This window comes from Pogona vitticeps, chromosome 10, assembly GCF_051106095.1.
Source record: "Pogona vitticeps strain Pit_001003342236 chromosome 10, PviZW2.1, whole genome shotgun sequence".
Taxonomy (NCBI): Eukaryota; Metazoa; Chordata; class Lepidosauria; order Squamata; family Agamidae; genus Pogona; species Pogona vitticeps.
The window spans coordinates 25,255,595-25,525,704 of NC_135792.1; the positions used below are offsets into that span (position 1 = coordinate 25,255,595).

General features: G+C 45.4%; 11 protein-coding genes, 1 long non-coding RNA gene and 1 other non-coding gene across 22 annotated transcripts; 9 read left to right on the top strand and 4 right to left on the bottom strand.

Annotated features, from left to right (window-relative positions):
- The first annotated feature begins 1,927 nt into the window (after window positions 1-1,927).
- On the top strand, window positions 1,928-15,578 carry HERPUD1 (homocysteine inducible ER protein with ubiquitin like domain 1). Its single transcript, XM_072980866.2, has 8 exons — window positions 1,928-2,166; window positions 7,866-7,943; window positions 8,052-8,126; window positions 9,371-9,501; window positions 10,449-10,568; window positions 10,921-11,277; window positions 12,595-12,700; window positions 13,605-15,578. The coding sequence occupies exons 1-8, from the start codon at window positions 2,008-2,010 to the stop codon at window positions 13,758-13,760; spliced, it is 1,182 nt and encodes a 393-aa protein (XP_072836967.2). The 5' UTR covers window positions 1,928-2,007; the 3' UTR covers window positions 13,761-15,578.
- A 4,998-nt stretch (window positions 15,579-20,576) lies between these two features.
- On the top strand, window positions 20,577-35,839 carry CETP (cholesteryl ester transfer protein). Its single transcript, XM_020806143.3, has 16 exons — window positions 20,577-20,843; window positions 22,457-22,571; window positions 23,423-23,557; window positions 23,965-24,035; window positions 24,367-24,454; window positions 25,298-25,367; window positions 25,652-25,712; window positions 26,087-26,178; window positions 27,319-27,498; window positions 27,733-27,783; window positions 28,658-28,825; window positions 29,654-29,721; window positions 30,683-30,725; window positions 31,460-31,529; window positions 33,167-33,252; window positions 34,608-35,839. Exons 1-16 carry the CDS (start codon window positions 20,720-20,722, stop codon window positions 34,680-34,682), a joined length of 1,497 nt encoding a protein of 498 aa, XP_020661802.3. The 5' UTR covers window positions 20,577-20,719; the 3' UTR covers window positions 34,683-35,839.
- A 5,063-nt stretch (window positions 35,840-40,902) lies between these two features.
- On the top strand, window positions 40,903-59,277 carry LOC110085700 (protein NLRC5). The gene is made up of 22 exons (XM_078380552.1): window positions 40,903-41,052; window positions 42,874-43,031; window positions 43,394-43,682; window positions 44,093-44,164; window positions 44,301-44,375; window positions 45,152-46,895; window positions 47,316-47,399; window positions 49,038-49,121; window positions 49,222-49,305; window positions 49,780-49,869; window positions 50,227-50,277; window positions 51,069-51,131; window positions 51,488-51,571; window positions 51,660-51,743; window positions 52,902-52,991; window positions 54,273-54,338; window positions 54,929-55,000; window positions 55,505-55,588; window positions 56,530-56,613; window positions 57,462-57,712; window positions 58,648-58,723; window positions 59,190-59,277. Exons 2-22 carry the CDS (start codon window positions 43,005-43,007, stop codon window positions 59,275-59,277), a joined length of 3,642 nt encoding a protein of 1,213 aa, XP_078236678.1. The 5' UTR covers window positions 40,903-41,052; window positions 42,874-43,004.
- Window positions 57,906-69,880, top strand: LOC144583035 (protein NLRC5-like). 3 transcript variants are annotated; one of them, XR_013538615.1, is made up of 14 exons: window positions 57,906-58,723; window positions 59,190-59,273; window positions 59,893-59,982; window positions 60,437-60,499; window positions 61,015-61,098; window positions 62,041-62,124; window positions 62,595-62,684; window positions 63,905-63,970; window positions 64,610-64,693; window positions 64,996-65,079; window positions 65,986-66,072; window positions 66,916-66,990; window positions 67,388-67,479; window positions 69,797-69,880. XR_013538615.1 is itself a non-coding variant. In XM_078380470.1 (14 exons), exons 3-14 carry the CDS (start codon window positions 59,972-59,974, stop codon window positions 69,490-69,492), a joined length of 927 nt encoding a protein of 308 aa, XP_078236596.1. In that variant the 5' UTR covers window positions 57,906-58,723; window positions 59,190-59,273; window positions 59,893-59,971; the 3' UTR covers window positions 69,493-69,625. The 3 variants fall into 3 exon arrangements, 2 of the variants coding, with proteins under 2 accessions (XP_078236596.1, XP_078236597.1); XM_078380470.1 differs by lacking the exon at window positions 69,797-69,880 and adding an exon at window positions 69,378-69,625 and having other exon boundaries at window positions 67,396-67,479; XM_078380471.1 differs by lacking the exon at window positions 69,797-69,880 and having other exon boundaries at window positions 67,388-67,527.
- Window positions 69,881-76,992: 7,112 nt separating this feature from the next.
- Window positions 76,993-145,188, top strand: CPNE2 (copine 2). Of its 2 annotated transcripts, none has more exons than XM_020806108.3 (16): window positions 76,993-77,076; window positions 100,289-100,485; window positions 114,350-114,529; window positions 116,064-116,138; window positions 123,352-123,423; window positions 126,266-126,349; window positions 128,919-129,008; window positions 130,375-130,473; window positions 132,619-132,705; window positions 133,451-133,510; window positions 134,973-135,106; window positions 136,090-136,144; window positions 140,654-140,705; window positions 141,374-141,507; window positions 143,292-143,528; window positions 144,576-145,188. In XM_020806108.3, exons 2-16 carry the CDS (start codon window positions 100,318-100,320, stop codon window positions 144,681-144,683), a joined length of 1,635 nt encoding a protein of 544 aa, XP_020661767.2. In that variant the 5' UTR covers window positions 76,993-77,076; window positions 100,289-100,317; the 3' UTR covers window positions 144,684-145,188. The 2 variants fall into 2 exon arrangements, with proteins under 2 accessions (XP_020661767.2, XP_020661766.2); XM_020806107.3 differs by lacking the exon at window positions 76,993-77,076 and adding an exon at window positions 84,229-84,366.
- Window positions 145,189-146,789: 1,601 nt separating this feature from the next.
- PSME3IP1 (proteasome activator subunit 3 interacting protein 1) lies at window positions 146,790-156,059 on the bottom strand. Of its 6 annotated transcripts, none has more exons than XM_072980609.2 (7): window positions 155,924-156,059; window positions 153,504-153,644; window positions 152,263-152,361; window positions 151,002-151,124; window positions 149,457-149,577; window positions 148,268-148,335; window positions 146,790-147,604 (listed from the first exon to the last, which is right to left on the bottom strand). In XM_072980609.2, exons 2-7 carry the CDS (start codon window positions 153,631-153,633, stop codon window positions 147,483-147,485), a joined length of 663 nt encoding a protein of 220 aa, XP_072836710.2. In that variant the 5' UTR covers window positions 153,634-153,644; window positions 155,924-156,059; the 3' UTR covers window positions 146,790-147,482. The 6 variants fall into 6 exon arrangements, with proteins under 6 accessions (XP_072836710.2, XP_072836706.2, XP_078236598.1 ...); XM_072980605.2 differs by having other exon boundaries at window positions 146,790-147,609; XM_078380472.1 differs by having other exon boundaries at window positions 146,790-147,609; window positions 149,457-149,573; window positions 150,998-151,124.
- A 7,269-nt stretch (window positions 156,060-163,328) lies between these two features.
- RSPRY1 (ring finger and SPRY domain containing 1) lies at window positions 163,329-180,980 on the top strand. Its single transcript, XM_072980604.2, has 15 exons — window positions 163,329-163,445; window positions 165,002-165,502; window positions 168,908-168,960; window positions 171,719-171,831; window positions 172,663-172,789; window positions 173,318-173,376; window positions 173,628-173,694; window positions 174,594-174,725; window positions 175,293-175,408; window positions 175,883-176,026; window positions 177,592-177,703; window positions 178,417-178,519; window positions 178,953-179,105; window positions 179,605-179,709; window positions 179,922-180,980. The coding sequence occupies exons 2-15, from the start codon at window positions 165,150-165,152 to the stop codon at window positions 180,016-180,018; spliced, it is 1,734 nt and encodes a 577-aa protein (XP_072836705.1). The 5' UTR covers window positions 163,329-163,445; window positions 165,002-165,149; the 3' UTR covers window positions 180,019-180,980.
- Window positions 180,981-183,064: 2,084 nt separating this feature from the next.
- On the top strand, window positions 183,065-193,510 carry ARL2BP (ARF like GTPase 2 binding protein). The gene is made up of 7 exons (XM_020806131.3): window positions 183,065-183,209; window positions 185,204-185,255; window positions 187,498-187,559; window positions 188,760-188,866; window positions 189,644-189,729; window positions 190,765-190,861; window positions 191,519-193,510. The coding sequence occupies exons 2-7, from the start codon at window positions 185,218-185,220 to the stop codon at window positions 191,615-191,617; spliced, it is 489 nt and encodes a 162-aa protein (XP_020661790.3). The 5' UTR covers window positions 183,065-183,209; window positions 185,204-185,217; the 3' UTR covers window positions 191,618-193,510.
- An 837-nt stretch (window positions 193,511-194,347) lies between these two features.
- On the bottom strand, window positions 194,348-208,775 carry PLLP (plasmolipin). Its single transcript, XM_020806130.3, has 4 exons — window positions 208,310-208,775; window positions 198,858-199,031; window positions 196,429-196,551; window positions 194,348-194,763 (listed from the first exon to the last, which is right to left on the bottom strand). The coding sequence occupies exons 1-4, from the start codon at window positions 208,436-208,438 to the stop codon at window positions 194,644-194,646; spliced, it is 546 nt and encodes a 181-aa protein (XP_020661789.3). The 5' UTR covers window positions 208,439-208,775; the 3' UTR covers window positions 194,348-194,643.
- A 10,807-nt stretch (window positions 208,776-219,582) lies between these two features.
- TRNAL-CAG (transfer RNA leucine (anticodon CAG)) lies at window positions 219,583-219,665 on the bottom strand. The gene has a single exon. It is a non-coding gene; the product is annotated as a tRNA-Leu (tRNA).
- Window positions 219,666-225,699: 6,034 nt separating this feature from the next.
- Window positions 225,700-226,269, bottom strand: LOC140702176 (uncharacterized). The gene is made up of 4 exons (XR_013538616.1): window positions 226,162-226,269; window positions 226,028-226,063; window positions 225,868-225,927; window positions 225,700-225,790 (listed from the first exon to the last, which is right to left on the bottom strand). It is a non-coding gene; the product is annotated as an uncharacterized LOC140702176 (long non-coding RNA).
- A 16,339-nt stretch (window positions 226,270-242,608) lies between these two features.
- LOC140702177 (uncharacterized) lies at window positions 242,609-244,024 on the top strand. Its single transcript, XM_078380473.1, has 5 exons — window positions 242,609-242,769; window positions 242,876-242,911; window positions 243,458-243,517; window positions 243,619-243,723; window positions 243,800-244,024. Exons 1-5 carry the CDS (start codon window positions 242,734-242,736, stop codon window positions 243,920-243,922), a joined length of 360 nt encoding a protein of 119 aa, XP_078236599.1. The 5' UTR covers window positions 242,609-242,733; the 3' UTR covers window positions 243,923-244,024.
- Window positions 244,025-251,286: 7,262 nt separating this feature from the next.
- Window positions 251,287-262,938, top strand: CX3CL1 (C-X3-C motif chemokine ligand 1). 2 transcript variants are annotated; one of them, XM_020778914.3, is made up of 3 exons: window positions 251,287-251,475; window positions 260,459-260,585; window positions 261,319-262,938. In XM_020778914.3, exons 1-3 carry the CDS (start codon window positions 251,418-251,420, stop codon window positions 262,265-262,267), a joined length of 1,134 nt encoding a protein of 377 aa, XP_020634573.3. In that variant the 5' UTR covers window positions 251,287-251,417; the 3' UTR covers window positions 262,268-262,938. The 2 variants fall into 2 exon arrangements, with proteins under 2 accessions (XP_020634573.3, XP_020634574.3); XM_020778915.3 differs by having other exon boundaries at window positions 251,344-251,475; window positions 260,464-260,585.
- The last annotated feature ends 7,172 nt before the right edge of the window (window positions 262,939-270,110 follow it).

Sequence of the window (270,110 nt, forward strand, 5' to 3'; positions counted from 1 at the left end):
AAAAACTTCTCTAGAGACCCAAGGTTGGGAACCACAGGTTCAGGTGATAGCACTTCTACTGTACCCACATACTGAAACAAAGTGACTCATTAACTCGCAAATCATAGTCATCTGCACCCCCAAAGTGATGGCTCTGGTCTGAATCTTATAATAAACAAAAGAGGAAGATGGAAAGAATGCAAAGCAGCTCAGTAGCAGGGAAGGTATTTAGAGCAGGCTGGAAAAGCGTACGGTATTGGGGTATCCCCATCCTTTAAGTTTTAAATGATTTATTTAAGACTCTTTGGTGTTGGGTAAAGTGTGAACTTGGACCTCCAGAACAAGCCGGCAAAGACTGGTGGGTTCCGATAAGCATGGGATGAAATGGAGTAACCTGAAAGTGGGGGGTCACTGGCTGGAAACCTGGACCTTTTGTTCCAAGATCCAACCTTCCTTCTCCTTCTCCTTTTCTTGATTCACTGGGTGGGATGTTGCTAAGAGAAAGACAGACACAGATGTCCATGAACTCGGAGTAAGGCAGAGAAGCAATTGCTCCAGTTTGTGTTGTGGGATAATGTACAAGTGTGCATTCTCTCCCCCGCCCGCCCCGGTGATCGGTCCTCGGCTCTCTCTGGGGCAAGCAGAGTGTGGTTGGACACAGTGGCTTGACTTCTGCAGGGAACAGCCCTTCCTGTCTCTGCTGGGCAGGAGATGTTCTCTGGCTGGTTCTATCTATGAGCCTCATGGCACAGTGGTTAAAACGCTGTACTGCAGCTAAAACTGTGCTCACGACCTGGGGTTCAAATCCCAGGTAGCCGGCTCAAGGTTGACTCAGCCTTCCATCCTTCCGAGGTCGGTAAAATGAGTACCCAGCTTGCTGGAGGGGGCAATGTGTAGCCTGTATAATTAAAAAATTGTAAACCGCCCGGAGAGTGCTTGTAGCACTATGGGGCGGTATACGTCCAATAAATAAAATAAAATAAATAAATAAATAAATAAATATCGGTTGCCAAAGACATCACTTTGCAGCCAACGTTTCACACTTATCTCCTTGTGCGATTGCAGCCTCTTGAATTTCTGCCAAGGATCTCGGTGTGCCGGAAAGGACTGTCATTCTCACAGCCCGACACGGTGGTTTTGGGTTGGTTGGTTTTGCTTGGGTTTGTTTTTAGACAGGCGTAGACTGTTTCAGGATTGTATCAGCCATTTCTCCTGGAAAAAAACCTGAAACACCATGTCTTTTCTTGAGCAATGTGAAACCAGCACCTGTTCAAACAAGGGAAGGCCATGAACTTACTTTTACGTAAGTTGCTAGGAAAACATTGCTTTGGGAACTGCTTGTATGAAGTTGCAGTTCAGCCACAGATAAGCTGGCCACTTAGCTTATCTTCCGGGACACCTGCCTAAGTCACTCCTAAAAACCTCTCCCAGGATCCTTCCAGGCAATCGTGTGTGGGGGTAAATGTCCGTCTGCTGCGAGACTATATAGTCTGAGCATCTGAAAAAGTTCCTGTCCAATAAAAAATTCTTAATCTTCAAGGTACAAAAAGCTCTTCTGCTGTTCTTGCCAGAGACAAAACACTGCAATCTTAATTCAGAACTATTCTGGCTTTTGTGCCTCTTGGAAAGAGCAGAAGCTTCTTATCCCTACTCAGGATCGTGCTTTACTCGTAAGCAGCATCCTTATCTGGCAGGGCAATGAGCATGCACAGATGTTGGGCGAACATCTGTAGCAGCCACCCTGGAGGCCACGCCCCCTCGCTCCTCCTCCAGCTCCTCCTCCTCCTCCTCCTCCTCCTGCCCCAAGCGGCAGCGTCTGATAGGCCAGCGTCTCAACCGGTTTTCCCCGCCCTCCGCGGCAGCCAATCCGTGGAGGCCACCGCGCCGTCGCGGGGGCCGGAGTGGGCGGGGCCCGAGGCGCCCAGAGGCTATATAAGGAGGCCGCCTGCTTGGCCTCCCCTTCAAAGGCGCGGTTGTTGCCGACGAGGAAAGGTCGGTCGTTTGTCTTTAAAGGGGAAAAAGGGGGCGATGGCGGACGTTCCCTCAGGACGGACCGAGGCCGGAGTAGTCACGCTGGTCGTCAGGAGCCCCTCGCAGCGCCACCGGGACATCCTCTTGCCGGCCCAGCGCCGGTGGACCGTCGGTCGCCTCAAGGCGGAGCTCCGCCGCCTCCACCCGGACGCTCCGGTGAGCCTCAAAGCCCGCCCTGGGATCCTTTGGAGATCCCACCCGCGTTGCCTCATGCACACAGACACTCACCCCCCCCCACACACACACGCGAGGCTGAGGCCCCGTTCTTCCTCACGCCAAGCGTCGGGGGTTGGGCCACGTCGAGCCTCCCCGCTCGGGAGCAGTCTACCTGAGCGCAGGGCGAGGGTTGAAGAAGCAAGAGAGATGGCGGGGGGTCGGTGTCTCAGGGCGAGCGCAGGCCTCCCTGGGTTAAGACCAAGACGTGCTCTTAGATGTGACGAGAATTGACTTTTTGGCACTGGTTATGTTATGGTGTTTTTTTTTTTTTAAATGTCACTTATTGCTTTGAGCCGCCCAGAGTGTGTGTGTGTGTGTATATATATATATGCGCATATACATGTATATAGGTCTGTGTGTACACACACACACACGTGTGTCTGTATATGGGGGATTGGAGAGGAGTCAGAAAGGCAATTACAGGGGGATTAAATGGTAATACCAAGCTGGAATGCTTTAGTGGAGCCTGAAATGACTGGGTTTGGGGGGTCCTTCCCGAGAGAGGGCAGGCTGGGGAAAGGCGGAGGGCAGCAGGATGAGAGGAAGCCCAATGGTGAGATGGGCTGACTCTCTAAAGGAAACCCAGGCTGGAGTCCGTCTACAAGAGCACATCAGGACTTTGGCAACAGGATGTTTAGGAAGTCACTTTTTCCTGATGGTGATGATGCGTCTTCAAGTCGATTCTGACCCTTTATGGGGCTTTTAGTGTAAGTAAGATTTTCAAGGAATGGGTTTACCATTTCCATGCCCAGGGATTTGAGTTCTCCTGAGTCCTCGTCCATCACCACCCACCCCCTTTCAGAGCTCTTTTTCAGGGGGTGACCTGGGATGGTGCAGCGTGGCCAAGGTTTCACCGACTGGCTCCTCTCCTGGGAGAAAAATCAAACTTTCAACGTCTGGCTCTGCAACAAGATCCTTAAATCGCCATAAGTCAGAACCAGCTACATGGCACGGAGCAGTGGCATCTCCTTTGCTTCCTGCATCCTCCGGGTGTTTGAAAAGACAAGACTTCCCAGAAGGAAAGGGAAAAAAAAAGGAAAAGCTGAGCTTGGGATGGATTGATCCGGTAAAAGGAACCCAAGGCTTGAGTTTGTGTGGGCTTGGGGTGGAGGCTGGTAGACGTGGAAGCCACGTGAGAAGGAGGTGGCTTCTCCTCGTTTCCCCACCCCTTCCTGAAATGTTAGACCGCCTTCCAGATTTCTTCAGACTCAGGCTGGAACTGAGCCTCTACTCACCGGTGCCAGAGGAGATCATGGATTATTCTGGTTCAGTGCCCTCCTGTCCACTTTGAGCAGCCAGGGGCTCTTGGAAAACTCACAAACAAGGAACATTTTGAAAAGCTGGGATAGGATATAAACACAACTGCTTCCTGAGCTGTAATTTGAAAGCCACACCTCCGGTACAGCTTGCATCTTTCCTAACTTATCTCTGTGAGAGAACCGTGGCGCTTCCATTCGCCATGAGCCATTGGGACTCTCTGCACTAGTGTCACGACGTGGGTGCATGCCTGAAGAAGTGGGCTTTGATCCACAAAAGTTAGCAGACTAGGATTTTTTTAGTGGTCTAATAAAGGTATCACTGATCCAGGATTGTATTGTGTAAAGGCCACATAGCTGTCCTTGATTTCAGCTTTTCCCTTGATATTGCTGATCAGTTATTGACATCTGGTGGAAGACTTGCCGCTATCGCATGGAAGTATTGCAGAATAGTAATAGTTTTATGAGAGAATGGACACGTGAGGAATCTGAATTGCCATCAAGCTGTGCAGATTTTTTCCTGGAGGGTTTTGTTTCATTCAAGTCTGCTTCCTAGGGAACATGAGGGTGGGAACGTGTGGTGAAGAGCCGGAAACAAAATGCATCCCTACGCCATAAGGATATAGGTGTCAGTAGCTGTGGATCAGAGGGTTGGGGGCACCATACTGCTCAATGTCAGTTGTGGGGAAGCAGTCCTGGAGCTGGTCCTGTTGGTGGATTTCTCAGAAGCCTCTGTTTGGCCATTGCATAAAAACCAGCCTCAGGATTAGATAGGCCCTAAAAGGGTTTTCCTTGGCACAGGACAAGTCATTTCTGGAAACATGGGGGAACAGTGGATTATCTTTTAAACTCAGTTTTAACTCTTCCCCCCTTTTTTTGTTTTGGTATAAAAATACTCATATTTGAACATTGGGAATTAATTTTTGGCCACTTTGGGGGGGATTATTCCTATATTTTGCTGGTCTGTGCAGGTCCCTGTGGCGCATGAGGGCAGAAAGCACTCAGACTCCCTGAAATGTCCCATTTCTGTAACAGAAACTCGGAGGGTGTAACAGAGTGTGTTTCCCTCTTTGCTCCGTCATTATTTTGCAGTGTGGAATTAAGGAGAAGAGCTTATTTTTTTCAGACCAGGTGACAAGGTTTCCATGCAGTCCCATCCCCATGTACCTCCATTCCTTTTAAGAAAACTCAATTACTTTGTTTTTTTGGCATTGCTCACAAAACCTCACTTTTAAAACAGTTGTATGTCAGTGTTGTGTCTGATTTTGTTTTCACTGCTGTCTTTATGCTTAGCGACAGGATTTCAGCCACTCTTTCCCCGTCATTCTCCAGTACTTTTTTTGTCTTCTCGTTTCCTGTGTAACTTAGCCTGAGTATCTTGGCTGTCCTCCAGTGGTCTGAGCAAATATACATGGGATAATCACCTTTTCCCTCCATCTGTGTTAGGTTTGCCAAGGGTGTTGACCTTCTCCCAAGTCACTGAGTGCGCCTCATGGCTGCACAAGGGCATCATCATGCCCTTGTTTCCTTGGTCCGGTGCTTTCTTGCCACACAGGCTTTGCTTCCTCCTTCCTTTCATGTGGCTTTCCTTGTTTGTTTGTTTATTTGATTTGTACCCCGCCCATCTGGTCTATAAGACCACTCTAGGTGGCTTACACCAAACACCAGCTCAAAGAGAGAGGGACTGATTCTTGTTATCTCCTTTTTTGAGCCCAACCTGGGTGTGATTAAGGGGGTAGTTTGCTTTACATAATTGATTTAAAATGCTTATAAGGTTGGGGTACTTTGTTCCCGTTGTGAACAGGACATGCATAAGATTATAACTGACATCAAAAATACATCATAGTTTGTCCAGTGTTTAAATCCTGTACCATAACCCTAGTCAGGCTCTGTGTCAGATGTTAATTTCCTTTAAGAATCAACTGCATGGAGTATATAACAGGTACCTTGTCGTGTATTTCGTTCTTGCTGCGTGCTTTTCTCAGAACATTTTTGTCGAGACAAGTGGGTGCATTTATGGCAATCAGAATCCCAACATTTTTATCCAGGAGTTCATAACTGGTCATAGCCTTGCGACTAGCACGATTTGCAAATGAAACTGCTTGTGCTGGAACGTAAAGTACTTTTTTCAGTTGAAGTCATCATTGCGGTCTCTTTTAATCTTTACCTTCTTTTTTTTTTCCTTGCTTTTTTTTTGCCTCGTGCCAGGATGGTGTAGGTACTGCTTGTGTCCACTGATTTTCCAGCAGACATTTCTTATGCAAGGCACAGGACAATCAGCAAGCAGTCTTATGCAACCAGACAGAATCCGGGCACCTTCTTGTGGCTGGCTGTTCTTTCTATTTTGGAAAGCTAAGCTCTTTTGGACAGGGTGTTCCACTCTTCTACCAAATAGAAGATGAAGTCAGGGCATTTTGTGCTACTCAGAGAGTTTGATTTATTTTTTGTTGTGGGGCCCCTGTTTACTCCTGTTTTTATTACTCAAGACATGTGTGGGTAAATAACTTCCTTTTGTGATACATTGTTAATGGTTAGCAAGCCTGTGTTTGAAGAAACTAGTCAGCTAACAGTTACTGTAGCAAAAAGTCCATGACAATTATTTGGCTTTATTTTTGGACTGTTATTTGCAAACAAATGTTAAGGTGGCTTCCTGTAATTGTATGTTTACATCACTTATTTTGCAGTGTAAATGAAACCGTTGGTGCAGAGGCGGAATTGTTTTTGAAGCTTGTTGGTTGTTGACCTGAAACTCACAAAAGATTTCCCTTTACTGCAAAGTTTTGTGATGTTGCATCTTTCTAGTTTGACTAATAGTGCATGTTGCATCTGAGTCCACAACAGATGGTGACAGCTGGATCTAGGCTGTTTACACAGCATTTTGAAACTACTCTGGTGGGATTCTTTTTGGTCTAATGCTTCTACTGTGCCTTTTGTTTTAACCCGAAGGAAAGATGGATGCAATAAATATTGTGTCTTCTTCATTTAGTTAACTGGGAACAACATGCTTCTGGTATTTTGCCATAGCAGTGGAAATCTATACTTCCCAAATAATACAGAATCACAGTGCTGCTCTCTGAGTTATGTAAAGGGGCATACTGTTTTGCTGTAAAAGCTGATGGTACACACTGAATCACATTCAAGATGTATGGATTCAGAGAGTGTCCACTCCACAGAGGAATTCAGTTTAAAGTTTGCACTGCCTTACAGAGATTTCAAAATACCCCAGTTGTAAGGAAGCTACAGTATAAAATGTTCTCTTTTCCCATCTTAAATGATTGTGGTGAACAGTTCATTAAAGAAATAATAAATTGTATTAATTGCTATTGTAAGTACTGTAGTGTCATTTGGTAATCGTACGCGTATGTACCCATGGGCGTGTGTGTTAACAGCTATTAGTCATTGTGAGGTTAAAATAGTGTTAAAGAAATTATAGTCTTCAGTGGTGGGTAAGAATTGGGAAAAACAGATTACATAAGTTTCCTAACTGGTATCCATGGTTTGTCTGTCAAACCTGCCAGTGTGTCCAGAGTTACCAGACTTTGGTCTTGTCGCAGGACAGGCTTTCTTATATGATTTAGAAGTAACTGGCTGCTGCTGTGAGCAGAAATGCAAATGAAGGATTCCAGTGTAGGTTGTTGACAGCCTGAGTCCCAAAAATAATTAAAGCCCTACTGTCAGCTTGGTGGTGGGTTGTCTATAATTCATCCATAGCACCACCTTGGCTTATCTCAGCCTCACCCATGGTCTGCCATAAATGCACAGTTTGTTTCATTCCTGTTACAGCTTCGTTCCTTGGTTAGTGTAACAGAGCCGTGGAGTCAAGTGTAGTGACTGTTCAAACCACATTTTTCTTTGGTTGGAAATGTTTTTTAAGAAGTGGCTTAAAGATGCTAATCACTGAAACAGCTATCCAACGTGTTAACGATAAATAGTGTTGAGAAATTTGAGGGTTTTCTCTCTCTCTGAATTTATTTATTTGTTTATTTAACTTACATGCCGCCCACACTACCCAAAGATCTCTGGGCAGCTTACAACAAGTTACTCAATCCATTCCTCCAGGGCTAAGCAGAAAAGAGTGTAAATTGTTCTAGGAAGTGCAATACATTTCTGAGATTGCAAAAGGCACTCAGCAAGCCACATTTGAAACAATTGCAAAACCACTGCATACCATTCTAAAATCCAAACAAGCATGTTTTAATCAACAGGTGTATATACGTAATGACTAAGTAGCAACAAAGTAAGAGTAGGTGTTCTTTTTTTCAATTGAAGGTACTTTGAAGATGATTTGGAAAAGGCAACTATTGTATTTATAAGAACCGCTAGTGGAACTTTTGCTTAATTTAATGTTCCCAATTTTGACTCCTGTTTTCTCTTCCTTTACAGCCTGAAGATGCTCAGAGATTGATTTATTCCGGGAAGCTGTTGCAAGATGGCCTTACCTTGCAAGAAGTGCTCACTGAGGTATGTAATACCAGGTTCTGATACTGCTTTTGGTAAACATACGAAAGTGTTAGTTAAATGTAATCCAATGGAGCCTTCCTTGAAATTTCAATTTGCTTTATATTGCAGCAGGAGACGGTGCATGTTCTGCACCTGGTGTGCAATTCAAAGAATCTGCCAAAAAAGCAAGAAGATGATGCAAAGGTATTAATAAACCTACAGTCACCTAGATTTCAATTCTGTCTTTGCGTAGAGTATCAAATTAGGAGATATCATAGAAATTGGAATTCCTAGAATACTGTTGATTTAGAATGGCCTTAGAGGAGTTAGTGCAGTATTGTTATAAGACTCTGCTGATTTTCTGCCCAGAATATTTTTCCAGTCAAGCACCTCTAAAGGGGGCCTTGGGAAACTTACTGGTGGGATGGTTTGCAGGCATTTATCCCTGGTTTATTCTTCTTGATAAAAGCATACATGTGTTTGACTGAGGGAAGTGGGAAACTTGGGTTGGGTGTATTGTACAAACTAGCTTGCTAGGGGATGCAGGAGTTTAGGGCACTCAATGCTCAGGAGTCAGCTTTTCGCTTTCATTGGCCAAATGACTTGGGAGGGGGCATATTTATATTCGGGTTTGGGAAATAGACTCCAAAAGCAAGGCAGCCTTGGGTCGGCAGGCTGAGATTCATTCTCTGTTACCCTAAACCGGCATTCCCACAATAAATGATCACATGTTCATTCTGACACTGCTGTCTGTCGCACAGTTCCCACAAGCACACACCTGTATCTTCCCCATGCAGACGTACTGTTTCTCTTAGGTGGACCAGATACTCCTGGCTCCTGAGTGAGGAGGAAAAAGGCCACTTCTCCTCCTGCTACCCCTATTTAGCTCTCTGCCCCCATCCCCCCCTTGCCTCGCTTCACGGCGCCTGTCTTCCTCACTATGCTGTGGTGGCAACAGGCCTGCCTTGCCTGCCTGCTTGCCTTGTCCTGTGTTCAGAGCAGTAGCAAGTTGCTCTGTGCACCTGGTGCCATTTTACAAAGGCCAGGAGAGTAGCTCGGTGAGGTGAGGCAAAGGTGAGGGGTGGTGGAGAGGGGCAGGCTGGCACGATGGTGTTGGGGGGGAGTGATGCTGTGCCAGGTGCAGGAGAGGAGGCGGAAGGAAGGGAGAGTGGAAGATGAGGAGAGAAGCTCCAGTTAGGAGCTGCATTCTGGATGGGCTGGCTAACCGGCCTGCTCCTGTTGTTGTGGAAGAACACGTGGACCTCAGGAGTTCCAGGCTGAATGCAGGTGGAAGGATCTGCCCGAGGGGATGGAATGGAGGGGAGACAAAACCCCACATTCTCCAATGGCTGCTTAACTGCCCCCCCCCGGGCACATTTTATTTGTCTTAACAGTGGGATGTTCTTAGGGAGACGCCTTGTTAAGCTCTAGCATTGAATGTGTTTCAGGATGCTGAAGCCGAGCGTCAGCGGGCAGCCTGCAACCCGGACCCACCAGCAGCACCTCCTTCTGGTCCTGCTTGGCATCGGGGAGGAATTTCCGGCCCCCAGCCACTGGCAGCCGGAAATGTGAGTGAAAGGTAGGCATGCTGCTTCCGAAAACATCCCACGGGTCCAGCTTGTGAGATGGATATCCTGTAGGAGGGCTTGTCCGGTCAGCTCTTGGTCCTTTTCAGAAGGCTGGAAGGGCAGAATGTTTGCCCTTGGAATGAGGTCATTTATTGATGTAATTCCTGGTTACACTTATATTCCCCCTTGCCACTTGTGTGCTCAAGGCATGCTGCTCATAGTTCTCTTCCTCCTCGCTTTTGTTTAACCACTTGACAAGGTCAGGCTGGGGGAAAAAACATGCCTGGCTCAAGGTTACGCTGTAAGTTTCAAGGTCAATTGGGGTTTTGAATCCAGAGGTGCCAAGTCCTAGTCAAACACTGCACCATACAGGCTGCTATTCCCCTTTTCACCCAGCACAGAGAAGGTTGTGCCTCTCCTCTCAGTCAAGAGTCCCAGAGGGAAGGATGAGAATTTGGTAGTTAATTTGGAACAGTTAATTTATTTGGATAGTTAATTTGGAATATTTCCGAAGCCCAGTGTATAGCTGAGATACAAGATCTTAAGTGATAGGAGGTTCACTTTAGGTTCTGAAAAGCCACAAAGAGGCAGTTCTGTATTTTGAATGAGCATGATTTCTCCAAGAGTTCTCTGTTCCTTTTTTCTTCTTGGTGATGGAAGGAGACCTCTGAGGAATTCCACAAAATTAGGGTGCAAAGGCTTAGGTGTAGCTTGCTGAGTGCATGATGCTCAGGCCCATCTTCATTCCTGAAGCCATTTTCTTCTGTAGAAACTTGATTGTAGTAAGGGCTTTTTCCTTCTGGTGTAAAATAGCAATAAAAGTGGAAATATGTAAGAAATCGCCTGCCTGGAAGAAACATCTACCTTGTTAATTGAAGGAGGAGAGGAATAAGATTGCTGTACAAGTTCTGATCAAATGTGTGTGTGTTTTTTTTTAACATGTGTCTCTCTGAAACAGTTCTCCACCAGCCCAGTATCCCTTCGAAGGCTTGGACGTTGGCTATACATCATATACGATGTACCGCATGCTGCAGTTGTGGTTTCATCAGATGTATGCGAGGCAGTATTATATGCAATAGTGAGTCATCTTTTTGTCGTTTTTCTTCATTCTTTACAAGGAGTTAAATGTGAAGTCCCCCTTGGCAAATACCAGCCACATGTTTGTGCTAGTGGTGGCCGTCTTTCCATGTCGGACTCTCAAGACAGATGTGTTGCAGCAGGGCTTTGTTCACTCATTGCATCACATCCAGTCGCAGTGACTTCATGGTGCATCTGCTGTAGGGCAGTAAAAACCTGTGGGGAGGCAAGCTTGCAAACTTGAAGAGCTTTGCTTTGCAAATTGGGTTCCCCCCCCCTTTTGTGCCCGTGTCAAGGCAAGGCAGCTTGCCTGTGCTTTCAGAGTGAACTCACTGCTGTTCTTTTGCACCTAGTATGGCTGCCAACGTGGCCTCTGGTGACGCCTCCTCAAGAAGACGCACGCAAGAGATCCCAGTGGCGGCCCCAGTGGCAGCTCCTGCTCCTCTTCCTGGTCCATTTCCTGCAGAAAACCAGCCGGCTGGGAATCAGAATGCTCCTCCAGGGAACCCAGGAGTCAATCAGAATCTACGGATGAATGCCCAAGGTGGGGCTTTGATGGAGGAGGAGGAGGAAGGAGGAGGAGGCCACCGCGACTGGCTGGACTGGCTCTACTCGGCAACTCTTTTCTACGTCTTCGTCAATCTTGTCTATTTCTACTCCAGCCTCAGCAGATTCCTGATGGTCATGGTCGGCACCCTTCTGATGTACCTGTAAGTGTGCTCAGAGCAGCCTGGTTTCTTATGATGTGATAATTTGGAGTGAGTTATTATTATAAGTTTTATTTATACGCTGCATTTCTCCCAACAAGGGACCCAAAGCAGATCACAACATTAAAATTTACACAATTGAAAACACAATAAGCTAAATATTAAAGGATAAATTAAACCATATATGATTTTAAATGCAATTAAAAGATTAAAACATGACAACCTTTAAAAGATTAAAATTACCCACTAAAATGGGGTTCAGGGATTCAGTTATAATTGTTAAAAGCCTGCCTGTCTTTAGCTTTTTTCGGATAAATAACAGGCAAGGGACCCTCCTGATCTCCCTAGGGAGGGCGTTCCATAGCCTGGGAGCTGCCCCAGATAAGGCCCCCTCCTGTGTGTCCCCATCAGCTGTGCTTGTGCTGGCCATGGGACCGAGAGGAGAGCCGCCTCTGCGGATCTTAATCATCAAGAAGGCACCTAAAGGGAGAGACAGTCCTTCAGGGAGCCTGGACAGAACCAAGCTGTATAGTTGTCTCACAGATGGCATTCCCATTTAATTCTTTGTTTTGCACCAGTAACGAATTAGGTTCACATCATTTGAAAATAGACATTGAGAAGATAACATCTTCGTTCAGCTTTAATGCCAAATAGCTGTTGAGCTTTTCGTGAATGAGCCTGGGCACCATGAGAAGGGAGAGCTAGGAAGCATCCTGTCCCCATTTTTAAATTGACCAGAGTGTGATAGATTCTCAAATGGAGGAGGACGTTCCCCTTAGCTCATGCTGGGATGTATTAATGCACCAGGATAATATTCTGACTTCCTTGAGTCTGCTGGAGTCTCTCTCACCACTTTGGATTTGCCATAACAGAAGAGGACAGAGGAATGGGAAATGTGCTGCCTCCGAACCAGGCCACCCAACTGGGCTGGCAGTCCACATTGTGGAAGGCTGAACCCTCACCCTGCCCTCTTGGTAACACAGGTGCTCTTGAAAGTCACAGCAGTGGATGCCAGGGAGTGCCTCCTCCTGCCCATCACCTGTGAAGCAAAGATGTGAAAAGAAAATATTTAGAAATACACTTACTGGGCGGGAGTTGTAGTTCAAGAGTAACTTGTCATCTTTGCCATGATATACTGTGCACGGATTATGTGCAGAGTGTCGGCACCTCTCCCGTTCTTGGACATCAGGCAGAATCTATTAAGCCAAACAACTTAACAAGGGCAATTCCCTATCTTCTCCTGTGATTTCACTGTGTAACTGACCAGATAACATTTTAAAATCATCCAGTGTAACCAAAACCCGTGGTATTTTTTTTCAGGCATCGCGTTGGATGGTTCCCTTTTAGTCCGAGGCCAGCTGGCCCTGCTCAGAATATCGTTCCTGTCCAAGCAGCTGTCAACCAAGATCAAAACAATAACTTGCAGGTATGTTCCGGGTGGGGAATGTTCTTGCGGTCAGTGGCCCCGTTTTCTGACTCTTTCATGGTGAATCTTGCAGCCTGAAGCATAGCCCATTTTCACTTAAAACCAAGGACCTCATTCTCAAAGAAGCTGGTTTTCTGGTTCATTCATCTTTTTCAATCATTTCATGCTTTATTAAAAATCTTGTGGTAATGTAAAAAAATATAGAAATATCTTAAGGTAGGCAAATAGCATACATCACAATAAAATGCACACTCCAACAGGTAGGATCAAGTGTGATTGTTTTCGGTGTTAAGGGCCAGCTCTTAACTTGATGCAAAAATGAAGACTCACCAGGATTCCGGGTGGGAAGAAGCTCAGAATATTAACTCTCTTTTTTTTCAGTACAATTTTGTTCATGTATTGAGCATCGCTTGAATATGGTTTGACAGCATAAGATAAATTATTCTGTTTGACAAAATAATTCCTTATGCATTTTGCGTGGGTGTCAGAAACAGGGTATTTCCAACCAGAGCCCTGTATTTGTGATCATCTCCTTGTTCGTGCAGCTTCATCATCATTCTTTTTTTAAAAAAATAAGTTTTAATCCCCATTTTATTAATTGTTGCAAATCCTTAGTGCTTTAAGACTTGCTTGAAAATCAGCCATTTTGCTCCGAGCTTCTGACGAGGCTTGTGTGTGAAGCCCTGTCCTTTCTCGTGCCTTGTATAGCCACCTGGTTTCAGTTCTTGGCACAGTAAGCCTACAGTGGGTGATACTTGCAATCTGTAAAGCCATCAAGGAAGAATAACTAAGAATTACCCGCCTTCAGCTAAGCAAAAGAATACCAATAGTGAACACTTATCAGCAAAGCATGTTGGAGTGATTCTTTATTCTCCCCCCACCCCCCACCCCCTTGGGCTTGCAGGAAGACGACGTGGGTGGTCAGGAAGAAATGGAAGTGCCTGATTCTGCACCAGAGAGTCAGCCAGCGGCACCTTCGTTTATGAGCACGGCCTGCTTGTTCTTTAAGACTTTCTTTGCATCACTTCTGCCAGAGGTCCCTCCTGCTGTAGCAGACTAACCAACGTCTTCCCAAGGTTACGTTCCTTTAGTTATTTCCAGAGACCAGGCAGGATGTCGGCATGAACGATGCAGTGGCCATGTATGGTTGGATGCAGCGAAGCCAGCAGCGGATGCAGTGCTTACAGCACGGGACTAAAATGTGGTTGTCCAGAACTTCAGTTAATTGTGCGGTGGATGCTGAAATAGCAGATCTACAGCAGAGGATAACTCTGTACTTAATGTCAAGTAAAGTGGCGGATCGAGCAGGGATGGGCTAGTTAAAGAAGCAGATTGCTTCTGCCAGTGTGACTTGATTCCTGTTGGAATGGATCGGATGCTCGTAATTACACTGAGTGTAGTACCTTATGCAACCAATGAATTGCTAGATATGTATTATAAGAATTTTACAGAGATTTATGCCAAAGAGAATCCATGCTTGCCCCCAGCCAGTAAAATAACAACAGAAAAAGTTTTTATAAATAGTTGCCTCAGAAAAATACAGTTCAGGCTTTTATACTAAACAGTATAGCAATCCCCCCCTCCTTTTGCAGGCTCGGACAACGGCTCCTCCCACCCTGCTTTTTTCACCACTTGAGCAAATGTGTGATTCACTTAACCTTTTTTTCTGGTAGAGCGAGTATGAAAGTTATGACACTTTCAGACTGCTCTGTAATTGGGCTCCTGCCTATTCCGGGCGTCTTGAGTCAGAGAGTATTGCTAGATATGGTTGCAGCCACTTGGCAAACGCAAGAATCTTCTGTAAACCGGGGTTTTTAGAAAACAAAAGATGTTGAAAAATGTCTTTTCCTTCTTCATGCCAGGTTGTTTCTTGAACTTTAGCTTTAGGATAACTGCATACTGACTTTGCACACTGTATTAACTAAGGGGCTTTAAAGAGAGAGAAAAAGCCATCCATTTTGAAACACCCATTGAGGTGGGGTTCTTGTTAAGCCTAGCAGGAGGCTCAAGGGATGATAATTCTCATAGGCTGAAGGGGGTGAGTTTTACTATGCCATCCCTCCGGCCTTCTGTTCCCAGCCTTGCTGAAAACCTCGTCCAAAGAAGCATGAGATACTTGGGACAGCAGGAGAGGTTTGGGGGCAGGAAGGCAGAGTGGGAACAGCAGCCCCTTGGCCGCCGGCCCCACCCACCCACTTTCCTCCATCAGGAGCCTCTGCTAGCGCCGGATGCTCTCTGCAAACAAAGTGCCCTTCGGGGTGTGGAGACCCCCCCCCCAAAAAAAACCCACAACAACCATGCTTGACTCAATTGTGTTCCTAGCTGAATTTCTGGTGGATGATAGGTGTTTTTTGTTTTGTTTTTTTAAAAAGGCATACCATTGTATAAACAAAAAAGCTTGGGAGAGTGAATGAGTATGGACTTGAAAGTCAAATGTGATTTTAAAATACCTTTTGAGTGCCATTACCTTGGGAGCAGTATTTTGTGCCTGTGCGGTTCTCTCCAAAGGAGCCAGTAGTAATTTGGGTGTGTTTTTCTTTTTGTTTTTTGTTAATGGATGCTTCTGTTGCCCCTTTTGGCTTACAGCTCTTTCCAGAAGTCCACAAATTTACAGGGTGAATCTTTTCTGCTCAGGGATAATTTCTCTTCAGACTCTCCACACACAAGGTTTTCTTACATGTGCTTCCTGATCCCCCCCCCCCAAATGATGCTGAATTTATAGTTTCTTCATTGCATATTTTCCCTGTTGCAAATAATATTCAGTTTATTTTACAAATATCATGTATATGATGGAGTAGATAACAATTCTTGTACATTATCTGTTTAAAAAAGTGAAATACGTGATGGATTCATCTTAATAAACTCAGACACACCTGTTCCGAGTGAATCATATGTTAACCTATACCCATAAGATGAAAAAAAGGAAAAAGCTTATGTGGGTATCCAGAAGACATCCCATAAATGTGTGAGTGGCTCAAGCATAAGGGCCTCTTTATTTCTTTTTGATTTCTCATCAAGCGTGATTGTCTTTCCGAACTGTTGCACTTCTGAGAAGCTGCAGGCATTGTTAATGCTCTTCTACAAGTAATGGTGCTGGCAAGGCTATAAGAAACGTGTTCCTCAGATACTGGTAGCTCCTATCTCTCATTATCATCAGGAGCTTATCCCACCAGGACAAAACACTTTCTTCCCATTCCCTGCTCGATGTACCATGTCTTGGAATAAATGTCTCCTGCTCACACAAGGAACCCAGTGTGGTTTGGTGGACTAGGACTCAGGCGGTCTGGTTTCGAGTCCCTGCTCAGGCATGAAAACTAGGGCTATGGGGCTGGAATAGCCACTCCTTACCCTCACCTCAAAAGCTCTAGTTGGTAGCATCACTCTACGTCAGTTCGAACTTGGCAGCACAGAACAAGAGCATTCACCATTGAGGGGGCCAGAAACTCAATGGACCAGCTTTAGCTAATTGGCTAAAAAGGAAATCTGGATGTATGACTATTAATGCAGATCTCTGAAAAATTCTCTGGTTAAATGCTGGTTCACCACCAGGTGGCAAATACTGCAAAGTAAAGAAAGCCGTATCGGTGACTTCAGGTCTGTGGCTTGGCATTCTGCTTTGCCGCAGGGAGGCTCCAATGGCCATTGCGAATTTCACCAGCGTTGTGGCTTTTTATTGGAATGAATGTACTGTACGTTTGTGGAATCTACCTTTGGTTGAGACGGTAAATAAGAGGAGGCTGAAGATAGATCTGTTAGATTTTTGCAAGGTTATATCTTGGATTTGTTTGGGTGGAGAAAAGGAGGTGAGCCCTTGTTTCGAAAATATAAAATCCAGCCATTACTTCTTTGAACCCTAACGCTTGCCTAAATCGAAACATACCAGTTCCTTGACGGGGAGAGAAATGGAGATGGACAGAAACTTGGTATTTATTTCATGGTGACAGAGCTACAGTAGAAATAATTTTAGATGCACTAAATGAAAGGGGTAATTCCATCCCCTTGCCTCGTCACCACCCCCCACGAGCCGCAGCATATTCTAAATTTTCCACTTTTGTTTAAAAAGTCGAAACAGGCCTTGAAAGAAGTGAAGCCTGAAGGTGTCAAAAAACAGTTTTGGGTAGGGAGAATATTTAGAAACGCTTTGTTGCTTAAGGAAAGGGGATTGTGTAAGGTGTGGTTAGTTTCTCAAATAGCTGCATGTCATCGGTGGAGGATCTAGTTCTGATACAGTATTTGAAAACGCTTCCCTTTTGCCCCAATAAGCAGCCTTGGAAGTGTGTGTGTGTCTTCTCATGCACGTCCCATAGTTGCTCATGCTTTCTGGTTTGGGAATATTCTCCAGCTGCAGTAGGGAGCGAGACATACCCTTAGTGTATCACCATTGGGGCTATTTCACTGTTGTGCTCATTGCAAACAGGAAAGATATTGGCAGCGGATGGCTATAAGCCAGAGGGTCTCCAGAAGTGGCATCTGTTAAGCTTTGCTTCATTTCTTGCCCCTATGCTGTGATTGTTGTTGCTTGTTGATGTTTCCTCATCCAAATGTATGTGTGCAGACAAAATAATCAAGCCCACACGAAGGAGAAAGAAGATCAATTTCCTTCTTGTCAATTACATCAGAAGCTCTGAAGCAGTGCTTCCCAACCTGGGTACCCCAGATATTCTTGGACTACAACTCCCAGAAATCCTGGCCATTACGCAGCTAGTGGTGAAGGCTTCTGGGAGTTTGAGTCGAAAACATCTGGGGTACCCAAGGTTGGCAACCACTGCTCTAGAAGAAAAGGCTACTGTGGAAGAGGTTGTTACTGTCTTCAGCAACTGTGGCTTTTGGCAAAGTATTCCAGGGTGTGAGTTAAGGATAAATGATTACAAGCATTCTGGTTTCACTAGTTCACCCCTTGGGGTCATAAGATGGATGCAGAGGTACCAAAGGATGGGGGTCAGAATTTGCGACACTGCAAAAGAGTAGCTATGACACTTTTGTCTGTTAGAGACCACAAAGAAGAAGGCAAAAGGAATTACACTCCAGACTGGGAAGCACTTATGCATTGGAAGTACCAGAGCACTAAACTCCAGTGCCGGAACAAAAAAGTACAAAAAATAAACCACATGGTTTGGGAGAGATGAAAAATGATGGGAACTCAAAGGAATAAAACCTAATTGAATATCAAGAAAGGTAAGAAAAATGTTCCTGTAAAACCAGGGTCGAAAGCCCATCTTCAAAGGAAGCAAATGCTTCACCTGGAGGAGCTTCCCTTTGACATCACGTGGCTCTGAGCCTTTTGCCCTCAAGGCTGTCACCAAAGAGCTCCATGTGGGGTAAAGGACAGCAAATGGAGTTCAACCTTTACTCTTCCACCACAAGGTTTTACGCTTGTTTGTAGGTCAGTATCGAGGAATTGGCATCCGAAACATCTGGAAGGCGTAAGAAGACTGAGAACCAGTGGATGGCAGAATCAGTGTTAAAAAGCGAATGATACTAAGGTTGGGGAAGAAGACCTTTTCAAGTAGGAGCGTCCATGAATTTCAAGCCTGTTGTTACAAAAGATGTTTTCTGTTCTGGTTCCAAGTGAAGGGAGGGAAAAGGCTGGGCCGAGAATAAACCGTAATGTCTTCCTGCCATTGAACTTGACCTAAAGTTGCAGTTTTTCCTTGATCGGAGTTTATAAATATCCCTTCTATTGTCTCTTGAGCCGGGGGTATGTGAGTACAACACTGATTATGTTCTATAGAGAGAGCTTGAATCGAGGTGAATGACCTCTAATAACCAGTTGATAGGAAGACTGCCTGCCTTGTGAGTACGAAGGGTGGACGGAGGACCTGCGAACACACACCTCTGTCTTTGAGTGTTCCAGGGTTTCATTTGCTAGTGATGATTCCCTTACTCCTGTTTCTGTACCTTTCTGGGTTAGACTGACTGTCAGTCTATCCAGAAAAAAGAACATCATTCCTGCCCTGACTCTGAATTCAAAGAGAGCCCTGCCTTTCTGCTCCGTGCTTCCCTCCCATAGAGTTGGTTGAAATCTGTTGTTGAAAGCTGTCATGTTCATCCATTTAATGTTTTATCTGTTCAACCGTAAGTAAATGAACCATTTTTCATTCTTTGTACTGGTCATGTCTGAGTGAGTTGTTGAGACTGTAAGTGACAGTTAATGAGAGTGGTATAAATATACCAGATGGGCGGGATATAAATCAAATAAATAAATAAATAAAAGGTGTGGACTACTCTGAGGAATAGCCAAGTTACTGGGCTGTGTGAAATCCCTGCACTTCAGTTGCACAGCTAAAGGAATTGAATCAAAAATTCAAAATTCTGCAAAAATTTTGAATTGGACTGAACGGGTCTTTGAATAAAGGACAATTTCTCATAGAGGGCGGTAACCCAACCCCCCAAAAAACACAGGAGATGTTGCCATTGAAGGTCTTTGGCACTTATGCCCAGATATGCAGGAACAGGACTGGAACACAGGTCAGTGGACAGCTCCACAAAGCTCCATTTGAGGGAACCAACTTGCAGAATGGATGCACATGGATTCTGCGTGCCCTACTCCCCCAAGGTAAAATTTCTGTGTTCTGGATATGGTGCCTTTTGTAATGGCTAGATCTTGTCCCAGTAAGATTCCGTGGCTGGACTTGCAGGAATCCTCTGGGTTAATCAGTGGCTGGATTTGTTTTTCTGCTTGAAATGCTGACCTGCATTTCCATGAGCGTACACAAACAGCGATAAAAGCTATTCCCTGCTGTACCCGTCCACCTTAATGCCGGTCTTTCCAGGTCAATATTTTATTGTTAGAGTTGCATCTGTTTCCTATGATAGATTTGCCAGATATTTAAAAAGGAAAGGGGGAGAAAAAGTTCTCTATAATACTCTTGTGCAAGGAAAACATGGAAATCAGGAGCACCGGCCAAGACATTTGCCAGCCTGAATGATGGAGGTTAAGGAATGTTCCTTTTTTTAAAACTACAACTTACAGAAGCTTCTTGTCATTGTACATTGTAGACTCAAAATGTAAATTCCCCCATCTTCCCTGAATGATGGCAAATCCCCCCCCCAAAAAAATCTGGAGCCTCTCCACAAATACGTGGTACTAGATCTGCCATCATCCCATTCCAGCCAACAGTGGTTACACAGTTGTTCTTGTGTCTCCAAGGATGATGGGATATCAACTGCACTCTTGCAAGGCAAAGGGATTCTGGGGCACATTGGAATGGTAATCCAAAAGCAGAGAAGCCCAAGAGAAATTGCTTTCTGGACTACATTTCCACTTATCCACTGTTTCTGAGCATGGGTGTGTGGGCACCCTTTGACACTGAGGCATTCATAGGTCTTAAGTGCAAACTGTATTCTGTGGATTTGGATAGCAGCTCCTTTTATGAATATTCTTCTTTGCAACCATTTGAATTCACATCACATCGTCCTTTATAGCAGAACCCTCATTCCGTACTCCTCTTTTTTGCCAGAGTTTTAAAACTCTTCGTAGGGCCCACCGATCTGAAAGTGGACGTTTTTTTTCCCCAAGATGGTCCTCCTTATTAATGGCATTGCACAAATTTTATTTTCATGTGCCATTCCAGCCGGACCCACGCAAGCTAAGCACACTCCAGGTGGGAGTTCAGGCTGTGAGGAGCATCTAAATAAGATCATGCATGGATGCATCGCTGAATTCCAAATTTTAAGGAATTGTGATGATGAAATGCATGGGGAGGAGGAGAGAGAAGATTCTTCTCAACCGGGCATGCCCTTCACACTCCAGGGTGTGCCAATCCAAGTCTTGAGCCCAGACCCCTCTGGAACCTGTGCCTCTGAAAAGCCAGACCAAGGTTTGGAAGGGGTTAAGGAGGCTGCGAGGAGGCTGGCCCCTTGCGAGCAAGGAAGTCGGTCATCTCCTGCCCAACACAGGCATGGGGGGGTGTACCAGTGGCCAGTGCCCTCCTTCCAGCAGAAGAGACGGTGGAGGTTAGGCGCTCCTGCGCTCTGACATTTCTAGCGGACTCCAGTTTGGGAAATTAGTAGAAGAGGATGCCAATATTCCTGGCACTTTCCATGGTTCTCCTCAGCAAGGTCTTGGCCGGCACTGCTGATCCGCCCTCTTTCAGGGACACCGGACTCGTCTGTAGAATCACTAAGCCGGCCGCTCTCCACCGTAAGTCTCGGCCGCCCTCGGCACTGCTTCCCACCTCCTTGCAAGGATCACCCCCTGCCCATCCTTTCCTGCTCTCTCTCCGCTCTGTTGAGTGGTCCTCTGCTTTTAAGCACTGTCTCCGGGGATGAGCTCTCTCTCCCCCCCCCAGGTCGGGGAAATCAGGTTTTTGGACTACATCTTCCATTATCCCCCAGACGTCAGGCCCAGCAGCCACGCTGACTGAGTCATCCGGGGTGGGGGGAGAGAAGCTGTGGGTTCTTTGACCCTAGCCACAGCTTTGAACCTTTGTGTGTGCTAACCCGGTCTTGAGTCCAGATGTCCTTGGAGGGCAACCTCGTGAAAAACCGGGAAGGTTTTGAAGCGTTCGTGGTCCATAGACAGGATCCTAACCCTCGTCTCAGCTAGAGAGGAGACCCATTGAATCCACAGCTCTGTATTAACCCTTGTGTAAATCTTATGATATCAGTAAATCTACTCAATTGGGCACTAGCAATAAGAGCCTGGAGAAAAGGATACTAGCATTCTTTCCATTTTTCCCTTTCTGTTGAAGTGTGGATGGGTCTTCTGAATTTGGACACAGGATCTCTAAAACAGTATATGTTTCATCCTTACTATCTCTGATCTTTTTTGGCTGGATTCTTTTCCTTCTTGCATTTCCCTTTCCCATTTATTATACTTTGAATGATCAGCTGTGAAAATCTGTTCTTTCTGTTTCATGCATTCTAGATTTCTGTATTCATTTTTTTCCCTTTCACGACAGCACGACTTGTTGGCCGTTCTTTCTATGCCAGAAATTGTTTGCAGCCTGTGATAAATCCACCTTTCACATTCTGCTGTCTTTTTAAAACACCATTTCCAGTAGAACTGACAGCACGGCTGCAGTTGTTTTGAGAGTCTCTCCACGAATAGTGCATTGAGCCTAATTATGCAAAAGAGTAGAAGGATTGATGTGCCTAATTTATGCAGGTCACAGAATTCAATTTTCTCGATGCAGGACTTTGCCTGGATGCAGAAGATGGATAAATTCTGACCGGTGCATTTTTCTAATGGATCTTGGACACCTTGGGAAAGTTAATGTGTGTGACTACAACTCCCAGAATCCTCCATGAGTCATGCTGGTTAGGGGATTCTGGGGATTGTCATCTCGGAGAATAATGTCTCTGAACTTTTGCCGTTGTTTTGGAATTTTCCACACAGCTCAAACAGCAGAAAGAAGCATGAGAAAGAGCGACCGAGAGCAATCTAGATTCAAGGTGGGGGTGGAGCGATGAAAGGTGATATTCCAGTGAATTGGGGGGGGGGAGGCACTCAATTCTTTGTTGCAGCTTTACGAATTCATGCAAATTAAGCGAATTGGCATAATTTATTCAGCGAGCAGAAAGCAGGCATGGCGCCATGTTCTTGGCCTCCATGCTGTAGTTTCATAGCTCTCACTTGGGCTTCCTGTTGATGATTAAGGACTAGAAACCTAACTTTTCCACCAAGAATTTTTTAGGGTGCTCAGTGGTCGGAGCCTAAGAGGTCCTTGTTTTTAGAAGAATCACAGAAGCCCTCCCATCACCTGCCACTGGCGTCTGTCCTCAGGACCCTGTCTTTATTCTTTCTGCCGGCAGTGAACGAGCAAACGTCGCAGGTGATCCAAGCGGCCTTCCAGCACGCCGACTATCCAGATATCGAAGGGGAGAAGTCCATGCGCTTTGTGGGCAAGATTGCCTACGGATTGACGAAGTAAGTGCGAGGGACGAAATCCTGCTGATGGAGAGATACCTTGGGCTGCCCCGTCTTGCAAGGGGTGGAGAAACAGGAGAGCGTCTTCCTCCATGGAATGCACCACCAGAGGCACAAGAGTGTGCCCAAGTCTGCATTCGTGACCAGCCCTGCATGAACTCTGAAAAGGCGCAGCCACGAGTAATGAATCTGCCGCTGGAGCGGGACCAGAATCTCTGTACCAGGTCCCAAGCCTAGAGTTTGAATCTCAGGTTTTTGCCCTGACACTCCTCCCCCCCGAGGCTTGGGACACAAGCCTGGGACCCCAAGACTCGAGCTGCCCATGAGCCACCCAAGTGATGCACATGTGCAGAAGCAGGGGCCGGCTCCGGGAAAGTAAGCCTGGGCTGCTGCCTTCAAAGATGGTGGCAGTGGGCAGCAGGGGCTGGAGGCCTGTAGAGGCTCGACAACGTGGCTCTGATAAATGGGTCTGAGTCATGAGTCGATGAGAGAGTCATCCCCCAAAACCCCCGAGGCGAGATTGAGTCGATTTGCCAGTGTGACTTACCATATTTTTCCATGTATAAGACACCCCATGTATAAGACCCCCCCCCCACTTTTCTAACCCAAAAGTAGGAAATCTAAGTGGGACTTAGCAAGTGTAGGGAGAAAGGGATCAAAGCCCTGCAGGATCGCTTTGATCCCTGCTTTTCCCTCCACTTGTTTTTGTTCTCTCCTTAGCTTACTTCTGTGTATAAGACGACCCTCAATTTTTATTCTAAAGATTTTAGACAAAAATATAGTCTTATACACGGAAAAATATGGTAAGTCAGACTCGAAAGCAACGGCTGTTCCTTGCTTTTCTTCTACAGCATCCATGTCAACAGCCTGTCCATAGAAAGCAGCAGCGTTGACTTCCGGGAAGATGATGCCATTGCTATCGAAATCCAGAACGTCTCGGCCTCCTTCAAAGGAACCTTGACCTATGGCTTTGTGGGCACCTGGCTGTGAGTGTTCCCCAAGGGGGGGGGCCTGTGTGGGGCAGCGGGCCAGGGACATGGAGCGCAGGATCCCACCGCCCTTGGAAGCAAGGGTCAATGGCTCAAGGGGCCGGACCGTCAGGGACCGTCCGGGCCGATGCCTGGAGAGATCGAAGCCCTCCCAAGGCAGAGCAGCGGAGTCACCGAATGGCCGGCCTTCCTTGTTCATTCCGGCCACCTCTGTTTGCCTAAAGCCAGAGCTTAGGAAACGCACCCATCCAGAAAAGCCACCTCTCTGGATGCCCTCTCCCAGAATTCTCCACATGGGGGATCCTGGGATCTGTTGCCCAGAAGATGTCCCGAGGCTGCGGTCTCGTCGCAGAGAGCAGCGCTGCGGTGGGTGACGATGTTTCTGTTTCTAAACGTTGCCGCAGGGTGAAACTCCTCCACGCCATCGAGTTTGAGATCAATTCCTCCATCGACCTCCTGATAAACACTAAACTGAGTAAGTGACTGTGGAGCATCCAGAGGCTGTATCCTGAGTTTTGTGGGTTGGAGAGCATCAGGGCATCATGCTATAAAGCCAGAGGGGGGGGGATGAGGGAGGTGGAGAGCCAGACAAATCCATGAATGAATGAATGAATGAATGGGTTAGTACAGTATACCACTGGCCTCTGTTTTCCAAAAACCTGAGGCACCTGTTGATGCGGAGCTTGGATTTTTGTTTTCTGGCCAGGATTCTGGGAGTTGTAGTCCGATCAGGTAATATTTATTGGATTAAAATCACAGCCTTTCTGCCGCTGACTGGCCTCTTTGTGTCTCTCCCTGCCACACAGGCTGCGACCACGGCCGGGTGGTGGTGGACACCTCCGATTGCTACCTGACCTTCCACAAGCTGGTCTTGCACCTCCAGGGAGACAAAAAGTACGTTTTCTGAAAGAAAGAAACACCAGGGTTTATGCACCACTCACCTCCGCTCTTGTGTGCTGGCCTACCTTAACAGGGTTATTGTTTCATGACTAGATGAGAGCTTCGATGCAGGCCACCACCCCCTTTCCAATCAAACCCTGGAACTGCTTCTACCGTTGCTGTTCCGGGCCATCACGTTGCACGAGACTCATAGCCACGCTAATAGGGTCTTGAAGGTTTTACTAGGGCTGCTCTCCCCATGGCCAAACGGGGATTTCAACCCAAATCTCCTGAGCTCTAAACTCATCGCTCTGTCCGCTACACCATGCTATCTGTCTGTTCGCATTCATAGGCCAAGCCGCTTGGAGGTGAGTTGAGCCATTGGTGATTTTTTAAAAAATTATTTGAAGAATCATTGTTAAGGAACGTTTAAATGGAAACCCCTCTTCCTAGCATGCGATGGTCCCCGTGAAAACCTGGAGACCTCTTTCAAAGGGATCCACTTGTCTCTAATCTGGTCCTAAGCATCTTTTGAAAGATGAAGCTTCATAAACTTATCCTAATGGCCCTGACTTCTAATGTCTAAGATGAATTTAGCTTTGAGATCTTTAATGGGGAATATCTTTCCATTGGGGGCATTCTTATTCTTGATGAGATTTTGAATTTCTATGTTCCATTCCTTTCCTTTTGTTGTAAGACTCAGGAAACAAATGAGAAAGGGGCAGGGCAAGAATTGAAATACATTCTTGCCTGTTTGAAACATGACTTTGTTCACTCACATGCATCTTAAATACTGTCATGATGTACAGGTGGGGTGAAAATATATTTTTTTAATTAATAAATATTTTTCTCCTGCAGCCCTGGATGGCTCAAACGGCTTTTTACGAATGTCATCTCATTTACCTTGAAGCTGGTTATGAAAAACCAGGTAAGAGAGAGACACAGGGGCCAAAATCTCATTGCATTTTGTGTAGCGTAAAGTGATACTTGCAGATGTTTCAAGGGATCTATGCTCAGGCAGTCCACAGCTTCTGGAAGTACATTTCTTGAAGAGTTTTGGGTGTCACAGATACGTGTTGTCAATGGGCTGCTGTTTCCCCACCTGTTCAAAATCCTAAATGTTGAGTCAAGAACTGCCACATATTTTAAAATTCCTACAGGAACAGAATATAAACGTGCATCAATTTCAGAATTTCCTCTTTTCTTTTATAGGTCTGTAAAGAAATCAATGTCATTGCTCAGATGCTGGCGGATCTTTTTCAAGACACAGCTGGCAAGTCTCTGCTGTTTTTCTATTTGGTTACAAATATTTAATTAATATTATATTTTACTTAAAGAAATTTTATTTTCTTAACTGATTGGTCATTGGGACTTCAGTGCACGATTCCTTTGGGGTCCGATTGCATAAACCTGCTCCAAACCACTTCCCTGAAAGGCTAAAATATGTTTAGCTCTAATTACAGACTATTTCAAACATCTCTTTCTGATCACAAAGAGCCCTGGTCTGATTCTGCAAGCATTGGGCAGTGGAGCAGAACAAATGATGGTGGGGGGATATTATGGGATGCTTATCTGAAGACAGTCAAGGACTCAAGAAAAGAGGTGAAGGTTCTTGCGTTGAAAAAGCACCTCTTAATTTTCTGGCAGCCAATTTCCTGCAAGATGGAGATATTGGTGTGGATGTCTCTCTGATATCATCTCCAGTTATCCAAGCAACTTACCTGGAATCCCATCATAAGGTAAGTTGATATCCTCATGGCAACTCCAACAAGGGGTGTGTGTGGCAAAACCATCCCCTTTATAGGAAATCCCAACAGGCTTGACTCAAGAGGCATTTGGCCACTTCACTGAAGCCACTCATCAGCGAAGTGGACTGGCTGCTGAATTTTATTTTGGCACCAGGGAGAAAGCAGTGCCCCCAGGGCATTCAAGCACAGGGGGTGAATATAGAGAATAAAGACTGCAGTGTAAACAATTATGTCTTCCACCAGAGGGGAGGGTCTGCTGCCCACCCCCATATCTACCACAAGCGGTAGTGGTCTTAGTCTTTCCTGACACCCTATAAGGTGTTCACTCTGCACTACGAGATGACATTGTTCATACGGACCAAAAAGGATGGGAGATGCACATGGAAATAACAAAGGATTTTGTTGCACCTTAAAAGTTAGTAAAGTTGTTGTAATCTAATGACACTGGACTAGGATGTACATTATCAGAGAGATGAAGTGAGATTTTTTAAAAGAATTATTAGTCTTTCTAAGTTTGTATCCTACAAATCAGCTCTTTCTTCTATCCCAGTTTTGGGTGCCATTGGGTGGCCATCCTAGATCCGTCACAATGCAGTTCCCATTCTTTTATTTTTCGCTGTGTGGAGGCTGTCGAGAGAAGATTAAGGCAACCCTCTGTCTGATCTGCTTTGACTTGGGTTCCTGCCTTGAGCAGGCAGGATTCGATTCGATGGCCTCAGAGGCCCCTTCCAACTCCATGATTCTCAGACTCTATCACCAATAGAGGTGTTTAGCAGCATAGCGTGCCCCAGAAGTGCTAGAGAAGTAGATATGTTTGGCTACATGGATTTCCTTTACCAAATCTATTCTTCAAAATCATCCTTCTGTGTTCACCATACAAAGAGTCATCCACTCTTTCCCGATGGTTACTAGAGTGTGAGACAGTGTGGAGACTAATGTGTGTTTCTTGTGAGGACTTATCTTGAAATGGAGGAGAAAGTAGAGAAGTGAACCCCACATCTTCCATTGGGAGTATCTTTAGGTAGGAGAAATGTAGAGGTTGAGGCAGCCAGCGACCCCAGGCGCTGCGTAAATTGTATCTCAGGGTGGCCTTCTGTCCATAAAACACTGTGCCTTCTGCTCTCTTGAAAGGGCCTTTTGCTGTATAAAAATTACTCCGCCGTCTTCCGTGACTCTGCATTCACACCGTCTCTACTGTCCGAGTCTCGAATGCTCCACTTCTGGTTTTCAGACCATGTCCTCAACTCTCTGGCCTTGGCAGCCTTTCTAGATCAGCGGCTGGAACTGATGATCACCGGGGAAGAATTACAGGTTCATCAGTCCATCTACATATAGAAGTTTCAAAGGGGGGGGGGCTTCTCTGAGCATGGAGAAATATGTTGCATGTTTCTAAAAGAGAGTGATTTTCCTGGGGTGGTACTGCTAGGCAGATAAAGCTTTGTTTGTTTATTTATTTTGGTAGAAAGCCACCAACTGCTTTTTTTTGTCTTTGACCTGCAGTGTGATGAAACTTCCTTCTTCCCTCCCTCCTTCCCTCCCTCGTAGGAAATATTTGAAAGCGAGGAACTGGAAATTCACCGGGATATTGTGCAAGAGGTAAATTTAATCCTTGTCTTCAAGCTATCCTTTGACAAATGGGTACCTGAATCTCTGTGCAGGAGAAGCCCATTTTCTGAATTTTTCTTTTCTCAAAGGAATTAAATTAAAATATAATCAAGGTGTGCAGAAAATGGAAGGGATGATTTATAATTTTTTTTTTTTTGCACAAAATCCACCGGCCAGGTTGCTCTCCGCTCTTAAGAAGAAGGTCACCAATTCTTTTCTGGGTTGGGTGCTGGAGCCAACCTGTCTTGGATGTGGGATGGGTGATAAAAACAGCAACCAGCAACACTTTCCTCGTTGTTTTGCTTTCGAGATGCATGGAAGGGTTGCTTGACAAGATATTGCTCCCAGCGATGGGACGATGGGACGGCTTCCAGCGTGAGCTGGCATGATTCTTTATTGCTGTCTGTTACACCCTCAATGATGCTTTAGCATTCCCTCCTCCTTTACTCATGGGGAAATCACTGGCTGACAAAGGCTTGTGGCTTTAATAAGACTGATTATTTAATAAGAATTATCTATGAGAAGAACATTTGGTCCCAACCTCTTAAAAATATGCAGCAGGTAATGTGAAAAACCTGTCGAGGGTGTATAATAAAACCAGCTGCATAGATAGAGGTCCGTGGCCAGGCTGGGTAAGCTTCAAGGGTCATTTTATGGCCTCCGGGCTCACCACGGTCTACTCTGGCCCACTGGAAACACCCTGAAGTTTGTATTAAGTTACTTTGGAAGGCGTTCTCTAGGATTCAGAATACCAAGGAACTGAGATGGTTTCGGTGGCTGAACGATGGAAGGGAGAGTGTCTTTCTGCAGGCAGTAACGAAGGAAGGGTGGGAGGAAGGAATGGCTTTTCTTGTCGGTTCTTCAGATTTTCCAGGGCACCCCCTACAATGACTCCAGAGCGAAAGTCTGGAGCCTGGAGCCTCCTCAGATTGCCCTCCAGCCCGAAGGCACCGTGGTGAAGTCGTCCGTGGCCGTGGAACTGGTGGTTTCCTCGCAAGGAGAAGAACCCTCGACGGTTTTGTACTTTGAAAAGGTCAGCGCACGTGGGAGATGGGGGAAATCCAAGGCTTCTCTCGGATAAATATTAAGCAGAAATGAGATGGCCCGGTTCTCGACTCAACCCCCCAATGGATACCCCGGGGTTTCCGGTTGGAGCAGCAGCAACTTGTGATGCCTGTTTTGGGGCTTCTGTAAATCCAGGCCAAATGATAGTCTCTTCTGGACAGGAGCTCTCCAAAATCATGAACCCTATTCCCAAAACAGGTCCATCCGCTCTACTAACTCCCGTAGATTACAATCGAAAACCTGGAGCAGATTCGCAGCACCCCTGAAACGGGAGTCACCACCTGCCACTGGATGGGATCAGATTTTCTGCCATGGTGAACCTGCTTGTTTTCTGATTTCTCTCTTTTTCTCCTCCAGCTCGGTCCATTTCTACACATTTTGTTCTTCCTCCGGTTCCCCCTCTTCCACCAGAAGTTAGATGTCATCATGGCTGTTTTGACTTTGGAGATGGCAGCTCTGAAAAATGATGTCTACTGCATTCATACCAGCCCTTAAGGATTTTCAGCCTATAGATTCTTCATCTTCTCCCTTCGTCCTTTCTCCCTTCCTCTTTCCTTGAAGCTGTAGCCCTCTGAAGCTTTTCTTTCTCTATGACTGAAGTACTCTAGATTTTGGCATCTTCTATACCCAATGATTTCTTGAACTTGATTCTTTTGTTTTAGTATTTCTGCATGGGTCACCCTCTCGACCCAAGAAATTCTTAACATCCTGAAATAAACCCACATTTCAAATTCTTCTGACTTTTGAAAAGGTGCTAACCTCACTCATTCCTCTACTCTTCTGTCCTCCTCTGCAGGATGTAACTGCCTTGATCCAGGCTTCGTATGTACAAAAAAGACTGACCTTGCTTCAATCTCATGCCATGTACGTATTGATACCCTCCCATTGCACAGAGAGGACTGTTCCTCTCCATGAATACAGAGGGTGACAAAGGGGGGGGGAGTATGGGGTCACTTTTCCCCAAACCTGGTGCCCTCCAGCTGTATTGGTCTACACTCAATGGCTAAGATGACTGGGGATAATAGTTGTTGTAGTTATAATGCATTTAAGTTCTAGGGGCTATTTGCTAACTATTGACGATTCTTGCAAACACAATTTCACAAAATAAATCTCACTTGCATTTATAGAGCAAACAACACAATCAATAATAGCAGCAAAAAAATGCTACAATTTGTGCACTCACAATCTTGGTAACAGCACCAAAATAGGAGTAGCTTGTAGAATTTGCAAAGTCCAAGCATCCCTTTGGATTCAAAGTCAGATAAAAACCCAAGATATCTTCCTCAATTGAGTTGGGTATCCATAACGCAAAAGAATCTTCAAAACTCTAAAATATCAATTCAGTTGTATGCAACTTATGAATTCACTATGTGGATTCATCTCTCCACCACAAACATACAGGAATTATACCTAGACCAAGTTGGCAAGTCAGCAGCTCCAGCCTCTTCAGTTCTCTTGCTCTTTCTGATTCAGATCTCTTACTTTCAGCCCTGCTGTTTCTTAGTCTTACCACTTTGGGCTAAACCAATATTTCATAGGAGTTACGTTGTCACCTTGAGAGCGAGTGTAGTGTAGCAGTACGAGTGTTGGACTGTAATTCAGGAGACCAGAGTTCAAATCTCTTCTCAGCCATGAAACCTCACTGGGTAATGCTTGGGTGAGCCACAATCTCTCTGCCTCTCCAAATCCACTGGCGAAGAGAGTATACCTTGAGCCAACTGGACAAAAAGTGAGCTAGACATGAAACTAATATAAATCATAACCTGAAGTTGGGAGAATCTTCTTTAGGTTTACTCTCAAACATGGTTTCCTATTTCCACCACAGGATAGAACCCAGAAGATTTAAGTTTTCTCCAGATATAGCTGTGGTAAGTTTTGCATTTCCATGGTCTTGAGCTTGAAAAGCTAAGCTAAAACCAATAACCTTGCATCGCCCATGAGGAAAGAGTGAAAGAACTGGGTGTGTTTAGCCTTGAGAAAAGAAGATAGGAGGGAGATATGATAGCATTTGCCAAATACTTGAAAGGCTTTCCTCCAGAGGAGGGGCAGGATCTGTTCTCTCGATCATCCCAGAATGCAGGACACGTCATAATGGGCTCAAGGGACAGGAAGCCAGATTTAGGCTGAATATCAGGGAAAACCTCTTAACTGTTAGAGCAGTACGACAGTGGAACCCACGACTTTGGGAAGAGGTGATTTCTTCAACGCTGGAGGCAATAAAGAGAAAATTATCCATCAGATCTGCTTTGATTTGGGATCCCTGCCTTGAGCAGGTGGGGTTGGACTCAATGGCCTTCAAGGCCCCTCCCAACTCCATGATTCTGGGATTCTACGGTCCCAAAACAAATCTGATTTTGGAAAGAAAAAAACCAGCAGAAACTCATTGTCTCAAACCTCCTCCACCCCGATTTAAGCACAAAACATTGGACTGCAGGCGTTTCCTTGGTTTTGAACCTCCATCGGTAAGTTCCTTGGGCCAATGGACCTGACTTGCTCTGTCAAGCGCCACCAGCTCTTGAGAGATGCGTTGACCCAAGTATCAGCCATGACAGGTGGGGAAATGGATGCCATTCGTAATGTGACGTGCAACGTTGCGTTTCAGAATGAGGAGACTCTGAGGGACATTTTGGAGAAGATCATTACAATCACTGGGATTCCCAAAGTGGTTTCAAGTGAGTATATTCCTCGTTTCTTCATCCACAGAGGCAGCTGTGGAGCATCGGTGGGAGAAGTCCTGTGATAGGTTGTTCACATCTGGCTCAGGAATGAGACCTTCTGAGCGAGACCGCATTCTGGGAATGAGAAATCCTATCGGTCATGGCTTGGAAAAGTTATTTGTTGGACTTCAAGCTCTCTGGGTCCTCCCAGGAGTTTTCGTCCAAAGTCTTTCAAGCTGCGAATACATTTCGGAGTATAGTAGAATTCCAGGAATTAAAAGGAGAGACAAATAAGGGAGAGTAAAATCCTACAGAGAGCATGTTACACTAGCAGGAAAAAAACTATATTTGAATCAGAGTTAGTGTATTTTAAACCGAGTTTGAAAAAGTGATTACACAACAGGCATGGAAGCGTGGATTGTTTTGACAGGGAATGGTGTTATTTTGATTGGAAGTGAGATATTTTACTCTTCCACCAGAAGGTTATTTATTTTAACTCGGATGTCGATTCGATTTATTTTTGAATCGTTTCGGCATGTGTGACTGCCTCTGTCAGTATAAATTGTGTCTGTGGGGTTTGCCACACACTGGCGTGCCTTCTATGTTCCCTCGCCTTCTCCACCTGTGTATGTGTCTCCCTCCTTCACAAGTGCTGATCTAGTCAAAATGCATGTCAAAATCTGGTCAACATCTCTGGTCAGTTTCAGCCCTACTTGGTTTCTCCCTCCTTCACAAGCCTAGTCACCAAATTTAAGAAAACAAACAAACAAAAAACAATCACCCACCCCTACTATTTATTTCAATAGCATAACCTCTTCCAGAATTACTGTTTGTTTTCCTTAAAATATCAGGTAGTACACTATCAGAGTCACTCCACCATCCATTATACATTTCCCTTTTCTCACTTCATATAATACTTTTTTCTGCAACTTTCTACTCCTTTTTGTACATCCTGGAAACATGCTTTATTTTTAGCAGCACTTTGTACCCCAGATAGAGTTTCAGCACTTCTGATTGTAGCTGAAGTCCGTGGTGAGACATATCTTTTAAATAGATCTCTATTATCATCCACTCCAACCCCCCTCCAAGAAAATGGTTCAACAAGGAAGCCTTCCCAGAGAAGTGGGTTTTAAAACATTTCTTAAGGAAAATGTGAGTGGATTTATAAAAGGAGTTTGGATGCAAGTTCCAGAACATCCCATTTTTTTTGGGAGGCAAAGGGACAGAAATGGGGCGGACAAAATAAAGGCCCCATCGGGAGAAGCCCTAAATAACTTCGGAACAAAGCGTGACCTGTATTCTCATTTTTTTTTTTTTTGGCAAAATGTCCCTTCTGTTGACATATTGATCTTAATTTATTTATTTATTATTTGAATTTCTATCCTGCACCATCTGGCAACCCAGCCACTCTGGGTGGCTAACCACAGGATAAGGCATAATATTAAAAACATGATAAAAATAAATCAATACCTAACAAACAGGGAAATTAAGCAGCTGTAAAATGAAAAGTTCATGGTGGGTGGCGGTAGAAGTGAAGCTTTTTGTCCCCAAAAGAAAGCTTTTGGGGAAAAACGCACACAACCTTCGCTACAAACCCAACTGGGTTATTGTTGTGGTTTCCTTAATATTTATTTTGACCTCCCCCCCCCCAGGAATTGAAGCAGCTGTAACTTCACTGATGAACAGCAAAGGACTTCACCGCAGTGATATAATTAATCCTGAGATAATCACCGAAAAGGCAAGGAGAACTTTATCTATTTGGGTTCATACCTCGGTCTCTGACAGTAACGATCTTATTTCATGTTTCACCACAGAAGGAAAGGGCAGGACTTGGAAGTAACGTGTTACAAGAGAGGTGTTAACTGGAACAATCTACGTTTACCAGGGTGTGCTGATGCTTCTGTGCAAAAGTATTCAGTGGAAATGATGTTATATTATTTGAACAGGAAGCAATATTTTCTGCCTTTAGCATTTTCTTACTTATGAAGTCTACTTAAATCTTTAAGTTTCAGAATCACATGCTGTACTCCAACCACATCACAGATGGATCTTTGGAGTGGAAACAGTGAATAAATCCACTGGCTTCCCATTTATGTCCTATTGCCCGACGTGCATCTCTTGGAACCTAACCATGGCCCAAATCCTCTTGTGTAGCATAGTAAGATGCACTAGAGTACGCCCATTGAATCAATGGGGATTTGGTGAGTCAACTCCTCCGTAAATTCCATTGAACCAGATGGTTCCTGCTCTAACTGCAATGTGCCATGCCAAAATAAGTCACAACTGGAGCTGGCCAATTTGAATTGATGGAACTTATGGAGGAGTTGGCTCACCATATCCCCACTGATTCAATGAGGCTATGCTAGTGAATTTTACTACACACAGCAACAGATTTTTGGTCAAGGATCCCAATTCTATTTGGAAACCAAACATATCTGAGCCTGTGACATAATTCATGCAGCAAGTGTGTTAAAAAGTGCACCCTTAAAAAATGCAAACAGGCAGACCATTTAGTAAAAAATGTATGTCTGGGAAATTCACCAAAGACACATGCATTTTCTGCAGAAATAAAAGAAGAAATCTTGCAATCTAAGGTAGACCAAAATCAGAACAACCCTGGCAATAGAAGAAGGGGAAGTTTGTTGAGATGCATCTTGACCAATTCACACCCCTTTACAAAAATTCCTATACTTTCTCTAGTTTGTGCTTTTAACTGACAAGCTAACTTCTGCAGATACCCACCCACCCAGTAACTGAGCAAGATACATACGTATTTCTGACCCTATCACTTCATGCTCTACCTGGAGCAAAAACTTTCCCAGAATCTTGCATAGGACCAGCCTATTGTAGCTGCATCTGAAATATCGGGGGGGGGAATGGTACCCTCTCTCTGCTAAATCATCCGAAGAGCAGTTGATAGGATACCATCACTGCCACACCTGATATAGCAGCTGAGTTTGATTCCCAGTATTTACCACCGACAGTGGTTGCCTCCCTCTGCCCAAATGTAGAGCCGGCCCTGCTTCATCACTACCCCCCCCCCCCCAGTCTGTCCATCTCATTCTGTATCTTTTCCTCTCTCTCTCTCCCTAGGGATACTTCATTGTCCAAATGGACTTTGATCTCCCCCACCACCTGCTGAGAGATTTTCTCAAGAGAACTCTATAGAAGGATCTTCTCAAGAAGGACATATGTGATCTGGTGGCCCAGGACCGATGGAGAGCTGTAGAGCATTTTTGACTCCTTCCCCTGTAACCCTTTACACGTGTCTCCTCCTGCCAGGACTGGGGTTCCATATTTGGGGGTGACGCAGAAATAGAGCAAAACTTTTATTTCAATGCTTGCAATATCGACTCCTCTGGAAAGTGTGTGAGGACGCCTGAGAGGTGGTTTATGAAGCGGCAGTTGCACAGCAACATTATGGTGTAGGATGGTGAAGAGAAGATCATTTCCTGTCTACAGCTCTGCTGTGCTAGTCTGTATTGGAAATAATCATAGAAGAGTCTTCCCCACACAGTATTTGTTCCACTGCAAGAACTGGGTTCTGCACTGGAAATTTCCTTGACATCTGGACAATATTTCTTAAATCTTTTAAAATGAGTTCCTGCCCCCTTTTCTCCCCTTCCAAAGCCAAGATTTTTTTTTGAACCTCTTTGTACCAGGTGTGGAGTTTAGAGCTATGTGTGGAGTTTAGCGCTATAGTGCTTCCCTGATACAACAATGTCTTCAAGTGGGAGCATCCTGGTCCGAAGGTTTTTGCCCGACGAGCACTGCAACGTCACTCTGCTGAAAGAAAATGTTCCAGAACTGCAGTGCAGACATTGGGACTAAGGCAGTTTAGGTGGTCCCAAAGGAAGGCACCGGCTGGCAGAGGAAGAAGGGTCCGAAGGGAAAAGTGGGGCAGGTGGGAGAATCAGAGACCAGGGTTTGGATGTGGAAAATGGCAAGATGTTGAAATGTGGCCCACTGGAGGGAAAAGTCCTCCACTGGAAGGCTCTGAAACCTAGGCCTAGTTTCCTGTTCCGAAGGAAAGCTCCCAGCTGGCACCAGGGCAGGAACAGGAAGCTTGGATGAAACTAGGCCTAGCACTAAGTCTCAAAGCCTTCCAGTTTGAGCAATTTAGAGAAGCCAAGAGGGGTGTGTTTGCAAGGTGTCCTTAAGGAAGGTAGAATTCCCAGGTTGAACCTCCTGGCCTCTGCTGTATCCTCCCGGGATAAAGAACAGCCGTTTTCCAACCAGTTTTCAAAATGTCTTTTGTTTTTCAGATTTGAACACGGTCTGATTTTTGTTCCCTGAACGTAAATTAAAGCTTCCAACTGACTCTATTACTGTGCTCACCTATAGATTTAAACTCTATAAAATGGAAATGGGGAACTTTTTCAACCTGAGCCCTGACGACCACAGATGGGAAATGTTACTTAAAAAAACCAAAACAAGCATACAGAAAACCCTATACAGCTCCCATAACTCCATTGCCAGCATAGTTTGTGAAATCCTGTGGAGCTGTTGTTGTTGTCGTCGTTGTTTAGTCATTCAGTTGTGTCCGATTCTTTGTGACCCCGTGGACCAGAGCATGCCAGGCCCTCCTGTCTTCCACTCACTGCCTCCTGGAGTTGGGTCAAATTCATGTTGGTTGCTTCGCAGACACTGTCCAACCATTTCATCCTTTGTCGTCCCCTTCTCCTCTTGCCTTCACACTTTCCCAACATCAGGGTCTTTTCCAAGGAGTCTTCTCTTCTCATGAGACGGCCAAAGTATTGGAGCCTCAGCTTCAGGATCTGTCCTCCCAGTGAGCAGTCAGGGTTGATTTCCTTCAGAATTGATAGGTTTGTTCTCCTTGCAGTCCAGGGGATTCTCAAGAGCCTCCTCCAGCACCACAATTCAAAAGCATCAATTCTTTGGTAGTCAACCTTCTTTATGGTCCAGCTCTCACTTCCATACATCACAACAGGAAAAACCATAGCTTTGACGATGCGGACCTTTGTCGGCAAGGTGCTATCTCTGCTTTTTAAGATGCTGTCAAGGTTTGGCATCGCTTTCCTCCCAAGAAGCAGGCATCTTTTAATTTCTTGGCTGCTGTGGCCAACCACCTGGGGGTTTAATGCCTGTGGTTGGTGCAGTAGAAGTAAAAGCTAGACTCAGACAAAGCAAAAAATGAGTGTGGCTGTTCCACATTTCTTGTTCTCTACACACACTCACACACACACACACACACACACACACACACACACACACACACACACACACACACACACACACACACACACACACACATTGGGACTCTCGTTTTTCTCTTATAGGGGAATGAGGGATGAACAGAAAGCTTTTAAAAAACCCAGTTGATGCAAGAGGCGGTGGGAGATTTTTGGACAGGGAATTGCAGCACTTAGCAGATCTCCAGGTGACATAGATCTCCCCCAATGCCTCATGTGGCATTTAAGCTGTTTAAAAAGCTTAGATGGAGGGTGAGGGGAGGAAGACGAGATGTAGTGGTAAAGCTGGAGATGAAGCCAAGGTTAGCCTTCCTCTGGGGAGGCAGGCAGGAATCAAACCCCCAATCTCTGGCTCTGCAGCTGGAGATCTCTAACTGGTTGAGCTGTTTGGCCCCTCTAAGTCCTGCTCTCTCCAGTTCTCTGGCTCACTAAGGTTGGAGTCCTCCCAAAAACTCCAGAGAGGCACGCGTTGGCTGCACTTCAGCTGGAGCCTGGTTGAGCCACCCCTGTTCATGGTGCCACATGATTTCCCAGCAAAGCCTTGCCTTTTTCTAGCTGTCAGGCTAAACCTGGTTTGCTTTCACTTTCATATCAGGGCCAGTCTGTTGGGTTGGCTCTGGGGAAGAGAGCAGCATGTAAGGGAGAAGGGAGCGGAGCCAGCCTGGTGGTGGTGGGTTGCCCATGCCAGCCCCAAACATAGGGGCCGTAGGGGGGCGAGCGCACCTGGATTGCGCCCTGCAGATGTGCCTCTGCTTTTGTCGCTGGAGGTAAGTCAAGAGGAGATCCGTCTCATGTCTCTCTGGACACTAGAGGGCGGCCGTCTCTGCTTGGCTTTTCTCAGAACTGGGCTCATTCTGATTTCACTTATGGATGTTCTACAATTCTGAGCAATTGGGGGAGGTTGCAAAAGACAGAGAATTCACAATTATTATTTTTTTAAAAAAAAAAGTTTAAATGAGGATTAGCCTAGAGACTCATGCTGAGAATTAGTTAATTAACTAACTGGTTAATTTTAAGTTGTCCGGATCGCTCAGTGGTTTAGGTCTCTCTGACTGCAGAACGAGAGGTTGGGAGTTCGATTCCCCCACCCTGGGAGGAGGACAGCCAGCCTGGGTAGCCTTGGGCCAGCTGCACATAGTCCCAGCTTTGCCCAAGAAGAAGGGAAGGGGAGAAACCACTTCTGAGTCTTCTCTACCTGGAAAATCCTGAAAAGAGCTGCCCCACGCCAGAATTTGACTTGACGGCTCATGATTATTATTATTAATTAATTAATTAATTTTAAGGACTCGGAGAATATCATGTGTTTCCATATCAGGTAGATATTTTCCAGCTGGTAACCATGTTAGTCTGTAGCCCTTAAAAAACGACAAAATGTTTTGAAACACTTTTAGAAAAAGTTCTGTTTGCACAAATTCTGTGGATGTTTGCCTGTTTTTCGAGACGCGTGGAGTGCAACAATTAAACCTGAGGTTAATTGCACACCCGTGATCGTTAAGGAGTAGAACAAGAAGAACTGTGATCCCGGACATGACATCTGTATGAACGAACCCTCTTCCTCCAACTTCGAAAGGCTGGTCACCGTAAACATACGGGCAGTGTTGGCAAGGTCTCTTATGCTAGTCAGTTTTCAACCAATATTTCTGCATGCCAGAGAACGGACTCTTTTGCTGAAGGCAAAGGTTTACTGCCTTTGGTTTCCGTGTCTCGCCAAGGAGTCCCATCTTACGGACAAGCCTGCATTGATCAGCTGTGATGTCTATAATGAGATAAAAGTCCCATCCCTAAATCCCAGTCATTCCAAACTTTCGTCTTCTCTTGCTGGGTCTGAAGGGAGTTGGACTCCAAGAACAGAAAGAGGACCTCAGCTTTTCCAGTCCTGGTTTTACCTTTCTCCCTCCAGAACCATTTATGAATGTGGGATATGGCGCTTCCCTATCCACAGTTTGAAATGCCAAGCAACGCCCTGATCATGCCGTGCAATGTTGTGCCTACGCTGCCAGCAGGAAAAGAAAAATAGGTTTCAACCTGTGAGCCCATAAAAATGAAAAAATGGCCATAAGAAACGGAGTTAGCTGAACCTGTTTTCATATTTATCTGGGAATCCGAGCTAAGTAGAAAGCGATCATTTCTAAACAACTTTCCACTTTAGACTTTCTTCTTTGTACCATGAAGTCTTTATGTCCAGGCAAAAATAAAGTTTAAAATTGAGCTTTTGATTCCTGATATTCTGAAGTGGTTTAATAAGCGAGTCACTTCAGGATATTGGAAAACTGAACATTCCCCTTGCTCCTTGGCAGAGGATGAGATGTGAATTTTTTTAGACCATCGCTGATGCATTGTATCACTTAGATAAAACATTTTTTTAAAAAAAGTTTTGTGTTCTTTGTTTTGTGTGAAATGCTGGTCGAGAAACATCCCACAGCGGAAACCTTTTGGGATGGCAGCCGCCTCGAACAACAGGGTGTATTTTGTTTTGCTTATAATCATGATGATGATTTCTCTTTCTCCTCTGTACAGTTTCCTAATGTTGAATTGAGGAGGAAGAGGAGGTGATGATAAATGTGAAATTTAAAGTACTGCCACTGCCTGCCCAGGCCTGTGGATGACTGATTTTAATTTCTCATTTCCTGTTGCCGTTACCTGCTTTTTGAGTAGATGATGTTCGGTTTGTCCCTTCTTGTTGTGGAAAGATTTTGGTGGTTTCGGGGTTCCTCAAAGGATATACTGTATACTTGAAAGAACCCAAAATCAAAAGAGGATACCCCCCTCTAAAGAACCTTTTTTAAAAAAGGAAACTGAAAGTTCCCCTGGGAAAATCCCTCATAGCCAATAGCAAGGAATGCCGGGACCGATGTCTAAAAGATCTGAAAAATTCCATATTATCTACCAGTGCTTCAAGCTGCGGTCTTAACACCCAGATAATTGGAGGTGAGCACCGTTTCACTGCTGTGCATTGATTTGTTGGTACAAACTATTGAACTACACCTGTAAGTCAAAAAAATTAGGGTTCACAATGCAAAAGTGGTCCTTTTTTTCCTGTATGGCAGGAAGGGTTTAAACTTCAATGGATCTTTCCTTTTTTTCCCCTTTTGTTCTTTTTTTTTTTTTTTTGCCTCTACGGCTCGCCTGGAGCTCTGCATCTCCAATTGGAAAGGTGGCCAACCAGTACGCCTGCAGGATTTCGAGAGGCTTTGAAAACTGAGCCTCTTCAACAGGCTTTTAACTTGTGTGCTTTGGTGATTTTGCTGCTGTTCTGTTGATGATTTCCAGCCGCATATGTACAGTATAAGAGTTTTTTACTGCCTAGCTCGTGCATTAACATATTATTGCTTTGTTTTTAATGTTAAACTTTTGTCATTATACTTTTATACTTGGCTTTTTTAAATGTGTCGTATGGGGTGGATCTGATCCAGAAAGGCAGATTTCAAATGTTACAATAAATCCATGTTTCAAAATGTCCTGGAGCGTACAGCCACGCCAGTCCATCGCAACAAAATGATGCTTCTTGTGGCACCTTGAGATCAAATCTGTTTTATTTGACTTCAGCTTTTCAGTATTGCACTGGACATATCAGATGTAAGATTTGGTGATGTTGGCTACAATCTACGAAAGATTATGCCAAGTCATGTTTCTCATCATTGAAATGTCACAGGACTCTTTGTAAATTTTCTGTTGTTTCCAAGCTCTGGATTTTAAGTGGTAATTGTGCTGGGACCTTTCATGGGAAAAATATAGCTTTGACTTTATGTAGGTACATTACTGGGTGCATCTCATTGTGTGAGGTACATGGTGTGTCAGTTTATTTTGTCCATTTATGTATTAGAGGGTGGAATTTTTTTTGCTTATTCCCAGCCAGTGCATTGGCCTCAGTATTCAGGATGGTTCGCCATTGCTTCCATTTCTGTCGTGCGCCCTTGTGGAATAAGCATGGGTTGATTTCTCTCACATTACCAAGTAAGAAAAGGACGCTCATAACTGGAAATTCCCTAAAAGTGCCAAGTGTGTGTGGCATACTGCGGTGAAGGACGGTTATTGCAGAAACTTTATTTACACTTTCCTCTACATGTTTGGTATCAGAACGAACTGTTCACTTTTTTTGTCGTTGAGGGTGGGGAATTCCAAGCGCTTTCACTTTCATATTTTTAGACCTTTGTTCCCAAACCATTAGCACAGTTGGCCAGAAGGCACATTGGCAACCATCAGTGGGAGGTTGTGAATCATGGCCAAGATGAAAGGGGAACCAGTCGAGACTCTGAATCCAATTGTTTCCTCTGGGTTTTCTTTCGTAGGTTTCTTCTTTACTCTTTGATGCCTTCAGACCTCCGGTAGGTGCAGATGTCTTCATGTGTCTGTCTTTTAGTAGGATGTTTCTAAATACTCTGTCGTAGGATTGCTATGTGTAAAGGTGGCCACGCCATAGCTTTTGCTTGCTCCAGACTGCTTCCTTTGTAAGGAAAAACAAAAATCAAAATTTTGTTCAGTTGATCTTCTTTGTAACTTTTTGTTTCTTGCCTTGATGAAAAAGGGAAACTGTCAAACACTGCAAGATTTTTCACTCCGGCCTAGGAGCCTGGGATTTTTTTTTTTTTAAATATTGATTAATTGATGGATGGAGTCAGTAGGAGCACTCGCGAAATCAATAGCATCTTGGTGTTTGAAATTATAGTTGGTGCCAGAATTTCAAGTTTTGTGCAAAATGCATTCATTCATTAAAAATAACAATTGTGCACAAAATGCACTTTTGCAAAATTTTAGAAGAAAAGTACTCTAGAGGAAAAAAAATGCAGAAAATCTCTCATCCTCTCACTCAGTGGGGAGAAAACTGATTTTCTTTCTCATGTGTTTGATTACATACATGAAGTTTTCCTTGACTATTTTTTTAAGAAGAGAATGGCCGTCAGTAATTATGTTATAACCTCTTGATACCAATTATATGGCAAAGTTCAATCTATCCTCAAAACTCACACATTTGTGATGGTGGAGGTGCATTTCAGATAAATAAAAAGTGCACAAACCCTTACAAATATTTTAAAAGAATGCAAAAAGCTAAAAAAAAAAAGGCACCCTATTGAGTCCATGTGAAAATATGTACAAAACGCATATACTTTCATGTAAAAATGTAACTTTTTCCAAAGTTCCAAAAACAATGTGCGTTGGTATCCTTGTGTCAAACGATCATTTAAAACATGGTTATTTAGACAGGCCTTCCCAGACTCTATGATATCCTGACACAGTAGTGCTTTAACAACAAGATATTCAACCCTCCGCCATGCCATTACTATTTTATTTATAATGTTTTTATTGGGATTATTTTTACTTTCGTCTAATTTGCAATTCATTATCTCTGTCTTGTTGTTCAGTTTTATTGTATTGTGATATGTAAATTGCCCTTAGTGGCCTGGGTAGTCAGATGGGCAGTATAAAAAATCAATCAGTCAATCAGTCAATCAATCAAGGACCTTGAAGGTCCCCAATCAAGTTCTCATGAGCCATGAAATTGACCTGACCACTTCTTTTCTTTTGAATTGACCTACCTCACTGACTTCTTGTAAGGATTAAGTGGAGCAGGGAGAAAGCCACCTTAGCCTCATAGATGGAAAGAAAAAAACATACAAATGTAATATCTGATTAAGAAAAGATTTTATCTGAAAAATATACAGAATTTTTTCTCTCTCTGTCTGCTAATTCTTTTAGGGAGGGCTAACTGAGAAGGAGAGTCGATGACTTTAGCTTCTGCCGACTAAAGGAATGGTTGTGTAGAAATACAGCAAAGAAATAAATAAACGGATTCTCCAAAAAAAATGTGTACCTTTATACCAAGAACTGTCTCACAACATGTGGGAAATGTGAGTGTCAAGATCTAACTCACAAATACACACAACACAGCTTTGCCCAACCTGCTGCCCTTCTGATGTGTTGAATTGGAACTCCCATCACCCCTTGCACAAGAATATTTCGGTTTGCTGAGGATGATGGGAGTTGGAACCCAGTGTACCTGGGAGGCACCATGTCCCCAGTCCAGGAAGTGCAGGACCAGTTAGTTGGTGTGAAGCCTCACACAGTCCAGGTCTTTACACCTCTCTCCAAATACACCTGTATTGGATGGTCCTGTCAGAAGCTTGTCTCTGTCCTTTATCCTTCTGCAGCCCTTCTGTACCTGGTCAGGCGTCTCTCTACAAATGCAGAAGGAGGCTCTTGTTTACCTGGAAGGTGCTGAAAATATGAAACCCGCCACCTGATGTTTTTGCCAAGCATGGCCTAGGCGGCGCCAGCGCGGATGAGAACGATTGGCAGAATGCTCCGGGTAAGAGAAATCGAATCAGTCAACCTAGGGGAGACACACCATGAACAGACGAGTGTGTAGTGGAACAATAAGTCACAAGTTTAGTTTTCAAATATCGTTGGAGGCACCAACAGAGAGAAGTACAAAAAACTCATTAGGTTGTCACAGGGATGTGGTGGGGACTTGGGTCAGGGGACTTGTGGTCAAGTTGGACTTAAGTCCCACTGGCAACTCAACTTAGACTTGACTCAACTTGGACTTCAGCTTGGGCCTTTATTTTTTCCAGGTTGGGAAGATGTGCAAGAAGTATTTTTCAGTACTAACGTACAAGCCTCGAAGTATTACTATTATTGTTATTGTTGTTCTTCTGATCTCTGCTCCAGGTGGATCGCGCAGGGCGTCAGAGGGCGATCAGGAGCTCTTGGCCACAGCTGGTGGACTTCCTAAGCCAACATCCTGAGTGGGTCCTAAGGAAAGCCAAGCAGCTTCTTTCACGGATGGAACTGATGCGGGCCGAAGGGGTGACTGATCCCAAAGAGAAGGCCTTGTTGGTCTTGAATATGTTTCTGGAAGCTGCAGATACCACCTTCGAAACATTTATACAAAGTGTGTGCATGGAATTCAGCCTTCCTATGGAGCTGGAAATAATGTTCATGAGTGTATCAAGAGAAGGTAGGAGTAGCGGGAGACTGATTGATATTGGGCAGTCATAGCTGGGAGGGGGATCCTTTTTTTTCATATCCCAAAGCCAAATTCTGGTCTGGAAGGTGGAGTTAAGGGCATAGGGTGAGGCTAAAGCAAAACAGGAAGGGCTACATGCAAATTTTAGCATGGTTGTAAGATGCAACTGCTTTCATGCTTGCACCACCTCACCAGTTTGCAAACCGTCATCCTTGTTCCATATACCATATAAGATACTTTTGTCTAAAATATTTATATTAAAAATTGAGGGTCGTCTTATACACAGAAGGAAGGAAAGGGGGAGGGATCAAAGCACTTTGATGATTCCTGCTTTCCCCCCTCATTGTATAGCAACCTTTATGAAAGAGACAATTATTGCTGCATTTAATTTAAATTAACAGCTGAAGACCATGTCGCCCGAGTGGAGGAAAACTGTGAAGCGGTCGCAGCTGAGTTCCCATCAACGTCAACAAGTAAGACCGGATTCTATTCAAGAAGCCTCACATAATTGCATGGGACCCACACTTTTCCCTCCGGATTTTGGTCCCAATGTGCCTTTGAGGTAAAACTGCCATCTTTGAGCATCCTGTGGCTCATTTTGTTTTGCAGCACATGAAAGACGCCGGCCATGGAGTGGTCCGTCCAGCATGAGAAACGGCAAAGAATCGAAGCAACAATGTCTGGGCAAGTTGTATTTTATCTGCTAACCTTTCTCTTCATGTACAGAGATGAGTCTCTGTGGTTTCCCCTCATACAGTGAAGCAAATGTGTATTTCCTGTTCTTGTAGCGTCTTCTCTTCAGGCACACAAATCTTTCAGAGCCATGGGCTTATCTCCTAATGACAGGTTCCAGGTCAATAGCAGACCTAATAGGGTAAACAGGACTGAGGAAAACTCACATCACAATAAAAATATATATCTAATTTCCTTAAGGTAGCCAGGCTTCTCTTCCTGTGTTTACCTTCACCTCTAGTTCAACTCAAATTATGCCCCCAAATTAAAAATCAGTAGGTTTTTTGTTAAACTTTAGGTTCTTCAAAAGAAAGAATAATTGTGAAACTAGCTTTGTGTTGTGGATACTGTATATGTCTAGCCTGCCAGTTTATGCCTGCCTACCAGTTCAAGCCAGTTCCACCCAGCTGAATTGAAGTGGGATTTACTTCTCAGTAGCTGTAGTAAGTCACACTGAAGTAGGCCCAATGGATCAGTGGGGATTTGATGAGTCAACTCCCCTGAAACTTCTATTGTTTCAATGGGCCTACTCTACTTTCGACTTACATTAGCATCAGAAGTCACAATTAGAGGAGGTCCGTTTGAATCCATGGTACTCATGGAGAAGTTGATGTGCCAAATTCTCACTGATTCCATGGACTTCCTATACTACGGAACAGGATTTCAATCAGTAGATACGGAGAGGATTCTGCTTACTCCTCCCCCTGCCTTCTCCCTCCAATTTACAGATTCTGCTGAAAGATACCGGCAACTCATCATCACATCCATGCGCCAAAGATACGCAGTGTATAGATCAGGGGGAGACACTCAAGGAAAAGATCAACCACTGGCTTTTGGTCAAGCGTTTGTCAGCCTTGTGATTCGCCAGAGCAGAGCCTGGCGAATAAAGAAGCGGAAGGATCGAGCCAAAGAGGAACATGATGTGGAGGAGGCACACAGCGATGCTCCGCTGAGGCTGTCTGATCTTTTTGAAACTGTCCCCACCGGTGCCACCAAGGTGGTTTTTCTGTTGGGCCGACCAGGGGTGGGGAAGACGCGGCTTGTGCATAAAATCTGCGAGCAGTGGGCCGAACGAAACCTGACGCAGTTCCATATGGTCTTCCCCTTCGAATTCAGGCAGCTCAACCTGATTGAAAGAAAACTGAGTCTCCAGGAACTTCTGTTTGACTTCTTCCTCCGTCCAGACGTTTCCCCCGATGCAGTGTTTGAGCATCTCCTGGAGAATGCCCAGCAGATATTGATGATCTTTGATGGCCTGGATGAGTTTGTAGAGAATGTCCATCTCTCCCTTTCTTCTCATGTTTTGCCCTCTGGTCACCGAAGCCCCTTCTCTGTCGCTGAGCTTTTAGCGGGTCTTTGTCAAGGGAAACTCTTACCCGGTTGCACTGTGTTAGTCACGACCCGCCCAAAGATCATCCCTCAAATGCTGTTGAAAACCATCACCCAGCAGGCAGAAATTTGGGGATTTGACCTTGAAAAAGTCGAGGAGTACGCAGAGTGCTTTTTCCGCCATCATTCCCGGAGAGACCAAGCCCTGGCATGCCTGAAAAGCAACGGGAAGCTGCTGAGCATGTGTTATACCCCTGCTTTGTGTAACATTGTCTGCATCTGCTTGGAATATCTCTTCCTCCAGAACGCAGGAAACGTCCAGCTCCCTCAGACCATGACCCAGTTTTACATCCAAATGCTCCAGACCTTCATAAGGAAGCATCAGAAGCAAAGTTCTCCAAGTGAAGAGGCAGAGTGGGACCAATACCAGCTGGCTCTCCAAGGCCTGGGCAAATTGGCCTTCAGAGGCCTGGAAGAGAAAAAGATGCTGTTCTATGCAGCCGAGGTGCCTGAACAAGTGAAGGGGTTTGCTTCTCTCTGTGGGATCTTGTTGGCCTTTGGAGTCAAGACCAGAAGTGGCCACACCCAGGCCGGTTACACTTTCGTCCACTTTGGTTTGCAAGAGTTTTTTTCGGCGCTCTTTCTGTTGACTAGCGCAAGCGTTGACGCTGCCTCTTTGAAGGAGAAGTTCTTCCTGAGGTCAAAGTGGTTGCTGAAGAAGGAAGCCAAGATGCCTTTCACCGAGAACTGCCACGTCTTCCTCTCTGGCCTTGCTTCCCGAGAATGCCGGCCCTTTCTCTGCTCCGTGGCTGGACAGAGTGAGGCCTGGGTGCAGGAACGGCAAGCCGAAGTGATCCGCTTGCTGAAGAAGCTCGCCACTCCTCGGTTGACCGGGCCCAGGATATCTGAACTGTGCCATTGTGTGCACGAGGCCCAAGACTGTGGATTAGCCCAGCATGTCGGGAAACAGCTGGATTTCACTTACCGGTTCCGAAATTTCAGGCTGATGCCGCTGGACATGATGGCGCTGGCTTTTGTTATCAGCAGTGCCCCTGATCCTGTGTCCTTGGATTTTGTGGGGTGCACCATGGATCTGGACTACTTGCATGTCTTTGGCAACTGTGGAAATATAAAGAACCTGAGGTAAGAAACATTGGGGACCTTATCGATATAGCTCTACAGTGGTGCATAGATGCAGAATAACATGTGTCCTCAGATGAGGAAAGATGCGAGGGAGGACCCTCCAACCTTCTACTTGGGAATATAGCCTTCAAGGGATGCCAAGATGCAGAAGAAGGTCTGGGGGGGAGGCAGTCAAGATGGAGAGCAGCCCCAGGGACCAGTGAGGAAAAGTGGAAGGAGTCAGGAGTCAAGAATGTTTACCTCAGAGAAGGAGGTGATAAGGGCTGATGCAAAGGCCATCTTTAAATACATGAAGGGCGTATTATATTTTTGCTGCCTGTCACACCACCATCATAAGAAAGCTTCTATCAACCATTTCTTCTGTCTCTTGTGTTGCTCCTGTTGTTCACTCAATAGCTCAGGATTTGCTTTTATTTTCAGCTTTAAGAGCAGGAAGTGTGGAAACGAGTTTGCTGCCGCCCTCAGCAAAAACCTGCCGTCAATGAACTGCCTGACGACATTTCAGTAAGCATTGCTCCTAAATCATGGGTGTCATTTGGGGACGGGCAGAGCCTGGCATTGCTTGTGAAGGCGGCTGCCGATCAAGCCAGCTGGGAAAGTCTGAGAGCTATACGGTTAATACTTTTTCTAGTACTAAAAAGTCATTGTCGCAAAATCTAGCAGCTTCAATGGGGAAGGATTCGGCAGTAGATCTGGGGGAAGCTGGTGGTTCTGCTGTGAGTGGGGAGGTCAATCGATGCCAAGTCTTTGTTCTGAACTCAACTGTTTTTGGGATAGGGTTCAACACTTTGAGTAGCTCCTGAAAAGTTTGGGCTAAAAACCTAAAGTGGATTCATTGGCCCAGTGACAGCAGTCCCCAGCATCCTTGTGGTAGAGCCTAGGCATTGTGCATGGACATTCCCAAATCCTTGATGCTGCCATTCTAAAGGACCTTGAGGGTGCTGAAATGAGAAGGACTTCTTCATGCGACCTTGGAGATTTTCAGCAGGAGAGTATAGTCAGCTTGGGCCCCAAATACCTGAAAGAAGGTTTCCTCCTGCAGTAGTGGAGCTGGGTGATCCTTATTATATGGCGGGGGCGGGGGGAGAGGGAGCAGCTCCACTCTGGATTTTAGCCTGAACTTTGCAGGACCTGTGCAAGAGGCCCGATTCTATTCCCAGAATAGGTTCAGCACCACGGACAGATCATGGAACTTTCAGGCTAAAACTCAGGGACACTATCCCACCTTCAGGAATTTGGAACCATCACCAGTCTCTCCTGCGTCTTTCCAAAAAGAGACAGCATTTACACCCATGCTGTGCTTCTTTTGTCCCGAGATTAAAATGTCCCCGTTGGTCTGTGAGCCTGGGCATTTTGAGCAGAACTAGGAAAGTTCAAAATATAATCTAAATTGACTCTTGATTTATTTATTTTTTAAAAATTGCTGCCTTGATGGTTTTTGTGGCTTTGGTGGCATCCTTATCTTCTTCTTATAATTTTGTTTATACCATCCTGATATTGCCTTTGATGACACAGAACATATTAAATCTAAATGGATGATGGAGTGATTCAATGAGGGAGTGGCTGGGGGAAATTCTTTGTGAAGTCTGTGATGCCTTACAGACTACAATTTAGGAAAAAGTTAAACATAATAGAAAGTCCTACTGATGACCTGAGAAAATCTGTAGTATTGATGTTGTTTATCATTTTTAATGTGATGCTTGTTTAATTATTTTTTAATGTTTGTATCCTTAACTGTTTTTAGCTTTTAAATATTGTCTTTTTAATTGATGCAAAAAAGCCTTAGGTCTTTTTAAGGAGAAGGGCAGGGTAAAAATAGTTTAAATGAATGAACGAACAAACTTTCTGCAAATCTTGTGAGATATCTTTCCTTCAAGTTGCGTCTTTGGTAGTCGTTCCAGTTATCTATAGATTGGAAGTTGGTTCCTTTCGATTGTCCAGAAATTTTAGATTAAAATCTTCATCATCTCTTAGTTTTGGCTGGGCTTTCTCTGAGCCAAGGGCCTAAAAACACATAGAGATTCTGCGTTCTTGCTATAGAATGAGGGCATAACTCTTTGCCACGAACAGAATGGCCTCAAGCTTCATTACAAAAATGCAATAACGTTATCATCATCATAATCAAGAACTTCTGGTTCTCAGGTTAGCAGGAGGAAATCTCACAATCCAAGGACTTGAACCTCTGATCCAAGCTTTTCTAAACTGCTCGCAGCTGGAAGATGTAAAGTAAGGGCATTTATTTTGTGGAGATGTGAGGGATGGAGATAGCCATTCAATTAATCTGATGGACGTTATGAAAGCCAATTAATCCGTCACTCTACTTTAGCTTGCAGGACAATAGAATGAAGGAGCAGGAAATGATCAAAGTCGCAGAAATCTTTTCTACTATGAAACGGCTAAAAAAGTTGGAGTAAGTAGAACTAAACTTGAATCGCACTAAGAAAGCATTTTGCAGTTCTAAAACATGTCGAGTCGGTGGGAATATCTGCCCGCTGATGAATCCATTTGTGTATGAAAAAGACATACCACCACACAGAAATGGCACAGAATGCCTATAAATGTGAAGGAAAAGATGACATTTTCCGTAATGGGCTGCACAGACTTTGCATATTAGATGCGTGCAGTTTGTGGTTCGGGATTCGTGAGCTGGATTTGAGGAGCCGAAGGTTTCTTTCCAGCTCCGCCGTTCTAAGATGATGAGGATGATCTTTAGATATTCGTAATTCGTTGTATTAGATTTTTTTTGTTGGTTGTAAGTTATGGCTCTAACTGAACTTTTGTATGTGAAGTGCTAGCTGCTCTGGCTTTTATGGGGAAAAGCAGGATATGGATTGAAGAAATAAGTGAATAAGCACCTGTAATGTGTTGGTTGTCTCTGAAATAGTTTGAGCCGCAATGAAATTTCTGAAAGGACGGTTCTCACTTTTGCTGAAGCTGCTGGAGTTTCTCCAAACGTTACACAGCTCCACATAAGGTATGGACAGCAAAAACAGGTGGCTTCATTTTTTTTTAAGTTCCCCTTTTAAAAACTGTAGCTTAATACATCGTTTTAAACCCATTTGTAATTTTTTTGGTCATTTTAGCGAGGATTTGGGAGGTCATTTGTAACTGTAATTACAAACAATTTTTGTACCTGTAATGGGGGGGAGTTGTCCTTTTTTGAAAAAAAATTATTTTTACTTTTGGATTTTATTGATTGATTGATTTGCAATCCACTTGTCTGTTCGTTTGCTCATTTCCAAACGAGGTTTCCCAGGGTGGATCAGCTCTGTTTTTATACTCCATTCAGCAGTTTGATTGGCTGATTTAATTTCCCACTTCTTACTTGCAGAAAGAAGAGTTTGATTGTATACTTCACCGGCTGCGGCAAAACAAATTCAAGGTGAGAAACTGCAGGTCCAGCGGATGTTGACTAATTAGTAAGAGAGGGCAGGATATTCAAAGGAACAAGAAAGGAGAAAAATATAAGGAATCCAGAAAGTGGTGGAAAGGAATTAAAGGCCAAAAATAATTAAGCTTATCTCTGCCATGAATGAGCAGTAATGTCGGTTTTAAAGTAAATTGCACCTGTTGGGGTGGTGCTCTTAATTATGGGTGTGATGGAAGTTATTATATTATCGAATTTAGCCCTTTTCCTTTCCTCTTATGGCCCTGAGGAAAACGCCACCTCTGAAGCGGGAATGTGCTTTGGGGTATTTATCATGGATGCCTGACTCATGGAGTCTGGCATCAATTCAGTTGGATCTGGTCACCAGGCCAAACTAGACCAGACGAGAAGCTTCGCATTTGGAAGCCAAACTTCCTTTGCCCTTAAAAGAGATCTAGCAGAGTTCTTCCTCATTCCTGGTATCTTTGTGCTGTTCTGTGATTGGCCCATGGGAGGTAAACATGAGTTTCATTTACAAGTCCATTTGCATAGGCCCTCTGGGATCCTGTCACTTGAGAACTGCAGGAGTCTAGTTTGACATGCCTGGTTCTACTTTAGACAGAAGATCTGTTGATCACAAGGGCTCCGAAACGGTTATAATTCATTCAGTCCCATTGATTCCAGTAGATCTCCTTGAGATATGCTTCCGTTTAGATGCCACCAACTGCTGCTCACATTGTTTTTCACATTTCTGATATGATGAGGATGAGGATTAAAAAACACAAACACCAATTTATGGGTTTCAGGTTGAATGATAAAGAAATCAAGGAAGAGGAAAGTGTTCCTGAGAGCAGACATTTAATATTACGGTAAATATATTTTCAATCTGTTTGTTAACATGTATCTCCTGGACCGCCAGCCAATCCTTCACTTCCAGAAATGTTGTACTGTAAACTTGATAATGAGCAAAAGGATCACAAATTTATGAAGAATAGTCTGATTATCTTAACATTTTATTTTGCTTTTAATTTTACCTATATTTCATATACATCCATAATTTTGTAATTGTGCAGTGCTCTGAGACGAATAAGGAAGGGGAAAAAAAGAAAGGTCATCTGCAATTTTAGGGCAAACTGCTTCCCTGTTCTTCAGAGTTGTCCTTTTTATAAATTCTTGTTTGCGTCCACTTGGAAATGGTCATCTTGACACCACTCTGTTCATACAGATTACAGGATTGCCAGTTAGATTCCCAAACAGCTGAGCAGTTAGCCAGGATCCTCCAGAGCTGTCCTCACCTTTCCGAAGTTGAGTAAGTATCGTATTCTTTCAGACTATTTGATAAGAGGTTGAGATATCTAAATCGACTGTGTTACTGATCTGGTGAAAAATTATGTCAGTTTGTCAGATAATCACCTTGATGACGAAGGGTGCAGCCGCCTAATGAAGACGGTCCCTCAAATGTCCATTTCTGGTCTTCTGAAGTATGTACTCTTCGACAACTTGCTTATTCTTTTATTCTTTTTATTTTACTCCTGCATTCCCAATTGATCAATTGGCATTGATAAATCTCTATTCAGTGTTTAGAGTGAATGTTGCATCTGGTCAGCTCAGACAAAGCTGCTTAAATCTTGCTCCCGTCTCCTTCTTTCTCACTTTCTTCTCAGTTGAGTGTTTGGATTTGCACCTTAGCTGGGTATCTTTGTTATTTAGAGTTTGAGGAAGTTAACGTTTTGGCCTACCTGGCTGGGGGATTCAGGAAGGTTATGACCCAAGAACTTTTCCAAGCTCAGCTATTTCGTTGCCTATAAGGAGCAACAGAAGAAGTCTGTGAAGTGCAACTGGTTGACATAATAAAGCAGCTTTACATTCCTTGACACCATTGATGCACTGAATAATAATCATTTACTGTCAAGTCAATTTTGACTTACAGCAGCCCTTTTCAAGATTTTTTTAAGGTAGAGAGTACTCAAAAGTGGCTTCGCATTCCCTTCATTTGGAGACAGTTCTGGGACTGTGTTCCACTTGCCCACAGGAGAGACCTTTCCTTCCCCTTCTGTCCCAAAGATCCGGTCCCCGAATTCTCTGGTTTCGTCACTGTCTTATCCATGGAGGACTATGAGTGAGCAGCAGAAGTCCTTCACTACCGGTGGACCGGCTTCTGGTGAGTCAGGACTTTGATTTGGCAGGGTCCTGATTCACTTGGAGAGCCTCCATGGACAGTGGGATTCTCTCTCTTCAGGCTTGGCCTACTCTATGAGTAGGAAGACCATGGAAGCCAAAGCAGAAGCAGCTTAATAGACATAACAGTCTTCTCTTCATACCTCTAAGATTAGCATGCAAACGTCTGGCGGCTTTCCCAGTTGGGATGGGGGAGCAGGGCTGATGTGCACAGTTGCCCCCCCCCGTTCACCTTTTCTGTGGTTTCAGCTGTAAGCCCTAAATAGGACTTCCGATTCTTGTATGTGAGTGCAAATCAGGAAAGAATTCAAGCGGGTTTTCACATACCTCTGAAGTAGCATACGGGGAAGGGGTACAGATCCATGGTGAGTGCCTATTCATGGAAAGAGGTAATGCCACAGTGTTGTCTCTAAAAGTTGTTGTTACTGTTATTACTTTTCCCTGATTTTTCTTGTTTGCAGTTTAAGCAACAACCGGCTGTCTATTAAGAGTATTTTCCGTCTCCTGCATTCCATGAGTGTGTGTCCAAACATTGTGAAGCTCGAAGCCAGGTAAGCAGGATTCAATGGCAAACATCTGTAGATGTTTCCTTGTTCCACTGTTGCTTGAAGTACTTGTCCAGTTTGTTAGATGGGGAGGAGGGGCACATAATGATGTTTTTATGTGCCAATACATTCATGGAAGGGTCGATACCTCCCGAAGTGGTTGGACTGCAACTGTCCTAATCCCTCACTCATGGTTATGTGGCCTTGGGTTGATGGGAATTGTAGTCCCAGAGCATCTAGAAGGTCCCACATTACTGACCAGTGCTGCATTGCTTCAAGAAAACATGGTTCTTTTGTTAAGCGGAGTTAAAATCTATACTGTAGGTGTGTGTCTAAGAGACCCATGGTCCTCAACATTTAAAAAGAGAAGGAACACAACACATTATATTAAGTCCATGGTGAGATGAATCTGTGGAAGCCCTGGTGTTCATTGATCCCTTTTTTTCATTTGAAAAGAGACTTCTAGGGGCTAGAACCCCCTTACTCATCCAGCCATCATGGTCACCGGCCATTGCATCTGGGGGATTCTGGGAGCTGCCGTCCAAAAAGAAACTTGCCATCGTCTCCCTATCATCCACTGCAGAGTTTTGACTTTTAAATTTCTCTAGCTGTGCAGCAGAAGTGCAGGGTTTCACAGAGCTGAATAGCTTCGAGTTCCCCATATTAGTCCCCTCCTTTTTTTCTCATCACCTGGCACTTATAGTCTCAATAACTCACTCTGAGACATGAGCTGGAGAAAGAATAAAAATGTTCCATTTGCTTGCAGAGGAATAGATCAGACAGCAACGGGCCTCAATGAACTGATGGACTTCCAACAAGCTAACTCCAACAGACAAAAGAGAGGGGAGGAAAGGCAGAGCAGAGAGGTGGAGCTCTCTTGGACTCCGAGGCAGGGAGAGGGATCCATGGGTTAATGCTGTTAGGGATTGACCATCATCCTAGCCCGGAAAGATCCCTCCCAGCCAAGCTGACCAGCATGCGAGGTTGCAATAACTCCAACATCTTTTGAAGTGACGTCTACACCGACCCTACAAGCTGGCGAGGTGACATGCTGCAACTGTATAATCAGTGCCTTGCATTTTTGTTAGACAGAGGTTTATCAGACAGTGTACACAACACATGGGATGTAGATATCCACAGATACCTCTTGGAATACTAATTCTTTACCTGGACATTCGTCTTAGCCCAATTATTTCCCTTCCAACCATGCTGAACGGGTGGACTTTTGAGTAATTGGCCCATGTTGCCAAATCTAACATTGTGGAATTCTGCATTTAATCTTCTTAGTATTCATCGTCAAACCGCAAGACTGACACTCATCGGCAACGAACTTACTGACACCACTTGTTCCAGGTATGATGGATTGATAAATAATAATTTTTCTTAACATTAAATAAGTGTTCTACTGGATCAGAGGAAAAGCCCGTCTGCTTAGCTACTTAAGATACGCTGAGGCCGAAAGCGAGACTGATTTCTTTTATTGGCCTTGCCAAAGCACTTGCTCCTCGCCTGTCTTCCCACGGGGTCTCCCAAAGCGATTTTCCTTAGATCAAGATTATTAAAGAGAAGTGAACAAAAAAACTCATTAAGGGCAGTATCCTGCTTGAGTCACTATTGGTCAGGGAAGGGCGATCACACAGGTGATTTCTCTCCCCTGTTCCAGGATCCTCATCACATGCCCAGTTGCACCATTGCACAATCAGTACACAGGTATCTTTAACTCTTCGTCTCCACCATGCCCAGCTCATGACTGTGTGATGCAGTGGTTGCCAGAAGACAGTCCGAGGCCCCCTCTCGGATCGCCAGAGGACATTTGAGGCTTGGCAGGGATGTCTTTGGACCTGAGTGTGGTTGGCGCATCTTGGAAGCACTAGGAGAAAACGTCACAGCACAAAAGCCTAGAGTTTGCCCTTCTAACCATTTCAAATTTGTTTTTGCTCTAGGACTTCCTCTTTCGCTCGTGACCAGTTAAGTGGCGAGGGGCAACAGCGGGCAGCCACGTCGAGGACCATATGGTACGGTCACACCGGTGGTTTTTCGGCTGACTCGTCCCTTCTTAAAAGACTCACAAAACAGGCACTCGGCAGCATAAATGAGAGAAACAAGCGGTGGGACACAGGAGCCTTCCTCTGTGGTGGCAAGGATGGACTACAAGTCCCATAATACACCCGACAACACTGCCGGTGTCTCCTTGGTGCTGGGCTATAGTCCAGCAAAAGAGAACTTTTCTCACCTCTGTGGGGCCAAGGTGGATTTTGAGGGCCCATTCATTGTCACAGAGCTTAGTGGGGCGGAAGAAGCAGGGATGAGGGGAGTGGGAGTTAGTGCCTGGGGTTCATGGGCTATGTGGTGCCACAATCTGGTTTAAATCCTGCCTGAAATGTAGCTTTGTTTTTCTTTCTTTCTTTCTTTCTTTCTTTCTTTCTTTCTTTCTTTCTTTCTTTCTTTCTTTCTTTCTTTCTTTCTTTCTTTCTTTCTTTCTTTCTTTCTTTCTTTCTTTCTTTCTTTCTTTTTTGCAGTGTGGCAGACAATAGTTTTCAAGCTGACAACCTGAACTGCTTGTGCATGGCTCTGCGATCGTGCAGTGGTGTAACGGAGTTAGAGTAAGTTTCCTTCCTTCCTTCCAGATAGATGTAGGAGGGGAGCATGGATGTCCTCATAGACAATTGCAGATTATTTGATGGACATCTGAAAATACATTTATTTGTATTTCCCAATTCTTTAAGTGAAACACAAGGAATTGCCATTCACATCCATTAATGTTGGTAGTCCCTCTCAGAACATCCAACTGGCCAAACTCCCATTGCTGACTCTAGTAACTTGCACTCGAGTAGACCTATTGAACCAGTGGGGATTTGGTGGGACAAACACCCCATCCCCCAAGCTCTGGTGGTTCAAATAGGCCTACTCTAACTTCCCAGGAATAGTAAGTGACTATTAGAGTAGGCCCATTGGAATCAGTGGAACTTATGGAGGAGATGACTCACTAAATCCCCACCGATCCATCGAGTCTACTCTAGTGGCAATGTGTTGCATGGATTTCGACCAATAAGTCAGTTGGCGAAAAAGAAGCTATAATACAAAACATAAATACAAAAGAGAGGTTTGTTTAAAACCATTGCTTATTCTCATTCTCGCTGCTAGGAATAAAAGCACTGGGGGGGGGGAATCTCTTTCTTGCTGGGGCAAATTTCAGAAGAGTTTTAGTGTTTTTATTTTTTATTTTTTTTTGCCTGTTCACACTTTTTGGGTGAAAAACTTGCTTGTATGGTTTAGATTTTTTGCTTTAAAAAAAACCCTTGCCTTTTGCCTGATTGCAAGGCTTTGCGTGCAAAAATTAGAAAATTTGCTTCTGCTAATATAGAAGCTCTGGGTTTTCAATTTTTGCAGGGGCAAAAAAAAAGCACAAAACTTCTGCGGCTGACTGTTTTTTTAATAGGATATCTTGATGTTACTGACGACGGGGGGTGGGGGGAGAGGGTAGTTGTTGCAGCCTTCTTTCTGTTTCCAAAATAATCTCTTCTTTTTTTTTTTCCAAAAAAAGCTTGTCCAGTAATTCTCTCGGAGACCCAGGAGTTTTGAAGATCCTGGGACTGGTCTCAGATCTTAAAGCATTACATTCCTTGATGTAAGTAAAGGTCATCCTTTCTATACATTTATCCGATGGCATTTTTATATAGCTGTGACACTGGGCTAGACCTCAGTGAGGCAGCTCATTTGCATCTGGACTGTACCGCTTCAAACTGGACATTGGAATAGTTCATTTTTAGACTGCAACTCCCAGATTCCCTTGGCCTACAATGGCCTACAAGGGTCTCCGGTTCAAACTGGCGATGGAGGGGGTTGTGCTGGTAAAAGCAATGAATAGACTAGGTATCTAATGTTTCTCCTTGAGCTGTTTTTCAAAAATTGGGTTTTTGCTCTGTGTGTCTGTGATGGTTATATTGATATGGAGGGCTATAAAAGGAGGGTGAAACTCTACTACTGCCAATCCTGGTATAGAGAGTTACAAAATGTGCCAGTTGACTTGGGTATATTGGGGCAAGCAAAATAATACCTTTAGCATGATATTTTGTAAAAGGGTTCCTTCAAATGGTGAAAGATGCCTCTTAGCCATGTTTTACCATTGCCCTCAACTGCTTGCCTTGTGTTTCAGGGTGTGACTACACAGGAAAGCTAAATCATAGCAATTCAGTTTTGCTGCAATTGGATTCCTAGCTTGTATTACATTGGAAATCACAATCAGTGCTCACACAGGGGCTGTGGATTGATTTGGGAGTTCATCCTTCATACTAGAAGTGATGCATTTTGCATTCCAGCCCATCACCACCCTACGGTTGAAGCTGCGTCAAGGAATTCCGAGCGACTGGGCCTAATTGCGTTCTTGTGCAAAAACGAATTATTCTTGCATTCTTAGTGACGGAAGCTTTCTTTCGGTTTTTTTCTTTTCTTTTCTTTTAATCTCCTTTTTCCTAGCCTGGATCATAATGACATATCCCTCAACGGTGCCTTCTGCTTGGTAGAATCCTTCTCTGCTTCAGAATGTATGGCCTCGATGCAATTAGGGTATGTTCACAAACCGACTTTCTTGCTTGCTATCTTATCCATCCAGTCTCTGTTTAAGGACTTTTCTTTTGAGAAATTCAGTAAGACAACCGAATTGCTGCACCTCCTTACCATTGTGCGTTTTCTCTCATTACAGTTTGGGAAATGCCCAGAAAGTTCATGTAACATTTGGGGAAACCACCAGGTAAAGAATGCTTTTGTCGGCACATTTTTACTTGCGGTGGAGGTCTGTAGCTCAGTGGGGAAGAGCAGATGTGTGGATGTCAAACATCCCAAGCAAAGCCTGTGGCATCTCCGAAGTCTAAAAATCCATCCAAACTTTGAAGAATGGGTTGTTGGCTTCTGTTGAGAATTGCTTCCACATTCACCTCTTTCCTCCTCCCAGTTCCTGAAGGAGTGCAGTAACAAACCCCCCCCAAAGAGAGTGCAATCTTATCCCCCATTCATGCATGTACAAGCCCCACCATAGCATCACTGACAGTTAAGATTGTGATGTTGATGATGCTGGCAACAATAAGAACACATAACAAACTGAGAACTCCAGCCCCTGTCAAGGAGGCACAGTCAGGAATCTCCCAACGTCTGGCTCCACAGTCAGAGACCTAATTCATTGAGCTGTCCGGCAACAATAAAATCAGGACTGTGTTTGTGTTGTATCCACGTACACATGGGACAAACACAGAGGAACTGCGAACAAAAATCCCAGAATCACCAATAGAATCATGAAGAGTCCATCGTTCACCAGCTTGACTTCAAAAACAGGGTTAGGTTATGCAGATCTCTGGTTTGTTTTTGGGGTGGGGTGGGGGAGGTGTTTGAAGGAGAATTTCAGAAGTATGATCAAGTATGTTAACTAACCAGGTGGGTTTCCTTTTCTGCCTTCAAAGTCACCGCCCCGTTTGGGAGCATCAGGAGGAACTACGGGAGCACGCAGTCCATGGCTGCTGCTTTTGGTAAAGTGTAATTTTTCTCCATCTTTGGGGGATGTCATAAGTGTGCCTACGGCAACGCCTCCCCCAGTGTAGGTCAATAAATCCAATTTTGTGGGCTTGGTGGGTCTCCCTCCTTTAATAAATCCTCTGTTTTAGTCTTGCAGATGGCACACTGACTCCGGAGGATGTTGACCGGCTCTTCAGTATTCTCATCAAGTGTCCTGGCTTGACAGAGATTAAGTAAGTCCTATATGCTTGAGTGATTGCTCATGCACTCTGTGTGTATTTAAGACACACACACAAACGGAATGAGTGAGCCCTGCTCATTTATAGCTGTTGGAGTAGGATGTGAGGCCTTGTTGTAATAAATGCATATGTACGTTAATAATGCACAGAAAACCAATCTCTGATGGACACCCACTTCTAGGTTATCCCTCCAAAATCAATAGTAATTGTTGTTGTTCTAGGTTATCCTACATTTTTTCCAGTGAGCTCAAGTGGTTGTACATGGCTCCTCCTTGATCCTCACAGCAACCTTGTGAGGTCAGTTGTGTGGAGAGAGAGAGAGAGAGAGAGAGAGAGAGAACCGCCTAAGGTCACTAGTGAAACCCATTGGGAAATCCAATATGCTAATGACTACACAACACTGAATCTGGTAGATCCCATCTTCCCCATGTATTCTAAGCTTCCCATCCTGGTATTTCAGCTTGTCTAGGAGCTTGGTGAATGAGCAAAGCCTGGAACAACTGCTGGTCTTCCTGCCCCGCCTCGACAGCCTGAAGCTTTTGAGGTGAGTCTTGACTTCCATGTCTTCAAAAGGGCTGTGAGCAGCAATGGAAGCTGGGAAATTGTGGGAGCTGTGGTTTCCCCCAAAATAACATTTCCAGACTTTAGGGGAAGAGAGGTCAGGGATTTAACTTAGTGGAAGGCTGCTTCCACAAGTTCATAGTCAAGATGTCCATTATGGCTTCCAAGATCGTTGACATGAAATTAATCATACTCTGTGAATTAAGTAAAGAGGTAGGAATCAGACATGCATTTTGTCATGGCTTATGAGTGGACCCACTTTAATATGCTGACTGCATTTTGAAGAGGGTGACTTTAAAAGGGGGGGGGTTGTAATAGATCATCACTTCAAATTGCTGCTTCTTGGCATAATGTCCATTTGAAAAAGGAGCTGGGATATGATGAGGGACCCTCTCACTTAGATGTGCCTTCACACATTCTCCAAATCCACAATCATACCTTTTTCTCCATCTGAAGAAGGACCTTTGTGCTGGCTTTGTTCAGAAATTATTATATTTGCTGTTGTATTCATGGTTTTTCCATCCCCATGCCTTCTGCTGAACCCAACCTTTGGATGTTTTTGCTTTCCTCCTCTTCCACCCCATCCTCCCTCTCTCCTGCAGCATCACAGAGAAATGCTTAACTCAAAACAGTGTTCTTTTGCTGGCCAACTCATTTAACCAGTGCAATAGAGTCTGCGACATGGAAGTCAGGTAAGACATTCAAGGCCCTTTAGGAAGCTAAGTGGGTGCAGATTTGGGTGGGCCCAGATAGATTGTGACATGGAGAACCTCTTCTCCTCCGTCCGTTACACAGAGGCACAAAGGAATGGAAATGTCAGAGAAGGCCACCTAGTTTTGTTGGCTAGAGGTTGCAAAAGAGAACACACAGTGAATCTTAGTAATGTAACAATAAACTGTACTGCTTCCGAGAGTGGAGAATTATTGACATACACAAAAAGTATATGTATACAACGAGTGTCACTGAATAGTAAAACAAGTTACTCTTTTATAGCTCCAAGTGGAAAGTCCCAAAGTAACAACTGAGCTTGAGCATTAGTACGTAAATAACACATGTACTGAGAAGCAACTATAACTGTTCATGTCAGATGACAAGGTCAATCCTCTGACCATTCAAGTGAAGCTTTTTCTTTCTGTCCATATCTAGATCGAGTAAAAAGGCTATTCTGCATTTTGTGGAAGGCGAAGGAAATCAAGAAATATACTGCAAGTATGTGCAAAGCAGATCATCCTTCCTTTGTTGTAATGTTGTTTGCTTCATATGTGCTGAAGAAGACCCGTGTGCTTTAAAAAATGCAGGAAGCATGGTGAGAAGTGTAGCTTAGATTGAGCCATCACCCTGTTGGTTAAATATATTCTATTAATAACCTTAGAACTGCAGAGCTGGAAGGGACCCTCTGGATCATCAAGTCCATCCCCTGTCAAGGAGGCCCCATGGGGGAATCGAACTCCCAACCTCTGGCTCCACAGTCGGAAACCTAAACCTCAGAGCTACCCAGCGGTCACAAGATTTTACTGTACTTTGGCTTCCTGAGCCTATGCAAAGTGTCCCCTGCCCTCTGCTCTTGTTGTTGGCGCACACTTTTTATAAGGGGATGCCCACGACTCAAGTGGGCAGTAGTGCCACCTTGGGTACCCACCCAAAGAATGCCCCCCCCCAACAGTAGTATACTGGATGTGACCGGCTCCTGCTGCTTGACCTCTCATTTATCTTCTGTCAACCAGGCTGGTAGGTTGCGGCATCGGCCAGGAGGGTATGGACAGGCTGTGTTCCATCCTTGAGACGGGCGCTCATCTTGCAGAAGTGGAGTAAGTGAGATTCCGGACTGCTATGGTTGCTGTCCTCAAACAGAACCTGGGATAGACTGTGTCACGTCAGAGGAGTTCCTCCTCTGGCTTGGCGATGCGTTCTTTGGTGGTGAAATGACAGCATGACTCAAGATGCCACTAGAGGGAGAAAGAGCTCGCCCTTTGAACCGCTCAGGGCATGATCCAGTGCCAGTGAGATCACACAATGCGCAGGAGATGGTGAACCAGCCTGAACTGTGCCCAAGCTGGACCTTTTTGCTCCAGCAGCAAGGGTAACTTTTTTTCCCTGGGAGCCAGGCAGGCGCAATATCCCTACAGATGGAAGGCTTACTTTAAGGGAGATAAAACATCACAGAGAGAGAGAGAGAGAGAAATGAAACATTAAAGACAGTGAGAGCAAATGAGCAAAGAACTATAAAAATTACTATAAAAACAGATGCCACCAATCAATAACTCACAGGACAAAAGCAGACGAAAAATGGGCGGTCCACTGGGGTCGGTGTGTAGAACCTCCTTGAAGAGCCACATCTTCTGTGGTCTCCTGAATGTCCACAGGGAGGGGGCCAGGCGGGGCTTCTCTGGAAGCTGCTTCCTCAAGGCTGGAGCCACCGCCAAGAAGGCTCTGCCTGTTGTAGAAGACTTACAGGCCTCCCTCATGGTGGCCACCCACTACTGCTTAGCCTATGGTGATCTAATAGCTTGGGCAGATGACACTGGGGAGAGATATTGCACCATGATTGCACCATGAAACCCCTTTTGATTGCACCATGAATCACACCATAAACTTGTGCTATGTAGGCTGCCAGGGTTTAAAGTCCTGCATGCTTTTGCAAGTATAACATCAAGTGACATTGACTTCAATATGTTTTCAGTCATTGATAGATATCTCTCTCTCTTTCCAATGGGAATTCACATTATATTCTCTTCCCCCCCCCCCCCCAGTCTTTCTGGCAACCATCTTGGCAATGAAGGATTGAGGTATCTCTTAGAACATTTGCCGAAGACCCAGGCCTCATGCCTCATAAAGTAAGTGAGCACAATCCTGGCTCAAGGAAGTGTTTGTGGGATTTTAGGTGCCCAAGACCCAAACCCACTGCTGGCTCAGGTTCTCCATCCACCACCTGTGTTCCATGGATCAGAGACTGGGAAAGTTACTTCTGGACTAGAGCTGAGGTCCTCAAAAGGCCGTCCTTCCCATCTCTACCACTTGTACCCACGTAGATGTCATCTCTTGGGCAGATTTTCCTCAAGTTCTCAGATCTTCTGCTAGGACCAGGATTTTGCTGCCCCTCCATGACACCCTGTACCTGACTGCCTAATCGGGTCAGTGGTTATAAATAAACGGTACGATCCGTTGTGAGAATAAGCCCTCAGATTCTTGAAAAGGGGTGCTTTGCAACCCGTTGATTGAATGTCAATTGGCCTGTAAGCCCTAAAAAGATCCAAAACAGAAAAATCACCCAAACGACAGGCAACATGTTTCCTCTCTTGTGTAGGATCAGCCGCAACGGGATCTCTCAAGATGCAGTTCCCCATCTTGTTAATGTCCTCACCGTGTATCCAAATATGGCAGAAGTTCATGTGAGGTATAATTGCTTGGTGGCGGTTGATTGTATGCATCCTGGAACCCATTTGGACCTGGGGGGGGGGAAGCATAGAATTAGAGAGAGACGCTTCACGTGTCTTGGTTTTTATTGAGGGATTTAGTGGAGAAAAGTATTCACTATTTATCAAAGGGAACAAGCGTCCCGTATGAAGCAAGGGGGTAGAGTGTCAAAGTGTTTGGGGTGAGGGGAAGCATGCCATAAGCATGAAAAAAAAATGAGTTGGAAATGTGGAGAGTGGATGGCTTAAGAAAGAAAGCTCCCAGCAAGCACCAGGGTGGGAACAGGAAGTTTGGGTAGAACTAGGCCTAGCTCGGCCTCAGTTTAGGCCTTTCCCCCCAGGTGAGCCACACTTGGGTATCTTTAAAATGTGTGCCACTCTCAGAATTGAGAGAATTGTGGGATTTGTAGTCAAAGAAATTCAAAAGTCCCATTCCTTTGTAAACTCTCAAGAGTGAGGTGAAGAGCAGCTAGGACACGTTGTAGAAACACTCACAGTGAGTTCAGAGCTTGGAAAAGCTTCTTCCCAGTCAGCATGCTGGGGAGTTCTGGAAATTTTATCTCCCTAAAACGACTTCTCCAAGTTCTGATCAATGTAGGAGTAACCTGATCCTTGGTAAGAAGGGGAGTGAGTGTCTAATTGGATCGTGAAACAGCAAAGCACAGATTTTTGACGGGACAGAATTAAGAGCTTCCCTTCATTTCCAGTTATATATTTCAGAATTTGGGTATGTGCCATTTGAATCTCAGAAGTGGAAGGCTGGAAGCTGAGTCGTTTAGTCTGGAATGCAAAAGTAAAACAACGACCATACTAACATGGCAGACTGTTGCCTGTTTGGGGTTTCTCTCTGCCTAAATATTTTAGCTGGCTTTGTTTATTTGTTTGTACTTTCAGATGCCACTGTTTTTGCTATGTTTTGTATGCCCTTTTTGTTTTGCGTTTTTTTGTGTGTGTTTTGGAAACTTGCAAACTCGCCCTCAGAATGCTGCTGGAGGTCAGGCTCTAAATCTCCAATATATATATATATTTTTAAAGTACAGAATGCAGGTCTGTTCTAGGTTCATCTGACTAAACCATAAACGGAAAGAAAGAAAGAAAGAAGGAAGGAAGGGGAATATCCACCCAAATAAGCCAGAGTCATCTTTCATGTTTCTTACCTTGCCTTTATTTTCCCCTGAAGCTGTGTTTATTTTCTTTCAAGTCTGGGGTCCGAGGAAATGCTGTTCTTCACCTTACGGAGAGAAGTTAACTTTCAGAAGATCGTGAGGTAATGGACAGTGGACCGTCTTAATAAGATGCCCAGACAGATGTTGTATATACAGTCGCCATTGTCAACGGGGGCCCACCTGGAACATCTGAAGGGAGCCCCATGAGAAGTTTCAGAAATAAATTTGTCCATGTTCTAGCCTTGTTTGACAAGGAGCCCTGGAACCTGAGAGGAGCTCCTTAAAGGAAAAAAAAAGGTTGAGGAAGGCTCATCCACAGAAAGAGGAGAGATTGTCAACTGTTACTTATGGCAAATCAGCAAACTCCCTCTTGCTTTGCTAAGCGTCCGGCTTCAAGAAATGTGCCCCATCTGGATTGACATAAGACAATGGGTTCCCAGCCTTGGGTCCCCCAGATGTTCTTGGACTACAACTCCCAGAAATCCTGGCCAGCACAGCTAGTACTGAAGGCTTCTGGGAGTTGGAGTCCAGGAACACCTGGGGACACCAGGTTGGGAACCCCTGCTCTACGTGTCTTCTTCCTTGCCCAGTGCCATCCATATTATGAAGACTGTGATTGTTTATACCTTTTTGGGAATTACTTAAGCCAGCGTTTGGCTCAAATGCCTACTTTATTGCATTTAGTGATTAAACACCAGTCTGTTCTATTCACCCCTATTTTATTTCCTTCATTCTTCCAGGCTAAATCACTGCAGCTTTCACGGAGAACAGCGGGCGCGGCTGATTGCTGAGCTGGAGAAATGTACGACCTTGAGCGATGTCACGTATGTTTTCCTGTTTCTATGCTAACCGCTCTCCTGCCCTTATGGATGGTGAAACTTCACTGCGATTACTTAGGAACTATCTATTATAGGTTACAAGATTGTTGTTGTTGTTGTTGTTGTTGTTGTTGTTGTTGTTGTTGTTGTTGTTGTTGTTGTTGTTCTTCTTCTTCTTCTTCTTCTTCTTCTTCTTCTTCTTCTTCTTCTTCTTCTTCTTCTTCTTCTTCTTCTTCTTCTTCTTCTTATTATTATTATTATTATTATTATTATTATTATTATTATTATTATTATTATTATGCTTTTAGGTCAACCAACAATGGCATGACACTCAGCAATATCGAAGATCTGTTTCGGGCCATGAGGAAACCAACAGGAACACTAAGAATAAGGTAAGAATGTCTATTCCATCATTTAACTGAGTTTGATCTGCTGGAGAATATACAAGATTTGGAATTTCCTTCGAGTCCTTTGTTCCGTACAGGGGTCGGGAACCTTCGGCCCTTAGTGCCTTCCTGCCTCATCTACTGGGCTTCTTCAAGGCCCCCCTCTCTGGCTGTAAAAGAGGGAATGGCTGGTGTATTGCGGCTAATATAAATGTTGCATTCATATCCGAAAATCACAGGGAATATTTTTATATCTCTTCCAAAACAAAACTGCTTTAAGATGATTTGCAAGATAAAAATTGAGAGCAGGGGTGGGCAACTTGGGTGTCTCTCCAGGCCCATTTTTTTCTCTTTCTCCTAGAACCAGCCACAGAGCACACAAACCTTGGAAAGGGCTAAAAAAATATGCCCCCCAAATTTAGAAAAATAACAACCAAACATCTCTGGGTTGAGATATTAGCAGCTGGAGTGAGTACGACTCCCACCCTCCTTAAAACAAAAACTGCAAAAGAGAACCTATTTTTATAGATATTGATACAAACATAATAATCTTTGCACTGGGCATGAGGGATCTTGAGCTGGAATGCAGAAATGTCTTCATTGGAAGCATGTCTCCTGCGGGTTGAACTTTGTTGAAACTATTTTAAAGCAATTAAAAAGCAAAACAAAATGCAGTCGACTCATACAGCAATCAAAAAGACATAGCAACATGACGGCAGGGTTACAAAACATGAAATACAAATGGGCACCCATTTGTTCAAGAACACTGGTTCAGGAATATTTACTTCCCCCTAAACAGGAGTGGGCTTGTGTTGTGATTTAAGGGGGTGGGTGGGAAACTGTTGAAAAACTCAGGAGAGAAAATGCTCCAGACTAAAGGGAGAAATGTGTTCATGTTCTTCTTCTTTTCAGCATAAAAGAAGCATGGGTGGAAAATGAAAGTATCGCCGTCCTTCTGAAGTTGGCTGCCGAAGGCCAGGGGAACATCACAAGCATCACGTAATTTAGTTCTCCATATTTAAGATAATCATCCATAATCTCAGGAATGCAGAGCTGGAAGGGACTCTATTGGATCATACATTCTCTCCAGTTATCTTGTAGTCCAGAGGTTCTTGGACTACATCTCCCAGAAATCCTGCCTGAAACATCGAGGGGCGAAGGATTCTCGGAGCTGCAGTCCAAGAACACTTGGATTATTCTAAACTGGAAATCACTCTAAGAGTTATATATAAGATGGGCAGACCGGGGCTGGAAAGAACACTGTGAAAAGCAGCCGAGGATAATTTTTCCCTCCCAAGAATGCATTCTCATTTCTGAAGAGCAGATTTGGGCAAGGAAGTAGTAAGAAATCTATTTGCTTCAGTTTTTTTTTTTTTTAAATGCAGAAGTCCCAAATATTTGTTTCTCAAATCTAGGCACAAACTGGGGGGGGGGGGAACCTCACACAGCAAATTTTCAGACTTTTTAAAATTTTGTAGTACCGTTTGCAAATCACGAAAAGGTGGGGGAAAAATACAGAACTTGTAAATGCGACTTAAAAACAGGACAAAATTCTTAATCCCAGACAAACTCTGTCAGCATGTCCCTCATGGATTTGTAGTGCAAAAAAAATAAATTTAAAGTGTATGAAAGCACATTATACGGGAGAAAATATAGACTGGATGAAAATATCGGGGAAACTTTGTAGGAAAATGTGGAATGGGGAGAGGCACACACACAGAGACACACAACGCATATTGTCCTTGGAAACAACATGAACTCCCTTATAGCTTCATTTTTATTTTATTTTTTTGCTGAGGAGCTGTATTTCATTCTGCCTGACTTTGTGTTTTGCCTCCATAGGAGAAACCACACTCTGTGGGTTGTGGATCAGGAATTCCCTCCTATGGTGGAGCAAGCAGAATCTGTGGTTTGCAGGTGAGAAAGTGGTTGTTTGCTTTACTTCTTTAATTCACCCCCACACCCCTTTCCCCTATTCTTTGCTTGTATAGTGATTGCTCATTGCATAAAATCATTGGACGCCATGTTCCTTTTTCCTATTCCTGCTATAATTCTTGGATTTGTACTGTTTTTCTCATGTGGTGATGCTTTTCAGGACGTGAGATAATAATAAACTCTGCATCACCAGGCAATGTCACCCTTAAAGGCAGAGTTACAGAGCTTGGTTGCATCATTGGCAACCTTTGCGGCATCTTTTTTCTGCTTAATTTTCAGTTGTCCACATGGAGGGGGGTCTTCACAGGTTGCTGCTTGCGATGCAGCTTTTCCTCTCTGTTGTGTTGTCCTTTAATCCTGTGTTATGTGTATGTCTGAGGCCTGCAGGTTGCGTCCAAATGACCTAGAAGCCAGAGGAGTTCACTTCCGGACGAAGCTCATAGAAAAATGCAGACAGCTCCAGGCTTTGAAGTGAGTCTGTGCTTCTTCACCCTTCCTTCTCCAGTATTTAAATCATCATCATCACCGGAAAAAGAAACAATTCATTCAGCTGAATTCATCTTCCTTGGTGGGAGGAGAGGAACTGCATCTCTAAAGGGTTGCTATCATGATCTCTCATTTTTTCCTGGCGGAGCGCCTGTATCTTTCATGCACCGTGTGAAACTCCCAAATAGGAACCCTTCTCCTATCCCTGCTTGTTGCAAACAAAATCCCTGGAACCCAGGGTTAAAAAAACAGAGCAGCTCTTCCATTAAAAAAAGTTGTTCACAACCCTGTTCCCCTGAGCCCAGACGGTAGGAGAAATGAACACAGACACACACCAGATTTTAGTGGACAATGCCATGCAGGGAGAACGGAAGGGTTTTCTGGGCGCTCTGTTTTCTTTCCCCCTTTCTTTGTTCGGTCACCAGGGAAAGCACTGATCTTACAGTGAGTAGAGAGGCTTCTTGTGACAGTCATAGAGAAGGGAGTGAGTGAGGGACTTTAAATGGGCAATGCAAGGGGCCCCACTCTTCCCATCACATTGCCTGGGGGGCGGTTCATTTCATCCTCTTTTCTCAGCCCTCTCTTTTCTAGTCCATTGGAACAGCACACAGGTTTATGCAAGGAGGGGGACTGTTTATTTCTGCAGACTTTGATGATTTAATACATGACTTTGAAACAGGCAAGGGCAAGGAAGGTTCATTTCTAAGTTTTAAGGGCATTCTGCAAAACACTCTCCTCCATTGGTGAAAGTTGAGCCTTCCTTATCAGGAATTGATCGCTTCTGTTCCCCTTTCCCTGCTTTTAACAGCATTGAGTCGTTTAACATGTACAATCTATTGGGTACAGTGTCACTCCTTCCTCTGAAAGCCCTAGCCTCTTTGCTTCACCTTATTTTTGTCCTAGAAATCCAAATGTAACCCAGATTCGGCTACTAATTTAGTACTGGGTCAAATATAGTTCACGTCCCTAGTGTAGACATTTTTCCAGGAAGTAGAATAAGCGCACAGTCAGCAATGCGCATAGCTGGATTTCATGTAGCATTTTGCAAAATGCCTGCAAAACACATAGCTTCGGTCCCAGCAGGTTTATGTAGACAAGACATGTTTTTAGAAGCCCGTTATCTCTGACAGCGGGCCAGGCTTAACAGCTACAGCCAAATGGGGAAAGCCCTGCCAACGTATCCAGAGCTTCCTCATCGTTCAGGTTTTTCAATCAGCACATTTTATTTTGATCCTATATTCATTTTAATTGAAAACCCTGTCTTCATGGGGGAGTTGGTACTGTGGTAGATGAGCATATCTACATAATATGGAGATTGTTGCTTTTTAATTGTGTATATCAGCAACATGGAGGTCTGTGTCTATCTGTTGCTTATCAGGACTGGAGGAAAAGGCTACAATTGTCCTATCCTGCTGTGATTCTGCCACCTTACCCCCCCCCCCGGCATATTTATTCGGGAGATGAATTTCCCTCCACAGGGGATGAAAGAGTTAAATCTTCCTTCCTTGCCTGCTGGAATACCGATGATTAATTTTCACCAGCCTCCACACAAACAGGTTGCTCTTTGCATTTCCGACATCCTGTGTCTTAATGACAAATACATACAATTTATGCATAACATGAACAAGTTACTTTTTATGGACTATAACCCCCAGATTCCCCCTAGTGACACTGGCTGGGCGATTCATCTAGAGGAGGGCAGGATTTTGGAATCCAGAAAAGTAACTTATCTGTGCTCTGATTAATGTCATGACATGGTCCTCTGGGAGGCTCTGTGCTGTCTGAAGACAAAGGGTAGGACCTCTTTAGATGCTGCTCACTTTCAGCCACTTTGTCCTCTTCCAAATGAATACCTGGCATGCATGCTTTTTTTATCATTGCAGCTGTTCCCAGGTAGAGTTTACAGATGCTGAAGCAGAAATAGTCTCGGATGCCCTGTTGGATTTTCCAGCATTGAAGAAGCTTGAGTATGCTTTCTCTGGACTGTTCTGTGGTTAAGATTCTGGTGGAGGATGGCCATTCAAACCTCATGGGGATAGTGGCTTTGCTGCAGATTTTAATCAGAACTCGCTGGATGGCCACCTTAGTGGTTGAGGTCTCTGGCTGTGGAGCACAACAGAGCATCCTTTTATAAGCTGTCATCTCCCTGTCCTCCATTTGAGCTCTTCGTTTTGGGGGGGTCCTGTCGCATGGCTCATAGAACGCACAGACCGATGTGCTTTTTCCCTGTTTGGTGTTGGTGAGCAGAACATGATGGTCCTTTGCTGACCTCCTTTATTCTTTCTTTTTTAAAAAATTCCAGGTTAACTTGTTGCAGATTCTCTTCTGCTGGATTCAAGCGGCTGGCTGCAGCGTTGCATCGGTGTCATGCCGTTGAAGACATTGAGTAGGTCACAAGGGTTGATGGTAGGACGTAAAGCTTGGTCTTTGAGACCCTAACATCTAGCATCTCCCACCCAGTAGCCAGGCATTCTAGAGCAGTGGCCACCACCACAGAAAAGGCTCCAGTTTTTGTAAAAGAAAGAGATTTTGTTTTGTTTTGGGGTGGGTTTTTTTTTTACATTCACGTATAGTACATACTGGAATGACACCTGTCCACTCCCTCAACAAAATCTGTTGTCCGATTCTTCTCTACATCACAGGCTCAACTTATTGTTTCTACATCTTGGCAAACCCTTGTAATTTTTTTTTGCCAGTTAGAATTTGGGGATCAATTGCAGGTTTGTTCCCCCCCCCCCCCGGTCTCCTTTTCATGGATCTACGTACAATGTCTATCATTGGGGGGGGGTGGCAATTCCTCGTTAGGGATCTGTTGCAGAGTTAAACTCTGACCTCACTTTTTCCTACTAGAGAAGGGAGGGAAAAGAGTGAGCAAGGCAAACCATTCCTCTTGGTTTGGTGCAAAACCAGCGATGATCATAATTCTCTGCTGTGCAGGAATTACTGCCTCATTTTAAAAGGAAGAAAGAGGGGGTGGAAATATGCCACTTCAGGTTCCCGTTCGCACCCCCTTGTGGGCAGCCCATTGGCAACCTGAATACATAACTGTGGTGCTTTCTCTTTAGCTTTTCCAAAAGTGAACTCAGTGTGGACGGAGCCAGGGTGTTGCTCACAGCACTAGAAGGCAAGCATCACTTGACGAGCTTAAGGTAAGTTGCCTTTCAGTCATCAAAGGGTGCCCTTCAATAAGGTCATTCCGGGTTACATTGCTCGACCTCTAACACCCCAATTGTCTCTGTTTCTCAGCCTTGGACCTCTGAATCTTGGCAATGCAGATATCCTGATCCTGATTTCAGCGCTTTCCATGTTATCTTCCCTGAGACGACTTAGGTGAGTGGGTCCACCCTTTCAACCCGACGGCGGGATTTTTAATCAGGCTAGTTTGTAAAGCTGGGCGGATAGTTCTGTGAGTTAGGTCTCTGTCTACAGAGCCAGAGGTTGGGAGTTCAATCGCCCCCGCTGAACCTCCTGGGAGAAGAGCCAGCCTGTGTAGCCTTGGGCCAGCTGCACAGTCTCAGGATGGTTTGAGAAGGAGGGAATGGTGAACCACTTTTGAGTATTCTCTACCTGGAAAACCCTAAAAGGGGCTGCTGTAAGTCAGAACTGACCTGATGGCACAGAATTATTAGTGTTATAAACCCCCAACTTGGGAGAGAAAAATATTACTCATTCAAATTCAAAATTTTGAAAATTATCCAGCCGGCTCTCTTTAAACCTCTGGCTTCTGGGATAGGGTTGTGTGAAATTCACCCCCAAATCTTTGACTCACCTAAGCTGGCCACTCAGATTGCATGATGCTACAAATCTTCTACAGAATAATGTTTGGTATTCCGTTACTGTTTTCCAGTTTGACCAATAGCCATCTCAACAGTGAAGCCTGCTATTGCCTTGCAGAGGCTCTGAGGAAGGCTGTTCACATGGAAGAAATAAAGTAGGTCCATATTTTTCCCGCGAGTTTTCCCACCAGGCTGGCTCTGGTCACAGAATTGAGCCACATGGCGAAAATGTTTTCATGCAGATAATCTCTCCTTCAGCACCCCAAGGTCATCGCCATGGCCTGCCTAATGGGAGGGCCGGCCCTGATGTTGCTTTACTCGTCTGCATCTGTCAGGCGGCCCCTATTGAGACCTTTCAGGGCTACAGAGGAGAGGAAATGCCCGCCTGAGCTGCCTCATCAGTTTTATCCACATTGAAATGGGTGCAGAAAGTGTATCAGGCCATCAGAATTGCGTGTTGTATAGTTGTGATTAGATTCTCTGTTCACATTCCTACTGGCTCCTGTCTTTAATGGGAGAAGATAAGAGATAGCCAGGTGAAAAAAAATGAATGCACATCAATGATAATGTGAATGTTTTCTTTGCTCTTAACAAGCTATGGGGGTTTCTTTTCAAGTTTAAGCTACAACAAGATCGACGACGCTGGGATGACAGAAATAGCAAGAGCCGTTCGGGAAATGCCGAAGGTGAAGCAAATCATGTGAGTCTCTTGGGTCTGTTTCGAGCCAGTCAAGGATCTACAGACTAGAGATCTGGTTTATGGGAAAGATTGTGGGAGTTGGAAAGATCCCAGCTGTTGTCCCCCCCCCAAAAAAAGCCCTCAAAAGTCACAGAGCAGGTGCCTCACTGTGGGAGAGGAAGGAGTTATGGAGGGTTTATGTAGGTGTCAGGATTCACTGAGAAGGTAAATGTTAAAGTCCCTACATGATGGTGTCCAAGGTCCAAAGGGGGTGAGCAAGCGAGGATTATTAGGTGAATGGGAGGGGTGATGCTAGATGACATTATTCAATGCCTTCTCACAGCGACCGTTTGTTCATATACAGCCATGGTTCCCAATCTTGGGTCCCCAGATGTCCTTAGACTAAAACTCCCAGAAGCCTTCACCCCTAGTTGTGCCAGCCAGGATTTCTAGGAGCTACAGTCCAAGAACATCTGGAGGGGGGGACCCAAGGTGGAGAACCACTGATATGGAGGAACCAAGACGGGCCTGGAGGAACAGTGAGATAGGTCTGGGCAAGCTTTGATCGGTTCCTTAGGTCACAAGATCTGGGTTGGCAGCAAAAACTGGACATGGTTAGGGTTGAGTGTGAGCACACAGGAGCTAAACTGTGCCTCATTTGCAGCTGACTATTAACACCCGATCATCTTGCACATTGTTTTAGCCTCACATGCAACAGCATTGGCTGTGTGGGAGGACAGCATTTTATGGAAGCTTTGGCCAGTAGCAAGAATCTGGAAGTGCTCCGGTAAGCCAGAATGTCCACCCCAAAATTTTCAGCAAGCCTATAGAGCATGCTTCTATGCTTGGCCTCCCAAGTTCTGTCTCTTTCTCTCATCATCTCCATCAGCCTTCCACCGTTCTCTGCTATTTATGATTCAGGTTGTCAATTTTGGTTTGTGCTGTTAACATGGTGCATGCTCGGATATCCTAAGGGAGAGGTTTTGATTAATCAGAACAAACTATACACACCAAAGTGTGCTGTTACAACGTCAAGTTAGTGGGGCAAAGAAGAGGTACGTACTGCTGTCGGAAAGGGCAGATCCAGCCTAGCAGTCTGAAAACATGTAAAAATGCGAGTAGATAAAGAGGGACCACTTCAGTGGGAAGGTAACGGTGTTCTGTGTCTAGTTGTGCTGGCCATGTGACCAGGGAAATGGTCTTCGGACAAATGCTGGCTCTATGGCTTAGAAATGAGGATGAGCACCGAGCCCTAGAGTCGGACACAACTGGACAAATTGTCAAGGGGAACCTTTACCTTTACCTAAGCAAAAACCCATGCAACAAACCATCCCACTAGAGCCTAAGAAACTTAGGGACATGTACTAAGAGTATGGCATGCATTCTGAACCTGCTCCTTTCGCTGGCATTTGGGGAGATGCTGGCATTCCACATTCTACTTTCTTTCAGTTTGTCGAGAAACAGGATCGGAAATGAGTGTTTGGAAAAACTGGCTCCTATTCTGGCTTCTATGCACCACTTGAAGGTCCTATGGTAAGCATTGTCCTGTCCTGTCATTGTGTCCTGTTTGACCAGTACTTGGAGGGGCTCTGTGCATCACTGCCAGTAGCTGATCCTGCCAGCCTGATCTGTGCTGTGCTTCCGCACTACCCCTAGAAATCGTCAGAGGGCGCTGTCGCAGGTCAGCTGTCCTGAGGAGCCAATGAGGATCCATCTGGTCTTATAAAAGGAGTGACTCCAGTTCAGCTCTCTCAGTCTCTAGGATGACCGGCTCAGGGAGAGACAGGAACCCACTCTCAGCAGGGGAACAACAGAGCTTGGAAATGGGGTCTTTTTTGTTGTTGTTGTTGTTGTTGTTGTTGGATGAGCTATCCCATAATTACTCAACCACTATGGTCAGTGTGGGTTGGAGACACTGGGAAAAGTAGTTCAACTTGGCCAACCCCTGAAGGACAGGGAGGAAGTGGAAGTCCCGTGTGTCTCTTCAGATCCATTTTTGATGCTTCACAAGATCCCACTGAAATTTCCTCTTGTTCTTCTCTCAGCCTGTCTTCCTGCAATATCGACTTTGAGGGAGTGGCTCATCTGGCCGGAGTTTTCTCGAAATGTCAACAGATAGAGGAAATCAGGTAAATGCAAGTTCGGAGAGAAAAGAAGCCAAAGCTTCATTTTGCAGTAACAAAAATATGATGATACAATCATATAGACTCTTGACTTATAGCTCAGTGGTTTAGCTCTCTGGCTGCAAAGCAAGCGGTTGGGAGTTCGATTCCCCCCCCCCCAGCCTCCTTGTCAAGGACTGGACTCCAGCTGTGCAATTCGATGATGATGATGATGATGATGACTAACAAAATCAGGAAAAGTCCCCCAAACCGGGGAAAACAGGAAAAACTGAAAACAAGGATTGCCTCCAAATTGTGTCAGGGCAGGATCTGACACTCAAAAGACAGCGTGCAGCTTTCCCCCTTTAACGGATGTATTTTAGGAAATAAAAAGGTAGAAGGAGGCGGGAGGGCGACAGACAGAAGAGGATGATGCTTAACCCTTTGCACAGTACAATTCGAAGAACGAGGCTAGAGGGTTGAATATTTAAAAGACTCATCCTATGGCTGAAAGTTGTTTGCCACTTATAAATAATTGCGAGCACATTATATTCTTCCAGTGATCAGTATATTTATTTTTTTAAAACTGCAATGCTTCGGCCTCATTGCCCTATTTCACTTTGCAGTCTATCATCAAACAGCCTTGGGGACCGAGGCGTTACAGTCCTGGCAGAGCAACTGCCCCAGTCCTCCCGACTCAGGAAAATGAAGTAAGTCTTCTCCTGCTTTGATTTGTTGGTTTAAATCCAACGAAGGCAAGGCGCATCCTTAAAAAGCTGGGAGGGATTCCATAGAGCTTGATTCCTGACCTACCAGACTTGCAAAAGAAGTGTGTGTTGACCATCCAATGACCAATCAGAGAAGCAGAGCCATCTTATTGGCAAGATACATCAGCAAGGAAGGTTCTGCTGTGACAAAGCAGGTCTTTAAAGTGTGGTTATGAACTTCAAACAAAATATCATTGTGATGGATATTGATTATATCCTCAGTGTACTGTTGGACTTTCTAAAGGAGAGGCCAAGGTTCCTTGGTTGAAGTCCCCTGTTTATGAATGCAGACTAGGATTCAATATAGATTAAGGAGCAGCCGATTCATCTTATGTGATAGGGAAGGTGAGCCCAAAGAGAAGTGTCCACCTCTATAAAATTACCATTCCCTGGGTTTCTACCCAGGGCTAGCAGTTGGCAGTAAAACCAGGGTGAAACTTGCTAAAGTTCTGCAAAACTTGTTTCTTTATTTCCTGCTTTATTTAGACTGAAGGCCTGTGGGATCAGTGATTCTGCCTCTGAGTCTCTGGCCCAGGGAATTAGCCGTTGCCTCCTCCTTGAAGAGGTTGAGTGAGTATGAATGGGAGGGTCCTTGTATTCTTTCGTCTATGAGTAGTGGGTGTCTGATGGTTTAGGTCTCTGGCTGCAGAGCCAGAGGTTGGGGGCTCAACTTCCCGCTGTGCCTCTTTGATAGGAGCCGGACTCAGTGATCCAGAGGGTCCTTTCCTGCTCTGCCATTCTAATGATGGGGATGTCAATTCTGACTTCTAGTGACTCTTTCCAAAGTTTTCTAAGTAGAGAATGCACAGAAGTGGTTGACCCTCCCTTTCTTCTGGGGGGGGGGGAGCCCTGGGACTGTGTAGCTTATGCCCAAGGCCACCAGGGTTGGCTCTTCTGGGTTGCCCAGTGGGGGAATCAAACTCCTAATCTCTGGCACCACAGAGGCATAACACAGCCAGATTAACGGTTCTGGCTCTCTTTAGCCTGTCCTGGAACCAACTGGGGGATGAGACGGCGCTGCAATTAGCCAAGGTTCTCCCAAGGATGGTGACACTGAGACTCTTGAAGTGAGTACCGGTTCTGCTAACCCAAAGCCTTGGTGGGAAGAAACAACACTTAGTGAACTTGCTGGGCCTCACTAGAGGTTGAGCGAGCGTACTCTGATTTAGAGCAGAAGGAAGACCGGTATCTAGCAATATCCACAGCAAGCGTGTTTTGTATTTTATTCATTAGCTGTTTCTTTAGTTAACTTTAATGGTTACGTTATTCGTTCATTTTTATTGCATTCAGTTTCTAACTACTCCTAGAACGGCATACACATGAAAGAGACTGGAGAATATACTATATAAATACTCTATCTATCCATCCATCCAAAAACCCTTCCTTCCTTCCTTCCTTCCTTCCTTCCTTCCTTCCTTTCTTTCTTTCTTTCTTTCTTTCTTTCTTTCTTTCTTTCTTTCTTTCTTTCTTTCTTTCTTTCTTTCTTTCTCTCTCTTTCTCTCTTTCTTTCTCTCTTTCTTTCTCTCTTTCTCTCTCTCTCTCTCTCTCTCTTTCTTTCTTTCTTTCTTTCTTGGGCTATACATTCAAAAATTCTCTAGACAGACTCACACCCACTGACCCATAAATTTGGCTCACCTGGAGAAAAGGCCAAGCTGAGAAGGATGGCAACTTCCTTTCTGAACAGGAAGCTAGGATGGAGCCAAGCCCACATTGAGCAACAAAGCCTTCTCAGCTCGGCCTTGTCTCCAGGTGAGCCAAACCTAGGTGTCAGTAGGTGTGAGTCCGTCAGGTGGAACTCCTGGGATGGAGACATGAGATTTGTAGTCTTAAGAAATCTTGAAATTCCTGTGGCTTTTTGTTACGCACTTTCTATGCTAGACAGTTACAGCAATTTGTTAACCCTGCCATGATCATGGCTCTGACCCTAACAAATCCTGGTACGTTATAGTTTGGTGAGAGACCTTGAATGTTCCCGGTTATTCTGGGAAAGACTGTAGAGTTCTCCAGCACCGAATCCTAAGTCCGTCACCAAATGACACTAACCAGATTCCATGGGAAGATGCCAAGGTAGCGAAAGTGGGTTCAAGTTGTTAAAACAGTGTAGTGCAGATAGGCCTGGTCTGATAAAAGCATTCATACCCTTGTTATGCTTCTCCCTCCCTTCCTTCCAACAGTCTGGAGAACAACGGTATCACAGCCTGTGGTGCGGAGCAGCTAGCTGAGAAGCTTGCTCAGTGTCGAGGAGCCCAGTGTGTACGGTAAGTGCTCTGCGAAAGAGATTAGCTACTCACCCCAAGAGATACTTTTTTTTAAGTCCACTTCTTAATTTGGGGGCATACAGTGACCCAATGGGAGGACAGCTGGGTTAACCCATCCTGCCACATGGGAGGTGAGATTGTTTCAGGTGGGAATAAGGAGGCTCCCTCTTCTCTTCTCTTTTGTAAGGCTGCAGCTCTTTCTGAAAAAAGATCTAACTTTGCATTTCTTTTTCCCCACCTGCCTTCCTAGGCTGTGGCACAATCAGATCCCTAAGGAAGTTGAGCAGAAGCTAAGAGCCCAAGAGGCCCGCCTGCATTTCTCTTTCTCCTGAGAAAGCGGGAAAAACTGCAGGGAAAAAAACACATCTGTCTGGAGTGGCGGTCGTGTTCATTGCACAAAAGCAGTCTTGAGACAGAAAAAAAAGTGTTAAGGTCATCGGATCTCCTAGAGAGAAACAAAAACTTTTATTTTCTTAACCTCAAAGTGGAAGAAAATGAGAAGAGATTGGTGGAATCTTGAAGACCACCATTTTTTTAATATTTTGGCTTGGGGTTTCGTGAATGTCTTTCAAAGATCCTGCAATTTCAGTTTTGCAAGTATTATCCCTGCTTATGCAGGATATCAAAGTTTAGTTCAGGCTGCATGTACAGTAGGACCCCTCTATCCACGGGATCAGTATCCACTGATTCACTTTTCTGCTGCCTGAAAATACTACATAACCCCCTCCCCATATTTATGTGGATTTCCAGGTTGTATTTATCACAACTGGCCACCAGAGAGACCCAGACAATGTACTGTACAATGTATAGTGTTTGATAGGTCCGTGTTATTTGGTATCTGCGTGTGTGTGTGTGTTTGTTCTTAGAACCATTCCCTTGTGGATACCGTCATCCTGCTGTACTCTGAAGTTGAAATTTTCAGCAGTCTTTGCCAAGTTTAACAAGCATAAACAACGGGGGAAAGCTGGGTATTGCAGTGTGTACAGACTAACATGCTATTTTGTACAATTAATTTATTTTTGCAAGCTGTCAGGAGAGCAGAAGATATGGAGAACAAACTCTCGGGCTTGTGCGGATTGATCAGGCTGGGCCTGTGGAAATCTCTTTTTAAGTTGCCATACAGGAGCGAAACTTCAAGATTCGTGATTGTTTAACAGAAACAGGAAAACTGACTGCTGTGCCAAGTACAGTATTATATTCTGCTTTTTTCCTGAACTTCCACGGAGTAAATGCAGTTGTGTTTTTAAGGTATAATTAGGTTTCTCACCCGTTCATTCCCGGAGAGGGAGGCTTGGTGGCTTTCTACAGTGGATCTAAAACCACCAAGGCACTTTGAAAACTAACACGTGGCATTTAGAGTAAGCATCTTCTCTTTTTTTTCCAACAAACCCCTTCCTCGTTTTTTGCTGTCACTGAGAAACACAGCTTCCATGTCCGCTCCCAGGACATTTCCGCACTGATTCTCATATCTAGCTGTACCGTCAGGAAGGGCTGCTAGCGTGGTGGATATCGGGGACAAGGCCTTTTCGAGGGCAGCCCCAACGCCCTCTGGAATTCGTTTCCCGACAACTACTGTTTGGTTTTTAAGAGAACACTGAAAACATTTTTTATACTGGTCTTGAGTTTGTTCATGTGTGATGTGGTTTGGAACTATTTTAACTGTTGCTGTTTCCATCCCAGTTTCTAAATTGTGTATTATTATTATTTTTTTTTTGCAGTTCTTTTATTTATTGTTTGCGTGTGGTTGGTTGTTTTGCAAATGTTTCTGGGAGGGCAACGTTCCCCTCAAAAGAAAATAGGAAAACCTTTAAATAAATGTGTGCTTCCGGTGCCAAATTTGGGATCAGCATTTGATGGCGAAGAAAAATCTGTACAATGGGGGTGGGTGGAGGGATGGAGCTCCTTGCTGCACAATCTTGTACTACAAAACCCATCAACCCTGGCAACTAAAAGGGTAGAAAGGAGCTGTAGCTGAAAATCTGGAAGGCTTCAGGTTTTCTATCCCCACTAGCAAGAATCCTTGAGCAATTCCCGCTATAGGGCGCTTTGTCTTCCCCTGTGCCTTTCCAGTGTGTTGGACTACAATATCCATAAGGCTGTTGGCTGTGGCGATTGTGGGAGCTGGAGCCCAGCATAAGGAGGAATTTTCTTTAAAAGAAATGTCATTGTTCTGATCTGCCTGATGTGACTGGAAGAGAATTTGAAGAGAGATGGGAGGGAGGGGAGTAGCAGCAGGAGGGTGAGATAAAAGTAAAATCACTGTCATTAAAGTTCCTGGAAATCAGGACCCAAGGCCCTCCCGTCCACTGAGTTGTGTTCATCACTGCTAATTAAAAAATCAATAATGCAGTCAAATGTAAGTCCCTTTAAAGCCTCTTGGTGGTAGCCTGTCATCTCCTAGCAGACTTTCGTTGAACTGTCTAGGGTGTCTATATCTGATAGCTGGGTGTTTGTGGAATTAGGAAGATTTGTTTCTTGGGTTAAGGGAAATCGGTCTTCTCCGAGTTTGCTGTGCATTGGGCGATTTTCGCAGAGGTACGAACCCGAACAATCAGACTTGCCGCTGTGCGGCCTGTTTCCTTCCAAGCTGGCTGGACACGAAATCATTGGGCTCAAGCGACAGGAAGTCAGATTTGGGCTGAATATCAGGAGAAATTTCTTCACTGTTAGAGCCGTATGACGATTGAACCCATGACCTCGAAGGGAGGTAGTCAGCGCTCCTGCGCTGGAGGAAATCGAGAGACAATGGGGCCACCCTCTGCCAGATAGACTTTGATTTGAATCCCTGCCTTGAGGAGGGGGTTGGACTCGATGGTCTTAGAGGGCCCCCTTCCAACTCAATCATTCTCTGATTCTAGTCCCCCGGATTCCATTTCAGTGCAGAAATTTGTGAGGAGACATAACTGAGTCTTGCCAATGTGGCTTTCTAGCCGACCTTCTCCTGCAGTTGCCAGCCACCAATTGCTGTGGAATTCCGGAAATGCTCGTCCAAACAAACAAAAAGAACTTTTCCAAGGTCATGCTTATTATTGTCAAGCTGCTGCATAAACTCAAGAGTTAGCATGAATCAGAGCAGAAGCCAATACGCGAGCTTTTCTCAGATCGCCCAGTCAAATCCAATTAGTTTTTCTCCGTGTGGTTTTAACCTTTCCAGCAGCCTGACTTCACTTTGCATCTCGTCCAAAAGCTTTGACTGGACTCGTTGTTGTTCTGACATGATCCACCCTCTGCAGGTTATCTAACGTGGAGCGGGAAGCGGGAGCCGAATTCGGATCCCTTAAGGGCCAAGTTGTACATTACACAAAGCATGTGTAATTAGGGAGGGGCTTCCTAGAATAATAAGAGTTGGAAGGGGGGCCTCAAAGGCCATCAGGTCCAACCCCCCCCCCCCCCCCGCTTAAGGCAGGAACCTAAATCAAAGTCTATCTGACAGAGGGTGGTCCCATTTTCTCTAGAAGGCCTCCAGCGCCGGAGCGCTCACCACCTCCCTCTGAGGTCATGAGTTCCACTGTCGTATTGCTCTAGCAGTTAAGAAGTTTTTTCTGATATTCAGCCTAAAATCTGATTTCCTACTATAACTTGAACCCACTATGAGGTGTCCAGCACTCCGGGATAATCAAGAACAGGTCCTGTCCCTCTTCTGTAGGATGACCTTTGAAGTCTTTGAAAAGTGCTCTCCTATCTTGAGGTGACATTTAGCTGTCATTGCAGGAGCTCTCGACAACCCCTGTTGTTTACCAATTTGCTTGCTTTGTTTTGCAATAGGTCTTCTGGATGTAAACACAGGCTTTCATTTGCACATCTCATTTCCCAGATACTGCTGAACCCAGGCCTCTGAAACAGTAAAGTGACCCCAAGCAGAATGTCTTATCGATAGTTTGCCAAAATGTGTATCTTTGTTTATGATGTTTTATATGCATGCACACACATGATAGTATAGCGTGCATGCCTATAAAATGGAGACTTACCAGCTGGAATTGCATTTGCCATAGTTGTGCCATGGCTTTGGGTAGCAATTGGAAAAATGCATCTGTCCAGATGTTTCTGGATGGCATGTCTCATCTGCCTCATCTGCAAGTGGTACGGAAGTCCAATAGCTGGGAGGTCCCAGGCTGTTGCTCTTCAGTCTCTGGGAAGTGGGGAGACCTCCGATCACATTTCATGTCAACCATGCAGCTCCCTGCGTTGACCAATCCATTAACTCTTAACCTACTCTACTTCCAAGGGTTCTGATGGGAGTAAAATGGCTAGTTAGGGTATTATGGAAGTTGTAGTTTAGAAAATTAACATCCCCCAAGCCCTGGGAGTCTCCCCTTCTAATGACTACTGATGTGTAATGTGTAGTTTGGCCTTTCCCATCTCATCCAAGGCCATGCATAGATATAAATCAAGGAGAGGATTTAACCAAAGGGAAGCATTTGAAAGACTTCAACACTATTTTCTCAGGAGTAAATCAAACTGGATCCAATTGAAACTACTTCTGTGCAATACGTATATCCCACCCAAGGCCATGCATGTATATATGCATGGCCTTGGGTGGGATATATTGCACGGAAGTAGGTTCAATTGGCTTCCCTTTGGCTAAATCCTCTCTTCAGTTATTAGCAAATGGAGCGTGTAGTCCTGGTGGAACAGAGAAGGAACAGTGTGTCCATGACAAGCTGGAAGACTCAAAATACTGGAAAACACACAGAGCAATTTTGTTCTGTTTTGTTTTCTTGATTTGGGCAGGTAAATTCCTGTTTTCCATTGTCATTCTTTAACCCGGCTGGAGGAATGTGTACAGACAAGATGTGGCAAAGTGTAATTCGGTGTGTATTATGGCATTGACACACCCAAACCTGGGCGAGCCTATAAATGCCATTTCAATCAAATGGGTGGAGCAGGAAGTTGCCATGTGGACCCAATGAGTGTGAAGAAATACAGTACAAGCGTGGATAGGCAAATTCTGGCAGACTGGGAAGAACAGAGGCCACGGATTCTTTGAAGGACAGAACATCCTCCACGGAGGCCTCCGATCTCTGCTGGTTTGCAATCCAAATGAGCAAACGGGAATAAACATCCGCCTGTTGAGTAAACAGGAAAGGGACCGCCCAATGGTTACAACCATTACACACTTACAACCATTCTTGACAGCTGTTTAAAGGACTTGCCTTCGTCCTATGGAATCCTGTATGATGGCAGGTCATGTGCTCTCAAAATGCAGCTAAAGAGTGCAATGTAGAGTCTGTTTAGCAGGAATAACTTGGGATCTGTAGCATCAGGAGTAGCCCCTCTGGAAAAGTTACTTTTCTAAACTGAAATTCCCAGCATCCTGCAATGGTCAGGCCGGCTGGGGGATTATGGTGGCTGTCATCCAAGAAAGTCACTTTTTGAAACTCTGCTAACGACTCATTTCTTGCTTTTCAAGCTTGATGGAACCACTGAATATTGCGTTTAGCTCCAACACAGGAAATACAAGCTTTTGCCATACGGGGGCGCTTTCCCACAGTCTATTTTCCACTGGCAATTGACTAGCAAAAAAATGAAGAGGAGGATTCTTGCCATCTGCGGCCGGGTGGATGTCTTCTGTTGACAGGATCAAGCGTTGCTTGGGTTGAGGGGCCTGAAGCTCTTTCCCTCCCATATGTGTTATGTTTGCTAAGACTGGCGGTCATTGCAGGTAACAAGCCTGGGAGGCTCACAGCAGCCCACCCCTGATGGGAGCTAACCCATGGCATGTTGGTTTCACATGCAATAGCAAGGAACACTGGGCCACTATTTCTGCCTCCACCCTGACTGAACTGCCTGATGAACAGGATCTTCTAAATATTAACAGCTTTACCTTGGGGAATTCCCTACCATTGGCCATGCTGGGGAACCAATGGGAGCTAAACGCCGAAACATCTCGATGGCCAAAGTTCCCTGTCCTTGACTTAAAGGATCTGGTGAAGTGCCAAGTTTTAAAAATCCACACCGAACAACCTCCTGGTGCCTCTACCTTCTCAAACTCTATGCCTCTGGATTTATTCAAAGAGTTGGATTAAGGGAAGACTCCGAGAGGCTGGTTGGAGTCTGCAAAAAGTTTCTTTTCTGGACTTCTTCTCCTTCCTGTGCTCCCGGATAATGAACGTCCCCATGGCTGTCTGAAAGCGCATGCAGCCCTTCTAAACAGAGGGGTTGTTTCCCATTCAATCCAGTCTCTGGGGATAATTAGCTAAGAAGTTCTAACTCTTCCTGCAAATATTTCCCTGTTTATCTTCCCTTGAATGATCAGATGCAATGACCCGGACTTGTCATTTCTCCTTCTGTGTCAGAAGGATTCTAGTTTTCTGCACTGAATGTGTTTGGTGGTTTCTTGATCTTTATTCATTTGCTTCAGTATTTCTTGATCGGCCTGCCTCTCAGACACTCCTCAACTCCTTCTGCGAGCAGGGAGCAGCTGTACCTTTTCCAGTGGCTGAGTCTCATACAGTTTCCGTTATTTGGCGGTGTTTCTGCTGGTCTCATTGGGTCCCAGACATTTCTTAGCATCCGGCCTGACCCCAAGATAGCCTGTACTGAATCGCGAGGTTCTACACCATACAGTAGAACCGAGAATACATCGCAGGGCAATACGTAACGTGCAGTTTCCGGGCCAGTTTCAAGTTCTTGCCTCTTTTTCCGTTCCTCCTCCTCGACAAGGGTTACTCCGGGGTATCTCGAGGCTTACTTTTAACGCGTGGCTCTTACTCCACCGTTCCCCCCCCGGGACTCCGGGGTGGGCCTTACTTCGGCGCAAACGCGGCGCCTGGCACAGCGCTCCCTGGGCGGCGATGGAGAGGGGGGACCCGGAGGCGCACCGAAGCGAAAGTGTCGGTCGGGAAGGGAGGGAGGGAAGCCGAGGGGCGGGACGGGGAAAGCGAGTCGGCAGCCTCGCCTTTTTTCCGGGCGGTTCCTCGCCTGCGCTGCGCCCTCGTCTCCTCGCTCGCGCGGAGCCAGAGGCCGCCCAGCCGTGGAGCGCGCTTGGAGAGGCGGAAGTCTCCGCGCGGCTGCTGGCACCGGGCGCGCAACGGGCGGCTCTCCCCGGCACTTCTCCGGGACTTTGCCCGGCGCCAAGGAGCGGGGCAGGAGCCCTCCGGAGTAGCCCCGGAGGAACGGCGGATCGGGGCGAGACGGCGGCGATGAGCTCCGCTCGAGGGCTCCTCTGAACCGCGGAGAGCTGGGCGCGCCTCCCTCGGAGCCTCCGGGCATGCCTGCGGCGGCGGTGGCCGGGCGGTGGTGAGAAGCCTCCGGCGGACGAGTCCGGACCCCCCCCCCCCGGGGCTGGAAGTAAGGAGGAAGCGGGGGGGGGAGGCTGGCGGGGACTGAAAGCGCCTCTGCTGAGGTTGGGCCCCAGGGATGGTCCCTTTCCACCCACTCCCGGGACCCGGGTTCCTCTCCAGCAGCTGCGAGGCGCGCCGTGCGCCCAGGGCGCAAACCTCAGGCCGGGGCGATCCGGGGCCGGTGGGGGCTCGGAGGGAGACTTGGGGTTCCTTCTGAACTGCCTCTTTTGTCGGGGAAGGGGGACGGGAGACCCTGGTGGGGCTTCACACGTTACACAGGGCCGGACTCGGGTCTGCTCCTGCAAGGAAGTTGGGGCAATGGCGGTCTGACCCAGCCCCGCGGTTTGGCGAGCCCCGGTGGGTCATCGCGTTCCGGCTGCTGTTAAAAACAGCTGTGCTGCACCTCTGAGGCACGGAGGACGTGCGGATCGCCGTGGCCGAGAGGAGAACGCGGGTCTTGCCAAGGCATTCTCTCCTACCTCGAAGATTCAACCTGTTGCTGTTACGTTTCTGTTCCACTGTCGGTACCTAAGCCCTGAAAAGCGCCTTCTGGGTTTTATATAATTTTTAGAAAGGCTTAAAACGATGCAAGCTTTTGGAGCAGGAATATAGAAAAGAGTGTCTCTGAGCAAGTGCGAAGTTCCCAAGGCATCTAGATTAATCTGGGGATACCTTAGGGGCTTACCTTCCTTTGCAGCTGGACATGTCAGGCGTCCCCCATGCCCATCCTTGCTCCCAAACCTTGTTGCTTTCTTTTCTACATCTGCACACACCCTATGTGTGTGCACACCCACCCACACCCCCTTCTTATCTTGACGTTTTCTCCTTTTTTCAGCCTTGCTCAAGTAGTTGCTTGATGGATGGGAATGATGGGAGTTGTAATACAACCCACAAGGTATGGTGCGTTTCTCAAGAAGGTGGTGTCCTTTCTCCTTCGGAAAGCACAATAAACTTCCCAGGGATGTTGGCCGGTCTTCGGTACCAAATTCCAAGTCCCTACTAAAAGCAAGGCTTTCTTTCCCCCAGAAAAAAAGGGAGTGGGTGCCTGCATTCTGAGTCAGAGTCCGACCTCACAGCGAGTCCAGAGACTCCAGTTCCCATCCCTGGAATTTCCCGTTTGTTCCGGTTCTCCCTGCAAGAAAGACGGCATCAGCCATTCTGGTGCCTTAAATATAGTAATCCTCATAGCTAAAGAAGATCGCTGAGAAGCAGTACAGCGATGTCTTAGCTCAGTAATTCCTAAACTTGAGACCTCAGACGTTCTCAGAATGGAGCTCCCAAAAGCTCTCGCGACCACAGCCAGTGGTTAGGATTTCCGGCAGTTGTGGTCCTTGAACACCGGGATTCCCAAGCTTGGACGTGCGTGTTACTGTTTTGCTAGGGTTCTCTGCCTTCTTAAGGGCCTCTCCCATCAATATCATGGTCGCTCAGCTGAGATGCCAGACTGGGCAGAATCTTACAGGGCTTTGTACAGAATCCTGGAGCCACTGCAAGACACACAGGAGTTTGAAGAGTTGAGACCAAGCCCATCCACGCTCATGTATTTCTAATCATCGTATATGGGTGTGAAAGCTGGACAGTTAAGAAAGCTGACCGGGGGGGCGGGATCACAGATCCGTCTGAACTGTGGTGCTGGTGGAGAGCTTTGCGGAAACCCCGGACGGCCAGAAGAAAGAACAAGGGGGTCCGAGATCAAATCAAGCCTAAACAATCTGTAGAGGTGGAAAATGCTAAAGTTGAGGCTGTCCTGTTTTGGGCAGATCAAGCTTGGGAAAGTTGGGCTGAACGCTTGTTTGGAGTGGTTCTCTAGAGCAGTGGTCCTCAACCTTGGGCCTCCAGATGTTCTTGGACTACAACTCCCAGAAGCCTTCACCATCACTTCTGCTGGCCAGGATTTCTGGGAGTTGAAGTCCAAGAACATCTGGAAGCCCAAGGTTGGGGACCACTGCTCTACAGATGTTGTTGGACTAAAACTCCTAGAAGCTTTCAGCCCTGACTGTGCAGGCTGGGGTTTCTGGGAGTTGTAGTCCATCTGGGGACCCAAGCTTGGGAGCCATTGCTTTAGCAGTGGTCCCCAACCTTGGGCCTCCAGACGTTCTTGGACTTCAACTCCCAGAAATCCTGACCAGAAGAGGTGGTGGTGAAGGCTTCTGGGAGTTGTAGTTCAAGAACATCTGGAGGCCCAAGGTTGGGGACCCACTGCTTTAGAGGACCCAGGTTGCAACCTAGATTTGGCTTCGGTGGAATCCAGCTGGCTGGTGAACCGTGTGTGCTCCCGCTACCTCGTTTCCGGTATCCTCCTCTCTGAAAGGGCTTCTGTTCCTTGTTTACCTCCACCTTGCATGACTTCGGCTGTGCTTCTGATTCTCTCTTCGGATCCCGTGCTCAGGACAGGACTCCTTTTCCAGATTCATACTGGGTTTTCCCCCAGCCACCCGTCTGCCACCTCTCAGGTTTAGCAGGGTGCCAGTACGAGGTCTCTGACACGCACCCCCTTCCTGAGCTCCAAAACAGAGCTTGGCTTCCCAGACATTTCTTTGGCTTTAAATACCTTCTTCTTATCTTGGATCACCAGCGAGAGAGAAGGACAAAAGAAGGTGCCGGCCAGGTGGGAGAACTTGGCAAAACCAACCCAGTCCATAGGCAAGGGGTTCCCCAGGCCTTCGAGAGAACCACATGAGCTGTCATTTGGGGCTACTGTTTAGTTTTTAAATCTGATTTTAGGTGGACTTTGTACTGAAGGTCAGTTTTGCTGGATCCTGGGTTCGATAAGGCAGGATGGGTCTTCCTGTAGAAAATTGCATTCAGGGGCTGATTCCCATGTTCTTAAAAATTCCAGTGGTTTCTGCTTAGGATCATACTCAGAATCACAGAATTTTAGAATTAGAAAGGATGCCAGGGGTTTTGCAGTTCAGCCCCATGTCCGTACAGTATACGGCATCCACAGCGAAGCATCTCTGACAACCAGCCCTCCTGTCAGAATTTTGTTTGCAGCCTTACATGCTGCCTGTGGTTTGAATGACTGGGGGGGGGGGGACTCTTCTGGGCTGAGGTGGTGATCTAGCAAGCACTAACCAATCCTTCCTTCTATCCTCTGAATGAAAAGAGAGCCCTGCCTCTCTGTTGAGCTTTCTTTCCCTTCTCTTTAGTCTGTTGGTGGCTGTGGTTTGTTTGCTGTTGATCTGTTTGGTTGGTTGTCAGTATGAGTGCAGTAAAGAAAGCAGCCTACACAAGTCTGTAATTTCAGGCCTCTGTAAGTAAAGAAATGTTCTTTATTCTTCCAAAGGTCTCGGGCTGAGCGTTCGAGCCTTTAAGTTCAAGAGAAAAGTTTAGACTCTGAGGGCACTTGTCGCTGTTCTCCTCTTTGATTCTCTAAATGTCTACTGAATAGCAAAAAAAGGAATTTTACCAGAAATCCAAAACTCAGCAACATATCCAACCTCTTTTTAAAGACCTCCAAGGAAATCACCATCTTCCGAGGCAGCCCATTGCATTGATGAGCTCTTACTACCGGACATTTTTTCTAAGGTTGAGTTGGTATCTCTTCTCTTGTAACTTGTACCCATTTGTTGTGGGCTGGGAGAGGGAAAAAGTCCACTCCCCCTTTCTCTGTGACAGCCCTTCTGCCGTTGGAAGAAGGCTCTCATGTCACTGCCCAGTCTTCTCTAGGCTAAACATGTGCAACCCCGTGCCTTATAGGAATTGAGTCCCTCTTGCTTATCTCCCTCTGGACACATGATTTCCTGTTGTGGGTGGGGTGGGGGGGACATGAGGGATGCTGCCACCGTGCAGTGGGGAAGACAGGCCCTTCTCCAGGTGAGCAAAACATAGGTATCTACAGGTGTGTGTGTGTACATAATTCTGGGAGCTGGAGTTTTTTTTTAACCCCACAAATCTTTTCTACCCAGGTTCCACCTGTCTACCTGTGCAAAGATACTGAAAATCAAATATCACAGGAAGTGGAATGCCTCTTTCCTGCTATTGTGTTTTCCTTTCAGGCGAGCCTGGAGATTTGCAAAGGAAACCCTTGTTTGCCCCCTAAAGGCCAATCACAAAACAAGAGCAAGCTACAGTGGACCCTCTACTTAAGGATTTAATCCGTATTGGAATGGTGGCTGCAAGTCGAAAAGTCTGTAGGTCGAATCTCCATTGACCTACAATGCATTGAAAACTGATTAATCCCACAACTGGCAGTTTTTATTCTATTTTTGTTCCATTTTTTTTTCTGGTCTATAGGTCGATTCTCCGGCTGCAAGTCGAATCTAAATTTTGCAGCCAGAGAAGTCTGTAACTCGAAAAGTCTGTAAGTTGAGCCGTCTGTAAGTCGAGGGCCCACTGTAATTCAGAAAGAATGTATAGAGTCAGGCGTGTCTGTGCTAGGATATGTGGCTTTTATGTCTTAAGAGGAGCCCCCTTCGAACAGTGCGCTGGGTTGTGCCCTCTGACCCGTGTGGCTGGGTAGCAAGGTGGAAACTGACAGGCGTCTTGCCTTATTGAATCTGAGAGCAGAGGGGTTAATTCGAGTGCGCTGACACTACCCAATCGGCTGTGAGATATGAGCCCTCACATCTCTATTACTACAACAAGACTTTTTCATTTGATGTTGGAAAATTGCTGTAATTAACGTGTTCTGCTTGCTTCATTCTTCCTTTTCTCCTTCCTCTCCTTCTGCTAAATAAATTGGGGCTTGCTTCTCCTGGTTCTCTTAACAACATATAACAACCCCTTACCTTGGTCAGTTAACTGAAATAAATGGTTGGCTTTTTGGAAGTGTAGGCTATCATCACCATTTTAGAACGGCTGAGCTGGAAGGGACCCTCTGGATCATCGAGTCCAGCCCCCATCAAGGAGGCCCAGGGAAGACTTGAACTCCCAACCCTCTGGCTCTATAGCCGGAGGCCTAAACCACTGAGCTATCAAGCAGTTCCAGGCTGTGTGGCCATCTGGACGCAATTTATGGTGTATCATCGAAGACATGGATGCATCTCTCTTTTTCTAAGATCCTCAGTTAAAACCATTCCATGCTACTTCAGTACACCTGCTCTGTAGCTTCTCAGTTTCTGTAGTTTCTCTAGTCTGAACCAGCGCAGATGCGCTACCCCGTGGTGCTTAAAGGGTTTGGCATGGTGTCTGAATCAGAGATGGAGATGGCAGCAGGGTGGTGCATGGGCTCCACATTGTAGTCTGGACTTTCAAAAGCGCTGTCCAGGGTGCTGGACCCATTTTAGGGAAGGGGGCCAAGCACGTTTGAGATCTCCTGGAAAGTTCGGACTAAAACCCTCTGGGGAGACATGGCCTCGCTGACCTTGGAGCCATCAGGCGGCAAAGGCCAAACAGCCTCTTTGCAATGGAGAGCGGAAACCCCTTTCTGACCCCTCCCCCAAGCTGAGATTGTGGGGAGAGGAGGAGGGTGCAGAAGGTACGTGGAGGTGGTCCGGTCACAAAGATGACACAGCTGTGCCTTCACAACAATAAGGAAGATGGAAAGCTCAGGGGGAATGGCTCAAGGACTTCTACAGCCCCCCCCAGGATCCCTCAGTTGGCCTAATAGCCAGGTTGGCCCTTCTTGTGTTAAGACATGTGGAGTGTGTGTAAGCACAATGATTCTCAGCTTGTGGCCCTCCAGAGGTTGGAGGTTCCAACAGGATTGCTTGAGGCCTGTTGACATGGAGGGAGGTGCATGGTTTCCAAACACCCAAATAAGTTGCAAGCATTGTGTGTTATAGACACAGGTCTCTGAAACCGCACAAACTCTCCAAACTGCTGATGGTATTTGTTGCGGGCTCTCTGTTTTCACATCTTGCTCTTCCTGTTGTAATGATGCTGTTTACCAGCTGCCATGGGGAGAGGGGTGTGCTTGCGTGCCTGCACGTTGAATTCACTAATGCATAGCCAGCCTTTGGCACACAGAGAGAGGTGTGTTGTGTTTCCTAAGAGCCAAGTGGAAGCTCAGATCTCTGCGGCTGGACAGACGTGATTTGATCTGATCTTATTGATCCCATTCCTGGTCTCCCTTTCCTTCAGCGATTGGCCGAGTTTGCTCTTCTCCTCCCTGCTATATCTTCACTGTGAACCTTGTGAGGTTGATCAAACGGAGACCTCAGGATCCACTGATTCCACATCTCCCGGTGACTTTCTCTTTTTCGCCACGGATTGGATCTCAGGTCTCCTGAGCCCAGCGCTCTGACCATTGCACCGTTCTCAAACTTGTGCCACATGGCTCAGGGTGGGCTTCTGTGAAAGGGGCAAGCTTCATCCTTGCCCCGTGTTCTACCCCCTTGAGCTTTACCTGCACCTCCCTCTTGTTTTGGACGGCAGAAAAGGATGCAGAGAGGGCTTTGTGGGTTTCCCCGAATTGCCGTGTGGAGCCTCTTGAGCTGCCCGAGAGGGACATTCCTCAGAGGTGCGGTTTTTCCACTTGGGTCTAGAAATCGACTCCTTTGGGCCTGGAAAGAGCGGACAGTTCCACAGAGTTCCCATCCTTGGCATGGATGGATTCAATTGGGTGCCTTCGTCAGAATGGCAGGCCCGTGGAGTCCGCTCCGAGTGAGGTCCATGCAGCTTTGTAACCCTTCTGAGATGTACAAGCATATTTCTTATCATCCCCCTATTCTTTAACCCAAGGGAGTTGTTCTGGATTAGTTTTGCTGAATAGCTTTCCTTGGCTCGATGCCCTGGGTAATGGAGGAAAACGAGAGAGCGCGATGAAAAGGAGAGATACCAGAAACAGTGCCAGGGAAGCGATCCTTGTTTGCTCTCTGATGTGAACATCTTGTCATGTCTTATTAGTTATTAGTTGATTTAAGGTCCCAGTCTCTTTCCCCTGCTGCTGTTCTGAATGCCTTCTAGCCTCTCTCCTGGGCCCCAATTCTACACAGCTGTCCAAGAACTGTTTGAACACATTCCATGTCTTTCATCCCGTCTGTGGCAGAGTTTTGAATTTCTTTAGCTATACAGGAAAAGTGTAGGGATTCACAGAGCAGAATAGCTTCAAGTACTCCAGAGTAGTCCACCCCTTTTTTTCTCATAAACTGGCACTTACAGGCTCACTCTGAGATATTTGTAGAAGAAAGAATACTGTAAAAGGTTTCGTTTCTTACAGTTGAACAGATCAAACAGCAAAGCTGACAAAACGTGACTGCTTTCAACAATGACAGACTCTGACGAGGGAAAGGAGCTCAGAGCAGAGAAGCCGGGCTCTCCTTGAAATCAGAGACAGGAGGGAACTATTAGTTAGTGCTGAATAAATTGACCATCATCCCAGCCCAGAAAAGCATGTGAGGTTGTAGAAACTCCAATACTGTCCTGGTGCAACATGGCGCAGTGACATTGACCGTGGACTGTGCTTTGAACAACTGGCTTTGTGGTGCATGTCATCAATAATGGGGCACACAGGTAGCCCAAGTGGGACAAAGGGGCTAAGAAAATTCTGTTGCCGATTTACACGTGTAGGTGAAAATTGTATGTGAATGGCTGCTTTAATGGCTGCTTTAATGAGGTGCTGGTCATTTAGAAATGGGATGCTGGGCAGAATTGAATTTTTGGCCCAGCTTTTTGACTTTCTGTTTACATTGGGGAGATTCAAAGGTGTATTTTGGTGAAAGATGGATTTCCGTTTCCCGTCACTTCAATGTGGTTGCAAAAAATCTCGGCTTTTAATTGACCTTTTGAACAGCATTCTCACTTACGAAGTCAGTAGTTGGACTTAATGAGTGTTGAGGAGAGAGAGAGAAAGAACCAACCAACGAACAAAAACCCTCCAGGATGTAATATATTGAATTTAGCGAGTCAACACCTTGTATTGTTATCTTAACATTTATCGGCAAGACGTGACATTTACAGCAGCACCCCTGTGTGTTCTCTTGCTCATACGTTGCATTGAGGTCTATGGGATTTATTTTCAGATTTTCCCCTTCCGAAGACAGAGGTTTGTCAAGGACTAGAGGAAGGGTGATCCACTCCTTATGGCCCGTGGCAGTAAAGGACTCCTTTAGAGAAAGACTGAAAGGAAGACGCTGTTGGGATTGTTGAGCGTCTCCTCCTTTCTCAGGTGGAAAGGAGGCATCTCAAGACAGAAAGCGTTATGTGATACCATTGCATTAAGCATTCTTTAATTGCCCTAAACTCCCCACCCCACATGATCGGCTCCTGTTTTGAGGGGAATGGAGGTTCTCACAAACCCTCTCACACTCTGGAAGAATATATAGGTGAGTACTTGGGTCTGACCCCTAGCAAAGAATCTTGCTCATTTTTGTACACACACACACACACACACCCGGGCTGGGAAAGAGCTCATGAGACACACAGTCCTTCCCTCCAAAGTCTTGGTGCCGCTTCTCAACATCTGCCGCCTGAGGCGATTTCTCCCTCTGCCTCATGGCTAGGAATGTGCAGCCCTGACCCACTGAGGGACCATTTTTCAGGGGCAGTAAACCCTCTTTGGGTTGCCCTCTGAGCTGTCCGGGGTGCTGAATTCTAGCCCCAAATACTCCAGCACTTGGGGGAGCGCCTTTGAAGTTCAGGCTGAAAACCAGAGCGCCATTTACCGCCCCACCTCCAACGGACTTCAGAGTCAGCAGCTTCTGCTCCAGGTCTGTTCTGTGGCCTAGGGGAATGGTCAGGAGGAGGACGAAGGCGAGGGGAATGGCCGAGCGCAGGAGGAAGAGTCGGAAGCCTGCGGTGGTTGCCTCAGGCTGTGCACTGCTTTGGTAGTCACTGACAAATCTCTTCAGTTTTACGGTGACACAACATGGCTTTCCCCACCACCACCACCACAACACCTTTCTGCCATGGGTTTATTTTTTTAAAAAAAAATGCCTACACTCTACTCTCTGGGAAGCATCTTTTGCAGGTGAATGAGCACATGAGACGCTGATTCACTTCACTTGGTTGAACAAGTGCTTTGTTCCCTGGCGTAAATTGAGCCTAGAGCGGCAGAATCCGATTTAGCAACCGAGCAATTGGCTGGGTTGGAATCCATGCGCTGGCAAGAGAAAAGCGAGGAGCAGCGTGGTGACTCGCTGCGGCTCATTGCTAAGGAGACCGTCTTAACACCCTCGCGGGATCTGGAACAGCAGGAGAGGATGTTCTTACAGAAGAGCTTTAGCACCTCTCCACTTGATGTGCGGACGGTGGGAGGGCCAGTGACCAGCGTTTCCCCCTCTGTCTTTCCCTTTCCTAATTCCCTTCTTTGGAGAGGTGGCAGACTACAACTCCCATTGGCCATGTTGACTGGAAAGGATAGGAGTTGTTGTCCAATCTCTTTGGAATAAGGTGAGACAGGGAGAGGCGGCACCGTGGGAATGAGGTGTTGTTTGGTGGAACATGGCCTCATGCTCAGTCCTTTTCCATCCCACATCCTTTCTCTCTTGCACATGACGGGAAATTGAGACCTGCTCTGTGGGTCGCCAAGTTGCTGTTGTTTCATCCCCTCTAAGTCTTGGTAAACATCTTTTAAATCCTTGTCTCATTCTAGTTAGTTCAGTGGTGAGCAGCTTCCAAGAGTCCAGGGTTGTGTGTTTGTGTTTCCCTCCCCTTTGGTTCTTGGAGAGTTATATACCTTTTTTGACTCCCGCACCCTCCAAAAGCATCCTTGGGGGGGGGGATGAGAGGAGGGAGAAGTGTGAGTCATGCGCCCCAGAGAGAACTAGTCTTCTGCTTTTAGGGTGGGTCACCTTTAATTTTTTTTAAAGCCTTTAAAGGATAAAAACAACCCTAGGAAGAGAGAAAACTCAGTCTCTACCTTGTGCCCCCTTGGTGTTGCTGAGATTCTTCATTTTTGAAGAATTCTAGGAGATGAAGTGAGAAAATGGGATCTCACTTCTCGAGCGAGTCGGGAACTGTGCGTACTCAAGAGAAACTATGATTTAACCCAGCCGCCTGAGCCTGTGGGGTGGGCAGAGTTGTTCTGGGTATGGATCATTGGAGCCAGAATGCTTACCGGTGCCCCTCCAAATGCCCTGTTTCGTTGGCACGGCCCCCTCCTCCCTTGACCGACCCCCCAGGGACAACCCCTAAGATTTCCACCAGGCAGCCCTTCCGCCCAACAGCCTAAAAGGGTGCAGTTGGAAACCAAACCTCCCACTTTGACCCTGTTCTTTATGAGGAGCAGAGCCCAATTAGGTAGCGCCTGGCACCTCTTTTTGCTCCTCTGCCAGATGAGCCAGCTGGAGGATGATTTCTGAAACAAAACAAAACAAAAAAAATCTGTATTTAACCCTGTGGTGTGTGATTACTATCGCCGAGAGCTCCGTGTTGCCCGTCTGTAAGGGGTGATTATCCACTCACAACTCTGCAACTCAGCGGTTTCCACTGAGTGAGGCTTACTTTTCCTTAATTACATCTTTCCTTTCTTCCTGCCCCTCTGCTCGTCTTTTTTTCCCTTCCAGCCCAGTCACGGCTGCCTGGTCGGCCGCCTCCTTCCACGTACGTCCTTGTGTGTGGAAACCGGCCTGGAACCTCCACTGTTGTTCCTTTTGCCTCCCCCCCCCACCCCTCCCGGAGAAGCCAGGATGTGTTCCATCTTTAGCTTGCAGAAATCCATCGAGATTGAAGGTAAGAAGCACCTTCTGGGGGCGCGTTTGGCCTTTGGTACTCCCCCCCCCACTTTCTCCTTCTTTTCCAAATCCTCTCATTTCTGCGAGAGCTCAGACTCTTTAATAACTCGTATCTTCAATCCGGGAGCAAACTCACAAGACTCTTTTCTAATCCCCAGTTAAGTCTCCCGGCTCGCATTTCTCCACAAAAGGAGCGTTAGGGAGCTCTTTCTGTTCGTCTGGCGTGTGATGTGTTTGGTGTTCAGAGATGTGCTGTCAGTGCTGGAAAAAATGGGCCCAGGATCTTCTTTTGAAAGCTGTTCTGAGCTCCGCCTTCACTTCTTTTTCAGAAGAGCCACTAAAGCGGTTTCTTACCGCCTTCAAAATACCTTCCCTGGAAGGTATTAAATACTCCATTGTATAGAGCAGAGGTTTGCTTTCCTACTCGAGCAAGTGTGAGAATTTCATTTGGTTCTTCCTGGCTTTGTTGTTGTTTAGCCGTTAAGTCGTGTCTGACTCTTCATGACCCCATGGACCAAAGTACACCAGGCCCTCCTATCTTCTATGGCCTCCCGGAGTTGGGTCAAATTCACGTTGGTCGCTTCGATGACACTGTCCATCCATCTTGTCCTCTGTCGTCCCCTTCTCCTCCTGCCTTCACACTTTCCTAACATCAGGGTCTTTTCCAGGGAGTCTTCTCTTCTCATGAGATGGCCAAAGTATTGGAGCCTCAGCTCCAGGATCTGTCCTTCCAGTGAGAACTCAGGGTTGATTTCCTTCAGAACGGATAGATTTGTTCTCCTTGCAGTCCAGGGGACTCTCGAGAGTCTCCTCCAGCACTACAATTCAAAAGCATCATTTCTTCAGCGGTCAGCCTTCTTTATGGTCCAGCTCTTCCTGGCTAAGAATGGACAAGTTTGCATTTTCCCCCCTCTTATTCTTATGACACAAAAGTACTTGAGTTTTAAAACATTCTGAGATGGGAAAATGTGAAACGGACAAGTCTTGATTCTTATTTGTCCCTTTCCTTTGTAGTGCACCTTAACAAAGCCAACAGAATGTAGCAGTTGTTTTTTTGGATATTGCAAACTTTTGAATTTCTGGTTACAATTCTCCTTTTGAGACACAACAGAAGTACCAAGACTCACAGAGGCAAGTAGCCTCAAATTCCCAGATAGTCCACTCCCCTTTCTAATTAACTGGCACTTATAGTCTCTGTAACACATGCTGAGACCTTAGTAGTAAAATTCAGATCCCTGAATCACTGCTGGAAGGGTGGGTGTGAATCGGCTCTCCGGTCTGCACGGGGTCGTGCATCGAACTGGGGAAAAAGATTCGGCCCAAAATTCAGTAAAGGCGGTGTAACATGGTAAAGCCTCTCTCTCTCTCTCTCTCTCTCTCTCTCTGTCTGAGTGGCTCTAAATAACAGTATTTTCTTGGATTCCTAGCCAAAGTTGCTGTTCATAATGGGCAAGGCATTTCTCTGCTCACCGGGTCAAGCTTTTCTCTAGCCACGAAATCTGATGAAAAGCCTTAACCAGAGTCGCCCATGTCATCGGCAGGACATACTCAAGGCAAAAGGGGTGCCTTCCATTGACTTGGATAAGGTGCCCAATAAACACCACCACCACCATCATCATAGGCCATGAATTCTGACCCTTTCCAGGGTTTTCCAGGGAGAGAGAGAGGACTCAAAAGTGGTTGGTCGTTCCCTTCTTCTAGGGATGTCGTTGGCCTGGGCAGCTGGCCCAAGGCCACCCAGGCTGGCTCTACTTGCAGAAGGCATAACCGTGGGGGAATCGAACCCCCAACCTCTAACTCTGCAGCTGGAGACCTAAACCACCGAGCTGTCCAGCCAGCTGCAGTAATCACCCTGCCCCTCTATTCATATGTTAGGGCGTAGAGTGCACCTTTTGACGGATCAGACTTTCCTCTTGGTTTCATTCATGCGTTCTTCCAGGGCAGCCCTTTTGCATTTGATTTTGGTGTGGAAAAAAAAAGAGACAATGTGATATAAATAGAACCCGCTTGCTTATTTTAAGGCTCGCTGGCATGGAAAGGGTAATTAAAATACACACATTAGTGTTAGGTGAAAATGTTCCCTGCTAGTCTGTAATTTGTTTAAAACAGACCTGTAGAAACAGAGGCCTGAAGCTTTCTTTCGATTGGAGGCCAGTGGATGATTGATAACTTTGCAGCCAATGATATCAGACTTTCTCCCCGTTGGGCAGACCCTTCTCTGCTCAACTGCCATTAACGGTATAGCCCAAGGCACAACTTTTATTAACAAAACTGAAATTTTCTGCTGCCCAGGGAGGAAGAAAGGGATTCTGGGACTGAGGATCAGCATCAGGTATGGGTGTAATCTGGCTCACTCTGCATGAAACTCCATTTTTGTGCCTTTCAGCTCAGTGGTTTAAATCTCTGGCTGCGGAATCACAGGTTAGGAGTTCGATTCCTGCTTATACCTTCCAGAGAAGAGCCAGCCTGGGTAGCCTCGGGCAAGCTGCACAGTCTCAGAATTGCCTCCAGAAGAAGGGAAGGAGAAGCCACTTCCTAATGTTCTCTCCCTGGAAAGCATCACCATAATTCAGAACTGTGTTGATGACACATGATTATTATTCTTATTCATACACATATGGACCAGAACGGAGACAGCAATAAGGAGGAAACAGACACAGATCAGCCAAACAGAGAGCAGGCATTAAAAAAAATAGTTACAGAAAGAATGTTCAAACAAAAAGCAAACCCACACACTTACTTATGCTAAGGCATCTGTCCTGATTCAAACTTAGAAATGCCTTTTAATGATCCTTGGTGCAGATAGGTGACCTCAAGGTCTCTGCTCTCCCTCTTTTCCCTTCTTTTGTCTTTAATTCCCTTATAGAGATGAAGGGATCACTCCTTCCAAAGGAGGGTTATCCATTCAAATAGATGACTGCCCTCCCTAAAAGAGGATGTTGGGCCACCCTACCCACCCCGGGGGAAGGTTTGCCTAAATGTGGAAAGACTAAAACTAAATTCCAACTCGCTTCTGGGCCTCTCTCTCTCTCTCTCTCTCTCTCTCTCACACACACACACACACACACACACACACACACACGAGAGAATATAAATAACTGGTGCCCCTACCTCACTGGTAAGATGGATGCAGTGACAAAACATTTGGCCATCCAAGTGAAATCCAAACACTTGACACAGCTATTGCCAGCTGGAGGGGTAAGCTGAGCACTAGCCATTTATGAATATTATTAATAATATTTAGCACTGATGGTTTGAATCGCTCAGCCTCCAGAGTGAGTCATGCCGATGTTTACAGTTTTCAGTCCCAAACGCAGGAGTGTGCATTGGCAAGGAAGTCCTACTGAAGATGGTAGGGGTAAACACACTGGCTGTCTTTGTGAGAGAGCCCTGTGAGGTGGGATGATGTTATCATCAAACTGTGGTTTGGAACGAAGCTGGCGGTATAATTACGTGCCTTAAGACTGGTAGTGAGTCAAGGGCTGGATTTTCCAAAGTTGGGCACAGTTAGCCTTCTGGATGGCAACTCTGAGAAGCTTTTAGCTAGCAGGTTTGGAGTAAATGTCCGAAAGAAGGCAAGCCTTCCAAGTTCTGACTAGGAGCTGATCTCTCACCTCAAGGGGATCAAATTTCCTCAAGGGAGGAGATTCCACAGTTGATGAAATGATTTCATAAAGGTCCTGTTTCGATTCTTGACCACCGTAGCCTCTTGAGAGGGTGGGACACATCCCAGTGCCCCTTGATAAGCAAGCCAAATACTGAGAAGTCCTCAAACAGGTTGTGCTTCAGAAGTTGGTACGTGCTGTTAGCTTTTGGGGTCCGTCTCTTTGCACCTGAGAGCAGCTAGGAGTAAAGGCTTCCCCTGAGAATGTGCAGAGCACAATCAGTTGAGAAGGATTCTTCTCAGACAGCTGTTATGGGGCCTTTGCATTAATGAGCAGGACTCTCCAAAGCAAGTTGTCTTTCTGGAAATGAAGGCCTGTTGATCTTCACAGTTCTTTGCGGCTGGCTGTCTTCTGCTCAGGAGGTGCCTAAACCATGAGAACAATTCCCAGGTGGCAGAAAGATGAAGATCTAATCAAAAAGAAAGAGGGGGAGTGGTCATCAGTTATTGATCTGTAATAGTATGGAGTAGAGATAGACACGAACCACCAGTTTGTTAAAAGGAGATCCATCCATCCATCCATCCATCCATCCATCCATCCATCCATCCATCCATCCATCCATCCATCCATCCATCCATCCATCCATCCATCCATCCATCCATCCATCCATCCATCCATCCATGTGGTTTCCAACAATAACATAAACATAACCACCACCAACAGCACCCAACTGATGAATACAGTATAAACATAGAAAAGGACAACACATCTAAAAACCCAAGATGGCAGCAGTGGGGAAGATACAAACTACAGTGGTGCATCGCTTAATGATTACCTCGTTAAACGACGAAACCACTTGACGATGAGGTTTTTGCAATCGGTTTTGTGATCACAAAATGATGTTTTAATGGGCAAAATTCGATTCCCGACGATTAGTTCCCTGCTTTGGGAACTGAGTCTTCGCATTATGACGATCAAAACAGCTGATCGTCAGGTTTCAAAATGGCCACCCGCTGTGTAAAATGGCTCCCCACTGTGCTTTAGGACAGATTTTTCACTGCATGGGCATCAGAAAATGGCCACCCTATGGAGGATCTTCGCTGGACGTTGAGGTGTTTAGCCCATTGGAACGCATTGAGCGGTTTTCAATGCATTTCAATGGGCTTTTTTATTTCACTTGACGAGGATTTCACTCTACAGCGATTTCATTGGAACGGATTATCCTCGTCAAGCGAGGCACCACTGTACAAAATGTAATGGCCAAAAATCAGAATAAATAACAAACAGTTATAGAGGGAGGGTATCCTGAAATGCCTTCCTGAAACATGATGTTTTAGGTGCTTCCTGAATATTAGGAGGGAAGGGTCCTGGTGGACCTCCACAGGTAGAGCTTTCCACAGGGAGGTGGCCACCACCAAGAAGCTCCACTTCGTAGTCATGGCCTCCCTTGGGGTGGCCAAACTGCAGCATCAACCTGAGAGGTGTGAGTGGCCTGGAAGGTTGATCTTAAGGATATTCTGATAGGTTGCAACCCTATTCATGTATGCATTTTTTTTTCTCATACTGTTCCCGTCTATTCAGAAACACATGCTAAAGAGACAGGTAGCTGTGGTTGTCTGTTTGGGGGGGGGGATCCAAAACTTGCACTAAAACAGAACATGTTTCAGAACAAACTGAAATGTCACAAAGCATTGAGTGAGCTTGCTTATTTGCTTGCCTTCTTTCCCAAATCCCTTTTATTGACTTTGTGTGTGTGTGTATCTTACAGATTGCCAGGAACCGTTGCTGCCTGAACCAATGGCGTATACAATAAGCTCTACACCTTCCATGCCGGTAGGGCCACAGTATTGCGTCTGCAAAGTCGAACTCTCTGTGTGTGGCCAAAATCTTCTGGACAGAGATGTGACCTCTAAATCTGACCCCTTCTGTGTCTTATTTATGGAAGTCAATGGGAAATGGACAGAGGTAAGGCTCGGAATTGTTCTGCTTTTCTTAATTCTGGCACACAGCAAATCCCCTCCTCTAATCAGTAAGATAAACGAGTCAGTCAGTTTCCAAACTCTCTTAGAGCTAAGGTTGAATATACGGAAAAGAAAGCACGTATAAGAGTCAGACTAGACCAAGATATGGAGGCAGAAGAATTATAGAAATCAGGTAGAGGAAAAAAGAGCGGGAGAGAGAGAGAGAGAATGAAAAGAGGGAACAAGAGAGGAAATCATCACTCTGCCCTTGTTTACAGCTTATTAAGTAGTTATTCTCTAGCATTGCCTCCTGCAGGGCAGCAGAAGAACTACGTTAACAAGCTACAAACAAGGCTGTTTAGCCCACTTCCTCCTCTCCCCATGTGGCTATTTAATTCAAACAGACCTGGGGAAACCCAAATTTCCTGATGCAGATTTACAGCGAGTGAACTACAGTTTTTCTCCTTGTGCAGTCGTGCCCTAAGCTGAGTGAATGAACCAGTTATTCAGATCTGATCTTCTTCCCCATTCCCTGTTCTTCAAATATTTGAGAAAAACCAGCATCAAAATGGTTCACCCATGTGTTTCTCTTCACATTCTGTACTAGCTGAAGCCTTTGAGTGTAATGTCCAGCAACTGGTTCTTCTTAGCACAGAAACTCCCCTAATATGCTGGTCATGTTGGCCGTGCGTTTCTCTTATCGCGTCTTTTCAGGCTTATGTTTTGGTTCAATCTGGGTGGCTAATTGTGATCTTTTACTTTCGCCGCACAGGGATTTTTCTCAAACGCTTTGAAAAGTTCTGTAAGAAAGTCTTGGGGGGGGGCAACATATGGAAATGCTGTGGAAGTCTTAGCCAGCGAAACAACTGTTGGTATTTGAGGAAAATCTGTCAGTTTTGTGTTCGTTGTGTTTCTCAAAATGTCAGTGTGAGTGCCTTACTGGGTTGTGAGATTTCCCCCCCCTTCCTCTGTGAATGTTTTCTTAACCTACTTAGTTGAGATATGTACATTTACTTGTATATAACTGGAAAGGGCCTCTTATACTAACTTCTTGTGGGAAGGGAATTTGGTATTCACTGTTTCTTCCCGGGGGAGGGAAAATGGAAACCTGGGCTTGCTACTGTGAATTTGAATGGATGGATCAGAGATACTGCCTTAGAACATGGAGGTTCATCAGAGCGTGCGGGCAGTTTCACAGGCTGGTAACAATCTGCATAATTGAAGAACCATCCTATGTGCAGATCTGACGTTGGCCTTCATGCTTTAATAATCAGGGTTTTTTTTTGGAAGATAGCTGCACTTAATGTGGTCTAATAGTATCACAAGCCATGATGAAATGGATAAGTTTGTTAACAAACAACAACAACAACAACTGTGATTGGCTGCCACTGAACATGGGGTTTCATCTCACCATGATGTCAAACCCCAGATAGTCCTCTTCATTCTTCTTTAAAAACACGCAAAGCTTTGGTGATTCCTTTGTGGCAGGGAATTGTGGAAGTTCATGTTTACTGTCTTTGTGAAGTTTGGCTTTCCTAGACAGTTTGATAATTTTCAAATGGATATTACGTGTGTATGTGTGTGTGTGTGTGTGTGTGTGTGTGTGTGTGTGAGAGAGAGAGAGAGAGAGAGAGTGGCACAAGGATCTTCACTGTCCGGGGAGACCTCCCCCTCCACTGCTGTTATATAGATACTCAATGTTGTTGTTGTTGTTGTTGTTGTTGTTGTTGTTGTTGTTGTTGTTGTTGTTGTTGTTGTTGTTGTTGTTGTTGTTGTTGTTGTTGTTGTTGTTGTTGTTGTTTATATCCCACCTATCTAGTCGATTAAGACCACTCTAGGCGGCTTACAACAAAATAGTTAAAAGCAATTCTATATAAAAAAGGGAAATCTTTAGACAAGGTGGGAGAAACACTAGGAAGAGGGAAGAGAGGGAATGTATATATATATCCCACAAGAAATGAACGGTCTCTGGTTTCCAAATACCCAAATGCATCATCACTGCTTCTAAGAAGATTGAGAATCCGATAGCCACTGTTTGAATGTGATGAGATGGATGGAGGTGTCTCAGGGGTGTGGGAAAATAGAATTGAGTCATAGAATTGTGCTGGAAAGGAATGGAGGAAGGTGAGTTTTGTTAACCCAATACTTTGTACAGGATCCACCACCAAAGTGTCTGCTCAGCCTGCTGTAGGCCGGCCGATTTACTCTGCACTCATGTCCTCTGTAATAAGCCCTCCTGCTCTGTTTGAAAAGGCAAGACATGGTAAAAGGGAAAAACAGAAGTAGCTCATGGGCGAAGTTGGCGTACCAACTCAACTATTTATTTATGTGAAATATTTTCTCCTTAAAGAGGACCCAAGGTGGCTTACATAATGAAAAAACAGTGTTTAAAAGCTAAAACAGTAACCTATTTTTAAAGGGTCAAACAAATGCCACACTAACACAGCCAGCAAAATCAACTTCAAAAACACAAAGCAACAAGAAATCACACTCCTTTAAAATAAAATCCCACTTGGATAACCAATCACTAAGGGAAATCCTGAGTGAAGAGAAAGGTCTTTGCCTGCTTCTGGAAAGACAGCAAAGATGGGGCCAGGCTGACCTCCGGTGGGAGGGAGTTCCAGAGTCTCTGGGAGCAGCCACAGAGAAGGCCCTCTCCCATGTCCCCACCAAGCACACCTGTAAGGGGGGGGACTGAAAGACCTCCCCTGATGATCTGAACACCAGGGCAGCTTCATAAAGTGAACATCTCCTTCCAGGGTTTAATTTTCCTCTGACGCCCTTCTCCATTTTTAAATATATGTGTTTACAGTCGTGTTTCTATTGTTTCTTGATTTCAGTCTTAGCCATTTTACAGAAAGGCAGAATAAAAGATTGCAGAAGGATTAAACACACGAATAAGTCCTTTTGTTGTGTTCTAGACAGCCAGATTCATTATTGCCAATGTGCAAAGATTGTGTAGGAGTGTTCACTTGTATTTTGGAAGCTATGAACTGGAGGATTCAGATACCTGCCGGAGCGTTTGTGGGTGATCAGATTTGGCCTGCTAGTGTGTCTTAGACCTGGAGTGGCTGAGTGGGGGGAAGCATCATAGGATGGCGAACAAGTTATTAACGTCCTTCTTGTCTCATCCCATAGCTGCTTCCTTGACTTAATTTGGTTTCTTCCTGATCGGCTCTGACTTCACAGTATGTGTGTTGAGGGTGTCTGTGTGTGTGTAGGTGTGATTTCTGTTTGGATTTCAATCTGAACTTTATAGGAGCTGTCTAAGGTACTGAACCCTATCACACACATACACACCCCAACAGGTTCAGCATTTTGGATCGTGCTTGCAAAGTTTGAGTTAAAATCCGGCGTGGATTCACTGCTCCCATGAAGCCGGACACATCAGCTTCCGTGTGTCATCAACCTGATCCTCGTATTCTAGTAATGACATTTGGACGCCATCAGAGTATGGTGCACACACTGCTCCTGAATGAAAAGCATGTGCTTTCCCCATGATCCACGGAGTCAGTTTTCATAGCCCTGTTGCCCTATAAGCTCCCTCACTATTAAACGTTCCAGTCTAATGGCATTGGTGTCTGACAGTGTCTGTAGTGCAGCTTTTTAAAAGAGTGTGTGCATGTTTTTTAAAAATCAGGCTATATTTAGGTTGCTGATTCCCAAACAGTGTGGCTTGGCAGGAAAAGAGGGAGGCGCCTTGAATGGACAGTCTGTGAGACGCAGCTGCTGGCGTGATTTTGAAGGGAGGTAGAAAAATCCTTCTCCGAGCGGGGCCAAGGAGAAGGCGGATGGTGGACGTGTCTTCACAATTGTGTGTGTGGAGGGTGGAGCCCGCCGAAGAAGGGCCTCGGTGGGAAGGGCTGTCAGCACCAGAGAGTCTTCTGAAAATGTCTCATACTTTGGTCTTGCCTTTTTGAGAAGCTTCCTGGGCTCACAGGCTGCATCCCGTTGTAAAATAAAATGAAAGCCGCCTCTGCTAGGGAGTGCAATGAGCGCTGGCAAAATGGAGAAACCTGAAAGACAAGCGGTCTTGGGGAAAGGGAGCGTCGGAGAAATTGAAAGGTGGTGGGAGGCTATTTCTAAAACTGGCACCTCTCAGGGAGCCCTGCGCCACAGGAAACGCACACACACACAAAATAGTTCAATGGGCCGAGTGCCTACAGGAGCCTTGGAGGGCTGAATGTCAGGCGGAGAAGATGATCAGGGAACTGTGAGAAGGAAGAAGGGATGGAGGAACTTGGAGCAAAGGAAAGCAGAGTGTGCTGCTTATGTGCCGCCCGCAGTGTTTAGGCAGCTGACTGCTGAGCCAGAGGCTGCGAGTTCGATTCCCCCACTGGGCCTCCAGGGAGAAGAGCCAGCCTGGGTGGCCTTGGGCAAGCTGCACAGTCCCAGGGCAACCCCGGAAGAAGGGAATGATAAATCACTTCTGAATATTCTCTACCTGGAAAACCCTGGAAAGAGTTAAGTCAGAATTGACTTGCTGGCACATGATTATTTATTCTCAATACTTAAAGTGCTCTCTGGATGATTTATAATTTAAGTATGAAGACTATACAGTTGCCCCTCTCCCCAGGAGCTAGGTACTCAGTTTAGTGACCTCAGAAGGATTGAAGGCTCAGTCAACATCGAGCAAGCTACCTGATCTTGTCAGGACTGAACTCAGAGCAGAATCTTCACTACCGTACTGCAGTTTAGTTACTGCACCATGGGGACTCCTAAGGAAGAGCTGGAAATCTGACCAGGAACACCCTTGTTTCAAGGTGGCGATGTTGAGCTGGTCCCCTTTGAGTTGGGGCCTCACCCCCAAACTTTGGAATGTGCCCCCTTTTCAGGTCATGCACCATCTATGGATGTGGCTGTTTATTTCATTGAATATCTCTTCCTTTAGCTGAAACCCTTTGTCCCAAGATAGTGGCCATGATCCTGTTGCATAGCTCTGCCTAGGTTATGGGAACAACATCTCCAGAGGCAGCAGACGGTCACACATGAAAGGCCGCCTTTTTAAGTTTAAAGGTGGAGGTGCCCAATTTGGGCACACCTCAGAACAGAAAAAGGAACTCTTTAATTAGCAGCAGTTTGCTACAGCCAAACATTATTCACATTGTGCAGGCAGAACTCCACAACAGGATACCAGTTCTTATTTAAAACAATTCAGTTGTTTTAACTGACACCTTCTCTCACACACATACCCTCCCTGCTATTGAACATGGCATGCTCTAGGGATGATTCTGTGAATCTGTAAACAAATCAACTATTTGTGTGCATATGAGAAAGCAAGAGAGAGTGTGAAAGCTAATAATTGTTCTGTGGATGTTCACAAAGCTACCTGATGTGTGGGCAGGATATACCATTTCTTTAAATGGGAACTTGCACAAAAGGCAAATGCCAAGGGGACTGTAAACAGAACCATCCTAGTATTAAGCCTTTGAATAACTCTAAGGTGTGCCTGCACTTGAAGTACTGTGTCTTCTTCCACCTTATCTCCACAGAAGGGATAAGGTGGAGCAGGAAAAAAGTGCAGAAAGGGATACTCAAAATGGTCAGGAAGCTGGAGCAACTTTGATCATCAAGAAATACTTCCAAATTTTGCCATTTTTATTAATAATAATAGTTGTGTGCTATCAATTCTGACTTACAGCAAACCTTTTCAGAGTTTTCCAGGTAGGGAATACCCAGAAGCGGCGTCCGATTCCCTTCTTCTGCTGGTGCTCTTTGGGACGGTGCAGCTGGCCCAAGGCCACCCAGGCTGGCTCTTCTCCTCCCGGGAGGCACAGCAGTGGGGAATCAAACTCTCATAAAGGGGTTGTGAGATAAATGTATAGAATTGCAAAAAGGGGACAGGAAGAAAGTTTACCTCATTTTGTATGGAACTAGATAATGTGATGAATGGTGGGAGACTGAGGATAGACAAAAGGAAAACCTTTACACAGAGCATAGTTAGACTGTGGAACTCACTGCCCCAAGACACAGTCATTGTCATCGACCTGCGGCATTTATCTCTATTGTTCGTTTCTGCTTCTGTTACTTGGTGATGGAAGTTGGAAGGATTTACTGTTGCTGATGGTCTAGCACTAAATTGATTATCTGTGTGAGCACTCTACTAGCACTCTACTTGTGCTTTGTAGTGTGTATTAAGCATTCACTGTTGTTCGCTATAGCACCTGAGATAGATCTTGGGTCTGATCCAGAAAAGGTCTTCTTGTTCTCTGAAAGATTTGCTGCCCTATGGTCTGATCTGTTACTTCCCCTGGGAGCCGTGCGTTGAGCGGGAGCTGACAACTCTGCTTTCCCAAGGGTGCTGAATTTCAAAGGAGCTGTCCAAGGTCCTGAATATATTGTGAGGCTGAAGTTCAGCACTTTGGATAGCGATTCCAAAATCAAGAAAGAAATCTGGTGTGGATTCCTTGCCCACGTGAAACTGGAGTCACTGTTCTTCACTGGCAGAACACCTGGAGATCTGGGGGCTTCCTACCCCTGATATAAATGTTACAGAAATAAAAATAGGTCTACAAATAAAGTAAAAATAAACACGGGGATTCAATGTGCGTGTAGTGCTGCAGCTTTATACCATCATTCATTTCAGAGAGAAACTACAAGTAACAATCAATTCTGAGTCCCAAAGTTGTGCTATGTAATTACTACTACTGCGGAGCTCTGCTCTCTAGTTATCTGATTGCGCTCCTCCCAAATGATTGTGCAGAAATCTGTTTTGAGAAGATAACATTATTTTTTTTCCTGCCTTTTTTCCCCTTCCCGACAGCTGGTCTGCAGTCACTTACTGTTCCATTTCCCTATCAACCTTCCCTGTATTTTTAGCAAAATTAACATAATGTTGTTGTGCATTTCCAAACCTTTTCCCTGTGCTTTTTAAAAAATGAAAAACAAAACTCAGCAGATCATCTCTCCCCCCCCCCTTTTTCAATCCCCACCCCTCTCACGACATGCACATATCTTTAGCTTTCGGATAGGGGCCGGCTTTGCTATAGCCTTTTTTATTATTCTGCTAAGGCTGATAGATTCCAGAGTCAATGCGGAATGGCACATTGTCAGACTCGTCGTACATAGCTGAGCTGTGGGACTCTCTGCCACCAGAGGTGGTGCTGGCTGCTGGCAAGAAGCAGTTTTAAAGGCAGAACAGGGCCTGGAGACTCCAGTTTCATAAGGGCAGAGAGTCTGCTCCGGGTTTTAGTCTGAACTGTAGAAATAAATCCATTGTGTGTTTCTCCTGTTTGTCTTTGGATGACTGTATGCTTGTGCAGTAAAGAAGCAGCCATAGTTTAGGTATATGTATTGGGTTACCATCATCCACACTCTTGTATTTCTGATCACTGTGTGAAACCTGGACTTCCAGAAAGATGAATAGATAGATCCGAGATCAAATCAAGCCAGGGAGGGAACTCTGGGCCACAATGGATAGGTTGCAGTTAAGGACAGACGTACTGCTAGTGGTATTTTCTAAAAACCCAATAAAAACTTTGAACAAATACACAAACTAGGATCTCCAAGCAGACTAAATTATCATCTTCGGGACTGCTTATGTTTCCATGAGGTCCTTTCCTCAGCACAGTTTTACTTCTAGAAACTATTTGGCTTCCATGGAAAAGTTTATGGAGCGAAGAAGGCACCTGAGGTGAATATATACATTTGGCTGAAAATTGAACCACCCACCTCACGTCCTTTCAGCTTTCTAAACCAACACTCTGCTCGCTCCCTCACTCGCTCGCTCACTTACTGCAGCTAGAAGCAAACTGGCAGCTACAGATGGCAGAGAATGGGAGCCGGTCTTGATCGGGCAGCCTTAAAATGTAGTGGGGGGGGGACGTTGCAAGCACTCCACATGTTAGCTTTCAGCCCGAATGGACCCTGGTTTTGCTGGGAAGCAGAAAGGCCATCGATGTGGAATCTCCATTTTTAAAAAAAAAATTGGCGGAGGGGAGTATAAACAAATCAACAATCACATGTATTATTCTGTGTTTGACTTGTGTTTTAATCTCGCTCTTATGAGTTTTCATATAATATTGGCTTAATACTTTTTAATAGTGTAATAATTTACTATTTGGTTTTCAATTGTGTTAGTATCATAGAATCATGGCGTTGGAAGGGGGGCCTCGAAGGCCATCCAGCCCAACCCCCTGCTCAAGGCAGGAATCCCAGTCAAAGCAGATTTGACCAAGGGTGGTTCAGTATTCTTTTGAATCCTCCAGTGTTCGCCCCCTCTTGAGGCAATGGGTTCCATTGCTGTACTGCTCTAACAGTTAGGAAGTTTTCCCTGAAAATCAACTGAAATCTGGCTTCCTATACCTTAAGCCCATGGCTGCGTGTCCTGCACTCAGGGATGATGTGAGAACAGATCCTAGCTGCCTAGAGTGGTCCTGACCCGACCAGATAGGCGGGATATAAATAAATAAATAAATAAATAAATAAATAAATAAATAAATAAATAAATAAATAAATAAATAAATAAATAAATACCCTTTTTCTGTACAACTCCCTATCAAGTCTTTGAAAAGTGCTACCCTGTCTCTCTTCAGTATTTGAATCATATGGTATGCTGGCTTGGATCCTCTAGGAAAAAGATGGCATATAAATGTTTTAAATAAACAAAAATAAATAGACAAATACTATGCTGCTCTAACTCCTTTTCCTGTCGCATCATAAAGTAATTTTTAAATCTCAAAAGCTTGCACACAAATCTGTATGCCATTTTTTAAAACTGGCTTATTAAAAGTATCATCACACCGTGGATTTTCGATACAGGAGGGGGATTGTACCGGAGTTGCATTCCTTGGCAGCGAGAGGTGTATTTAATAAGTCTTTCTCCCTTTCTGGCGGCTTTGCAATTTTTGCAGGAATGTGGCGGAAGACGTTGCTAGAGCCACGAGTCGCTCGACCTCATGCCAACCCGGTTTTAGCAGCGCCAAACAGAGCTCCTTTTGAGAGTTAAGGTGGCTTTGGTACAGTAAATGCTCATTTCCAGTTCAAGTGGGACTCAGAAAAGTCACCGTTTTCCACAGCCTGGAGCCAAGAAAAGCATGTCAAGACTGGAGCTTTTGTGTTGGGGTGTGTGTGTGTGTTCGCGCCAATGATGCTGACTTGTTTATCCGAGAGCAGGGGATGGAACACCACGCCGCAGCTGGCCGTGAATTCTCCCGGGGCATACAGTTTCTATTCGAGTTGCTTCTCCTATTTTGATAACATCGCTCCTGCAATTTTGTGGCTTTTTTATCTTCGGATAATTGAAGCTCTCTGGAAACGGGGCCATGGCATCATTTTTTCCCTTGCAGCCCTTTTAGAAACGCATCCCTCCTCCTCCTCCTCTTTCCCCCCTTCCCATACCATCCAGCAAAATCATCCTACCAAGTAACCCTGTGCTGATGATGCTCTGTAGTACAAATGGCAAGCTTTAGATTGCCACCCACAACAGGTAACTGATATAGTCGGTGTGAAAACCCTGAAAACCAATATTGTCTTTTCCACTCAAAATCTACGCCAACATTTTAGGGTGGTTTTAAAGAGTTTGCTCGTGCAAAGCCTGAGTTTTCGTTTCAGTGCCGTACCCTCTCTAGGAAGCTGAGTGTGATATTGCGGTGGCATCATCCTATAGAAACAACGACAAACGTAACTCTGAAATGAAACAGGCGACCAGTGATGGAGAGGGGTTCACCAGGAACCCCCATCTGATCTATTCAGTTACTCAGTTGTAGCTGCCATCACAAAACTCAAGAAAAATGCTGTAAAACCTTGGCATGATTTTTCGTGAGGGATCTCAAATTTGGAGGGTTGCCGTTTACAAAGCGAGAGTTTTGGGGAAATATATGTGGGCTAAACCGCAGAAACCTGTGCTGCAGGGTCAGAAGATCCGGCAGTCGTAAGATCGAATCCACGTGATGGAGTGAGCTCCCACCAACCTAGCGGTTCGAAAGCATGCAAATGCGAGTAGATAAATAGGTACCATCTCGGTGGGAAGGTAAACAGTGTTCCGTGTCTAAATCACACTGGCCATGTGACCACGGAAGAATGTCTTCGGACAAACGCTGGCTCTATGGCTTGAAGAGCGGGATGAGCGCCGCCCCCTAGAGTCGGACACGACTGGACAAAAATTGTCAAGGGGAACCTTTACCTTTTTATATATATATTTTTCCCAGCTTCCATCTCAATCAGTGGGGCCTATGCTGTCTTGGTTGACTCTCTGCTCTTGATGGGATCCTTTATCAGCAGCTTCCTGTGCAATTCCCCCTGTCCTTTGATGGTTTTAGCTAAGATAAGCTAAGAAATACGTATGTAGGTTGGATTTATTTATTTATTTATTTATTTATTTAATTTATACCCCGCCTATCTGGCCCACCGGACCACTCTAGGCGGCTTCCAAATATAAAATCAAATAATAAAACATAGACAAATACATAATAATCAAACAAGAACAGCAGTAAAGATAAAAAGGAAAAGTAAGAAAAAATCAAGAGTTGACTGGAGGGAAGGCCTGAATAAACAGCCATGTTTTTAATTGGGTTTTAAAGGTGCCCAGCGTGGGGGCCGCGCGAATCGCCGGAGGGAGATTGTTCCAGAGGCGAGGAGCCACCGCCGAGAAGGCCCGGTTTCGTGTCTTCTCCTTCCGGGCCTCTCTCAGCATCAGGCTCCTCAGCCTCACCTCCTGACTCGCGCGGGTGATCCGGGTAGACCTTGGTGGGAGGAGGCGTTCCGCCAAATATCGAGGTCCTAAACCGTTTAGGGCCTTATACGTAAGCATTAAAACTTTGAAGTTGACACGGAAACAGATGGGCAGCCCATGCAATGGATGGTTGAAAAAGTGCTGAAGATGTTAGCCTTCTCCTTAATGCACTGGTTTTCGGTAGGCTGGGGATGTCTTCATATGGAAGAGCATCTTAAAATACAACCCTTTGTCTCTAACGGTACATTTCCATGAGCTCCATAGCCTGTAATTTTGACACCTAGTTGTGGCAGTTCCGATTGGTACTTTAGTATCTAGAAAGAGCCAGGAATCCAACTTCCTGACAATGAAACATTTTCTCTTGCTTAGTACTTCATTGGCTCGCTTAGCTCTCTGTTCCCCTCCCCAAATTCTCGTCCAAACTAGAAGAGAGTTCTTAAATTTTAATTCCAGATTCGGAATGCGCTACCTGACTCGCCTAACTGTATTTCTTGTGGATTTGGGTTTCCTGCAACAAAATTGTGTTTCTGGACGTGTGTGCTCAAAACACGTTCAAAATTGAGACCAGTGGGATTTAGACCTCAGTAACTGAGTGGATTCAAAATGCTTTCAAATTGTGGTGCTGGAGGAGACTCTGGAGAGTCCCCTGGACTGCAAGGAGAACAAACCTATCCATTCTAAAGGAAATCAACCCTGAGTGCTCCCTGGATGGACAGATCCTGAAGATGAGGCTCCAATACTTTGGCCATCTCATGAGAAGAGAAGACTCCCTGGAAAAGACCCTGATGCTGGGAAAGTGTGAAGGCAAGAAGAGAAGGGGACGACGGAGGACGAGATGGATGGACAGTGTCACCGAAGCTACTAACGTGAATTTGACCCAACTCCGGGAGGCAGTGGAAGACAGGAGAGCCTGGCATGCTCTGGTCCATGGGGTCACGAAGAGTTGGACACGACTTAATGACTAAACAACAACAACAACAACAACAACAACAACAACAACAACAGCAAACTGAGTGGAACCAAGAAAACCATCTTTAAATACCTCTGTTACCTTGAGAATACCCAAATGCTGTAGGGCTGGGTAACTTACCATCCTGTTACTTTTGGAACTTTTCCCCTTTGAATAGGCCAACACATCTAATTAAAATCTGTGTATTTTGGAGAAACTGCATGGTTATCTGTTTTGCGCCTTATCCCATGGCCCACATCTCTGGTTTTCCTTCTTTTCCTTATTACTATGGCTTGGAGTATGTTTGAGAGGCAAAACGCAGAAAAGCCCAGCTTGGGGGCGGGGGGAGCTCTTGCCACCCTCATCATTTGCCTTCCTTTCCCCTTAGAGAGCAAACTGGGCTAGCCAGGGAAATCCAGTTACAGGGAAGTGGAATTTTGCGATCCCTCCCTCCATACCAAACCCTGCAGTGGAACGGCCGTCTGCCAGTGAGGCAGATGGAGCCCTTATACGAGCGCCAATGTCATCTTGCTACATGATCCCTGCTAAATAGTGCCATTTCGACAGCGGCAAGAGGTGGGAGGTGGGAGGAATTTTTGCTCCTTCCCTTTCCAAAAAGTGGGGGGAAAAGTCAGCAGGCAAACAAGAGGAAGACTTAAGTCTTTTTCTTTGCCTTAAGTGAAAGAAACAGAACTGGGTTAAAAGCCACTCGGGCCTCTTGTGGGTCAATCCTGACCCATTGTGGGTCCTGAATTTGGAGTTGTGACCTGCTTGGTTGGACAACAGAAATATTTGTATTGAGGCACATTCAGGGACTGCAAGAAGGGAGAGGATAATGGCTCAGTGGGCTGTTTGTTAAGCTGGCCAGAGAGCTCAGTGGCTTAACAGAGACTTGGGAGTTGGATGCCCCCACTGTGCCTCCTGCAAGAACCTCCAGCCTTGGGCGAGCCGCACAGTCCCAGGGCATCCCCAGAAGAAGGGCATGGAGTATTCTCTACCTGCAAAGCCCTGAAAAGAGTCGCCATAAATCCATGGTCCATCTAACAAGCCTATTCCATTCCTTCTTTCAGGGATGCCTAACCAAATAAGAAAGGGGTCTGGTTGCCAGAACTCAACTTCCAGATCCTCAAGGGAAGTGGCTAGCTTTCTGGGTTAGTTGGGAAATACCGTATTCAAGAGAGCAAGAGGTCAAAAGATTTTAATTGAATGGGGACTTGTGAAAGAACAGGCAGACCTAGGAGGTGGAGCCTCTTTGGGGAAAAGATGTAATTTCTGGATTTCCGACAACAGAACACACAAGCTGACTGCACTCATTTTATGGCTGGACCGCCCTGTGTCTGTTCCTCGATGATGAGTGGTGTGAATAGATAGAAATTTGCCTTCCCCATAATGCTCGATTCCGGGGTCATCCATTAGCATTGACTGGCTGATGCGTCTAGACAGACAAAGATTCAACACCTTGAGCTGTTAACAAATAATTTGAGGTGTGAAATTTCCTGCCAAAGATATGATGGGTTTAGTGCTTGGAAATGTTACTTGAGCAGAATTAACCTCCTCTACCCACACCTACCGTCTGCAGTGGGAGGAGAGCTTTGGTGGGTAATGCTAAGTCTAATTAGGGACAGCTTGGGATTCAGGGGCTAGAACAGGGATTTTATTTTTTTACTTTTTTGGGCTACATTTCCCAGCACCTTCACTCACTCTGTCCCTGGAATCCGAGGCAGCGTGTCTCCAAATGCTTAGTGATTGCAGGGAGAGAAGGATTGGGCCTCATTGTGCACTTCTCATCTGAATCTTATTTGTTCTGCTGTAATACAGGGAGCAGGACCGTAGGGCCCTTTGGTCTGATCCAAAAGGGCCATTGGATTAGAAATACACATGATTCTCTTTTGCTCTTTTCTGTCTATCTAGTATATTTGTTCATGTGTCTTTACAAAGGAAATGTAGTTTTAGAGATTGGAGACCAAATTGTTTGCTGACTTCCCTGGCGCAAGCCAATCAGTGCTGGTTTATGCTGTAAACTTGCAAAACTCTGGCTTAAACTTAATTTTTGGCACTCAGCCCTGTAGAGGAAAGACGTGTCTTGACTGAGCATAGTGAGTCCAGAATCGGCCCACTGTCCAAATCAACCTTTTAAAAAATCGTATTGTTTTTCCTGCACCTGGACACTGTGCAGAAGGATGTGTTCCGTATTTCCAAGAGGCTTCTTGTTCTGTGCATTGGCTCACCTGCATTCTCTTTTTGCAGATCGACAGGACAGAGACAGCGGTAAACAACCTCAACCCTGCCTTCTCCAAGAAGTTCATCATAGATTATCGCTTCGAGGAGGTCCAGAAGCTGAAATTCGCCTTGTTTGATCAAGACAAATCGAGCATGCAGCTGTACGAACATGACTTCCTGGGGGAGTTTTCCTGCACATTAGGAACGGTGAGCCTTTGCTGCACATACTGGGAACTGTCACTCATTGTCTTCCTAGATGTCACCCATGTAACCAGACAAACTGGTACTGTTTCTTTGGGCAGTGGCAGGGAGACAATGTCAGGGTACTGGTGAGGTCAGAGTCAACGCATGCCTGGTTGATTTGTACACATTAGGAGTCAGCATCTTGTGTCTTATACATCAGCCAGGGTTCGGGTCACCCCTAGTGGAAGCAGTTGTGGTGTTTTGGCTTTCGTCATCATCATCAGTAGACTCTAAAGTGAAAGAATTAAATACTCCTACTCCGACTCCTCCCCCACTGAAAAATCACAGTCTCAGCAGCTGCTGATTGCTTTTGTGGGTGTGGAGGGACGAATAGCAAATATTCACAGATTTTCATGCCCTTGATGGGAAGGGGTATCTCAGCACAACAATACGCCCCATCAAAAATTGGCCAGCCACTGCGTAACAGAGTTTAAAAGCTTGCACTTTTTTTCCCCATCCGCACCATCATTAGCAAAAATTGGGTCTTGTTACCACCATCCCTATGCTTTGCACAAAATATGAAGTTTTGGGGGCAGAACGTGAATTTTTGTGTGTGCAGAATACAAGGTTCCAGACAAAAAGACTTCTGTCTACTTTTATCCTGAAAAAAGGGATGAGATCCAAAGAAGGCACACAAACTCTCTTATTTGAACCAGAAAGGAGAGACCCTAAAGGATTGTTTCCTCACCTGCCAGAGCAGAACAAGGGAAGGTTGATCAGATAGCTGTTGAAGCAGGCCTGGGATATTTTGACCCTGTGAAATTTAACCATTTCAGATTTGGCAAGCCCTTTTTGTTTGGCTTTATTCTTACTAAAATTTTTTTTCTCCAGCTGGTCTTTTTTCAGCTGAGAGGCCTGGGCTGAGCAGCCGGTGAGGAGATTCGGAAAGTGCTGTCTGAATTGTGGATAATTTGGGCACTGGAGTGAAGATTGTCTGACTTGGCCCCTTCGTTTCACTTTTGTGTCAGGCGGCTGTCAGCTTATTCAGACTCTTGCAACGCACCTGATTAACTCTGTGGGTGTATTTAAAAAAGCAAGCCTTACTCTTCCAGTGACTCTTTACGACTTCAGGGGAGCAAGCAAACTAGAAAACCAGGGAAGTAATAGCTGGGGAATAATTTCCTTGATGTTAAACACACGCTGGCTAAATACAGCAATTGCAAAGGGAAGCTTGTTCCTCAACGGAGCTGTTCCAGGTTCCATGTCTATTCCTGTTGCCATTTGGAGGGGGAAAGGGTTGTGTTGGCCTCTTTCTCTCTCTTCTCTGCAGAAGATCCTGCAGAAGCTGTGTGTTTCCCACAGCTGCAAAACAGACATGAGCAAGTATGACATTCCATGTCAGTCAAAAGGCCGGCAGACCAATTTCCGCTTAAACGGTGGTGCCTGGCCCCGTCACAAATCCACTGGAAGATGGGTGTTGCATTTCCTTCCCATAACCATTGCCCACCTCCCTGTTTTCTCTTCTTTTTATTTCTTTTATTTCTTTTTTTGTCTTCAGATTGTCTCAAGCAAGAAGATAACGCGGGCGCTCCTCCTGGGAAATGGGAAACCAGCCGGAAAAGGAATGATAACGGTACGGCCTCCTCGTAAAGTCACGGCCTGAAGGAAGCCTTGAATTCTGCAGTTCCGCTCCAATGCGGTCACCTCAGGGAAGTTTCTCCTTCCCTCCTGATGTGTTAAATCACAGCTCCCAGCATCCATGAACTGATTGAGGCAGAAGGCACCAAGTTAAGGGAGATGGAGAAGGCACCAATATCTTAGGATATCCCGCCTTTAATTTAACAGTCTGCTGTATTTTGGCTACAGCCAGTGTGGTGTAATGAATATAGACTAGACCTGGGTTTGAATCCTTACTTGGCTATGGATACGTATAGAAGTGGAGGCTGGAATTGGTAAAACTTCTCTTTAAATATCACCTTGGGTTTATTAGAGTCACTGTAAGTTGATGGCACTTGATATAAAATTTATTTTATCTGCAAGATTCCTTAATTTATTCCTTCCTTCCTCTTGATGTGGGGTGTAAGTCCTGGATTCGTAGTAGAGAGCCATGCAATACATTTGGAAGGAGCCTTGAGTGAGGAGGATCATCCTGCTTAGAGCACAGTATTGGAGTTCATGAATTTCTGAATTTGGATTTCTGCAGCCGAGTGTTCCCAGATCCAGGTTTTTTGCCATTGATGTTTTGTAGACTTGTCTTTTATCTTCTGTATCTTACAAGAAAGAAGCCTTGGGAAATGGTTCTGGGTCAGAGTGACATTTCTCAGTTGTAAGGAAAAGTCGCTGGCTGGATAGCTCGGTGGCTTAGATATCTGGCTGTGGACCCAGAGGTGGGGGCTTCCAGTTCCCCCACTGCTGTGCCTGCTGGGAGGAGAGCCAGCCTGGGTGGTCTTGGGCCAGCTGTACATAGTCCCAGAACTGCCCCCCTAGAGGAAAGGAATGATAAGCTACTTCTGTGTATTCTGTACTTGGAAAACCCTGGAAAGGTTTGTCATACGTCCGAAATGACTTGACGGCACACAGTCATTAGGGCAAAGTGCCGGCTGACATCTCTTCTACTGGAAATGTTGCTTTCCTGCAACAGGCTAGCATCCAGAATGTTTTATGTATTTATTTAAAGAATCTAGATCCCTTTCCGCTGCCAGAGTTGTTCCTCCAACCACCTACAGATCCATCGAAAGGAGAGCCCGTGCTGTCGGCCGCACAGCTCAAAAGGAAGCAACACAAGAGGCACAATGGCTAGAGAAGGGGAAGCCGTAGATATTTATTGCAGCAGGAAAACATGGGTAATAAAAATAACAGGCACAGATGTAAACCTAGTGCAAAGGCCTGTGTGTGCTACAGATTTGCAAAGGGCAACATGAGATGAAATCAGGACCAGAAGCTCGGTTTTTAGGGATGATGGCATGCCGTGTCTGTGCTAAAAGGATGGGACTTATGGCTTAGCAACAGGTATCTTAGCAACCGTTCTTCTCTTGTACACTCATACACACAGTCATGCTTTTTCCATTGCAGACCTACGTGTCTCATTTTGTAAGTCAAAAGAGGCAGTACGTCTTCTTTTTCCTTCTTTGGTGTCATCTTCTTCTGCTCTCTGTCCACCTGTCTTGTCGACATGACCCACAAAGAGGTGGGTGTCCAGCCTAAAGAAGTGAGATTTGACTCACGAAAGCTTGCAGTTTTGTGATTTTTTTTTTAGTGGTTCCATAGAGGCATCACCCTGCTCCTGCATGTGTGTAATTCTAAACCACACGTCCTTTTCCTAACTCTGTCTCTTTGTCATCTTTAATTTTAAACTAAGATGGACAAATGATTCTGTGCTTGACAGCTTTCTGGCAGAAGAAGACATTAGCCAGAGAGCTTGCAGGCATGCCGCGTATATGAGATCCGTGGTCTTTAGCCTGCACCATCACATCCTCCAGGCTTCTTGTTGTCGTTTCAACTTATGTACATCCCCACAGTGCTAGAGCATTCTCTGGGTGATTTACAACATAATCATGCAAACAATTACTTGCTTCGTGATAGACTTTGGAGCAGTTGGACATTCTAACCGTATTAAAAATAACAGGGAAATGGTGAGCAAACGCAGCATCTCTTAACTGTATCCCAAAGAGGTAAGCCTCTTTTAAGCATAAATATCGTGACCTAACCTGAAAAATGGCTTCCCTCTTCAGCAGGGAAAACTGTACTAAAAGAAGCTTTTAGAAAAATCCCATCCTGGGTACATGTGTCTTCCCTTATGGAAGCCTGTGTTTTTCTTGGTCGAAGGAAACCAGTGGCCATGACATCTACGGGGGTGCTGGGAGTTGTAATCAAAAAGGAAACTCTTGCAAACTGTGCTGATTACAGGTTAGGCATCAAAAGACGAGGTGTGGACTTAGAGGCAACCTTCAGCTGCAGGAGAAAGCTTGGGTCAGGGACCCTCTCTCCCTTTTGCAACATTTTGAAATGATCTACTGTATTTGTTTTACATGTTTTCTTACCTTGTTTCTGCAGCGAGTGGCCTTACTGGCAGTACGAATCTGAAAGTTGTAATTGCTGAAGGTGCTTTTCCAAGCTTGGGAAAAGCTTGCAGATGTGCACTTGAGAATTTCCAGAGCATACAGGAGATTTGGTCACAGATTCCCAACATAACTGTCTAGCCTTTCTAAAGTGAACTGAAATGCCACCGTGGATAATTAATCAGTTGCAATGCTATGATGTATGTCATTATCTGAACTGATCTGAAGCTGTATGGTTTGCTCTGGTTGCAAATGCGAATCCAGATGTTTCTGGAAGGCTTTGCTCCTTCCTTGTGACTAAACTGGATTTACAGAGGCCTGATCATGTTACCATGTGGTGCGTCTTTGAGTGATGTTCAGCTAAATGACAGGATTAGTGTTAAGGCCGTGTTTTCAGCCTGGGTCTAGAGGTAATAGATACAGATGGACACACAGATATAGAGGCAGTAATAGATATAAATATAGATCCATGCATATTGAAAACCAACTTGTAAGCCAAGAAACTAGGTTAAAAACCTTTCTCTCCGGCATGTTAGTGTTTTGCATGTACAGGCAACTTATCCTGTGCTATTATATGGAAAAATGCCCTCTACTTTTCCCCCTCCAGCTTCTTTCAAAGGCAGGTGATCCAAATCCCATTGTCTGGCATAAAGGGGATTTTTAACAAATGTTCTCACTGCATTATTTTTCTAGGTCTCCTAACCTGGGATCAGCCCACCCAAGAAGCTATTTGCCCGTTTAGTAGAGAAAACTTTGGTCAGTACGCATCGTTTCCTTTATAGGACAAGCAGTGTGTAGGAAAGGGGACATTTGCGTTGGTAAAATAGGACGTGGGGAAGGATAGAAGCGTAGCGTGCAAAAGGTTGGGAGTTTGAATCCTCGCCGTGTCTCCTTGACGGGGGCTCAAGTTGATGATCCATTGGGCCCCTTCCAGCTCTGCAATTCTAAGTTTCTAAGAAAAGTGACTTTTTAAAGCGTTCATGCAGCAAGAACAGCAGAATCCTGTGCCACTTAAGAGTCTAATAAGCTTTCGTTTGGCATAAGCTTTTGCAGAGTGTGGCCCTTTTTTGTATGCACACTCCAGAAATTGACATCAAATGAACCTCCTTGGTCTTTAAGCTCCTACGTGGCTCCTGGTTCTTCTTTCTGGGACCGACAGCAGGCAGGAAACTATTTGGGCTCCGACTCTCGGAATCTCGAGTTTGTAGTGGAATCCAAGTAACTTTTTTCCCAGCTTAGCCCAGAGGTGAGAGCCCATCATTCTAGCTAGCTTTGTCTTGCACTATGAAGGATGGGAACCCCCACGCGAACAGAGTCAGACCTGGGGGAAGCCGTGAGAAGACCAGGTTCTGTCCGATTGATTTTGAGAGTCACAACACCCTGAGTCGCACGGCTGTTTTGCTCTCTGTTTTCCAGTCTCTGGGATGTGTGTTGCACTGGGGGGGGGGGGGGGGAGCTGGCAGGAAATAGGCAGTGACTCTCTTTTCTTGGGTCATCTCCACCAGCAAATGCTGCTCTGTGACTCACTGCTTTTTTTCAAAAATTCAAATTGTTGTGGAAAGCAAACATTGGCTAAGAGGGAAAAGCTATTTTCAGCTGCTGTTCAGTATCATTTTTCCCCCCTCCGGGGGCTGCATAGGGGAATTGTGGGGAGGAGAAGGGGATGCGATTGCACACCACCGAGGACACTGAGACGAAAAGAAACTCAAAACAAAACAACCCCTCCAGGAATATCTTTGAAGACTCAAAAGAAAAGTCACTCAAAACTTGGCTCAGGCTTGGGTGGGCTCGCTCTTCAAATGCTATTATTTGGACAGAAGCTATCATGGGGTGGACTCACAGAATCGTAAAATAAGCCACCCAGAGTAGTGAAGTGCCCACTAAATGGATGGAGTACGAGTTTAAACAATCCATCAATCAAATAATGGAACTGGAAGGGGACCATGAGGCCATCAAGACCAACCCCCTGCTCAAGGCAAGAATCCAAATCAAAGCAGATCGGAGAGTCCTTTTATTTTCTCTTGCATGCCTCCAGCCTTGGAGCGCTCACCACCTCCTCCTGGAGGAATGGGCTCCATTGTCATACTGCTCTAACAGTTAAGAGGTTTTTCCTGATACTCAGCCGAAATCTGGCTTCCTGTAACTTGAGCCCATTATTATGTGTCCTGGGCTCCGGATTGATTGAGGCAGGTCCTTCTTTTCTCAGATTCAGGTGGGTTGGAAGAACGGTCCTTCTCCCCCCCACCCAATAGATCTGGAGCTGCTCAATCCAGTCTTCCATCCTTGCTATAATTTTTTTCCTGAATGTAATCTAGATTCTTTTGATTTGAATTTCCACATAAGACATCTCCTTTCTTTCTTTCTTTCTTTCTTTCTTTCTTTCTTTCTTTCTTTCTTTCTTTCTTTCTTTCTGCCTGCCTGCCTGCCTGCCTGCCTGCCTGCCTGCCTGCCTACCTACCTACCTACCTACCTACCTAATTGTGAATCTAAATAAAAATTGTGCAAAATAATTCTGTCATCTAGAGGTCCCCAACCTTGGTTAACCCAGATGTTCTTGGACTGCAACTCCCAGAAACCCCAGTCAGCACAGCTGGTGGCGAAGGCTTCTGGCAATGGCATTCCAGGAACCCTCTGGATTAACTAAGGTTGAGAACCACTTGTGTAGTAGAAAGGAAAAGGAAGGGATCAGTTCGAGTTTCCAGTAACATCACGTAGACCTGTTAAACTAGTCCAAATCACTGACCGATGGAATCGTAGTTCTAGCTTGCTCAAACAGAAACAGGGGTTGTGGTGGCATCTTAAAGACTTAAGCCACTTTATTTAGGTCTGAGCTTTCCTAGGCTTGGAAAGTAGTCCATGAAAGCTTATGCCATATTAATTTTATAATCCTCATGGTTTAACCATCGTAACGCTGCGTGTTGTTTCCCTATAGTCTTATTGACTTAACGTTCCCATACCCGTCGTATTTGCATTTCACCCGAAAGTCCTCTGACAAGCCATCAAGTGAGCAAATAGTGGGAAGAGAAAGCAGGGATGGAAAAACTTAACATGAAATGTCTCAGAAACATGCCAAGAAAAGGCACGATGCTTAAATTGAAGGCAGCATGCAAATTAAGGACTTTTGTAAGCTGAACAAAGCGTGCAAATTAAGTCGGTTTTCTCAGTAAGTTTCTTATTCTGCTTGACTGATTTTATATCTGACAACTGTGCATGAGATGCATGATTCATTTCTTACGTTTCTATCTCACCTTGCTTCCAAAGGCGGCATATGTAGTTCTTCTTTCTTCCATTTTATCTACTCCCTAGACCTGTGGAATAAGTTGCATCGAAATTCCCATTGACTTTCTTGGCTGAATATATGTTTGAAATCGGGTCTTCTGAGCATGAGAGTCTGCACTGCTGATAGCCTGTCACTTGAAAAGCAAGTTCCTTAAGCAATAAAAACATCTGTCACAGCAGGAATTTTTGGCACCTCTTCTAGTTGACGAATATCTTTAGTTTGGTCATGGGGAAGTAACTACGAGTGTTTTTTGCATGTGTAGTTCCTCAGTCACAGAGAACGTCTTGAATTGTGTTTGGGCAATGTTAGTGGGTTTTAGCTTCTAATGATGGGCTATCATAACCCACAGTTTGGCCTCCCATCTTCTAATCCATGCACTATATGGCTCCGTTTAATAAATCTTTCTGCAGGTTTATGAAGCTCTGTTGTGCACCAGGGTTGCTGTGACTTCCGGAATTTCCCAGATGAATGCCAGGGCATGTGATATTGATTCCAGCTTTTGATGGACTTTAGGGATCGTGGTTGGGGGTGATTTGCCTAGATCGCTTTGGGGGGGTTGCAAAAGAGAACACCGAGAAATCTTAGTAACAAAACCACAAAACCTTAAGACTTTTGAAAGCAGCAGGGGCATCAAAACACACACTGTATGTGTGTAAATAGTGCCTCGCTGAAAATGAAGCAGTGGCTCTTTTTATACTTCTGAATGGAATTTTCCAAAGTGCAAGCTGAGTATCCTCAACAGGAATGTAGTAATTTATAGACAACCATATATAACTATAAGGAGTGTTTCTCTGTCTTTATTTATCATAGCGCCTTTGTCTGACCTGACCCAACACCACCACTTTCCTGGATTCCTTCTTGTGCTCCACTAGGGCGTGATTCCCACACAGCTGCCATTCCCCCATTCACTCACGTCTCCCTCTGGGCCCAACCTGGACCACCTTTCCCCATGGGAGGCTGAACCATAGAACAAACGTGTTGCTCCTTCGCCTTGGAGAGGGCAGGTGACTAGAGAGCAGTGAGGAGAAGCGAGAAGAGCAGAGGAGATTGGCTGAGGCCACCTCTGACTCTTGTTGGCTGCCCTGATGCTGCTGCATCCTGGCATAGCCCCTGGGGACCCTGCCTGCTTCCCGTATCACCAACCTTGTCCATGCTTTGCTGGGTAATAGACCAGAAAATGGGAGGCCAGATGTCCTCCTCTGTTTTTCCCAGGCTTTTTGTCATGGTGGTAATGTGATTTCTCCTTTATCATCTAGACCTCAAACAGGAGTATATATTCTCTTCCTTTCACATGCTTTTGCAGGTGGTACATAGATAGACCAACATATTGGAAAGATAAGTATGTTCTCAGATATATCGACATACTGCAAAGGATATGGTTTGGAAACCCTATTTGGCCTTATTTTCATTGCTACTGCAGCAACCTTGGCATGTTTTAGACCACAAACAGACATCATTTCTGTTGAGGCTTCCTAAGAAAGACTGACATTTCCCCTTGTTTTTTCCAGATAGCAGCTCAAGAGCTTTCAGACAACCGGGTCATCACGCTGAGCATGGCTGGGAGGAAACTGGATAAGAAGGTCTGTGTTCGAGTTCTGTTTTCCCTTTCCCTGGTCTTCTTCTTATTATGTGCCATAAGGTAGCTTCTGGCTCTCGGTGAGCCTAGCAGTGAACAATCTCCAAAATGTCCCACCATCGATAGCCCTGTGCAGCTCTTGTAAATTCAACCCAGTGGTTTCCTTTAGGGCATTGATCCATCCCATGTTTGGGCTTCCTCTTTTCCCGCTGCCTTCCGCCTTTCCAGAATGACATTTCAAACAAATTCATTTTCCTTCCTGTCAACCTTCTTCGCTGTCCTACCAGTTGAAATGGTACCAGAAAGGGGTGGTGTACTCCTTTTTTCGGGCTGCAACCTCAATGATTATTTAAGAGTATTCATTCATAGTGGTCTCATCCTAAAGCAACACACAAAACATGCATTTATAAAATTGTGCCCGGCCAATGCGGTCAAGTGGGGGGTGCCACCCCCACCTTAAGGCTCAGGCGGCACTCACCTAGACCGCCCCTGCCTCCCTCTTTAGCTGATGCCGGGGGTGGGATGGGAACCCTAATGTGGGTGAGAGGAAAAGAGGGAGAAAGAAAATAGAAAATGGACAAGGCTTTAGGACAAGACGCAGAGGAAAGCAGCCATGGGGGGGGGGACAGTTATAATTTGGGAACAACGCGTGTTTTCCCACTCCTTAGCCCTGTGGGGGAGCAAATAAGTGGCTTGAGAGGTGGTGGAAATAAGACAGTGTCTGAATGAACGAATGCTTTATTTCTCTGGGTTCATGCGCTAAACCTGACCGGCCTATAGTTTGCCTGCACAAATATGTGCGTGTGTGAATGCCCACTCCGCCACCTCCAGTTCCGACTCTCGTTCCTGGTTCCCCCTCCTTTGGTGGCGGCGATGTCCACCCTGTCAAACGCGGAAGGGTACAGGGTGGCACTGACTTCAAAACACTGAGGAAAAGCCAGTGTAAACTCTGTGTTCGTCTGCAAACAAATCAAGAGCAATAAGGACTACCTTTGAATCCTGTCTTAAACACGGAGAGCCAGAAGAAGCAGTTAAGGCTTGGCTGCCTGCAGGACGGGAGCCACCCTGCCTTCCCTTTGGGAGGAAGTGCCATGACTGAGCCATTGCTAGAAAAGAAAACGCATGCACTATGCATGCACCCATCTAGTATTTTGGGGCACCACCCCTTGCCTGCCGGTGATGGCGTCCTGAAAGTCGTAGTCTGAGAAAAAGTGACTTTTTTTCCCTGTCACTTTTCCCATCTTTGATTTGTACGTATGCAGTACCTAATCAAACGATGCAGTACCCTTTATGTCTCCTACGAAATTAAGAGCTCCTGATTCATGTTGTTGCCCTAAAATCCGCCCGCTCTCCCATAAGCCAGCTTCCCTTTGGATTTTCAGCTTCAAAGAACTGGCTGTTAAAAAGTACCTTATTCACCAAGGAAACTCAGATTCGACACAGAAGAAACAACAAGCCGTGGTGAGCGGGGCCGGGAGGGCGGGAGGGAAGGCAGGCTCTTAACGTGCAAAAATATTTTAATTCAGAATATTAATATACGGTTCCCTGTTGCCCTTGGGGGGGGGGTTGTCTGTCTGTCTCTCCGATTCGGTCTCTTTCCAGCCAGAAATCCACGAGGCTTGTTCAAATTGTTCAATTGTTGGTCGCTCCCACAAGATCTGTGGCAATGGCGAGCTAATTTGACGGAAAGATTTCAAATCAATCGTTGGTTCGTTCATGCAGAAATGCACCACATGGTGTAGTTTGGGGGTAGATTTTGGGTGGATCTCTGAGCAAGCCCCCGGCTCTTTTATGGACGCTTCGGACAACCTGCCCTTTTCTGAGAAGCTCCGTCTTTGTTCATGCAAAGGGGGGGGGGAACTTGAGTCATGGGATTTGAGGTCAAGTTGGACTTAAACTACACTGGCAACTCAACGCAGATTCAACTTGGTTGCTTCCCATCCCCCACCCCCACCCCCAAATGACTGCCGGGGGTGGATGGGAACTCGGACATGACCCGCGACTTGGAAGTAGATCTGGGAACTTCGTCTTCGTATCCTGGGGGATTTCAAATACGAAATTTGGAACCAGAGAGGCCATTCCCGCCCCCCGCAGAACCGGTCCGGTCTACTCTCTTGGGTCCTCGTTGTCCGCTTGCCCAACGCGGCATGGCACCCATCAGGGACATAGCCAGTGCCGACGCCTCCCCGTCCTGTTTCCACCGCCGACCGTTGCACAGTGGAGCAGGGAGACGCCTCTTGCCACCTCTTGGCCGGAGGAGTCATCAGTGGGGAGAGGCGGGTCAGGGCAGACGCGGCAGCATCCACGATGGGCGCCACGTTGTCGCTGTTGGATGTGTACGGTGAGGAGTGGACTGGAGGGGGTTTGGGGGCAGGAATGAGTGCATGAGATGCTGAGCTTCGTATTCGTATCCCAAGGGATACGTCTGCTCGGAACCCACCCACACCTCCCCTTTTTTTCTGGGGTGAAAAGCTTACTTTTAATAGGGCCTCCACCAAAGACTCAGGAGTCAGACTCAAAGACTCGCCAGCGTCCAAGGGTACCAGCTTCACAGCGAGAGTATTCATATGAGTCTGGGGAAAAAGAAGCGAGGCCTGAATTCCTACCACTCAACTCTTACTCATGTTTGACCAGATTTTATAGACCTTCACTTCTTCTTCATTGGAGTCCCAGCCAAGAGGGAGCACATCCAGCGTCATTATTTGCCTCTGATTTCCACTTACAGGGCGATGCTGTTTCTTCTCCTAATGATCCATTGTGTGGCTGTGTGAGACCACTAAGGATACATCATATTATAACCAATGCTTGCATCTCTCTCTTTTCTTTCTTTCCTCTCTGCTTTGCAGGACCTGTTTGGAAAATCAGATCCGTTTTTGGAGTTTTACAAACCAGGGGATGATGGAAAGTGGATGCTGGTCCATAGGACAGAGGTAAGCAGAGTGCTTGGTGAGCGTCGGTTATTCCTTCATGCAAATGATGTTTTATTAAATGTTTGTGGCAAGAAAACCCACTTATACTTCTCTTTGATTTTAAATAACCTAAGTTTTCCTACTTCCATTTTAAATTGCAAATGGGTGGTTTCTGTTTGTTAAAAAGAGGCTGGGTGATGGTAAATGAGGGAGAGGAAGGGTGTGTGTGTGTGTTTGAAAAATCAGAAAGTGGACAGGGGGATGGTGCTGAAACTTTTGGGAACCCACCATTCTCTCATGCTCAGGCCAGTCTGCCTGAGGAGAAAGGTCTTGGCCTGCTTGCGGAAGGACAGCAAAGAGGGGGCCAAGACTGGCCCCCAGTAGGAGGGAGTTCCAGAGTCTCTGGGAGCAGCCACAGAGAAGGCCCTCTCCCATGTTTCCCCACCAAACATGGCTGTGAGGGGGGGGACTAAGAGGAAGGCTTCTCCTGGGGCTCTCAACACCGGAGTTAGGCTCATAATGGGAGACACAGCCTTTGGATAGCGGTTCCATTCAGCTTTGCACACTGGGCTGCTGAGGTCCCCTGTCTTACATCTGAATCTGTCACCCATCTAGTAGTTTTCCCCCTGAAAAACTTGAAAAACGGTAAAGCCTGAAAAGATTGGGATGGCCAAGCAGCTTTATGGAAATTGGAGGAGATGCCTGCCACCAGGATGTGGCCCACGGATGAGGGGTCTGAGTATTAAGCTGTGCACAACTGTTGTCACTCTGAGCTGTGCCTTAAGATCCAGTGCCTTGGTTGTTCATGAGTGTACACCCAAGGTGGGCTTGAAATGCCGGCTGGTTCATGGCTTGGAAGGCCCTCGTCCTTCATCCTGTGACACCACAAAGGAGAATCACCCCCGCCTTCTTCATATAGGTTGGTGTGAGTGCTGGCACATCCGGAAAGTGTGAAATTTTCAATGCAGGCTTGAAAGTGTGTGTCCTCCAGACACCCACAGATGGTTCCAGCGTCTGGCGGTTCTTGACAGTCTCATTGTTACACAGTTCCTACAATTTGTGTGTGTGTGTGTGTGTGTGTTTCTCCTTGATCTGTCCAACCCCATGTAGGAAGTGTTTCTAGTCATTTTAATAAACACTCCACGCTCTGACTCTAGGCTTATGGGAACAATGTTGTGCGTGTTTTCCTAAAAGAGGCTGGAAATGCACCATATTGGAGGATGACAGCCGGAATTTTACAGCTAGCGCTGACACCAGCCATGATGGCTGGAGCACTTGTTTTAAAAAAGGAAGTTTTCTGCACTTTTTTTTTTAAAAAAAATCTGCCTATCACAGAGTTGCAAAAGGGACTGGGGGAAAAAAATAGGAAAAATGAAAGCAAATTCATGTTCCACTTTGAGGACTAATGAACAGGTTTATTTCGGTGCAAATTCTTGTGAACTGCAATCCACTTCCTCAGATAAAGCATTGCAATCAGCTCTTGGAATTATTATTTTTTTAAAGAAGATTTATTTATCCATTCAAAAATATTTCTTTCAAAAGAAAACTGTCCCTGAGGGATTGATGTTCGTTACTGTTGCCTGTTGCTTTGTTCTAGAACAATTAGGGGAGCAACTACAGTATAAGAAAAGTACATGCAGTTCTATCCCCAGTTGGTAGATCATCATCTTTGGAAGGCTTTCTTGTGTGGTTTTCAGTTTTCATGGGAGAGATGATGAGCTTATATTTCGCAAGGCTGTCTTGACTTGGCGTAGAAGGTAAAACTTAAATCCATATTAGAAAGTAGTATGCTTTTCTTAAGTGTTGGTTTTAGTCGGATGCCTGTCCGATTTCTGCTCAGAGGAGAAGGATTCTGATTTTTACCTCAAGGGTCCCACAAGGATGAAGGACGCTGAGAGTTGTGCTTACTGCCTCATGAGGGCAGGGGGGAATTCTTGCCCCATCTTGCACCCTGTTTTTGACCGGGGTGGCTTTTTTCCAAGACAGGAGTTGGAATGAGTCTATTTTTCTCTGAAACTGGAGGTCCCAGGAAACCATTTCCAGTTTTGAACCAAGACGTCCCCCAGGCTTAACACAGGGAAGAGGTTGTCTGAAAGCACAGGAAATTGTCCCTAAAATGAGTGAAGGGGGCTTTTTTGGTGGTATTTTGGTGAGAACCAGTGGAGTGGATGATGGGATGTTGAGGGGACCTCGAGGGTCACATTATCCGACTCACTTCCTGCCCTTTCCCCATATCCCATCGTCCCCAGCACCTTTCTCCTCAGCTTGCCTTGCTTCCAGTGACCAAGAGAGAGTGGGAGAAAAGTGTTTGAGGTGAAAAGATTCAAGGGGGTTTGTCTAAGAGAGATTCAAGGTCCGTTGACTTTGGTGTCCATTCGGATGCAAAAAAAAAGGCAAAATACCGCTCACGTGGTCCCTCTCTCACATGCCTACGTGTCCTCCTTCGTATGTGGGCAGAGGGGCCAAGCGACTGGAAAGCATGGCTACCCGTGTTATGCCTCGTTTGGTCTCTGGCGCGTGGGCTGGTTGTTGAAAGGAATGCCTTCAAGGCTTCTCCCTCTCTTGCTTTCTCTGTCTCTTGAAACCGCAGGTGATCAAATACACCCTGGACCCTGTGTGGAAGCCGTTCACGGTGCCTTTAATATCTCTTTGCGATGGGGACGTTGAAAAGCAGGTCAAGGTAGGCATAGCCACGGCTTTCCCCCTGTTGGGTTCCCTTGTCCTCCGGGGATTTTAAAAAGGAGAGAGAATGAGAGGAGAAAGAGATTTGAACTAGCACATCTAATCTTGAGAGCTATTCCATGGCATTTTTCTTCCGTTGCCTGGAAGCCGCGACACATGTGATCAAACATCCTTCCAAACTCTCTCCCCCTCTCTCAGTATGATGCCAGAAAAAACCCATAGTCTCCGATTTAAAGTGGTTTAAGTGGATCTACCGAAGAAGTCAATCACGAACTACTTTGGGGGGGGGCAAATATTTCATCAGAACATTTTCTGAGAATGGGTATCTGTGCAAAGATTATGACGAATGCCTGTTAAACTGCTCATCCTCTTTGATTTTTGTCAATCTCAATGCGAGGCTTTCGAAAACCCTCTGAAATTCCTTGGCCCCAGCCAAAACGGAGGCAAACAGCTGTGTTTTCTTCTCCATTAAACTGGCCAACGTTTGCACAAAATGTGTGCCAAATTAGTGCCTTTCGCCCTTGGGAAGAAACCACCCCCCCCTCGCCAAGCACAAAAGAGCTGATTGATTGTAAAAAAAAGAAGCAAAAAACCCATCCGCGATTTGTTCCCTTTCCACCCGTCTAATAAGCGCTAGTCCCCGTTTTTCTTACGTTTTGTGAAGTTCGTTAATCTAAGGGCAGAATTAAGAGCTGCAGAGAATCTCACAGCATCCTCATAGGTAGGGAGGACAATGCTGCAACATGAGGACAAACCATCATTTATATTCCTAGTTTATAAAGGTGAACGTAAAATAAGAATTGCTGGCTGGAAAGCTCAGAGAATTAGGCCTTTGAGTTGGGAGTTCGATTCCCCCCACTGTACCTCCTGTGAGTAAAACCACCCTGGGCCTTTTTGGGGGGGGGCAGTCATTTCAAGGCTGTGGAACTCCCTTCCACTTGATGCCAAATTGCCCCCCCCCTCCCTCCTGACTTCTACCTGCTGCCAACTTCTCTCCAGGCACCTTTTCCACCACTAAACAGGTTACAGGAAAGAGATGTTTACAGGAGATGCTGGACTTCTTTAAAAATAATTTTTAAAAAATCATATGCATGTTTTTTGCTTTTCCTTTTCAACCTTTTAAGTGCTTCAATATAGGTTTTAATACTTTGGGTTTAATTAAATTTTTGATATTGCCATGTAAGAACCTGCCTCCCTGTCAGCTCCCTTGAGCCTCTGAACTAGTATAAACATAAGATATAAATTGTGGGGACGCGGGGGGGGGGGGGGGAGAAAAAAAATAGGAACTCTCCCGAGGGTGGAATAAGAGAAACGGTGTAGTTCAGAAGACTGACTGATTGTGCATCTCTTCCAATTTCTATCAGATTGTCTGCTACGATTACGATAATGATGGGGGCCACGACTTCATTGGGGAATTCCAAACCTCAGCCGCCAAAATGTGTGAGTCTCGAGACGGCTTGGCGGTAAGCGCTGTTGAGCATCCTTGGGTCTGAAGAGGAAGGGGGTTGCAGAGCTGTAACGGGTGCATTGGGGGGGGGGGGCTTTGACCTCGTATGCCGCATGGAGAAGGTGCCAGATTTCGCCACTGGAAAGGCACAAACCAATCCTTGGGTGTTTCCTGCCAGAAGGGTACAAAACCCATCGACAGGGAATCTCTAGGCGCCAAAACGGCTAGTTAAGACTCTCTGAAAGACACCCAGATACCCCCCCCCCATGTGCCCTGCACTAAAATGTATTAAAAGGGCTCTTTGGCCCATTTGGAGCAGGAGAGAGAGAGAGAGAGAGAGATGCAATTTGGGCCTTAAAAAAAACATTTGAGAAGCTGAGGTGGGCTTAGAGGATTTCCAACTCTCCTGATCGATTCCATGGATTTGCCCATCCCTGCCCTAAGGAGGGAGCAACAGGATGTCCCTGATCACGTCCTTGGCCCAGGAAGTAGCGCTTAGTGCTAATTTGAGGCCCTTCAAAATTGTGGTGGTGGTGGGAGCTTGATAAGGCTGAGGTCTCACGGATTGCCTGTGTAGTGACACGAGACACGATGTGATTGATGAAGAGGCGGGAAGAGGGGAATGACCAGATTCAGGCACCCATCTCTTACGTGTTTTTCATCATCATTGTCTTAGAACTTCAGAGCCAGGAAGGGACTCTCTGGATCATCCAAGTCCAGCCCCATGGGGGAATTGAACTCCCAACCTCTGGCTCCATGGCCGGAAGGATAAACCGCTTTGCATAACAAAATTTGACAGGAGCCTGATGGGACGTGGGAGGCTGTTGCTGGAGAAGAGGGCTGGGGGTCCCAGCTTGGCCGGTCCAGAGAGGGCCTCAGGGTCTCGCTCCTTTTGCGCAGGTGGCCAGGTGGGCTCGCTGGCGATGGAGGCTGTTCCAGAAAGAGAATGCCAGTCACAGCCTTTGGCCCCAGCCAGTCTCAGGGCAGGAAGAACTGGAAGCTGGTTCTGGTTTTGTAAACGAGGAACATGGAGAGGGCATGTCTTACTTTAAAAAAACAATGTGGTCCCTTTTCCCTTTAGATTGCCGTCACAGCACACTTTATGGGACCAGCAGCTGCTGTGTGTGGTCCCTCTTCTCCTTCTGATGAATCATAGTTCATTACCATTACTTAGAAAAGTTACTTTTCAGATTAGATCATCCAGGACCCACCCTGGAGGTTTTCTGTTTACGAGTTAGGTCTTTAAGAAAATGCTAATGTGCCTTTAACAAGGACTTTTGCTGCCATGTGGCCACCCTTCCCTGCTTTATCCCTGTCCTCTTGTTATTTTCATTTAGGCCAGAGACTTGATTGTTATCAAATGTTTCCACTGACCCTCGTTATCCAGGGTGACTTGGGCTGCCAAGTGAAAATGGGAATTAGTCCAATTAAGGCTCTCGTCTAATCTTGTTTTTTTGAAGTCTGTTTCTTGAGAAACAGTGCTTAGTGATCTGCTTTGGTGGCTGACGTGATGGACTCTGGAGGTTTGATCGGGGCTCTTCATGGCTTGCTCTGTTTTCATCAATAAAAATAATTGCATGCCGTTTGAAAAACCTGGAGTGGGTTAAAGTGCCCCCCTGACACTGGAGTCACCCATCTCCACATAGCTTGAATGAAATGAACAGCATGGATTGATCTGTGAACTGTTCAAAGTTTTTACAACCACCATTCATAATGGTTATGTGCCGAATTCAAAGCTCTTTGGAGCTACAAATACAATGGTTCTCTTTTCTCTAACAAATGGATGCTTTTTGAGTTGTTCCTCCCATCCCTGATGTTCTCTTGCTGGCAAGGGAAGAGTCTTTGAGAGAGACGATCAGGGTTTTTCTACATAAAAGCCGTGAAAATAAAATGTGTGCACGCCTCTGTTTATCTAAGGAGTAATCAACATCTGTCTGTCTGTCTCCACCCCAACCAAGCCCAGCTGTGTTTATCTTCTGTTTCCATTATTCTTTTCTATCCGGTATTCAGAGTTTTTAAATGTAGTTACCTGCAACAGCTCCATTAGGCACAGAAGATGGAAAAGGGAATGCTTCCGTGTTTTCCTGCCACTCCCAGTTCTGTTGTCTGGATCAAGGTGGGGGGAAAATCAATGATTTTTTTAAAAATTCCTTTAAAACAGGTAGAGTTTGAATGCATAAACCCCAAAAAGCAGAAGAAGAAACGGAATTACAAGAACTCTGGCATTATCATTGTGAAGTCCTGCAAAGTGAGTGTCTTACATACTAATAAAGTTCAATACTTCCTGGCCCTCTTCACTCCTCATCTTTTTTGCAAAAACATAAACTTCCTTTTTCTTTCATTTTTTTGGGTGGGGTAGGGTGGGCGAGTGCGATATCAAATGCTCCCTCCTCCTTTTTCTTGAGGAGGCTCAAACTCACACCTCAGGACAGAGTGACCAGAATTGGCCTCACTTGTCAAAAGAGAACTTGATTTTTTTTTTAAAAAGTAAAAGCCCAGTTTTAATACAAACATTGTTAAACCCACCGGCTGGAATCCTGTGGCCTTAAGCCTGGCCTTAAGTGCAGTGGAGTTAATTGCAGTGGCAAAACTCAGCACCAGTTGCATTCCTTATGGTGCATCAATTGCTGATGCCATTATGGGTCATTACTGTAGTTTTGAAAAGTAACTCTTTTGTGCCTTAGTTACAAAAAGTAACTTGTGACAAGTAACTGCTTTACCTTTAAATCAATACTTCCCATCTAATCCATAAGGCTAAATCAAAACGTTGGTCCAGGTCTTCTTGTTTCATTAGCTGTGACATATGATAGACAACAGAAGATTTGGTTTATCAAGGAGGCAGAAAACTAAAAGTAGCTTCTAACGTCGAGTGTTGGGTTCTGCCACTTGCCCAGATTCTGGAATTCATGTAGAATCGGTCTTGTGTTAGAAAGTAATTGTTTCCTCTCTTTTGCCTCCCTTCCTCCCCCCAACCCTTTACATTTCTTTTTAAGATCACCAGAGATTTCTCCTTCCTTGATTATATCCTCGGAGGTTGCCAGTTAATGTTTACGGTAAGCATTTTAAAAAAAAGCAAAACTGCACTAAATACAAACATGCCGTCCCCATGGTCTCAGCCTTATTGAACAGCATCAAGATGCTTGCTTAGGTCAACCCGGCAGAAATAAGCTCCCTTTACCCACTCAACCCGGGAAACGTGGTCCAGGGGTCTGTCTTGGTGAATATTTTGTGGTGGGAGGAGACCTGAGACAAAATACAGCACCCCAGTTCACTGGCCATGTGCCGGGCAGGTGGCTGAAGCTGTACGCAAGGTGTTGAGGGAGCAAGGGGTCATGGGTGGAGGTGGGGACGTCCCCTGAATCGCCCCCATGCCCCTGGCGTCTTTGAAGATCATTGCAGATTTACCTGAGTATCTATGTACCCTATTTAGACGTCCATGCATCATGTGTGAAGTCTAATATGTTGCCAGCGATGGGGATGTTTCTCAGATGGATTCCTACGAAAGCAGATGAGTGCCTGTCCAGGTGCCTCTGATATTTGATGGGTGCCTTGCCCATTGGCATGACACTGTATTCATTTCAGTAAGATTAAATTGAGGAATTGCAGTTACATTTTAAGTCGTCTTCTTGTTGTTACGTGCTCTCAAGCCACCTCTGACTCATGGCGGCCCCTAGGAATGAGCCATCTCCAACAGGCATGGTCCTCAACAGCTCTGCTCAGATCTTGTAAACCCAAGCCTGTGGCTTCCTTTAGGGGAGTCGATCCGTCTCACGTTGGGTCTTCCTCTTTCCCTGCTTGCCTTCCACCTTTCCCAGCAGGTTTGTCTTTTCTAAAGAATCCTTTGTTCTCATGATGTACCCAAAGTATGAAAGTACGGTGATAAAAAAATACAGGAGTGTAGATGTTCTTGGCCTTGACCTCTAGTGACACATCCTTACACTTGAAGATCTTTTCTAACTCCCTCATTGCTGCATTTCCTAGTCTACCATCAGGTTAAAACTTGGGTGTCTGTGTCTTAGATGCCATAAGAGAGGTTATTTTTCATTTATGCTGGTGTATCTGTGGGTTTCATGTTTCAGAACCTTTAGACCCAGTTGCCCTGCAACCCCCCTTCCACCATCATCCACTCACTTGTTGTTTTTTAAGCAGTCTATTGCGCAGGATTTCTGTGGCAGAGAACACAAATGGAGTACTTCTAAATATTTTCGTTTCTTGTTTGGGTCTAAAGTAGCAGGGGAGAGGAAAGGAGGAAGAGTCGCCATAGAAACAGGAATGAGTATCGCATGCTTTAGATGCAACTGGATGATTGCCTCAATCAGACAAGCAGGAGATGGTAAATCTGTCAGCCAAATCATGAAGTACTAAGAGTTGGAGTTGTCTATCCAAGTCAACTCAACTTGGGGGACCTGGAGAAAATTGAGGCTTTTTTCTTCTTCTTCTTCTTCAAAAAACAGCCCTACCTCTCTGGTGTGGGAGAAAATGTCCAGTCAGGAGAGCTTTCCTCTTTCTTTGCAGGTCGGGATTGACTTCACAGCATCCAACGGGAATCCTCGGGACCCCACGTCCTTGCACTACATCAACCCCATGGGAACCAACGAGTACCTTTCAGCTCTCTGGGCGGTGGGGCAAATCATTCAAGACTATGACACGTGAGTGCGGCTTCTCTGACGGGGAACCAGACCCTTCCCCGAGTGCTGGACGAAAAGCTCATTAATCATCCCCTTGAAGAAGATGGGATCCGTAAGGCCAGTGGTCTCCAACCTTGGGCCTCCAGATGTTCTTGGACTACAGCTCCCAGAAGCCTTCGCCATCACCTCTGCTGACCAGGATTTCTGGGAGTTGAAGTCCAAGAACACCTGGAGGCCCAAGGTTGGGGACCACTGCGTAAGGCAACTAAGACGAGGCAGCTTCAGTGGGGCTGCCTCCCTTAGGATCTTTTCCAAATGTCTGGCTGGCCACTCTTTAAGAAATTTGACTGGAATGCCTTTTAATTTGAAATGGCAGGCTTCTGCTTAATCTTCTCCTGGTATTCTTCCAACTTCCTCCACCAGATCAGGGGAAATGGTCAATGTAGAGCATAATGCTGTTTACGGAACAGTGCTTCCTTATTTACTTATAATTATGTCATCGTCGTCGTCTTTACTTTATCTTAGAACAATTGCAATTTACTTTATCTTGGAATAATTACTTTATCTTAGTACACTGTTGTCTTTTAATGATGTAAGCCACCCTGGATCCTTTTTAAGGACACACACACACAAGCTAGCAATAAACATGGATATGTATATTCTGTGTGGAATTTGAGTTGACAACTCAACTTTCAGAGATTCTTTTTAATTTTGTAAAAAAAAAAAGTTTTAAAAATCTCACAAGAGTGGAAAAGTAACTGGAGAGTTACAATTCCTTCCTGATCAGGTCTCAGAGGAGATGTGGGGGGGGGGTAGCATATTCTCCTGAACCTTCTCTGATGATAAACAGAAGCCTATCTATTGAAACTTTATTTGACTGTGATTCCATAGTTTGTCTCTCAGGCTGCATTATTGGGAAAAGGGAAGTAAAATTCTGGCTAAGTGCATATTTGATTCCTTGTTCATCTTCTTCTTTTTTCTTACTCCCACCTGTTCTTTTGTAGAGATAAAATGTTTCCTGCCTTGGGTTTTGGAGCCCAGCTGCCTCCAGACTGGAAGGTAAACACCACCTCATTGCTCTGTATTCTCTCCCACTTTCAACAGGCTCGTCCTGTTATGAAGTCAAACTTTTGGGTGCTCTTCCTTGATTTCCACTCATGTCCGTTGCCTTGCAGGCATTATGTGCCTCCTGGGAAAAAATACTGCAGTTTGAGTACCAGGAAGAAGGACTGAAAAGTAAGGAGGTGTCTTGGTATAAGGAACTGCTGGATAGCTCAATGCTTGATTTCCCCCACTGGGCCTCCTTGACAAGGACTGGACTCAGCGCTCTATAGATCAGTGGTCTCCAACCTTGGGCCTCCAGATGTTGTTGGACTTCAACTCCCAGAAATTCTGGCCAACAGAGTTTGATGGTGAAAGCTTCTGGGAGTTGTAGTCCAAAAACATCTGGAGGCCCAAGGTTGGGGACCACTGCTCTATAGGGTCCCTTCCAGCTCTGCAGTTCTAACCTGATGAGATGATGATAAGATGATGGGGTGAAAAGGAGTACAGACTGATGGCCCTGATATCAGTGGATCTGGTCTGAGTTTTAGTCTGTCCTGTAAAGCAGTGGTCCCCAACCTTGGGCCTCCAGATGTTCTTGGACTTCAACTCCCAGAAATCCTGGTCAGCAGAGGTGGTGGTGAAGGCTTCTGGGAATTGTAGTCCAAGAACATCTGGAGGCCCAAGGTTGGGGACCATTGCTGTGAAGGAGGTCTCTGAAGTACTGATCCTATTTTGGGGAGGGGTTTCAGTACCATGGACAGCTCATGTAAACACGTGCATACCAAATACTCCATGCTAAGTCCAGGACCTTACAGAGGATCAGTGGCCAAGGTTTGTTGGGTGAAAGCCCAGGCATTTTCTGAGCAGCAAGGGGCCACAACATCATCAACCTTCCTTTCCCCCTCTTGAGTACAGGTGCCGTCCTAGGAAAGAAAAGAGTTTTCTCATGGACACTGTAGCATGGCAAGCTGTCATCATATAGAGCATTTATTTATTTATTGTTTACTCTACACCAGCCAGAGATGGTTAGTTTTGGACCTGGCACAGGTTGGGCATGAGTCATCTCCTGAATACAAGCAGGCAGCATTACATCTGCCTGTCATACTCCTCCTTTGCCAGGCGCTCTGTAAACATCGTTCCCTTCTAGAAGGTGGCCAATTTCTTGTTCCAAGGAGTGGAAAAAATCAGATGCTGACATTTGAGTGAAATTTAAAAATAAAATCAGGAAGGAAACCTGTGTGAGGTTTCTGCCTGTTTGCTTCTGAACACTGAAGATCAGAAATGTTTTTCTTTTGAACCAAGTGAATTAAAAAGGTGAACGGAGGCCAGGGGTTTCTTTTCAGACTGAGAGAGGTGGATGGCGGCTCGAGGACTACATAATCTTCAACATTCACAATGATTGATTAGTTAATCATTCATCATTTGCTGCCTTGTTATCTGGTGAGGCTGAAAGCCTGCCAAAATGCCAGAACTTTGGACATTCCATGGGGACAACGGCTGTGTTGAAGACAGAAAACTGGTAGAAAGCAAGGAGGCTAAGGTGGGGCAGTGTCTAAACAAGGACGCATTGCGGATGAAGTATTGCAGATATGTTTCAACAGCTTGGTTTTAGAAAAGGAGTTAACCTCGTTAAAGCACTCTTTGGGTGGTTTGCAAGTTTTTTTAATTATGCAGGCTACACATTGCTTCCCCCCCCCCCCCCCACGGCGAGCTGGGTACTCATTTTACTGAGTTTGGAAGGCTGGAAGGCTGAGTGAACCTTGAGCTGTCTGGGATTGAACCCGGGTCGTGAGCAGAGTTTTGGCTGCAGTGCTGCAGTTGAACGCTATGTCATGAGGCTATGTATAAACATTTGGCAGTGTGTGAACTGATCCAAACCTTAGGATTTGGCATCAGTACAGCATTTTTAATGTTGTAGTTCCAACTCCACAGCCACTTCCCCCCCCCCCCAAAAAAAGAACCCCTCAGAATGATTATCTCCTTGGTATTTTTTTTTCCTGAGAATATTTGCTCAGACCCATAACCTCATAACATGTTCCCCTGAAAATAAGTCTGGGTCATATAATAATTTTTGCTCCAAAAAACTCAATAGGGCTTATTTTCAGGAGATGCTTTATTTTTTTTTCATGTACAACAATCTACATTTATTCAAATACAGTCGTGTCATCTTCTGGTTGCTGCCCAAGGGTGGAGGGCAGGGTTTCACTGAACTGGGGCTTATTTTGGGGGGTAGGGCTTATATGACGAGCATCCTGAAAAATCCTAGGTAAAGGTAAAGGTTCCCCTTGACATTCTTAGTCCAGCCGTGTCCGACTCTAGGGTGCAGTGCTCATCCCCGTCTCCAAGCCGTAGAGCCAGCGTTTGTCCGAGGATAGTTTCCATTGTTGTGTGGCCAACGCGGCTATACACGGAATGCTGTTTACCTTCCCACCGAGGTGGTCCCTATTTATCTACGCACATTTACATGCTTTCGAACCGCTAGGTTGGCAAGGAGCTGGGACAAAGCGACAGGAGCTCCCTCCGTCGCGTGGATTCGATCTTACGACTGCTGGTCTTCTGACCTTTGCAGCACAGAGGCTTCTGCGGTTTAGCCCGCAGCGCCACCACGTCCCTCCTGAAAAATCCTACTAGGGCTTATTTTCATGTTAGGTCTTATTTTCGGGGGAACAGGGTAGGAATCCCTCTTAGGTTTCCAGTGGCCAGCCTGGAACAAAGCCCAGCAGGCTTCTTGTATAGTTAAGCCCAGAATAGAAATGGAAATGGGATCATTAGAGATAAAGAGACATATAAATCATGCTTTTGTTCCTCTGGTGTCCTTGTTGCCATGGTGCCGGAGAATGCTTTCAAAGAGCTGAGATGAATAAGATCTTCGGCACACAAAGACTCTCATGGTGGAAAGATTAGGGAACATCTCAAAAGACACATGGCAGCACCAAGAGAACACCAGGAAGATTGCTCAGTCAACGTCAGGGCAAAAAAACCTTCAAAATCCTGTACGATGTGCCCACATCGTCCCCATGTGCCAGCTATGGGAGCATCTCTGTCCAGGTAGAAGTGTAAGGATCCTTCCTTCAGCCTTGACCTGCCTTTGGTGTATCCCACTTAAAAGACACGTGCAAAGTCCCACCCACAGCCGTGGTAGAACAGAACTCTCCAGCAGATTAGAATTAGAATTAGAATTAGAATTATTTATTTACTGGCGAGGTATGTAAACCATACCCAGAATTTAATATGGCTACCGGCCACACTTAAAAACATTACACACACACACATACACCATAAACAGAAAATTCACAAGACAATTAAGAGCAAATTCTACAAAAACCGATTGCCTCAACTCCCAGTTGCGTCAGATGGTTACAAATTCAGCAGTTTGATGGCACAGGGAAAAAAGCTATTTTTGTGCCTCGATGTTTTAGTATACAGCGTCTTGTATCGCCGACCAGAGGGGAGAAGATTGAACAAGTTGTGACCAGGATGCCGTGGGTCTGCCGCGATCTTTTCCGCTCTCTTTTTAACCCGTGCAATGTAGAACTCTTCCAGTGATGGCAAATCAGCTCTGATTATTTTTCCAGCAGTTCTGACAGTCCTCTGAAGCCTGTTCTTGTCCAGTTTGGTTGCTGAACCGAACCAAACAGTTATGGAAGAGCAGAGGACAGATTCAATAATGCCTCTGTAAAATTGGACAAGCAGCTCCCGAGGCAGATTGAATTTCCGAAGTTGTCGTAGGAAATACAGACGCTGGTGAGCTTTTTTAATGATGCCATCGATGTTAATTGACCATTTCAGGTCCCGAGAGAGTACAGAGCCCAGATCTACTAAAATTGGGAGCAGACAGAGTGGGATGAGCAATGGCGTCCCTCGGCCTGGAGTTCAAGGGAAAGGACATGTAGACTTAACAAAAAGATCTGAGATTATTAATATTTTGACATCTCAGGACCTGTCATTAGATCACAGCAGAATCCTGTTGCTTGGAGAGTTAGCAAATGGTCAAGAACACCCTTGCAGCATTGACTAGAAAGCAAGCGCTAGCAGGAAAGACTGAAAGAACTGGGCATGTTTTAGCCTTGAGAAAAGAAGAACAAGAGGGGAGAGAGGAAGGCACTTTTCAAAGACTTGAAAGGCTGTCGTCCAGAAGAAGGGGGAGGATCTGTTCTTCATCATCCCAGAGTGCAGGACACACAACCCATGGGCTCAAGTGATAAGCAGCCAGATTTAGGCTGAATATCAGGGAAAACGTCTTAACTGTGAGAGCGGTATGATGATGGAACCCATTCTCTCAAGAAGTGGTGAGCGCTCGGGGTCTTTCATTTCAGTTCCTGGGGCTGGAACACAAATTAAGACTTTACTGAAAACACAAACCATTCCAAAACCATTCCTCCTCATCATTTTGAATTATAATTTGAGCCAACTTGGGCTGTTGATTTGGAGGAAAAGGCGGGACAGTGATCAAATCCATCAGCCAAATACATTTGAAACAGGACTGCGTTTAACGCCTGCCTTTTCTTTATGCCCCACTTCCAGGTTTCTCATGAGTTCGCCATCAACTTCAACCCGACCAACCCATTTTGCCTCGGTAAGTGGATGTTTGTTGTGATGATGGTGGGAGGCTCCAGAGATGCCCAGTCTTTTGAGAGATACAGGAAGAGTTACTTGAACCAGCGACCACAAACCCTATCCATGCTGCTAAAGAGAAGTAACTCAAAGAAAGGGCCCAATCATCGCCATAGATTCACAAGGTTTATAAAATAAACTCCCTTATCTTGCAAACACTAAAATGCCACATAAGTCCCAGTGGCATGTGATTAAGACAAAGGTGACCTTGGTTTACCTAAGAAAAATTTCTACCAATGAAAAAGTAGAATTTTGTTGATTTAAACCAGCTTACGGGCATGAACCTACCCAGGTATTAAGATCCTCGGGAGAGATCTTCCTCTCGGCCCCACCACCTTCGCAGGTGTGTTTGGTGAGGACACGGGAGAGGGCCTTCTCTGTGGCTGCCTACAAGGGAAAGGCACTCTTTGAGATAAGCTGGAACCCAAGCCATTTAGGGCCTTATCCGGTAGAACGAACACTTTGAGTTTTAGGGGAGGAGGGAATTTCAGAAGGACTGTGCTGTCCAATCAAAACAGGCTCACCGTGGGACAGAAGAGGGGACCCCCCCACCCCACCCCACCCGGATTTCTGTACCATGGGGAGCCTGCCACTAAGCCCCCCCCCATGTTGTCTTCTTCTGCTTTAAAGGTGTAGACGGCATCGTCCAAGCGTACTCTGCCTGCCTGCCCCACATACGCTTCTACGGGCCCACCAACTTCTCCCCCATCATTAACCACGTGGCGCGGTTTGCAGCACAAGCCACCCAGCAGGAATGTGCCACCGTAAGTGTCCGGCGGGGGGTTCTCTTTTTGTTGGCTCTCTCGGGACAGGGAGCAAAAGCGCTTGGTGTCTTGCAACTGGCTGGGAGCAGAGGCTCGTGGAAAGAGATGCCATCCACCTCCTCCTCCTCCTCCTCCTCCTCCTCCTGGGGGATCCACCCTTGTTGTGGCCCGACAGGACGGCCCCGTGCTGGGCTTGGAGGACGGGTCGTGCTAGATTAAAGGCTTCCAAAACCAGCTGATAGAAAGAGAAAAGGGTCATTGCTAAATCAACGCAACAAGCAGGAGAGAATTTATCTGCGAGTATGGTCTCTGGCTACGGAGCCAGAGGTTGGAGAGGTTCAATTCCCCACTCCTGTGTCTCCCGGGAGAAGAACCAGCCTGGGTGGCCTTGGACCAGCTGCACACAGTCCCAGGTTTTCCCCAGAAGAAGGGAACAGGGAAACTACCTCTGTGAATTCTTTAAAAACTCTGAAAACTGACTTGGTGGCACATAGTTATTAGCTGGCTGGATAGTTCCGTGAATTAGGTATCTGGCTGCAAAGCCAAAGGTTCAATTCCCCCCCTGGGCCTCCGGGGAGGAGAGCCAACCTGGGTAGCCTTGGGCAAAAGCTGCACAGTCCCAAAGCTGCCCCCAAAAGGGAAGGGGAAACCATTTCTGAGTTCTCTGTAGCTGGAAAACCCCTGAAAAGGGCTGCCATGGATCAGAATTAACAGAATGGAATACAAAGGTCATTATCGTTCTATTAGGGACCTGGAGGGACTAGCCTTAGATCAATATCTGTGTTGACCCACACCACATCTATTATCCCACACTATTGGCCCTCTTGATGGGGCTGATGGCAACTGAAGGCCAACATCCGTTTGGGCACTGTACCTCCCTGTCTTAGGCCATGATTCTTTTTGTGAGACCCGGGAAGCTGCAAAGATGTTCTCTCTTAAATCTGTGGAATAATGAAAGGCACAAGTGAGGGTTTGTTGGTTTGTTTTGGTTTTGAGTTTATATTTAGACATCAGCTGTGGGCTATTGCATGACCCACAAGGAGGCAACTGCAACCCAGGCGCCCCCCCCTCCCCTCTCACCGCAGGGAGGAAGCAACCTCAGAGGCAGGCTGAGCTGCCTTCATTTGAACCGCCTGTCCGTGATTGGGCGCCATCATGGCCACACCATGCTTAATGCATCCGTACAAATCATATCTGTGTGCAACAATGCATCTATTAGGGAAGGTTTTGTACAAAAAAAAAAAATGACAGGATCAGAGCAATTTGCAGACAAAGAGGAACATGAATGTGGTACTGTAAAAAATAATTAACAGCCCATAGAAGGAACGAGAGATGCGAAAACAGACAGATCCGTTTTCCCTTTGTGTGGAGAAGCCCTCCCTGAGCAAATCGCCGGGAGCTCAGAAGGGGGGCTTTGCCCCAATGTCTTCATTTTTGCTCCGTACCCTCTTCTGAGGGGCAGCTAATGGACTACGCAGGGGTTTACCCCAAATTAGAGGGAGGCTGACCCCCTGCTCTGATCACAGCCCCTCCTCTCTGGGCTTGCCAAGTTCCAACCGTGGAGTAATGGTGTGGCTCAGGAAGGATCCATGCTCAAGATGCTTTCTAGGCGAGAGACATCCCAGGTTCGGCCCCTACTATTTATTATTTATTTATTGGATTTATACCCCACACCCTCTGGCAACCAGGCCACTCTGGGCGGCTACCAGATCAACTTCCTCCACCACCCCCCTTTTCTTTGCCCCGGGCCTGACGGCTTCCCCTCCCTGGCTTCCTCCCTCCAGCAATACTTCATCCTCTTGATCCTCACCGACGGCGTCATCAGCGACATGGACGAGACGCGCCACGCCGTCGTCCAAGCCTCCAAGCTGCCCATGTCCATCATCATCGTCGGGGTGGGGAACGCAGACTTCGCCGCCATGGAGTTTCTCGACGGGGACAACCGCGTGCTCCGGTCGTACACGGGAGAGGAGGCCGTGCGAGATATTGTCCAGTTTGTGCCATTTCGTGAATTCCGCAGCGTGAGTACGGAAAGTTTGGGTTCGGACGGCAGGGTGGGAGGCGGTCCTGGCCCGTCTCCAGGAAAAGGAGCCTGGCTAAGCTGCTTCTCTCTAGGAGGCCAAGTACAAGCACCCAGCTGCTGTCCTGCAAAACATACCCTCCCGTTATTTCCTAGTTTTATTCTTCCCATAGGAGAGCTGGAATGCACACAGCATCCTTTAGGGATAACCGCGTGAACCCGCTACTTGAGTTTCCAGCCTTTAGAGGTACACAGCCCTAAGGAGGCCCAACCGTGTGCTATTTACAAGAAAGGGTTGTTTACTTTGTCCATCGGACAAAATGCCCAGATTTCTAGTGCTTCTTGCAAGGCCAGAGGACTCTGTGCCTCTCACACTCCTTCATTCGGAGAGGCAGTCAGATGACACGGGCTGAGGTCCTCTCCCCAACCCGGTTGCATGGAGCTTGCTGGATTGGGCTGAGGTCTACCATGCGCAGGAGCTGGTCTTTCAAGTCCAGTGGGCCTCTCGGGGACCCCTTCCCAGTCGCTCGTTATCTGGGCAAGACGAATGCTTTCAGGGGTGGAAAGCGGGAAAGGTGCCAGCTAAAAAGGAGGAATGGGACGGGGCACCAACAGGGCAGAGGCCGCACATGGACGGCAGGACACCGGTCCCACAAAAAGCATGCCGTTGCGCATGGCCTTCGCACCTCGGCACTCAATTTGCAGCTAGACGGGTGAAGCCAATTTCCCTAGAGAAGTTTTGGGCCATGATCCTATTGCTAATGTCCAACTTGAGCAGACTCATTCCTAATGAACTACTGAAAGGCACATCAATTGCGGTGTAGATTCGACCCCATCAATGGGTCAACTGCCCAACTAGGACCAGCAATAGGATCCCTATCCAGGCTCCCCAACACCCCATGTCCATCCGTTTGTGGGGAGCTGCCTTACCCCTGTAGTGGCTTCTTTGGTCAGAGCCATTCTGCTAAAAAAAAAAACAGCCATCATATGACAGGCGTGGGAATGTACAGCACAGCCTTTCCTCACCTTTGGCGTTCTTGCGTTTCAGGCGCCGAAAGAGACGTTGGCCAAAGCCGTGCTGGCCGAGCTCCCTCAACAAGTGACCCAGTACTTCAAGCATCAGAACCTGCCGCCCATAAACTCTGAGCCTGCCTAGCGAAGGACCCGGTGCTTTACCTGCACGTACCCTGCCCGCATACACACACACACCTGTCAATGACCGGTTTGCATGTCTCATGTGATTTCAGACAGTTTGTACCTTCTATTTATATCATTTATTTTAAAAACAATACAATCCAGACCTCCCCCAAAGATGCAACTTGGAACACCAGAAACCTCTAGTCTATGCTTAAAATTAATCCCCCCCAAAAAAAACCCCACCCAGATGGCCATGCTGAACATTTCTCCTCCTTAAAACTTCAAGAAGCAACATTTAAGTATGTGAATGTACTTTGTATTTTTGTGAAATGAAAACATTTTTACAACCAGGATTCCCCCCCCCAAGCCATGTGACGCTCTTTCTCGCTCCATGCCCAAAGAAAAGTGGACAGTTCATGGATGTATCGTATCCGTATTTCTCATGTTCTACGTTCATTTTTATACTGTGTACTTGTTTAACATTTGTTATACTCAGGTTAATAAACAAACATGGACTCTTTGCAGCTTTATGGACCCCCCCTCCTGTCTCTTCAACCCTCTGTTGTCCAAAGTTTAATATGTGATGTAGGGGATACTGTCTGATACAAGAGTCTACTGCAAAAAAATGTTTGCAGATCTCCCCTTCCCTCTTCATTCCTGCTATCTCCCCCTTTGGGCACTTTGAACGGGAGAGGCATTCCAACCAACACCAGTTCCACACTTAGAGAACAAATTTCCTACCAGCCTTCTCCGATCTGGTACTCTCCGTGTTCTGGCGAACCATTTCTAGCACCCCTGCTGATCTCCACCAACCATTACTTTTAAGTAACAGCATCTTGCACCATGATTAGTAGCCGCCGATTACCTTACGCATGGCTTAGAAGTAACACACCAGCATTAGCAATAAAAACATTATTTCTTGCATTAACAAGAGAAGCAAACTGATATACCTGATCTTAAAACAATGTTTTGAAACCAATGCATTATTATTATATTCAAATAATTAGAGAATTAGCCGGGCCAACTTGTTTGTGCTGCTATAAACATAAACGCTATGAATTCAATGTTAACCTCTTAATGCTTAACACATTATCTCCAAATTCTGGCTCTCTTCTTCAAATCTGTTTAACCCCCTTTAAAGAGCCAGTGGAGAGGTCAGAACATGGATTGCTTAAATCCAAGAAGGTATACCGGCTTGACTATGCAGAAAAAGCATATATTTGATTCTGAGTGCAGGATATTGAACCCCTAAGCCTTCTAAACTCATTATTTTAAACCTGCAATCTACTCCTGCCTGTCCTGTGTAGCCAACATGACTGCCAAAGCCACAATGTTAAAATTTGGATGTTAAAAATAATAGCACTCTGGATAAAGGTTCTTCACTCTTGAGCTAAAGATAAAAATTGCTGGGATAGGTATGTGATACACAGTTCTCAGGAATACAGTCCCATTTGATACAAGTTGAGATGCCAGGAATTTTTGCTTCCAGTTATGAAGCCGTGGTTGCAGGTTTCCGGACCAATCTGCTAAATGGGACCAAAAGACCATTGAAGAAAACGGGCTCAGCGTTAAATATTTGACTACGGACTGGATAAGGAGTGCCATGTACAGATCGGTAAGTCATGGCTTTTTATAAACCATGCTGACTTAGAAGTTCTAGACACCAGTGGTTCCCAACCTTGGGACACCCAGATATTCTTGGACTACAACTCCCAGAAGCCTTCTCCACCAGCTGTGCTGGCCAAGATTTCTGGGAGTTGTAATCCAAGAACATCTGGGGACCCGAGGTTGGGAACCACCACTGCTCTAGACACTAGTCTTAAAAGGTAACTTCTCCAAGCTTGGAAAATATCTTATAGATACACCTGTGTTCTGTTAATATATTCAATAGCTCCAAAAGTACAAACAACTATTCATTTTTAGAAAGCTATGTAGGAACTGTGGGCTTATTGCTGCTTTTTACCACTAAATCTCCACTGTCAGTGTCCACAGAGTTCCTCAAAACACCCGCAGGAACCCGGGCCCTTCAGATAAGATCCATCAAAGGCATCTCAGTCGGAGAGAAAAATCACTAAGGGCAGCAGGAAGACTGAATGAACAATTATGAATGACAAGACTGAAGATATATTTTTTTAAAAAAATGCATTCAGGATTTCTTTAATCATATACAACACTAAAACTCTGTTAACAGTATCATGACAATCTGCATCTCGCCATCTGCTTGATTTTTTTACTTCCTCTCAATTAGACATGAAAAATGGTAATTGAAACTAAAAAGAGCACCGGGCCATGTGCTCACACTTGGCAGACATCTACTTCCCCCCCCCTCTCAAAAAAAGAAGGCTCTTCTGTAAAACCAAAGCACAGCAACCCCCACAAAATCTTTTAAAAACATGACAGCTCAACCATCTTTATTGTGGACTCTCAACGATTCATGCTTCCCTTTAAACAGCTAGATTTCCGGAGGAAAATTCACTGATCAATGATCCAAAGTCTGTCTCCTAAGGAGGATGCTGTTTTAGAGGGGGGGTTGGCAGGGAGGAGGAAAGAGAGGGGAAACTCACAAAGAGAGATTCAGGACATTTTGTTGGTATTCTCTGGGGGTGCGGTGGAAACAGACAGGTGAAAACTTGTGAGGTTGGAGTATGCCCAGTATGATGAAAACCATGTGGTTTTTTTCCTTTTAAAAGTTCCACCCGAGCCTCTGACTAGCTGGGGAGAATCCTACAGCGGGGCATCAAAGAAATTGCTGCCCCGAAAAACAGATGAGACGATTTTGCCGGTGGAGTTGATGGTCCCTTCACTGTCCGAGCTAGACTCAGAGTCGCTGCTTCCCGAGTAGGCCCCCAGGCCGGGCAGGATCCCGATGCACACAGCCGCGGAGGGGCAGTGGAGGGTCGAGCCGCTCACGGAGCCACTGCCCAGCGGCATGCAGGATGGCTGCTCTGAAAGAGGGAAGCGGGGGAGAAAAGGAGAGGCTATCACTCAAGACAAAGAGGAGCAGCTATTAGAAGGCACATATCTGGTTTTTCATTACATGAACTATCTTGATGGGAGTAGCAGCAGAAGAGCTGCAAAGACTCAACAGCTTGGAGCCCTGCTGGCAGTCCTCGACAAATCCCTTCGCCCAAGCAAAGCGAAAATGACATGGCATGTTGAAAATGACATAGATGGGAGAAGCTTCAACAAACCCCAGCGAGCACTTGAGTGACAAACCCTGCAAGGGAATGTGGACAGCCCAGCTTCCGCAGTTAATTAACTTGGCTAACGTTGGAAGAGGGGGATTAACGGAGCAGATGGAGAGCCAAGATGCGCCTGGGACTGGAGCGGTACAACTGCTCGGTTAACAGCGCTTCCTCTCTGGAAGTGAAGACTGAAAATTTGGCTCCAGTACAGTCACAATGAAGGATATCTATTCCAAATGCACCCTTTCTTCTGCCACTTTCCCCGCAAGTTCACCTGGAGAGGAAGCCTTCCCACCGAGGCACAGAAAGGGTCACCACCCCCCACCACTCCCTCGCTTATAACTTGGAAGAGGAAGGCGAAAGAGGGAGAAGCTGCCTTCCCGGAGCCCCTCGGCCTTCTCCACCCCATCTGACGCACCTGGAGCCTTGTCGAGGTCAGGGTCCGCATCGAGCTTCAGCCTCTTCACGCTGTTGGCGCCGTCGGAACTGCAAGGAAAGGCAACAGCAAAAAAAGATGGCAGCTTCAGGGGCCATGCTTTGGGAGAAGGTTCCCCGCCTGCCCTTCCCCGTCGTCCCTGCTTTACACAAGGCTGGAGGGTCCCCACCTCCTTTCGTCGGCCTTGGTAACCGGCCAAAATTTTATGCCCTCCCAGCTCCATCTGGGCTGAAGCTTGGAAACTCTTGGAAACTGCTGAAGCTCCCAGGGGTTATGATGATGGGGGGGGGGGGGCGCACATTGGACAGGAACCAAGGCAGTTTCCAGCCACACTGAATTCCCTACTGAGGACAGGAGGGAACCTTGCCATGGCAAACGAACTTGATGCCCATAAGCGTGATGGGCCTTTGGCAGGTGAGGATCCACCACATTTGCGTTTAATAGCATCACAGATTCAGTGAGCCAGAGGTTCCCAAACTTGTTTTATTTCCCTTCCTTTTCCTACTTGAATAATTTTTTGGTTTGTTTAGGGCTGCCTTCTGTTTAAAGTGACACCGAACCAGCCAGGATCATATGCAGAACATGAGGAAAGAGAGAAAATGTTTCTATTGAGCCAATCGTGTGTACAACTCTTAAGATACTATCTTGAACACTAAAGCTTTCTGGATGGGTCGCCACTGGAGACAGGGGCCATTCCAATCGGAGGCAGCCCTGACTCAAAACAGACAGATGCATTCACCCCTTTTCCAATGAATTACGACAGAAGGTGTTGACATCTTCAGCTCCCCATCACCCCTTACTCCCTTCCCAGATCAAGCTCTGCTACTGCCTGCCTTCTCCTTAGAGGAGAAGAGGGACATCTCATCATTGCTTAAATTGGAAACCAGCAAGAGTGTTGGGAAAGCCGCCGATTGCCTGCTCCCTTTAGCAGCTTCTGAAATCACCAGCTATCCCCATCACCCAGAAACTATCGTCCTGGCAAGGAGCACTGTCAGCTCCAAGGCCAGAGAAATGGCAACAGGCTTGACGTTCTAGATTCCAATCAAAGGTCACGGGATTTTCCATTCGGGAGAGTTCAAGCCGCAAACCTTACCTCGCTCAGAACCCCAGGAAGCAGCTTTAGAACTCTGCTCCCAAATTCGCGTGGGAATGGGTGGAACTATCAGGTTACCTTCTGTGTTTCACAGCTCCCGCCAACAGCTTTGCCTGAGAGAACTTGCTCTTGTTTTCTGTTGGTTTCGCCGGCAATTTCTTCTCTGCTTCCTTCTTCAGGTCAGCCTTTGCCAAAGTGCTGTGAATTCAACGTTAAGGATCGGAGGAAACTCACGTTAGACAGCAACGTAGAGATTAGGGATTTGAGGGGGGAGCTCTATGGTGCCATCTTATGGACAACTTCACCACCAGAATCAGTCGTATCATCACACAGAAAACTTGTTAAGTGTTTTGCATGTACTTTTAAACAGTTAACTTCTCTTCAGACTACTGTCATTCGTTCTAAATGACCTGCAACCATCAGAACAAGGCAAACAAGTTTATACTCTTCGTCAGCAAAAAGGAAAACCCGTCTGAATTTGCAGGCTGTTGCTGAGGCTGAGAGGTTTCACAGCAAGGACTCCAATACAGCCAGAACAGAAAATCTGAAGAGTGGTTTAGAAACACCAGGGTTGTAGGGTAATTTTACATGGGAAACACGTGGAGACCAGGGTGATAAAAAAGAAGTGATGGAGACAGGAGAGAGGAAGAAGCAAGGCCAGGGCAAAACTGGGCAGACAGGTCAATGTATAACTTGGCCAATTATGAGAGATTCTTGTGGAAGGGAAAGCTACGGACGCATTTCCTTCTGAGTTCACCATCCCTGTTGTGTGCCGAGAACAGAATGCTTACTAATCTGAAATACTGTTGTATGCACGCAGAAACAGAAAATATGATTTGGCCACAGTGACATTTAGTTACATCCCAACTGGATTACTGTAACCCACTGCATGTGGTGGTGCCTATGGAAAGCATTAGGAAAATTCAGTGGGTCCAAAATGGAACAGCCAGATTACTAACTGGGGCTGTTCACAGGGATCACGAACTCCCCCCACCCCTCAACCGTTACAGCAGCTCCACTGGCTGCCAGTCTGTTTCCAGACACAATTCAAAGTGCTGGTTCTAACCTATAAAGCTAAAAAAAAAAAAAAAAAAAAAAAAAAAAAGAAAAAAGAAAAAAACAGTCTGGGTCCAAGCTATCTCAGGGACCGCAAGTCCCTTTATGAGCCTGCTCAAGTGTTAAAATAATCAGGAGAGGTCTTTCTCTTGATCCCACCACCTATAGAGGTGCATTTTATGGGGAGACGGGAGACGGCCTTCTCTGTTGCCGCTCACAGACCGTGGAACTTCCTCCCACTGGAAGTCAGCCTGGCCCCATCTTTGCTCTCCTTCCGCAAGCATTCAAAGACCTTCCTCTTCAGGAAGGGTTCTCCTTAGTGACTGGCTGCTGAATGAGGTTTTCAAGATGGACTGTTGTACCTTACTGCTTTGAATGTGTTTTGGTATTGCTTGTGTTTTTGGTATTAGATTGGCTGAACCTTTTAGTATTATATACACACCATTATTAGCTTAAATACTGTCTTTTAATTGCTGTAAGCTGCCCTGTGTCCTTTTTGGACAACCGCCCTGGTCCCCTTTCCCTCTCAAACTGGAACCAGGACAAACTACATCAGTGCCAAGGATATTCTGTATTCTTTGAGTTCTTTGAGCTCCTCCTCACGATGCTGCTTTTCTATTAACACTTGCTGCCGGGAAACCTCATCAAGGAACTTCGACTCATCTTCGTCTAGGCCTCGGACCATGTTTTCTGCAAAAGACCAGAGTGCAGGCCTTGAGGAAAGGACAAGCGAAGAAGCCAATTCCACTCCATGGTATTTCCCTTCTGACCAGGTTGATGTTTCAGGGCAGAAAAGACGAGGTCTAGAAAAAGCTTAACTACAGTTACCCAAAGTCACAATATACTGCCCTGAAAGACGTGTGGCTTGGTGGTGAAGTGCGAATGCCATCTGCTTTCACGATTCACACTTTTGAAAGAAATCATGTGGGCATCAAAGCCTAAAGGCACTTCCCACAGTTCTAATATTAAAGCTAAGCCAACTTCGTCTTGAAGAGAGGTTGGCAGGGGTCCCCATCCTCAGGGAGATGTTGGGACTGAACCACTTTATATGGAAGGAAGGAGAAACCACATGATCTGAACACTCTTCTGGACAAGGTAGCCCTTCTTTATACATAGAACATTAAAACTCAGGGGAAAGGATACTACAGTGGTGCCCCGCATGATGATGATAATCCATTCCATAGAAATCACTGTTTGGCGAAATCATCGTCATGCGAAATCCGTTTCCCCATTGAAATGCATTGAAAACCGCTTAATGCGTTCCAATGGGGAAACGCATGACGTCCTGTGAAGATCGCCCATAGGGAAGCCATTTTGCGAGCACCGATCAGCTGTTAAAATGGCTATCTTGCGAAGCATGGGTCCCGAAAATACAGGGAAGCCATCTTGCGGAGCCGCCGATCAGCTGTAAAAATCGTCATCTTGCGAACAAACGGTTCGCGAAGCACGGACCAAATCATCGTCCAGCAAAAATCCCCCATTGGAATGACTGTTTTGCAAATCACTATAGCGATCACAAAACCTCATTGTCGTGCGGATTCGTCGTTTTACAAGGTCGTCGTCTAGCAAGGTACCACTGTAGTTCTTCTGCCCCAATATGCTTGTTTTCTATAGACCTGGGAAGTAACTGTGCAGGCCAAGGTACAGCTCTATGAAGGAATCAAGCATTTTCCATTATGCCAGTCCCTTCGGAAGCATGAGCTTATTCCTGCCCCTTTCCCAGACACTGCTAGGTTCTCATTTTAGAACAAAATTCTGCAGGAATCTGACGGATGTAAGAGAAGCAAAGACCAGAAGGCACAACTTCCCTGCATCAAGATCTACTTACTGAACTTGAACTGCTCTTCAAACTCCTGCTGCTTCTTGTCCTTCTGCTCCTGAAGTCTTTCATAGAGTGAGCGGTGATCATATTCTTCCTCCGGACATTCTGGAAAGGAAATAATTCCATTTTATGTAGATTTATTTTGAAAAAGAACCATTCTGGCAGAGAACTTTCTCCCTGATGCCCTTTGGGAACCATAGCAATATGCTTAGAGAACTGGCAAGCCTCTGACTGTCTAAATGCTTACCTGGGAGTCAAGCAAGCATCGGATATCTGCACAGATCTCTTATATCGATTACCTAGAGGAGAGCTTTACCCCAGATGATCAGGCAAGCGGTCATTTTCAGGGCTGCCACCTTAGCCTCTCCTTTTAATTTTTCACAGATTGAACCAGACAACTCCTCTGTGGATTCGGAAATGCTTGGTTCAGCCTATGACTTCAAACAAACCACTCTCAGACAGCCTCACTGCTCACCAACCTGCAGTCTTGAGACAACCGTGCTGGACTATCACACAGGAAATGTACCCCAGATCATCATGCAGCCTTTTTAGGTCTATCTGTGGCAAAGGGAAGTAAGGAGCAGATACAAAGTCTCGTGCAGGGAAGAACTGGTAGCAGAGGCTAGTGCCGGAGAAAATGTTTGGTGGTCTATAAAAGGGAGCAACTTTTCTTGACAAATAGCAATGCCCCAGCAACACCCATATTCTAAGACTTTAAACAGAAAAGGATGTTCACACCATTCTTAGGACTACACGCAAATAGCTTAAGTTTAACAGAGAAGGTATACTTTAAATAACAAACGATCATCAATTATAGACATCATTCAGCAATTCCCAGGATAACTGTGAATCTCTGTTCTTTGGAAGGTTTTTTTTAATTTAGAAAGCAGGAGCGTTATATTTCAGAGATGCGTGGCAAGAGCCCCTACAGGTTTCACCTGGGTTTAGTTAACAAGATGTTACTTTGGGTTACCAATGACCAACGTTTTCTCTTGTTTTCAGCACAGCTGGGCCGGATTCTGTGCCAGGTTCTGTCATGACTGGAAAGAAAGGGGCTGGAAACTATTGCTGTCAGTGCATGGAGGAGAAGGAAGGCTGCACGGAGGGGGGGCAGAGCCACGCAGGTGCAAACCTTAGCGGGAATTTGGTCAGGTGATCTTCTGAACCCAGGCTCATGTCAGGATCTCATAAGATTCGTTGGTATCCTATTGCGTCATCTCTGCAGTTCCCAGCTAAGAGTCAAATACCTTCAGGGTCTTCTGGTTTCCGAACTTTCTCCCATTCTTCCTGCCTTCGCTTGCGACGCTCTTCGATCTCCGCTTCAGACACAAACCTTTTGTTAATCACAAGGTCAGCACTACCTTCTCCGCCATCCATTGTGATGCAGCCTGTGCAAAAAAAAAAAAAGGTTTCAAACTGAGACTGTTCCTGCCTCCGGTATGGACGCGGCACTCAATTACAGCATTTTAAAGTCTAATCATTGCTGAAAGAGCCCTAAAAAGGACTACAATATCTAATCCAGGGTGGGCAGAGGGCTTTTAGTACAGCTAGAGATGACCTGTAAGGATTTCTCACTCTCACGTTTGTTTAACAACAACTAAAGGGGTCTTTTTTGCCTTTATACACCAGGCTGTTCTACTTAAGAAACCCTGGGAGAGAAAAGCAGGATTTTTGTGTGGAAGAACATTAAACCAAGTTCTAAAGCTGAAAAGAAACCCTGTTCTGCCCGTGTGTTCAGAGGCACCTTTAACTATTACTCTGAAGTGATTTCTGTTGCTGCCTCAGCCACTGCTTGGCCCCTGGTTCTAGCGGCTTCAGTTTGCTTCAGGAGAATTTCAGGATAGAGACTGGATCTAACTCATTAATGTAACTCATTAATCCGCCTAAACAATCTAATAAAGCTACTTTGGCCTGGCTGGTAAGGAACCTTTAATCCACCAGACAGCAAATTTTTAAAGCACAGTACCATTTCCAGCATAGTATCATTTCCATTAAAACTGCTTGTAAAATCTTAGGGTCAGAAAGCACAGTCTAAAGAATCCAAGAAGTGTCCTGATGGATCAGACCAAAGACTAGTCTAGCATGCTCTTTAGACACTGGGCATCCAGTTGCCTCTGAGAAGTCCCTGGCACATGAGATGTGCTTAGGCACGACATGTGCACACAGCTACTGATGCTCACAGGGACTCTCCCTTCGGCCTCAATCACAATGGAGCGTCTCTCTTCAAAGAGGCTGGCTGGAGTGGAACACCAAACCCACCCTTCCCCAGCTTTCACCTTAAAATAGTCATTTGTACAGTACTACAAATGAATATTTAATCAAAAGGCTGACTAAAACACCTAGGACTAATCAGCCAAGACCTCTTTGACTAGTTGAGAGTCTTACTTTAAAAGGTGCAAGCGGGATCCCCCTTCCAAATGGATGGAGGCGAAGATGCTGTAGTAAGGTTGCCCAACCTTAACAGTCAGAACATGCGTGACACCACAGATGGTCAACCAGCAACGCATGCTAAAAGAGGGACAAACCGGATGTCTGGATGGCCTCCTGCTCCTTGAAAGCTTAACTTGTAAAGGCTGTGCCAATTGAGACCATAGGACAAAACTGTGTAAAGTCAAGCCAATTCTGACTTATGGTGATCTTTTCCAGGATTTTCCAGGTAAAGAATGCTCAGAAGTGGTTGACCCTACCCTTCTTCTTGGGTTTGCTCTAGGATTGTGTGCAGCTTGCCCAAGGCCACCCAGGCTGGCTCTTCTCCCAGCCTCTGGCTCTGCAACCGGATGCCTAAACCACTGAGCTCTCCAGCCAGCAAGACTGTAGGACAGGGGTTCATATTATTAAAATACCTTTGTAAGCAAAGCCAACAGAAAACCAAGAAGATGCCAATCGAGTCTCCCCTGGGAGTTTAAAAATTTTTTAAATTTAAAACATGATTTAAATTGTGATTTAAAGAAAGCCTTCCTTCCTTGCAAGGGTGGATAAACATCAATGACTTTAAAACAACAACAACAACAATAATAATTTAAATTGTGATTTAAATTGTGAACATTAAATCAATGTTCTTTTTTAAATATTGATTTTTATCTACCCTGGAAGGAAGGAAGAATGGTTTACCTATCATTTTGGCAGCAGCAAAACAGAAGCATAAATCCTTTACTGGAGTCACCATTTGCTTATTTCCAATGGACAACATATAGCAATTGTTGAGGGAAATTTTCCTTTCTTAAGTCACACACACACAAAAACAACAACCCACCTCCATGAACTGCCAGGGATGATGGCTGGCCATGGAAGCTGGACTAAACGAAGCCCATTCAGGGGATTATGGGAGGTGGAGTCCAACCCCATAGGAGGGCACCAGCTTGGGGGAAATTACCACGCAGGGCTGCTGTGAGCATTTTAATGACTTTCAGTTACTGAACTTTCAATTCCTGAAGGCGCTGGGCAAAAGTAACGTAACTACGAAACTCGTTACATTCCCTACCGTTCCTACCAAGGTGATTTAACTGCAGAGGATGAGTAGTTCCAGAAGGACTGTTTCCCCTCCTTATGACCTCAGCCGCTCAAAGGCCTACAATCACCCTCACAAGCCGGGAGGCGTGACGGGACACCCCCCCTCCGCCATGCCCCCCCCCTCCTCAGCAGGGACGCCCGTTCCTCCCAAACCCACCTTTGTGGTCGGGGCCTCCGCTTCCCCGAAGGCCCGCCTCCCGGACCCTGGCCACCACTTCCGGCCGACCTCTTCCGTTCCGGGCCGACCCAATGGTAGAGCTTCATCCTTTCCGGACAGCCCCTCCTCCTCCTCCTATTGCGTCTGCCGTTGCACATAAAAAAGAGATCCGCCCAACTATCGGGAGACAGGATTGGTTGGTTTGGGGAAGATAAAGCCCCCGAGGAGAGAGAGAGGTAGGGAGCTTCACGGCCTAAGAGAACCGCTCCAGGATTGGCCGAGCCGTGCTCGGGGAGGCGGGCAGAAGGGCGTGGTCGGTTTGAGTTGGAGAAAGAGAGAGGGGAGGGCCGGGGGAAGGGGCGTGGCTAGTTGCCCGGGGAGACGGGGCGGGGCGCGGAGGGGGCGGAGCCGCCGCGTGCTCGGCCGTCGGGAGTCGGCGCGCTGGGGCCCTCGCCCCGCTTCTTCTTTTTTTTTTCCCCCGCCCCGCCTCGCCTCGGCGCCGCCCCCTGAGGACGAGGGATGGCCGCCCGAGGCGGCCCCACGAGCGCCTTCCCCCGCGGGTCTTCCGGCCCGGCGCTCTGAGGGGGAAGGCGGCCGAAGAGCCAGGCGGCCCCCGCGCGGGAGGGGTCGTGGTGAGCCTTTGGGCCGAGGGCGGCGGCTGACAGGAATGGGAGGGGGGCCCGATCCTGAGGAGATGGAAGGGAGGCGGGAAAGCCCTGAGGGGGGAGAGAGAGAGAGAGAGAGAGAGAGCGCCTTCCCTCCCTGGGTGAAAAGACGGGGTGTGGAAAAGGAGGGCCGGGTGGGGGTGGGGAGGAGGGAGGGAGGGAGGGAGGGTGTGTTTGTGGGGGGGGGGGGAAGAAATGCCTTCGTTTGTACAGCGCCTGGCACACGCCGTGAGGTAATGAGGGGAACGCGCATGCGCGCGCTGGCGGCAGCCCGGCTGACACGCGTCTTCGGGGCGCACGGATGTGAGGGAAGGGACGTGGACCTCCCCTGCCGGGGTGCCCGGCGACCTACGTGCCCCTCTTCTCTGCTCCCACACCGCCTAGGGAGCCCTGACACGTAGGGACGGGTGTGGACACGTGTATATGGTGGGAGGGGGCGTGACCAGGTGGGCTTGAAAAGAAAAGCATGGTTCCCGTTCACACACGTGTTTTCAGTCGCCTCAAAGGGGTGCCAGTGAGGAACAGGAGAGAAACCAGAAGCCAGGGTGGGAAGGGGTTGTTGCCTCAAAGGGGTCTGGGGTGGGGGTGAATGGAGACAGGGAGGCACCAGGAGGCAGAAGACCTGGGTTCAAATCCCTGCTTGGTTGTGGAAATTCACTGGGAAACGGTAACATTGCCCCCAAAACCTCCCCCCCAAACGTTGGTAACATTTCCCCACAAACTTCACCATAGAATAAAAACTCAAGAGGAAACAAATTGATGGCACATCACAATGGGACATCACAAGATTTGTGCAATATTGCAACCCTTGTATATCATGTTTACCCAGGGTGGCGTAGTGGATAATGTGACGGATTAGAACCCAGGAGGCCTGGGTTCAAATTTCTGCCATGGAAACTCTATGAGGATATAGGATTGGTAAAATCTCTCTTTTTTTAAAATATCTCACTTAGGGTTGCTATAAGTTGGTTCTGACTTGATGGCACCTAACAACATGATCATGTTTACTTGCCCACTTAGGCATATTATTCATGCATGTTCCTGTGTGCATTATTTACATGTATATTGGTAGATGAGTCATTTTAGAAGTCTCAGACAATTCATACATTCCCATATAATTGCTTAAAACATGTTTTTGGTAGAGTGAGTGGCAAAATAGAAAAACTGAAATATTATGGGGGGAAATTTTATTTTCTTGTTGTTGTTTCAACTTGTGTATAACCCTGTAGTGCTTGCAGCATTCTCTGGGCATAACATAATTATGTGAACAACCACTTGCCCCCTAGCAAGCTAGGTACTTATTTTACCAACTAAGGATAGAAGGCGAAATCAATCTTGACCCAGCTACCTGTGTTTATTCAGAACAATTAAAAAGGCAGGAGCTGAATTTTCTTGCTATAAAACTTTAACATTCCTGTTTCTTTAGTCACTATACTAAATAAGCACGTACATCATATTTACGTGCGGACTCACTTATATTGTTAACTCAGACAGGTGAATATTTAATGCTCATGTGTTTGTATATGTTTGTGTTATATTATTGTTCATGTAGTAACAATTGTGGCATCTGTGTTGCTAGTACCTTTGCTAATAGTACTACCAATGGGAAATTACTATTTTCATTTAGGGAAAGGACTGCACATAGTTTGAAGTAGGTATACCTGGTTAAGGATAAAATATTGTTCCTAAAGCAATGCACCAGGAAAAAAACGACTGCAGTGTTTTTACTGCTCTTTAATAACACCCAGTTAATGGTGCTGGAGTGGAAAAAGGAAGGGAGAACCATGTTTTAGACATGCTTATGTAGAAAATAAGGAAGTATGAGCTATATTTCCCAAATGAGTAAAAGTATCGTCTTCTGGATTTTTGAAGCTGCACATATTCTGTATCAGTTTTTGTTAGGGGAAAAGTACCAATTTGATTCCTTCCATTTGTTAGCCATCATGTTAAGAGCAGCCATGTTTCATCTGATTTATAGTGTTCTAATAGGGTTTTCATGGTCCATGAGGTACCAAAAGATTGGTTTTAACAGTGCCACTCCCCCCCCCCCCGGTGAGTTTCCCTGGCAGAGCCAGGGGATCGAATCCAGGTTTCCTGAACCCTAGTCTGTCACTCTATCCATTTCACCCCACTGACTCTTTCAAATACTTCAACATGCCTAGCATATGCCTTCCTTCTCAGATATTGCTGCTGCTCCTCCACTATCTTGTGCTTGCAGCCTGTAGGCATACTTTAAAGATGCATTCTCAAGATGTCTACACTGATAGGACTTCTTCTCCCATTCTCTTCAGCCCTACCCAGTTCACTCATCCTTTGTAGGAGGAGATTCATACTTTCACTTTTCCTTCTGTCCTTGTGATGATGAAGTGAAGTACTGTACGAGAAGGCTGGGTGCTGCTCTTTGGACAGTAATTGTTCCTTTTCTTTCTGGTGATGGACAAGAAAACCATGTGTGTTGAGTATGACCGTGGCTTTTATCAGTTCTCTTGAACATCTTTTGTCCAAGGTAAAACTGTGGCTGATGCTTCTGTGTACAAAGTGTAATCTTGAATATATGCGTCAGTGAGATGAGGCGTCAGAGCTGAAAGTTATAGAATGAGACCATTGTAGTGGTCATTACGTTTCATAAGAGGCAAAGGCAAAACTGAAATGATATGAGGCACACCATATTGGGGAGAGCCCGAGGGGAGAACTCTTGCAGAGATAAGATGATAGTGAGAAAATTTATTAAATTAGTTAGCAGTATAGTGGATGGAGTAGAGTCATATCAAATGGACAGCTGGCCAGGGAGAATTAAACACGTTCTCTTCAAATGTTACCAGCCCATTTCTAAGAGAGATCGGCTGCTGAAGTTGTCCGTCTGGAAACTAATATCCTTATATATTTTCAGGTTCTCTTTGAACTTTTTGTGATGCCAAATAGGTCCCTCTTTTTTTATGTCTTCCATCTTTTTTTCTTGTTGGAATTGTTTACTGTTAGGCCTTTAGAATTTCCTTTCTAAGAAATCCCACCCATCTTGGATTCTTTTTCTTGTTAGGATCTCCTATCATGGTACTTTACTTATCATTGTTCTGGGTTTATTACTTTCTTATGTCTGTCTGTGAATTCCCTTTGTCTTGTCTGCCTTGAAGGATGTTGAGAATGTCCTCCAATACGCATCTGTATCCAGAAACCAAAAATATTAAGGGCCTTCCCTGTCAAATTCCTCTTAGCTCACCCTGGTCACCCGCTCCCAGGGGTCTGCACCAGTTTTATTCCTCTGCTGTGCTCTGCTAGGAGTCAGCAACCAAAACACTTGGAAGTAGTTTACCATTCCCTTCTCTGGGTGTAAGCACACATTTTATTTTATGTATTTTTAAAAAAAATATCTTTATCTCACCTTTCTCCTTAAGAAGGACCCAAGATGATTTGCATGAGAAAAAAATCCCCAATAGTATCTGAATTAGTTGTTGCAAGTTTTTCAGGCTGTTTTGGCCGTGTTCTGGAGGTTTTTCTCCCTAACATTTCGTCAGTCTCTGTGCTGGCATCTTCAACATAACTGGCGAAACGTTAGGAAGAAAAACCTCCAGAACATGGTCAAACAGTCCAAAAAACCTACAACAATCATTGGATCCCAGCCATGAAAGCCTTCAAGAATACGTTAATATTTGAATTGTTCTCCACTGTGTCACATGACAAGCCTGGGCTATAAAGATCCATACTCAAGTTATATCCTAGGTGAGCTTTTTTACTCTCCTTTCACCTGTTTAAATGTATCATTTCTGGGGGGGGGGGGAATTAAGTGTGCTCTTGGTGACACTCCTCATGCTGTGTGTCTTGAACTGTACCTGGTGGGGATGCTTCAATGGAGTGAAACAGATTTTACTGCTTCTCAGGGAACTTTATAGTGTTTAGGCACTTCAGCCAACATTTCTGCCTGTCATTTTCACAAGATATTTAGAAGTAGTCCTCAATTTGGGGAATTCCATTTGGGATGCTTTGCTGATCAAAGTAATGCTCTTCCTTTTTTAATTATTATTATTATTGTTGTTATTTATTTATTTAATGGAGGCTGGAATCCAATTCTTTAGCATAAATAATTGTATTAGAGTGGGCCGGCTAAATCATTGGGGATTTGGTGAGTCCATTAATTCAATTGGGCCCACACTAGTTGTACAATGCTCTGATATGAATAAAGAAATACAATTTAAAATTATGGACATATATGAAATACAGGTAAAATTAAACCCAAACTAAAATTTTAAAATAATTAGACTGATTTTGACCAGAAACAAGTTACTTCAATAGAATTATCTCAACCATTTGCTGCATTGATTGAATTTCTTTAGTCATATTTTTTGCTTTCCTTTTCCCCTGTCGTCCTCACTTTTAAATCTCCCCCAGTGAAGAAATGATATTGTTGAAAGCTTCCCCATTTTTTTAGAAGAATCTATGCAAGCATATCAGGCAAAATCCATTTTTACATGTCTACTGATGTCTTCATGTTCTTTTGATTAGCCTCCAGAGGTCTCGCTGAAGAGATAGACTGTCAGACTTTCACTGAAGTTTTTAAACTCGAGTAGAATTATGGTTGAAAGGTTAGGTGAGGAAAGATTTACCAAGAAACTGGCCACCAGGAAATTACAGGGAAATACATGTATGTTTAAACTCTGGTTTGCTAAAACTTCTAGGAATTAGTTATCTCATAAACTGTTTTGTGTCTCTAAATAAACTGGTATTTAAAAATTTTTAATGAGGGGAAAAGACAGTTAACCCAATGTGGTTTCATTTGTTGCAGTACAAATAACATGGCTGTAATTACTTTCAAGAGCTGGTTCTCAGAAGGTTGTGGGCTTTATTTAGCTATGACAGATTACTCAGCTAAGAGTGGAAACAGAAGAAAGAAATAGCTCTGTGCTTGAAATCATCATTTTATTCAGCTTTGACTTCCTGGCAATCATTCAGGGCAGCCAGATCGTTATTTTTTCCATGAATAAGTGATTTTGTTGAATGTAAGAAATTGTGTGAGGCTGTGAATCATTGATTCCCTCACCACCTCTTGCAGAGACCGTGAGGCTGAAGCAATTTTCAGCTGGTGTCTTTGCTGGTCCACATCTTCTCTGGTGGGTTGTTTTTGGACTATAAAACTCTGTGTATGTGTGCGGTTGAGACTGACTTTCTGAAAGGATGGATGTGTATACTATTGAAAAAATAAAATTTCTCATGGAAATAGTATGTGAATATGTTTATGAAAAGAGCCGAAATCCCTTTATATATTCCTTGAAGTTCATGACAGTTCAAAAGGGGGAAAGTGCATTCTGCAATTAGAATTACTCTGCAAATTAAATAATGAAATCTTCTTGTTTTTTCTACCACCAGTCATGTGTACTAATAGATGCTGAAGTATTGTGCTTTCAGATAGACACTGGGATTACATATTTAAATGGGGGGTGGGGGACAAAGCAGAGGAACAGAAGTTACGTGAATTAATTAGTAGAGTAGTCTTACCTGAAGCTGTTGCCAGCAAAAGATAATTCCAAAAAAATTTTTCACTGAGATTTTCACTATAATGATGTTTAGAGAAATGCATTATTCTGGATGAAGCTAGGACTTCTTGAGGTTGATTCATCTTTGTAGTTTTGGAAGCAACCAGATGGAAACTCTAACCCCACCCCCATTATCTTTTTTTGGACGGCTTGTGTTAGTAACTTCACAGTTTTTAAAAGTCTTTACAATTGATTAAGCTGACTCATAGTAGGTACTTTGTGTATCTTTTATGCTGGAGAAAGGAAAGTACTGCACGCCAAAATGTCCAGGACTATATTCTTAGCGTTGTGCCTGGGGCCCACAAAAATAGAACTTTTGCTCTATGAATTTGTGTCTGATGCAATCAGTTGGCAAACGTGTTTCTAAAAATATATGCAGCAGTTAAGGGACAGCTACTGCTGAAAGCAGCTTGGTATTTGAAGTCTTCGGGGTTCTTTGAATTGCAGTGCTATGCTAGGAGCTACAGGACTAGTGTCATCCTAACCATTTCAAAAGGTTTATTTTCCTCTAGTAAATAGTGGCAATTGAAGACCCACTCAGGTTTTCATAGTCCAACAGGCAGACAGGGCTGGTTCAGGTGATGTTCTTTCCTGCAAACCTTGGCTTCTGTCTGAAATCAGACAAGTCAGATAAGGTTTGCAGAACCTAATTTGTATTTGGGAAATTCCTCACTATGTGTCAATTTGAGCTGGAGTTTATTTATTTATTTTCTCCTTAAATTGGGTGGTACACATCTTTTCTACTTTTTTTCACTTGATTGAAATGTAGAAAGCTGTTATTGATGCAGGAGATAGATGTGGAGAAATAGGGTGCAGGAGAAATGTAACAGCAAGGTTACATGGTTCACTGTTCATGCTTTGTGTCAGAGCTTGTAATGAGTTTCCAGATTTGCATCTGTACCAAATGTTTAGCTGACCACATAGATGTAGCTACAGCATCCTGAGCTCCAGAATTGTCTCTTACAGGTTCTTTTTGCAGACCTTGCAAATAATCAGTTTGTTGAAGATCTGATGGGAGTTGCAGTAACTAAACATGTGGAGAGTCACTCTGAGTTAGACATTGTGCTTTCTGTGGTGGAATGCTAGCTCTTTATCTTCCTTTTTGCCTCTTACACAGCTTTCCTCCCGGTATGCAAGTGTGGAATGCAATCTGAGGAGGCTGACTGGTTCCCTTTCTGTAGCTGGAAGTCTTCCTCCCTCTGGAAGAACCCGATCATACGCATCATGATTTCTCCTCCTGTTCATAAGAAAAACTTTGAAAGGACTTGACCCCCTATGTGGTGTTCAGCTGTGTAGCCATCCGTTTGAAGCAGTAAGAGAGTAGGCAGAGGGGTAGGTCGCCTTTCACATCAGTCCTCAGGCAGAACAAACCTAACTCTTTCAAAGACTAGACTGAAGGGGGGTGTTGGGTAGGACAGAAGAGACCCCCCCACAGCCGACAAAGAGGTGCTCTCTGGGAAGGTCTGTAGGGAGCTTGACCTGCAGCTTTTGGGGTCTGATGGTACTTTGCCTAGTTTCACTATAGCGATTAATTTTGTCTTCCACCATATTTTTGGAATTTGTTTGATTATTGAGCAATTATTAAAAAGAAGTCATTTATGTTTCATCCAAAATGTTTCATTTGCTGTATTACAAATGCATGTTGTAAGCCGCCTAGAGTGGTCACAATTGACTAGATAGGCGGGGTATAAATGAAATAAATAAATAAATAAATAAAAATAAATATTTGGATATCGGCAATTCCTACCACCTTGCCATTCCTACATCTTAAGGTTTCCTCTAGTTCTGCCGATATGAAGGCAGTAGAAGGTTCATTTGATTCACTCTGGATATCCCTTTGATTTATTTCTATTATGCACTGGTTGGTTTTCCCTGACAGGAGCAGTCGGTGTGCTCTTTGAGCACCACACTGTAAACTTCTGAGAAATGACTGGACAGTTTTGGCTGGAATCCTACTGAACTTTTTGTGTGAACAAAACAATTCCACTAGCATGAAAACATAGGATCAAGCTGTCGGTTTTCTTCATGCTGAGCATCACAGCTATGGTGACAGTGTGTTTACAACCAATGCAGTCCCACATGACTACACTGGCGTAACTTTCCACTCAGTGGAAGTTCAATAGGATACTGAGGTTTTCTTTTCTTAGAATTTTTCTTTTTCCCTTAGAAAAACAGTCATTCTTCAGTATGTGGACCATTAAAATTTTTTGATGGTTTTCAAATTCTAATTAATTAATTACTTTTTAATCTGTCTGTGTATTTGGTAAGCAATGTAGGATGGCAGGAGACAGAGTATGTACTGTATATTTTTCAGATATAAAAAAACCAGGTTGTTCTGGCAGGAATATTCTGAGAATTGTCATTCAAAACATCCTAACTCTGATGTTTTGAAATAAAAAGCAAAGTGTGCTGCTTATATACAGCCCCACAGCTCTTAAAGTGCTTTCTGAACAGTTTACAGTTTAATTATCCAGACTACACATAAACAAACAATGGTAAAGTAATTGTTGGTCATGTGGAATGGAGTAGCTCTTCCAAGTCTATGTGGTAACATTTAGTTACCTAGTTGCCTGGGAAACTTCCACCGTCCTTAGTTAACTTTAAACTAACCTGTTTTCCATCATCAGGAAGACATTTAGAATAACAAATACATTGTTTTGTAGCTTAGGACTGGTGAAACTTCTGGCCATTTCTAGTTTTGGTTCTGAGGTGCGTTGCAATTCAAAGCAGGTTGTGGTGGGTTAACCCTCCTGGAGTCTCAGAGCTTGCCCAGCCAACTTTAATAAATAGATCTTTTAAAATAGATACTTGGAAGAAAGCATGCTTGCAAGCTGTATGATATTAAAGTTTAAAATCTAAACTGATGGGATGGTTTTCTTTCTCTTTAGGCCTCCTCTTGGACAACCAATGTTTATCTCCAGTGATGATGTCAGAAATTAAAGCCGCCATTCCCTGCCTAGTCCAGTTATTACAAACTTGTATGATGCAAAGACTGCAGTTCAGCATCCAAAAAACATTGCTTTTAAAACTGTCTAGATGATTGTCGTTGCTTTTGTCGTGTTCTACGTGAGCAGAAGCCTTCTCCAAGGTTTACGGTGCCGGCTGACTCTTGGGCAGAACCTTCCCTGTTGGTTGCAGATCCTGGGGGACAGCATCATGGGCAACTCCTGCGTTTGTCGGGAAGACAGCGGGGCAGAAGACAATGCAGATTCCAGGAGTCGTCAGGCGGAGAGCAGCAGAGCACCTGCACCTGAAACAAGGAGCCATCCGAGGGACCCAGTACGGCCGCCCCGGCGGGGGCGGGGGCCACATGAACCAAGGAGGAAGAAACATAACGTGGATGGGTTAGTGCTTGACACGCTAGCGGTGATTCGGACACTTGTAGACAAGTAAGTACTTCTTGAAGAGTAGAGTTGGCTGCAAATGACTCCTCATTTTCTTTTGAATAACTCTGATGGAATTAGAGGAAGTTCAGGTGTTTTGCCCCCTCTCTTGGTACACCATGATGATGATGGCTAGGAATCCATATAAGTGTGCTGCTTATATACCTCCGTAGCTCTTAAATCACTCTCTGGGTGATTTACAATTTAATTATTCATATTAGAACCCCACCCTCAGCAAACAGGGTACTCAATTTACCAACCTCAGAAGGCTGACAAAAGATTCCCAGTTACTCTCTGATTGCCTCTGCACATGTGTGCATACACAGGTATGCACACATATTGCGTGCTTTGAAACTGAAGATTCTTTTTTGGCTATGGTGGGGGGAAACAGCACAAAGACATAGCAGCCCCTCTAACACACTTTAGGGGTTATAATGTGGTTTATTGACCAAGTAGGAATAGCCAGTTGTGCCAAATCAGTCAAAATAGCATGTTTACTTTATTTATTTATTTAATTTATATGCCGCCCACACTACCCAAAGGTCTGTGGGCGGCTTACAACATTTAAAATACAATAAAAATTCAGAACAATTCAAATACTATTAAAATATATATAAAAATTGCCATTGGACCCACAGCTAATATTATTTCAATTAAAAGTCTTCTGGAATAGGAAGGTTTTGACCTGGCGCCGAAATGTCATCAGCGTCGGCGCCAGACGAATCTCAGTTGGGAGGACCTTCCATAGTCTGGTGCTTTAAAACTTGGTGAACATAAGGAGATATTTCTTCAGTTTGTAGTCATCTCTGGCTGAGGTGACTCCAGGTGATTGAGAGTCCCCTTTGTCTTGGTAGTGGTGCTGTTTGTGGCTATTAATGGTATCTGTTATAATCCAGAAAGAAAGGTCTGTCTGGTCCCCAAAATTATACAAATGTAAGAGTGAGTGATATATTTTATTGGACCAGTGAAGAATCAAAGAAATTGCAAGCTTCTGGGGGAGAAAAAATTACTTTGTTTTCATAGAGTCTATGTGTTAAGACTCCGTTATGGCATTGAGTTAAAACGTTATACAGAAGAAAGAAGTAGGCTATTGAGGAGAAAAAATATATATATTTTATTTAAAAGATGAGTGTATGGCTCATAGTGCTCTCACTTCCCTATGCTACTTCCAGGGTATGAGGCAGCTTGCTTCTGGATACTCATTGGTGGGAGACAATAGCAGGAAAAACCTGTTGCCACAGTTGGGCTACACTATGAAATGGGATGCTGGCCAAGAAAGGCCCTTGCTCTGTCTCAAGAGGGATGCTAGTACGAATAGGTGGAAAACCCACTGGGAAGGCCTGTTCTGACTGCGGAGAAGCAGAGTGGTGGTGTGCAAGCACTGTCAATAGAGTTCCATAAGACCACTTTGGAAGGAGCTGCCTCTGTGCACATTCTGTGGGGATAGGACTGAGCTATCAAATCGCTTCCATGTTGCAGCTGGACCTCAGTATTTCTGTTCAACGGCCTAGTATTTGTTTTATCTCAGCAGTTCAAAAGTGCTTCAGTTATTAGTTTAGGAAAGTCCTTGGCCTCCTTTTAGAAAATCCCTTCTGCATGAATTTTTTTGCCCATCAAAATAAAAAAAAAATCTACTTGCAAGGAATTTAAAATCATAGTGGCTTGTTATTGGTTGTTTTTAGAGGAGAAAGCAAACACATTGGGAAGACCACCTTGAAAGTCACTTCTGCTCACGGCGGTGGCCTTAAAATCCTGAGTGCTGCTTTTCTTGATTAAAATCTTTGTTCTTCGGATGCCAGTTTTTATTATCTTTTGTATCTTAATTTCAACAAGAGTGATGACAGTTTCCTTCCTGCTTCATTATCTAGGCACTCACTGGTGGTGTCGAAATGCTGTTTCATAACTCCTTAGGTGATTGTTCCATTTTTTGCTGTCTGCAAGCTCTGTATCTCTCATGTCTTTTCTGGCAAGGAGGAAAGAACTTACGTTAGACCCAGGGAATGGTCTGAAGGCAGATGCTGCAGCAGCATGTAAATCAAATGTTTATCCATGGGGAATATACAACACCCGTTTTACAACCATTTTACTGGTTACCAGTTTTCTTCCAGGCACAATTCATACCTATCTTCCAAATAGACAAATAGAGAGTTGGAAGCCTTTGGCTGGAAGGCAGCCTAAAAATCTAGAAATAAGACAAATGAAACATTTGGATCACTGAATTCTAATTGTATGGGTTGGTTATGGCAGTAATAAGAGTGTGGAATAAGAGATTTTTATATGCCAAGCTAGGTTCTTTGTTTTCACTTTCATTCCAGCATGTTGCACCAGAAGAAACCTGCTGTTTTGTGATGTATAAAACTCAGTTTGTTCTTAGTTAGAGGACTGGGAAACATCCTTAAGGGCACATCAGTAGCTGCAGGTCCCTGGATTTCAGTAACTCAGGCCATTCTGTGTTCTTCCCCATCCTGGTTTCCTTCTGGTCTGCTGGACTACAGATCCCTTGCTTTCCCTGGCAGTGCCTGTCTTGAAGGCTAAGCAAGAGAACATACCTTGGTGCTGCTGATTTAAATAATATGTGTGTTTAACTCTCGGGGGTGCCTTGGATGTAGCTTAAACTTAAAATTATAGTGATCTAAAACACTACCTCCTTGCCTTTGTTATATAGTAGGTACAGCGTTTGGTGTGGAGTTGTGGCTTTTAACTATGCAAGACAGACGGATTTAAAATGTGGCTTTATCCATTTATTGGTTCAAGCAGGTGACCAAAAAGGAAAAACAAAACACTACAACAAATGAATAGAAACAAAACAGAACCGTAAAACTCCTAAAAATGCAAACACTTTGGCCATAGGATGAAATATGAAAAATAGAGATAGTTACTCTTCATCCTTCAAGATGAAATGAATGGGAAAATAAATGCCAGAAAGAGAATAATGTATTAGCTGGAAAACCCTGGGGATTCGTTTGGTTGCTGCGCAGAACTGTTGCTTGTATCTAAAGTCAAAATAGTTGTGATGATGTTCACCCTTTGAGGGGAAGAAATTGTGTTAATTTGAATGTCAAACCAAAGAACAGAGTGCCCCTGGTCATATCACAAAACATTCTAGGTAATAGTAGGTCAATTGCTCACTTTCTCTCTAACTGACTGCCAACATGAGATTATTGTAAGAATAAATGTGAGTTCATGCTACTCTGAGTTACTTAGAGAAGAGGTGAGTTAAAAAACTGATTTGACAGGTAAGTGCTGTAGATGATGAATGCTCTCTGTTATGGAGAAGTGTGTTGTTAGGCAATAAAAAAACCTCATGCAACAGTCATGTATCTGCATGCTGTGTTTCTTGTTCACTTTGTGTTGACAAAGGTGTGTCATCCCTGATAAAAATTAATGTGATCCTTTTTCTTTTTCTTTCAGTGATCAAGAACCTCCTTATTCAATGATGACTCTGCATGAAATGGCTGAAACAGGTATCTCCAATACTCTAATGCGGTTGTGATCTGCTGGGAAGTCCCTGAGCACTGAAAAGAAGCTTAAAGTTCTGCTGCATGTGTATTTCCTGGGGTTGAGGCAATTTACAGTAATTATCTAAATAATACTGCTGCTCAACAATGAGCTCAGTAAAATTGTAATTAGCTTAATACGTGTAGCTGTCTAATCTGCCTCAATTTATGAGCTGTGTTGTTGCAAAACCATCCAGCCAGCTGCCACGAGTGAGGCTCAAGCTAACAGACTCTCTTTGCTCTTACAGGCAACTAGGGCTTGAGACTGGTAGCCAAACAGCTGTACTATTTGTTTCCAACATAAGATAATTTAGATGACTAGGCTGCTTTGCAAGAGAAAGGAGGAGTATCCTGGAATGTGTGCCAATAACTTCCAGACTGTCTCTTAAGTCGTTACATGTTTTAATTGTTTCCTTGCCGAGAGCACTTGCCAAGGTGTGAATTCCCCTGCTCTGGGCAGGGTGGGCCACACAACTGACTTGGATGGCAAGATTTGGGTGTCTTGAAAGGGCAGGAAATCGTTAATTGCTTACTTGGTTGTTATTTCTCCCACTGGGGACATTCTGTGAGAAGCAAACATTTGCTTTTTTGTTTTGTTTAATTTTTGTTTTTTGTCTTGGCTTTGGGTACTACGTACCTTGTCTTGGGTGAGTGAGGGTCTCCCCTTTGCTGCTTTTGTCTCAGGCAGCAAAATGACGGATGCTGGTGACCTCAAAGTGCCAGAACCTAGGAGGCGGTACTACTAAGGAGGTTCTGCTTTTTAGCTGCATAGGTTCAAAGAACTTAACTCCAGAGTAAAGAGCACCTCTTTAGAAAAGTTAGAGGGATATCCATTTCCTATCTTTTTCACATCTTATGGTGGTGGGTTTCTGTGAAACCTTTGCAGCCTTTTCAGTCTTCAAAGGCCGGCAAGGAGGCTTGTATCCTCATCATCTCTTAACACAGTGTATGTCCAAAGACCATTGTGATCCCATCTGTTTCCTCTGAAGTGATGCTGTTTTTAAAATGTGAGAAAGAAATAAACAACTAAAATGTCAGCTGTAGCCCTGATTATGTCTTGATCTGGGGTAGAGCCTCTAAGCCTCTGTCACTCTGACTTTCGCCCTCTTTTTCTGGGTGAATGATTAGGAAAAAGGGATCAAACTAAGACATCATCTGGTGATCCGAAGAGGTTTCCAAGAGGAGAACAGCCTGAGCATTCAGATTTTTGTACTTGACTGAGAAGCCTATCCTGAGTTGCTTTGTATAGAAATAATACAGAGTGTGGAAAAGTGGCCATGGTGGCCAGGATTTGTAGTCTAAAAATATAATTCAGTGGCCAGTGCACTCCTCTCTCTCATGCTCAAGACTTATTTAAAAGAAAGGGTGCTAGAAATCAGTTTGAAGAATATAGGGCATTTTAAATGTTTTGCCTCTTTTCTGTGCCTTCCTTGATGAGCATCACCTTGATGAGAAGGAGGGGCAGTTTTGTTTGTTCTCTGTGTCCTCATATTGCAAAACACAGGATCTGGCATCTGGAGTGAGGATGGTGGAGGCAATGCATTGGAGCTTTCTGCTGACCTCCTCTTTCCAGGGTTAGCTCCAGAATATTAGAAGTGGGCCAATCCTTTTCATCCTAATGGTGAAATACATAGGTAGACTGTCTACTCACACATTTCACCGGTCACTGTATCTTTAGCAGCCAGTTCCTAGGTTCTGTCATTTGGCAATTGGAATTCTTGAAGAAGTTGTGAAGACGATGGGGTGGATCTGTTCTTGAGAAGCCATACTGAGTTGTTTTGCAGGATAAATTAAGAGTTTTGATTGAAACACAGTGGAACCAGAGCAAACTTTTTATTTCTTGTGTCAACTGTGGTAATGCCCAATGGTGAATTTTTCACACATCACATTACCAATTACAAAATAAATTCAGGTAGTACAGGGGCCTCAGACCCTTGGGATGGTTCCTCTGGGCTTCTCCGCATCATCTTCTGTAACTTTGTTTTTTAAATCTCCCAATGTTTAAAAAAAAACAGGTGTGTGTGTGTGTCCCCAGCTCATTTTAAAAGAAAAAAATTAATCTCCCCAGGCCTTCACTGCTGGCAAGAAGAATTTTAAGATATAATATGCTGCCATTTTGGTCCTGCCGTTGTGTGGGCCTTGCCTTGCCACACCTGAGCCATCTCTGCCTCTCCCATAGATCGTCTCTGAAGTAGCATTTGACCCTTGGGTTAAAAGAGATCTCCCGCTCTTTACCAGGGGGTGGACAAAGTGTAGCCATCTGTTGGGTTGCAACATCAGTTCTAGCCCCCATAGCCAGTGGCAAGGAATGCTGCCGCTGGTGTTCCAGCAGCATCTGGAGGGCTGTACGTTTCCCACAACTGAAGTAGAGTGTACTTGTTTTACATCTAGGCACCATCAATTAAAAGGTTATCTGGAAGCAGGATCCAATTAGCACTTGGATCCTCCTGAACCAGATAGTAAACATAAAATGTGCAGACTTTCTTAATGCTTAAGTGAATGGAGCTAAGAATGTTTGCACTGTTTCAGGGAACTACTAACTTTGTCCTACTCTTTCAGTCTGGGTTGGCAGCTAATTGTTAACTACTTACCGGGTGGCTGAGATAAGTCTTGCAAATGAATCGTTAAAGTGCTACTTAAGAGACACTTGTGACTATTTCTGCGCGGACTGTCTCTTTCTGCCATTGTCAGTCTAAGATGGTTGCCTCTCTTCTCTGGTTAACAGATGAAGGCTGGCTGGAAGTTGTCCAGTCCTTAATTAGAGTTATTCCATTAGAAGATCCTCTGGGACCAGCTGTGATAACTTTACTATTGGATGAGTGTCCATTGCCAACAAAAGTAAGTGAAATAAATATGTGTGACTCATAGCCTGGTTTCAAACACACGTAGCAAACAAGGCTTTAGAGTGGCATCTTTTAAAAGTAGCAAGGTCTGTATGGGGGTTGTGTTGGGAAACGAGATGTAACTATATATCTGCTTCACTTCCATGTGAATACACTGGACAGAAGTCATCACAGTGAAGTGAATGCAAAGTGAATTGGTATATGCTTTATCTTCCTATAATGGATCGCAGTAGCAATACAGATAAGACAGTTTATTTGGTTTAGGTAGTGTTCATTATTTAATCCTGCCATTGCACTTAGGGAAGCAGCATCAGCAAGAACAATAGGGAGCAGAGCTCTGCCGATATGTGTTGTAATGATTTTTACTATTTTCTTGTTCTGAAGATGGGCTTGCTTAAAATTGTGATTACCATTTAAGTGTTTTGTGTCATCATAGTTCAGTAGATATGTGTTGCCAATATTCCCTCTAAGCTGTGTGGTTGTGCAGTGCTGCATTGGTGTTGCACACCCAAGCCAGTGTAGCCGCCCATTTGCGTCCAATCACAGCCAGAACCCTGCTATCGCTGGGTGGAGCCCCTACTCAGTGCTGGTGGAAAATTAGAAGGAACATTGTGTGTTGGTATTCATTATAAAGCAAAATATTAAACAAAGATATACAAAAAGGAAACTTGCTTAATTTTTCCAAAGCCTATTGTTTAATTCAGTGGATTGCTTACATTTTAATCAGCCTGCATTGGCAGTGAGTGATTTGCTGAGATCAGATTAGCAGAAAGGAATGTGTGCCTTGGTATTGATCCGTTTGACTCTTCTTAACTTCCTTACATAGGATGCACTGCAAAAGCTGACGGAAATACTTAGTTTAAGTGGAGCCGTTGCTCGCCAGGATGCCTGTCATCCCGCCAAACACCGGAACACAACGGCAGTACTGGGCTGTTTAGCAGAAAAACTTGCAGGTACATGGAGTTTTATTGTCTGCTTATAGGTAGCTAGGATGGCTATATGACTCCCATTCTTTCTCTCTCTTCTTCCTCCCCATTTTCCCCTCTAACTTTTCTTCAACTTGCACTTTAACTGCAGAAAGTACATTGCATGTAATTAGACATTGTCTTCACAGCCCATCCTTTAAAGCCTTGGTTGCTGCTTAGAGCTTTAACTTTTCCAGTGAAATCAATCAGTCTTAAAAGTGCAGAGTTTAGTGTGTGTGTGCTCTCAGGAACTTATAAATATGGTCTTTTGTTAATGAGTGTTGAGCAGGAATTCAAATTTGGCACTTTCCTGGAGAATGCCTTTAATGTACTACTGGATTTTTCTGCACTAATTATTGCAGTGATAATCTAACAGAAGCAACTTTTAAAAAGAAAAGGCCAAAGTAGTGGAGAAGACAGGATACCACAGATAGCTCTTTAACAGCCATGTACTGTATTAAAATAAAGTAATGCAACTGTTTAGATGCACATGTTTCATTTTTAGTCTTGTTGCAGGCCCTGCAAGTGTAAGTTTACTCAGCCAGGGGATTTTGGAGTACTTACTGCAGAGCTTGGTGAGTAAAATAAATAAGCTTCCTTTTAAAAATTGTTGTGTTTTGTGGTGCATGCCAGAGGATTTAGTTTTATGCGCTTTAGCAAATGCAAGTCGAAACTAAGATGTGTTGTAGTGTAACAAGCATGCTTTTGTCTTGACAATGAAAATGATTTTCCCCATGTTGGTCAAATCCCTAAAGATTTTCTGCTTGCAGAGGCCAGGGAAGCTTAAAGGAGGACTGTAGGCCAGTAATTCTCTTCTTTGTCGTAGGAGTTCCAGTCTCATCCGACAGTAATGCTTTTTGCACTAATAGCCCTGGAAAAATTTGCACAAACAAGTAAGTGTGATTATTCAAAATGGGGTCAAAAAGCTCAACTCAAAATGGCTGCCTGTAGTTACAACGAGGAATTGTATCTTCTTAATTGTTTATAAGGGTCTGCCTGAGAGGGCCCTGGCTCGCTGTTTGTTTGTTTATTTATTAGTTTTATTTATATGCCGCATTTCTCCCAACAAGGGACCCAAAGCGGCTCACAACATTAAAATTCACACCATTTAAAAACACAATAAGTTAAATATTAAAAGATAAATCAAACTGTTTAGTCCATATCCTAGAGCAGACATCAACAGCCTGTGAACCACAGTGGTGCCTGAGTAACTCCCTTGCCACTGTCTTCCCCACCACCAGTGGAAGGAAGGAGGCTGGGTCACACCCACAACCACCTCCAGCCGTAGCCATAAAGTGCTTGAGCCTTCTTCACTCATGGCTTCCTGCGGTATCCAGAGGCACAAAAGTTTACCATTCTTGTATTCTTGTTAGATGGCCCTGATTGTTACGGGGGAGCTGTCCCGATTAATTCTCAGTCAAAGAAAGTTAAGTCCTCAAACTGAGCCTTTGGTGCTAATGCTATCTTACACTGTGGGGCGAAGGGATTTCCTGAATATAGCAAGCAAAAAATAATTTTAAAAGGACGTCCCAGCTTCTGTTTTATTGCAGGATCATACTTATTAGATGCTGATCCTGCTAACTGATTGCCAGTTTTTCAATGCCTCAATCCTTGATTGTTGCATGATTTCTTCCTCGAGAAACAGGAGAGATAAATCCTTTTCCTTTTTTTTTTACACCAAGTTTTAAAACACGGTGTCTGTCCTTGCAGAAGCTTCTTTCAGTATTGTTTCTCTATAGCTTCTCCTGCATAGTCTTTTTCACAGTTTTCTTCCTGTGTTTTCCAATTCTAGGTGAAAATAAAATGACTGTTTCTGAAACGTGCATCAGTGACCAGCTTGTCTTGTTAGAGAAATGGGCAGATAATCCAGACTACTTAAAACGCCAAGTTGGATTCTGTGCCCAGTGGAGTTTAGACAATCTCTGTAAGTACGAATATAAGCAAAGTAATCTGGTTCAAAATGCCATTACCTTTTGTTTTGTTTCTAATTAAACAGATATTTGACCTGATATAATGGTGACAGATTAGCTTTCAAAATCATGATATATGGGGTTTTGGATAAAGCCAAGACCTTGCCATGGGCCCTATCCCATGCCAAATACTTAAATTAGTCACAAATTGCATATCCTTGTTCTAGCTTTCTGAACAGTTAAAAAAAACCCTGGCGGTGGGAAGGGGGGCACTGGGAGCTTTAAAAATGTGGGAGGGGGCTTATGAAAGCAAATGTAGGCCACATTTTACATATTCCTGCCTCTACCACCGATTACAGCACTAGTCACCTATGATTAGATGTCAGGTCTGTCCCTTTAAAATTTATTCATAGGTTGGATGGAGAGAAGTGATTGTTTGGAAATTACCTGCACTACATTGGTTAATCCCCTATATAGACAGTAGCATTAAAACAGCTGCATCTTACTGCTAGATCTGAGTTATGTATTACTGGCACTGCTGCAGAAAAAGTCCTGACTTCTCAATATATCCTCTTCCATAGTTCTGAAAGAAGGCAGACAGTTTACATATGAAAAGGTTGACTTGACCCACATTAAGGCCATGTTGAATAGTAATGATGTCAGTGAATACCTTAAGATCTCCCCACATGGGCTGGAGGTAAGTCTTTTGTTACAGTCTTCCTTCTAAGAGGTTTTTACTCATTCTTTCTCTTACTCATCAGCACAACAAGGTTTCAGGAGCATCACCGGCTGGGTTTGTTTTCCTTTGGAAGAAAAGGCACTAATCTGGCGACTTTTGTAATTTTTATGCTCTTAACTCAAACTAAGGAGGATTTTTTTTATATAAAAGCAGGATTGTAGGTGAAAATATTGACAAGCCAATTAAGGGTGTTTAATATGTTCATTCTAGGTTTTGTTTTGTTTTTCAGTTTAAAGCTGGGGTCCTATTTAATTACAGTGTTAAGTAACACAGAAAAACATAACAGATACAAGCAAAGATTAGTTAAAAACCATTTAATGTCAAAGTAGTGCTGAAGACTTCCATATAGGGATAAAATTCTGCCTGCTGGGCCAGGCTGGCATTTTCTTTGGAGGCCAATTAATTGATTGATTATTTGTTTCTATTTGCCAGGCTCGGTGTGATGCCTCATCTTTTGAAAGTGTCCGATGTACCTTCTGTGTAGATTCTGGAGTCTGGTATTATGAAGTCACAGTCATTACATCTGGAGTGATGCAGATAGGATGGGCTACCAAAGACAGCAAATTTCTCAACCATGTAAGTGCTGCCTTCTCCCACGGGGTTAGGCTCATCAAGCAGCATGGACACTGCAGGCCCACCTCTGTATTTTCGTTATCCCACTCCTTTAGGTTAGAGGCAGTTTAAAATCAGATGGAAGGTCTTCTCTGTGACACCACATTTTTGGAATCACCCACTCTCAGTATCATTGCCTATTCTTCTAGTTTCTGTGCAGAGGCTGTGTGGATTCTGCCATTTTCCTGCATTTTTGGTTTAAGTGTCCTAAAGTCCATGAATGACATACTTGGGAAAGTAGGATGTAATTGCCTCTTAAACCTAAGGCCACTCATCCAAATCTGTAGTCTTTATTGTGTGTATTGCTGTATCTTACTCATTAGATTAATAAGTTCTTCACACTGGTGCAAACCTGATGAAGTGACATTTTAATCTACAAAAGCTCATTTATTGTATTGTGATTTTTAGTGATCTATAAAGATATTGCCTGGTTTTGCATTTGGATTTTATATTGTTTGGACCGCACGGCTACCCTTTATTTCACACATGAAGTTACCTACAGTCAAATACGGGCATTCATTTCAGTTTTTACTCTTATGAACATGGCTGTAATAATCTGTCTAATGTTCGCTGAACCATGGCTGCAAGTTCTGGCTTCAAGTTCTAGGCATTCGGTTTCTGTTTCTCAGCTGCCTAAAGCCACTTGAGAGACGGAGACCAAGCGAGATGGTCCTTAGGTGGGTGAAGCTCAGCCTAGGCAAGAAGTACAGTTTGACTGATAGACCGTATAGGAAGGGCAGAAGGAAGGATCCAAAAGTGTTTGCTGATAGTTTGTCATGGGCTCTTCTAGTTTTGAGAGAGACCCTATCTTGAAATGTTTTGGTGACATGCCTTCCCTGGAATAAAAAGAGGAAACAAGTTACTGATAAACAAGAAAAGTGAAAAAGAAGATGCAGAACTTGTCAGCAGAAATGAAATATCATAATAAATTGATTTTGGGGAGAAAATGCAGATGAGGTTCTGTCCGTGGATTTCTCCCAAAGGACATGAATTGTTCCTATGAGTTGTAAATTTAAATATTTTAATGATCAGTTTGCACCAGGGTGGGTCGATATCATTTGGACTCAATTTAAATAAAACATTATATTTTTAAAATAAATATATCATTTATTTTTATCCGGCCCAGTTTGTGACATTCTTTGAAAAATACGTGAAAAATTATTGAGGGGGGGGGGAATATGATTTAAATTACTGGTTTGCAACTCTGTCACTTGGGAACTTTGATCATTGATTTAAATTGCCTTGATTTAAACTTACCCGTCTTAAGTTAAACAAAGCTAGGAGCCTCAAGAGGATGTTTTCGGTCCGGTTGACTGAACAATGAATCAGATGTTCAGACTTCCACTCAGAGGATACGCTTGAGCTGACGGTTCTCTGGCCAGGCTTCCCCTCTGCCGTGAAGGAGCAGGCGGATACCTTGTGTATGCCTGTTGTTACGCAAAAGAGTTGTCTGCCTTTTTATAGAAAGATCTCTGCCAGTTCTGGCATACCCCAAGGAAGCTAAGTGGTGTCTTCTGTGTTCCTTGAAGGAAGGTTACGGTATCGGGGATGACGAGTACTCCTGTGCATATGACGGCTGCCGGCAGCTGATCTGGTATAATGCCAGAAGTAAACCACATTCTCATCCATGTTGGAAGGAAGGTACGCCAGCCCCCTCTCTTCTTGCCGCCTTCTAGAATTCTTCTGGTTAAATCTCTGGAAAGGGTTTAAATGTGTCAGTTTGGTATTTTCTGTCAGTCTCGTACGGTCTTTCCCGACCTGTTTCCTTTCATTGTAGATATTTCCTCTTGAAGATGCATTGTGCACGTTCTAGTAAGAATGCAGTGGTAAAGCTTGCCAAGGGAATGAGGGGGCTGTGCCCCTTTTGGTTAGGGAGAGTATCACTTTGGAATGCCCCCCACCCACCCAAGGGATGGTGCTTTCCCCAGCACATACAGAAATACTGTTCTTTCTCCCATTTATTTAAAACATTTCTACCTTGCCTTTCTCCTTAAAGAGGACCCAAAGCCACAAATTGTTAGAAGACAATATTTAAAACTAAGAACAATGAGTATACAAAACCAGCTTGCATCATTAAGATATAATATTAAAGCAAAAAAAAAACAAAAACCCACCAACAGTCTGAGAAACGATAAACACAAGCAGTACTGTGGAAATGTTGCCGTTTCAGCATGTTGGATTGGGTAAAAACCGGGGATGTGGTTCCTGTTTCATAGCAGCAACACATGATGCTGAGACATTTGTGTAGTTTTGGCCGTGAATGTACATTTGGGAGGGGATGGATGCATATTCCATGTTTTCAATCGCTTCTGTAAGGATCTTTGTTGTTTTTTTTTTCTCGCATTTGACTTAAGGTGACACCATTGGATTTTTACTCGACCTGCAAGACAAGAAAATGATTTTTTATTTAAACGGGAACCAGCTTCCTGCTGAGAAGCAAGTCTTTTCTTCTGCTGTGTGAGTAGCATCGTTCTCTTGAGGGCAGCAAACATTTCATAGCACATTAACAGTTAGTCCTCATGGTATTTGAAAGGAGGCCATCAAGGATTGCAAATGTGTAGTGACCATCTTGCTGTGCTAGCAGTAAGGAGCCACGTCGTCGTACACATATGGCTTTGCCCCAGGGTCACTTGGTTTACAGCAGCCATCTCTCCCCCTCCCCTTTTATGCACCCAGGATAGCAATCAGCATCTCAGTAACAAGCAAGAGTCTTCTGCCATGGTAAACTTTTTTTTTCCTTTACACAAGCAAAAACCAGCAACAGGATCCTTGGGCTTTTTATTTGGAGGGGGTTGATGTTTAGTGATGAGGGTTCTCCTGCAATCTACTTGAATGATTCCGCCACTTGTGAATTTTTCCAAGTGCATTAATACTCTCCTTTATTTTGCAGGTCTGGCTTCTTTGCTGCAGCTAGTTTCATGTCTTACCAACAGTGCGAGTTCAACTTTGGAGCAAAACCTTTCAGATATCCACCAACAACTAAATTTAGCACCTTTAATGATCATGCCTTCCTATCAGCAGAAGAGAAAATAATTTTGCCAAGGTAATCCTCTTTTTTTAAACTTCTCAGTGCATGAAACTGAAGAGCTACGATAGAATCATGCCTTATAGGATTTGTTGCACTCTAATGTGGTAAATACAGGATGCTATGAAATCTTAATAGTCTGAAGTCCATATCATGCCTTCAGCCTGTTACAGAGGATGAACTGATTCATCTCATGACTGCTTGAAGTTTGGGAGTGGGGGGCAGAAAGTCCCCTAGAGATGGCAGATATCTGTAGCTCTAAGAAATGTTTGGGTGGGAGCAAAATCTGAGGCTAGCAGAATAAATCATGTATATGAAGAAACCCAGCGTGTTTTTAATTAAAGACTGTGATCAATTACGTACCCACAGCTGGGGATATTTATTTGCAGGTATTAGAGATTTATCATTGTACACGGTAGTTGTGCCATCGTATCCATTTCGTGTGAGCATGATACCCTGACGCTCTTTTAAATGCCAAAGCAAGTAATCAGTTGTGCTTGGTTTTCCTCCTCCTTAGGCACAGACGCTTGGCCTTGTTGAAACAAGTGAGCATCCGAGAAAATTGTTGCACTCTTTGCTGTGACGAAATAGCAGACACAGAGCTGAGGCCGTGTGGACACAGGTAATAGGAATCCTGTTTTTAATGGCAATACATATCTATATATATTCACAATAAAACGTAGTGAGTTCAATTCTTTAAAAAGATAGGGTGGGCTGGGGGGGGGGTCATCTTTCTGTTCTGAGGAAGATTTCTGAGTGACTTAGAAGCTTGCATTCTCTGGGGCAATCCAGGCCTTTCGTTAACTGACCTGACGTGCCTCGTTGTCCTTCCAGTGACCTGTGCATGGAGTGTGCCTTGCAACTAGAGACCTGCCCTTTGTGTCGGCAAGAAATACAGACTCGGGTCCGACAGATCGCTCACATCTCATGACACGTAGAGGACAGTGTCTCATCGACGTGCCTCTCATCCATTCCATCTGATGCCAGAAGAGAGAAGGGCAACTCAAGCCCCCACCACCCATGTGCTGAAAACCCAGCTGTGGGCGTTTTTTATATTGAACGATACAGGGAAGCCTGTGAAGTCACCCCGTTGCCTCAGAGCTGTGGAGTGTTTCTTTTCACAGTAATGAAAGTTGGTGGTGAAACTTGAGTTACCTGTTGGTTTGTGTCCAGCTAAGGCTGCTACAGAGTCTCTTCCTTCATCGCCTCCCCCTCAGTCCATCTTTTCCTCTCTTTTTTTCCTCCTTTTTCTGCGCCTTCCATGTACCACATAAGATTTTGCACTGGAAACATAGAATTCAAAATCTCATAGACTGGAGGGCATACCTGTCCCCTGACACCTTTATTTTTATCAGTTGTCATGCATCTGAAACAAATATCAATATTTCTTGATCAATGTAGCTTCCTGCTGGTCAGAAATCTTCTGTATTTTTTGGACTGCTGATATGAAAATGTTCAAAGACTTGAAACTTACATGAAGAAACTGATTTGTACAGAAGGTGTGAAGATTATAGAGGATTCCAAATTTTTTGATATCTTGGAGATTCCAAAGAATGTTGATTATCTTTTCTTTTTTTTTTAACTGCAGAGAATTCATGGTATTTTCATTCATAGTGTTTCTAACTCCAATTTCAGTACCATTTCTGTGAGAAGTAAACTAATTTTCAGGATGAATTCTTCAAACGGCAATGCCAGACTGGAGAAAGTTTGATATTCATGGTATTTTAAGGTACCATTGGTTATTGTGCTTTTTTTTTTTAAATTCAGCATCTATTGTTGCAAATTCTGTACATTTGGAAAATATTGAGCTGTAGATCTCCAGATTTGGAAAGAACGTGGAGCGAATGTGTTAATATGGTTTTTGCAAGAAATACATGTTTGAATAGCAATTAAGCCCAGGTTGGTCATACTGCTCTTTTTGTTTAAGGGAGGTCTAACAAATTTACAGTTATATTTTGCTAAGTGTATACCAGTAGGGTTGAAGGCAGGTGTGTTGAAGCCACCAAGCACAATATTACTGCAATTCCTTGTGGGCTCTTGAAACAGACGAAATTTTCATGACAATGCAACCAGTATCCAGCGTTACATATTTCTTAATACAGTAGGACCCCCATATCCACGGGGGGATCAGTTTTAAGCCCCTCAACAGTTGCTTAAAAATGCAGATTATATTTATTTATTTATTCAATTTATATGCCGCTCACTCTACCCAAAAGTCTCTGGGCGGCTCACAATTATAGCAGATGCTATTTTAATAGCAAACACTGTACATAACATGGCTTCCTTTAGTGGTCAGTTTTGGTAACTTCATCTTTAGAAATTTGTTTTTCTGGGATTTTTCTTTTAATATTTCCAGACTATGGATATATTTTCCATGAACCAGCGGAAAATTATCCTGTGGATACAGGGGTTCTGCTGTACTGTGCTTCCATAGAAGTGTAAAGATAACACACACAGAATCGACCTGTATGAAAACCTTGGTTTAAAAAGAAAGGGTAAAGAGGTGTGTTTGATGAAAGCATATGGATAATCCCTATTGAAGCCTAAGAAGACAGAAGTGTGCCTGCAAAACGTTCCAACTCCTTATCGGTCTTCCTCATTCTGCGAATGAAGGGAAATTTATGCACGCTTAATTCATCTGGATATCGAGCTTTGCTTAAAAACCATAATTTATCAGAAAGCATAGAGCCTGCCAACGTTCAATTGATAATTGAAAAATCGGTCCTGAATACATTGGTCTATAAAAGAGTCTTCCATTTTCCACCTTGTTGGCTAGGATCCCTGACACCGATTGATTTTAGTGTTTCTCTCCCACTGCCACCCTGTATCTTTTGAAACAGGAATCCTTCATCAAAGTTATCCAAGCCTTCTGTTCTTCTAAGCTTATAGTGCCATTCCTGCTACAAAGAGGGTTTGGGGACAGGAGCGAAGGTGCAGCAGCGGCTGTCCAAAGACAGCTAAAAGTCCCAGTGTGGTTTTCCTGAAGCAGTTTTCCTGCTTACATGTGACTGTGTGTGCTGCTTTATTGTTTGAAACGGGCATTGCAAAAGCCAGCCAGACAGATTTTTCTAGAGGTTACACTTTTTGACGGTTCTGGCCCTCCTTCAGCCTTGACACTTCATAACCTGTAAAAAAGATTGGAGAGCTCCATTTCCATTTCTTTCCTTGTGACCGGACCTGAATTAGCTTTTTTTTTAAAAAAATACAATTTAATGGGACTTTGCTTTTTAAAATGTATTTATGTGAAGCATTTTTAGGCTGCCGGAACCAAGAAAGCTTGGGGAAAACACACAAGTAGCTTTGTGTGAAAGGTTTGGGTATGTTTCCCAGTTCTGGTACTAAACATTCAAGAGTGACCCAGATATGTTTTTCAGTGGAATGTGAGCAGCTCATTTTCAAGATACGTAAGGGAATACCGTATGTAGCTTTCCGGTTTGTTGTGCTCCAGTTCCATCACCCAGAATAAACAGTGGCAAGAGGTGTTTCCATAGTATCTGGAAGGGGCCACACAAGTCTGCCATCCCACCTTTAAAGGTTAAGCATTTAAAAAATCTTGAGAGAAGGATAGGCGGATTAACATCTCTTGACCTAGGAATGGAGCTTCCACGGTGAAAGGCAGTGTATCTGAAGTTTATGAGGTTGGGCAAAAAGACCTGTTGCTTTTTTATTATTATTACTCTGCATGTGACCTGTATGCTTGCTACTGAAAGAGGAGCCTTTCCCGAGGAGGCGCCTCCCAGGTGTGTGGGTCAGCAGTTCATAATGATGGGATATGTAGTTCAACAATAGGAAAAGCTACCCCGCTGTATTTCGTGGCTGGTTTCCTTTTGAACCTAGAGAAGCGGTCGAGGCCGCGCCCCCTAGAGAAGGCCGCGCTCCCTCTCCACGCCCCTTTTGGAGAGGGTTGTCTTTCTGCGCTTCTGATTGGCTGGGCGAGACGCTCGTTCCTCCCAAGCCGCCCGATTGGCTTCCTTTCCTGCCCGCCATTGGCCGGAGCTGACCCCGCTACCGGAAGTGGCTGCTGCCTAGGCAACGGGAGGGAAAAAAAAAAAGGAGGCCGCGGCCCTTTCAACGGAGTGTATGGAGGAGTTGGAGGGCTTCGCTTTCGTCTTCCTCCGGGCGGTGAGAGGGGCTGGAGGGCGAGGGCTGGAGGAGCACGACCCGGACCCTTGGGGAGGGGCGGCCCGGTAGTTAGAGGTAGACTGCCTCTGAACGAGGAGGCTCCATCATAGCGGCGGCGGCGCCCTGTTGGGTCTCCCCAAGGCAAGGCAGGGGCCCCGTTTTCCAGAGTGGTCTCCCGACCCAAGGCGCCCAGAACCCCTTCCTTTCCCCCCCCCAAAGCATCTCCTACTTTGGGGGGAGGGGTAGAGTGCCCCTGACTGTGGAGGCTCTGCTTCCCCTGGAAAGCTTCTCGAACCCTCCGCCACGATAGAGGAAAAGCGCTGCGGTGCCTTCCTCGCCCGGTGGCGGCCACTTGCCTGCAGGTTGCGTTTTTACACACACACACACACACACAACACACGCACCCCTACCCAAGTGTGGAAAATATAGAGAGTAATGGAAGGTGAGAGCAGGGGGACACCAAAGGCCATCTAGTCCAGCCCCCCTCCGGAGGTAAGGGTTCAAAAGTCTCTCTGACAGATGGCCGCCTTTATCTGTCTTACATCTATTTGGAATTAAAAGAAGAGTGGCAAGAATGCGAGAAGAAGGGATCGTCACCGCACTTCCACCTTTACATGCATCCTTCCTGGCCTTCCGGCTTCCATCCCAGGCTGTTTTCCTTTCGGCTGCATAAAGGAGAGAGAGAGAGTTGGTCTAATTTTGGCATTATTACACGACTGGAGGGAAAACAAATCTACTTCAAAAGGGCCAGAACGGTGTGATTGCATCTCAGTCTGCCTTTTTGGCTGTCCACCTCTGAATGGAAACAAGTTATGGGTAGCTTTCTCTTTAAGAAAATGCCTGGCCCTGTTTATCCAAGCCAGCTTTATTTTTCTGGAAAAGCCCTCCTGATCAGCAACAGGCTCTTGAAATCCAGAGCATAGCATGGAGGTCTTCCTTTGGGTATTAGATATTTGTATTCTTAGGAACCTATTTTCCTGTAATTCAGCCGTTTCCCTCTGTGCATGATGAAGGGTGTGAATTAATCTTAGGCAATTTTTATTTATTTACTTGTAGTCTAAACTTCCTGGATTGCTCAGTGGTTTAAAGCTCTGACTGCAGAGTCTAAGGTTGGGAGTTCAATTCCCCGCTTTGCATTCCAGGAAAAGAGCCAGACGGGGTGACCTTGGTCCCAGGGCACCCCCAGAAGAAGGGCAGGGTGAACCACTTCTGAATACAGTGGTGCTTCGCTAAACGATGATAATCCATTCCACTGAAATCGCTGTTTAGCGAAATCATTGTCTAGCAAAAAAGCATTTCCCCATTGGAATGCATTGAAACCTGTTTAATGTGTTCCAATGGGAAAGAATCGTCGTTGTCTAGTAAAGATCAGCCATAGGAAAGCCGCTTTGTGAACTGCCGATCAGCTGTTTAAATAGCTGTCTTGCGAAGCTTAGGTCCCAAAAACACCCATTTTGTGACCGCGGAGGAAGCTGTCAAAATCATCGTCTAGCGAAAATCGGTTTGTGAAGCAGGGACCAAACATTGTGCAGCAAAATTCCCCCATAGGAATCACTGTTTTGCGAATTGCTATAGCCATTGCAAAAACTCAATGTCTAGCAAAAAAAAAAAAAAACTATCATGCAGAGTAACTGTCTAGCGAGGCACCACTGTACTTGCTACCTAGCAAACTCTAGAAAGGGTCCCCATAAGTTCTAATTGACTGGGCAGCACTCAATTGTTATTGTAGTACATCGATTGCAAAATGAATTCCATTTGATGACCCAAAGGGCTCGCCTCTGTCAGAACTAGCATTCCCCAGTTGCTGGGAAATCATTTATGGAGGGTTCTGTTGTGCTCACACGTTGCTTCTGAGCTTTCTTTAAGTACTCGGTTGGCCACTGTGGAGCAGAACCTTGGACTCAATGGCCCCTATTAAAAATTGACCGGACAATATCCCGCACCTTGGTGCTGAGGCCAAATTTAAGTGTTTAAATCTGTGCTCCTTAAAACAGGTGGCGAAGCAGCAATGGAGACGTTAGAAGAAGAAAACTTTGGTGTGTCTATGTAAGTATCTTTCTATTTCCGTATCACTATAAACTGTAAACAGTTCAGTCCACAGAGTAGCATCTGAAACATAAAAATCAATGCAGTGTGAGATTTTAGCGCAGTAACAGTATCAACTCCTGTAAGGATGTTTTGGTGCAGCTGTTGAAAAAACAACATAATTCCTAAAACAGAAGGACATTAATCTTGCAACCACAACCTTAGAGAGTCCTCTGCAGTGGTAAACATAAATGTATTCATTGTAGCACGTACACTTGGCTGGAGCAGAGTCTCAGAGGAAGGACGTGTTCTCCTCAAGAGAAAGATTGTATCTGTATATATTTATGGGTAAGAGATCAGAAACCGAACATAGCAGGGCCCGAAAAGCCACAGAGTCTTAGAGGTACAATATGAGAGTTTTATGTAAAGCTCAGGTATAACCAAAGCAAAACATATCCAGCAGTGGCTGTAACCCTGGTCTTTGTGCCGTAATATTTATGGTAACGCTTTAGGTGGGAACAGGAGCTATTCATAAAGTGTTAAGTGAAATCTTATGAACTTTTCTGTTACCATAGAGAGGAGTCACTGGGAATTTTAAAGTTAAAATTCATAATGTTAAGGATTTCTTTCTTTCCTTATCTAGCTACCATATCCTGTCCTATTCTCTATCTGCTCTTCCAGTATCCTTGTCTTTCAAAAGTCCACATCACTGTGTCTTGATTGCATTAGTTAAATATCCAAGCAAATCAAATATTGTGTGAAAGTCGCAGGGCACTGTTATTATGTTTGACTCAGCTTAGATCACCTGAGTTTTCAGTTGCAGCAATAAAGATACTCTGAGCTAGAGAGGCTGTTGTTATCCTCCTCCTACATGGCTAGATGGCAGTAAGTCACACAATAAGGACTTCAACTATTCTGTGTCCATCTTGTACGAATCAGGTTAGGAGCAACATTTCCTCCTTTTTGTCCATGACATTGTTTATTATTGTACATTTCAGTCCTGTTCCCACATAATGCCAGCGGAGCAGAAACGGAAGAACAGTATCTTTCCCAAAATCTTACGTGGTGCCTTCATGTTTAAAATTTGGAATCCAGGCTCAGCTCTAAAATGAGACAGGATGGAGGTGGACGTAGAGAACTACTTCTCATTTCTGATTGCCTGTTATGTTTATTCTGAAATATAGAAAATGGCTTAGAAGACATGCTTATAAACATAGGTGACTGGAACACAAAAGCAGGGAACAAGGCAAAAGCAAATTTTATGAAGACGTTTGACCTAGGAGGGAGAAATGAAGCAAGAACTGCAAAGCCAGCAATCTGTTTATTGCAAAGACATGTTTCAAGCAACTGAACAGACAGCTGCACATTTGGATATCACCAGATGCTCAATGTGGAAACCAAGCAGACTATGTAACTGGAAGCAGAAGATGGAGAAGCTGTATTCTCTTAGGCAAAACAAGACCAGGAGCAGATTGTGAGACTGCTCATGAACTGTTAATATTCAACATGAGAGCAAAACTGAAAAAGAACACTAAAAGAGTTGTAGTGCCAAAATGTTTAAACAGTATTCCTGATGAATTTCAAATCCACAAAAGGAAGAGATTTGCATTACTAAACTCAGTTACTGTGAACCGGAAGAACTGTGGTTTGAAACCAGAGATATTATTAGGGAAGAATGCAAAAATACAAATTCTGTAGTAAAAATAGAAAAACCTAGATAGATAACAGGAAACACTTAAAATTGTAAAGGACAAGGTGAGAAACAAAATTAAAAGGTGGCAGAAATAGGGTCAGAAACCTGAATGCAGGTTTTCAGCGACTGTCATATAAAGTCAAACTATTACAATAATCAATGCAAAGAGATAGAGAAGAACAAGAAAATAGGGGAAACAAAAGATGTCTTCCAGAAGATCCAAGAAATCAGAGGGGAATTTAAGCCTAGATTAGAAATGCTGAATGACCAACAAGGAAGCATGCTATCTGACCAGGAGAAAATAAAGAAAAGGTGGAAACAGTATACTGGAGACCTATAGAGAAGAGATAAAAGGATCAGAGACTCCTTTGAAGAAGAATCGTATGAGATAAAGAACCTGCAGTTGTAGAAAGTGATGTAAAAGCTGCTCTGAAAGCACTAGGAAGAAATAAATCATCAGGGGTAGATGAACTACCAATAGAACTATTTCATACTCATATATTAACCTGCATTTCTGATTTCTACTGTAGTAAGTAACCAACATCTTGTTTGCTCTTATCTTTTTTTTAGCTCTTCGCCTTCTGATGCTGAATTTGATGCTGTTGTCGGATATTTGGAAGACATCATAATGGGTAAGCTATCATTTACACAGTGCTGCTTTCAACAGATAATCGTTGTATCATGTTCACAGCTGCTTGGCCGCAACTGGGTTCGGTTGGTTGGTTGGCTGGTCACACTTCTGTGCCCATTTCTTCCTATGTGTATATATTAAAGAGGTATCTTAACTCTCTTGCCTTTTTCATCGACTCTCCAGGCTTTATCTGTTTGTGCATATATACGTACACATGTTTGTGTGTGTTATCTTGATCATTTTACTGGTTATATGGCTTGTAAAGTTCCTGAGCAGTTCCTTTAGTGACACAGGAGAAAAAGAAAGTAACGTTGCTGATAATTAATGAGTTGCTTGCTCACGTTCCTGGTAGTGTGCCAGTCAAGGGAATGCAGATGGCAGTCTGTTAAGTAGTGGCAATTCTCTGCCATGATCTGCACAATTAATCTTATGCCAGGGTAAATCTCCAATAGGATTATGGCCGATGCTGGAGAGAGAAGGTGGTGTTGGATGTCCCTCTATAGCTGGGGGAGTGTAATGCTGAGGCAGCTGTCTCTAGCCGAGGCTGGGATTTGGAAGCCTTCCTTACCTTTCACATAGGAATGGAATTCTTTGGTCAAATTCCTCCCCATCTTTTCCGAGTCTGGCTCCTGTTTTAGGAGAGGTGGAGCTCAGAAGGAAAACCACTCCTTGCTTTTCAACTGAGCCTATTTTATGAGCCACAGGGTGAAAGACCGCTCTCAATGAGTGTGTAGTATGTGGAGTCTCAGGCAATAGGCATCAGAGGTAATTAAGCACTCCCGTTATCGCACAACTGCTCAGTAGGCAAGGCTGTATGTGAATCGACCAGGGCAGTTGAGCTAACCTAGTTTAGTTAAAGGGCTACAGTTTGTGTACATGTTGAATTTTCTAAGGAATTGTTACATCACCTGTTGCTCACCCAGCTCCGTTCTCTGGGTGCAACTTGCAGGCTCCGCTTTGTTTATGCCCATGCCAAGAAGTCCTTACACTCCAAGGAGGGAGAGGGAGGGGGCTCTGCTAGCTAGCAAGAAATGCCGCCTGCTGCATAGACCGGCTGCTGTTGAACTACAGCTGCGCTGTTGTCATAGCCGAGGCAGGGCACAATGTACTAGACTCGAAGTTGGGGACAGCACCCGAATGAATGCAGCTACTGTCTGCCAGTTCTGTGGTCACACTGGCGGTGACTGTTGTGTGATTTCAGATGATGACTTCCAGCTGATACAGAGAAACTTCATGGAGAAGTACTACCAAGAGTTTGACGACACAGAGGAGAATAAGCTAATTTACACACCTATTTTTAATGAATATGTAAGTGCATGTGTTTTATTTGCATCCTCTTTTCTGCACATATTGATGAGCTTGGTCTTTTGAAAGAGGCTGGATTCTAGTGAGTTTTAGCAGGGCCTGTAAGATAGGCAGAGAGCCAGCATGTTGAGGGCATTCAGGCTTAAGTCACCTACTTGGGTGGAAATGAGACTTAAGTACTGTGGCTGCAGACAAGATAGGCACAGGTTAGGACTGTAATTTTATCCCCCGAATGGACTTCCCACACCTTGGCATTGCCCCCAAACTGTGCCCTGCAGCTGATTCAGGGAACACGGCAGAAGGTGGAAAGGAGGTGAATTATATCAAACATCTGTGGTCCGTCCAGCCCTCCATCGTTAGCTGTGATGGCTTTCTTAAGTTTCCAGCCAGGAATCTTTCCTTAGTCCTCTCTCATCTCCTATTCAACTCCTAACCAGGCAGAAAGGATCAGGTGTGTTGAAGGTGATATGTGGCCATGTGCACGTGCAGCCCCAAATCCCACCTTGCATGCCTGCAGGGAAGGAGGAGTGCTCAAGCCCCAGCTCCCTGGGCCATCCCTCCCTTCCTACTCCTATCCCAGTGATTCCAGTTTGTTTGGAGTGCCTGATTAGAGCTTCTCTTACCTATGGATCCTACATGTACTCCAGCCATTCCAAGTCAAGTTAGTGTTGGCCAGTCTTTGCGAACCTTTTTTTTCCCCAAGCAAACAGTGAGGGTTTTTTTTTTTCCCTTCTGTTGTTTTCAGATATCAATAATAATATAATGCTCCCCCTTTTCTAGATCTGCTTAGTTGAGAAATACATTGAAGAGAAGCTCTTGGATAGGATTCCCGGCTTCAGCATGTCTGCATTCACCTTGTCGTTACAGTAAGCGGGGTGCTTTCGCTGTCAGTGTTCACTGTATTCTTTCTGTTTTAAGGGACTTAATGGCCTGCAGACTTAGGGCCATTTGGTGTACTTCTGAGTTCCTTCAGTGGATCTTATTCACCCAAGCTTACCTCGAATGTTTCATTTTAAGTCGTCTAAATAAAGGGAATCGCTTCTTGTACTCCTGGACTGTATGAAGGGCCACACGGCTAACCCTGTTGTTGTTTTTTGGAAATATGGTTCAGTTGTTTCCGTGTTAGACTGCAGAATGACGTCTGGTGTCCAGTGAGTAATTCAATGATCAGATCTATTTGATTTTGTCCCAGATGGCAATTCTAAGCTAACAGATCCTCAATGCACTCGGCTGGAATCTAAAGCCCGAGTGTACAGTTTTCCCCCTGTGTCCACTCTCAGGCACACGTTGCCCACGTAAACTGGACACCCATGAATAGAGCTGAAGGAAAGGTCTCTGCTTCCTGCAGCACGTCTCCCCTGCTAGCTTCTGCAGCCACAGAAATCACCGATGGCTGCTATCGGTATATCTGTGGAAAGCGGGGGTGAGGTGGGGGAATCCCCAGGTGTAAGAGAAGAAATGTGTGAAAGCCCCATGTGGGTTTGTTTGTTTCTTTCTTTCTTTCTTCGGAAATGCTTGTATAATTTTTAAAATATTGTAGTCATGTGTGTTTGTGGATTTCTGTGTCCTCTCCCTGCTTTGTCTTTTTGGTGGATGTGGCCTTTATTCTTCCTCTTGACAAACACATGATCAGTTTGTATTTTACCTCATGCCAACAGATGATTGCTGAGGGATGATTATGTAAGGCTGCCCTTAGCAGGCCTGTTGCTTTCCTTTTCTGTAAAGGCCTTATATGGAGTACATAAAATGTAAAAGTGAAAATGTGTGTGTTGAGGGGGGGGAGGTGTCTTCCTAGTAAGCTTTTTTCCCCCGAGTTTAGATTTTGTAACCTCATGGCCTTTAATGTCCGGTATGTCTTTCTCTGTTAATAACACATCTTAATCTCTCTCTCTTTTTTTAAGGCAACACAAGGATGAAATAGCTGGGGATATTTTTGACATGCTCCTCACGTTTACTGACTTTCTGGCCTTTAAAGAAATGTTCCTGGATTACAGAGCTGTGAGTAGCCCAAAGCCTAGATGATACGCTGACCATGCAGTCCAATTAAATCAGCTAGCCGAGGGTGAACCAGCGGGAGATTCCTGGGATTGAATTTGTAACGCAGGTGCTTTCTAACCTTCAGCTGCAGTGATTTCCCCTCCCTTTGCATTTGGAGAGTCAGGGGCAAGAGAGATTTCAGAATGTTTATACCGGAGAAAGGCACTTGCCGCGGTTTGGCAGATCGGGCTGACCGGTGTTGCGTGGGCTCTAGCTTCAGTTACCAAGAGAGAGCCCTGCGCATGGGTGATTGAGGGAGGCATTGAGCAAGCCTGCTGGGTAGGACATGGGTCCCGGAGGCCAGCTGGCCTACAGCGAGGCTGGGAAACATGGAATAGCAGCCCCTAAAAGACACCAGGCTGTGGAATCGGGCCCTATCCCTTGCCTTCTCCTCTCCGGCTTCATCCTTAGCAGCTGACAACCGGTGAGCTCTTTGCTAATCTTTTGGTCATCCAGGGTTTCCACAGTAGGTGCCCGATCCCATGTGGAATATCTGGCCCCCAGCACTGCAGAAAATAAAAGCCCAAATGTTCTTCTGAGAACCATTCACTTCCTGATTGAAAGCCCGCTATTTAGAAAGGCCACGGAGCTGAGATTGGTTTTTGTGTCTCTGTCTAGGAGAAAGAAGGTCGAGGTCTGGACTTAAGCAGCGGATTGGTGGTGACACCCTTAAGCAAGTCTGCCACGTCGCCTTCCCACAACATCCTGCGACACTAGCTTTGGCCTCCGAAAGACAGCTGCCTCCGCGGGGGTGGGCAGGCCAGGAGAGGCAGAAAAGCACCCTATGGCAAGCAAACATTTTCAGCTAGTTTTCAGCTTGTACTCATATGAATGAAGTGTTTCCCCTAATCAGTGACTAGTGTTGCCTCTGGGCTTGGTAGAATAATGATCCCTTAGGCACCTGGCCTCATTCGGTGCCTGCTCCACGTCCATTTTATGTCATGGAAATGAAGAAGTGCAACAATCTATTTAAAATAATAATAAAAACCCACAAAGTCCTGCCACATCTCTTTTGTGAGATAGTTGTCATGGAACACACACCTCGTGTGAAGTGGTTCTAATTGTGCAGCCTCTACAAAGCATCAGAACCACAAAATACCTATCAAAATGGTTTTTATGGTTTCAAATGACACATATTGAGCTTTAGCAGGTTCTGTATGTTTGTGTGTTTGATATGAATATATATATATTATATATAGAGAGAGAGGAATTGTGAATGTGTATGTTTTCCTCTATCCCAGGCTTGACTGTTTTAACTCTCTTGACTCAAACTTAAATCCTTCCACTTGAACTTCAGAAGGGACTTTGCTCCCCTGGAAAACCAAAATTTTGTTCTTCTGGAAAGCATTACAACCATGTATTGTTACTACCAAGAGTATATATTTTAGCATAAACAGGGACCTCCGTACGTTCTGTGTTTGGTATATTTGTGCTTAAGCTTAACTCTTTAACAGCTCCAAGGGCCCTTGAGGGCTATAATTTGGGGAGACCAGATGAAAATGTCATACCTTTTCCCCACATAGTATTATCGTTGGACAAGTTCCTTTGTGATAGCTAAGCTGGCTTTAAGTTTGCCATGTGGGGTGTTTGCCCGTGTAAAAAAATTAAACTGAGTTCCCCCACAAGGATCCTCAGCGACTGCTCTCTGAGAACTAAGTTTCTTGGCTTTCTTTCAGGAAAGTGACAGCTAAAACTGGTTTTTGATTACAAAGATCTCCCTGGAATGACAAAATTGCTTAGGAGAGTCCGAGATCCATTGGGGTTAGATTTAAAACAGACACAAAAAGGAAACATTTCCTTCTGCAGAAGTGTCTTTCTACCCTCATGAAATGATAAATGTATGTGTGAGAAACCTTTTGGATGGTGCAATACTTCTACGTCAGCTTCTGCCGCCCTCGTATGAAAATAGCCTGGAGACGATCCTGTGTCTTCTTGCATCCTGGCTATGCCAGATGCGTGGATCAGATGTTCTGGCAGGGCTACTCAATGCTCACAACCACATCACACGTTGCTGCATGCCCTCAGCTGGGAAAGTTGGGATGACCATTTCAACCTTGAGTGATGCTGTGCAGCAGGAATGTTGGAAACTCAAGCTTGTCCTTGTAGCCCGCCTTCACATCTGGATCAGCAACACAGTGGGGAAGTTCCCCCCCTCCAAATCATACCCACAGGTGTTTAAAGAACTCCTACTGCAACCAGGTGGCCTCTATCCATATTAGGTTAAACGCCCTTTCGCTAGAGATGATGAGGTTGTGGGTATAGAGTTGCAAAAGGCTGGTTGGCGTCCCTTGGATTAATTGATGCTGAAACTGAACAGGTTGTTCAGAAGATGTTCTATTTGCATTGGACCTACCTAAGACAATGTGTGCATGTGTTGGGGGGGGCAAACTGCATAGGAAGCGTTATGTGTGCCCTGTGAAGAATACACTTGCAGTCTAGATTCCCTTGGTGAATACGCTGTTACTTCTTTCATTGGTTTGTTAATGTATGTCTTGTAATGAAGCTCAACGCTAAGAATCATCCCGCTAGCAAAAGAAACCTTCTGGAGATACTTTTTTTTAAAAAAACTGTCATGTTTTTGTGTTGAATTAAACAACAGAAGTTAAAATATTTATTTATTTATATACTTCTATACTGCTTTTCAAAGATAATCCCTTCGGGCTATCTAAATACAGAACCCTGGAGAGGGCCAGACATATGTATTCATTTGCACTTGTTAAGTGGAGTTAAAGAAATCTGTCCTTTAATGTTTCATTTCTCTTTATATCCTTACCAAACCAGCGCAACCTACCCTTTGGTGCATGTATGCTTTTATTACAGAGTAGCTGTTATTTTTAGATTCTGTGGCGCTTCATAAGAAAGGAGCAAGCTGTGGATGCCAGCACCCTCCCCTGATAAGTCAGATTCCAGAAGGCCCTTGGTGGACAAAGGTGAGAGTTTTAGGGGTGGTTTTCCGTTCAAACGAAATGATTTTATTTTTAGAAATAATAAAATACTGGCAGGGTTCGCTTGCAGGCGAAGCACCTCTACTGCTAAGTTAACCATCACATATTATTTACACAGAAGCTGCAAGTGGCTGACGGAAAGGGAGGAGACGGGGCTCGCTGTTTGTGTTTTAGTCGATTTAGTTGTGGTGAGATGTGCCGCAGGCTTGACCACCCCAGAGACAGGCCCCCTCTGGGCCAGTGCAGACGGCACCCATGGCCACCGGAGAAGGTGGGTCGTCGTCTTCACCCCACGCCACCAACCGTTTCCCGCAGCTTTCGGCCATCGCTCGGCGAGAACATCTGCTCTGCATGCCAGGGGTCCCTAGCCTGGATCCATCTTGGCTGTCTCCAGAGGGGAAAAGGGGAAACCCCGGCCTGACATGCAGCGGTATTTTGGGCACCGTGTTATTTTTAACGGCCAGCTTGCGCTGACGTGGTTCCCAAACCCAGGAATCATGGGAAGTGTAAACCGGCCAGCGCCGAGGCGTCTCTTGCCAGCCTTACGAAGCATTCGGTCCCTGTGGCTCAACCAGGTCTCGAGCCAGTCCAGCAAGGATGCTGGTTAGTGGGAGGAAGGGGTCAGGCACTTCACCTGCGACAGGTGGGGTTAGAAGAGCGTCTTGATGTGGGCCATGCTGAAGGGAAGGAAACGGGGGGCCGGGGAGAGAACTGAGCACCGAAAAGTCCCCACAGTCTCTGCCATACTACAGTACCACCGAGCTGAGCCACGTTGATTCAGAATGGCCCCCTCCGTTCTTAGGCGTGATTGGGAACCGTCGCTTGGCTGCTGGCGGCGTTGCTGCCGTACCCTTTCCAGGCTCGGATGCTGAGGCAGGCGCTGACTCCGTAGCCTATCATCACCAGGCAGGCAAAGAACTGCAAAGAGAGGGAGAGAGGAGGACGTGAGCACAGCAGGGGCCGGGGGGGGGGGGGGAGAAGCTCACCCTGATGATTAAATGGAAGTGCTCGTCCCAACTGGAGTGGTCCCTATTGAATCGGGGGGGGGGGGCGCAGTAAGCTGCCCAAGAGACAAGAATGCCCAGCTCTGACAGTCTGTTTTGTCAACTCCATCTTGTCCAGCCCACGGCTCTCAACTCGGACAGCTTTCCAGAGCAGCTTTTGGCATGTATTCCCCCCCCCCTCCCCAGTGTAGTGAAGGTGAGCAATAAAGCTAGTATTGTGATTTGGATTCCGCATATCCCTCTCGCAGGTCTTCACTGAGAGTGCCAGAGGTCCCCCTGAATAGGGCCAGCCTGCCGGCTACCAGAGAACGCCGTGGCTATTTCTCATCATCCTGTTTCACCAAAAAAAAGGTCCCTCCTCCTCCTCCTCCTCTCTCCCTTTCTTGCATGCAGCCGTGAGACCGCCTGCACCCCCGACACCCACAATCATTACAGCACGGGGTGCACCACAGACAGCCAGGCGGAGAAGAGCTGACGCTACCACGACCCATCTAGCCGTGATGTGACGGCACAAGTGAAACTAGGATCTGGGCCTGAGTCATTCCTAGAGAGAGACAGACCATCATCTGAAATCCTGCCCTGATTTCCTCTGAGTCATGCCCGTGGCCTCATGCTCTGTGGATTTTTTTTAATTCCCAAGCGGGCAGCCGGGCAGCCTGCGATGGGGAGCTTAGGCGGTGCTGCTCTGGCCGGCACAGGTGGAGGCAGCTTCGAGGGTGGCGGAGGAGCCCGGCAGAAGGCTTCTCGCGCTGGCGGCTGGTACTGGACTCCTTGGGAGAGAGGAGAGACAGAGAGAGCGAGAGAGGAAGGCTGGGTGCATGATGTAGCCCCAGCTGTTCATCCAGTTACTGAATCTTAGCTCATTGCTGGTACTCGAAGCTCTGATGATGATGGCCTAGAAAGCCATTCCCCTCCCCTGAGTATTTATATAAGTACAGATGGTCGTGGGGGTGGGAATTCCAGGAGGATCATCCCCATGGGGGCAACTAGGGTCATCGATGGGGTTGGTTTAAAAGCAGAAACCAAAGATGTAGCGTCTTATTTAGGTTTCAGTTACATGGATGTGCCACCACTCGCCCAATGAGCTCAACATGGTGAACGTGAGGCCTTTTTCCCCCAGCTGTATTTTCATGACAGCCCCACGAGGTAGGCCAGGCTGAGGAAAGGGGACCGGCCCAAGACCAACCAGTGACTTTAATGGGAGGAACTGTGAGGCAACGTCTCTCAAGCGCCAGTTCAACGTTCTAATTGAAGGGCAAGTAAAGAACCCACCCACCCCTCTTCCAGGTGCTATTGGGACCATGAGACCCATCATCCCCACCTAGCTGAGTCAGTGGCGATGAGTGATGGGAACTGTAGTTGAACTGCATTCGTAACCAAAACCCCGCATGTACTCTGGCTCTTAACAGTCTTTGCCAGGAAAGCCCATCAGCTATGAAATAAATATTGCAACTGCAACGGCGTATATGTGCACCATCTTATGAATAAGCAGGCTGGCCGGCAGCCCCGCCTTAGCAAAGGAACCATTTATCTTCGCAGCGATCTCCTCGGAGAAAATGAGCTCAAGCCGTTACCCTACCGAGGCGGAGGCTCTTCGGTTGTAGTCTGGCGAATGGGGCCAGGAGAAGGGCTCCACCGAGGCGGCGCTGGCGATGAAGGCTGTGGCGTACAAGACGGCGGCCGAAACGTTAAAGACCACCAGCTGAGGAGGAGAGAAAAAGAGAGAGAGAGGGAGACGGAGAGGCTCGGAGGCCGTTCTGCAAGACCTGCCCAGGACCTTGCATGACTCTCTGGCCACAGCGGCCACCGCGGGATTTCTGCCCCCAAAGTAGGAACCCTGCCATCACAATTTGCTAGAGAGGGAGGGAGGCAAAGGGTAAATTTGCCTATCCCATCGTCCCCAGTCAAAACAGACAAGGGCCCATGGGAACCGCAGCTCTACAGCATCTGGAGAGTGACATTTTCCGCATCCCTCTGACGTCGGGACCTTCTGGGTACAAAGCATCCACTTAGCTGCTTCGGCTCCTCAAACAGACATCCTCACCCCTCCCTGGAGCAGAAATTGTGTGGTGGCAGTACCGAGTATCTGCACATGCAAGTTTTGGGGTTATGCCCTGTGACAGTTACATTCACAGCTTATAAATGTCACCAGAACAGAATGTTCTCTGCGCAAAGGGGGGTGGGGAACGAGATGCATTTGCCCATTCAGTTCTGGAACGTTTGCCACAGTTTATGCTTAGATGGCTGCACGGATTCTGGTCATACTGGTTATGAAAGTGTCACAATAAAAGCACTGTTGCATTCCAGTATCTGCTCTTTGGCCGGGCACAAAACAAGCAGAAATCAGCCAGCACGGCAGAAGAGAAAAGGACCTGCCGAACAGCTCCGAAATGGGACCATTTTAATTATTCATTTGTGCGTCTGGCTCTCAGCTCCCTTTAACAGACACAAAGCTTTGAGTGCCTTCTAAGAGTGTCACTTTGCAAATTTTCAGTAACGTAAAATAATGGCTAATTTGCATCTTTAAAAGGTTTAGGTAAAGGTAAAGGTTCCCCTTGACATTGAGTCCGGTCGTGTCTGACTCTAGGGTGCGGTGCTGATCCCCGTCTCCAAGCCACAGAGCCAGCATTTGTCCGAAGACAGTTTCCGTTGTCACGTGGCCAGCGCGACTAGACACGGAACGCCGTGACCTTCCCACCAAGGTGGTACCTACGTATTTATCTACTCGCATTTTGCATTTTGCATGCTTTCGAACCGCTAGGTTGGCAGGAGCTGGCACAAGCAACGGGAGCTCCCTCCATCGCATGGATTCGATATTATGACGGCTGGTCTTCCAACCTTGCAGCACAGAGGCTTCTGTGGTTTAACCCACAGTGCCACCACATCCCATTCAAAAGGTTTAACACAAGGTTATTTTTAAATGCACGTCAATGTAGTAGCTTAAAATATGGAGTGGTTTCCAGAGACCTAAAGAGGACATAAAGCAATTTACAGGACAGATGGAGGTGCACAATCCTACACGGGTTTAATTAGAAGTAAAGTTCCACAGAGCTGACTCAAAAGTAAATGAGTGCACTGTTTGCAGTCTAAAACCACATTATTTTATCTGTGGAAACGGCCCTGCTCTTTTACTTGCAGATATAGCATCACCCTTTAAGATTAGCTTTCCTTTAGATAAGTAGGGTGTGTGAATTTCCTAAAGTAAGTTTTAAAAGCGATTATACACTTTCAGGATGGTTGGAATCGAAATCATATTTTTAAAAAGCAGATCTTCACTGTATTTCATTGGACAGCCCTTCCTCAAGCATTACAAGGGTGTAAAAACATTTTTAAAAATCAAGCATAGATAAGAATCTCATTTAAAACTGTGAAATACAGTCTGAGAAATAAAATAGTGATTGTTTAGGAAGACATAAAGCTGTTTTATGGCATGTTTGACTATTCTTCCCTCTACCTCATGACTACTCACTTTTCCCTGAGTCTTCACAGAGCATATGCCCCAAATAAAATAATGTGATAAATATAAATTAACACAAATTTTAACCTCCTGAAATCAAATTGAGGTTGCCATCGTAGACAAGGGAGAAATAACCTTGACAGACTGACTTCTAAGTAGATGTGCATAGAAACTGTCAACCCAACTGTCCCCAAAATGGTACTGTCTAATTGTGTCGAGCATTGGAGCCCCCCGGTCTGCAAATTGCCCCTTCATTGCTCTGTGAGGGACACCTTCTGACTCCTCAAAGCATCTCCTGCTGGAGAACACTTATAATGTGAACACGCAACCTATGCTGGGCAGCGCATTGATTTGCGTTACAAATGCCTCCGCCCATTTGCTTTCTCTTTTCTGAGTATTAAAAGCAGACCTTGGTTGCAAATAGCCCAATACAAGAGTCGTGCCTTCTTGAGTCTTGAGTCTGGACCACGGGTGTTGACCAAAGACACAGCCAGGGTGGTTTCAAAGCTCAAAGAAGACTCTGGCTCTCCCCAGCCTTCACATGTACTCACCACGATTGGCCACGGGATCATGTACAGCTTCATCTGGAGACGAAGGAGGTACATCCCGAAGAGGATTACGGTCACCAGCCAGAAGAAGATGGCGACGAACATCACCCAGCCGTAGGAAGGGTAAGGCTGGTAGTACGTGTCCGCAATGAGGGCCCACACAAGACAACCCAGCACCTGTGCAACACAGAAGCAGAAGGAAAAGAGGGTGTTAATCCTGATCCCCTTCTCAGGTAAACCCAACCATTTGTGCCCGAAGGATGTCATTCTTCTCCATGTCATTCTTCTCTCTTCCATGGGCTGTACTGTAAGGTATAGACTGCAAATCTATGGAGCAAGGATTTCTCTTTCCATGTTATATCATCATGCAGCCCTTGAGCATCCTTGCCTATTCGCTGGCTGCACAACTAGGGGATGTTCCCCTTCCAGAGCTGCAGTGCCACATCTAGACTGAACCGTTCACGCGGAGGCCACTTCCATGGGGAGACGAACAGGGGGGCCACTCTGATGCCAAGAGAGGTAACGACTCTATTTCAGGTTTTAGTCCATGCTGTAAAAGAGCTCTCCAGGGTACTGAATGTATGGGGCGGGGCAGGATGGAGCAGCTTGGATCCTCCTGTAAAGTTAGGATTAAAACCCCGACCGGAGCTGCTGAATCACTGACAACAGAGGCACTACATTTACAGGCACCTTTGGCAACAAGACAGGGCTTTCTTGGTGGCTGCTCCCAAGTTCTGCAGCCCTCCCTGTTCTCCTTCCAGTAGGAAGTAAAAACATTTTAATTCAGGAAGATTTGGGTCAAATGAGGCCTGATGAAGAATGGGATTATGAATGGAGGAAGAGATATTCCGCCCCCCAATCTACTTTTAAATGGATTTTAATGCATTTATTTATTTTTTTCCAAAGGATAATTGGTTTAATGGTGTTTTAAGCATTTGGTCCTTCTAAATAAAATAAGTTCAGAAAAGAAAGGTGGGAAAGAAAAGGACTCATTGACTAAAGAACCTGAGAAACCAGTTTGGATGCAAAGGCATCATCATTGCGTACCATGGCCTGCGTCCAAAATAAAAAAATTTAGCTACTCTGGTTACCAACCTCTAGAAGGAGTGGAACAAGAAGAAATGTATTTACTTATTGCATTTTGATTTATATCTCTGTGTTGTTGTTGTTTAAGTCTCATGAGCCCTGTGGTCCTAATATTACAAGACAAGTGAGATCTAGTAATCTTAGAACTGCAGAGGTTGGAGAGATCCTATAGATCATGGAATCCAGTCCTTGTCAAGGAAGCCCGGTGGGGGAATCAAACTCCCAACCTCTGACGAGGCAGCCAGAGACCTCAACCATGTTGCTGTCCAGCAGTGGCACAAATTAAACAGATAAATACATGTCAAACCTCAGGTATGAAACCAATTAAGCAATGCAAACTGGAGAATTCTGGAAGCTGTAGTGTAAAAATGTGACTTTTCTCATCACTGGTCACACAGCATGCAGTCAATAACTTAAATTCTTACATTCCCCCCATGACCCAGGAGTTTAGTTTTTGAAGGCAGAATGTAGACACACAGGTATTATCTAACAATATAACTCCCGGCTTTTGTTGTCTCTGAATTTTCATGCCTATAAGCGAGATCGCAAGCTTCTAGTTTCCAAACAAATGTATATAACAGTAGCCCGACTTTAAAATAATAATAATCCAGAAATGCAGCTTTGGGAGGGAGCAGTGAAACTGGGTGGTGGGGTCAAAAATCATTTCCCCCACCTCTTTCCTCAATCATCTCTTCCTGGACTGGCTTTTCCATGCTGGCTTAACCGAAAGACACTTGGATGCAACCATACACCAAATAAGGATAGTTGGCTGATACGCTCCACTGGAAAAAGGTCTTGCCATCATTCGGCAGCTGGCGCTACAGGTTCCTGGGATTTGCGGCTGCCAGGCAACCCAGCCCTTTAGCAACCTTGCCCACATCCTCCTGGCTTCCTCTCGAGCCCCTGCATGCGTCGGTGTCGGCGTCAGGAACCTATGAAGTGCTATTGGTGTCCATGGCTACCTATGAGTCCTGTTTGTTTGCCCATTTCAGAGAAACATGATCCCTCCTAAGGGGCTGGGAACTCACTGCCTTTCTTAGCTCCGGGACTCCGTCGCTCTGAGTTTCCGTCTGCCACGGCCACGGCTAAGGCAACCAGGGCTTCGGCAGCTGCCCCAAAACGCAGGTAAACAAGCCATCCACAAATACCCTGCTCTTTTCCTCCTATGTTGTCTGGAGTCATTTCCCAATGGGTGAAAAACCACATCAAAAATATACATCAAAGATGCACTTTAATTTGGTTAGGATAAACAATCTAAAAAAAATCTCAACAGGAATCTGAATGCAGTACAAGAATTGGAGAGAGCATAACTTTTAAGACCTGCATGCTGGAAAGGAAAGTGTTCGCAGCATTCAAAATTTCACTCTGCCCCCGAAACCAGCCATGGTGATAGAAACAGAAAAGGTGAATGGAGACACTGTCAAGTTCAAATCTCGCCTCCGCTACAACTGAAGGATCAGATTGTTTGACTAGGGCTGGGCAGTTCTGTATTCCAGTCTTCACCAAACAGTGACATTCTTGCACCAGTTACTCTCTTTCCAGCCAGTCCTTCAGTGGCATGCTAGGAGCACAGCGTGGTCTTTTTCTATCTGAGGGCTATAAGATGGTTCAGCCTGCCTTGCCCAAAGTTCCTGATCCTGCGTTTCGGGGAAGTGCTGGTCTGAATAAAAAAATGCAAGGTTCCCAATATTCTGCCACCCTGAACCCTTCCCAGATCCCAAGTCGGTAGTGCGGGCATCCTGCACCCATTAAAAGGGTGCAGATGGGGAGGAGGAGGAGGAGGCTGCCTGTTGAAGCAGCAGCTGGAGGGGGCTCTTGATTGACCACCGGTGACTCTGCAGGACGTCTTCAGTGCTGGAGGCCATGAAAGGCATGTTGTGTGGCCCAAAAGGGCATTGTTTCTCTCTGGCACAAAACGGCCCGGGTCTCCTCCTCCTAGGGCTTGAGCCCGGACAATGCCTCCTTTTTATGTCCAGTGTTGCCACCCCCACAATAGATTTCTTTTTTTCTTTTTAAAAGATCTTGGTACAGGAATCCAGAAGCACAATTGAGAAGCTGCCCCACAGCCGAGCCCGAGGCAGTCTGACCACAAGAGGCCGCAACGCCTCCAGGACCATCGTGAGCAGCGAATGAGATGGTGCCAGGTCAGGTTTTGAGGCATGGAGTGACAGAGGCAGCACCACGCCAGTGTGAGAGGGTGGGCAGTGTTTGGGATTGGAATCAAGATGCTAGTCTATGCTGAGTCATGGAATGCATAGGCTGATCTTGGGGGGTTTGGCCTGTCCTACCTCATAGGGTTGTTGTGCAAAGATGGGGGCAGGTCACAGAGTCCACCTTGAGCCCTGCTGGAGCCGCTACAACAGTCACTGTATGAAATGGAGGATGCATTTTAATAACTTTGCCAAGGAGGGAAATTCAGGAGAGGTTGCTTACTCGGTAAGATGCCCCTATGGAACGGTCCTGTTCCACCCGATTCAAGGTGCATGAGCTGAATCCTCTGTTTCATGTCTCCCCCCTCTTCTTCCAACAGCAAGGGGCAGCTCAACGGCAGCACCAGGCTCTCCTCATGCCCAGAGTGCGGTCGAACGCTTGCCTAGGGATCCTCTTACCAACATGCAAAGGCCGGACAAAGATCCTGCCCTTCCTCTCTCAAAACGCCTGGAACCTGCAACCCTCTCAGAATGGGCAGAGCTGGAAGGGACCCTTGAGATCATCAGGTCCAGCCTTTGTGAAGGAAGCCAGTAGGGGGAATCGAACTCCCAACCTCTGGCTCCACCACCAGTTGTCTCCTCAAATGACCTTCCAGCCAGCCCATGCAGGATCCGGATGCACATGCATGCACATGCATGCTCGCGCGCATACACATGCACACAGAGAGGGGGGAACGTTGTGTGTGGTCCTTGTACACAAGCTGAAGAATGGTTGGTACCTTGATGAGGCCACGAGAATATCAAAAACAGAAGCTGTTCTTTTATCTGTTTCTTCTGCATCCAGGGATGAGCAAGACACCTGAAGGAGTGAAAGGCTGGCGTCTTTCTGCAATGCCTTTGTGGCCTAGTCAACATCCAGCCTGGACAGATTTCATGGGGGGGGGAGAGTTTGTTTGGGCCACTGAACTTTGCCGGACTCTCGGACACTTAAACACGTCTGCCTCCCCAACTCGCTCTCATGCCTGGCATAGCCGAAATGCTTGCACGCCCACGCCGAGCCCTCCCCTCCACGCAGGGCGGCCTCTCCGACAAAGCCGTGAGGTTGCCCGCGGACTGGGAAGGAGAGCGGAGGAGAGGGTGCCAAGGGAGGGGGCTGGGCAGCGGGTAGCCAAGCTGGGAGGCCGACAGCATGACGGAAGAATCCTGGGATGACCGAGTGGGAGGGCAACCCAAAGGTCATCTAGCCCAGCCCACGACCAAGGCAGGCAATCCGCAGCTATAAAGCATCCCTGGCAGAGAGCCGCTGAGCTTCAGGTGAGAAACAGAAGCCCAGTTTAAAGACCCAACGATGGGCTCAAAAATAGAACCCCTGATTTAAAAAAAAAAAGAACCATAATTCCTCGGAAGTCAGCCTGTATGGCCTTGTTCCCAGGAATGTGCTGTATAAACTTCAGAAAATATCAGCGCCCCCTGTCAAATTCCCACAACAAGGGCCAAAGGGTTTTCATTTACAAGCTGAATCGAGAAGCCTTCCACTTAATCTGTGGCTAAGCAAACCATTTTCTAAATTGCCCTGCCGGGGTTCTGCAGGTGGCTGCTGCGTGGTCTTTTATTTTGCAGGCCACATTCATGTTCAACCCCAAGTATATTCCATCTCACTCAAAAGCACAAGAGATGTTATGCATTTATCCAGGAGCACATTGTCCTGCACTGATTCCTGGAGCAACTTGTGTTTGGAAATGGAATGCAAGATTTCTAGAAGCATACACCAATAATGCCCTTTGCTAAAAGCCAGTTGTATGTTTGGATTTCTATCTTCATTTCCATTGGACTGTTTGCAACCTTGCATACGGCCTCCGGTGGGAGGGCCTTTCTGGGCTGAGATAACTGTCAGTCACTAACAGGACGAAACAATAGTTCCCTCCTGCCTCTGAGTTCAAAGAGAGCCCCACCTTTTTGCTTAGAGCTCCCCCCCCCCTAGTGTCTGTTGAGATCTGTTGTTGAATGCAGTCGTGTCTGTCAGTTTGCTGTTTGATCTGTTCAATTGTAAGGAATGAAACCTTTTATTTATTTATTTATTTTCTCCTACTAATTTCTTGAATGGAAGAACACATGAGAATTCAACGCACACAAGGGTAAACCTCTTGGTAGTTTGCCATTGTTTTGCAACCTGGAGAACACAAGCCATATTCCTCTTCTAAATTAAACGGGGTTTCTTGCTGAAATCAAGACATCCTGGGGGGAGGGGTGGGAAAGAGGTATATGTTGTATGTGACTCATATGTTGTTGTATGTGACTCATAGTTTGGGTCCATGTGCTCTGATGAGAGCCACATGGACAAGCTACACCCACCTGCCTAAGCTTCTTGGCTGTCATTCTAGTCCATGGACGTAAGACTTCGAAGGCCCAACTCCCTTTTGTTTACGCAAGAATTCGAAGGTCCAAATCCCTTTTGTTTACACAAGAATTCAAAGGTCCAAATCCCTTTTGTTTACGCAAGAATTCGAAGATCCAAATCCCTTTTGTTTACGCAAGAATTCGAAGACCCAAATCCCTTTTGTTTACGCAAGAATTCGAAGACCCGAATCCCATTTGTTTAGGCAAGAATTCGAAGTCCCGAATTCCTTTTGTCTACCCAAGAATTTGAAGACCCAAATCCCTTTTGTTTACGCAAGAATTCGAAGGCCCAAATCCCTTTTGTTTAGGCAAGAATTCGAAGACCCGAATCCCTTTTGTTTAGGCAAGAATTTGAAGTCCCGAGTCCCTTTTGTCTACCCAAGAATTCGAAGGCCCGAATCCCTTTTGTTTACGCAAGCATCCAAAGGCCCAAATCCCTTTCGTTTACGCAAGAATTTGAAGGCCCAAATCCTATTTATTGATACAATTGCAAAAGAACAATTGTGCAAGCATCCGTTCTCCAACACACTTTTCTTTGCACACCCAGTCACGTACCGATTGCAACACTGACCGTGCAAACACGATCAGCCATGCGATGGGACAATCCGCCATAAGAGAAAACACCCTCCTCTTTATGGTTTTCTCAGTTGGATTTTGGACCACGGGGGAAACAAAGCCGATCCCACAGCGTCTGCTCACATCAATACACCCTGTTCCAGCGGAATCCAGGCAAACGCCGAACAAAAGAATCTCTCCTTCCAGTAAACAGCTATTCATTTCAACTCACACCATGACCCTCCCGGGGCATCAGAGCACATACTGTGCCACGGCTATAAAACGTAGCTCAAAACAAAACGAAACAAAATCCAATCCCTGCCTAATATTCATTGAATGGGTAGCGCATTCCCGCGGGCACCAAGCACAGCCCTGCCCAATCCTCTTGGCGCAAAAGGCTGTTGAAACAATGACACCAGCAGAGCTTGGAGACGCTTATATATATATTTTTTTCTAGTGCAGCTCTCCAGATAACTCACCAGTAGCCAGGCTGGTGTGGGATATTCCAGCAAAGAGTGCAGGAAAGGAAAGAGAAGAGGGTGATGGAGCTGCCTGCCTTGGTGGGGTCATATTCAGGTTCTCAGGATGTGATCAGAAGGCCGCAAAGCTGTGCTCCCGATCACACTGGAAAGAGCCACTTTGATGGGAGCAGTCTCCCTTAAAACCACCTTTCTGTCTACTCCAGCTAGGCCCCTGGAAAGTAGGAGCCAGAAAGTTCCAGCTATTGAACAGTAAAAGAATTTATTCTAAACTTAGCATCTGCAGGAAGATTAATCAGAGCTAAATACTGGGAATTAAAGCATGGGGTTGCATTAAATGGATAGTATAAAGAAGTATGGAATATTGCTATTAATGATCAACAAACTTGTGATACTAAATTTGAAAAAGGGGTTGACAAGCAAAAATGTCTTTAGAGATATAGGGGGAACTTTTGTTGATTAAGTATTCATTCAAAGGAAGGGTCATGTGCCATCAAAAGAATCAATGTGGTTTTGGGAAGGGAACAGGGTAGTGTGAATAAAGCCAATGCAGCAGGTCTTCAGAGAGCCCTGTAGGAGGGGGGCACTTGGTGTCAGGATGGATGTATTAAGTGCCTTATGAATTTTGTGTTTTCTTTGTATGTGGCAGCAGCGGGGGGGAGTTCCAGCTTTGGGTCAGCCTGGAGCGCATTTCCCTGTGTGTTGTGTTCCACCAGACTGCTCCCCAAGCAGTCCACATTGCAATCCTCATGCAAATGGACTTTTGCAGGTTTACGAGACCGTTCTGGTCCTTAGGGTGGGGGTGGGTGGGAGGGAGAGGGGTTACCCAGCACAAAGCTGATGGGTCCAGAAAGGAGGAGAGCTTCCCAGCTTTCAGAAGGAACCTGGTAACCTTTTCCTTGAAAGCAGTGGGGAATAAACCACCTGCAGTTCTCATGGCCAGCTTTCATTTCCATCCTTTCTGCCCTCTCCTCGCTAACCGCTTTCCCGGACCTTCTTTCCTCTCTCTTGCCATTCCATGTGTTGGGCTCTTTTGTTTCAGATGACACTGACAACCCTCATGACGGGTGCAAAAAATGCAGACCTAGCTGGCAAGCAGGTGAGTACTTTATTTATTTATTTTATTTAGTTAACTTATATGCCGCCTACACCACCCAAAGGTCTCTGGAGAGTAGGAGAGAAGGTCCGGGAGAGGATGGGCAGAGTACAGGATAACTGCCCCTTACAAAGAAATCAGATCTCACAGTGGGGAAAGACATCTGTTTGTTTTAAAGAGAGCACAATATTTTCATTTATTTTTGACTCTTGTTTTGAAAAATGAGAGTCTCCTCCTGCTTCCTACACACAATCTGAAATTGTGGAAGTAAAAGCTACTTAATCGAGGACTAAAGGACCAAGCCCGAGACCTACCCTATTTTGGGGTCACATCATGAGAAGATAGGACTCATTGCAAAAGACAGGCTTGGGAGTCGTTGAAGGCAGCAGGAAAAGAGGAAAACCAAATAAGACATGGATTGATTCAATCAATCAAGGAAGCCACAGGCTTGAGTTTGCAAGAGCTGTTGAAGACAGAACTTTTTGGAGGTGATCAATATATAGAGTTACTCCAAGTGGGAAGTTGATGGCACACCATGGTAACAAAAGCTACTCTGTGCATGCTTAGAAGTACGCATTACTTTACATGACCAAGAGTTTAAAAATAACAATATTCGGTAGCTCCTTTCTCCAAAATACATATGGAAACCACACCACACTTTACCCTTCTTCAGTTTGGGGCAGACACAAGTTAAGAGTTTCTTGTTTATCCTCAGAAGTAGGTCTTCGCTCTTTCACAATGTGTGGGGAAAGTGCCTCTCTTTTTTTTTGGCCTACAGTCGCCACGCTGCCTGGGGGATTCTGGGAACTGTAGTCCCAAAACCTTACTCTTCCAAGTTCTCCGGCTCTTTTTGTGTCACCATCAATGTTCTAGTCCTCACTGTCACACCTTTATTGCCTCTTGCCTTCAAACATGGCCAGGGAGGGAAGGAAGGAAAGGCTCCCTGGTTGTAGAAGGAAGCAAGGGAGGACCAACAGCCCAGCTTCCCCCTGGTTGCGGGAAGGGCATGTCTCTCCCAATTTCTTTTGGTAAGGGTGTGAAGCTTTGTTTCCCAGGAGCCTTGCAGCCTTGCTTTAAGCTAGGAAGTTCATCCAAAGCAGCAGAAGCTCACCCAAATCAGAGGCGTGGGAGGGGTGACCCTCACCGCTGGCCTAGCTTGGATCAATTTTCCTGCCAAAATCTAAAACCAAGGGGAGGCGATCCTTTTATCAGACCATTAAACCCTCAGAAACAGGCAAGCTTTCAAGCCCTACAGGACACTTCATCAGGCCTGGCATGGCACCCCTTCTCAACACTGCCAAGCTCATCGGTGCCCACCCTGATGTGGAGTCCTGCAGGATTCAAAAGCTGACCTGTTTTTATCAGTGATCTAACAAAGGTAGCCCTCACCCTTGCTTCTAGATCTCCCAACCCATTGCACACCCACCTTCCTTCCTTCCTTCCTTCTGTCCATCATCAGCTCCTTCCTTTCTTCCGTATCTAGCAAGGGTCGGGCACACCTTCTCCAAGGGCATGCCATAAGAAAGCCTTAGCTAGCTCCGCTTTTCCTAGAAAGGGGGGGAAACCCACTCTGCACGGGCTCAGAGGCACCCCCTCTTTTCCAGTTCTGGAGTTTTAATTGAAAAACACGTCGGGGGCCCGGGAAGGATGGGGCGCTTCGTTACGCCACCTCGAGTGCCCGCCGGTACTCACGATTTCCACGATCATCAGGATCGCAAAGAGAGACTTGAGGAACTGGAAGTCCACGGCGGAGGAGCTGAGGCCGGGCGCCCCGGCGGGGCTGCTGGTGCGGGTGCTGACTTTGGCCGGGAACTCGGACATCTTCGGGGGCTCCCCCCCGCAGGGGACGCTCAACAGGGCGAGGGGACCAAAGGAGGGACACCCCGGTCGGGGAGGCAGGCAGGTAGGCAGGCAAGCAAGCAAGCAAGCCGGCGGGCAGAGACGAGCCGGCGCGGAAGGTGCCCAGGAGCGCTGCGCTTTTACGCACGGCTCATGGTGCCCCAACGGCGCGTCCGCCCGGCCGCGTTCCCCCGGGCTGGCTGGCAAGGCTGGCTGGCTGGCAAGGCAGGCGGGCAGAGGCGGAGGAGGGCAGGGCCACGGCGAGCGCCCAAGCCCCCACAGGAGCGCCGAGGGCCGGCCCAACCCTCCCCGAGCATCCCGCTTAACCCTTTCCCGCGGAGCGTCTAAGCTTTAGACGCGCAGATGCAGAGGCGAGGAAAAGGCCGGTCCCCTTGGCTTCTGTAGCAAACAACGGAGGCACAACAACCGAAGGATCGGGCCATCTGCAAGCCCAGCGGGTTTGATTTCGCTGCGAGCTTTCCTGGCTGCAGAGCCACTTCCTCGGAGCCACGGAGGCACCGGTTTAGTGGCAAACCGCGGGTCTGTACATCAACCTTGTGCTTTAACTCCCTGCATCTGTGGATGGCAACTGATGAAAGCGCCGCCAGGGATGCAGGGGTCCCGCTGCAAAGGTGTTGCAAGGTGGCTGGATAGGTCGGGGAGTTAGATACATAGCTGGTTGCAGAGCCAGGATCGCCCCCCCCCCTCCGCCCCCCTAGGAGAAGAGCCAGCCTGGCTAGCCTTGGGCAAGCTGCACCGTCCCAGGGCGCCCCTAAAGGAAGGAGATGGGGAACCACTTCTGAGTCTTCTCTACCTTCCTTGATCTGTTTTCCCACTGACCGGGAGTCCTCCTGTCTCTAAGGGACACAACCTCCAGGCTATTTTGTCCTTATAATTTTACTGCTAGAGGTGGAGAAAAATCTCTTGTGGGATGTTCTCCCTCAAATACCAGATGGAGTTGGCAAGTTTTAGATTGTTAACAGAATGATCATCATCAACAGCACCTTAGAACTGCAGAGCAAGAAGGGGCCCTGTGGATCATCCAGTCCAGACCTTTGCCGAGGAGGCGCAGAAGTGGGGAATCGAACTCCCGACCTTCGGCAGAGACCTAAACCACTGAGCTATCAGACAAGGATGTGAAGACTGGTCTTTATGGCTTTGGCCAAGACCCAACACTGTGGCTACCTACGGTCTTTGGGACATTTAATGGGGAGGAAGCCTCGCTGAACTAAGGTACGGTATTACTCTCTTTGCATGTTCATGGCACAGGATCATGCAATATGAACCAAAAGCAGTGGAGAAGAAGGAGTGGCCTTTAACAACCACACTTTTAAAACAACCGGACACCACGCAGCCTTGAGAAAAGAAGACTAAGGGGAGACATGCACTTTTCAAAGACTTGGAAGCTTATTCAGGCCAAGGAGGGGCAGGACACTCAGTGCTGGGTTTAAGTTACAGGAAGCCAGATTTCGGCTGAATATCAGGAAAAACTTCCTGTTCGAGCAGTACAACAAATGGAGCCCATGACCCCAGGAGGTGGGGAGGTCAAAGCATTCAAGAGGAAATTGGACCAACGCCTGCCAGATCTGCTTTGACTCGGATTCCTGACTTGAGCAGGAGGTTGGGCTTGGTGGCCAGATAGGCTCCTTCCTAGTCCATGATTCTAGGATTCTAGGATCCCATGACGGACATTCCCAGGCTAGCATCTTAGGAGGACTGTGGATGAGAGAAATCTGGGAATGGAAACCACCAGATGGCATCCAAAGGCAGGCTATGTAAGCTGTCTTTGAGGACGTTCTTTCCCTTTTAGTCATCTTGATGTTGACATTGTTGGCTCCCCATGAGAAGGCTTCCAGCCATTAACCAAAAGCGCTCTCGAGAAAGTTCTCCAAGGATTCCTGGGGAGCCGTAAACACTAAGACGAAGTGACTTCTCTGACATGCTTCCAAGAAAGAGTCACATGAGTTGGTCATTAGGCCACCCAGAGGACATCTAGATGTTGCCCTGAACTGTACATAGCTGGATTCACTTGGGGCTGGATGGCCTGTTAGGCTAAGGATGCCACAAATGAGCAGGCCAGCAAAACTAGAACCGTGGCCACCCACAGATTCATGGGGTCAATGTGTGTTTCAGGAGACCGTGTGTCAAGGGTGCAGAATGGCCAGCGTCCATTCTGGCCGTGCAGAAGGCCTCCCAATCACCCTGCCGAGTTAGAAGGGGTACATAAAAGTGCAGTTGAACCATCAAGTGGGTCCTTACTGGTTCCTGATGGCCAGGCTGGAAGCCAAAGGACGCGGCGCCCACAAGGACAGAGTACACGGGTGGGTCCAGTTTGAATTCCCTAAGAATGTGATCTAACCACAAGATGAAACTGGAGACCCACGCCTCGTGCCGTGACATGAGATTCCCACCAAAATATTCTGGGAATCAGGTTGACTTCAGGTTTTATTTTAAGTTGCTACAAGCTTCCATGAATGCACCATGCACCTAATAAGGGGGACCGCAGGCCACATAAAGCTTTTTCGACTCAAATCTCTTTTGGTTGTTTGTTACAGTTTCAGGCAGGAGATGGGAGAATGGAGCCTCTGAGATACTATTTGATGGGCTACGATTCCCATGAGCCTTAGCCAACATGAACTTCTGGATAACTCAGTGGTTTAGGTGTCTGAGTTGGGAGTTTGATTCCCCACTGTGATCCCTTCGCAAGGACTATACCCAGATGATTCAGAGAGTCCCTTCCAGCTCTGCAGTTCTAAGATGAGGATGATGTGATAAGTGGTTTTGCAAATATTAATCTTGCCTTTAAACATGTGTATTTGCTTTCAGTATGCATCGTTTATCAGAAAAGCAGCGTACAGTATAACAAAATTGACCAGTTAATTTATTAAAATAATTCATTAATCTTTAACCCTCTTTCTCCCTGGAACACACTCGTGCACAAACATATATAGAATGAACCATTCCTTCCTCCAAGTGGCTTTCCAAAGTCCAGGAGCTGGATTTCGTTTTGTGTCACTTTATACTGAAAAAACATCTCCCGAGATCACTTCTCCACACCCTCTGTTTGCAATATATATAATATTGTCATTTTACACTAAAAAAACATATACAGTCAGGGCCGGACTGGGACCAAAAATCAGCCCTGGCATTTAGAGCACACAGGCCCACCGGCTGTGGGGACACAGGCCCACCTGTTGTGGGCTCTCCATTCATGATATTGTGGCGCGCTGAAAGGGCGTTGCTGGTATAGTGGTATTGGTACATGCTTACGAGTTCTCCCTATCCCAATCATTGCCCTGGTTGTATAAATAACAAGGAGCATCAGGAAATCTAAACCTATAAAATCATCACGTTTAACAAAAAGTGTAATTAAAATTTAATGTTTAAATTTGTCAGTGCTAGTGCTCTCTAAACAAAAAACACCAACAGTACAATGTGAGATCTTATAGCTATTTTAATGTATTGAAACATTAGATCATTAAACATAACTGCAACAAAACGTTCAATGTGAACAAGCCATAAGTAGCAGATCCTCCTACATCAACACTTCCACCAGGAACAAAAGGCTTGGCTCAAGAACTTTCCACCTCGTTTATGATTTGAACATTTTAAATTTGAACCCTACTAATACTGGAAAGACTTAGGAATGATACGTTATCAAGGAATAAGAAGACTTTGCAGGGCTTCACTACTCTCTGCAACTCTGTTGATGATGGCATCCACATCAAGACTCATGAGGATTTCTTTTTCTGTAGCCATTAACATGAATGAATCCAAATGGTCCTGGGATACAGTATTCCTCAGTCGATTCTTGATGAACCTCAAGGTGGAGAAGCTTCTCTCACAAGCAACTTGAGTAAATGATAGAGTCAGTAGGAATTTGTAGGCTAGACCTATCACATTATAGGCATCTGTTAATAAATTGTAGCGCCGTAGAATTTGATAGCAACAAATGGCACAGTTCTTACATGTTGCACATGGCTTATTTAACAGCTCCATTTCATCAAATTGTTGACTTAGATCTTCCATGGGCGTTTCTCTTGACACCCTTACAGTGTATTCTTCTAGCGCTGATGTCTTCAATTTGTCCCAATGCAAAGCTAGACTAGTTAATTCACACCGCAAATTTTCAGCTGTGGCATTCTCATTAAATTTGATCAAGACTTTACTTAAATCTTCCATTGCAGATATATGAAGCCCTTGTTCTCTTATGTTTGAAAAGTTCCTAGGGTCTAGGCATGCATAGTCGGCATACAGTGTTTCACTAGCAAGAAAACGTCGAGTTATGCTCTCCGTGATTACATCAAGGATCACATTGTGTACTTGTATCTTATATGCCATGATGGCATCAGATATTACTTCATCTTGAGAACATTCACCAGCCATGCTTTTCTTCTTTCTTAACCTTTTATGAGGCAAGGTGGCCTGTACTTCAAGTTCACAATCTTCAAGTTCTCGTAGTTTGTCATTTGCCCATCTTATAAAATCATCTGCACTGTTCTTGACCCCTTCAAAATCTCTGGCAAGTTTTTTGAGATTTTCCTGTGTCCCTGTGACCATGTGATGAGCTTGTAATACATCTAAGCCACTTGTTTGTAGATATTTTGACAACGGGGATGTCAGCTCAAAAATCCGAAGAAATATATGTGCTGTGAGAATGGTCTCATATTTAAGCAGTGATTCTACGTAAGTTTTTGCCTTTATTCGTACTTCTGGCTTAGATCTTGAGTTTTCTTCAATCTTTGCCAATGTTACAATAAGGTCAACATATAAAGCCGAATCAGGTTGGGAAAATGATCCAAATATTTTTCTAAGTGCTGCATCTTTGGACCACCAGCGTGTTTCCCCAATCACAGAGAGTCTTCGATGGTGTGGATCCTGACTGACATTTAGCCATACATTCATTCGTTGATAAGACTCACGAATAAAAACTCCAACATCATTTATTAGATTAAATAACGATGCACTTGGAATTACAACCTTTGTGGTGTCAGCCAGTACTAAATTGAGTACATGTGCATAACACCAAACATGAATTTGGCCTGGAGATTCTCTGGACAACCATGTAGAGAAGCCTCTATACTGTCCTTGCATGTTAGCTGCTCCATCGGTAGAACTACCAGTGCAATTTTTTATGTCAATTTTACATGACTGCAGAACTTGCCTTAGTAAGGTAAGAAAGTATTCACCTGATGAAGACTCACAATCGACCACTGCCAGGAGCTTCTCATGAATACAGTCTGTCACATAACGAACAATTACTGAGCATTGGTCTCTTGAAGTAATATCCTGAGTTGTGTCAATTTGCACTGAGAACATCCCAGCTTCTCTAACACCGCTTGCCACTGCCTCTTGAATTAACTGTCGTATTGTTTCGACAACTTTATTTATTGTTGTTTTGGAGAGCAAAGTTACTAATGATCCTCTGCCCTTTCCACTTGAATGTGACTTCTTGCTTTTTGCTATGCACTTGTTGACATGTTCTTTAAGGCAGACATCATACTTGCTAAGAAGTAAGACCAACTCTAAAAAATTTCCATGATCAAGTGAATGGTCCTCCAATGTGTATGCAGCCTCAAATTTGTTGCCTCGATAGCTAAGTCCACGTTTCCCAATCACTTTCACAATGTCTATGACACGCTCCAATATCTGACGTCTTTTTCTGACTTGTTCTCTGTGTACAGACATTTGATTACTATGAAGTAAGTGATTGATATTTGCACTGCTGGCATTCAAAAAATAAGCTTCAGCACTTGCTCTGTGCATTGCACTTTTTTCATGTTCTTCAATTCTTTGATGAATATGTCTCCTGTCTGTCATTCCTTCAATGAATGGATTTGTTAATGAACTCTTTGAAAAAGCCAGACAAACAGAGCAAAATACAGCATGTTGGTCTTCACAGTAGGTCAGCCACCTGCGATTTGATCCATCTTTGCGGAAGACAGCTTTCTTTATGACAGGGTCACTGATGTTTTGTTTTGGGTGACAATTAAAAAATAAGGCTAGTTGACTTGTTTTTGGCCGAACAAAGCAATTGAATCCAGAGTGGTCTTCTAAACTCTGGATACACATAGAGCTACTTGTTTCATTTAAATCTGGCATTTCTTCACACTCCTGTTCTGGCAAGAATTCTGTCATAACACTGACTTCTTCTCTGGGTATTATATCTGTTAGTTCTGCAATGTCATGCCCACACACAGATACAGTGGTTTGTTCCTTCTGCTGACTGGTGCTGGCAGAATCTGGAATACATAACTGTGTTCCACTTGCTTGATTAATTTCTAAAACATCATCTTCCCAGGATGGATTCTCAGGAATATCGTGACCTTGTTGATGGCGACTAAACATATGAGTTATTTTAGCACATTTTTTGGCATCAACTTCAAGATTCTTCCTTTTCTTCTCCCTGATTTTTTCTGCACCACCTTTTTGTTTTGGTTTGGTGTCCATGTTTTTTTTTCAAACAAAGGTTTGGAGGGGGGAGACAGAGAGGAGCGGGGGAGGCAGAGAGGAAAGGAGCGGGGGGGGGAGAAGAGAGGGGCAGCAGATGTGGAGAAGAGAGGAGGGGGGAGAACAGAGGTGTAGAGGAGGAGAAGAGAGGTGCAGGGGAGGTGGAGAAGAGATGCGTGGTCCAGCCGGGGGGCGGGGGTGTGAAGCAGGTGGCAGAGAGGAGCCTTGGCTAGCCCTGGGATACAGAGTCCGCATCCAGAAACAGAAGATGAGCCCCTAAGCGCAGTCATTCACAGCAGGGCCGGACTGTATTTATCTGCACTGAACTGATGGGGAGGACTGGAAGCTGCTGTCTGAGCCATCACTGTGGCATGAAGCAGGGCTTGATGCTGAACTTGAAGAGCTGATGTAAGCAATCACACCACCTGTAGAAAGAAGACAGGAATATATCTTCCAAACTTATAAGCTCCTATATGAGAAGTCAGGTTGTCACTGTCTCATTCGCTTACTCATATTCCACATATCCTTCAATATACACTTCATTCAATTACCTAAGACTGGATGTGATTGGAAAGATCAAACTGTAATTTGTTAAATAATTTCTGATAGTTTCCAAAATATCAGTGCAGAAGGACAGATGTAACAGAATTTCATTTTGTATGATATCTATGAGATGATAAGCTATTACAAATACTAACAAACCTGTTCTATGGATGATAAGCAATACTTAAGTATAATATACAAACAGTGAATAACTTCTAGCAACACTATTTGAGATTCTGTTGATTTCACCTATACCCTGTTCCTCCTTTAAAGGACATCAGAGTGGCTTATAGAAGCTTTCCAAGCAATCTCTCAGTCTGATAGCTTAATCACGACCAGATAATTCTTAATTCTGCTCAGATCTATTGTTCAACAACCACAGATGGCGAAAATAACCTCCAGGCACTAAAATGACACTGGGTGAAGAAATCAGTGGAAGGATGGGAAAAACATTTCTGATATGTTATGAAAGAGGAACTGAATGTATAGAAAGAGATCAAGGAACATACAGTGATTTGGGTTGATGGGGTGCTCATAATGGATAAAAGAGATACAGGAAAGAGTCGAGACTTTAGCCTGTAACATTTTACAACCACAGTTTGGTTTTTAATATTTAAAATCTTTCTACAGTTTAACACTGCTTTGGAAAACACCATGTGTACATCTAGACTAGAGGCCTATGCCATATTTGTATTAGTTTAACATTAAATGTTTCGCTCAAAGAATTCTTGGAGTTACAGTGGGGTCTCTACTTAAGAACGTCCCTACTTAAGAACAATTCCACTTAAGAACAGCTCCATTTGCTAAATTTTGCTTCTACTTGAGAACAAAAATCCAAGATAAGAACAGGAAAAAAAAACTTTCCTGCTCTTTTTTTAACCTTAGGTCATCTTAGGTTAAAAAAAGTTCTCCCCCTAGTGGTAGAGTACGTATTAACCAGCTTTGCATTCGTTCCTATGGGAACTAATGCTTCAATGTACGAACGCACCTCTAGATAACAAAAAAACAGCCAGAACAGATTAATTGGTTTTCAGTCCATTGCTTCAAAATTAGCTTCGTCAGAAGTGCTTTTAACACTGTTCCCTGACCTAAGGGGAAAAAAAGGAAAAAAAATATCCCCCTTTAGTGGTCGAAGGCGGAATAGCAGCTTCCCATTAGTTTCTATGGACGGAAAAGAGCAGATACAGATTAAATGGTTTTCAATGCATTCCTATGGGAAATGCAGATTCTACATAAGAACTTTTCCACTTGAGAACCACCTTCCAATACGGATTAAGTTCTTAAGTAGAGACCCCACTGGTATAAAGATCTCTTTTTGCAAGATCCTTGGCTCCCCTCCATAGAAGTACAGCTCCCAGATATCTTTGGGGAGACAAAATTACTATTAAACCTACATTTACAAAATCAATGTATCCTAAGGGCATTTTTTACAAGCACAGGAATCACTCAGGCTACTGTTCTCACAGAACCTATTGCTGAGTGGTCCTATGGCTATCAATAGGACGAATTCAGTGCAAGTGGTTTGATAATTGTGGCCTTCAATATCCACACTTCATAGCAGGATGCATATTTTAGCAGGATGCATATTCCTAAGCAACTTATATGCTTTAGAATTTTTTTTAACCTTATAATACTATCTTTCAAAATAGACTGGATGTTTTCTATAGCTCCAACGGTTGTATTCACATGCAGAAAGGCCATTTGTGAACTGAGCCCTTTTCTGGATCACAAGACTCTTCAGGAAACACAACTACTAGAACAAATTAAAAATAATAAAAACTTGTCCACTGAAAACTTGCATCCTGCCTCAAAAGCCACCATGTTTCGTAACTTACATATATCACTGTTCATTAAAATAGTGGCCAGTATTCTATTGTACAGCTCTGCTTGTGTAACAAAAGTTAACTCACTATGAAATTAATAAGGCTTGCATCAGAGTAGATATAGAAGTCTGAAATAAACCTTGTGAACTTCACTAGAGTTTACTTCTGCGTAAGTGCATACAAGATTCTAGACTAAATTTCCCACTGCTGCTGTGAGTGATTTTGCATGAATTCTCATAAAGAGAAAACTCAGATTCAATGATCTACAGATCCACAGATTCATATCCTTGGATATTTTGCAACCCTGTATAAATCCTTAGACCTTTTCAGCCATTTTAAAAATTCCACATTAGTTACACGTGTGTCATTGGTGTACTGCTTGCATATCTCCATTTTCAATAAAAACTCCAATGGATAGCTATGATGCTTGGTCATGTTTAAATGTACTGCTTATATGGTTTGGTAAGTATGTGATGGGAGAGGTGAATGAGTGAACGTTGTAAGGAGGATTCTGACTGGCTGGGAAAGAAACTGGACAAGGAATAGGAGAGAGTGTGTGTCAAAGAACATAGCCTTAAGTCTGATATAGGAGCAGTCTGGTATAGAAATCAGGAAGAAGTTGGTTTGGGAGTCTGAGGTTTATGGCCCCTCAAAAACAGACACAGCTGATTTCAATCTATAGATCTACTGTACTACCATGTTTCCCCGAAAATAAGACTGAGTCTTATATTATTTTTTGCTCCAAAATGCATAAGGGCTTATTTTCGAGGGATAATTTTTTTCATGTACAACAATATATGTTTATTCAAATCTAGTTACGTCATCTTCTGGTTGCTGCACAATTGTGAAGGGCGGGCTTTCATTTAACTAGGGCTTATTTGGGGGGTAGGGCTTATATTACAAGCATCCTGAAAAATCATACTAGGGCTTATTTTTGGGGAAACAGGGTACCAGAAAGGACAATGCACTTTCATACATAAGAAAGTCCTACCAAGACTCTGAAGCAGGATCAGATCACTGTATACTACTATAACATCTCAGGTTGCTTAAGTGGGAGAGATTCCTCTAGCCCAGCCCAGTGGGAATTGTTTCATAGTAAATTAATACAACGCTCTGCACAGTGTCTGTATGGCTTACTCAGAGGTAAACCCCATTGATGTCATCAATTTACTCCCAAATAAGTAGGTATGGGATTATAATTTAAATCATCCATTCAGTTTCTGTCATATATCCAGGCAACTTTCTCATATACAATACGTTCTTCTATACCAGCTTCTATTTTCGAACTGCTCTCTTGCATTATTTACCATCTAATACGACCCTTCACTCCCGCATCCAGCTCATCAAAACTTCTTCCAAGCACACACACACACCCTTCCTGGTCCGCGAGACCAACCGCTGCTGCCGTTCGGAAAAACCATAAACGACCGCCTTGCCACCAAAACAGCCGCCTCCTGCCGGCTTCACGTGTCGCCACACGCGGTCTCCCGGCGAGGCCACCCCCCCCCCGCCCTATTATGCCAATGGCGACGTCACAGGCACGCACGACCAATGAGGACGCACGCAGCGCCCAACATAAACAAACAGCGCACATGGCTCAGCCGGCGAGTCTATGTGAGAGGTTGAACAGGAACCCACCGTGAGAGGAAAGAGCGGCAAGAAGCAGGAGGGGCTGGAGCCCCGGCGGCGACCCTCACCTTCCCAACGAAGTGGGCAATCATGGTCTATGGGCGGCAGGGGCGTCGTCTCCAGAAGGGGATTCTGTGGTCTCACACCACGGGGGCTCCGTCCCATTCAACCTGCGGCCGCGGCCCGGCGAGAGGAGTCTGACTGCTGGCCGCGGCCGCATCAGAACCGGCCTTTCTAACCATCGGCCCGTCTGGCATTTGCCAGAGTTTCCAGATGCCCAGTCCGGCCCTGTATACAGTATATGTAAAATGACTCTCTCTCTCTCTCTCTCTCTCTCTCTCTCTCTCTCTCTCTCTCTCTCTCTCTATATATATATATATATATATATATATAGAGGGTGCAATAAATGGAGGGTGCAATATATATATTGCAAATGAAGTGATTTCGGGAGAGCCACTGGATCAATTAATTTATTAATAATTTATTAATCTTTAACCCTCTTTCTCCCTGGAACACACTCGTGCACAAACACGAGTGTGTGTATATATGTGTTTTCTTTTTTTTTTATTCTTCCATCGCATGCAGCTCATTTTCACGGAGAAGTTCCAAGGGAGTTTCTATGCTCCATAAAGCTATTTTAGAAAAATACAAATCCACGGTGACCTTTCAAAAGAGAAGCCTTGTCAGAAGTGGGATTCGAACCCACGCCTCCAGGGGAGACTGCGACCTGAACGCAGCGCCTTAGACCGCTCGGCCATCCTGACTTGCCCAATCACGCTTCTTTTCCTCCCCCTAGAAGAGCCCTTAAATGAGGGCTTGGCCCCGCCCACCTGCGCAGGTGCAGTTGAGCTCCTCTTCTTCCTGCCGGGCGCTTTTTCCGAGATCAAAGCCAGAGAAGCCTTCCCCCAGGGAGGGAGAGGATTTGAGCGCGCGGCGGTCTTAGCGCCCGCCGGTTCCCTGGAAAGCAGGCTTGCAAAGGAGCGGATGGGTTGTGGGTGTCTCGGTGTGCATCAGGATGTTGTGCATCTTCTGCCTCTGTTTTGGAGGAACAATAGAAGGCAGCCGGGGGGGGGGGGAGGAATACGCGATGGCCAATAAAACTGGTTGATTCTGAAACGCTGCAAGAATGTTGACAATGCAGGTGGGTTTCCTACCGAGGTGGCCAATTGCACAAGGAAACAGGGCTCCTCTACTGCTTTCCAAAGTGTTCAAAAGAGCAGGCCTGGGACCACATGAATCCGGGTGTAGGGCTCCTGCGCCACAAAGCCATTGGGTGGAAAAGGGAATTCCGTGATGAGGTGCAGAAGCCTCCTCTTCCTTTACATGCGGCTGTGCTTGCTCTTTTGAACAGAAAGCAGCAGAGGAGCCCTGTTTCCTTGTGCAATTGGCCACCTCACTGGGAAACCCACCTGTATAAATAATCTACATCTGCCCACCTGTGCATACATGAAGAGACCCCGGGTTTCTTTTTAGCAGAGTGGTTCTTAGGAAGGGTGTAAATCACTTCTGATGTTAATTACCCATCCTCACACACTCCAGGTGATCTCACCTGTCCTCTCTCCCAGGAGGCACGGTCGGGATTTGAACTCCTGGCCCTCAGGCGCTCCAACCCACTGAGCTACCCCAGGTTCCCCAATCCAATGTGAGTCTCAACTAGAGCCAGCCTCCTGAAATCAATTAAGTCTTATGCAAGATGTGACTAAGAAATCCCATTTGTTTTAATGGGACTCCTCTGTTGGTTTTAGCCTTTTGAATCAAATATCCATTTTGCTTTGACACTTTTCTTTGGAGCTTTCCAGGATGTTTGAATGGAATCCATGGCCACGAAGAACCAAATTCCTCCCTGCCCTACATGAGAAGAAGTGACCGAAGTTCTTTATTTGTTCCTGATGGCCTTGCAAACCTTTGTAGAAGCAAAGGGATGGCAGGCTGTCCAGAGAGTGCCCTTAGCTTGCCCCCCCCACCGGCTGATCTCCCCAGATGGGTCCCATCCATGCTCCAGAATGTCCAAGAGCAGTCTTTTCTCCAAGCCAACCAACAGAGGTTGAGGAGGAACATTGGGTGGGATCCTGTCCCTGCAAAACCACCTCAATGCAACCATCTCTCCCTGAACCAGAAAGAAGTATTTCTGGGGAACACAATCAAGAGCCTTGATTCTAATGTCTCTGGAGTGTCCAGTAGAAAAGTCCCATGGAGGAGGAGAGACAATAAGCATCACCAGGCACATCCACTTTGTCAGACATCTGGAAATGGGTGACACACATTTCATTCAACATTTCAGGTCTGCTTTTCGGATGTCTGACGAAGTGGACTTTGTCCGTGAAAGCTCACATTAAAATATAACCGTTAAGTCTTTAAGGTGCCACCACAGTTTGGTCTTGTTTTGTTTTAGTTCCTTTGGATCTTGCCTGAGAGGCCCGCACAGACCCACACGAAATTAAAAGGAGAAATTGCTGAGTGAACAGGAAGAGGGGCGCAGCACTTTCATTAGAGAAGTTTGAAAGCTGTAAGCAAGGCGCCCGACGGGCAACCTGTCCGGTTGCAGAACCAGCTCCTGCAAAGGAATTTCGGTGTGCTTAAATATTGGAAAGGATCCTGGCTGAGGAAGGATCCTGGGAACAGGAGGCAAAAAGCCAAGCGGAGCAAAACCAAAAGAAAACCGTCTGGAGGCTGCCTTTTGCTTGAAACTGATTGACCCGCATGGTTCAAGGCGGTGGTCGGGGGAAGAGAGACCACCCATAGCCACCAGTTGGGGACGTCAGAGAAAGATGCGGGCGACGGACTGGTGGTGTCCGAAGGAGAAATTCAGAAGCATCTGGATGAAAAAGCTAACGGGACACTCCGTCCACTGGCAGGCAATGACTTTATGTTCCTGGTGGCCATTGGCCGGCCTCAAACGATAAAACTTCACCCAAGGACTGGATTTCGCTTCTTTTAAGGACAAACAAACCCTGGGGTCTTAATTGCATTTTAATAGCACCACAAACATTGTTTTTAATGTTTATGATTGTATGCCTTTGTAATTGACTGTTGTTCTGAACTCTCTTCTAAGCTACCTGAGGTCCCAGGTCTGGGGGAAAAGGCACCAGATCCCTGAAATAAATACCTGGGTGATACTAATACTAATTCTTTGTAGTTTAAAGCTAACACTAATGCTAATCTCTAGTCACTAGGAAGCTAACGGATGAGAGGGAGGAGGTTCCACTAAACGTCTGTATCTCAGCCACGCTGACTTCTGTTCCGGAGGCAAGCCTGAGGTTTGGGAAATCTATAATAAATAGTTGTGTGCCCTCAAATCAGTTCCGACTTAGGGTGACCTTTTTCAGGGGTTTCCAGGTAGAGAAGACTCAGGTGTGGTTTCCCATCCCCTTCTTCAGGGGAGCACCCTGGGACTGTTGGCATCTTTTGTGTCTGGACACAGATGGTTGGTAGTGTTTGAGTCCATCATCCTGCCCTCCGGCGCCTGAGCTGGGAAAATGCTGCACCAGAATGTTTTGTAAGCCCTTAGTAGAAAAGGCCAAGAACGGGCTGTTTCACTTATAACAGTGAAAAATGCAAAACTTGGAAGTGTTCTCTTCTGGGTTAAAACGTTCACATCACGTCAGCCAGTATGGCCGCCATGGATTTTGGGAGCTGCCTTCTAGGGAAGTAACTTTTCCAAGCCCTGCTCCTTCCTCTCTAGATGGATGACTTAATGGGTACAAACTCCACACCTTGCGGGTCCTCCAAATTCTGCAGGTGGGAAAGGGTAGAAGCGATGCTTTCATTGATCTGCTGACCTTTCCCAGGGCTTGTTTTGTATCAACCAAACACTTATTGAAATAATTTTTAAAAAAGCAAGAAAGAGGCAATCTCTGTTTCCAAATTTGTGGCTTTTATTGGTTTTTCAATAAGATCATATTTTCTTTCCTTAATTTCAAGTTTCAACTCATTTTAATATGTGTAACATTTATTTAAGGTATCCCAAGAGGCTTAAGATGTGACGCGTGCTGGATGCCCAGAGGAAGGCGAAAAACCTCCAGGGTCTCCCAGCCAATCAGCCCTGGAGGAAAATTCCTTCCCGACCCCAAAGTGGCGATCAGTGCTACCCTGGGCATGCCAGCAAGGGCCACAGGGAAGCAGATGCCTTTCTCCCACCTTCCACTCAACTGTTTCATTGGTGCTATAACTACAGAGGTGAGCAGGTATACACGTCTGACAATCATGAGAATCAGCTGAAAAGCTTTCCCTGTTTGACTGTCTAAATGTTTGATTGGTAGCCAATGTGAAACTTTCAAGGGTGTCCACACTCAACAGTTTCATTGGTGCTGTAACTACAGAGGTGAGCAGGTATATAGGTCCAACAATCATGAGAATCAGCTGAAAAGCTTTCCCTGTTTGACTGTCTAAATGTTTGATTGGTAGCCAATGTGAAACTTTCAAGGGTGTCCATGCTCAACAGTTTCATTGGTGCTGTAACTACAGAGGTGAGCAGGTATATAGGTCCAACAATCATGAGAATCAGCTGAAAAGCTTTCCCTGTTTGACTGTCTAAATGTTTGATTGGTAGCCAATATGAAAGTGTCAAGGGTATCCACACTCAACAGTTTCATTGGTGCTGTAACTACAGAGGTGAGCAGGTATATAGGTCCAACAATCATGAGAATCAGCTGAAAAGCTTTCCCTGTTTGACTGTCTAAATGTTTGATTGGTAGCCAATGTGAAACTGTCAAGGGTGTCCATGCTCAACAGTTTCATTGGTGCTGTAACTACAGAGGTGAGCAGGTATATAGGTCCGAGAATCAGCTGAAGAGTCTTCCCTGTTTGACTGTCCAAATGTTTGATGCTCTGCAATATCAACATATTATTATTGCACATCATCTCCTTCCTGCCCTATGCACATGAATGACTGTGGCTCAATGTTGAATGAAAATTTGATTGGTAGCCAATGCGAAACTGCGAAGGGTCTCCACCTGTACAAACAAATGTGTGGTTCTAGAGCTTTTCAGAGTAGAACACGATTATTTCTGCTTGGTGAACAAAAGCCGCTTGTAGTTATATGTGTGTTGATGATGAAGCATTGACGATAGACATGCTTCACATTGATCACCACATAACCCAAGCACATGTCTGCCCAATTCTAAGTCTTACCTTGACCCCAAAGATAATTTCAACCTTCACTGAGCCCCGAACGTCAAACTTAAACCCAAATCCAACTTTAAACCCAGCCCAAACCTGAACCTTGCTCCCGACAACCTTGATTTCACACCTCGTGTTTTCCACTTCTTCCCACTGGCGAAGCATGACTTGGAAAGCAGTGGTGGTGCGAAATGGGAAGTCAGAGAAGGCAACAGTGAAACAAAGGGATAAAAGATAGTGACTCAGAATACCCCCTGGATGATTGGAGAAACGGCTTTTACGCTGCAAGAAGTCGATGCAATGAAGACAGAAGTCATAGTGTGGGGGGGAATTAAGCCATTTGGAAGATGAAAATCTGTGACAGTTTTAGTTTTTTGCTTTTGAAAACGAAATGCCGCCGTATGTTATTAAGTCTTGAGTCAACAGGGAAGACCCTTTAGCTGACTCTCATAATTATGTGTGCAGCGTAAAAACCATGTAAGCGCATACCCGACTCCTATTATTTCCTCTTTGGCAACGAGCCACATTTCGTATATTCTAATATCTTTTTGTCTAAGTGGTCAGGCGTCTTGATTTCTGAACTATGTTATTTTATGAAGTATATTACTTTCTGATTTCTGGAGTACAGCATGTTTTTTTGATTTATAAAGGGTAGATGTTTTATGTTTGTAATTATTGACCATTTTGAGGACAGTCCTTATTTTCTGAGTTATTTCCCAAGTATGTTTCGATTACAACATTAGTTGAAATGATCCCACAGTCAAACGTGTGTGACGCCTGCTGGATGCCCAGGGGAAGGCGAAAAACCTCCAGGACCTCCGGCCAATTGGCCCTGGAGGAAAATTCCTTCCCGACCCCAAAAGTGGCGATCAGTGTTACCCTGGGCATGCCAGCAAGCGCCAGAGCCTCCCAGCCAGACGGTACTTACTTGAGTTAAACCATTTTACCTCTAGAACCGGAGAACCAGCCTTGCCACTAAGCCTCTGAAGTCTTGGTTTGCTGGCTTCCAGAGAGCCCAGATCTTTCCCTTTACTACCTACTACTTACACAATCTGGGCAAAAGAGACGCATCACCCTTGATTTTTTCTTAAGCCTTTCAACATTTCCACATCTGGGTTGACCTCTCCGTGTGTTTCAGCAGCTTCTCACTCCAGGATTGAGTTCTTCCTTCTTCTTTAGCATTTCTTGCCGATGGGTTCTCCTTCGGTCCGAAGACCTCTGCGACTAATTTGCAAAAGGCCCAGCTCTGACTGAAGTTGATCTGAATCTTCTTTCCCTTGTGATTGTTTCTGAACTGAAACCTTTCAACAGCTACTGTGGATTTTCGAGACGCTCTCCATGCAATTAGGAACGGCTTGCATCCAGGTCGTCTTGTGGGTGAATGTGATCTTTTCCTAATCTTTTGCTTCCTGCCGCGTTCTTTTCATGGAAGACGTTCCTGTTCTGGCCCTGATCCCGCGGTGGTCCTCAGATGAAATAAAGTGTCTGTCTCTGATCAAAGCATTTCCTTTCCTCTTCGGAGACCCAGTGCTTGCTCTTCCAAAACACAAGGCGTTCTCCCCGTCTCTTCCATGGCCGCCTCTTTTGTCTCTGGAAGCCAAAACTGAGTAACAAAGAAGACAATTCTGCAAACCACAGAAGCCAGTAAGGAAAAGGGAAAAGTTACCTCCCTATGGTCATCTTCGGATCGGTGCCCTTTGGAATGGGATGCTGTGATACAGGTTCTCTTCTTATCCGACCACTTGGTCTGATGTCTTTGTCTTGTCCAAGCCTGACGTGGGAGGAAAACAGCTGGATTCATTCATTCCCAAGCACATGATTAACAGGGAGGTCTGAGGAAAAGCTTACCTTTCGTCTTCCTCTCCTGCAGCCATCAACTCTTCTGTCTTTCATCTCCCTCTCTAAACCCTACAATGAAAATGCAACACCTCACAGGTTACATCTGTAAACTGTAGGATCTTAGGTTTCTATAATCTTGGTGACCAAAAGGTCTTTTCCTTCTACTTACTCTATTACTGTCTTCAGAAGGAGTCCAGCGCAAAGCCTGAAAGAAAGAAAAAAACAATGATTTGGAAATCATTCCCTCTCAAACAAAAGGTACTAACGTCATTTGAAGAGAAGATGGAGCTGGGAGGGGATCACCTTTGCTTACGTCGCCGCTCTGAGCCTCCCCTCTTCTCTCTTCCGTCTTCGCCCACCAAACGTCAGTCGATGCCAACAAAGTGGCTGACGGGAAGTTCCTCCTTGATCCTGGTCCACGATGATGGGAGGTGCCTCCATGTCTTCACCAGGGGTCCTTTCTTCCCCACTCCTTCTTGGCTCTCTAACAGAATAAGTGGACTAGCAAGATGTCTGAGGGAAATCTTCCTATAAACGATCACCTTTCCTCTTCCTGTCCTGCAGCCATCCACTCTTCTGCCTTTCGTCTCCTTCTGTAAGCCCTGCAATGAAAATATGACACCTCACAGGCTACATCTGTAAACTGTAGGATCTTAGGTTTCTATAATCTTGGGGACCACATGGTCTTTTCCTTGTACTTACTCTATTACTGTCTTCAGAAAGACTCCAGTGCAAACCCTGAAAGGAAAAAAACAATCATTCAGAAATCATTCCCTCTCAAACAAAGGGTACTCAAGTCATTTGCAGGGAAGATGGAGCTGGGAGGGGATCACCTTTGCTTACGTCGCCTCTCGGAGCCACCCCTCTTCTCTCTTCCATCTTTGCCCACCAAATGGCAGTCTTCCTGTCCTGCAGCCATCACCTCTTCTGTCTTTCGTCTCCCTCTGTAAAACCTACAACGAAACTAGGGACAAATGTGAGACTTTTCCACACTGCATCTCTCAGGTTACTTGGCCTAAAGGAGAATGACACCGCAACGAAGACACCGCTCAGGAAAACAAACTCCTCTTCATATATCCTGGGGGGTGGGGCTCCTTTGGGTGCACAATGAAAGTCCCTGTGACTGTCTTGTGTGATGTTGTTTTGCAGGCGACGCCAGAGGACGACATCTGGAGCAGGAGGGCGAATTTATTTATGCCGTCCTTTTTCCTCTTCCAAAGGGACATTCCAAATGCACTCTTATTGACACATCTTTGGAATTCGCTGGAATTACTTACCCAGTGTTGGTCTCTTTCAAGATAATATCTGGAACATGATTGACACACTTTTAGGGACTTGTTGCGAAGGGCCAGTGACAGGAGGTTCATTTCACGATTGTGCAGTTCAGGGCATTCGTGCTAAATGATAGGTATTTCTGATAGTTTCCGGACTGTTTCAACTTGCTCTAATAGCATGCCAAGAAGCTTTCGGGTACAGTGGTACCTCGACTTACGAATGTCTCCACTTGCGAACGAGTCAAGTAACGAACGTCTCCACTTGCGAACGATGCGAGTTACGAACGTCTCCACTTGCAAACGATTCGAGTTACGAACGTCTCCACTTGTGAACGATTTGAGTTATGAACGTCTCCACTTGCGAACGATTCGAGTTACGAACATCACTTGCGAATGATACGAGTTACGAACGTTTCCTCTTGCAAATGGTACGAGTTACGAACGTGTCCACTTGCGAACGATTTGAGTTACAAATGTCTCCACTTCCGAACGATTTGAGTTACGAACATCCCCGGTCGCAAAAAGTTGTTTTGACTTGCAAATGGACCTGCGATTTACAAACAAAAAAAACAAACTTTCCTGGTCTTTTTTTGACCTAAGTTCATCTTAGGTCAAAAGAAGAAAAAATAAAAAAAATTCTGCCTTTATTGGTAGAGTACAGGTTAACCTGCTTTGCATTAGTTCCTATGGGAACTAATGCCTCTACCTACGAAAAGCGCATCGACATACAAACAAAAGACAGCCTGAACGGATTAAATGGTTTTCAGTGCATTCCTTGAGAAGATGGAGCTCGGAGGTGATCATCTTTGCTTACGTTGCCTTTCTGAGCATCCCTTCTTCTCTCTTCCGTCTTCGCCCACCAAACTGCAGCAGAGCAGTTGATGCCAAAAGAGTTCTGGATGGGAAGCTCCTCTTCAATTGCAGTCCATGATGACTGGAGATGCTTCCAAATCCTCACCAGAGGTCCTTGCTTTCTTGCTCCATAGCAAAATTAGTTGACTATCCATGTCCTTCAAATCTTCATTCTTCATGATGAACATGGGTTGAAGAAAGTTTTCATATTTCTGAGCAAAATTGGTGCCATAAATTAAAAAAATATACTGGTGGTTTGTTCAGGCTTGCAAAAGGAAAGGAGAACAAGAAATTTGCAACGGGAAAGAGGCACCTAAGAGTATCTTCATGGGCTTTTCAGATGTCTTTGCACTGATTTTGAGCTTGGGTCGTCCTCGTCCTCATCTCCCTTGACACGATGTGGTGGTAAGACCATCTCCGTGGTCGATAATGAGCAAACAAACGGGACGGAGTCGTACTGTGCGAGACTGAGGAATACTTACCTCTGGACCAATCTGGATGACAGACTCTTGACATATGTGAATAAAGCGGCCCTTCTTGCTTATATTCACTGGTCCTCAGAGGGGAACCACTCACCTTGGTTTCCTCCCTCCTTCTGCTGCTCAACCTCCTTATGACATCAGTGGAAACTTTTTATCCACAATACAACTGACAGCTCAGATAATTATTACAGTAAGTGCCTTGTCACAACAGTGAAACCATTTTTTGACAAGTAAGAGCATTACTTCTAGCTAGGGAACAAATGAAGAAGCTCAAATGTTGCTGGTCTGATCTTGGTTGTGTCAGAAAATTAAACGTCACTAAAATCATCCAAAGTAAAAGAAGCTGGGTTTCATCCGCACTGGATGATTTGAATCTTGTTTTTAGACTTTAAAGGCAGAAAGCTTGTGATGTTACAAAGCTAGAATTGTGCTCTGAATCCCTTTAGGGTTCAGGATGTAAAATCTTTGTAGGTCAATATTTTTTTCCCCATAGCTCTAGGTTGTATCTTTCCATTTGAGATCTTTCTAGGAGCACCAAATATATGTGCCTGGGGGTAATTCCTCACCTTCTAGTCTTCTCTATGTTTTCCCAATTGCTTTCTGGGTTTTCCTAATCTGAAAGAAAAGGAAACTCATAGTGGGAACGGTTGTGGTGGAGACCAGAAGGTGTGCATATATACAGTATTTATATACCTTCTGGTCTCCCCCACAACCGTTCCCATAGACATATTGCTGTAACCCCCTCAGGTTTGTCTTCTTCCCTTCTTCCCTCTAGCAAAAGCAACTGTTAAAACAGTTGAGCTCTGGAACTTTCGGAGCTCAGAAGCCACGGCGACACTTCTATTTGTGATGCGCCAAACCAGGCCCGCCCAGTTGACCAGAAACGACCACCCCAGTTACGAGACATGCTTTTCTCGAATCCTTATCTTAAATCGTTCACCAGCTGCCCTCCGAGTTCACGTTTCTCTCATCGGCGTGTCTTCTCTGCCCCTTTCTGCCTGGCCGTCTCTGTCCTCTTCCTCCATTCCACTCTTCTCATCTTTCCTCACGTCGTCCTTCCTCTCACCCGGGTTCTTCTGTTCTTCTGCCTGTCCAAACGATTGTGGTCCAAGCCATTTTCCAGCCTGAAGCAGAGCAACGACTCCCATCCCCAGGATGGGTGGAACCGAAAGCCAAGTTGTGGTGGATCCGCAGGGAGGACATTCACAGCCTCCCCCTCCACCCCAAATACCTTTCCTCTTCCAGGCAGTAAAAAGAAATAAACCATAATTAAATAACTACTTGCTGCCCTCTCATGAGAGTCAAAATGTGTAGCCTGGGGCAGTTAGCCTCCTCCTGACTTATGGACAGACCTGTCTTCCTCTCCTATGGCTACAGAACCATAGTTGCATCATAGGAGAAAGCTCACGCATCATCCACTTGTGATGAGGTCACAGAGAGATGGGCAAAGCTCAGCCCCCAGTGTTGCTGAAGGGGGACGTCTCTGCCTGTCTCCGCTTTGGTGGATGCCCATGAGTGTCTGTATAACGATAGGGGGGATCACGTGTGCATCGGTTGCCCATTCAGAAACATGGGGTGGGGGATGTTTAGGAAAAAAAAACATTAAAAGAACATTATGTGTTCTCCAAAACAATACAGGTGATACTTTTATTAGCCTGCAACCCTCTAAATCCACACCCCACTTTGATTAATAGAGCAATAAAGTTGTACAACCCAAAGCTCTTCTGATAATTTTTCATGCCCCTTTTCATTCTCTGGCTGTTCCTGCCCGGCTCATGATCATTATTCACTCCATATTCTTGTGGAGACATTTTCCAGATGAGTTTGCCAATTATTTCTTGGCATCCATTACCCGGAATTTACAATGGGCCAGCCTGTTGAGTCTTTGTGTGTCATTCTTTAAGCATCAACATGTCCAAATTTTTCATGTTCTCTCCCTGAGCATTTCTAATGGCTCTTAGCTTGACGTTTCATGTACACATGTTCATGTTGCTTTGATAAAGGTGAGCTAACAATTTCTCAGTGGCCTTATCTGCAGCTCCAGTGACTAAAACACAATTAATTCTCTGTTTCGACCGGGGAAAAGGTTTCTGATTTTTTCCCTTTGTAATTTCTATAGGTCCTTTAATATAATTAATCTATTTCTAGAAAGTTTATACACGCACAACATTATACTGTATAAAGAATAGCCAAAATACACACCAAACGAAATTTTGAAAGAGAAAGAGATGTTTGTAAACACAAAACTTCTAGAAGATGTTTAAGACTTCTTGCATTTTCTTTATTTCAAGACACCTATGGAGATTGTTCCAGAGGGAGCGAGCCACTGTATAGGGTCCATTCTCATGATACTGGTGTGTTATGTGCTGCCAAGTCAGAGCTATGATGCTTAAAGGGCTTTCGAGGTACATGAGATGCTTAAAGAGTGGTTTTACCAGTTCCACACCCTCAGTGAATTTCCCTGGCAGAGCAGGGATTTGAACTCAAGCTTCCTACATCCTAGTCCATCACTCTGGTCCACTGCATCATGCTGGGTATCCAGTGGTATTACCTGGGGAGATTTCATTATCCTTGACATGGGCAATAACGTTCTTGTTGAGCATCTCAAGAGTTCGACGGGTGGCTATGAGGGTGGTAGTCTGTCAGTCTGGTCCAACTTTTGAAAAACTCAATATATCAGGAACAAAATCTTGGACATAATCAGGACCTATCAAGAACAGAAGCTACATCCAGAGGAAATTGTGTGAGTTACGGTCTAAAAAATAAACACTTGCAGCTCTGTGGAGGATTGCATTTGTCTTTAGACACCATCAAACAGAAGGTGCAGGGTCTGGGATTTATCTTTTCACACTGCTGAACGTATCCTGGGGACTGGGTTCCACCCCTTGGGTATCTCTTGCCAAGTTCGGACTAAAACCCAGTGTGGATTAGCTGTCCCCGTATCATGGGAGTCGCCATGGTGCGCCGGATGACCCTTCTGCCAATGTTTCTGGGTGCCTAACCACCCTGGCTCAAGGGAACACTGGTGTCGTGCTTGCAGATATAACAAACCGTATTTTATCCAGTCTGGGAATGATGTTCATCTTTTTGTAATAGCAATGAAGTTAGTTTACTGCTGCGGACTTTTAGCCTGCTTCCCAGTTCTTTCTGTCCTGTCAAGGTACCAGAGGGAGGGCGAGAGGGTTTGGGTTTATTAAGAAAGGGCCAGACTGTGAAAAAAGTGTCTCTTTTTCTTTTTTGACTATAGCATTCAAAATTCCCCAGCCGGCATACGTAATGGCTGTGCTTGGTCCCTCATTCTGACAGTTGTGTCCAGAAAAAAAAAAAAAGATTTTCCGGCAGGGATACAATGGATGCAGCAGATATAACCCCGGGCGACCCATGCCCCCAGCCTAAAGAAAAAGGCCCAGTGAATCTGAAAGGGGACTTTGTGGCTTTGAGCTCACTGCTAGAGAATTCAGGCCGGCTGCACACGGCGGCGATGGGTTTTCCCCACTGCTAGGTTTGCCTTTCAAAATTCCCCAGACTTCCTCATGGAGGGAAGGAAAAATGGCCACAGGAGGGCAATATGTACTTCAGGAGCTGAACTCAGCAGAAGCCGGATTCTTCTTATCATCTTCTTACTTTACAGAATAGATGGATGCCAGTGGTACCTTTTGCTATATATTAATCTGGGGACTGAGTGGGATTTAAAGCCCAAAGAGAATGGGATGGGGCTCAGCAAGCCATGTAGAAGAGAAAGGGGTGCCATAAGGATTGTGATCGAAGCATTAGAGGGGGGGGGGAAATAGTGCTCTGTTTTCCTTATTTTGGTCTCCTGGCAGTGGGAATACAAATCTCATTCCTGGGGTGAAAAAAAGCAGAACGGGCTACAGGCAGGACCCAAGCTGCTGGCAGATAGCCCATGTTTTTTTATTGTAGTCTCATCACTGTGGTATGTGTCGGCATCCTGGCTAAGTTAGAGTAAACCTTGTCTCCTTTCTCCCAGGGATTTCCCCACCAGAGTCCCTTTTGGGACAGTTTGGTGGAAATCAGGAACTTGTGATTTAGGCAAAAACTCTCTGCTAGATTCGAAGAAAAATCTTCTTGTGTCTCTGTAAAAAGGGGACTGTGTTTTAGAACCACCGGGAAGGTCACAGAAAACCTTAGTTCCTGATTCTCTAGGCAAGGGGAAATTGTCACTGGAGCCCTATCTGTGCGGGTCTCACTCCTGCTAAAAGCACAGGAGAAAAGCTCGTTCTAGTCTTAGCAAACTCAAGCCTGCTCCTCACCACAAGCTAAGATCTTCAGTGACAAGCTTCAGTGACTAAAAAACAGATAATTTGTTGAGATTATGACCAGCAATGGCTAGGGTACAAATGAAGTGGAAACGAGGTTCAGAGTTGGCCCCCAATGGATGGCGCACGGTGCAATTGGCTTGAACATTTATCCAAACTGCAACAAGTAAAGAGGGAATCAGGTCCAAAAAATGAAGGTACAGGATAGGAGGAATCAGAGGGAAATGAATGGATTTCACATGAAATGTAATGCAATGGTTAAAGGGAAAGTGTAACATGGAATGTCTTGTGCTAAAGTATCACAAGAAAATATAACAAGCAGATTTAGCTTTCAGAAAGTCCACAAGCAATCTCTGAGCCGTACACTGGCCAAAAATCTAGTAACGAATCTAGCCCAGGAAAATTAACCCTGTGTTAAAATCACAAGGGAAACCTGATGGGGGAAGTTTGCCACCAAATTTCAGTGGCTGAATACTCAGAATGCCATTAAAAGTAAGGCACCCTGTTCTCAACGTGAATAAATCAATGGCAACATTCACACACACCGAAACGAGAAGGACTAGAGTCATAGAGGGATACCATTGAGTGGTGGAATGAGTCAATATTATCCATGCATCGTGTGAGCAGATATTTATAAAGCCATTTAAATAATGGCAGAATTGATATAACGGGTTCTTTTAGCACATGTGACTGCACCCTGAGCAAGTTTAATGATGGATTTTTAGATTTCCATGTACCATTTGAGGGTATGGTCTTTGAAACACCCTGTTGTGCCATTCTTAAATGTCTCATTTTGCCTTTAGCTTCAAAATGTGAAATGCCTGGGTTATCTGCGTGGGGCCGAACACTCTCCCCATGGAGCCGAGGCCGATGGGAATGGCCACTCTTTCTTCCTGGTTTCTTCTGTTGCTGTATGATCCTTTTCTCAAAGGATTACACACTCCCTTTCTTGGGGCTCGTTTCCTTATCCAGGAGGCAACAGATTCCTCTCGACAAGCTCTTTCATGCCTTTCTTTATCAGAATTCTGCAAAAACAACCTGCATGAGAGAGAAGAACATGCCAGGAGGCTCATAATAAGATACAGGAGGGGCAGGGTGGTTGAGCACAGTCACTGTGCCGTCAAGAACAAATTGTGTACACCTTTGTCAGGAAGGTGCTCCACTGTCTTGCCAAGAAAAATAGAGATGGTTCTGCATGTTTCTAATTGCCCCATTCTCACACCATGACCTTAGCCCTCTGATTGGTTTTCTTTGCATGAAGACATCACTGGAGGCTAACATTATTTTTGTAATTATTACTGTTAAACAGAAGACCAAAAGATGGCTGACTGGTTTGAAGCCCATTCAGAGGAGTTAATGCCAGCCATCGAGGATAAGAGAAGAGCTCTAGCAGCATACAAAGCCTGTCCTACCGAGTACAACTTGCAAGCTCTTCGAGCTGCTCGCAGTCAAGCCCAACAGGCTGCCAGGAGATGCTCCAATGATTATTGGCTCCAGCTCTGCTCTCAGATACAGTTAGCAGCGGACACAGGTAACATCAAAGGAATGTATGACGGTATCAAGCAGGCCTTAGGTCCAATACAGAAGAAATCTGCTCCCCTGAAGTCTGCTACAGGTGTGCTCATCCAGGACTGAGCACAGCAGATGGAACGCTGGGTACAGCACTATTCTGAGCTATATTCCAGAGAGAATGTAGTAACCGAAGAAGCATTAAATAACATTGAGTGCCTGCCTGTCTTGGAAGAGCTGGACAACGAACCAACCCTAGCAGAAATAAAAGCGGCCTTGGACTCCCTCGCCTCCGGCAAGGCACCTGGAAAGGATAACATCCCTGCTGAAGTGCTGAAATGCGGTAAGGAGATCATCACCACCGAACTGTATGAAGTCTCTTGTCTCTGCTGGAGGGAAGGTGGAGTACCACAGGACATGAAGGATGCAAACATCGTCACATTGTACAAGAACAAAGGTGACAGGGGTGACTGCAATAACTACCGTGGCATCTCTCTTCTTAGTGTGGTAGGGAAGCTGCTTGCCCGTGTTGTGCTGAAGAGGCTCCAGGTGCTTGCAGATAAGAGTCTATCCAGAATCACAGTGCGGATTTCGAGCTAATAGATCCACCACTGACATGGTATTCTCCCTCCGACAGCTGCAGGAGAAATGTAGGGAACAACAACAGCCACTCTTAGTGGCCTTCATAGACCTTACAAAAGCATTCGATCTGGTTAGCAGGGATGGCCTTTTTAAAATACTTCCCAAGATTGGATGTCCACCGCGTCTCCTTAACATCATCAGATCTTTCCATGAGGGAATGAAAGGCACTGTAGTTTTTGACGGCTCAACATCAGACCCCTTTGACATCCAAAGCGGAGTGAAACAGGGCTGTGTCCTCGCACCAACACTTTTTGGGATCTTTTTTGCTGTCATGCTGAAGCATGCCTTTGGAGCTGCAACCGAGGGCGTCTATCTCCGGACTAGATCAGATGGAAAGCTCTTTAATCTCTCTAGATTGAGAGCGAAGACCAAAGTCCAACTGAAATGCATGCGGGACTTCCTCTTCGCAGATGATGCAGCCATTGTTGCCCACTCTGCTGAAGACCTCCAACAACTCATGAATCATTTCAGCAAGGCCTGCCAAGACTTTGGACTAACAATCAGCCTGAAGAAAACACAAGTCATGGGCCAGGGCGTGGACTCACCTCCCTCTATTACCATCTCCACACAAGAATTAGAGGTTGTTCATGACTTTGTGTACCTCGGCTCAACCATCTCTGACACCCTCTCTCTAGATGTCGAGCTGGATAAACGCATTGGCAAAGCAGCCACCATGTTCTCTAGACTCACAAAGAGAGTATGGCTCAATAAGAAGCTGACGACACATACGAAGATTCAGGTTTATAGAGCCTGTGTTCTAAGCACACTCTTGTACTGCAGTGAGTCCTGGACCCTTTGTGCAAGGCAGGAGAGGAAGCTGAACACCTTCCATATGCGTTGCCTCCGACGGATTTTTGGCATCACCTGGCAGGACAAAGTTCCAAACAGAGCAGTCCTAGAACAAGCTGGAATTTTCAGCATGAATACATTACTGAAACAGCGACGCCTACGTTGGCTTGGGCACATCGTGAGAATGGCTGATGGTCGGATTCCAAAGGATCTCCTCTATGGAGAATTAGTGCAGGGAAAGCGCCCCAGAGGGAGACCACAACTGCGATACAAGGACATCTGCAAGCGAGATTTGAAGGCCTTAGGAATAGACCTCAACAGATGGGAAACCCTGACATCTGACCGTTCAGCCTGGAGGCAGGCAGTGCATCACGGCCTCTCCCAATTTGAAGAGACTCTTGCCCAGCAGGCCGAGGCAAAGAGGAAGTCACATAAGCAGCAAAACCAGGGAGCCGGACAGGGGACAGACTGGGTTTGTCTTCAGTGTGGAAGGGTCTGTCACTCTCGAATTGGCCTTCTCAGCCACACTAGGCGCTGTTCCAAGCCCTCCATACAGAGCACACTACCATAGTCTTTCGAGACTGAAGGATGCCTAACTAACTGTTAAACAAGGTTGCACAGCAGAAGAGAGCTCATCTCCTGGGAAGAGTAGATTCTGCTGCCCAGGATCTTCCGAGAAGCAGCCTGAGAAGGGGTGTCTTTGAGTGACCTTGTTAGATCATTTTTGGATGCTGGACACGCGAGCCGTGCCTTTAGATGGTAAAATTGTATATTATTTCAACATTTGCTGTCCCCCTTCTGCTCTTTCCCCTCTGTTGCGGGACTCCTTTGCATAAATCCTGGAAGCACAGAAGCTATTTTGAATGTCAGCAGGCTCTGCCACATGGAACAGCCACCAGTGACAAAGAAGGGGAAAACTTGAAATCCTCGTTATCACCCCATCCCTTTGTTAAAGCAAGGAGGGCCCCTCATTTAAGGTGATCTCCTTGTCTGTCCCTGAAGAGAGTCCCCCAAGGTGGTACAACCCCCGATTTGCTCCCTTCTAATGCCGCTGCCCCTCATGACTAGCTAGATAATCCCATGCATGCTTAGGGTGGCTATCTGCTCAGCGGAGGTTCATCCGCTTGGTCCCTGTGGTTAGGTCCGATCCAGCAGGTCCCAGCAGCCGCTGGCCAGCTCATTTGAGATTAAAGGAACTCTGTTGCTCTTCCTTGTCTCAGCTCGGAGCCGGCCTGGGAACTGAAGTAATGTTTCTGCTTTGTTTTTCTTCTTTGAAGGGTCAGGGACAAGTGAGTTAGTCAGAAAAATGAAGCCGGTGAAGCAGACAGGGAAGTCCGACCACCCAAGACCATCCTTCTCTTCCTGTTTCTATTGAATCCAGGAGCCTCTTTATTCGTGGGCGATGTGTTTTAAAGCAGTGGTCTCCAACCTTGGGCCTCCAAATGTTCTTGGACTACAACTCCCAGAAGCCTACACCACCACCTCTGCTGGCCAGGAATTCTGGGAGTTGAAGTCCAAGAACATCTGGAGGCCCAAGGTTGAGGACCACTGTTTTAAAGGACAAATACTTTCTCAGAAGGCTAGGGTTACTTCACTGCCGTCTCCAGAAAGGAGCGGAGAATAGGAACTGTTTAATATCCCCCCCACTTCTTTTTAAAAAGGAAATGGCTTTACTTGTAAAGAACATTCAGGGAACTTCACTCCCTTCTTCTGCTCGACGGTGTACTTTCTCTGTCGCTTACCTCTCATCTTCTTTTTGCATTCAGAGTGTCTGTACATTTTTGGATGCTGCTTTTAAAGACTACAACAACCAGAATCCCCAGTGAGCCATAGGGGTTGTTATCATCTGAAAAACTCTCCCCACAACACGTAAGACTATTATGTGCATTGAATCATACAAGCCGTTTGCTGGTCTCCTGTTTCTAACATAGAACTTACTACTGAATTTTCTCTTTGTGTTTAAGATGCCTTTCTCTGTCTCTCTCTCTCTTATACGAAGCTTTACACATCCATCTGGGAATAAATCCCATTTTATTGGACTGATAGATGAATTGTCTTTTATAGGAATATTGTTAACCAGGAGCATAGGAGTAGTAAACATGGCAATACAGGTGCTTATCATGACTGCCTCCAACTCTCCTCTCACATAAGGAGAATCCAAACGTATAGGTAGATAAAACAGTATGTGTCAGCAAATAAAAAGCAGGTCTTTGATAAAGCTAATGGCTCTTAACTGCCTGCTCAAAACTAAACTACTTTGTATTAACACAAAGATAGCTTGCAACATTATACTGTTTCTTGGAAGATCTGCTTCTTTCCCAGCTGTTGTGAGGATCACAGTTAAGCTGTGGAAGACTGGTGGTAAATAATGTCCATGCTACTCAGAAATTCATCTGGCTTTAACCCTGTGAGCCCTGAGTCCACTACACTGCAAATGAAATGTGTGTGATTTGTGTTACATGTTGTTGCATTGGAGTTCGCTGGAGCTTCCAAGCCCCTGATTCAAGGAAACCACAAACAGCTAGCTTTCAATGATAATTCATCTTCTTCAGGCTGTGTACCAAGTACTTTGCAGGGAGTTCAGAAAATTACATACGTTTATTAACATCTGTAGACATCTCAAGAAGCTAACTGGCCCCAACAATGGCCATGAGACTTTGGAACTTTAATGAAAGTACATGATTTTCGGAACTAGCTGCAAGAACATGATGCACAGCCTGAAGAAGATGAATTATCATTGAAAGCTAGCAGTTTGTGGTTTGTTTGATTTTTTTTTTTTAGTGGCCTAATAAAGGTATCACCTGTATTGTTTTGGAGAACACAAAATCCTTTTAATGTTTTTTTTCTAAACATCCCCCACCTCATGTTTCTGAATGGGCAACTGATGCACACGTGATCCCCCCTATCGTTATACAGACACTCATGGGCATCCACCAAAGCGGAGACAGGCAGAGACGTCCCCCTTCAGCAACACTGGGGGCTGAGCTTTGCCCATCTCTCTGTGACCTCAACACAAGTGGATGATGCGTGAGCTTCCTCCTATGATGCAACTATGGTTCTGTAGCCATAGGAGAGGAAGACAGGTCTGTCCATAAGCCAGGAGGAGGCTAACTGACCCAGGCTACACATTTTGACTCTCATGAGAGGGCAGAAAGTTGTTATTTAATTATGGTTTATTTCTTTTCACTGCCTGGAAGAGGAAAGGTATTTGGGGTGGAGGGGGAGGCTGTGAATGTCTTCCCTCGGGATCCACCACAACTTGGCTTTCGGTTCCACCCATCGTGGGGGTGACAGTCGTTGCTCTGCTTCAGGCTGAAAAATGGCTTGGACCACAATCGTTTGGACAGGCAGAAGAACAGAAGAAGCCGGGTGAGAGGAAGGACAACGTGAGGGAAGACGAGAAGAGTGGAATGGAGGAAGAGGACAGAGACGGCCAGGGAGAAAGGGGCAGAGAAGACACGCCGATGAGCGAAACGTGAACTCGGAGGGCAGCTGGTGAAAGATTTAAGATAAGGATTCGAGAAAAGCATGTCTCGTAACTGGGGTGGTCGTTTCTGGTCAACTGGGAGGGCCTGGTTTGGCGCATCACAGATAGAAGCGTCGCCGTGGCTTCTGAGCTCCGAAAGTTTCAGAGCTCAACTGTTTTAACAGTTGCTTTTGCTAGAGGGAAGAAGGGAAGAAGACAAACCTGAGGGGGTTACAGCAATATGTCTATGGGAACGGTTGTGGGGGAGACCAGAAGGTATATATATATATACTGTATATATGCACACCTTCTGGTCTCCACCACAACCGTTCCCACTATGAGTTTCCTTTTCTTTCAGATTAGGAAAACCCAGAAAGCAATTGGGAAAACATAGAGGAGACTAGAAGGTGAGGAATTACCCACAGGCAAATATATTTGGTGCTCCTAGAAAGATCTCAAATGGAAAAACACAACCTAGAGCTATGGAAAAAAAATATTTTGACCTACAAAGATTTTACATCCTGAACCCTGAAGGGATTCAGAGCACAATTCTAGCTTTGTAACATCACAAGCTTTCTGCCTTTAAAGTCTAAAAACAAGATTCAAATCATCCAGTGCGGATGAAACCCAGCTTCTTTTACTTCGGATGATTTTAGTGAAGTTTAATTTTCTGACACAACCAAGATCAGACCAGCAACATTTGAGCTTCTTCATTTGTTCCCTAGCTAGAAGTAATGCTCTTACTTGTCAAAAAATGGTTTCACTGTTGTGACAAGGCACTTACTGTAATAATTATCTGAGCTGTCAGTTGTATTGTTGATAAAAAGTTTCCACTGATGTCATAAGGAGGTTGAGCAGCAGAAGGAGGGAGGAAACCAAGGTGGAGGAAAAACAGCTTTCCGTCTGGGAAGAGAAAACAGAAGAGGAAGGAGCCTACAGGAAGAAAAGAAAGTGCAGGATGAGAAGGGAGAGTGAAACTCCAAATGTGGAAAATGAGAGTGAGGGAGGAAATGTGAATATCAAGACGCCAACAGAAATGTTGGAGAAAGAAGTTGAGTCAATGGAAAGGAAGCAATTATACGGTATTGCTCTGACCAACAGTTTCCTTCAAGCAGTTTGGCCAAGAATGGAGTCAGAAGGTGAAATCCAGCATGCCAGTGGACCATGCAACTCGGTCAATATTCTAAGGTAAATCAGTATATTTGGAGGCCTTTTGCAAGGCAAAACCCACCCGCCCTTCCAGATCTTTGGAGTTGCATTATGCATTTGGCCAGTGCGTCTTCGGAAACAGGTATTAGGATTCTGGAGGTAGGTAAGAAATCAGCCGCGCTCCATTGGCTGGCTCTTGTGAAAAGAGGCCCGAAGAACTGGCCACCCCAGGGAAAGCCGGAACAGGTAGGCAAACCAACTGTGAAGCTACCAAGTCAGGCTTGCTTGTCAATCTGTCTAGTGCGGAGATGGGCTCTTGTGGGATGCCAGCCTTGTTGACATGGTGCCACCCTGAACTCATGAAAGGTATGTCGGGTTGCAGGAGGTGGGATGGATCTGCCAAGCACAGGTAAGTGGTTCCCCTCTGAGGACCGGTGAATAGAAGCAAGCAGGGCAGCTTTATTCACGTATGGCCAGAGTCTGTCGTCCAGATTGGTCCAGAGGTAAGTATTCCTCAGTCTCGCGCAGTACGAGTCCATCCCGTTTGTTTGCTCATTATCAACCACGGAGGAGATGGTCTTACCACCACATCGCGTCAAGGGAGATGAGGGCAAGGATGACCCAAGCTCAAAATCAGTGCAAAGACATCTGAAAAGCCCATGAAGATATTCTTAGGTGCCTCTCTCCCGTTGCAAATTTCTTGTTCTCCTTTCCTTTTGCAAGCCTGAACGGACCACAAGTATCCTTGTTTAATTTATGGCACCAATTTTGCTCAGAAATATGAAAACTTTCTTCAACCCATGTTCATCATGAAGAATGAAGATTTGAAGGACACGGCTGGCCAGGAAAAAACAAGTGGCTCTAGAATCCAGCTTTCCTAAGTCTCTTTCATTCGCTCCCACGGCCACATGGATAGTCAACTAATTTTGCTATGGAACAAGAAAGCAAGGACCTCTGGTGAGGACTTGGAAGCATCTCCAGTCATCATGGACTGCAATTGAAGAGGAGCTTCCCGTCCGCAACTCTTTTGGCATTAACTGCTCTGCTGCAGTTTGGTGGGCGAAGACAGAAGAGAGAAGAAGGGATGCTCAGAAAGGCGACGTAAGCAAAGATGATCACCTCCGACCTCCATCTTCTCAAGGAATGCACTGAAAACCATTTAATCCATTCAGTCTGTTTTTTGTTCGTATGTCGAGGCGCTGTTCTTAGGTAGAGGCATTAGTTCCCATAGGAACTAATGCAAAGCCGGTTAATCTGTACTCTACCAATAAGGGGAGAATTGTTAAAAAATTTTCTTCTTTTGACCTAAGATGAACTTAGGTCAAAAAAAGGCAGGAAAGGGTTTTTCGTTTTTTTCCATTCGTAGGTCGAGGCTCTGTTCGCAAGTCGAAGGAACTTTTTGCAAATGGAGACGTTTGTAACTCAAATCGTTCGCAAGTGGAGACGTTCGTAACTCAAATCGTTTGCAAGTGGAGACGTTCGTAACTCGAATCGTTCGCAAGTGGAGACGTTCATAACTCGCATCGTTCGTACGTGGAGACGTTCGTAACTCATATCGGTCGCAAGTGGAGACGTTAGTAAGTCGAATCTTTCGCAAGTGGAAACGTTTGTAACTCGAATTGTTCGCAAATGGAGACGTTCGTAACAAATCGGTCACAAGTGGAGACGTTCGTAACTCGAATCGTTTGCAAGTGGAGACTTTCGTAATTCACATTGTTCGTACGTGGAGATGTTCGTAACTCATATTGGTCGCAAGTGGAGACGTTAGTAAGTCGAATCTTTCGCAAGTGGAGACATTTGTAACTCGAATCGTTCCAAAGTGGAGACGTTCGGAAGTCCAGGTACCACTGAAAGCTTCTTGGTATGGTATTAGAGCAAGCTGAAACTGTCCGGAAACTATTAGGAATATAGATCATTTAGCACGAATGCCCTGAACTGCACAATTGTGAAATGAAGCTCCTGTCATTGGCCCTTCACAATAAGTTCCTAAAGGTGTGTCAATCGTGTTCCAAATATTATCTTGAAAGAGACCAACAATGGGTAAGTAATTCCCAGGAATTCCAAAGATGCGGCATTGAGGGTGCCTTTGGAATCTCCCTTTGGAAGAGGAAAAAGGACGGCATAAATAAATTCGCCCTCCTGCTCCAGATGTCGTCCTCCGGAGTCGCCTGCAAAACAACATCACACAAGGGAGTCACAGTGACTTTCGTTGTGCACCCAAAGGAGCCCCAACCCCAGGATATCTGAAGAGGAGTTTGTTTTCCTGAGCGGTGTCTTCGTTGCGGTGTCATTCTCCTTTAGGCCAAGTAACCTGAGAGATGCAACGTGGAAAAGTCTCACATTTGTCCCTAGTTTTGTTGTAGGTTTTACAGAGGGAGACGAAAGGCAGAAGATGATGGCTGCAGGACAGGAAGACTGCCGTTTGGTGGGCGAAGATGGAAGAGAGAAGAGGGGAGGTTCCAAGAGGCGACGTAAGCAAAGGTGATCCCCTCCCAGCTCCATCTTCCCTACAAATGACTTGAGTACCCTTTGTTTGAGAGGGAATGATTTCTGAATGATTGTTTTTTTCCCTTTCAGGGTTTGCACTGGAGTCTTTCTGAAGACAGTAATAGAGTAAGTGCAAGGAAAAGACCATGTGATCCCCAAGATTATAGAAAGCTAAGATCCTACAGTTTACAGATGTAGCCTGTGAGGTGTCATATTTTCATTGCAGAGCTTACAGAAGGAGACGAAAGGCAGAAGAGTGGATGGCTGCAGGATAGGAAGAGGAAAGGTGATCATTTATAGGAAGATTTCCCTCAGACATCTTGTTAGTCCACTTATCCTATTAGAGAGCCAAGAAGGAATGGGGAAGAAAGGACCCCTGGTGAAGACATGGAGGCACCTCCCGTCATCGTGGACCAGGATCAAGGAGGAGCTTCCCGTCGGCCACTTTGTTGGCATCGGCTGCCGTTTGGTGGGCGAAGGTGGAAGAGAGAAGAGGGGAGGCTCAGAGAGGCGACGTAAGCATTTTTTTCTTTCAGGCTTTGCGCTGGACTCCTTCTGCAGACAGTAATAGAGTAAGTACAAGGAAAAGACCTTTTGGTCCCCAAGATTATAGAAACCTAAGATCCTACAGTTTACAGATGTAACCTGTGAGGTGTCATATTTTCATTGCAGGGTTTACAGAGAAAGACAAAAGACAGGAGAGTTGATGGCTGCAGGAGAGGAAGACGAAAGGTAATAATTTGTGGGACGCATGTCTGCAGCTTTTCCTCAGATATCCCCATTAATCCTGTGCTTGGGAATGAATGAATCCAGCTGTTTTCCTCCCACGTCAGGCTTGGACGAGACAAAGACGTCAGACCAAGTGGCCGGATAAGAAGAGAACATGTATCACAGCATCCCATTCCAAAGGGCACCGATCCGAAGATGACCATAGGGAGGTAAGTTTTCCCTTTTCCTCACTGGCTTCTTTGGGTTGCAGAACTGTCTTCTTTGTTACCCAGTTGTGGCTTCCAGGGACAAAAGAGGAGGCCATGGAAGAGACGGGGAGAACGCCTTGTGTTTCGGAAGAGCAAGCACTGGGTCTCCGAAGAGGAAAGGAAATGCTTTGATCAGAGACAGACACTTTATTTCAACTGAGGACCACCGCGGGACCAGGATCAGAACAGAAATGTCTTCCATGAAAAGAATGTGGCAGGAAGCAGCAGGTCAGGAAAAGATCACATTCACCCACAAGACGACCTGGATGCGAGCCGTTCCTAATTGCATGGAGAGCAACTCTGAAAATCCACAGTAGCTGTTGAAAGGTTTCAGTTCAGAAACAATCACAAGGGAAAGAAGATTCAGATCAGCTTCCGTCAGAGCTGGGCCTTTTGCAAATCAGTCGCAGAGGTCTTCGGACCGAAGGAGAACCAATCGGCAAGAAATGCTGAACAAGGAGGAAGAACTCAAACCTGGAGTGAGAAGCTGCTGAAACACACGGAGAGGTCAACCCAGATGTGGAAGAGGTCAACCCAGATACGGAAATGTTGAAAGGCTTAGGAAAAATTCAAGGGTGATGCATCCCTTTTGCCCAGAGTGTATAATGTGATGCCCAAGGGAGAGATCTGTGCTCTCTGGAAGCCAGCAAACCAAGACTTCAGAGGCTTAGTGGCAAGTCTGGTTCTCTGGTACTAGAGATAAAATGGTCTAACTCAAGTAAGTACCGTCTGGCTGGGAGGCTCTGGCGCTTGCTGGCATGCCCAGGGTAACACTGACCGCCACTTTTGGGGTCGGGAAGGAATTTTCCTCCAGGGCTAATTGGCCCGAGGTCCTGGAGGTTTTTCGCCTTCCCCTGGGCATCCAGCAGGCGTCACACACATTTGACTGTGGGATCATTTCAACTAATGTTGTAATCGAAACATACTTGGGAAATAACTCAGAAAATAAGGACTGTCCTCAAAATGGTCAATAATTATAAACATAAAACATCTACCCTTTATAAATCAAAAAAACATGCTGTACCCCAGAAATCAGGAAGTAATACACTTCATAAAATAACATAGTTCAGAAATCAAGACGCCTGACCACTTGGACAAAAAGATATTAGAATATACGAAATGTGGCTCGTTGCCAAAGAGGAAATTATAGGAGTCAGGTATGTGCTTACATGGTTTTTATGCTGCACACATAATTATGAGGGTCAGCTAAAGGGTCTTCCCTGTTGAATCAAGACTTAATAACATATGGCGGCATTTCGTTTTAAAAAGCAAAAAACTAAAACTGTCACAGATTTTCATCTTCCAAATGGTTTAATTCCCCCCCACTATGACCTCTGTCTTCATTGCATCGACTTCTTGCAGTGTAAAACCTGTTTCTCCAATCATCCAGGGGGTATTCTGAGTCACTATCTTTTATCCCCTTGTTTCACTGTTGCCTCCTCTGACTTCCCATTTCGCACCACCACTGCTTTCCAAGTCATGCTTCGCCAGTGGGAAGAAGTGGAAAACACGAGGTGTGAAATCAAGGTTGTCGGGAACAAGGTTCAGGTTTGGGCTGGGTTTAAAGTTGGATTTCGGTTTAAGTTTGACGTTCGGGGCTCAGTGAAGGTTGAAATTATCTTTGGGGTCAAGGTAAGACTTAGAATTGGGCAGACATGTGCTTGGGTTATGTGGTGATCAATGTGAAGCATGTCTATCGTCAATGCTTCATCATCAACACACATATAACTACAAGCGGCTTTTGTTCACCAAGCAGAAATAATCGTGTTCTACTCTGAAAAGCTCAAGAACCACACATTTGTTTGTACAGGTGGAGACCCTTCGCAGTTTCGCATTGGCTACCAATCAAATTTTCATTCAACATTGAGCCACAGTCATTCATGTGCATAGGGCAGGAAGGAGATGATGTGCAATAATAACAAGTCAATATTGCAGAGCATCAACCATTTGGACAGTCAAACAGGGAAGACTTTTCAGCTGATTCTCATGATTGTCAGAACTATATACCTGCTCACCTCTATAGTTTCAGCACCAATGAAATTGTTGAGCATGGACACCCTTGACAGTTTCACATTGGCTACCAATCAAACATTTAGACAGTCAAACAGGGAAAGCTTTTCAGCTGATTCTCATGATTGTTGGACCTATATACCTGCTCACCTCTGTAGTTACAGCACCAATGAAACTGTTGAGTGTGGACACCCTTGACACTTTCATATTGGCTACCAATCAAACATTTAGACAGTCAAACAGGGAAAGCTTTTCAGCTGATTCTCATGATTGTTGGACCTATATACCTGCTCACCTCTGTAGTTACAGCACCAATGAAACTGTTGAGCATGGACACCCTTGACAGTTTCACATTGGCTACCAATCAAACATTTAGACAGTCAAACAGGGAAAGCTTTTCAGCTGATTCTCATGATTGTTGGACCTATATACCTGCTCACCTCTGTAGTTACAGCACCAATGAAACTGTTGAGTGTGGACACCCTTGACACTTTCATATTGGCTACCAATCAAACATTTAGACAGTCAAACAGGGAAAGCTTTTCAGCTGATTCTCATGATTGTCAGACGTATATACCTGCTCACCTCTGTAGTTATAGCACCAATGAAACAGTTGAGTGGAAGGTGGGAGAAAGGCATCTGCTTCCCTGTGGCCCTTGCTGGCATGCCCAGGGTAGCACTGATCGCCACTTTGGGGTCGGGAAGGAATTTTCCTCCAGGGCTGATTGGCTGGGAGACCCTGGAGGTTTTTCGCCTTCCTCTGGGCATCCAGCACGCGTCACATCTTAAGCCTCTTGGGATACCTTAAATAAATGTTACACATATTAAAATGAGTTGAAACTTGAAATTAAGGAAAGAAAATATGATCCTATTGGAAAACCAATAAAAGCCACAAATTTGGAAACAGAGATTGCCTCTTTCTTGCTTTTTTAAAAATTATTTCAATAAGTGTTTGGTTGATACAAAACAAACCCTGGGAAAGGTCAGCAGATCAACGAAAGCATCGTTTCTACCCTTTCCCACCTGCAGAATTTGGAGGACCGGCAAGGTGTGGAGTTTGTACCCATTAAGTCATCCATCTAGAGAGGGAGGAGCAGGGCTTGGAAAAGTTACTTTCCCAAAGGGCAGCTCCCAAAATCCATGGCAGCCATACTGGCTGACGTGATGTGAACGTTTTAGCCCAGAAGAGAACACCTATTCTGCTAAGGGCTTACAAAACATTCTGGGGCAGCATTTTCCCAGCTCAGGCGCCGGAGGGCAGGATGATGGACTCAAACACTACCAACCATCTATGCCCGCTCCTTTTCATGGACTTGGGGGCATGAAGGGGTATATGAAGGGGCCAAACGGCTCCAGAGAGACCGAAGATGCCGACAGTCCCAGGGCGCTCCCCAGAAGAAGGGGATGGGGAACCACACCTGAGTCTTCTCTACCTGGAAACCCCTGAAAAAGGTCAAACCTAAGTCAGAACTGATTTGAGGGCACACAACTATTTATTATAGATTTCCCAAACCTCAGGCTTGCCTCTGGAACAGAAGTCAGCGTGGCTGAGATACAGACGTTTAGCGGAACCTCCTCCCTCTCATCCATTACCTTCCTAGTGACAAGAGATTAGCATTAGTGTTAGCTTTAAACTACAAAGAATTAGTATTAGTATCACCCAGGTATTTATTTCAGGGATCTGGTGCCTTTTCCCCAGACCTGGGACCTCAGGTAACTTAGAAGAGAGTTCAGAACAACAGTCAATTACAAAGGTATACAATCATAAACATTAAAAACAATGTTTGTGGTGCTATTAAGACCCCAGGGATTGTTTGTCCTTAAAAGAAGAGAAATCCAGTCCTTGGGCGAAGTTTTATGGTTTGAGGCCGGCCAATGGCCACCAGGAACATGAAGTCATTGCCTGCCGGTGGATGGAGTGTCCCGTTAGCTTTTTCATCCAGATGCTTCAGAATGTCTCCTTCGGACACCACCAGTCCGTCGCCCACACCTTTCTCTGACCTCCCCAACTGGTGGCTATGGGTGGTCTTTCTTCCCCCGGCCACCGCTTTGAACAATGTGGGTCAATCAGTTTCAAGCAAAAGGCAGCCTCCAGACAGTTTTCTTTTGGTTTTGCTCCACTTGCTTTTTTGCCTCCTGTTCCCAGGATCTTTCCTCAGCCAGGATCCTTTCCAATATGTAAGCATACTGAATGTCCTTTGCAGGAGCTGGTTCTGCAACTGGACAGGGTGCCCGTCGGGCGCCTTGCTTACAGCTTTCAAACTTCTCTAATGAAAATGCTGGGACTCCCTTCCTGTTCACTCAGCAATTTCTCCTTTTAATTTCGGAAGGGGCAGCCAGGTGGGTCTGTGCGGGCCTCTCAGGCAAGATCCAAAGGAACTAGAACAACACAAGAGAAAACCGTGGTGGCACCTTAAAGACTTAACGGTTATATTTTGATGTGAGCTTTCACGGACAAAGTCCACTTCGTCAGACATGTCAAAAACAGACCTGAAATGTTGAATGAAATGTGTGTCACCCATTTCCAGATGTCTGACAAAGTGGATGTGCCTGGTGATGATTATTGTCTCTCCTCCTCCATGGGACTTTTCTACTGGACACTCCAGAAACATCAAGGCTTTCGATTGTGTTCCCCAGAAATACTTCTTTCTGGAGAGATGGTTGCCTTGAAGTGGTTTTGCAGGGACAGGATCCCACCCAATGTTCCTCCTCAATCTCTGTGGGTTGACTTGGAGAAAAGACTGCTCTTGGACATTCTGGAGCATGGATGCGACCCGTCTGGGGAGATTAGCGGGGGGGACAAGCTAAGGGCGCTCTCTGGACAGCCTGCCATCCCTTTGCTTCTACAACGGTTTGCAAGGCCATCAGGAACGAATAAAGAACTTCGGTCACATGCTTTGTCCCCCAGGTAGCCTTGGCCAGGTTGCACTGTCCCTGAGCACTACCAGAAGGAAGAGCTGGTAGACCCCCTCCCAAGGCCTTTATACTTTCCTCAAACCAGTTATCAACTTGGTAGCACATCGGTATTATTATGAGATTTGGCCAGGATGAATTCTCAGCATTTCTGTTTTCAGCTGCCTATTTTCTGGGAAGATTCTGGAGGATTAAAAAAACTTCAATTTCTTAGTCTTTGGGGGGGGAGGGGGATCTTAGTGGCCCAATAAAAGAAAAATAAAAGGAGTTAGTTAAAGCATTACCAACTGTGCTTTTAAACTTTTTCTCATGGCTCATGTGGCTGAGTTGCTTTCTTAATCCTAGAATTGTAGAGTTGGAAGGGGCCCTCTAAGGCCATCTAGTCCAACTCCCTCCTCGATGCAGGAATCGAAACTAAAGCAATCTGACTGAGGGTGGGCCGGTTTTCCCTTGATGGCCTCCAGAGTTGGAGAAATCATCACCTCCCGAGGTCTTGGGTTCTGTTGATTAAACTTGCCCTCCAACACATTGATCAACCTTATTGTGGGATGGGTAATTAACATCAGAAGTGATTTGCACCCTTCCTACGAACCACTCGGCTAAAAAGACGCCCTGGTGTCTCTTTATGTATGTAGAGGTGGGCAGGTGTAGATTACTTACGTATTATAAGTTTTTAGTCTTCCAGGAGAGCTGGTGGGCTTTTCCCATTACTTTCCTTGGAAATGACTCTCAGAGCCATCAAGAAAATTTGGGGCAGGATTCTCCGCATTCAGCCGTGGTATATGTTTTCGGTTTCATAGCTCGGAGCTACAAATCCAGGTGAACCACAGTATACCTTTCCAGGAAGTGAACATTTGCTTTACTCCATGCACTGAGTCATGATTCCCAGCAAAGGTCTGAATCAGGGCATCCAGAGTGTGGTGGTGGAGGTAAGGCAGGAACCAGCATGCATGCATGCAGCTTGGAGAGCTGCCTGTAAAGCAAGTGGGAGGGAACTCACCTTGAGCAGGCGGCTAGCATGGCCAGGAAGGGGAGTCTTCAGGTTTACTCATGGAAGACAGGAACAAATCTCGAAAAGGGTGTGATTATCCTGGGCTGAAAACAACAGAATGAAATTCGCAAGGATAAGTGCAAAGTTCTACACCTAGGGGAAAAAAACACCTAAACACACAGTTACAAAATGGGAGATACTTGGTTCAGTAATACTACAAAGGAGAAGAAACTTGCAATTGTTGTAGATCAACGAGTTGAATATGAGCCAACAGTGTAATGTGGCTGCGAAAAAGGCAAATACAATATTAGGATGCATTAACAGAAGCATAGTCTCCAAATCCCGTGAGGCACTCATTCCCCACTCTTCAGCACTGGTTAGGCCTCATCTCGAGTCCTGTGTCCAGTTCTGGACCCCAGTTCTGGACACCGCATGTCAAGAAGGATGCTGACAAATGCCGCATGTTCAGAGGAGGGCAACGAGGAAGATCAGGGGGCTGGAAAACAAGCCCTAGGAGGAAAGACCGAAAGAAGTGTATGTGTTTGTGTGTGTGCACGAGTGCATGCATGCACACACACACACACACACACGAAGATCATTTGTAGATCCCTTTTCTCCCAGTGAAGGAACCGAAGGCAACTCACAACGTGAAAACAGGTACAGTAAAACTAAAAGCACAATAAAATCCTGATTAAAAAACGATTAAACAACTACAGTAGTTTAAATTCTTTGCTGGTTTAACTGCTTAAAACCATAGGTCATTGCAATCTATCAATGGCCACATCAAACATATGTAGTCATATCACAATTTCGCTTGTTAAAAGGAGGCATGACTTCCCTTCTTCTTTAGGGTTTTTGAGGCTTGGCAGGAATCCTCTTGGCTGCCAGGGCGAATTTCGCTACTTGGTGGGCAGTCCTGACATCCCTGCCCGCAAACCGAATACTGTACATAGTTGAGCGGGGGGGGGGGCTGTCACACAAAGTCCTAAGCCTGCCTGCAAGGAATTTGCTCCTGGGGGTGATCCTATAAACTGGACATCTCAACCAATAATGAGAAACGTCTTGAGCCTTAGATGCAGCCTCCCGTCTTCTTAACAGGCGATCTGGCTTGCTAAAACCCCATCAAGCTCTTTCAAAACTTTCAAAACTAGAAAAGTAAAGTTTGTTTTTGGGATGTTTTTTTTTTGAAGAAGCAAAAGATTCGGTATCTTAAAATCTCCGTCCCGGTCATTAAAAGTTGTTGTCACTTATTAAACATACTCAGATTTATAAATGATCCATCGTGACCTCCAGAATCAGGTAGGTATGTGTGTGTGATAAATTTTTTTTTCCGCTTTTGTTTTGCAAAAACGGCGTGGAATAAAACCAAAGCAAGGGCTGTCTAGGGCGAGGGGTATGCCCCATATATCCCACCCCCGGTTTGGCCGCGTGCCCGGGCCAGGGGCGCGGGCGCGCAGGGGGGGGGGCCTGATCCGTCCCGGGGGGCGCGCATCGCGGGCGAACAATGCGCTGGGTTTTCCCAGGCGGACTCTCCTGCCAAAGGAGGCGGGAATCGGGAGGGGAGAGGAAACGGGAGAAAGCGAAGCCAACACTTTGCCGGCCCCCTTCTTTCTTTCCCCGAAGGAGTTGAGCCGCCGCTGGGAAGGAAGGCTGGCCGCCGGCGCGGGTGGGGTGGGGGCAGCGGCGAGAGCCCGGGCGGGGACCCCCCCCTCCAGGTGCCATCCTCCCGGCTGGCAGGATCATGCTGGGCATCGGGGCCGTGGCGATCGCCTGGATCTGGCCCGTCCTGACGGTGGCAGGTGAGCGCTGGCGGAGAGAAAGCGAGCGAGAGAAAGGAGGCAGAGGCGCGCGGGGGCGGCGGCAGGTTGCGCCTTAGGAACCGCGTGGCGGGGAGTTCCGCTGGAAGCCAACCACTGGATCCCCAAGGACGCGCGACCCATGCATAGGATTGTGGCCTAGGGGGGAGATGGAGAACCCCCCCCCTTCCCCTTCGTATTTGATGGAATAGATGGGTGCTTTCTATAAACGTGCATTTATAATGACTCTAAGGGATACAAGAATTAAGGGGTGATGGTTTCTCTCCCCCCCCCCAGGACTAGAAAGACCAGCATTTGGCTGCCTATGGGTGCTTGACTCTATTCTCCGTTTCAGGAGAGAGTTTTAACTACAGAGTCGATGGCCATAAATGCTGGCCCACGAACTTTCCCCCCTTTGGGGAAACTTTTTTGAAATAACTTCTTGATCCTTACAGCCAGGTGTGAGTTTTGCAACTGAGCAGGTCAACCTAGAATGGCTGTCATTTTTATTTCCTGAATAAAGAGTTGAGCAAATGTCTCTGTCAGGGGTTTGAACTCCACCAGGCTTCCTCCAGCCCTACAATTCTGTGATTCTACCCCTTGCTTGGGGAGACATCTCCGCAGCTTTTAAGAGTTTAGGAGCGACAGCCTGTCTTTTGTGCCCTGGAGCAGCTTCTGTCTTCTGGCTGCCTTCACTGTATTTCTGTGGTATCTGGGATGTTTGTGTGGTTTTATTTATTTATTTATTTATTTATTTATTGTATTTATATCATTTCAACCACTCTAGGCGACTTACAACATAAGGATAACAAGTTCTAAAAAAAATTATAACAATTAATTAATTAAATGATTCTATAAGATGGGAAAAATAAAAATAAATCAAATAAAGAGGAAAAAAAGGAAAGAGGACAGGAATTAACTGGAAGGGAAGGCCTGCCTATACATCCATGTTTTTAGTTGGTTCTTAAAAGTACCCAGCGAGGGTGCAGCGTGAATTTTTAACATCCCCCCCCAACCCATTGCCAAGTGAGGATTTGAACCGAGGTCTCTTGAGTCAGAATCTGTCATTCTATTTGCAGCTGAAGTGTGGAACACGCCATCACCAAAGAGGATCATCTTTTGTTTATCTTCCTTTCTAGTCTAGTTCCTGTGCTTTCAAATGCAGCCTGCCAGGCAGAACTCTAAGAGGTGAAGCTTCCTCACTGATCTCACTTAAGCCATTTAATGCTTCAATAGCACAGGATTTGGGCCAGGGAGGGGCAGGATGACCCTGCGGTTCACTGGAACCGGTGGCATGTCCGCGCGAAAGACGGAAACGTCTCTTCCTTGAAATTTAGCTCGAACGGATCTTTACCAAGGCCCGAAGATCCACAGGTCTTGTGTTTGCGAGCTGCCAGCCAAGAAGAGGGTGAGGTCTTTGGTGTTGACGTTCTCGAACCGTGTCATTGGGAAAAAAAACTTCCTTTATGGCTTTGAAAAGATTGTTGCAAGGCCTGAGAAGTGGAAGCTCTTTGTTTATAGGGCTGCCGTGAATCCCGAGCCACATGTAAAATATTTTCTCTTGCGTCTCCATATGGGCGCAAGAGAAACTAATGTGACAGGACCAGCTGTGCATTCATGTGTCTGTTCTATTCATTGATAAAAGGAAGGTTGGACCCTGGTAGGTACTAGAAAATCTGCGTGGCAAGGAGGCAAACCAATGTCACCTTTTTGAGCTGCTTTCATTTGCTTCCAGCCTTAGCTCCTGGGAGTTGCCATTTTCCACCCAGGATGGTGGAAAACGAACACGTAGGTAATTTCTCAAGCTCTGTTCAGGTTTCCCTCATTGCAGCATCATTTATCTTAGGTTGGAAAAAAGATTTCAGTGATACTCCTTGATTAGTGCAAATTAGTCCTGGAAAAATGTGATACACTGCAGTGAAGTCCAGAAGACTTCACCGCAGCGCAAAGCAAATTCATTTGCCACCTTCCGGAGATGAAATAGGCTCCTGCTGTGCTATTTACATACAATCTAATCCTCTAATTTAAGTGTGGTGTGGACTAGAATTCAGGAGGCCCGGGTTCAAATCCACACTCAGCCATGGAAATTCACTAGGGGTATGGAATTGGTAAAAATAATAATTATGCGCTATCGTCAATCCTGAATTACGGTCACACTTCCCAGGGGTTTCGAGAGAGAGAGAGAGAGAATGAGAGAGAGAGTACTCAAAATTGGTGTTCAGCCCCATTTTTCAGGGGCTGCTCTGGGGCCGCCCAGCTTACCCAAGACCACCCAGGCTGGCTCTTCTCTCAGTTGTCACAGTGGGGGGGATTTGAACTCCCAGCCCGATGCCGAAACCACTGAGCTCTCCAGCCAGTTCATAAAACCAGGTGCATAAATATCTCATTTACCTTGAAAGCCCTCTTAGAATGGTTCTACGTTGGTTCCGAATTTAACAGCACATAGCAATGTTTTAATCATGGTGTCATGTATATTGTCTGTTCTGCCCCACAGCCAATGGGGAAAAAAGTCTAGGTTTATAAGATGTGGAAAAGATAATGTGCAGGAAAGGGTGTGGATTGACATTCTTACCTGGCTTGCAAAGAGTACTGGGAAAGATACACAGACGGCTTTGATAATGCCGAAGCAACATAAATGTACACATATACACCCAGCATTATCTTTATGACTTTTGCCCGGTCAACCTAGATATAGCGTGAAGCTGTATTTATTGATTCCACAATCCCATTCCCATACAAAACACGTGAGGAGGCCTTGTGATTTTTACAGGCACGTAGGTGAGAGGAACCAAACATTCCCCTCGCCTTTCCTGGCTTAGCTTTTTTACTCTTCCTTGTGTCTTGTCCTTTTCTGCTCGGCTCATGGCAGGTTGTAGAGCTCATTGGCGGTGGGGTCGGGGCAGAAGGAATAAAAATGCTGGGATGCCCAGAGGTGTGTGTGTGTGAAGGCCAAGTTTAGCTTGCAAACCTTCTGGCGTCAGATTCTGGATCTCATCCCAGGAAATGGTGTAGTGGCGCTGAGGCTCACAGGGTCAAAAGCCAGCAAAATTTCTGAGACATAGGAAAAGGGCATCATACATCGTTCTCTCCTTCAGCCTTCTTTGTTCCCTCTGAGTTTAGTTGCAGTTCTTCCAAGAGCTAGAGAAGAAGCAAATCTGGGTGTGTGTGTGTGTGTGTGTGTGAACCATATACTGTACTGTGAACCATATACTGTACTGGTCTCCCCCCTCCTTATCCCAAAGAGTTTTAGCATCCTCTGGTCTGTCTCAGACCAAGCTCTCTCTGTTTACAGCATTTGCCTTTCCTGGCTTTCTTGAATATTTGGGTTCATGGCGATTAAGTGTTTCCCCTTCTGGTGATGACCATTTCAAAGCACAAAGAGCATCTGAACTGCAAGACTATTACATAAATAATGGACCTATCTCTGGCTCTGGATGCTCTTGAATAGGACTGCCCCAAAACAAGAGAAACACCAGCACTAAAAGCCAAACAATGTAAACAAAACCCCTGTTAACTTACTAAACACATTATCCAGGAGAAAGACAATAGCCAGGGTATTGTGTTTAGCAAGTTAATATGGGTTTTGTTTATATTGTTAGGCTTTTTAGGATGCATGTAAAGCATGTATGAGAAAGAAGATTATGGCATACGCTTCTCATAAGAAAAAGCTTAAAATGCAGCAATAGGTGGATTTAGAAACAAAAACCAGTTAATGCTTTAGGAAGTCAATTTGCACCTCACATTCCCCAGAACTTTACCATGCATTGCCTACATCGCCATAAATCTGCCCATGTGGTAGTGAATGGCTTTCTTCATCTGTTTAGCATCTGGGTTGGCTTGAGTTATGATTTCTCGTCCATTACAATTTGACCTGCAACTTTATGTTGCAATTCTGAGCTGAAAATTGGAAGGCAAACTTTTTGACAGTTTTTTTTTTAAATGCAATGGACTGATTCTAAGATCCACACATCAGCTCTTCTCTTCCGAATGCAGTAGACGATGCCTCTTCTCTTCCCGTTTGCACTCATGTCAGGGAGATGTCTCGCTTACGTTCCTTGGTGCTACAAGACCCTTTGTACAAATAACAATAAATAAATCAGTGCTATCGAGGCTGGATAGCAAAGGGACCATCCTTGAGTGGAGTTGTGTGGTTAGTGAAAGTCCCAACCTTGTCAAGTTACCTGCTTTGAATGTCTGAGAAGCCAGATTCCACAAGGGTGCGGCGTTCATCCCAGTGGCTATTTATGACACCACGGCTTCTGTTCTCTCTTGTGAAATGACCCAAGATAGGGAAAGTTCCACTTTTATCTCTCCAAATCCAGGTGTGTGTAGGGGGGAGGCAGATCTCGCTGACGCCTGTCAACTCTTGTGCAAGCTCCCAAGAGTCCAAGAGGGGTATTTCTCAAGGAGCGAAATGTGTGTGAGGTCCTTGGAAAGTATCTTCAGGAGCATAGTGTCACAGATTAAGGGATAAGTGTACAGGTTGGGTCTGTGATCGGCCAGGCAGCTGCTCTTGTTTCAAACAATCCCTCCTGGCCCTTCAGACTCTGCCCAGTTGGGAATGCGTGCAGTGCTGTATGTAATCTCTTATCTTTACATTCCTTGGGACTTTGTGGATTAGGGCCAGGCATAAGCCTCCGAAGAGGCAGGGTGAAGCCGAGCCGCCTCAGGGAGCAGATCTGAGCTGCCTCAAAAAGATAGCAATGTGTTCCTCATTGACTGGGATTTGAATGCACTTTTTACTGCTGGGGATGGGGTGATGCATTGGAGGAGGCTCTTGAGAGTCCCCTGGACTGCAAGGAGAACAAACCTATCAATTCTGAAGGAAATCAAGCCTGAGTGCTCACTGGAAGGACAGATCCTGAAGCTGAGGCTCCAGTACTTTGGCCATCTCATGAGAAGAGAAGACTCCCTGGAAATGACACTGATGTTGGGAAAGAGTGAAGGCAAGAGGAGAAGGGAATGACAGAGGATGAGATTGATGGACAGGGTCACCGAAGCGACCAACATGAATTTGACCGAACTGCAGGAGGCAGTGGAAGATAGGAGGGCCTGGCGTGCTCTGGTCCATGGGGTCACGAAGAATCGGACATGACTTAACGACTAAACAACAGCAACAATTTATTATTTATTTTTCCCTCTTGCCCAAACAAAACAGGATCACTTTGGGTGGTTTGTGCTTTGATCTGGAAGAACTCGGATATATATTTTTAAAAAAACCACTAATGTGTTAAAATTATCATTTAAAGGACAAAGGGCTAAAAAAGAGTCTTTATTATGACATTTCTGAGAAATAGTTTCCCTTCTAGTTATTTTGCAAAACAAAAAAGTCTGAATCTTGTGTCAAAGTTCTCACCCAGTTCTCATTGCCTCGACACCCAGCACACACCCACACAAGCCATCCTTTTTATTCCTTTCATATCATCGCAGCCCTGCCTTCCTCCTCGCTTTTCTACGGATCTTCCCTAAAATCTGGAGATCGTTAGGTCTGCCACTGTCCAATAAAAATCAGTTGATCGATCAAATCTGGAGGAGGGAATCTGTGCAAAAAGCTGGTTCTTCAGAAGCGTTGAACCCCAAGGGGCTGTAGAAAGAAAGCTCCTCACTTCTAGTAATGAGGAGGCACCAGGCAGCTATTCTCACTTTCCCCTCTAAACTGATTTTCTCTGTAAGAAAAAAATCACAGAAGACATCATGGAAGAACAAAGGAGGACTACTGTATGAGCAGAGGAGATGGTTGTGTGAAGCCATTAAATTCAGTATAGGAGGCAGAGTGTGATACATGTTTAATCGGACGACATTCTGTGCTCACCCCTGTAAGGGATAAGTTGCAAGTAACGAATTATCTGTACCTACTTCTAAACTCTGGGAGGGGTGTTATTTGTTTGTTTTATCTGTGGGCCACCTTTCTCTCAATGATGGGGACGTATTTGTTCCATATTTGCAGGCGAAGGCAGATGTTAGAAAGGATGGGCACCCTCTTTTCAGGAAGCCTGATGTGCTGGAAGCTGAAGCTTCTGGGGGAGGGGGAGATTCAGGAGAAATGGCATTGAATTCCTGGAGGTCAAAGTGCCTGCTCAAGGGTGCGCCCCAGGTGCGTGGGCAAGAGGGAAAGAGAAAGCGAAGGGACAGCAAATCACACTGTCAAATGGCAGTGGTTCATTGGTTCTTGTTTTCTGCTCATTTCAGTTACTGAAAACTGGCAGGAGTGTGATCAAATTCACATTCATGCGCTGGAATGTCAAATGATGGCATTGCTGTCTCATGAAAAAGCCCATGCCCATAGCCGAAACATTTCGTTTCTTGTGTTTTGTTTTTTTAATTATAAAAATCTGATTTCCTTTTCTAGAACGCACGAATTCAAGAATATGTACTCAGGCGCCAACCTGGCACACAAACTCATTCCTTTATGGGAAGTCTTCGGATGTGTAATTCGCAGCTCTCTTAATCCGAAAGCATCTCGCCTTGGTTGCATGTGTGAATGCAGCCTTGGTTTTGCAGGCTCGGCTCAGGCCTAAGCGTCCCTGCGCCTCCCACGTCCCTGGCTAGCGGCTGCTGCATCTCTCTGCTGCCATCTGCGTTGGCCGAGTTAACTGAGAGCAGCTGTTTGCTTGAAAAAACAGGGCGATTGCTCATCCTAAAGCCACACGGAATGAGAAAACAGGCAAGCTTGCACAACCGCAGCCGAAACTGGCAAAAAATGTCACTCTTTCACATGACTCCCTCCCTCAAGTCAAAACTCAGAAGCCCCTTTGAAGGCGAGGGTAGCCGCCCGCCCGAGGGTTGCGCAACCAGGAAATTGTTCTGAATAAAAAAACAATGTTATGGAAAAGTCCTACAAAATCTTTCCTGTTTAAAATGGGGCAGATGAGCGGGTGAGTGATCAGAATTCCTGCCAACCTCCCGTTTTCTAATTCTGGTTTGCAAACAAAACGAGGTTTGCGTGAAACAGAGTTTGTCTAGTGAAGAGGTCACAGCAAGCCGTGTTTGGACCAAGTGAGGGAGAGAATTGAAGTATGGGAGGAAAAGAAAAGGCCGTGAGACCTAAAGGCATAAGAATTCCCTGAGTACTGGCCATGTTTGCTGGGGATAATGGGAATTATAATCCCAACTGAACATCCCCCCCAGGAAGCCCGATCCAGAATATATAAACCCACAGGGGGCAGGCTGTGCATCTCCTTATTATTCTCGACCCAGTAAATCCAGATATTATAAAAAGCCTGTGTGCTTCTTGTAACTTCCTTCCACAGGAAATTAGACTTGGAAAGTATTTTACTCCTGGGGTTTCTCACCAGTGAAACAGAAAGAGAGGCTCTCTAACTATTCATTTAATGGATTCCTGATCTTACCAATGCCAATTACCGCCCTGGCTGGAGCCAGACTTACAAAAACTTCAGAGACGTGCCTGCTAAACAGAACGCTAAGGAAATTTTGAAAAATCCCAGCTCTGTGCTGGGACTGTTCCTTGATAGTGGGTGCTTTCACCTCCCCCCCCCTGAATGTCCTATGAGCCTGAAAATGTTCTAAGAAGCACCAGTTTCTAGACAAAACCCACACAATCCTAAAATCTTCGAATTATAGAATAACGAAGTTGGAATGGGTCCTCTAAGGCCATCGAGTCCAACCCTTTGCTCAAGGCAGGAATCCAAATCAAAAGATATCTGACAGGTGGTTGTCCAAGTTTCTCTTGAATGCTGCCAGTGCTGGAGCGCTCACCACTTCTTGAGGGAATGGGTTCCATTGTCGTACTTCTCTAACAGTTGGGAAGTTTTTCCTCATATTCAGCCAAAATCTGGCTTCCTGTCACTTGAGCCCATTGTTGCATGTCCTGCACTCTGGGATGATCGAGAACAGATCCTGCCTCCTCCGCTGTAAGACAGCCTTTCAAGTCTTTGAGAAGTGCTCTCCTCTCTCCCCTCTGTCTTCTTTTCTCCAGGCTATACCATGCCCAGTTCTTTCAGTCTTTTCTCCTCCTAGGGCTTGGTTTCCAGCCCCTTGATTCTCCTCGTTGCCCTCCTCTGAACATGCGCTATTTGTCAGCATCCTTCTTGAAGTGCGGTGTCCAGAACTGGACACAGGACTTAAGAGGAGGCCTCACAAGTGCCTCGTGGTATTTGGAGACTCTGCTTCTATGAATGCGCTGGCTTTATAGCTATTTCTAGCTTTTTAGAGTTACAAGAGTTTCGATCTGTTAAAGATTAACTCAGCAGCTGAAGAGAACAGTTGAGTTACTGATTAAAGGCATATACACTAGATTATGGAAACATCTCTATGGCCAGGAGTTGCTTTTTTAAACCCTACTATTTCATCAACTGAACAGCTAGTTTATCTCAGTTAGCAACAACAACAACAACAACAACAACAACAACAACAACAACAACAACAACAACAACAACAACAATAGTGTGCTGTCAAGTCAATTCTGAATTATGACGACCCTTTTCAGGGTTTTCTAGGTGGAGAAAACCCCGAAATACTCAAATGTGGTTTCTCCTTCTCTTCTTCTGGGGTGCCCTGGGACTGTGCAGTTTGCCCAAGGACACCCAGGCTGGCTCTTTTCCTCCGCACAGGAAGGTGTACTATGCAGCTTCATTTCTTGACTGTGTGAGAATGTGGGCAGTCGAAAACCAACTGAAATGTATTTTACAAGGGGGGGGGAAATGGCTTGTGATATGGAGGGTTGCCGTCTCTGCAGTTTATAGAGGACAAAAGGAAAACTATGTGAGTAAATAGGCTGCGTAATGGCTTCTAGTGTCTTTGGAGTCTTTAATGGATTCATCAAGCTCTATTTACAAAAATGGATCATTTATTAATTTTTAATTCCTGGGTTTTAATTTTAGAATTGCATATTAGGAGGTGTTTTTTTTAATGTTCCTTGGTGCTAACCATGTGTTTATGGTTTTGGAATGGGACTGAAGATTTCGTCAATAAATCTGTTGGTTTGGATGGCTTTATGAACTCCCTTTCTACTATTTTCTTGCCTTAGCACAGCCTCAAGCGACAAAGACCTGCCTCATGGAATGCACCCCCAGTTCATTCGTAAGCCGACAAATTCCTCAAGAGCTCCTGAAAAGCTATGAGAACAACGTATGTGGAGGGAAGATCTCTGTTATGTAAGTTATTTTTTAAAACCATCCCTCCTCTGTATGTAAGTTGCTGTTCCTGCCATCTCAGAAGTCATGCTTGTAAATGCTGTTGTGAAAGGATGTGTGCTTTGCATCCCGCTTGTATGATGCAATCTTGCTAGTAGCTGTGTCACTGTGTTGTAGCAAAAGGTTGGAGGTTCGATTCCCCGCTGGGCCTCCTTGACAGGGGTGGGACTCAATGGTTCATAAGGTCCCTGCTAAGATGGTGATGATGGTGGTGGTGATTGTGGCACAGTCCTTTTAAGACTGGTAGATAGCTCAGTGGTTTAGGTCTCTGGCTGTGGAGCCAGAGGTTTGGAGGTTCAAATCCCCACGGTGCCTCCTGTAAGGAGAGCCAGCCTGGGTGGCCTTGGGCCAGCCGCACAATCCCAGGATGACCTCCAGAAGAAGGGAATGGCAAACCACGTCTGAGTGTTCTGTGCCTAGGAAACACTGAAAAGTGTTGCCCTAAGTCACAATTGAATTGACAGGGCACAAAGAAGCAAGATTTCTTTTCTCAAGAGGTATTAGCAGAGGGGTGTTTTTCTTCTAGCTGATTCTCAGGATTTTTAAGCTTGATGTTTTCGTTCTTTATTGGGAAAGCTCATGTTGGTTGTGCCGTTTGATGTTATTGAGACCATCATTACTTTCGTACATTTTGTTAGCTTCAGGGGGGGAAAGTGGAATCTCTTAACTGCAATTCTCTTCGATCTCCCTGCAGCCTCATAACGCGCAAGAACAGAAGTTTCTGTGCCGATCCAAGTGCTGACTGGGTGAAGAAGGCTATGAGGAAGCTGGACAGCAACAAGACAATGCCAAAAGCCACACCTGTTTCCGAGAAACGGCAGGGTGCTGCCATCACCACACCTACCGAGGCTGCGGGCCGACCTCTTCCCACGGGCACAGCAGCTTCTGTGGGGCACTCCAGCTCAGCCGGGCCAACGACCCCAAATCCATCTACGCAACCCGCCTCTGGACGGGTTGACACTGGCGCTACCGTTCAGCCGGAGGCCACAGCAAATGGGGACGCAGATCGTCCTGTCCCTTCGAGGCCAGGGGGATTTCGGGAGGACAAAACTCCTCCTCAAGTGACCTCGCAAGCAGCTCATGCAACAAGTAAAGTCCATGGCAGATTTGGTTCTGAGCTGCCCACGGGGGCGCCACGTGACACGGACCCTATGGAGGAAGAGGTGACGCCTTCCGTGACCTCGTTGTGGCACCCCATTGTCTCCACGACAGAGAATGCCGTTCCAACTGACTCTGGAGTAGACCCCAGATCCCAGACCACACCTGATCTCCCCACTGTGGCCCAGAGGAAGGATTTCACTGTTCAGCTCGGCACCCGCCCGGATGATGATGGAAAGAGGAGCACCACCGTGAGTGGGAAAGACAGCAACGATGCATTGCGAGACCCGACTGTTGTCGATACAACCAGAGAAGAGGAAAGTGGAAAGGCCCCGTTCTCCTCTTCCGGCATCCTGGCCCAGTACCAAACGCACCTCATCTCCTTGGTGGGGGGCACTGTTCTCCTCTTCCTCTTTGCTGGCATCGCCCGGGTGTATTTTAGGACCCACATCTGTGCCAGATCATCCCCCAGGCAAATGGCCCAAGGCTTAGTGTACAGTCCAGTGGACTCTTACGCAGACAACTACTCCATGCAGAATCTTTGACTCCTTTGTGCCTTTGACTCCGATTTTGCTACCTGTGGTGGTGGTGGGGTCACTAGGCTTAGACTGGAAGACAGATGGTGGCCCACACCTCCCTCTTCGCTCCACCATCAGAAAGTGCCTTAGGCAGGTGGTACAACGGTGGTCATGTGGCATACAATGAGATGCCTGACTGTGCCGTGTTATCGGCTAAGGCCGTGGTCTTCAGAGTGGGAGGCAGGCCTCCGTAAACTCTCCCAGGGGGATATAGAAGAACTCAACTCAGTCTTGAATTGTCCAAGTTGTGCCATTTTGTGTGTGTGTGTGTGTGTGTGTGTGTGTGTTAGAGAGAGAGAGAGAGAGAGAGAGAGAGAGAGAGAGATGGACAATAAAAAGGGTGGTTGTAAACAGAAACAGATCAGTCCAAAAGTAAGTGTTGGGTCACAACACTCCGGGTGTGATCAACCAAGAAAATAGACCATATTTTGGACCACTTGTTGAATGGTTTGGTGGAATCTGTTACCAAGCAATCAATCACACCACACACAGAGAACTGCCCTCCGGCGTGATCTTCTGGTTTAATTGGACGCGTGTGTTTCGTGCCACTGGATGGTACCCTGGGGACTAACAGAAAAGGTGGCAGCTGTAAAGCTGGCCCAAGGTATTTTCCCACCTGAGGCAAAGGGACAACAGGTCCCATGGTCCAGCGCCACCCCATCCATCTATAGAAGCAAGCTGGAGGGAAGGTTCAATGACCTGTCCAGACCTGTGACACAAAAGCATCTTCCATGACTCTGTGAAGCGGAAACCTCATTCTCTTACCTTTCATGGCATGAGGGGCCAATTCCTTGCCATCCGTCAGATTCCTGCTCTGTCTTGCTATTCTAGCAAGGTTTGTATGACAGGAAGCAGCTTGCATCGTGAAATAACAGGATGGTGGGAGATGCCAATGTGTGAGGCAGATGTTTTTGACAAGGATTTATTTGCCTGTGTCAATTAGTACGTCTGAGCCAGGAGGTGAAAGCTCTGTCTTACACTGAAATTTGCACCCAAAAAGGGTGAGGAAAAAAAAACACCCTTTATTTTCTAAGCTCTGAATGCACTTTTATATCTGCACCTTATACATGTGTCTGGTTTAAATGTGGCTTGCTCGGTGTTTTTAAACATTATGTTTTTATTTTTTCAATAAATAAAGAATCCTGATTCAAGCAATGTGTGGTTCTTTGTAAATGCCAGCCAGAATTTTTAAGAAGACTAGTGAACCAGCAGGGCACACAATGTAGAATGAGACCTCAGAATTGCAGATTCGTTTTATTTTATTAAACTGCATACATTGTCTGTAGAGCTTACAAACATTTCATATGTTTAAACTTGATCATGAAATAGGACAGTTATGGAGAGTCAGTTTTCTTGAAAGTTAAAGGATTACAGGGCAAAGACCACACACACACACACACACACATTTTTTTTGCTTGAAATGTAGGAGAAACAACACCTTTGTAAGAAGGTACGATGGCTACACATCTCCTCTCTTTGAGAAGATTGATCTTATTAATCTCTTGGTTGGATAGAATGAGAGAAAATTATGTCCCCCTTGGGGCTACAGGGGTGTCACCACTTCCCAAGAAGACGGGGGAAGGACTGGGCTCCTAAAGATGAGCTGGCCAGAAAGTCGTCTTTCTATTGAAAGGGATTTGATCAGAAATTCAAAACTCTGCAACAGAACGGTGGGGAGCATAAATGTCATAAACCAACACGAATCCTTCCAAACCAGCTGCAGAAATGGTTTCAAAGGATCCCTTAATACACCAGGAAACATCATGCAGTGGAGGGAATTTCCAAAGCTATTGTATGGGCGTTCCCGTGGATTATAATTAAAATATCACAATGAGTAACAAACAACATCCATGCCATGTTTTAGCTTTTCCCCCCCCCACCAGAGGGTCTTATCTTTAGATGGTAAAACAAGCCGCTGTAACAAGTGGATCACTCTGGGAGGTCTTCCATTTTTAAGCATACAGGTGCCCTTCCTTGATGCTTCTCAGCATAACCAAAGGAAGCACATTTCAGAAAATTACAATTCAATGCATCCCATGTCACTGAGGCTCTCCTACTTTGGGCACATCCTGGAAGGCAAAGGATTCTCTGGAAAAGGCCATCATGCTGGGAAAGATGGAAAGCAGCAGGAGAAGAGGAAGACTCCATACGAGATGAAGTGACTCCCTAAAGGAAACCACAGGCTTCAGTTTTCAGGAGCTGAGCAGGGCAACCGAGAACCGGATATTTGGAAGATGGCTCATTCATGGGGTCGCCGGTAAATCGGAGGCACCTAACGGCAAGACAACCAGGCCTGGATTCTTCCAGGATTTGAAATCACTTGCCTTAAATAGCATCAGAGAACAGTAGCTTTGGAATCTAAACAGGAAATCTGGCTGGCTCAAAACAGAACTTACACAATGCCCCGCAGGAAACAAGGAAGAGCACGGGGCGGAGGGAGGGCGTTTGGCCAGGTGTTGCCAACTAGCAGTAGGACCGAGGGTGTTGTCACACGGGGAAGCAGACCACATGTGGACTGTCTGTGGCGCTGTTCAGTGCGATCCGTTTCCCAGCAAATCACACAACACGACACGCAATGTGGGGGGGGGAATGCTCTACAGCTGGACCCCAGTCTGCCCCAAAAATGGACCATTGGGTTTCTGTTTTGGGGGCTGGACTGGGAGGGATTGTCCAGCAGACGGGAAGGTTGCTTTAAGGGAGATCATGAAAGTGGCCCACGCAGGTGTGATCACGTACAGAACGAGGACAGGGCTTGGGAGACATCGGATTGGACCCGGTCTGCCCAGTCCATTTCTCCAGAAGACCCCCTCTAGGCCAGCAGCGGGACGAGCAGATGTAACTACTGTAGAAGGGAAGCCACATCTGCTCATAGATATGAGGGTCTTGCTGTAGAAAGGTTTTGCACCCATCTTTTTAAAAAAGTGACCTCCGGGCACCACACGGATCTGGGTCTCAACACACTCACTGGGGGGACGGCTGAGTTTTCAAGTCAAGACGTCCTCAGTGGAAAGGACACACATCTTGACCTATTTCCTTCCTTCCTTCTTCTAAAGATTTCTCCCTGATGGGTTATATAATCTTAGAACGGTAGAGCTGGAAAGGGACCCCGTAGGTCATCCAGTCCAGCCCCTGTCAAGAAGGCACAGCCGGGAATTGAACTCCCAGCCTCGGGCTCTGCAAATAGATGTCTAAACCACTGTACAATCCTATAAGTTTTTCTTTTTTTCTTTTTTTCTTTCTTTTCATGAAAGTATTTTTTTTTTTGCACAAAAGCACACTTTTATGAATATCTCCTGGCTTGACAGGAGGATGGATACCAGTGGCGTCTTCTTCATCATCAGCGATGAGAAAATTGGAAACTATTCCTTACCATCTTTGTTCTGCAGCAGCACCCTGACTGTGGAACTCGTTTGCCAATGAATTCGACTTGTCTCCATCCCCAAAGAGCTTCCGACAGCCAGCCCAGATTATCGTATTACCCTAGATGTCATTTGAGTTTTAAAACTGGTTTTAAAAGGATGCTTTAACATTTAATTTTCTTTTTAAAAAGTTTTGAAGTATGTTTTGCAGATACATTTTCTTGGAAGCTCTGCTGGAGAAGGAAAAGAGCCTCTCTTGCAAGGCGTACATTGCCACCTGCCGTTCAGTGTGGAAAATGACTCGAAAAATGACATGAAAGCCGCCCTCCAGGCCCTGGTTTCACCTCGTCCAGTGACCCCTGACCAAAAAGAGACATTAGAGACCGTGATTAGAGCTGAAAGCCACTTCACCTGCAAGAAAATCACCCGTGGATGCTTCGGCAAATTTAAAAGGGCAGGTGATTGTTGTGACAGGACACAGAAATGCACACGGCTACCAGGAGAGGCCAGAAATGCAAACTGGTGAGGAACAGGTCTTTTGTAAATGAAATGGCTCTTAATGACCCATTCAAAACCAAACCACCCTCAAATACTTTGTATGACAACAGGGACAGCTTGTAATGACACACCACTCCGAGGAAGATCCCTGGGTCTCCCAGCTGCAGCAACGGTTGCAGCTAAGCTCAGGCAAAACCGGGCATTTGGGGTTCAGCAGGCGATGTCCTTACCCAGGAAGTCCCAGGCCTTTGGGGACCCTGCAAGTCAGGGTTTCACGATCTCTCTGGAAAGAACGCTTGCACCAAGGAGTGCCACCCGTCTTCCGCCCATGGTCTCTTGGCTTCGCTTTGGCTGCAGTCTTCCCTGAAAACATGCCAACCTCATCTGCTGCCTCTTGGCACAGAGCAGTGGTCCTCCGTGAATCCACCCTGGCAGCGTCCTGCCGCTGCCCCCCCTTTACACGACGGGCCCCCACAGGCAGCATCCGCACGGCATGGGGGTGGACTGCCCAAGATCCTTGCAGGAAGAAAGCATTTGCAAACTGAATTGGGGTGCCCATGATTGTTTTTCATTCTTCCCTGGCACTTCTTGAACCTCCAAACCCAGCATCACCTTTCTGGCTTTGCTTCCAGCTGGAATGTGGCGAGCACACCATCGTGCTGCGCCGTCCAGCCTGGGCCAACATGGAGCAACCCTGATGAGATATTTAAGGAGTGGTTTCACCAGTTCCGCTCTGCCAGCAAGGGTCCATGCTTGAGCGGGGATTCGAACCCAGGCCTCCTGAGGCTTACTCTGTCACTTGGTTTGCCACACCACATTGGGTATCCAGGAAAGCATGCTCCATGCCGTAAAATGTCACCTGTCGCCAGGGGGAAATGTTTGGTTTCTTTTGCATGGGTCACCTGTTGTTGTTATACAGATGGCTTGGTTTCTTCCCCGTCATAATTAAACTTCTCATTTCGGGCCGACTCCCCAAATTAAGACAGGCAGGATCTGTGGAGAGAAGGGACGTAGCCAGAGAGGTGGCTGGCGCAAAGTGAGGCATGGAAGACCGGGAGGGGAGTGAAGTGCAGGCTGAAGGAGCAGGAACCCCACGTCCCCACCTGCGGAAGATGCTACACTCAGCCTAACGGTAGAGCCGGCCCTCCTCTTAGCAATTGGACATCATGAGAAAAGGGGCTTTTAATCACCGCTTTTAATCATCACTCTTATGGTCTAGCTAGCAGACAGAAAAAAATGCACCACCAGCTGGCTCTGTGTTCAATGAATGAATGCCGTACTTTTTTTTTAAATCAATGAAATTTTAAATTATTTTAAAGGATACAAAATTTGAAGAAATGGTATTACAGAAAGAAAATGGGAGTAGAAGAGTGAAAGACCTTTGGCGGGGTAGACGTCCAATAAAATAAATAAAGAAATAAATAAAATGAAAGGACAGACAAGTAAAATTTATAAAATTTTAGTAGAAATAGAGGATCAACAAGAGGTATTTAAAATATTTGGACATTTGGAGAATTAAAGGAAGCTGATTTCAAAGCAGAAAGAGGTACTGAGAAGTGAAAGGATATATGGAACAAAAGAATTTTAAAATGTAGGTTTGTAAGTGTATAGTTTTTTACAAATTGATTTAGAGACGGTACTCAGCACCAGTGAAACTGAATTGTATGGACAAAAATATTCCAAGATATGTCGGAGATGTGAGCAGGAAGGAGGAACCTACTTCCATATGTGGTAGGAATGTGAATATATAAGGAAGTTTGGGAAGTCGGTTTTTAAAGAGATAAGTGTAATATTAAAGCTAAATATAGCAATCTGTCCTAAAATAGCACTTTTAGCAATATTTGAAAGCAAACCATGGAACTGGCTGACGAAAGCATTGATTACAAATTTAGTAACATCAGCTAAATTAATAATAGCAAAGAATTGGAAAGTTAACTGTGACCTCCAGTTACAGGAATAGTACAAAGAAGTGTGAAATATAGCTATTAATGATAAATTGAGATGTAAACTCAAAGTGAGAAGAAGATTGTCAAATAAGAATATATTTAGAGATATATGGGGTGAATTTATTGATTCTGTGCTAGTTAAAAGGGAAGGGTTGTGTACCTTCACAAGAATAGATATTTTTTGGGAGGGAGCTCCATAAAAGTAAAGAAATAGGATTCCTCTATTAGACAGTTTCTGTGGTCATGTGGCCAGTGCGACTAGACGCGGAACACCGTGACCTTCCCACCGAGGTGGTACCTATTTATCGACTCACCTTTTTACATGCTTTCGAACGGCTAGGTTGGCAGGAGCTGGGACAAGCGATGGGAGCTCCCTCCGTCGCATGGATTCGATCTTAGGACGGCTGGTCTTCCGACCTTGCAGCACAGAGGCTTCTGCGGTTTAACCCGCAGCGCCACCAGGTCCCTAAAAAACAGCTGTGTAGGGGATAGGAAATGGACCTTCCCCCACCCTCCAATCGCATCCTTCCCATATCCTCTCCCTGTGTAGCCTTGTGGTCTCAAAGCCGGCTAGAAGGAGAAGTTTAAGTTTCGCTGAGCATTGCAGAGAAGTCCTTTCACTTTACCCATCTCAAGGAGGAAGCACCGCCTCCTCGCGCCTCTCGGCTTCTAAAACGAGATCTCGCCCTTTGTTTTGCTTGCTTGTTGGGTCTGTTGCTTATGGGTGCTGCTACACCTCCAGGGAGCTCTAAGGAGCAGACTGGGTTTCTTTCTCCTCCTTTTACCTTCACATCAGCCCTGTGAAGTAGATCAGGCCTGAAAAAAGTAAAAGAATCAAAGCCACCCAGTGAGTTTCGGAGCTCAGGGGTGTGTGTGTGTTGAACCTCAAGGCCTCAGTAAAGCTGGCTCTATCTCTGATGACAGAGCCTCACTTGAGTTTCAACCAAGGAGCCTAACATGCTAAGGGACAGCCTAAGTGCAGAGTATAGGAGAAGGGATGATGATGATGATGATGATGATGATGATGTCTATTTATTTACTTATTTGTAGAAGAGGCATTCTACAAATACGGTTTAAAAATAAAGCCTTCTTATCTTCTCCCTGGGCCTTTCCTCCTGGACAGAGAACAGGGACCGTCAGAAACCGCCTGGGTGAAGCTGCAGCCAAAAAGAAGACCATCCGGTCTGCCCAGAGAGTGTCCCCAGGGGTTGGAAGGGGGGGTGGCGGCATTCTCTGGGGAGAAAATCTGAGCGAAATGAGCATTATGCAAAGGAAGAACCTCTTCCTGTCTCTTCCCCTTCTCTCAGCTTGACAGAGAGGTCCGTCTGCCGTGCCCGTCACGGAGTCAGAAATAGTGGCGTGCAAAAAGGCAGACCTGCAGGCAGGACCGCAGCCACATCGACACACACCGGGGGGGGGGAACAAGTGGGGGGATTCGAAAAACAGCCTGAATATCAGGAAAAGGGTTCTTCTTGAACCAGGATGATGGCTTTGGGGTCTCAGCTACTGTTCAGACCAGTTCCAGCCCTGGCACCTGGCGCCTCTCAGCACCCTGGCAGGATCTGACTCCCTGGACACCCCCCCCCCTTTAACTATTTTTCCTGGCCAGCACACGAAGCAGCCAGCTGGGCCTGTCTGGTGTTGTAATTTCCCCCGTGCCTTGGAGGTAGAGTCACTCGAAGGGCAAGTGGGAAGCTTAAAGGGTGGCTCTGCCCACCCCCGGGCTCTGCCCAGACCAAGCCTTCGAAGGGGCAGGTCCCACCGCACCTCCCAGCGCCAAACTGGGAAAAGAGACTCGTCTTCTCTTGTGTCCGAGTGCCCCTCCCCTCCCACGAGTGCCCCATATGCCATGGGTCCTGCTCAAGGTGGGTTTCGTCTCTTGGTGGGTATGCAATAAAATGTGTTCAGCGGGAGCCCACATGGATCCACATTGCCTCGAGGTGCATCCCCAGGGTGGGGGAAACAAAGACCCTCACAGAAAACAGGCTTCCCAGGGTGAATCGCTGT

Excerpts from the sequence above, each read along its gene's own strand:
- PSME3IP1 (XM_072980605.2), bottom strand. The coding sequence starts at position 153,633 with ATGGATGGCGGAGAAGGTAGTGCTGACCTTGTGATTAACAAAAGGTTT. Across the intron at positions 152,362-153,503 it reads GAAACCAGAAGACCCTGAAG|AATGTCCGGAGGAAGAATAT; the intron begins GTATTTGACTCT and ends TTTCCTTTCCAG. Across the intron at positions 148,336-149,456 it reads GGAGCTGTGAAACACAGAAG|TTCCGACGGCGCCAACAGCG; the intron begins GTAACCTGATAG and ends CTTTCCTTGCAG.
- CPNE2 (XM_020806108.3), top strand. The coding sequence starts at position 100,318 with ATGGCGTATACAATAAGCTCTACACCTTCCATGCCGGTAGGGCCACAG. Across the intron at positions 114,530-116,063 it reads TTTCCTGCACATTAGGAACG|ATTGTCTCAAGCAAGAAGAT; the intron begins GTGAGCCTTTGC and ends TTTTGTCTTCAG. Across the intron at positions 135,107-136,089 it reads ATCATTCAAGACTATGACAC|AGATAAAATGTTTCCTGCCT; the intron begins GTGAGTGCGGCT and ends GTTCTTTTGTAG.
- LOC140702177 (XM_078380473.1), top strand. The coding sequence starts at position 242,734 with ATGGAAGAGAGAAGAGGGGAGGTTCCAAGAGGCGAC. Across the intron at positions 242,770-242,875 it reads GGGAGGTTCCAAGAGGCGAC|GGTTTGCACTGGAGTCTTTC; the intron begins GTAAGCAAAGGT and ends TTTCCCTTTCAG. Across the intron at positions 243,518-243,618 it reads GCAGGAGAGGAAGACGAAAG|GCTTGGACGAGACAAAGACG; the intron begins GTAATAATTTGT and ends CTCCCACGTCAG.
- HERPUD1 (XM_072980866.2), top strand. The coding sequence starts at position 2,008 with ATGGCGGACGTTCCCTCAGGACGGACCGAGGCCGGAGTAGTCACGCTG. Across the intron at positions 9,502-10,448 it reads GCCGGAAATGTGAGTGAAAG|TTCTCCACCAGCCCAGTATC; the intron begins GTAGGCATGCTG and ends TCTCTGAAACAG. Across the intron at positions 10,569-10,920 it reads AGGCAGTATTATATGCAATA|TATGGCTGCCAACGTGGCCT; the intron begins GTGAGTCATCTT and ends TTTTGCACCTAG.
- RSPRY1 (XM_072980604.2), top strand. The coding sequence starts at position 165,150 with ATGATTGTCGTTGCTTTTGTCGTGTTCTACGTGAGCAGAAGCCTTCTC. Across the intron at positions 176,027-177,591 it reads ACAGCAAATTTCTCAACCAT|GAAGGTTACGGTATCGGGGA; the intron begins GTAAGTGCTGCC and ends TGTTCCTTGAAG. Across the intron at positions 179,710-179,921 it reads CTGAGGCCGTGTGGACACAG|TGACCTGTGCATGGAGTGTG; the intron begins GTAATAGGAATC and ends TTGTCCTTCCAG.
- LOC144583035 (XM_078380470.1), top strand. Across the intron at positions 62,125-62,594 it reads CAGGCCTCATGCCTCATAAA|GATCAGCCGCAACGGGATCT; the intron begins GTAAGTGAGCAC and ends TCTCTTGTGTAG. Across the intron at positions 64,694-64,995 it reads ACGACCTTGAGCGATGTCAC|GTCAACCAACAATGGCATGA; the intron begins GTATGTTTTCCT and ends TTATGCTTTTAG.
- ARL2BP (XM_020806131.3), top strand. The coding sequence starts at position 185,218 with ATGGAGACGTTAGAAGAAGAAAACTTTGGTGTGTCTAT. Across the intron at positions 187,560-188,759 it reads TTTGGAAGACATCATAATGG|ATGATGACTTCCAGCTGATA; the intron begins GTAAGCTATCAT and ends GTGTGATTTCAG. Across the intron at positions 188,867-189,643 it reads CACCTATTTTTAATGAATAT|ATCTGCTTAGTTGAGAAATA; the intron begins GTAAGTGCATGT and ends CCCCTTTTCTAG.
- PLLP (XM_020806130.3), bottom strand. The coding sequence starts at position 208,438 with ATGTCCGAGTTCCCGGCCAAAGTCAGCACCCGCACCAGCAGCCCCGCC. Across the intron at positions 199,032-208,309 it reads TCCTGATGATCGTGGAAATC|GTGCTGGGTTGTCTTGTGTG; the intron begins GTGAGTACCGGC and ends TGTGTTGCACAG. Across the intron at positions 194,764-196,428 it reads ACCGAAGAGCCTCCGCCTCG|TTCTTTGCCTGCCTGGTGAT; the intron begins GTAGGGTAACGG and ends CTCTCTTTGCAG.
- CETP (XM_020806143.3), top strand. The coding sequence starts at position 20,720 with ATGCCAATATTCCTGGCACTTTCCATGGTTCTCCTCAGCAAGGTCTTG. Across the intron at positions 24,036-24,366 it reads CCTGATAAACACTAAACTGA|GCTGCGACCACGGCCGGGTG; the intron begins GTAAGTGACTGT and ends CCTGCCACACAG. Across the intron at positions 29,722-30,682 it reads TTGCTTCAATCTCATGCCAT|GATAGAACCCAGAAGATTTA; the intron begins GTACGTATTGAT and ends TTTCCACCACAG.
- CX3CL1 (XM_020778914.3), top strand. The coding sequence starts at position 251,418 with ATGCTGGGCATCGGGGCCGTGGCGATCGCCTGGATCTGGCCCGTCCTG. Across the intron at positions 251,476-260,458 it reads GCCCGTCCTGACGGTGGCAG|CACAGCCTCAAGCGACAAAG; the intron begins GTGAGCGCTGGC and ends TTCTTGCCTTAG. Across the intron at positions 260,586-261,318 it reads GGAGGGAAGATCTCTGTTAT|CCTCATAACGCGCAAGAACA; the intron begins GTAAGTTATTTT and ends ATCTCCCTGCAG.
- LOC110085700 (XM_078380552.1), top strand. The coding sequence starts at position 43,005 with ATGAGAACGATTGGCAGAATGCTCCGG. Across the intron at positions 44,376-45,151 it reads ATCGAAGCAACAATGTCTGG|ATTCTGCTGAAAGATACCGG; the intron begins GCAAGTTGTATT and ends TCCAATTTACAG. Across the intron at positions 57,713-58,647 it reads GAAATGCCCAGAAAGTTCAT|ATGGCACACTGACTCCGGAG; the intron begins GTAACATTTGGG and ends TTAGTCTTGCAG.